General features: G+C 38.8%; 1 long non-coding RNA gene across 1 annotated transcript; it reads right to left on the reverse strand.

Moving 5' to 3' along the window:
• Positions 1-27,764: 27,764 nt before the first annotated feature.
• LOC139703567 (uncharacterized) lies at positions 27,765-149,411 on the reverse strand. The gene is made up of 3 exons (XR_011705784.1): positions 149,291-149,411; positions 75,684-75,812; positions 27,765-27,838 (listed from the first exon to the last, which is right to left on the reverse strand). It is a non-coding gene; the product is annotated as an uncharacterized lncRNA (long non-coding RNA).
• Between the last annotated feature and the right edge of the window lie 105,407 nt (positions 149,412-254,818).

Raw genomic sequence — 254,818 nt, forward strand, 5'->3', positions numbered from 1 at the left:
CTATATTCTCTATCCCACCCACCTGCAAATTTTCTAAAGGGCTCCAGTCCTAAGAGGTAAGAGCACAAGTCTCTAGGAAAACCAGGTTATGGAAATAACCACACATGTTCCATGATTTTCTCTGAGCCAAAATTTTCTGGATTTCTCCCTTCAGAATCTAATTGACTGGGGAATATCCTCACCTCTCCTTGGTGTTCTGCAGACACATGTTTTTTTTAATTCTTTGGAAGCAGAGCACCTGATAAATAAACCATAACACAATAAATTAAATTTGTATCACTGCACATATCTCTTAGTATGAAGTGAGCTCCTGGTCTTATTCTTTCAAGGTTTATATTTCAAGGCAAAATTTCAGCATAATTTAGAAAGTTTCCTTTTCTATGGAATCAATTTGCCATCTTTGAAATATGGTACAAATAACTCCCATACACTATTTTAAGTGGGTGAATAATTTATCTTTTGATGAAAAGTGTAAGTTCTCTTTAGAAGGAATCATTTATTTCTTAATATCCCCAAGGCAAAACCTCCTAAGATAAAGCTAGGACTCTTCCTCTCTCTGGCTTATTTGACACTATATTTATAAAATAATTCTCTAAATCAAATGATCTTCAACATGTGATTTTGGAAGTTTGTGCCTTTTAACTCCTAAAGGAGAGAACTATTTCAAAATGCTTCTTCATTCCTTCAGTCATTCATTCACTAGACATTAAGTGCACAGGACTTTCAGAGCACTGTGCTAGATATTAGCACAAAAAAGATGGAGATGGAATTATCTCTGTACATCAGTAGATCAGAAGCTTATAATTCTCAAACCAAGCACTGAATGTAAAGAGTAACAAAAAGGAGTCAGTATGGTTGCTAGATCTGGTTGTACACAGGGGTCACTCAAGAAACTGATTCAAGTTTCTTGAGCCCCACCCATTAGGCCCACATCTACTGAGTTAGAAAAGACTAGAACCTGGGAATTTGTATCTTTACAAATAGCAAATACAAATTTGTATTTTACCAATAGGTAATACTGAGATTCATCTAGGGATGAGAATCATTGAGGCTTAAATAATATTCTAGTGGCTAGAAATCCCACATAGCCCCAACCATCAAAAACATGTTTTTTATTCATGATCATGGTCTAGATCTGGACCACTGAGGTCCTTTTTTCACAAAATCAGAAAGCTAGCCTTCAAAGAAATGCTCTGACTTGCCCAAAGAGAATCTCCAGGAAAAGATCCTATGAAGTAAAGGTTTCTAGCTGCTCTGATGCCATTAGGAAGTCAAAAACCAATTTCAGCAGTAAACAAGACAATTCACATAGACTCACAGCTCACCAGAGCTAGGTAGTATCTTAGAGATCACAGTTTAAAAACTCCAATGGTTACAGGTCTTGGATGGTAACATAAATGACTCAAGTAGGCTGAAAGGGCCATGGATAACGGGAAACATATGCTTCAGTAAAGAGGGTAACTGCTACTCCACTTTAGCTGGTCTTTCTCTTGAAACAATGTGGGCCCAATATGCCAGGTCTTCTAAATTTTCAAGAAAAGCCAGAAATTTGGATTTGAAAAATGATTCATGCAAATGAAACACACTATTGAAACATATTTGACCTATGGGTCACCGATGTGTAATTCCTGATCCAGTCCAAAACCTTCTTTGACAAGAGAGAAAATAACCTTGTCCTCGTCTGATTCTTTGTTTTCTTTTCAGCTTGGCCTGCTACAACGAAGAAGGAGATTTATTAAGTTTTGCTTTTATTCTGGGTTTGAATTTGTTAATGTTATTTATGGGTCCATGGGTTCAAATGCAAATTTGTTAAAGCTACATGCAGTAGACACTGTGCTGCACTGCCCAGGCCCACATCACCCCAGTTCGTAAGCTCAGCTCTAAGCACTCTCCTGGAATTGACTCCAGCTGCCTTGCTCAGTGGTGGGTGCCTCACTCCTGGGTGGGTCCCCCATCCTGTCTTGGGTCATCCATTTCCCAGTGACTGGAGGATGCTGCAGTATAAAAGCCCAGCCCCAGGGCTTCAATTCAAGACAACTTCACAGGACCTTCCCAGCTTTAGAGCTCCTCCTGGAGTTCCCTAAAGTCTTACATCACAGCCCAGCTTCTCACTATGCCCCATCCTACTTCCCCTGCAGGTATGGATCTCAAGGGTATGCCCCACTACACTTCCTGCAGGTGTGTTCTTCCTGGGGAACCTGATCTGCAACATGGTGCCCATCAGGCTCTTACTGAAAATAACCTCATCCATTGAAGTCTAGATGCCCAAAGTCAGATCAGAGAATATTTTTTGCTTCACAAAAATTTCTTGTTTTCTATTTTAAAAATTATTTCACTGGCTTTTAAAAAATGACACCATAGTAAATGTTTCCTATTTCATGTCCCTTGGCACCTGCCATTTCAGCCACATGGTGGTGGGCAGTTTGAGGAAATTCAATTCATCTGGCACTGACAAAGCCCCACTTCAAGTGAGAACCAAGTTTGTTTCGACCTTTAAACTTAGGGCCTTTTTGGATGCTACAAGGGCCTACTGGAAAGGTAGGGGTGTTCATGCTAATGAGGACTTCGAACTAAAGGAGTAATGTTCCAGTCCCCTGTCCTGTGGGCCTACTGCCATGTCAAGGAGCTCCCTCATCTGCTCCTGAACACTTACAAGTGCTCTGACATTGGCTTTTCTCCTCCCTGTCTACATCTATCTCTTCTCCCCCCTACCTTCTTTTCCTGGGATCACATCCTAAGTCAACTACACCAAGTCCTTGTCTAAGAGGCTCTGCTTCAAGTGGGACCCACCCTAAAAAAGACACGTCTACAATTTTTAAAACTTCAAATAACATAGAAAAGTACCAACAATAAGAGTCGTTTTTGAAACTACCCTCCAGATTTCTATGTATTAATGCCACTTATAGGTGACAGAATAAATCAGATCAACATATAGTCTTTAGAGGAAACCTGCCGGTCTCTTTGAACTCTGGTTTGAGTACATTCAAAATTCAAATGAACTTCTACAATTGTTTCATTCATTCATCCATTCATTTAACAAATGTTTGTTTGGGGGCTCCTGTGTACAAGGCACAGAGCCAAATACTGCAAGTGTTATAAAGACATGCCCCAATGCCCTTAGGATGTTTATATTCATTTTTAGATTCCATTTTTCAGGCGCATATTAATTGAACAAATTAAGGCACACCTGTTTTTGAAACTACACTTGGACTTCTTGAAATCTAGTGCCATAGGTTTTAATTAGAGTTTGCACCCAGGTGGCACGTACAGATAAATGGATTCCTGGGTTCAAATCATGACTCTGCCACTGAGCAGAAGTGGGACCTTGAGCCTCATTTTTCCTGTCTCTAAGCTGAGAGTAATAATAATTATTGTAAGTAGTTGCTGTGAGGATAAAATGACAATCAAAGTAAAGAATTTGGCATTGTGCCTGACACAGAGTAAGCACTCAATATATTTTTGCTATAACAGTGATGATCATTTTCATCTAACATTAACCTCAGGCACACTCTGTATGTAGCATGAATCCAGGTACCATGAGATTTGGGCAGAACAAATTGGAACTAAAAATACAGACACCATCAAATGTGGTTCCAGTTGGCACAGTTTCAACAACTTAGAGTCCCGTCACAGTTAACTGAGGACCTAAAGCACTTGGAAAGCATCATGTTCACCTGGTCACTCCCTACAACCAGAGAGAAATTGGGCTTACCCTTCCATATGAAGCCATAGCTAGTTTAAGCACAGGTGGTGATTTGGCCACAAGTGAAGTGAGCTCAGACTGCCAAAGTCTCCTAAGCAACGTGTCCTAGTCCTATAGGGAAAACAATCCAGAAGGATGTAGAAGGGGTGTAAATACCAGATTTGCTAGGCTGTCTTAGCAAATATTCTGCTGACATAGGGAGTCACCTTGTGTCTCAACTCTTCAAGAAGCATTAGGCCAGGCAATTGCACCCCCATATACACTATCCTTTCAATATGAGTAACATGTGCAGGAGCTGCTGTGCCTAGCGTGACCTCATTCTTCCCAGGTACTCAATAAGCATTCATTGATTGCTGAGTGCTTGCAGAACTCCCTCAATATTATCCTAGCAGGAAAAGAGTATAAAAAGTATAGAGAATGTTCTAGGCAGTGCATTGCTTTTGAAAACTAAATTTCCAAAGGCTTTCTCTGCTTATGCTTTCCAAAGTGCTTTTAAGAGAAAGCAAAACAAGCTCAACATCAAGCCAGCCTCCTGATGTGATGGTCATGTGTCTGGATGGGAGGAAAGGAAGGATGGATACAATAGCAGAATGTCTGCCACCCCATGCACAAACAATTGAAAAACCAAAATACATGAATAAATAAACTCAACTGGAAAAAATTCTAAGGTGGTGACATGAACAGGTGGGAAATGAGATTGGTCTAGAACTGAGGATAGAGAGCCACTGCCTGAAGATATATTTTGTTTGAACTGTTCATTTGTAAAACAATAACAAAAAATAGTGTATTAGAATTAAAGTAGAATCATCAGTTCCAAATTCTACAGGGTAACAAGTGGCTTCAGCTTATTCATATTCAACAGCTTATTTACTTTCTAATTCACCATAGGCTCAAAAGCTTTTGATTTTTCAACCTCACACTAAAGTTGTATATCAGCTGTCATTTATCACCATGTTTCTACTATTGTTTTTCTTACAGATAAAATTAGGAAAATTAAATATTTTTTGACTTACGTCTCTATCAAAACTGGAAAAATGAAAAATAGATCGAAACATGTTTCAAAACAATGTTTCTACCAACAGCCCATCTTACTCATTTACAGTACATCCTGAACTTTGTAGGCATTTTAATTTGCTTCCTATATTAGTTTCCTACAAATTACTAAAAAAAAAATTAATGGCTTAAAAGCAATATAAATAGGCTGAGGCAGGAGGATCATGAGTTTAAAGCCAGCCTCAGCCACTTAGCAAGGCCCTAAGCAATTCAGCAAGACCCTGTCTCTAAATAAAATATAAAAAATAATTGGGAATGTGGCTCAGTGGTAAAAGGCCCCTGGGTTTAATCCTTGGTTTAGAAAAAAAATACAAATTTATTTTCTTACAGTTCTGGAGGTCAGAAGTCCAAAATGTGTCTTGCTGGGTTAAAAGTCAGAATTCAGCAGGGCTGTGTTGTTTCTAGAGGCTCTGGGGGGAGCTCCTGTTCCCTTGCCTGGTCAAACTCAAGAGGCTACCATGTTCCTTGGCTCATTTCAAGCAGCAATCATACCACTCTGACTAAAGTTCTTTAAGATTACATTGAGCTCACCTAGATAATCCATATTATCTACCATCTCAAGATACTTCATTTAACTACATCTACAAAATCCCTTTACCATGTAAAGTAGCATATTCCCAGCTTCAAGGATTGGGATGGGGACATCTTGGAATGGGATCATATTCTACCTACTACACACCCCTGTCATGGAGGCCTGGAATTAATAAAAACACTGTTTTTGAAGGAATTTCTAACGAGGAAAAGGGCCAAAGAAGAACCAAATATTTCAAGGTTTTTAAAAACAATCCAGTTCAAATTCAACTTGCTCAAGCTTTTTAAACCTAAAATGAGAAAAATAAGGAAAAGGAATACTGGAATGGTCATAAATGAGCCCGGAGAAATTCCATTTTATGAGTTTTGGTGACAATGAGAATAGCTTCCCATTGTAGAGGATACGTAGGCTAGATACTGGCTTTCCCATATTTCCTTGCAACTAGGACCTTCACCTGTGATGTGGCTGTAACAATCAGAAAGAGCCACATGGACTTGGAACTGCTGGTAGGGAAAGCAAGAGACAGGGAGTCTGCTATGTGTGGAGCAAAGGAATTAGATGTTTCTCATCAAAACCACTAGTGGAATTAGAATGCTTTTCCCACCTCTTAGCTCCCTTTCTTCTTAACTCCATTACAGAAGGTTCCTGTTGTTTAAAGTAAAATCCTTGGCTAATGCAGAGAGTATTTGATTACCAAGGTGGTATAGAAGTTAAAGTGTCTAGGACCAACTAACCCTGGGTTCCAGTCCTGTTTCTACCACTTTATAGCAGTGTACCTTTGGCCAAGTTACTTAATCTTACAAAATTTCAGTGTAATAGTAATAATATTGACCCTAACGAATAGGAATGTGAGCATTAAACAAGATGGCACAAGCAAAGGACTTACCCCAGTGCTTAGGACCTGGTGATAGTTCCGTAAGTAGTAGTTACTATACATTTTTAAATCTTAGAGTTAAGACATTGGCAGAGAATGCTAATTGTTCCTTAAGACTCATTGATTGTTTCTTTGGTAATAGAATCCCCTATTTTCAGCTAGGCACATGGATACATGAAATAAAGCCTCTTCCAGCCTCCTGCTAAGCTAGTTGTCCCTGTGTCCCTAGGTTCTGGGCAATGGAGGAGAAATAGAAGTAAATCCCAGGAAGTGTCCTCAAAGGGAGGAGGCATGTTCTAAATTGTCCCTTTCTTCTAACTGGAATAATGCAAATGTGATGGATGAAGCTTGGGCAGTTTTATTAAACCATGTGATGGGAGTCACATGATGTGACTACAATGTGGATAAGATGGGAGAAGTCTCTGAGAACCATGGAACATTCTCATAGACCCTGAACTGATTACCTTCAGGACTCTTTTACTTCGGAGTGAAATAAACTTTCATATTGCTTATGCCTGCATTATTTCAAGTTTCTATCCCTCACAGCTAAATCTAATCCTATCTCACAGATGAGAGCTTCTGGTTTACCATTTGATACAGCAATTCCTTCTACAACATCAATGACATCCCTAATACAAAGTCATTCAAATTTAGTTTAAATACTTGTGGTTATGAAGTCTTCACTACCTCACTGGAAGCCTAGTCTTATTTTTTAAAGTTATTTTTTATTTAGTTAATATGTGAATCCATTATTCTAGGAAATATGGGAAAAGTACAGAATAAGGCATTTTCAAGTATGGAATTCCTCACCATCTCCATTCATTCCCATGAATTTCCCCAGAACTAACCACAGTCAACAGTCCACTGTGTGTCTTTCTAGGTCCCTCTCAATGCAATTACATACATACAAATGGTATAGGGGTAATAGAAATAGAGAAGGAGGGGTGAGGATATAACTCAGTTGGTAGATGCTCACCTCGCATCCACAGAGCCCTGGGTTTAATCCCCAGCACAGGAAAGGAAGGAAGGAAGGGAGGAAGGGAGGGAAGGAGGGAGAGAGAGAGAAAAAACAGATGAAAGAGAATCCAAAGCACTCAGTAACTGATTAGGTAATTGAAGACAGAGAAATCAAAAAGGAAATCCAGGAATCAAGCCTGGCAAAGTTGGATACAGTGCCATGGGCAGACACAGGAGGCACAGCAGGAAGAAATGAGAAAGAATAAGTGTAGTTCCAGACAGGTTTATCTCTTAAAGTTGGCTGAAGCTCTAGGCAGACATCAGAAAGACTGAAACTGTTGACCTGGAGCTTGAAGGTGAGGAATGCAGCCTCATGCAAATGAAGCCAATAGCTAAATCATGAGTGAGAATATAAAAGCAGTGAAGAGGGAAGAAGAGAAAAGGGTCTAGAGGTAGAGCTTTGAGGGGACATCTGCCTTTGGATGGAAAAAGGGAAAAAGCAACCAGAACAGAAAGAAGATAAGTAAGTAGGAAAGTAAGGGGAGATTTCCTTAAAAGTGACGTTTTGAATTTAGAATAATAAATTAGAAGTTTAAATAAGAAGCAATAGTTTCAAGTGCAGGAAGCAACTCAGTAGTGTGTAGGTGAATAAGGATGAGATCATTGATAAAATTTGCAAACAGCTGTTTCCCCAAGCAGCGAGGATGGACATACGATTGTACAGACTTGAGGAGCAGGTAGGTAGGTGGGGGTGGGGGCAGTGAAGCAGCAAGCACGTCCACCCTATTAGTCAGGAGTAGTGCAGCAATTCGGGGGGGGGGGGGGGGGCGGGAACTCACGTTTCAGTGGCTTAGCACAATAAAGTCTTATTCTTGTTCATGTAAAGTCTGTCACAGGTCAAGAAGCCCTCCTCCATGTGTCTTCTGGGGCAGATGGCAGAGGAAGTAGATAACAAGGGATACACTGGTTTTTTATTGCCTTATTTTAGAAGCCATACAAGTCACTTCTGCTCATAGTTCATCTGCTAAAATGATTTTGCCATTCCCTCTAAAATCTGGAACAAGACAGGGATGCCCTCTATCACCACTTCTATTCAATATAGTTCTCGAAACACTGGCCAGAGCAATTAGACAGACAAAAGAAATTAAAGGCATAAAAATAGGAAAAGAAGAACTTAAATTATCACTATTTGCAGATGATATGATCCTATACCTAGAAGACCCGAAAGGGTCTACAAAGAAACTACTAGAGATAATAAATGAATTCAGCAAAGTGGCAGGATATAAAATCAACACGCATAAATCAAAGGCATTTCTGTATGTCAGCGACAAAACTTCTGAAACAGAAATGAGGAAAAACACCCCATTCACAATATCCTCAAAAAAAATAAAATACTTGGGAATCAACCTAACAAACGAGGTGAAAGATTTATACAATGAAAACTACAGAACCCTAAAGAGAGAAATAGAAGAAGACCTTAGAAGATGGAAAAATATACCCTGTTCATGGATAGGCAGAACTAACATCATCAAAATGGCGATATTACCAAAAGTTCTCTATAGGTTTAATGCAATGCCAATCAAAATCCCAATGGCATTTCTTGTAGAAATAGATAAAGCAATCATGAAATTCATATGGAAAAATAAAAGACCCAGAATAGCAAAAGCAACTCTAAGCAGGAAGTGTGAATCAGGCGGTATAGCGATACCAGATTTCAAACTATATTACAGAGCAATAGTAACAAAAACAGCATGGTACTGGTACCAAAACAGGTGGGTGGACCAATGGTACAGAACAGAGGACACAGAGACTAATCCACAAAGTTACAACTATCTTATATTTGATAAAGGGGCTAAAAGCATGCAATGGAGGAAGGATAGCATCTTCAACAAATGGTGCTGGGAAAACTGGAAATCCATATGCAACAAAATGAAACTGAATCCCCTCCTCTCACCACGCACAAAAGTTAACTCAAAATGGATCAAGGAGCTTGATATCAAATCAGAGACTCTGCGTCTGATAGAAGAAAAAGTTGGCTCCGATCTACATATTGTGGGGTTGGGCTCCAAATTCCTTAATAGGACACCCATAGCACAAGAGTTAATAACAAGAATCAACAAATGGGACTTACTTAAACTAAAAAGTTTTTTCTCAGCAAGAGAAACAATAAGAGAGATAAATAGGGAGTCTACATCATGGGAACAAATTTTTACTCCTCACACTTCAGATAGAGCCCTAATATCCAGAGTATACAAAGAACTCAAAAAATTAAACAATAAGATAACAAATAACCCAATCAACAAATGGGCCAAGGACCTGAACAGACACTTCTCAGAGGAGGATATACAATCAATCAACAAGTACATGAAAAAATGCTCACCATCTCTAGCAGTCAGAGAAATGCAAATCAAAACCACCCTAAGATACCATCTCACTCCAGTAAGATTGGCAGCCATTATGAAGTCAAACAACAACAAGTGCTGGTGAGGATGTGGGGAAAAGGGTACTCTTGTACATTGCTGGTGGGACTGCAAACTGGTGCGGCCAATTTGGAAAGCAGTATGGAGATTCCTGGGAAAGCTGGGAATGGAACCACCATTTGACCCAGCTATTGCCCTTCTCGGACTATTCCCTGAAGACCTTAAAAGAGCGTACTACAGGGATACTGCCACATCGATGTTCATAGCAGCACAATTCACAATAGCTAGACTGTGGAACCAACCCAGATGCCCTTCAATAGATGAATGGATAAAAAAAAAAATGTGGCATTTATATACAATGGAGTATTACGCAGCACTAAAAAATGACAAAATCATGGAATTTGCAGGGAAATGGATGGCACTAGAGCAGATTATGCTAAGTGAAGCTAGCCAATCCCTAAAAAACAAATGACAAATGTCTTCTTTGATATAATGAGAGCAACTAAGAACAGAGCAGGGAGGAAGAGCAGGAGGAAAAGATTAACATTAAACAGAGACATGAGGTGGGAGGGAAAGGGAGAGAAAAGGGAAATTGCATGGAAATGGAAGGAGACCCTCATTGTTATACAAAATTACATATAAGAGGTTGTGAGGGGAATGGGAAAAAAAAACAAGGAGAGAAATGAATTACAGTAGATGGGGTAGAGAGAGAAGATGGGAGGGGAGGGGAGGGGGGATAGTAGAGGATAGGAAAGGTAGCAGAATACAACAGTCACTAATATGGCATCATGTAAAAATGTGGATGTGTAACCGATGTGATTCTGCAATCTGTATTGGGGTAAAAATGGGAGTTCATAACCCACTTGAATCTAATGTATGAAATATGATATGTCAAGAGCTTTGTAATGTTTTGAACAACCAATAAAAAAATATATCATTTATTCAAAAAAAATGATTTTGCCATAGTTTGGATTGTAAGTATCCTCCAAAGGCCTATGTGCTAAAGGCTTGGTCCCCACCTTGGTGCTGCTAGGAGGTAGTAGAACTTTAGGAGGTGGGGCCTTCTGTGAGATTCTAGATCACTGGGAGTGTGCCCTTGGAGAAGGGGATAAGAAGGACCCCTATCCCTTCTTCCTCTTTTTTCCTGCCCCAGCCATGAGGTAAGCAGTTTTCCTCTACCACGTGCTCCCTGCCATGATGTGCTGCTCGCCACAGGCCCAAAAACAATAAGGCAACCAGCCATGGACTGAAACTGCCAAAACTGTGAGCCAAAATAAATCTTTTCTATTTAAATTAGCTATCTCAGCTATTTGTTATGGTAATGAAAAGTTGACTAGCAGAGTTCCAGAGTCTCAATCTAGCCACACAACACACAGAACATCAGTGAGCCTGGTCTGCCAGCTAGAGACACTTTGTTCAAGTAGTCAGGAGTGGTAGTAGAGTGGGAAAGGTAGCAGAGAGGAAGGGAGCTTTGGTTTAAATAGGATGCAGAGACATGAGCATGCTTGGGCAAAAAATAAGACAAAAGCCAAGAGAATTCTAACTATTAAGACCCAAAGAAATCCTGAGTCTATATCTGGGTATAATCATCAACCCTCTCAGCTTTACATCATCTGCCCTTGGGAAGCCTCCTTCCCCTGACTACCCCTACACCTTTGATAGAAATGTTACCTACAGTCCTTTTTCACACCCTTTCAGGTACACAATTCAGCACCAGAAACCTGCTAGTCCAACAAAGATTATTTGAATAGATTCAAGACCTTCCTGCAAAGCAAGACAACTAAGCCTGATACAGTTTACAGGAAGCATTAAAATGCGTGATGTCAGTTAATTTTTAGTATACTGTTACAAGATTGGCAATAACACGTGAAACTATTATCTCTGTTGTCATCATCATCATCATCCTTACTTTATAGGTAAGGAAACTAAATTTCAGAGAAAGCAAATGACTTACCCAAGGTCATCTGCTGAGACCTGAATTTGGGTTCCCTGGTGCCTATTCAGGATCTCTCTTCAATGCCATGAGATGCCATCTGCTTTTTTTCCCCCTATACTTTTGAGAGAAGATTTTAAAATGGTTGATAATCTCTGCAGACAGAGTGGGCAACAAGTTTGTCAGGCATTTGAAGATTTCAGTAAATTTATTTTTTTATAATACTTTGTATAAATATTTTAAAAAATTGTTTCAGCAATTTTTATCCAGATTTGAACTCAGCAAAGTTTATATTTTCAGTCCCAAGCCTGTTTGGGACTAGACTTAAACTGGGATAAGAAATGAATGTCATCACAGCCCAACCCCCTTCCACATATGTTCTGCTACAGAGATCAGAGGTTTTGCCAGTGACCCAAGGTCAAACTGATTGGGCATGATGAGCTGATGGTATGTGCTGTGCCTGGGTCAGTTCTTTCTCTGTAATTGTGACATTTGCTTTTCATTATGAGTCTCAGATATGCTACAATATCAAGGAAAGGGTAAGATCACCATTTGCTGACTTCTAATAAACTCCTGGTACTTTGGATACACTGTCCCACTGAAACCTCACAGAAGCCCTACAAGTTGTAATTATTTGAAATTCACAGAGGCTAGAGAATTTGGGCAGATTACTTAAGCTACACATAGCATGTCTGGGATTCAAAGCTAAGCCCTTCTGTCTCCAAGACCTAAGAACTTTGAACTACTCCACCAAACCTCCTAGCTGAAAGACATGTTGGGGAAATTGGAAACAAATCAACAATAATCTTAGAGCATTAAACAGTCACCTTTCTAATAGTCTTTTTTTTTTTTTTTCAGGAAAGCAAATAAGGATGAGTAGTTGGATGGATAGATATTGAGATAATGTTTGGATCACCCTATACATGGATTAGATCTCTGAAGTTATGTTTTCCTGTGCTTTAAGAGCTACTGATCCATGCCAGGCTAAGCCTAGACAGGGTCCTGGGAAACAGCAGCCAGGAAGTGACAGCAAATGCTAGAGGGCAATGCCAGAGGCACCAAGAGCAGAGAAGACCTGTCACTTTTCCTGCCAACATCATCAGTCTATTAAGACATTGCTTTCAAGTTTTTATTTTCCTGCAGTTATTTAAGCTTTCTAAATATTCGCATTGGGAGCTAATGGGAAAACTTTGAATATCTAGTTTTACAACAACAACAAAAAAAAAAACAATAAATTTGCTTTTTCGTTTTCTTTCTAGAGCTTGCTCCAGGCTGCAAATGTAAAGACAGTTGGCCACTGAGGATCAAGTGACTTCTTCCCCCTGTTTCTTGTAGGAAAGAGGTGACAGCCTCATGTGGTAGAGGCCCTCAGCTCTGCCACCTTCTTGGCCACCAGAACTCACTTCCAACTTTACCTCATAGTCCCGATGCCTGGAACAACCTCTGAGTCCACATTTGCATGTCAGGCTGTGTGTACGTGAGTGCCTGCTCATGCTTTGATGAAAACTCAAAGCACCTACTATTTTCAGCCCGAGCAGCTGCCAGATCCTTCCAGCCAAGTTGGTGGAGGCGGCTCTCCACACCCAAGCTGCCTGGTGTGAAACATGAAGAAAGCATCTAAGAAGGTTAAAACCTTCAAGCTTTCTGGAAATACAAGTTTCAGGCACTTCACTGCAGTGATATGCCTACATAAACAGATATTTTTCCTTACTACCACTAGAAGGAGACGAAATGGTAGGTTGTGTTTTCCACAGGCTTCTTTGCAATTCCAATGGAATAGGAGGGACAGGAGTTAGAATCTCCCAATCCCGTGCTCCCCAAACACATCCAGGATGCAAAGTGGAGTAATCAGCAAGCAGTCTCAAGGGTCCAGCCTTAGCAACACCTGCCTCCTGGAGCCCAAACAGGGGAGCCATTCTATTACCTCCCAACCCTGATTTTAAGATATGGCTCAAGGCACTAAAGCACTTCATATCCCTTTGCTCTAAAATAACCCTAAAAGAAAGTGAAGATCATCAGGTTTAAAGAGATCTCCCCCACCCAGAAACAAGCATGGATTCAACTGTAAGACACAGGCCAACAGAGTCCCCTGGATGATTCCTGAATAGGTTGACTAACCCCAAATTCTGGACCTGCATTTTGCTTAATTCACCTACATCTGGAAGGTTATGTACTTCCCATTGAAAGCTGTGAAACATAATAAGGAGATAGCTCAAGTCAAGCCATGAGGGACCTGGAGAAACAAAGCCAAGTTCACCTGAAAACCAAAGATGAGTTTGTGCTGCTCCCAGGGGTGCTCTCCCTCCCAGTGGAAACCTGGGATCAGTTTGACAAAACAGAAACCCAGTCTGGATGGGAGGGGTGTAAGTTGCTGCCAAGAAAAGGGAAGGGCAGTTGTGGGTGGGAATGGGAGGCAGAAGAACATTTGTTTCTATCTCCCATAAAGAGAAAGCTGGCCTCTTTGTGCCTTGCCCATGCCCAGCACATTGTGCTGACCCAGCCCAGCCACTACAATTGCTCAGAGGCCTTTTGGGGGCTTTAGATCTTTGCTTTGCTCCACTGAAGAAAGTCGTCAGACCTTCAGTAACAGCAGCAGGACAGGGCTGACTCAGAGTGTGGGTCTCCTGACTTCCAGCCCAGCGGTCATTCCCACAGGAAAGTAGATGACCCACCCTGTCTCTTTAGCCCTAAAGAGCTGTGTATACAGAAATATCCCCAAGACCTCTGCAATTGCACTCGGTATTCTATCACTTCTTTGAGTTAACCGAGATTCTGCCTCCAAGGACACACGGTGAGGTGAAGGCCTGCACTCTGACCTGCGCTCCTTTTCCCCTTGAGGAGTGAAGTCCAGAGGAGAGAGCAGGGTGCCTTCTCTCTTGGCAGCGAAGGCTGAAGCAAAAGGCCTGACGTGACTGAGTCAAAGGTCACACAGCAGTAGGCACTAGAGGTGAAACAAGACAGACAACCACCGAATCACCAAGCTCAGAGCAAGCCTCATCCCTCACCCCATCACCTTGGGGACAGCAAACATGTACCTGCACTCCTTGCCTTCCTTCCCTGATGCCCTGAGCATCCCAGCCAAATCTCCTTTCTCTCTCCTTTTCATGCACTGTATCAAAATGGACCATCCCAACCCTGCAAGGGGCCAGCTGGCTGGGCTGCCACAGTGGGTAGATTCTAAGGGCTAAGGGGTCAGATGTTTTAGCTTCTCAACTCAGGTAACATTATGAGACCTCAAAGTTTTAGCCCAAATAAATGTCACCAGTGTGCTGAGAAGCTTGGGGCAGGTAGGACAGAAGGTTGGCATGTCTTGGGAAGGCATGCACTGTCCCCACAGGAGCAGGAACTGATGCTCACAGCTTCACAGGGGGGCTCTGTCCACAGGCCCAGACCCCCTCTGGGTGTTTCTGACCGGCAGCAAACTCCCTGGCCCCTAAGTGTGGCAGGTCACTGGAAGCCTCTCGAAATGCTGAGCAGAATCTGCTGTGCGACACGTTCGCCCTGGCTGTCTGGCTGCTTTGCATGCCTATGGGGCAAGCAGGCTATTTTTGAGTGGATTTCATAACCCCCTTTGTAGCTGCTGTGGCTGCTGATTGCACATGTGTTTCCAGCTCTGCTTCTGTGCTGCGGATGTTTACAGAGATGGCGCGCTGTCAGAGAATGTAGAGAAAGCGGGATTGAGAGATTAGGAGCACAATTTCCATGTCTAGACACGGTTTGCACAGCCGGCATCTGCTCCAATCAGGGTCCCTAGGATTCAGCAACTTGTGCCCATCTCTCTCTGAACCATTCACTCCACTCCTGAGAACCTGACTATGGAATCTCCAAATCAGTGGCAAGGGGTGAGGGAACCCCTTGACATCCTTCCTGAGACTCAACTCAGGGTGGATTTTTGAGTGTTGTAGTAGGAAAACAATCAAAGTGTCAGAGAAGTCTGTGACCATCTGTGTACATTTTTTCTTTTTGTAATCCTAAACCTCAGGCCCAATTCCAGCCCTATCCAGGCTGCCTCTTACTGTCCTGGTTGGCCAGATCATCTTTATCACTGTGTTGGTTGCTTATTTATTGGTCTCTGTCTGCTTTCTTCTCTTTTGCTTACTTATATCCTCAGTCCTGTCAGCCTGGTGACAAGCCTGCTTGCCTATTTTTTTGTTTTGTTTTGTTTTAATTCATGCCTTTGCTCTTCATTCCCACCTTTGCCCCTGTGCTCAGGCTCTGTCAGAAAGCACTGTTACTTGGTTACATTCAGCTTTACCTTTTGAGTCCCACTGTGTGTGAACAATACCCACCATCAATGTTCCTTTTGAACCTCTGCTTCCTGTTTGTTATGTGCCCCTTTTGTCAGCTCTTCTCCCCAGCCTCCATCATCTTCTGTCTTATGATCACCTATCAGAGGCTGCCACGGAGTGAGATCTGTACCTGACTTACCCTTGTTTCCATCACAACCCTCTTAGATGGTTTTTTCAAGAAAAATAATACCTGCCAATGGTTGAGCGGGCACTGGACTAAGACTGTACGTGCATTTTTCATTTTTCACTTTATCCCCATCACAGTCTGCTGAGGGAGATGTTGCTATTTTCTTAACTTTATGTATAAAGGACCTGGGGCTCAAAGAGGTAAAGAAACATAGCCAGCTGACCAATGGCAGAAACAAGCTTCAAATTTAGGTCTGTTAGACCCTGAAGCCTGCATGCTTATCTATGACTCCTGCCCTCCTATGAACTGAAAGAACTAGGGATGCCCAAGTGATTATTCAAGGTCCTGAGGTTTCTGATCATTTTACTTCTGTATTTGCCTTTGACTCTTTTCTAACTCAAGGTAAGCAGAACCCTGAAGAGAGTTCTAGGATCTAAACTGAGACCAACCTCATTCTCCTTAACCCCCATCCCCGTCTCTTGTCAGTTCATGGTCCTGTGGCCTCTCACCAAGATGACAGCGATCTTGTGCTTTGACAGGGAAATGTGATCCCAGTCCTTTGGAAGCCACCACTGGGGTGAAGGGAGGGGTGATGTGAAAAGGCATGAAGGGCAACTCAGGGACAACCACTGCTGTCTCTCTCCAGTCCAAGCATTGGCCCATGTGTGAATGGGCAGTGACCCAGAATCAGTCTTCCCCTCTGGTTTCTCAAGGTCAATTCCATTCAGCAAAAATTCCCTCAGGTCCTTCCAGATGGCCATGCCAATGCTGGAAATTTCAGGGGATACTCAAGACACTGGAAAGAGCTATAAAAGATGGTGGGATAAGTGCCCAGAATGTCTCTCTCCCCCTGCTTAGAAAAAATCCTAAATTCTTATTTACCCTTCCCTTCTCCTCCTAAAGAGGAAGGATTTTTACTTTCTAGAAAAGAGGCTAACTGACTCACACAATAAAAGGAAGTAAAGAGGGAGAAGGGAAGAGAAAGGAGAGTGTGGATTGGTATGTAAGATGACCCAGAGTGGCTTACAGAGGCCAGACTGGAGATATGGTACAAGCAAAATACATATGTGACTTGTGAATTGGATCTTGTTAATTATTCCTTTTTTTTTTTTTTGGTATCAGTGATTGAACCCAAGGGTGCCTAACCACTGAGCCACATCCCCAGCCCCTTTTTAAAAAAAGTTTTATGTTGAGACAGGATCTTGCTAGGTTGCTGAGGGGTTCACTCATTTGCTGAGGGTGGCTTTGAACTTGTGATTCTCCTGTCTTAGCCTCCCAACCTGTTAATATTCTAAGAATATTCTTTCTTAAAAAATATATTCAGCTGCATCTCTATAGAACGGTGCTGCTTTAGATATGATTCTTTGTAAAACTGCCATATGTCCCTACTCCTCAAAAAAAAAAAAAAAAAAAAGGAAATAAATGTTTTAAACTCCTTGCTTTCTTTAATAAAGGAAGATAGTCATTTTGATGTCATGGTGCCCCAAGGCCACTCTCTTGGTTTTTTAACTCCTGCTTCTTTCCTTTCCTGCTCCCTACATAGACTAGAAATGGAGAAGATAGTTCCTTGTGGGCAGGGAAGGTTTCTGATCCACTGCAGTGGGGATTAATTACTGTATAATAAATGGTCATTGAATTAAGAATTGAAATGCAAAAAATTTCATGTCATGAGTAGATGATCAGAAGATTGTGTCATGTAATAAAAGAAAGGTACCAAACTATATCATATAATTTCAATTTTTAAGAAAGGAAATTTGTAGGGGCTAGGGCATGCAGCTTAGTGATAGAGCATGTGCTTAGCGTGCACAAGGCCCTGGGTTGAATCCCCCGCACCCAAAATAATAATAAAAAATGCAAGTTAAAAAAAAGTTATATTTTTAAAAACCAAATGTAACCGTGGAATTCTGAGTGTTAAAAAAAAATCTAGTCAATGTATTATTCAAAATTTTTAATAAACATGTGATTTGCCCTAGAAACCATTTTTTAAAAAGGCAATAAAATTAGGTTCTGATAAGATAGGTCTTTTCAGGAGAGAGGAATAGTCTAAACATAGCCCTGAAATCCTGAGGATTCACCAAGAAGAAAGACATTGAAGAAGACATTGAAGAACCATTCCCCATATTCGCCATGGCAGTCTTTGAGGCAACTACAGAATATTCTGTGCTGGTGGGCGAGTTGGTTCACAAAAGAGATCAGATACGCTGTTGCTTCAGTAAAGGAAAAACTATGTGTTGTAAGTGATATAGACCTACAAAGTTTTCCAAACCTGAAGAAATATTCCTCTTCAGAACAACCCCAGCAATCTTTTGTACTTTTCTTGACATTTATCACTCTCCATTTTACATTGCATCAACTCAGGGAAAGACAAGATAACTGGAATTGAAATCAAAAGATATAAATTCAGAATCTGGACCCACCACTTACTAGCTCAAAGCCATCAAGTAACTCATTTATTATTTTTGAATCTCACTTTACCTGCCATTCAAAGAATTTTGCACTCTAAGGATAATGAAAGGGAAAGGAAGAATAAGAAAAAAAGGACTAAGAAAAGGCACAAAGAGCCAATCAGCCCCTTATAAAGGTTTGATATTGCTTCTTTTTTAATTTTTTAAATTTATTTTTTAAAATTTTATTTTTTATTTACTTATTTGGGGTACTGGGGATTAAACCCAGGGGCATTTAACCACTAGGCCACATCCCCAGTCCTTTTGATATTTTATTTAGAGACAGGGTCTTGCTAAGTTGCTTAGGGCCTCACTATGTTGCTGAGGCTGGATTTGAACTTGGGATGCTCCTGCCTTAGCCTCCCAAGTTACTGGGATTATACATATGTATACCATCCCTGGTTCTGCTTCTGTTTTTAAGCATTATTTTACTCTGCATTTCTAGATACCCATCTTTGTGGGTATTCAGCATCCAACCACCTCTTCTAACAGCCCACTGATCTTCTTTTTAGAAACTATTCCATTATACTTTAAGAGTGACTGGCCCTTCCACTGTGGACTACCTCTTCAAACTGAAGGTATGGCCAATCAGAAGCTTTCTCCCAGGCCTTGAATCTAGCATGAGTGACCCAACATCATGGAGGTAGTTGAACATCTTATTCATCCTGGCCCAACAGCATGAGAAGCAGTTTCTGGGGCCACCCTCTCCTGAGCTCCCTTGGTTCCCATCTGATTCCGTAACTTGAGCATTCCCACTTTGTAAGTTCTACTCTGATTGTTTGTCATTTCTTGCATGGTAGATAAAGTAAAATTTGAAAAGGATAACCAATTTGTCCTAAGTCCCTGAATGAGTCAGTGGTACAGCCAGGCCCTGAATATATATCCTTTGATTTAAATATCCTTTCAATACATTCTTCCTTTCTGCTTAAGACAATCAGAATTGATTTCTGTGGTTTGCAACCTAGAACTCTGGTTAATTCACAGAATAGAAACAGAAGCATGAGAATCCACACAGTTCTATTAAAAAGAACAGGTACATGACTTCCTCACAAGAAGCAAGGCTTTCTTGGAACTACATTCAAAAAGTAATTTCTTGAGGGGGAATTCCTACCTAGGTTGGCATTAAGAAGCATGCTAGATTGTGTTCCTTTGATGGCCAGATACTCTTTGAGAACCAGAAACTTGCTGGGGGCTTTTTTGTTGTTTTTGTTTTTGTTTGGGGGGCTTTGTGTTTTGGTTGGTGGTGTTTTGTTTTGCAGTGCTTGGAATCAAACTCAGGGCCTCATGCTTGCTAGGCAAGCACTCTTCCACTGAGCTACACTCCCAGCAAATGTGGTATTTTATACTTGTTTAACTACCTTCTTCACAACAATACCCAATATATTTTTGCTGAATGAAAGAAGAAATGAATGAAGTCATTTTATAGAAACTTTTCTGAGCTGACATTTTGCATTAGTGTTTTGCCACCTTTGTCTAGAAGAGACAAAGGACCTTCATAGCAATACCTAAGACCCTTTTCTTAACAACATCCACATCCACCTGCAAGCTTTAGCAGGCCCTACATGATAACCCACACAAGGAACATTTTCTGTTTCCTGATTCTTCATTCTTCCCCTTTACCAACAAGCCCACAACCTTACAGAAATTATCCTCTGTGCTTCTGTCTCTTTCATAAAGCCAAGTGTGGCAGTTGACCTGAGTGAGCAGAAGTCCAGGATCTGATCCCTGATGACTACACAGACAGCATCCAAGAGGTTCAGAGCAAGAAGAACCATGGGCGGGATCAGGCACAGCAGGTCTGGACCTCAGCTACCTCTGCCCAGGAGCTATTTCCCTGAATGTTTGACTGACTTAATTGCTAGATGGAACATGATTTTGAATGTTACACAAATAACTTCACATGATTAGAACAGTCAATCAGCCTTAATATACAAAAAGTCTGAAAACCACTGTTCAGCGGTAGGGAGGGAGATGGATGAACAAGTAATCCTTCTGCTAAGACCTTGCCTTTCTCCAATGCCACTGCTTAAGGAAACTTTCTCCTTCTATAGTGTCACGTAAAAGATTCCCACTTTCTTAAACTTTTCTTCAAACTCTTGAGATTGTGAATCTAAAAAACTTGGATCAATAATTCAATAGTATCTTCCGCAGGAGTATTTTTTCCTAGAGAGCTGGGCAGTGACAATGAACTAGTAGCTTCTTTTTATACTAGATAGGTCATTCCCTAGAGTCCCTGGCAAGCATTAGATTCCTGACCTAAATTACATCTCCTCAGAGATCAGGAAAGGGCAGAATGTCAAAATAGCACTCTGGAAATGAAAGGTCTTGCCACCTCACTCCTACCCCTCGTTTCCTAGACAATTCAGGTGCAAATGAGGAGAGTAACTTGTAACTAGTAACTAGTACAAACTAGCAATAAGGAACAGGCCTGGTGTCCTAACAGGGCTGGAACCTAACACAACATGGTTTAGCTTTGCATGGGACAGTGCAAAGAAAAAGCAACTTCTACTTACGGCAGAAGCTGATCTCTATAATTTCATCAAAATGTCTCCATCACCCTGATGTAAAGCATCTTGGTCACTGCTGCGCACATCAAGAAGCAACCAACGCAGCTTAGCAGATACTGCACTTCACTGTCTCCCTATTATGCAGAAATGTAAAAATATGTTCCAACAGCATCAGGAAAGCAAAGTACTCTTCTCAGCTCATTAGCATTTCTATGGATGGCTAGGCAGCTTCCTTTTCCTGCTTCAACACAGCAAGAGATTCATTGTGCTGAGTCTTGCTCACCACATTGAAGCAGATCTCCAGGAAAACAGACCAACTAATGTGAGAGGGACATAGCAGGCAGTGCCAGGGGCCACCAGCAGCCTCAGTGAAGCTTCAGATACTCACCTTTTTGCTTTTCCCATGAAGCATTTATTTTAACCGAAATTTACATATTTGGCTTTGGTCCAAGGACAAGCTTTTTTCTTTTCTTTTCTTTTCTTTTTTTTTTTTTTTTTTTTTGAAAGACCCTAAGCCCAGCCTATTTTAAGCATATCATAATGAAAACTAGAGATACTTTTTGTCTAGCGTATCTCAATTTCCTAGGGAGAAAAGGATGCAAAGTTACCATTTAGACTCCAAGAGCTATTACTTTTACACATCTAGGCATCTCCCTCAGTGACATTTTCTAAAAAGCAAAGCTTTGAAAGAGCGCAGGACAGGGGGACTTACTGAACAAATGACAATTATATAAATGTTGAGTTATGTGAGCTCTCAGATGTCTGGGAAGTTGGGTAAATGTGTACCAAGGCTCAACATCTTGTCACTTTTCCTGTTCCAGCCAGAAGATGACAGATATCTCTGGACAGTATTTATGTGGTTGCTCCCATTTCTTCTCACAAAGGAATCACAATGAAAAGGCAAAATGGTATTTTAAGCACAGTGTCTGACACGGGTAGGAGAGATGGGAGGGGAGCAGAGAGAGGGTGGGAAGGAGGAAGAAACAGAATAGTACATCTAAGTGCAGAGCCAGGAAGTACTTGTCATCGTGTCCTCTTTCCCACACACATCCCCATATTAACCACTCAGCAGGCTGGCACAAAAGAAAACCAGAGTGTTGTATCCAGAGAGAATTCTGACCATACGTACTTCACATCTGAATTTCTTTCTTTAAGAGATTTATCAGGCTGCTGTCATCTTCAAAGAACGTCAGTATTATTGTCACAATCCTAAAATCAATTGGCAACAGGCATTTGAAGCTCTCCAAGGGATGAGAAGTGCATGATTTGCTTATCCCTCCCTGTTGACCAAGTTTTGATTTTCTAAAATACTGTCCTACCTTGAAGGTGGATTTCAGAAAGTATCCCAGTCCTTTTCGATTCTGATCCTCTCCCTGATATATCTACATATAGAAATATTTTTTAAAAATACATATGCACACACAATAAAACATATTCAAATAGCAACCTAAGCAAAAGAGGCTGAGATTATGCGGCAGGGACAGCCTGTTTGTCATCCCCTCCCCTTTGTTCATGACATAATGAAAGTTACATGAGACTCACTAAAGCCATTTCCCAAATAATGCTGGTGACATTTCAATTCAAAGATTCCAAAATCATTTTGAGGTATACCTCACAGAACCAATGCTCTGTACTTTGGCATCTCATACTGAATACTTCCAAAAATAGCCATTAAAACAATATAGGTAGCCCTTACAGTTTTATTTCCTCACTTCTCAATCTCTCTGGAAGTGGGTATGATTATGCCCAATTAAAAAGTCATGAAACTCAAACTGGGAGAGATTAACTGATTTAGCTAAATCCTACAAGCAATATAAGGCAGAGCAGAACTTGAGTCCAGGCCTTCTGCCCCTTTCTACCCCATCATAGCTACCTCTCAAATATCTAAAAGAAGGACTGGGGATATAGTTCAGTAGGTCGAATACTTGCCTTGCATGCACAAGACCCTGGGTTCTAATCCCCACCACAAAATAAATAAATAAATAAAAAGAATACTCAAATGTAGTAAATGTTCAAGTGCAACAAAGACTATATTTCCCCACAGGATCACCATCTGCATCACAGGGACCAAGCCCTGAGGAGCCTGAGAGAACTGCACAGCAACTATCCCATCTAAAGAGGTAGTTGCTACACAGTTCCAGCTTAAAGTGCTTATAAAATGAGTGTTCATTATTGCCAGGGATCCCAATTTCAAGAGCAGCTAGCAATCTTGAGTGTGGGTACACGGGTGTATGAGAGAAGAATCACCTCATTTTTTAAATGGGCGACTTATGCACACATTTTGAGTCACTCTGAGGACCAAGAATACGTTTTTTTAGGATAAGTCTGGCCCCTAAGCTACCAAGCTGAGAGGACAGCAGATATCATGCAGGTGAATTACTCTCCCTGGCTTGGCCCAGTTTTTCCCTAACAGAGAACCCCACCTCCACTTTGGGTATACTACAGATTGACTTCCCTGTCTAAAGTGGTCCAGTTCCTATACTCTCCTCCCAACTCATTATCCTTCCACCTTCTAGGGAGAAGCAGCTAGAGAGGAAAGAACTCTAATCCTGTGGCCGAGGGAACAAGACCTGCCACTTCATGTAACTGATAGAACTTCAGTTTCCTTGACTAGAAATCTTATGATTTAAACATTAAATAGGGCAAGGTGTTTTGTAAGCTTTATGGTGCCATACAAAGGGGAGGCGCTATTCTTTCTGGCCACAGAAATTCTATCTGTATCAAGATTCAGGTAGACCCCTCAGAAAATTCTCTCCTGTTCTCCTGAACTGTTTCATTGCAACCTCTATGCCATTCTCTAGACTTTTACCCACAACCTGCCTGCATCATCTAATATGCTATTAACTCTCCTGGTTTTCAACTCTTCACCCAAAGGTCTTTTATTTCTCCAGTTGAATTGTGAGCTCTGGAAAACAGAGATTGTATACTACATTTCCCAGTGTCCACCTTGGCACCTGTTCATTGTGATCCTCACCATAAATGTGCTGTCTAAATTAAATATTCCGGTTAACTCTTCAAATGGTTTGCATTTACCTTTTACTCCTTTCCAGTCTCCAAGAAAGAATTAACTTCACTGAAATGTAGAGCATGAGGCGTGACTTATAGGGAAACTGAGGCAAGCGTGCTGTGTGCAAACAAAAGGCCTCTGACTGATGGGGGAAGTGACTTCAAAACACTTAGCAAAAATACAATGAAGACAGGGATGAGATGGGAATTCCAAATCCAAACAAGAACAGAAAGGGAGGGCCTGTGTTGCTTCCCAGTCCTCCCACTGTTTCTTCCCACCATTTCTTCACATAAAGCAAGGGACAAAAGATACAACCACACCAAACACAACCCCAGAAAACAAAGTCAGGAATTCAGCTAGAGGCAGATTCTGGATGGCGGGAGGAGTGAGGGTGGGTTCCAAAGCACCTGGGATCCTGCTCCTTTGGTATCCCCTGCTTGCTGCCCTGACCTGCCCTGGTATTCTGGGCGGCTGACAATTCTCTTAACCCCATTTCCAGGATTCCCAGGACCAGGGTCTTTTGGTGTACAGATGAGAAAGCCCTGGTGCACTGATACGGGGATGTGGGAAAGGAAAGGTCTGCCCTGCACACACCCATGGTTACCATGACACCCAGGACCAGAGCCAGGCAGAAGCATCTTCACATGAGTGCTATGACTAAGACTTCAGGTTACTTACCAGACAGAATTGGCTCTACTCCCTGTTTTAACTTTATGATCTGGATAATTACTAGGTCTCATGAAGTTCTTCCTTGTTGGCTGGAGTCTTGGACTTTCCCAGCTGAATTTTAGTTTCACCGACTGTTAAAACTGAAACTGATGAAAATGAGTCCTGCAGTAGCTCAGTGGTTCTTTCCCAACCTCAGTTTTTAGAGGTCAGGCAAACATTTGCCACACTGTGTGCACCTCTTCTCCTACTTCCCTCTTTGGAAAGATTTTGGTTTCTTCTCATTCATATCTCTCACCATGCATCTACAATGGAAGATTTTATTCTAGGAATCTACAACAGAAGATTTGATATTTTACTTGTCTGTGATCTAATAGTGATAAGAAAACTTTGTAAGGCTCCCCTATTAGCATACAAATAAATTTTTAAAAAACACAAGAAAGACTAAATGGCTCATTCAAGTTTACATTAACTTGAATTCCAGAACTAAATAATATCTTCCAAATCCCAAGCCATTGCTCTTCCCCTACATCACACTGGACTCTTGAAAAGAACTATCATATCCAGGGAGGGAGTGAAGGGGAGTGGGCATGGGGATAGGAAAGATGGTGGAATGAGACAGACATCATTACCCTAGGTACATGTATGATTGCACGAATGGTATGACCCTACTCTGAGTACAGCCAGAGAAGTGAAAAATTGTGCTCCATTTGTACACAATGAATTGAAGAGCATTCTGCTGTTATATATAACTGATTAGAACAAATAAATAAAAAACAATTTTTTTAAACGTAAAAAGTACTATCTTTTACCACTTTTATCCCAGATCAACTCAGGGCAAACAATCCCAAATGAAGTACTAGAAAGAAAGTGAACAGGGAATAGACCAAAGACCCTGATCTGATCATCACATGCTATGTACATGCATTGAGATGTCACGCTGCACTGTATAAATATGTCCAATTACTATGTATCAATTAAAAACAAAGATATTTATAATTTTAATTTTTACTTTTCTAGTTCATATTTCCTATTTTCATTGGATTTTATGTTAGTCATCAATTAGTCATCAAGAAGATATCCCACACTAAAAATAGATTTTGAAGGCCTTTTCTCCTCTAGTTTCCTACTATCACCATGACTTCCCTCAGATTATCCTTCTTTTATGGATGGCTTTAAAACCTAGCTCTTGTGAAGGGAATTACACATGTGGAAAGGGGAAGCCTAGAATAAGCCCTACAAATCTGGAATATAATCAGGGGTATAATGTGAATTTGTGAGATATACATATATACATATATATCACAAATAAATATATATCTCCACACATGTATACACATATTTACATTTGCACTCATAAAAATGTACATGTATGTGTGTGTGTGTATATATGTGTGTGTGTGTGTGTGTGTGTATATATATATATCATATAATAAACACATATGCCCTCAGATGCATATATTTCTTGCCTAGTTCTGTCTGCTGACAAAGCAATAAAACTCAGGGAACAACAAGTACCTCTGCTGTCCACAGCTGGGATTCTAAATACCATTCTCCATTAAGAGGAACAATTACTCCTTGGAGAAACGGCTACTTCCAGAGCTGAGGCAAGAAAAGTACACAATGAGTTTGAAATGTCTTATTGTTTCCAAAAGAAAGCTGAAATAATGATGTAGACATGTCAAAAAAAAAAAAAAAAAACCACCAGACTCAGTTAGGAGGGGCTTGCACTGGCCAAATCTGGGATATTTTGACTATCAAATTAAATAATGATAGTAATAAATTATAACTCACTGACTAAAAGAAGAACCCATGAAACCATACAGAAATATATGAATGAAAAACAAATAATGATAGAATAAATGGAAAATCTTCCTTAGAGTAGAATGCCTACTAATAAATGATGAAGTATTGGTAGAGTTAGAAAATCACCATTTTGTATCCATCATGATAACAATAATACTTGATTCAGGCTGGAATCAATAACAAATACTACAACTAGTAGGTAAAAGTTTGATGAGAGAATGATATATACTTAACCTCAAAATATCTCTCTACCAATTTCTTAATCAATTTCAAAGGGAAATAATAACTTTAAGTGAAGAAATCTGGAGGACATCAACTTAAACCACATGCCTTCTGACATATGCACTAAGAATATAATACCACTGAATATTTCTGCTAAATATAAATAATCTGACTCTAATCATTCAGTAACATTAACCTACCTCAAATTGAAGGACTTTCGCAAAATAATCGGATAAATCCTTCCACATAGGCCAACAACATTGAAGATTTTTTAAAAGGCTAAATAACTTCCAGATTGAGAGAGATTTAAAAGGCATACCAGCTAAAAGCAATGTAAGGTCCCAGTTTAAAATCTGTGTGGGGGTAGGGAGATGATTATGAAAAACTTTATTGAGAAAATTGACAAAATTTTAACATGGACTGATGTTTAGAAAACAATAATATATGAATCTTAAATGTATTAATTTTGATAATTCTGTGATTATTTAAAAGAATAACTTTATTGTTAGAAGATTACACTGAAGTTTTGGTGATAAAGATCTACAATATCTTACTCAACAAATCTGGAACATTTTGAGCCTCAATATAAATAATGGCAGTAATGCACGCAAACCCATGATAAGAATCTGTAAATCCATAGAAATGTAAATATATCATACATGCATAAAGGGAGAGTGAATGTTCTTTCATACAATATGGTTCTGAGAATGTGTTTGATTGAAAGCACATATGCAAATGGCAAAGAAGTGATGGGGAATGATAACAAGTGGGTAATTTCAGTAAAGGAGAGTTTGAATGAAGTCCACCAACAGCAGGCACTCAGATAAAAAGGTAGGTAGTCTGAAGGTAAGGAGAAGCTAGGTGGGCTTCATCTTCATATCACTTAAGTAAAGTACTTTCTCACGGAGGAAGATAATGGAGAGTTCTTTTCTGTGTTCCACAGTCCAGTCATCCTGTAATATATTTCTTTCCAGGTTGTTCCATGTCCCTCTTCAGTAAGTCGAAGGAGAGTCAACCTGTTATAGAGCTTGCTGTCTTCATTCTGAGAGTTATCATAGCCAGAATGGCGTCTATTTCAACTGTTTAAAAAACGTGATCAACTGTGTCTCCTCTGGTCAGTTGCATTAGGCAATGCAGGTCTACACAGGAAATCAGAAAAACTTGTTTCAATCCAGATCACAGGCCAATATCATCCCTGGAATGCCTCTCAGTGTACAGGATGATGGCAAAGGCAGGTCATCTCAGATCTATTGTCTGGCTTCTTCAAGGGGAAGGCTGTGTTGCAGAATGGATGGGGTCTGGAAGGACAAATTGGTCAACCTTCAGAACTTGGCTATACTGACAATGAGCCTTTCTGTTCCATATTGCCTCTTAGGTCCTCTTGCAGGATTTCATTAAGGATCATTGTATCATCTCTCACACTCACTTTCAGAAATTGATTTCCCTGTTGATTCTTGACTAGAGGATGAGACCCTCAGGCCACCCAAACCCTCAGTAGCCATATACCACACTTCTTAAGGTGGTTTTTGACTGTATGTATAAATGACTCACCACTGAGCCCCACCTTGGTACCAAGGACCTGACCCAGAAAATGTAAAGTGTCTCATAATTCCAGGAATTGGTGCTCCACCTTGGACTAGATGAGCTTGACTTTCTAGATGAAGGAAAAGCCAGGTCACCTGGGGAAACAGCTTTACTCTGTGATATGCGCTAAGTCTTCGGTTGCTTTTCTTTGAACATGATAAGATCTAAGACTAAGAATCTTTTCCTAGATGCAAAGTAGCATGGAAAAGGCAAGAAATTGAATGCTTTGGCTTTGAAGAATGGCTTCTAATGCCTGCTTACAGGAAACCTTAATTTTAAATCACTTGGCTCTCCATATAAGTGGTTTAAAGTTGGAGAACTGTCATATGAGAAAAGAGGAACAAGATATATACACACATACATACATATGAAAAACATCATTCCACATAATACATGCTAATTACTCAAAATAATCACTCCACATAATATTAATTATAAAGGAGAAAATTACTTCATATTGGACACATCTAAAAAAAATCAACTTGAATCATGTCCCTCCTGTCCTGATACACTGAGAATAATACAGTAATACTTTTGTAATACTCGAAGGTAAGGTTGAGTGAGATCCTCCTTCCCCTTAACTCTGCATTGCCGTTGAGTTCCATTACTCACATGGCCAGAACCCCTTCTTTCCAGTCATCATTAACCCCCGAGGAAGCAGTACATGATTTGTCTTGACATTTTTCCACGTTGACCCTGCCTTCCTTCAAAATCTCCATTTTTTTTTTTTTTTTTTTTTTGCTTCCTTTATGGTTTTTGGTGATGTTGCTTAAATCTCAAATTATTCTGTATATTCTATGGCAGAGTTCCTTATTTCTAAGACCTTGGGTACCCAGGATTTTTAGTGAGCATAATGAGACTCAGCCAGATACAATTTAGGAATGAATGGTTTAAATTCCTGTTGGGATATAAACTTTCTTTAGAGAGTCTACTAAAGTTCTTAATGAAAAGAATCTGGTGATACTGGATGGTGGCTCATGGGGAAAATTAAAGAAAATTTTTACTATATGTCTTCTCCAAAGTTAGAATTAAATACTATATTAAAGTTATTTCTGGCCTACTTATTATTATGCTTGGAGTTAAAATTTTGGTCCAGTTAGAAAGAGTCAACTTTCCCTAAGTTTTAAGTCTAAACTTATCCACCCTGAAGTCAGTCCGCACTTCTGTATGTAGGGAAAGAATTGAGTTAAAGAGCTTTCAAGTTCTACTGATGGTCTGCTACCATCCTGTGACCTTCTAAAACTTTGCTTCAATGCCTGGAGGAAGAAACTTCTTAGCTTCCCTCTTTTCAATTAGTTACTAATAACTTAAAACGAGTCTCATCCACATCGGCTTCCAACATACATAGGGCTTTCCCTTCTTTTTTTAATATTTATTTTTTAGTTGTAGTTGAACACAATACCTTTATTTTATTTATTTATTTATTTTTTACGAGGTGCTGAGGATCGAACCCAGGGCCTTGCACGTGTTAGGCAAGTGCTGTACCACTGAGCCACAACCCCAACCCGGGGCTTTCTCTTCTTATTCCTATTACATATAATTGTGAGACAGGTAGACCAAAGCAAAATGAAATAAATGAATCTATAAAACTTACATCAAGAAATTCAGAATTATCTTGGAGTTTTCAAACTGAAGCCTTTTTATCAACTTATGATTGGGCTGGAGATATAATTCAGTGATAGAGCACTTGTCTAACATGTAGAAGGCCCAGGGTTTGATTCCCCAGAACCTCAAAAGAAAAAGAAAACCCCCCAAAACTTATTACATTAAAAATACTTTATAATTAATTCATATGATAATAGCTGAGTTTGACCATTAAATGTAGAAATGAGTATAAATTCTAGGACATCGCTATCAGAGATAGGACTTATTAGTCTTAGAAGTGCAGGTGCTGGTTAACTGCCAGGAAGCTTGCCTTCCCAGTTTTATATAGATTCCAGGTTTTTTTCTTAAAGTCTAGGTAGTGCTCTGCTGAGTCTAGGAATGTTCTTTTGTATTGAACAGGGGATTTGTAAAAAGTAACTCTAACCTTGTAAATTACCTATGGAGACTTCCTGATCTCAGAACTATTAAAGGACTACTTGGAAGGGTGTGTTCAGGTTCCTGTTGGTATATATCTTTATTAATTCTACAACTATTTAACCACTCAGCTAAAATCACACTATGAATTCCATTATAGTTCTTGAAAGGGCATCTTTACTATTTCCAAATCAGCATTATCAAGAGTAGATCCCAAAGCAGTCACCTTACTGTAGGGTGTCCTCCAAGTTCTGCAGTACACATGTCACAAGATCAAGGAGGAGAACGTTTTCTTGGACATCTTTGGTAAGATCCTGGAAAGTCATATAGGGAGTAACCACTGGAAGTGCTCGCTCCTTTTTGTGTCAGGACTACCCCAATTATGACTCCCAAGAAACCGAGAGAATCAAAAAGTATTCCCCCAGGTTCTAATCTCACCTGGTACAGCTACTGAAGCTTCATATTAGACGGCTGAAGCTAAATGTTATGCTTCTGTGATAGCATAACATGATAGGATTCTGCCTGAAGAATCCAACTATAGAGAACCACAGGTTTTTACTAAAGAAAAAGACCCTAGAGATGGCAGCATGCCTGTTTCCATCCTGATAAATTGAAGGCTTTGGCCTAGCAAGCCAATATGTTATGCAGGAATAAGGGTCCTTTGGGAAGTTATTCCTCTACTGATCATGGACAGATTCTATTAACTTGTAAAGAAATCCCTTTAGAGTTACAAAAGATTGTGTATGTTTTCTTCTTTTAGATTTTTTCTTTATCTATATTTCAGTAGACAGGAATTGATCATAGAGATCATAAAATCAATCCACTATTGACCTCATTATTGATGATTATTTAGAATCTGCTCCTTAATCCACTGTGGAAATTAAGATCTATAACTGATCAGATGGAAATTGCATGAAAGTTGTCAGTGTTGTTTTTGCTTTGTATATTGGTGCCACTGTTGGCTGGGCTGGCTATGTGCCTTGTCATGAAATGCAGAAGGAAAAAACACTTTCACATTCAAATAATATCATTTCATCCTTTGGAATACCATGGCCAACTATAAAATTCCTGCCACAAAGAACGGCTATGCACAGGCCAACTATTCGAAAGCAAAGTCATCCTTCTGGGCAGGCGTCTCACTAACATTTGGATCTAGGAGCCAGTCTATCTGGGATTGAATCTTAGTTGTCATTTACTAGTTGAATGGCTCACTTGTAAGATGGGGATGAAAACAGGATCTGCCTCATGTGATTGTTCTTAGGGTTAAATAAGTCATATGTGAAGTCCTTGAGTGCAATGCAACACACAGTAAACTCAGATGTGTTATTTGTTATTTGACTGGAATACAGGGTAATCAATTAATTTATAAGTTAATTGATTTAGGTATGTAGACACTGTATAATAATGAAATCATAACCAAGGTGATAGTTAATCAGCATTTGATTTTAATTTTACCCAAGATAAAATTAATGCAGTCATTGGGCATTGACTACTCTTGAGAGCACTGCTACACACCCAAAACTTCCCAAGGAGAAACTCTTCTTGGCCCATGTGGAGTCAAGGTGGTCTTTTATTTATGCTTCTTTAGTAAAATGCTCCAAAAATATGGAAGAGTACATGGCTATGTCACAGGTCCTACTCATGGAGTATTACCTCAGACTCACTGTCCTTAAAATTTACCAAAAGCTCAACTGTAAAAAGCATTACTGATGAAAGTTATTCATGCTTAAAATGATGATGATGATTGATGATAATCATCATAAAAGAATTTTGTTGGGTTGTTGTCCTTTTCATTAAACAATATTCTCTAAAAAGGAAATCTAAGGGGAAATTTTCTTTCTGGTCTCAGTATCAGAACTGAAGATTAAGGTTAATATTTATTGAATGATACCAAGAATCCATCACTTTTCAAACTATTTCCTTTGTGTTGATTTATTTAATTTGTGAAATATTTGATGAAGAGATACATAATTATCTTTAATTTACAGGTGAGAAAACTGAAACATGCAGAGATTAAGCAACTGTACAACTTATGTAACTAGTAAATTATAGACAAGGGATTGAAAATCAGGTAACCCAGCTCCAAGAATAGTCTCTAAACCACCACCATTATACTACCTCATTTAAAAAAAAAAAAAAAAACCTTGTTCTATTTACTAACAGTTAGCTTGATTTTGTCTCTGTGATGTCTGTGAATCATGAAATTGATTTAAATTCATTACTAGAAAGCTCAGAGCCAAATTCCTAGCCAGGTAAGAGATTTTATGGCATACATTTTGTATTTCAACTTCAGTCCTAAGGTTTATCTTTTCTTTCATATTTACATTTTTTCTTTGTTCCATTATAAAAGTAACCCTGGGTTGGGAGCAGGGTGAATAGGCCAAACACAGGATTTTTAGGACTGTGGAATACTGTCCTACCAAGGACCATACATACCAAAATGGTAGATACATATCTTTACAAATATATCTAAACCCATAGAATGTACAACAGCAGGAATGAACCTGAATGTAAACCATAGATTTTAATTGATTATGATGTGTTGGTGTAGTTTTACTGACTATAACAAATATAATCTGGCGGGTAATGTTGATGATGTGGAGACTATGTACATATGGGGTAGAGGTATAAATCTCTGTAATTTTCTTTCAATTTTGTTGTGAACCTAAAACTGCTCTAAAAAAACTTATAATGTTGCCTGCCTGATATCAAAGTCTGTCAAGAACAGTAAGCAAAACAACATTACAAGCCAATATTACTTGTGAACAAAACCACAAATTTTTGTTTTAAATTAGCAAATTGATTTAAGCAGTATATAAAAAATCATGAGTCTGGATTTCTCAAGAATGCAAAGATGTTTTAACATTAGAAAATACACGAATAATGTAATTCATCATATTAAAATAAGAAATATCATATAATCATCTGAATCCTAGGCAGGGAAACTATAATAAAGCACTCATTTATGATTTAAAAAAATTAACAAACTCAGAAAAGATGGAAATGTTCTTAACCTAATAAAATATTTTTAAAAATAAACTTGCCCCAAACAACATGTTAATGGAGAATCGATGAAACATTTCATTTAAGATCAGGAACAAGACAAGTTTTTACATAGTTGTCCTTTCTATTCAACACTGTATTGTACCTGGCCAAAAGAAAAAGGAAAAACAAAGAAGAAATAAAACTATCCTTACTGTACTTGCCAATGATATGACTGTACATGCAGAAAACAAAAAACTCTATGGGTATATTATTAAAATTAAAAAGAAATAACATGCAAAAATCAATTTCATCCTGATGTCAACAAAAGCAAATAAGAATAAAAATTTTAAAGATATCTCAATAACATTATTCAAAAGATCTTTATGAACAAAATTATAAATCTTATAAAAGACATTTTTAAAAATGTAAATAAAAGTAGAAATATATTTATGGATTGGAAAATTCAATCATGTAAAGATGTTGTCAGTTTTTCCCAAATTGAGGCCATCTCAATAAAATCCCAACTGTTTATTCGCAGAACCTGAAAGCAAATTCTAAAATTTATATGGAAATATGAAAGACCAAAAGGAAACAAAATCCTATTGATGAAAATCAAAGTCAGATAACTTTGTTCTACCAGATACTAAGACTCTCTATAAAGTTATAGATATTGGGACAGTATAGTATCTATAGGAAGCGACAAGGAGTTTTGTTTAAAAACACACACACACACACACACACACACAAATACACGTTAGGCTAAGGCAGCTCCAGTGTCCTGGATTCCTACATAAATAAACTACACCCCAACTCAAGTGTAAAGGGTAAAACAAAACTTAAGCTTAAACAATCAGAAACTACCAACTATCTTCTTACTAAGAACTTTCTGCTGCAATGATCCAAATAAGCCTACAGCTCCACATTAACCAAATATTTTCTTTGCCTTTCTTCCATGTTCACCTTATAAAAGGCCTTCCTCTCCACTCCCTTTTGTCAGAGCCAAGGAACAAACTATATGTAGTCGAGAGCTGCCAATTCATGAATCCCTGTCTGCTCAAATGAAAGCTTTAAAATTTTAATGTGCCTAAGTCTATTTTTTAACAGATCAAAGGAATGAAATAATAATTCTAAAAATTGTCCCACAGACATATGGATATTTGATGTCTGACATAGTTGGCCCCATAAATCAGTCAAGAAAGAAAATGGACTTTTCCTAAATAGTGCTGGGACAATTATCCATACAGAAAAAATGTAAAATTGGACTCCTACCACACACCAACATCAACTCCAAGATGAAAGACCCAAAAGCAAATGGCAGATATATAAAAGTTTTAAGAGAAAATTAAGGCAAATAACTTAATTATCCATGAACAGGGAAGTAGTTTGTAAATAAAACCAAACGCACAAACCATAAAGTAAAAAATGTATAAAATTGATTGCATTAAAATGAAGAAATTCTGTTTATAAGAAGATCCCATAATAAAGACAAAAGACAAATATCAAAATTGGATAAAAATACTGGAAACTCATATAAGTGACAAAGGGATCAAAATCAGGACATATCAATAACTTGCATGACTCAATTAAAAAACAAAAAAAGAAAATAACTTAGAAAAGAGCCTTTAATAGGCACTTTCTCCAAAGAGAAAACCTGAACTACCCAAAGGTTGTTTAGCTTCATTAGGAATCAAGGAAATCCAAACCAAACCATAATCAGTTATAATTTTATAGCCCCAAGATTGACAAAAAAAAATGTAAAATCTTTAAGAATAAATTTTAAGTAATGTGCTGATGTAGAACAAAGGACTCCTCACCTACTCCAGGTGAGAGCTAAACTGGAACAGTCACTTTGGAAAATTACCTAGGTTGGAAAAGTGGTAAAGTCAAACACCACAAATCAATCTTAAGTATATACCATAGATAATCTTTTGAACATATTATATTATTATATAGGTACAATAATACTAACTAGCCACACTGCTCATAATAGCGAAAACTGAAAATGACCTAAATATCTATCAATACTAGACTAGATAAATACATTGTGGAATATTCAAATATTAGAATGCAACAGAACAGAGAAAATAAATGAAATTGAGTTATATATACCAGTATTTTTAAAATCTCAATAGCATAACATTGAGACAAAGAAGTCAATCACAGAATTTTTAAATAGGCAGGGAAATTATATATTATTTAGGAATATACTTAGAAGTGGTAAAATTATTTTAAAAAGCAATGGAATGATTATTACACAACAATAATATTAATATTATTGCATATTTAAGAGAGAGTGTATAGGAAGGGTGCAATTGTAGAGGGGCTTAAAGGCATTTCTAAGACATCAGTTTTCTTTATCTTAACACAAACGTTTACTTCATTATTGTTCTTATTAATAGTACATATACACTTTTATACTCTTCTGTTAATTAAGTTCACAATTTTTTAAAAGCAGAAAAAATGTTAAAAGAATAAGAACAACAAAAGGTAAACCTTTCAGGATACTTTAATTCTTATTTTGGGGGTAAATGTCTAGGGATATCATTGCTAAGTCAAAACACATGAATCTTTTAAAGGGTCAGCATTCATACACTCCTAAGCAGTATTATCTTAGGTTTTATTTTATTATGTCTGCATTTATGTAAACTGCCTTTACTCTTTTTTTCTGAATTAACATGAAGCCTAAATAAACCCCTAACAAGGCAAGGAAGTGTGGTACAAGCCGTGGGGAACAGAGCTTTGTAACCTGTGGTATTTCTCTCTAGTGAGAATTTGGGTGGGATTCCCATGCAGGAGACCTACCAGTGTGGTAGAACTGTTAACCCAGAATCACAGAGCTGGAGCTTTCTCCACGAACCAAAGGAAGGGATCAGGAACTCTTCTCACTTTTAGCCTGTGAATACCCTTCCGGGCTTTCCTGCCAGTCCATTGCAGAAGGCCTCCTCAGGCCAGCTAATCTCAGCTTCCTATCCACTGGAACTCGCTACAGCTTTTTCCTGTGTATGCGTGAGATTCACTACTGGCTCATCTGGATGGAAATACAGTGACTTCAAAAATCACAGATAGCTATCAGCAAAGAGCCGACAGTTCCTAACATAAACATCCGAAGAGATACTTCCTTTATTCAGATGTTTTGCAGCATATGGAAATAAATATTGTTGACTGGACATGGGGAGAAAATAAATCTTTCCCTACTACAAAGACTACAGGAAAAGCAAGAAACTGGGCAGTGCCTTTGTCCTCAGCCTCCTGTCGTCCCAGGAACAGCCCTGCCCTAGGGCTCACCTCAGTCACAGCCCTACAGATACTCACCCTGGCACTCCTCCACGCCCCCAGCTCTAGCAGAGTCCTTCCCACTGCACAGGCAAACACTTGTCACCATGCACTTATATTTCTTTCCCCATTTGGCTGTGTCTTGTGCATCTTTTATCTTGGCGCAAAATATGGTGACTGGTGCTAATCCTGGTCTTCACTGCTAAAGAAACCTCTCTCAAAAGATTAGTGGCATCCTACTCTTTTTACTAGAAGGAAAACAAGGGGCCAGATTAACAAGAGATATGTACAAAGCCACAGAGAGGGTAGTAGTCTTTGTGAGTCTTCTGAATCCCATTCCTATTACTGCCAGGTAAAGAAGTTTCAGGAACAGCTATATTGTATCCCAGTGCTTGGACTCAAGTCTGCACCTCTGTCTTGACAGAAACAAAATGAGCTAATTAAATACTTGCCACTAGCTTATTTTGGAAACTTCATGGAGTGTGTGAGAGCCCGAGTGAATTTCAGGCCACTATTGATTACTTCAAATGCGGAGGAAGTCATCCAAGCATGGGAAGAAGGTGAGGAAGCTAAACCCATGGCCAAGGGTTATTAATATTGTAATGCTTTTGCTTATTGGCGCAGAAAAGCAACTCTCGGCTATATAGGGACTAAAGCTTTAAGGCTATAATGGAGGAGAGTAAATAGAATCCTTCAAGGTTGAAGAAGAGTCCAACCAAATACTCTACCTAATTGCTTTGGAATAACGAAGATCACCCTGCTTACTGTGGGAGAAAGAAAATCAATAGATTGTATTTAGAGGAAATTCAAGGCACAATCGGGTCATTCTCTCTGTGGCTAGTAGAGAGTGATACCTCTGTACAGATCCCCCAAGGGGCAGCAATTAAGTGAAAAACAGTCCATGGTGCCTACAATAACCCAACAGCTTTAAATATAAAATAGTTTCAAATTTATAGGCTTCCAGTGGATCTGAAAGAGAACTATCCATTCGTAAGGCGAGTGAAGCTTTGCTCACAGTAAGAAGAAGTGATTTAATCCACTGGTAAAATTGATGAGGTCTTAGATAATAGCATTAGTCTTGATCCCAGAGATCTCTGGGATCTAAATTAAATCTCTCGCATAAAGACTTTTTAGGCTTCAATCCAGAGTTTTGCATGTCCACTTTCTGAACTTTCCTATCCAAAATTAACTGACATTGCCCACCATGTGGTAAGATCACTTCAGAGAACATAGAATGTTTTGAAGAAACAGATGTCATCCATCCATAGTTGACACAGGACTGGCCCAGACCAAAGAGGCTCAGACATGCCTAGCCTCAAGGTGTAGCCATTCCAACACATCACCTCTCTGTATTCCCCTTATGGCCATATTTAGGAAATAACTGATGCTTGCGAGAGCCCCAAGCTGGAATTCAGGTGGGCATTTAAATAATATTATGCGTTCAAAGTAAGTTATGTATACAGTTTTTTTTCCAATATAGTATCAAACTAAATAATACTAAAAATATTTTAAAACTAAGGAGACCTTTTTTTTTTCAATATGAATTTTCAGGGTTAGAGTACTTCATTCTCTGTAAGCAAAACAGATTTTACCCCTTTTTCACAATTTTCATACTCTGGGAAAACAGTGTAATTTGATTTGTGGATTATTCTAAAATATGTCATTACAGCTCATCTTTCCTCTTTGACCCCTGGACCTCGTCAGTTGGTCATCAACCCTTGAAGATCCTGCTCTATAATCTGTTGGCTCCTTTCCCTCCTCATGTCCCCCATCTGCCAGCCACTACTGGGCTCTGTCTCTGGTGTACTTTCTCTCCTCAGGCCTCACACCACCACACTGCCGCCACACTCCTGTGTGTCACATCTTTTACATTTCTTCATTGCCCAGGGAGTCCAAACAACATCTTCATGGCCCTTTATAAGACTCCCAGCCTACCCTCCAGCCTCACCTGTCTATGCCCTCTAACATCCTACAGTCTGGTCCCCATCAGTCCCCATTTCTTAAATAGGCTAAGTACATCATACCCTCACCTTTTAAAATATAATACTCTACCTAAAATAACCCTTCTTTGCTCCTTTACCAGGAAAATTCTACTCATTCAACAATACCCAGTTCCTCACTACTTTCTGAAGAATCTGCCTCACTCCTCAGGCAGAATTGTCTACCCTTTTCTGCACTTCTATTGCTTTCTGGAATAGTACACTACCAGTTTCTGGGTACACTACCAGTCCCTTGCAGGCCGGAACCTTGCTGGGCTTATCTGTGCAGCCTCTGTGCTTCTCTCATGCCCACTACAGAAGTTATAATACATCTTTGTAGAAAAAAATCAATTCTATTGGATTTCTAGAAAAATGATACTGTCCCTAAGAGTAGCCATTGAGAATCTCAGCTATATCAAATACTTTACCAGGGGTAAAGGCTCAGTAAGGCACAGTGTGACATCCACACTCCGCTTATTTTACCAAAGCATTTATTTTATCACCTGGTTTGATGTGCCATGCTGATATTGCTGTGATGACAACATTTCCTCTTTTTGTTGTCACATGTTGTTTTAATTAGGGATGCTTCTTTGACTCTCTATCAGAGAAAGGTATTCTTAAAAACACCTGCTCTAGGGACTGGGGTTGTAGCTCAGCGGTAGAGTGCTCACCTGGCATGTGCAAGGTCCTGGATTCGACCCTCAGCACCACATAAAAATAAATAAACAAAATAAATGTATTTAAAAAATAAAAATATATAAAAACACTTTCTCTAAACTTTGAGGCTACTTTCATGTAAGGAACTAGAATGCTACCTCCATTTTCTTTGGTTTTAGCTTTCATCATAATAAGTAGAACTGTGGCCGGGCACAGTGGCACACACCCATAATCCAAGTGACTTGGGAGCCTGAGGCAGGAAAATCCCAAGTTCAAAGTCAGCCTCAGCAACTTAGAAAGGCCCTAAGCCAATTAGTGAGAACCTGTCTCAAAAAACTTTAAAAAGGAGGCTGGGAATGTTGGCACCCAGCAGCAACATTATTGATTCTTACATACATTCACATGGGGTGGAAGTTAAAAGAAATTATATATGCATACTAAATATAATAGATCACATAGGACAAAATTCTAGAGAAAAAAAGCTAAAAGGGGAACTTCTTCCTCCTCTCCTTCTTGACGGGTGCTATAAGACAATTACCATGGTTTAGACAGGGAATCCAGATCCTTTGAAATAGCACTGCCCAGAGATGGACCAAAGCCATACTTTTGGCCTTTGTCGTATCATATGTAGCTGTGTCAATTGGCCCAAAAGATTTTATAAAAACAGAAAAGTATATTTGTGATCTTCACTGTATCAATAGGGCTATCTATTCTGAGTAGAGTGTTTAGTTAATGATAAACATATGATTTCCTTAAGATCTGTTAAGCAAGTCTCTTTTTAACATAGTTATAATAGATCCAACAAATTCATTCTTGGTGAGATATAATTATTCAGCTTTATCATCTTTGTACCAATTAAACTTTATTTATACTATAAATAAGTATTATGACTATAGATACAAGTTCATCTCCATCACAACTCTATGTTTTATGATTGGAGTAAGAATCAATACACCTCCGGAAGATGCATTTAGGAATTGATCTCTCTCTCCTCTTCCCTTGCCCCCTATATTGCATAACACAGTAGCTATCAATCACATGTGATATGAATTGTTGAAATATGACCAGCACCATGTGAGCTGTGCTATAAAATATTCATTAGACTTTAAAGATAATATAAAATATGTACATAAAAATCCCTGTATGTTATGCTGATTACATATTGAAATGATATTTTGAATATATAGGATTAGATTAAAAGTATTAAAAATAATTTCACCTGTTAATTTTTATTTTTTAATGTTGCTACTAGAAAATTAACAATTATATGTATAACTCACATTGTATTTCTAAGGACAGCCTTGGTCTATGGAATATGTTTATTTCCTACTTAATAAAAAGCTACTGGAGTGTTAAAAGTGCCTTTTGTTTTAACTCCTAAAATCCAGGTTTTGCCTTTTTTTTCTGTAGTTGTAGATGGACAGCATGCCTTTATTTTATTTGTTTATTTTTATGTGGTGCTGAGGATCGAACCCAGTGCCTCACACTTGCTACGCAAGCGCTCTACCCCTGAGCTACAGCTCCAGCCCTTGCCTTTTAAAGAATTTTAAATTCAGAATTCAAATATGATTTATCAAAAAGGGAACAAAAAAAGGAACCAAAAAAATGTGCTATTGCAAGTACAACTGGTCTTGTGGATTACGAATTTCAGGAAAGACATCACATTCACTAGCAAGTTATACTTAGAAATGCTTGAAGGGACTCCTAACTCACCGGGAACAGGTTAATGAAGCATGGATAGAAGGATCAGTAACTGAAAAGTCAATTCCTGACTTCACCAGGTCTAAAACCCTAGAACAATGATGCTCTTCTTAAGATATCCTTCGATGCTCTCTCCATCCAGATTCCTTTGTTACTTTTACTGATTGCAACTTGAAAACTCAAAAGCAGAGTGTTCATCAGACTCAAGTAAAAACCTCTAGGCTCTCAAAATTAAAAGTCATATCTTTAGACTTCCTTTTATAAATAACATGAATTACAGTAATGCCCCCCTACACACTTATCTGCAGGGGATATGTTCCAAGGTGGCACCTGAAACCACAGATAATACTGATGCCTGCATATACTACATTCTTTCCCCTACATGCATAACTATAATAAATTTTAATTTATAAATTAGGCACAGAAAAAACTTAACAACAATAACCAATAATAAAACAGAACAATTGTGATATATTTAAAACTTAGGACTTGCTTATCCTGGAATTTTCTATTTAATATTTTTGGACTGCAATTGAGCACAGGTAACTGAAACTACATTTCTGTGAATAAAAGGGAGCCACTGTTTCCATCCTCTATTTTCATTATCAAAACAAATCTTTTTCATGTGTCTATCATGTAAAGAATATTGTTGGAAATCAAGAATACAAATAAATGAGACACAGTCCCTGTCCTGAATAGACAGAGCAAACTTCTCCCTCTCTTCCTAATCCCTCTTCCTTCCCTTTACTCTTTTAATCTTTATTCCTTCCACATCAGGAAAAGAATATTTTTGCTGTGAACTCTCTGGCTTCCTAGAATGGCTCAGGAGATTCATTAACCAACTTAAATAGATAAATCCCTACAGGTGCTGACGCTGGAACTGCTCTGTGGGAGCTTCCCCTGTGAGAGGCAGCTCCATCCCAAATTGCCTACCATCTGGAGTGTCAGCCATTGCCACACTGGGTGTGGGGATCACATGTGATCTCCATCAATATTCTCTGTCCACGCCATCTGATTACATATGGCAGGCTTCTCCTGACCAGAAGTGACACAGGATTCTCTCTGAACAGTTCAACTGTCCTTGCCAGGGAAACTTCTCCCTGATGAAATACATTTTATTTATACAATGTGATCTATATTTTGAGTCAGATCATTCCACCCACATGCTGTAAATTTCAGGGAAATACAACTAGCCAGTTATAAATGGTATAAAATCAATAGAGGAAAAACTTAATTGCACTTGTACAGATTTTGAGGGATTATTTTTCCACCCCACAGGGGTAGGTGATCAAGGAGAAACAGGAGAAAGATTATTCTTTAGTCTTTTTCCCTTTTGAAAGCCACATTCTAATATTTGGCATACTTTCCTATTTCTTCTCCTTGGCTAGACCCAGCTTGTTAGTTCTTTGGCTCACATTCCTCCTTGACTTCCATTTACTCCACGTTCTTTTCTCTATGTTAATGGTTAACAGAGCATGTACTGTAAATTAGCATTTATAAAAATCAATTACACTGCTCCATAAGACAGAGCAGAAACTTAGATTGTCTTCACCAGATCATTTGTATTTATCTGTTAATTATAAACCTTAATTGTCTCTTTTTATCATATTAATTTGCACAAATTGTACAACTTCAGAGTTTAGCAGTTTTGAAGCCCTTGAAATACAATTATTCTCTTAACATTCTTTTCAGAAACATGGTATTCATTAATGATTAGGTTGGTAAAAATTAGCAGCTCTGGTAATTGGCCTTGGCTTCTCCTTGGTTTTTTTTTTTTTTTTTCCTTCTTTCTCCACTAAAGTTCTGGTTCTCACAATTTTACATGTCTGATAGCCTCTTCCTGTGCCTGAGCCCTGTTTTAACTGAACTTCATAGCTCATAAGACTTTACAGATTTGGGGCTCAAAGTAGAATACACTTCTATGCCAGTGAACTGATTCCAAATAGGTGTGACCCTTTTCCCTTCTCTGCAGCAGAACTTTGACTTCTATTCATGAGGCAAGGCTATTTGCCTTAACTCTGGACATAAGACAACTCACATATGAAAGGAGATAAAAAGCTTTCTAAGTCCAGACCCATCTGTAAAACAGTTGCAGACTCTTACATGAAGAGGGGGCTTTCTGAGCTCTTGTCAGCCACCTTTCAATTGTGATTCCACTTCCACACAGTGTGACAGCCACTTGGAGTCATATGTCTCATGCATGTCTCCAAAATACAAGATTTGTTCTTTCAAGAGGATTCACAAATCTGGGTTGCTGAGTATATAATCCACATGAAAGGACAATGTATCCAAACAATCCCAGAACCAGGCAGCTTCCAGTTTCCAGGAAAGTTCTGGCATTCTGGCACTTTTCAGAGGCCTTTCATCCAACCCTGCTGTCACTGACAGACAATCTGCATGCTCCATCCCCAAAGGCTAAAGAACTCAGGAGCAATGAGAAAGAAGACAACCCCATCTCCTGCTGCCCCACATGAGATAGGGTTCTATCCTGTCCCAATGGAAAACCCACCTGTGTTCTCCCAAATAGTGGGATTCATTAAATGTGAGATGGTCATCAAATATTATAGGAGCAAATGTCTGGCATGGCTAGAATTCTTTCAATCATCTGATTGGGTACTTGGAAATGCTTAGCTTGCTATAATTCTACCCCTTCAGAAGCAACAGTTCTGACGTTAGACCAGATTTTCTCATATATTATCTGAGAGGAGACCCTAACCAGGCACCAGTTTGCAAGTCAAGACCAAAAGTTTGTGATCTGTGGCTTTTCAGGGATTCTATTCTATTGGTTGTTTGCAGGGCGTTGCAGGGGAGTGATGTGGGAAAGCTGATCAGCCAGAGGGGGCAGAGAAGACCAATTTGTTGTTTTGAAACAGGGTCTCGCTATGTTGAACAGGCTGGCCCCAAACCTTTGGACTCAAAGGAACCTCCTATCTCAACCTCACAATTACCAAGGACTACAGGCACACGCCCAGCTTAAGAACAGCTCTTTTATATAAAAGAATAGGATTATTGCTTTATCAAAAGGGAAAGCCGTCCTTGTGTTTTCCATCTATAGTTACTCTCTGATACTGTTCAGATCAGGTTACTTTTAAGAAAAGGTGCATGTGTTACAAAGCACTTGCCAGCCAGACCTGTGAATGCTCACCCTCCAGCCTGGTTTCCTCCAGGGACTCATACCAGCTCATGTCACAGAAATGTGGTCAGATTACCTCCTGACAGCCTCTCCCCATCCCAGTTTCCATCCACTGGGGCATTTCCATCTCTCGTGCCAGGGCCTGGTCACATAGACTGAATCTCATGACAAAGAGGGAAGCTATTCCTGGGGATTGACAAATGTCGGTTGAAAATAAGCATTTGTTTATCCATGTGGCTCTGCACTGTCACTTCTGTGAATTATAAGACAGGGTTGCTGCCATTGCCTGGCCAGAAGAGTAAGAACTCACCTCCCTGGTTGGCACTTTGGGGTAAAAGTGGGAGTTGGAAGAGAAGCTCTCTGTAGCAAAGAAATCTTCTGTGAAGAAATCTCTGCAGGAAAGGCAATGGGTACTCTTGGCCCTCTTGTACCAACTGTGATAACGTCTTTGATTTTTATTTCTCTACCTCAAGTCCAGTGTGAATCAACAGTAGTGTCCCAGCCCAGATTCACCCTTGTGAGGTGCTGATGTTCACGTCCTTCTCATTCATTCTCCTTCATAGGTACCACCACACCCCACTCTGTAGCTCAAGTACCACCTCCTTAAGCCTTGGCAAAGCACACTACCTAATATGACTCAGCTGTTTGGTCATTTGACAAAGGGAGTCTAAGGACAGGCAGCTATTGCTGTGCATGGGGGTTAATGGAAATCCAGCTATTGGTTATCACTGAGTTCCAGAACAGGTGAAAAGAGAAGGGCTATGCCAGCTTGTTTCATAAAGTCAAGACCAGGCTACGAGCCACCATTTTAGATTGGTAGAAGGAACAAAAGAAGAAATCTGAATTCAGCTTCAGGCCGGTCTTCTACTAACACAGAGAGCAACTTTATAAGAATTAGAAAAGGGCAATCCTTCCCCAAGTTTACTTGCATCTGTCAAAATTTTGTTATAACACAAATACTGCATGTTCTCACTCATATGTAGAGTCTAGAAAAGTCGATCTCATAAGAGTAAAGAGTAGAACAGAGGTCACCATAGTCTGGGAAGCGTAGGGGATGGTGGAATAGAAAAAGGATACATAATAGGTACTGAAGTACAGATAGGAGGAATAAGTTGTTGTGTTCCACAGCACAGTAGGGTGACTATAGTGAATAACATTTTAATGTATATTTCAAAATAGCCAGAGGAAAGAATTTTAAAAGCTCCCAACACCAAGAAATGATAAATATTTAAGGTGGTGGAAATGTTAACTATGCTGATTTGATCACTACACATTGTATGTATGTATCAAAATATCACAGTGTGCTCAGTAAATATGTAATAATAAATAAAATAATAAAATAAAACCAAATAATAAAAAACCAAATAAAAAACATAATAAAATAAAACCAAATTCTACCCCCTTAGACATGGACCCTGATACAGGGCACAACTTGTACAATGTCATACAGTAGCCCCAATGAACAGAACCAGAAGCGATGACAATAGAAGTTAATAAGCTCTTTGGTGGGTACTGAGCTGAAAGTTTCATGTCTATTACCTCATCTAATCCTCACATCAACCTGAGTACTATTATTATCCTATTTACATTGTGCAAATTAAGACACTGGAATTAAGCAGTCTGTCCAGACCAGAAGCTATGAGGTAACAGAACCAAGATTTGAATGCAGGTGAATCCCAGCTCTTGATCACTATGATTTATGGAAGTGGGAAGATAGCACCCTGCGTAGCTTTGGATGATTATTGAAATAAATGTCACTGTCTTCAGGTAGAGTGTTTTGAAACAGGGGCTTGAGAAAGGGATTTGAGTGCTTGTGATCTTTTGAGGGAAAGCTCTTCAAGAGAAACCTATAAGCCAGAAAGGGAAGCAGGCTAGCAAGCTGAGCGAGGACAAGGTCTCCGGTAACATACAGCATGGCCTGATCCACAAGGCTCAAGAGTGTGAATCACGCAACAGAATTGTCCTACCTTGAGGCAAAAGGACCAGCCTTTTTGCTATGGTTTGAATATAAAATGTCTCCCAAAGTCTCATGTGTTGAAGGCTTGGTCTCCAAAGCAGCAACTCCAGAGATGGGGCTTTGGAGAAGTGATTGGATCATGAGGGCACTAGCCTCATCATCACCCACTGATGGGTTCATAGCTGAATGTGGCTCAGTTGGAGGAAGTAGGTCACTGAGGGTGTGCCTTTGATGGATACATCTTGTCCCTGTCCCTTTCTCTCTCCCTCTCTCTCTCTGTTTCCTCTCTACCATGATGCTCTGCCTCACCACAAGCCCTTATCAATGGAGCCAGCTGATCATGGTCTGAAACCTTCAGAATTTTGAGCCAAAAGAAATCTTTCCTCCTTTAAGTTGTTTTTCTCAGGTATTTTGTCATAGCAATGAAAATCTGACTAACATGCTCTTACACCCCCATAAATCATTCAGTCATAGGGGTTGAGTGGTAGAATCTTTCATGTATCTCCCAGAGAGGTGACTCCCAAGAAGGTGATGGATGTAAGCTGCAGCACTTATGGTAGCTGGAGAATGGGTGCACCTGCAGGTAAAGGGGATCCATGTGGGGCACCAATAGCATCTACTGTAGAAATCCAGTAATTCTTGGCAGATGGTCAGCAAATGAGGCCTCTGTGATTATTTTAGATGCAATTCCATTTGATTTAGAAGTGGAATTTCATATCTATCATATAACACTGAAGTTAATAGACCAACCACTGCCAAACTTATGGTACAAACAAATTTATATCACTCCCCCAAGACAGAAATGCAATACACTGGTCAGATACCATCATTCTGCTATTCAAAAACCTACTAGGCTCCCTTTTCTCCTCCAAACAATCAAGAAGGCAATTTGTTGCTGCTATTGATGTTTCTTTTTACTTGTTCTAATTAGTTATACATGACAGAAGAATGCAGTTCAACTCATTGTATAAACAGAGTGCAACTTCTCATTTCTTCGACTGTACATGTCGTTGAGTCACACCATTCGTGCAATTAAACATGTACATAGGGTAATAATGTCCATCTCATTCCACCATCTTCCCTATCCCCATACCCTCTCCCTTCCCTCAATCCCCTCTGCCCAATTCAAACTTCCTCCATTCTTCCCTTGCCCCACCACACCCCATTATGGATCAGTATCCACACATCAGAGAAAACATTTGGCCTTTGGTGTTGGGAGATTGGCTTACTTTGCTTAGCACCATATTCTCCATCCATTTACCTGCAAATGCCATAATTTCATTCTTCTTTAAAGCTGAGTAATATTCCATTGTGTATATACATATTACAGTTTCTTTATCCATCCAGAAGACAATTTCTAAGGTCAACATGAACAATCTTTAAATCACTATTCCAGCCTCATTTTCCACAACAGCCCTTCAGACACCCTGTACTGCAATACTCATTTGGAGAACTCTTCCCAATCACCCATGAACTCTCTCATTCCCATGTTTTCAGTCAGGTTGCTATCTGAACTTGGAATGCCCTCTTTCATCCTCCTCTGACTATTGAAATCTTAGTGAAGGCTCTTCCGTTGCTAACTCACTGAAGTTAGCTTAAGTGATGTGGGATTTACATAAGGAATCGGGATCTCTCAGGAAGAACAGAAAAGCCTTCATAAAAAAAAAAAATGCAAACAGAAACCTAAGAGTCAGCCCTCTTCCCAAACTGGGTTCGGGAAGCATAAATGTTTGAAGGAGGTTTCTCAGTTAAGACTGACCCATTATTGTACCCTTCACACAGGAATGAGTCCCTAATAGCCATGCACAGGTTCCATCATCCTGTTCCCACTCCAAGGCTAGGGATACTAGACCAAGAAGAGATAGATCCCTAATGGATCTGAGAAAATTAGAATGTAAAAGACAGAAAGTTAGGTCCTGGTTCAATCTGATCTATTGTCTTGACCAAGGGAGATATGAGCCTGGAAATTATGGGATGGCCATCTAGCATAGAAGATTAGTCTATAAACAGAAAAAGGTAAAGCCAGGATGTGGTGGAAAAACACTCAAATGTCCAGACAGTGTTTCAGTTTCTAATTCCAGTCCCTTTTCATAAAGGTAGCTGAATTCCTAGCCCTAGGTTCTATGGTAGTCATATAGTCTGAATCATCATGATAACGGCTTCCCTTCATTTAACAAGCTCAGATTAAGTTCAGGAACTTGCAACCAGTGATTCCTCAACAATACATCCATCTCTGTGTGTGTCTGTCTGTATTTCTCTACCTTTATTTCCATCCTTTCTTCCCCCTCTTCTTCATCTCTCTCTCCCACACACACTCCCCCATCCCAGCTTTGCTTTATTTATCTGCTCTCAAAATCCAAACATGGCTACGCAAGACTCTTTAATGTCATCCCAGAAACAAAGCCACTATTTATCTGCCTAACTTCCTTGAGTCTCAATTTTAGATTCCCAGGAAAATTTAATGAATAGTATTTGTGTCGTCTCCTCTAAGACCTCTGGTTCTATAAAATCTGACTAAAAGAATCCAGAACCATAAGCTAACATGGGTACAGAGCCCACAACCACTGTGGGGAGGCATGAACTAAATCCTAAACATCCTAAATATCATTATGCACAGTAAGGACTGTCACAATCTCCCACTCAGATTTTACTGCTATTCCCCTTATATTCTCACCACACATTACTGGTTTCTTTAATGGCCCTATCTTTTTCCATTGTATTAAAGCTTATTTAGTTATATGTCTCTACATCAAAGCCTTCTTGATAGGCATGAAAAATATTAACTTTATTGAATCTTAGTGTACATAAATGGGGGGTAATATTTTCAGTTTAGTTTTTGATGGATGGTTCAAGAGAACATATCTCAAAATTATTTTTCTTCTGTATTTCCAATCATCCTGTCCTTTCTGATCCACAGTACTTCATATATGGATTAACACAGTGAGTTATCTTTATTTGTCTAAATAGCTATAGCCCCACCTGGATAAGCTGAGGTCAGAAGCCATAGCTTTTTTATATTTCTATTCTAACCTAGTACATGCCTCCTGTACAGAAAGTGTGTAAAGATGTTGTTTGTTAAATTGAATTGAATTCAAACCCCATGTGAAATTTAGGCTAAGATCATCTCACCTGATGACCCTTATTTACCTGGTCTTCTGAGTTCTCTTTGAGTTTGAATGTGGCAAAGATTTCCTTGGAAGCCAAAATCTTGGCAAGACCATAACCTTCCTTCTCTGAAAGAACTGGCTTTGTTTAATTACAGTAGAAGAGCATGATAAATAATTTTTCCCATAAGAAACATGTTTCCTCTTTTTGACAATTTTGACAGCCTATTGTTTAAATCTGAAAAAAAAGGAGTCCAGAAATAATTTACAGAGGAAACTTGGCTCAGGTGTCTTCCCCAGATGCTATTGGTATCTTGAGACCATCCAGAGAGGTAATTTACACACACATACACATACACAACAGAATTTAAGTGGGCTTTGTGTTTCTACAGGGTGTCCAAATACTAGCATTTGCCATCTGGTCTGCTCAGATGGCTGTTTCTGGTGTCTGCCCCAGTGTTTGAGTTGCTTTATTTATTCTTCAGGCATTTACAGAACTTGAGCACTACGCTAGGCACAAAGGATGCAAAGATGGTAAAGTGCACTCTCTATTCTCAAAAAGTAAGCCGTAGACCATGAAAAAATTAATTGCACAGTGATGCAGTAAAATAAAACTATCATGTGCAAAAGTGAATCTGACAATAAGATGTAAAACAGGGGCAAGAGAAGGAAGAGTTCACATTGGAGACACCTCTTAGAATTACACATGAGAGTAAAATGATCGGAGAGCAAAGGAGGTAACCTAAAAAAGCACCAACAGTAAAACATAAATCAAGAGGAATCTATGGGGGAGAATGGGGACAAACAGTCAGAAAGGGAACAAGAGAATTAAAAGACTAAAGCCATGAAATGCAAAGGACAAAGAAAGAACACATAAATTCAACAGTATTGAACAGTCACCTGAAATGAGTTCATACAATAACTTCAGTGTTTGGCATTTTAGGAGTCCTATTGATCTTTATTATTGATATTTTAAAAACTTTTTATTTGAAAATACTTTGAAACTCATAAAAAGTTACAATTATAGGAACAGTACCTAGAATACCAATATAGCCTTAGCCCCAATTATCTATTGTTAATGTTTCACCCCATTTGCTTTATCATTTATCATCACTCTCTTTCTTTCTCTCTGTCTGAAACCATCATCAATTTTACTAAAATTTACTAACATTGATGCAATTGTTTTGTAATCCACTGATCATATTCAAATTTTGCTAACTGTCCCCAATAATGTTCTTTACTGAATTATTTCTTTCATTAAAGAATTTGGTTTAGGATTAGATATTTATGTGTTATGGGTTTTTTCCCCACAACAACAAAAATATTAATTGGCATAGCATTGTCTATATTTACCTACTGAGATTTAAATACATGGTCTTTCTTGAGCATCGGCATAGAATTTTACCGAAAGTATCTAAAATATTGTTTCAAAGTGTTATCCAACAGCATCTGCATCACTTAGAAATTTGGAATCCCAGACCAACCCAGAAGATTCATGTGCACATTGAAGTTTAGGAAGCAGCCACATCCTTCCTAAAAAAGTGGCAGTTTGGGATGAATGATCAGATTGGTGGCTTACAAAGAACTGGTTTAACAAGGTTTTGAATTTAAAAATTATTTGACAGCTCTACATAATGAAGAACAACATAATACAGAACATTCTTATCTATAACCTTGATTTAAACATTGTGAATCATATGTAAGATATTATCACTTCCATTTTACTAACAACAAAACAGGACTTTAAAGAGGTTAAATGCCTTGTCAATAACCACAGGGGTAATAGGTGGCTGCACCCGGTCTTGAACCCTTAGATTTACTTGGAGGTAGGAGGGTGCTGTTCACTGGAAAGGACAAGAATGGTTCTTTCAGGGTCTGAATAAAATATCAGTTAGGATAAGTCAGTTTCTTTGTTTTACTTCTAGGATTCTCAAGTAGCCCTTTGAGGACTGATCTATCTGGCTTCCTTCTAAGTTCTAATTCTGAGATAGAGTATAGAGTACTCTGAAAAAAGGAGAAATGACAAGGAAAAAAAGATGAAATTTCATAAATTAATAAACTGACATTCTTGTTCATAAATTTTTTCTGAGATGGTAGAATGAACAGATTTTTCTCCAAGAATGACTTTCTGAGTTTCTGAATCATCAAAGCTCAGAGTCTGCCATGACCCATTGGGCTTTCCAGTGAGACTGGAAGGGTTGGGGAGAGAGTACAGTGAGAGTGGGAAGGGCTGGGAGTCAACAAGACTATAGTGCTGGCTTTCTCAAGATGACTGATTCTTTGTACCACAATATCTAAAGAAGTTGGGTCTGATCTGCTAGTAACATTACCCAAGAGATTTAATCTGGAGGATGAAATGTATCAGCAGATGCTCCTGGATTCATACAATCATTTCTTCTATCAGTCATGTGGACCTATCACAGTTCTGTGGAAATCTGGTTTTAAAAATTACTTGGCCAATGGTGGTATCTTGTCCTTGGGAAAGGAGTTGATATAGGTTAGGTAGGGTTCTAAACAAATGGGTTTAGGGGAGGGGACAGCTCCTAATGGGAAGTAGAGTAAATTAAGAAATCAAGAAAAATAGCCAGCAATATGTCATATAATTTAAAGGCATGGACTTGAGGGCCAGGTAGACTTGGTTTCAAATCCCAGCACTTCTATTTACTGTGTGGTCTTGGCAAGTCACTTAACTTCTCTAAGCTTCATACATAAGACAAGGTCAATGGTAATATTTACCTCACAAGGTTGTTGCAAATATTAAGTGCCAAAAATGATATAAAACCCTTAATATAGTATTTTAACTCAGAGGACCATGCTAAACTAGAAGGTATCATCATCTTCATCATCAACTATTCTGGGTGTTCCCAATGCAATTGAGTGTAAAGGCTTTGGGTGAAGTCTGAGTGCCAGCATTATTTACCAGGCAGACCAGAACTGAGCAGGAAAGCAAAACACTTCAACTGCTAGTGGAAATGGCACTTTGGAAATATCACCAGGCCTGCTCTGGGCTGAACCAGCTGGTGGAAGGCCTTACTGCACCTGCCAGGGCCTGAAGGGCTAGACACCAACAGGCTTCTAGACAGAAATTTATTCCTGAGGCTCAGTTCTGGCTGCTAGCCAGTCAGCTCTTTTCTCTTCTTAACAATGATAAAAGCTTTGATTTTAAAAATGCCTTTAAACTGTTGACTAAAATTATTTATATCATTCCAGTCAGTATTATATCATTCCAGCCTTGTCTTTCCCAATCCTTATTGTACCTTACTTCTCCCCCAATCTGAAAAAAGACTGAAGAATTTGTTGAAAATGTCTTGTAATTTATTCTATGATGGAATGATTTCCCTGGAATATAAACAAAAAGAAAAACCTTTAGGTGCTATTCAGTCAAGCTGGTGGGAGAGAAGATAGAAATATTCCCCCTGGCTTTTGGGCAAACTCCAAAAACAGATGATCACTCAAGATTTCTGCTGATGAGATTAATACCCAAAATATTCTGGTGGGCTTTGTCATACCTTTGGAGATGAGAAAAATTACTTTCAGGGCTTCCCAAAAGAGGCCCATGGTGACCTAGGACTGCTAGTTTAGACAAACCAGGGCCACCTGCTAGGGCTAAGCAAATGAAACCTTCATATTATATTATTTCATCTAGCCAGTCAGGGCTGAATTTCTACAGACTCTCCTTTGTCCTCCAAGACCCAGGACTACTGACCACAGAACTACAAATAATTCATAGTAGGGAAACTATGAACTCTCCTTTTTAAAAAAAATCTTCACTCTGTAGTGTACAGACCAACTGTCTCTGCAGAATTATTCTGCCCTTCTTCTTAATCTGGGGTCAAAGTTTAGCCTTAGGCACCAGCTTTCCAGTCCCTTCCTTCTTACCTTAGGGACTTTTTGGTGAAATACAAGAACTCAGAGGTCAAAACTATTAACATTGTCAAGGATGCTTTTTCCAGAGGGAGAGCTGGGACTGCAGCTGCTGAACCGGTTCAGCAAAGGCTGGCAAAAGAGTCTGGTGTTACTTGACCTCTGTTCCCCCAGCTCAGAACGTGAACAGGTTTTATTTAATTAAGCATAAATGTTACAAAAACGTTTGCCAAAGTTGAAAATTTAAAAAAATAAAATAAAACAAACGATGACTGGCAGAGAGGTGAGTGAAAAATGGCAGCCAAGCAGGTCAGAAAGCCTTCCCGTTCAGGATAGGGAAAGACCGCAGCCCACCCCCACCCCCACCCCCAAGGAGCCTTTTTCTTAAAAGAACTGCTAGAAATGTTAGCCTTTTCCAATCATGCCAATTGAGACTGCTTCCTACTTCGCCTTTCCTATGATTGTCATAAAAACACCCAAACACATCAATTTAGGCCACTTCAGAGTGATTTCTTCCATCAGTCTCAAGTCTGTTTTAGAGTAGAGTTGTCTTCCTCTAGGGAGATGACTTCTTGCTGAATAGAGTAAGCACAGTAACAGGCCAGTTTCAGGCCTGGCACCTCCCAGATCGTGGGAAATCCTGGAGATATGGGCACTCAGGCTTTTTGAAATTTGATTCCCCTAAAATCAAAAAGAAGGCAAAGGACCTCTCTTGAGTCCCAGCTCCCCAGGGCCAATGATTTGTAACTGTTAGTAGGGTTAAGCTCTTCCTGATGGAGTCTTTTGTCCTCTCAAATGGCAAATGGATTATGAGGGCAGGAAACCCAAGGTCAGCCTCCAGTTGGCGTAAGCCTAGGAACTGACGCACTCAGCTGGGCGGCCAGGGTATATATTTCATTTATACTTGACCTGTTCTTCCTCACTCCTGTGGATTTTCCTTATTTTCTTTCACCTCTACAACTCCAAAGGGACAGAGCTGAAGGTTCCAATAGCCCGGCACACACACACAAAAAAAAACAGAAAACTCAGATGACCACAGACCTTTGGCATCCCTCCAGTTGCTGCAGCTTGAGGTAATCACAGCCAGAATCAGGGCGTGAGGGTTACTTGCAAAATATCAATCTGTCAACAGGCACAAAGAACTGCCTGTTAGCAGCAAAGGGACACATGCAGAGACCATGTTAACAAGAAATTCTAAGTTCTCAAAGTAAATCCTTACATATGCCAGATAATGATCTTTAAAATTAAAATTAAAATAAATAATCCAGCAGCATATACCACCAAGATCTTGAAAATAATGATAGCACCTAGTTTTCTAGATTTAATTTTTATCAAAAAAAATTTGTGCTAAGTGCCTACTATGTGCAAAGATTATAATGGGCAGTAACCATTCCATCAGCCCCCAAACCTGTGCATAATCAGTTCCAAAGGTTGAAGTAGAGTATTTAATCCAATAGATAAGCATATCAAAGGTGGTTATTAGTATTGTAGAATTTCAGAGTTTATAGAAAACTTCAGAAAAGACCAGAGTCAAAAGAGAGCAAATGAATCATTCAAGGTCATGTGTATTATTCCAAAGTCAGACCTAGAAGACAAAGTAGAACTCTTTCCCTTGTACTTCTTCTCTTTAGGTTAGCAGAGTCTTTCCAAGCTAAGAATCTCAAGGAGAGAAATAGATATTATAGCAGCCAGGTGGTAGAGATGGCAGTGGGAATGTCCTAACTGAAGCTTGCTAGAAGAGCAAATTGCCTGTAACTACTGCTCAAGTTACCAGAGAACAATCTGGAGGAAAAACCAACATTAAAAGGGACTTTCTGACTCTAAAATAAGGAACAAGGTAAAGAACAGAGTAACTATTCACTATGATAGCTAGTCTCCCCCAAAGAAGTAATCCACTCCCTTATGTAGTTCCCCTCCCACAAATCAAGTGTAATAGAAATAATGTTACATGACTTCCAAGATCATGAGAAGCTTTGCATCTTTCACCATCCAATGCTCACTCTTGTAAGGCACCTTCTCAAATCCTGGCTACCATGGTTTGAAAAGCCCATGTTCTCACATGGAGAGGCCATATGCAGGCACTTTGGTGGGACAACCCCAGCTGAGGCCTCAAAAAACCATCAACTGCGAGCCATGTGAGTGAGTCTCCTAGGTGGCCAGCCATTTCAAGCCTTAAGACCACCACAGCCCTCCCTAGCGTCTCCCACCACAACTGCAGGAGAAATCCCAAGTGAGGGCTCTCCAGTTATGCCCAGCCTACTCAAAGAACCATGAGAGACAATAATTGTGTTTTAAACAGCTGACAGGCAGGTAGTTTGTTACACTACAATGGTTAACTGGAGTAATTCCTCCAATAGACTGGGACAGACAGGGACATCCTGAGGGTCACCAGTAAGGCACCATTTGAAACTAAGGACTTCCATGAAATTAAATGTAAACAAATAAATAGCACAGCCTGAAAGGGAGAGGTTTGGAATTTCCATGGAGTAAATGCTGGCAAACTGTGAGGTTTACATGAGCAAATGACCAAACATATCAGACATCAAGGACACTGAGGGGAAATAGAAACTGTTCAGAGTTAAACTTAATGAATGCCCAAGGGCATTCATTATGCATATCACCCCAGCAATAAATACTCCAGAAGTAAATCAAATGGAGGACGGTGCAGAGGAGCAAAGAAATGCAAAGAGTAATCAAGGGGAAGAAAGAGGCATATGCTCTGCTTGGTACAAAACCATCTGGAACACACCAGAGGAGGGAGAGTCAGCATGGGATACACGGAATATCAAGCTTCGGAGACTGCATGAGATTGCCCAAGTCATTCTGAGGAATAACTGGCAAAATTAAGCAGGATAATGAGAAATACATCAAATGTACATGGAAATAGAGGTCAGGGCAGGAGACAAGAGGTCTGCGAGGGACAAGGAAGGGCTATTATGAACAATAGCAGCAACATGAGCTAATGGAGCAATTATCACACAATAATCAGGCTCCAGTGCTAAATGTTAACAGACACCGGCCAGGTTGGGTCTTGGAGTAATTCAGCCAGTTACAAGATCTTTGCAGAAATCATCAAGATCTCTCTGGGTCCCAAAGTTCACAAAGGGCACAGCTGAAGACCCGTTTAGAAAGAAGCTTTGGATGTTCTTTCCTTCAAAGATTGCAGAGATTAGGGAAGCAAGTGTTTGAGTCAGACTCACTTGTTCTGGGAGTAGAAATTGATAGAAATCAAACCTGGCTGAGAATGGGGGTTCTAATGACCTCGGGGAGTAAGAATCTCACTGTAGAGCAGCGACACTGCCTTGGAGGCAATTTCAGGTCAACGTGTCCCAGCACTATAACAATGGCATCAGGCCCACTGCATTCTGATTATATCTCTTTATTTAAGTCTGCAAGGCCCCAAACATAATAGTGTAAAACAGGTGGCACCTATTAATCATATATTAAAATAAAATATCCTTAAGAGAGAGCTCCTACTATATACCAGAAATTGAGCAGGATGTTTTACATGTATTAATACAAAAAAACCAAGAGACAATTATTATTACCATCCTGGGTTTTTTGTTGTTATTATTTGTTTTTTCTTTGTTTTATTTTGTTTGCCATTCTTGGGACCAAACCCAGAGCTTCATTCTTGGGACCAAACCCAGACCAACCACTGAGCTCTCCACCTTGGTTTTATAGGTAAAGTAACTCAGGCTTAGAGAAGTTACCTTACTGGCTTATGATGAAAGAGCCAGTAATAATAACAAAAATAATAGTAAATAGTGTATTGAGCTAGACACTATTCCAAATGCTTTCACATATGTTAATTTCATTCCCATGCCACCACTGAAACAGGCATTATTGCTAACCCATTTGGGAACACTAAGCAAATAGTGGGACTAGGTGGTTTTTACCTTAAACCACCTCATTACATTGTCACATGCTCTGTAAATCATGGAGGATGTCCAGGTCTGGCTGACTTGAAAGGCCCCTAGTTTTTTCTTTGCAACTTACTTCTCTCCAACCTCTTTGATAGGTTCCCAATATATAGATAACCCAAAATTAAACCTCCATAACATGATTAATTCCAAAAAAAAATCATCCTCAACACCATCCAGGGCTTTGCAATTCAATGTATAGATTAATGGCGCAGGGAAATGAAGCTTGTCACCCACTTAAGCCTCTACACTGCACCCAGTGTCCTTGTTACTGATCCTTGCTAAAAGGGAACACAAGGTTGACAAGGGCAACTGTTAGAACTTGGAGTTGCTGCTGAGAATTTTACCTCTGAAACTCAAAAGTAGAAGAGCTCATTGAATTTAAGTGTGATGGGAGCTCACTGACAAAGTCTATATCCTAATACAAGATATTCGTTCAAGATTAGAAGGGCAGGTAATATTTTTTATTGCAAAACAAGAAAGTAAAGGGCTGAGGAGAGAGGGACAAGCTGAAAATATAGACACAAATGATCAGCTGCTAAAGAGAACAGAGAGACTTCCTTCCAAACACAAACTTAAACTTAACTGCTCGGTTCTCACTCAGGACAAGTCAGAAAGGACAAGGACAGAGCTGTCATAAGTGATGTACTTCTCCTGCCCTTGGGCTCTTTCCTTATCTCTCAATGTGCACACTGTGCAGAAGCTAATAGCCTTCACATCTTTATTAAGAATTCCTTTTTCCTTGAGTTAATTTTCAGGCAACAAGGGCCACACAATTTGGGGTTGTTGCTGGGGTTTTTGTTTTTACAACAGAAACAACTTTGCTCCTGAGTTACTGGAAGCAAACACCAAAATACCTAAGTAAATGTCAAAGCCCATGAAGACCAGGGACCCTGTGTTTTATGTAACCTTCTCCATTATGTTGTCACCATGTCAACAACCAGGTCCAGGGGAGACTGGAGAATTCTCAGCTGAGAACCTAAACAGGCATCATTTAGTTCCTCTCTGTGTGCATTTCCTCCACAGACCTGGAACACATTTCCCATGCAGTTCTCACTTGCTACCTACCACAGAGTTTGCTTTCAATACATACACAGAAGGCTCAGCACAGAAACAAACACAATTTTGGTGCTCTTCAAACATCATTTAAGAGTCAGAACAAGTTTTTGTAGAATCCAGAGAGAAAAGTATCTCTGAAAACCAACCAGAAGGGACTAAGACCTGAAGAGTTAACACAACTATTGTAGGCTTCATAGTCACAGAGGGCACAGCAAAGAGGTTCTTTTGTTCCTTATGGAGGAACACAGGGAATAACACTGATTTACATACCATATATACACACCCCACACATGCACATACATTCACATCACTCTCAAACTGTTCCCTTCCTCCCACCTGTATGATATGAGAGCCTCTAAGCTGAAGGCTGAGTTACCCAAAGCTAACCACAAGTGAGTACTTTAGCAGGAGTCCTATGCCCACTCACCAGTGATATTAGAATAACTGGCTATTGAGCACCCATGTGGCATATGGCATAAGGCCTAGTTTGTCTAAACCTTTGTATAAGTCATCCATTGCAGTACAACATTACCCCCAAACTTATCCACATGAAAAACTAGCAATTATTATTTCACAAAATTTGGAGAGACAGAAATTCAGGGACATCTGAGCATTTCTGGCTCAGGGTCTCTCATGGGGCTGCAGTCATTGAAGGTTTGAGTAGAGTTGAAAATTTCAGTCTTTTTTTTTCCTATCCAGAATTGCCATCTTCTTGGGATAATTGACAGTGAGAATAACCACTCCCTTCAAGGGAAATCCCACTTGCACTCATCCACATATCATGGAGTGAAATATTGTCTTGTGTCTCCAATGAGACCATCATATCAGAAACTAATGGTTCCAGGGTTATTTAGTCTGGAACAGCACTATGTGTAGGCCATCATCAGGACAGCCAGGACGACTGACAGCAAGCCAGGTTCAAGTCTTTTTGAAAGTCTCTTCATAAGTTAAGTCTGATAAGAAGTTCAGACATGTGTATCTTCCCGGTCATTTTGTAATCTCTGGTTGTAATATCTGTGTGCAACTGTTTAAGATTGTGCACACAAGAAGCAATAATCAAAGGCAGGGGTCAACAAACTTTTCTCTGTGAAGGCCAGATGATAACTATTTTAGGCTTTGAGGGCAATATAGTCTCTAACAACCACTTACTGTTGTAGTGGGAAGGCAACTATGGACAAATAAATGAGCATGACTGTGTTCCAATAAAACTTTACTTATAAAACAGGCAGTAGACCAGATTTGTACATAGAACAGTTTGCCAACCCCTGATATAAGGCATCAGCAGTTCAAATCTACATAAAATTATCTCATGAAGAAATAAAAGTATCCGGAAATCTTCATTTTGCTAAAAATATACATATAACTTACATTAATAATACTTAATTATCTACTTTCAGGAAAATCCTGAGTTTACAGTTTTTGTCTCCCAAACAATGGGAAGGTGCTCAAGATTTTTTTCTAGAACAAACATCCCAAAGTTAAGTTCAAGTTTTGACTTATCTTAGGAGACAGAAACTACTTTAAATTTTAAGTGACAGCTTCTGAAACACAGAAGAATAAAGTTCAGAAGAAAGCTAGATTTTCAGTTTCTACCATGATACCCTATTCCATCCACAGCTCACCACTATACAGAAATGTACACCTCAGAGTAAAGTTCAACACCAACCTTCACCAACATCAGATTCTATTACATAGGTTATAAAATGGAGAAGAGGTTTCAGTGCCCAAGAAGGTTAGAGAGAGACACACTTGTCATTTCCAATTTCCAGACATTTAGCCATCCAGAACCACCTTCTTCCACTTCGTATACTACAAACACATCTATTATTTGATTTCCAAACCAAGCAGATTCCACCTATCCCCTAGTGTTGGGGACCATACCCAGAGCCTCATGCACACTAGGCAAGTGCTCTACCACTGAGCCATTCCCCCAGCCCCTGAACAGATTTCTAAATGGCTTATTTTACTACATACTTTGACTCAAAAGGCACAGATGCTCCTCACTACCTCCCTGGAGAAAACAGTAACTCATCCTCTGCCACCAATGCTGCTCCAGCAGGAGGATTAAGTCCAGGAAATTTTAATCTCCTCTAAAATAATGCCCATTGATTGTACATAGTAAACACTTACTGTCCTGATCCACTCTCATGTGTACTTACTGAAATTTATTTACTCTCTCCCATCATCAATCACAGATGCCCTGCTTGGAAGGCACCCGGGCAGCCTCAGCAAGCTTGCGGTTCAAAAGCTTGGATAAGCCCTGGCTTTACACTCAGGGCCAGGACTTCAGCAGCTGTGTTCTCCCAGGTGTGGTGCAGGTGCTAAATACCTGGAAACATGTAGACAAGATACCAACTAGCAAACAATGGGAACTGGCTCTGGCTAACCACTGAGGAGATGAGTGAGTGAGCAGTTGTTAATTTTGTATTTAAATCACTGAACTATGTAAAAGAAAAATATTATTAAATTTATTAATTTTCTGTATTGTTATAAGAATAAGGAAAATAACAGCTTGCTGCCTCAATCCATTCCCTCATATATACCCTTTGATAAGTGCTGTGACTGCCACTATTTTACCATAAGGCAGATGTAAGTGAGATGAGAGAAGTCATAAACATCAACAACAAAAGGACCTGAGGCATTTAACACTAAAATATCTGTGTGTGAATCTATGTTTCTTTAGATTTCAAGAACATTGATTTCAAACTCTTTCCTGTCTGTCCTGACCTGCAGCCTTTCTTTTTGATGACTCTATTTTCATTTTCATTAAAGGCATCCAAAAACAGTGTCTTCATGATTCCCTGTACAGGGTCAGGTTGAATAAGATTTCTCACACTGTATCTTCCCATTTTGTGATCCCGGTAAGATAGAAGGGAGGAATTCACAAGTTGAATAGTGTGGCAACTCAAGACAGGAACACATCTCCTGCTCCTCTTTTTTCTGAACACATTTTATTTAAGTACAGTCAACAATAAGCAAAGACTTGACCCTAGCAGACTCTATGACCCTAGAGTTCCCAACTTTTAGTGTACATCAAAATCACCTGGAGGGCTTATTAAAACTCAGATTGATAGTTCCTACTCCCAAAGTCTCCAATTCAGTTGATCTCAAGCAGGGTCTGATGTGCTGCATTTCTAACCAGTTCCATAGTGATGTTGACTCTGCTGGTCTAAGGACCACACTGAGAACTACCTGCCCTAGCTGTAGGGCATTTTGTGGACTGATAAGATCACCTGGGAACTCCATAGAAGCAAATAATCCTGTGAAAACAACCAGGCACATCTGCCTCCACCTTAGGCAAAAGCAGGACTCACCTGCAACTAGATTCAGGATTCGAAACCTGGGAGAAGTTGAGTCAGTAGATGATGAAGTTTCAACAAAGACCTTGAGAGGCAACGAGGCTTGTAATCACAGCCTGAGGCTGAAAGTAGATGACCTGTGTTTCAATTCCTGCCCCATCCCTGTACTGTGATCATGGACAAGTCCTTTCATAGCTTCAAAGTACAGTTTCTTATCTGGTGTTGGTTATCTTAACTATTACCCTAGAGAGTTATTATAAGCTGTGAATGAGGTAATCTCTATAAACCTGTAAAGCACAATGTTTGGAGGATTTCAAATAGGTTGATTATAAATGTTCAATAAATTCCTAACCTGGGAATAAGGTCAGGACCTGGGCTTTATTGAAAGTCAGAGAGACAGGATCAAAGCTTGGCCTGAAGCTAGGTGATCAGTCTACAGGGGGAAAATGAAGATGAGATACAAATCACACATTGGGCAGGGGTGAAATAAAGGTTTGTGGCAAACTTTCTGCCCAACCCAGAACAGGTATCATGAAGTGCTATGGACATGTATTGTGTGGTGAACATTTAGGAGGCTGGGCATTAGAAGAGCAAGAGGGTCTGAAGTTCAGGTGAGGTTCTCAGTGATTGGGGGTATAAGACAAGGATTTATTTATGCTGCTAACATCAGAGGGTGTATTAGTCAGCTTCCCATCACTGTGATAAAATATCTGAGGTAAACAACTTAAAAGGAGAAAAGGTTTATTTTGGCTCATGGTTTCCGAGGTTTTAGTCCATGTGATTGGCCCAGTTGCTTTTGGGCCTATGATAACATAGAACACCATGGCAATGGGTATATGGTAAAGGAGGCTGCTCACCTCATAGCAGCCAGGAAGCAAAGCAAGAGCTTACTTTTATAACAAAGTCACTCCCTCTAAACATATTTAACTATGAATACATAAATGGATTAATCCATTCATGAGGTCAGGGCCCTCATGATCTAATGAACTCAAAGGTCCACCTCTGAGCACTGCTGCATTGGAAACAAGCTTTCAACACCTGAGCTCTTGGAGGACATTTAATCAAAATCATAGGGGAGGGTGATGATGCCAACTGTTCAGCTGTTATGGTTTAGATATTAGGTATCCCCCAAAAGCTCCTGTGTGAGACAGTGCAAAAAGGTTTAGAGGAGAAATGATTGGGTTATGAGAGCCTTAACCTAATCAGTGAATTAATCCCCTGATGGGATTAACTGAGAGGTAACTGAAGGCAAGTAGGGTGTGGCTGGAGGGGGGTCATTGCTGATGTGCCTTTGGGGTATATATTTTGTTATTGGGTAAACGGAGCCTTCTCTTTGTTTTCTGATCATTCTGTGAGCCACTTCCCTTCATCACACCCTTCTGCCATGACGTTTTAGCTCACCTTGAGAGATGGAGCCTGTAGTCTATGGACTGAGATTTCTGTAACCATAAACCCCCAAATAAACTTTTCCTCCTCTACAATTGTTCTGGTCAGGTCTTTTAGTCAGAGCAGTGATAAAGCTGTCTAAAACACCAGCTTTGGGAGCTGCTGATATAGGATCAGGCCCCAATGTTAGAAAAAAAACTAAGCATACAGGTAAAATTTAAGAAATCCAGTTGTAAAGGTCAAAGAAATGAAGCATAGAGGGTCAAGAGATCAGGATGCCTACAGGTCCCCACCTTCTTCTACCTGTAAACAACACTCTACCTAGTGAGAAATGTGTAATAGACCAGGAAACCTGAATTCACCTACCCTAAAGATCAGAGTTGAAGTCTGCTTTCTGGTACCCCTTGTATTAGTATGTTTTCTATTACTGTAACAAACTACCTGAAGTTGTATAATCTGTAAAGAAAGGGGTGTTTATTTATCTCACAGTTTTAGAGCCTGAAAGTCCAAATAACATTGTGACTGCTCTGGTGCAGGTCCCCTGACCGCATCACATCATATCAGATGACATCATAGTGGAAGCAAGTACAAGAGGGACAGAGATCACATGGTGAGAGGAAGTTGGAAAATGAGACCAGGGACAAACTAGGGTCCCACAAGAACTACTGGTTAATCCCCTCCAAGGGCATGCCTCATGACCCAAGGACCTCCTACTTGACTCCACCTTTTAAAGATCCCTTAACCTACCTCTTAACCTCACCACACTGAGAATGAAGCTTCCCATCCATGAACCCTTGGGCAACACACTTATGCCATATCCAAACCATAGTGCCCCTCTTCCTGCTCAGACTACTCAGCCCGTAGCTTCCACTGCCCAGATCTCTAGGGCTCACCTTAGCTGATTGCCCTGCAATTGACTCTACACAAGTCTAGGCTGAAAATCTGTTCCTTTTTAGCTGGAATCACAGTCCCCTGACTCTTGTTCTGTCCTGTCCCTTGCTTCCCACAATAAGATAAAACAATACTGCATCTTACGCCCTAAACTTCTTGATGTGACAGGCACCCATTGATAATTAATCCAATTTTACAAACCTTTTCTCTAATAAGCAATGCCGTAATGACACTCATAAAAAATGATTTTTCTACTTTTATAGTTTTCATGTTGCCCAAATAAGAATAGTTTCACTTGTTTGCCAATTCTGATTGCTTAGCAATGACTGCCTGGGGTGCATGCATATTTTTAATTATTTAATTAATTTTCTTTTTATGGTTTCCTTTATTATTTTTTAATCAGATAGACATGCATGTTTAAAGTTAATAGTCAAATCATTCTACAAGGTTTATTACAAAAAGATAGTAGTTCCTTATCTCCCTCAGCCCCATTTCCCCCTTTCATGAGGTAATTACTTTCATGCCTTTTCACTAATACATGAAATTGGTCTCTAGGTCTCAAAATGACATTTTTGTGTTGTTCTATTAGTTGGTAGTATTTTGGTTTTGGTTTGGTTCCCCTCCTCTTTCTTCTCTCTTCCAATTTTAGGCACTATTTATTGACTTATTCCTATAAAACTTAATATTTTATTTCTTTTCATTTATGTACCCCACTGTACCAATGTGCCTTTCCTTATCTTTTCATCTTTTCAACATAATTATAATTTTATAATTTTAGATAGACCAATATTTGAAATTTATAATACTATTACTATGTAAATGCTATTCACAGATGAGCCAAATAATAATCATAACAATTTTTCCTTTTCTTTACAACTATTTTTCTGTGATAATTGCCTTGCATTCACTTTTTAGATTTTCTATGTATTTATCACTTACTTAATACCAATCTTTAGAAAGTTGTCTAAATCTCTCAAGATACTTAATACATAGGGATATCCCAGTAATTTCATCTTCCTAAGAATATATCTTGGAGCTTTATGATCTGCTCCCATGTCTCACTATCTGGTACATTCACTGTCTTCTTGGTGTATCCCATCACTAGTTCTTCTGAGAATTCCTTTTACTCTCTATTTCCTGTGTCTTGTAGCTTTATCTTTCTTGGTTTAAACCCTTATGTTTATGGAGCACAGAGAAAAGGAAGTCTAGGGTGGAAAGCCCCAATCTAGAACCGGTTGCTTCCTAAGAAGAGGTATGGGGAAGGAAATGGTTTTGAGCATGTGTGTGTCTAATGATGCTTTTATTCTCCCCTCACATCCAAAGGATACTTTGGGTATCAAATTCAAGGTTGATAATCACTTTCCCCTTAGAACTTGAGAGAACCTATTGTTCAATTGGTTCTAGGTCCTAGTTTTGCTTGTGAGAAGGCCAGAGCCATTCTGATCCTGTTGCTTTCTGTGGTCTACTTTTCTCTTTCTAAAAGCTTATCTGAGGTTCTTTGTCCTCAATATTCCAGATTCTCATAATGAGATGCCCTTGTTGTGGGTCTATTTTTGTTCATTCTGAGGGTACTCAGTAAACTCTTTCAGGATGGAAATTTATGTCTTTCCTTGGAATATTTTCTTGACTCATTAGGCTGATGATTTTCTTCTTTCTGTTTTCTCTATTCTCTTTTTCAGGAAATTTTATCAGTCAGATAAAATTAACATCTAATCCACTATTTTCCATCACCTTTTTTTCTTTTCTTTTCTTTTCTTTTTTATACAGGGATTGAACTCAGGGGCATTCAACCACTGAGACACAGACCCAACCTGATTTTGTATTTTATTTACAGAGTCTCACTGAGTTGCTTAGCACCTTGCTTTTGCTGAGGCTGGCTTTGAACTGGTGATCCTCCTGCCTCAGCCTCCAGAGCCACTGAGATTACAGGCATGCACCACCATACCCAGCCACATTTCACTTTTGCTTTATTTCAGGGAGATTTATTCAATCTGATCTTCAATATTTCTATTGAGTTTCACTTAATCTATTACATTTTTAAACTCTAAGAATCTATTTTTGTCCTTTTTAAATAGTATTCAGTTCTTGTTTCATGGTTGCAATATCTTCCCTTATTTCCTTGAGAATATTTAATAATAGGCTTTAATTTTTAAGATGTTTAGTTTCTGCTTCCTCTAAGTTGCTTTGTTTCTGATTCTCCTTTTCTCTCTCTCTCTCTCTCTCTCTCCCTCCCTCCCTCCCTCCCTCTCTCTCTCCCATTAAAGGCTTTCCTCAAATGTCTTGTAATCTTCAGTTATCTACTCATATTTGAGTGAGGACTAAAAAGCTGGTTTTAATATAGAATCACTCTCAAACATGATAGCATGTGCATCCCAAAAAATGATAAGAATTTGTTTCTATGTCTCATTGTTTTCAGTCATACTTACCAAAAAGGGAACTGAGGGAATAAATATCTAGAACTTACACTTCTCTTGCCCTTCTGTGTGTGGGAGATGTCTCTTATTGTCAAAGCTAGTGAAATACAGAGGACAAGGAAGCCAGTGATAGAGAAGGGTGGAGGGTCTACCTGAAATGGAATACACCTAGCATGAAAACTACCTTCTGTCTATATTTGCAGGGAAAAGCTAGCTATCTTTTCCTGGTCTTCAAGTAATTGCTTTTAGTCCATTTACTAAACAAAAGAGAGAGGGAGCACAATTAAAATTTAAGCTTCCAGGGCCTGGGGGTGTAGCTCAGTAGAAGAGTACTTGCCTAGCAAATGCAAGGTCCTGGGAAGGGAGGAAGAAAGGAAGGAAGGAAGGAAGGGAGGGAGGGAGGGAGGAAGGAAGGAAATTAGTTCAAATTTGTCTCAGTAAATTTAGTGTGCTTTACATATATGTAGATTTAATTTTTTAAAAAAACATCAATTTTTTGGTCATAATTTCTTCAAAATTTAGTTTGAAGTTCTGGGTTGTTCACTTATAAGAACGCATGAATATAAATATATGAAAAACCCATTTTGTTTTCCAGAATTTTCCAAGCATGGATCTTATCTGTTTCTTGTTTTCCAGCTCTGCCAGTCAACCTCATACAGAGGTTCTGTATGGAGAGAAACATGAATAATCAGCAAAGGAAAACCCTCACACATCATTGTCGTCGTCATCATCGTCATCATCATCAATCTTGGAATGAAGACGCCACATAAATTCAAGGTTTTCTCTTGGAAGACAAATTCAGCAAGGTAAATTTCAAAGTCAAGAATCTATTTTCTATTAATTCCCCAATGTTCCTAATGAAAACATGTCTAATCTCCAGTTATGACAGAAACTTGGCACAAGGTCAGAAGCGCCAGAACCACTCCAGTGGTTCTAAAATGTCTCCATCTTCACAGTGGGCCTGGCAGAGCCCTCTAGGGGCCATCACTGAGGTGCCAGTGAGCCTTGATTGCAAATCACCACTGCCTTCTGTTTTGGATGAGCACATAAGATTAGTGATGGGGCCTTTCCCCTTGAGGTCTCGGTTAGAAGCCCTGCATCACTGCATCAGAGTTAAAGTGGCTCCTTATGGAGATGGTGAGAAATGAGTAGGCGCGCTCGCCACCATTTCCTAATTGAAAGCTGCCTGATAAAAACCACCTCAATACATCTGGCATGAACAAATCAGGGCAGACTCCTGTGGTGGGGAGACAGGAGGCTGAAGAGAAACCAAAATGCATAGACGCTGGGAGAGAGTTTGGTCCAATTATGACAAAACAGAAAACAGCCTGAAAATGCTACTTTTAAATTGCCAGCTCTAATCAGAGGATCTCAAAGTATAAGAAAGTCTCCTTCACATTATATTGGTGATCTGGGACCACATGAATATTAATATCTTCCCTTCATGGATGAGAACCTTTTGCATGGAAGTGTGATTCTTACACAAGTTTTTAATACTGAAGTTTTTCACCTGCCCATTATGACCCAGAATTCCCAATACCCAAAGACTTTCAATTAGCACTATTTTCTACTAACAGGTACTCACAGGAATGGGTTGATGGCAACAACAGATGATAATTCCAGGCAGAATCACTCTGCATGCCTTTACATTGCTTGATTCTAAGTCATCACTTATATCACCACTATCAGAGTCCCAAAGACACTGGGAATGTGAACAAAACTGAGACGCAAATGAAGAACAGAGTGTGGCCAATATCAGTCTGTCTGTCTAATAATGGCAAGACACTGGGACACCAAGAAGATCAAACTAAATAAAACATGGCATCACATATAGTTACAGGCCAACAAAACCCAATGAGCTTAAGTATATATAAAAAAAAAAAATCTATGCCTTTCCTGAAAGTTCATCCCCTGGAAAATAGAGGAAGGATATGATTAAGGGGATCTTATGGGCTCCATAGGGAACTATAGTAGTATATGACATTTATTTACCCTGGCTTTTGTTAGGGGAAATGAAAATGTTTGCAAATCCAAGAAACGCATTGTATATGTCCAGTGGCATATTCTGTCTTAATTGAGGAGAACAGAGGAAAGGGCCAATTGAAGAGAAGAGTGCCAATCAGGTCATAGTGAAGTTTTACCTGGTATTGTCCCTTATTTCCTGCATTTGGGATTTAAATATTCCCAGAACTGTTAGAAAGTATCTATTAACAGTTTCGTTAAACTATATGCAAAAAAGCAGATTGAGAAACTGTCTATATTATGATTGCATTTTATGCAACATTATAAATGCTAATACAGACATTGATACCCAGAGAGATAACTGGAAGAATATTATAAAAGTAGGCACAATAGTTCTCTCTGGTTGTAGGTGTTGAAAGAATTTCATAATTTTCAGCATTGTTTCATTACTAAAGATGTATTATCTTCATAAACAGAAAATTTGAAATTATTTTTAGACTAATCAAAAACTAATAATATTCAGAAATTGTTACAAAAAGAGAAAATAAACATTTTTTTAAATGCGTCCCTTATACTTGGGACCAACCTTGTGAATTATATATTTTTTTTCTTTTTCTTATTTCACAAAGAAGAAACAAAAGCTCAGAGAGTTAAATTAACTTCAACAAGACTTTCATCACTATTGTCAACCTTTCGGGAAAACAAAAATCCTGTAGTCAGACTACTCTTTCCCTCAGCTTGAGAAAGAATCCCAAGGAAAAGGAAGTCTAAGGTGAAAAGTCCCAGCCTAGGAAATGTCTCCCAAAATCCCCTCAACCCACCCTCAGACTAATGGCAGAGCCAGACACTGTGGGTCAATCATGGAGAATGTTGCCCACCTACCAGAGGTATGACCAGAACTAATGAGAACAAGATGCTTTGTGATCTTTGAACAGCAGGATTAGCTGTGAGGAGTCATGAGTCATGTGTCCCTCATGACACATGTTCTGAGGAACAGACACAGTGAATACATATAGCAATAAATTGAGTTTGAGCTGAGGGTCATCCCACACCAAAGCACAGTGCTGGAAATCAGGATAACCACTAGAAATAACTGTGCTTCTCTGGGCCTCTATTTCCTCAACTATAAAGCAAAAGAGTTTGCCTAGAAAAATCTCGGAAGTCCTTTCCAGTTTTAGGAATCCATAATCCATGATCTAATTCCAACCATTGCTTCTCTTGGATTCATTAACTGATTGCCCCAGCAAGTTTGACTGGTCCACCAGACATTGCTTCAGGGCCTAAAATTACGTGTGCTAATGCAGAGATATAAAATCACTTTTGTAATCTGCGTAGGATTTTGCTACCTACTTAGCTTTGTTTCATAACCCACAATTATCTTTGAAAAACAGACAAGTCTATTTACTCTCTCATCTAGGTTCCAGATGGGGCTGACCCCTCCCTCCCCCTTTCATAATAGAAAATCCCAAAATCTCAGGTGGGAGTCAGGATAACTCAGGAGATTTGGCAGTATGAGCTTGGAATCTTTCCCACTGGGTCCCAAATGCTTTATTTCCTAAGAGCTGCTTTTGTAAGGCAGGCAAGAAAGGCTGAGTTAATAGTTAGAATTTATAAAGGGTTTTTGCAAATTAAACAGAATTCTGTATCTGAAAGGCTACCAATGGAGTGGTTCTGTTCTCCTATATTATTTGCTTACCAGTGAAAATTCAAAATGCCAATAAAAGCTCCTTGGTGCAGCAGGTAGGCACTTTCTTATCAAAATGGGCCAGAAGAGTGAATGGAACCACACAGGAAATCATATATCCACCCCTTAATAATATTAACTGTGAAAATTTCAGAGACAATAATAGTGTGAACAATTATAAACATGGACTGCAGATGGCTAAATCACAATAGTTAAACTCAATTGCTATTTGGAAAGAATAAGCCAGAAATGAATTTAAATATGAGGTTCAGAGGTCAGCTTCTAAAATTTTATTCTATGCAATCCATGTCCTGCTTTCCAGGGTAGGTGGCAAAAAAACAGCAAATCTTTTGGATAGGAGGTGCCCACTCTGATTTGGAAATTCTGCATAAAAAACATCAAGCCACCATCCAGCCTCTTTGAGCATCTCCTTTTGTTCACCACAGAAGCACCAAGAACTAGAGATGCACTAATTCCTCTGCAGGGCACCTCAGGGCCCAGAGAAATCCCCCGTCTGTGATCTCTGAAGAGTCATTTGCAGTGTTCATTCCAGGAAATCAATTTCATAGACTTTAAGATTTCCTATTTAAAACACAGCTTTTGAAACTCTATTCAGATATATTTGTGTACTTCTATTGAATCATTTGTCTAACAACCATGCATTGTTTGAAAATTCATATTTTAATTTGATCAAAAATGCATGTGTGTTGTATTTTTTTTTTTTAGTTTGTTTTTCATTTCCATCAATCTTGAAGAGTCTAATTACCTTCCCCATCTTAGTATGTTCCATCTCTTCAAGAGGTTAAATGAGTGACTCATATTTTTGGCTGACTTTTTCCTGCATATCAGGTCTTCTCAGAGTGAGTAATTTATCATTCCACACAGATGCTACATGCTGCTCATCTATCCCAGCTTAAACACTGTTCATCCTGCTCCCCCATAGGAAAAAATCACTTAAATTCTGTCTTCCCATTCATTTCCTAGGCCAAGAGAATGAGCAGGTTTGAATAATTTGGGGGCACCAGCTCTAAGATTAGCTCTTATTGTCTCTACTTGCAAACAAAACTCTACTTCACCACTAAGCACCAGAAGTTCCTCATTCCACTTAAAATTTACTTTTTGGAACCACAGATGCTTTTGAACTTGATTCTAAATCCCAACATATTGCAAGGAACTGAACATTCCCATGTTGAAGTGGAGAAAGTAGAAGCTGAACAACTATTTACAACTACATATTTACCACAAACAGTTTCTCTCTTCCTTAGTGTGGCCTATACCACTTATCTTCCCCTTCAACCAACTAATTCTCGATTCTCTAATCCTCAGATTATTATTTGTTCCAGGAAACCTCCCCTGGCCCAGCACTCCCCACCTTGGTTGTCTGTCATTTCTCTGCAAAGTCTATCATTCTGCCATCCTTACATTTAATTTCACTGCTTTATGTTCTGTTTACAGGTCTGTTTCCTAAATGAAGACAGAAACCATGTCTTTGTCATTTTCTGTTGTCTATGATTGGTCCAGTCTGGCTGATAGAAGGTGCTCAGAGTAAAATGAATGGGCACTAATGTTCAGCTGCTCTCTGAGCGACTTAAGAAAATAAGAAAAATTTTAGACTTGAAAGTGAAAAAAATGTATGGAATTAATGATATCTAAACACTCAAGGTAAACAAAAATTAAAAAGTATTTCACGTGGTTGCATGCTCTCCTGTGCACTGGGGTACTTATTTCACTCTGCCTTGTATAAAGATTGGATATTTGTATAACCTAGATGGCTTTACCACTTTGACTACCACCACAAGTTTCTCCATCACCAATTTTACCCCCTCCACAACCTCTTTCACCCTTCTTTCAATTTCTCCAACACTTCCAGTATACTGTCCACCTCCACCAATGTCGCTGCCTCCTCCCTTATCTCTACTTCCTTTACCACTTCTATACCTCATCTACTGCAATTACAAGAATTTCTCCTCTTCAAGAATAATCTTCCTCAAATATAATTGGGGGATATATTTGATTCCATAGTCCTTTCTACTTCTCTATTATTTCTTGCTTTCACTCCTGTTCTTACCACATTTGTTCTGTTTACACCCTACATCCCACAGGGATGCTTATATGGATCCTCTCCCTACCCCACTATAAACCTAGCATAGAGCCTCCTACTCTCCTCATGTTTAAAAATAAATTTTTCTTGCATATTTCCTTAGCAGTTGTGGAAGTTTGGGACTGGGGTCAGAGAAGCTTCAAATAATAATAAAGTGTGTCCTCCCTGTCATCCAGCAGCAAGCACCTCTCTGTTCCACCATCATCAAACCTGTTGTTACAATGGTTCTCAAACCATCCCTGGAAAGGGTCCCATCTGGTGGCCATGGAATAGAAATGTAAGCACGTTCTCCTCTTCTAGGCCTCCATATGATGTGCCAGGAAATATAGGACAAGCTCTTTCACCCACTGAAAATGACGTTAGCCGAGCTAAAATAATCTAGAAACAAGGCACAGCATAAATTGGGCATGCTGCCTGCTCCTAAGATAAAACTGGAATGTGAACTGCAGGTCTAAAAGGTCCATTCATTCCCAGATGATTGCCTTCCTTCTGTCATAGACACATGAGTATCACAGCAGGAAAAAAAAAAAAAAAATCAGCCTTCGGTTGAATGTGTTTGGGATGATGGAGAACAACATAGTAAAAATTCAAGGTGTAATGAGACATAAACATACAATACAAAAGGAATTTACCATAAAAATCCAACTCAGCAGGCCCTCTGTCTCCGTTATGGAGACTTTGATGGAAAGGCATGGGGATTTTCAGGTGTTAAAGTGGCCACCAGAGGGAGGTAAGTTTGAAGGATGTACCAGACCTCAGATCTATGTAACCTCCCCGGAACAGACTTACACGGATCAAACAAGAAAATTCATAAATGTCACTGGAACTGCTAGTTCCAATGCCCCCAAATTGGTTCCTTCTTGTTACTGCAGTTCTGAATCTTAGCTTTTAAAAAAGATGAAGGGGGAAAAAAAGGGCATGGGTGTTTCAAACAAATATGAAAGCTCTAGGCACTAAATTTCCATATCCAAACTTAAGAACATTTATAATAATAAGCCATTTTTGGCCTTGTTCCTACATTTTGCCCTTTCATAGGACGAGATAAAGAATGAATGTAGAAAAGAGGAATTTTCTAATGTCGGAATGGTTATCAACATATTCTAAATGGAAAGCTGAACGTTACAACTCTGCTATAGATGTGATCAAGGTCAATATAGGGGAAATTATGGTTCCTAAATTTTTGATACCAAGGAAATTCCAGGTATTCTTGATAAAAATCTCACCTGGTGACAACAACAACAACAAAAAAAAAACAATTTGTTTGTGTTAAGGTCTTAGTTCAAATGAAACCCTTTCTGAAAGGATGCCCCAGAACAACCACTCAAAATCACACACAGTCACCACCAACTATCATTCTCTAACTTCTTGCCCAGCTTTAGTTTGGGGATTATTTTTCTTATTTATTTTATTTTCCTTATCCATTTGTCTTACCTGCTTTCTTTTTCCATCTTTTTACCAGCCAACATAATACGTATTTGTTTATCGATGCATTGTCTCCTCCCACTGGAATATAAATACTGTGAGAACTTTGACCTCTTTGACATCTGTTTTTGTTCACTCATAGCTAGATCCCTGGTGCCTAGGACAGTGCTTGGCACAAAAACACTTGCTTAATAATCAATTAGTTAACACATATTTTAGAGAGAGAAAAATCTCTAGGCTAATTAAAGGAATAATTATGTCTGTAAATAAGCAACTATTAAGAGAAGTATAAAATTATCAGTGGAAATGGAAATATGTTTCTGCACATTTCCTGGGCTTCAGAGTTCAACCCAAATGAAGTCATGATCAGTGACTCCCATGTTTGTTTCATTCTGTTCTGTTTCCAAATTGATAAAAATAAATCCTATTCTTTAGAGTCTCCTAGCCTGCTCTCCATCTTAGCTCCTTTCTTTTCTTAAAGGAAAATAAAAAAGACGGACCAAAAAAAAAAAAAAAAACAGGTTGAGAAACATCAACACTAAAGTATCAGGGGAAATTTTGGCCTAATACAAGGGTCCTTACCTCTACATCCTCCCCCTTTTTTAAATTAGAAATTCATCTCCCAGATAATCAAGATGAAGCAAGGAGAGAATGGGGGGGGAAATATATACTTAACAAAGGATCCCACCTTGAATTTATTAGCTTTGAAATGACCTCAATATGTAGGTCAGGAATAGAAATAATCCTTATGAGGATGGATAATTATATGTAAAGATAATTAGATGGGAAATTATTTGTGTTAATACTTATATACATATGTGTGTGTATGTTTTTGTATGAGTGTGTGTGTGTGTGTGTGTGTGTGTGTAGTAAGAATATATGGTTACCTCTGTACACTTGCTCAAATATTATGTGCAGAGAAGGTACTGGCTAAGAATGTTCTGACCCTGAAGCCTGAGTGGGAGGTTTGGGTGTAGAAGTGCTTTATGTGTGATACTGAATGTATCAAAGTACAAGAAATCTAGGGAATATGGCCCCCAAAAGTAAATAATAGCCAATATTTATCAAATACTTTTTCTACATGACTTTAAAGAGTTAATTCTTTCAATTCACAACAACAAAATCTATGAGGTACTATTATCAACCCATTTTATAGATGAGAAAACTAAGGCTTAGAGAGGTTAAGTCCCTTATCCAAGATGACAAAACAAGCGGGAAGTGAAGTTGGTATTTGAACATGCATGGTCTTACTCCAGAACACATGTGCTTAGTCCCCCCCACATCTCCACGCTCTGAGGAGAAGCTTTACCCATGATGGGTAGATGCACTAACTGCTGGGATCTGTCTCCACAGGCTGGGGCACATTCTAGCTATACCCAAGGGGTAGAGAAAAATCTTCATCAAAAAGGCAACCCCAGAAAGACCAGGCATTGACAATGTCCTCCATCCATCCAGATCGATAGAATGTGCTTCCTGTCCTGTGTTTCTTACCCCACTCCACACTGTCAGTTTCATGGTTGGCCTCCCCTCTGCTCTCTCCACCCTTTAGTTCAGCTGGATTTAAGGTAGAAAGAAAAGTAGGGAGATGGGGTAAGAAATAGAATTAGCAATAAGCCTTTCAAAGAGCCATAAACTACATTTCTTTTTATCTTTGAATCATCCTTGATTAGCCTGAGGTTAAAAAATAAGTCGAAGAGTTGTCATTGGGATTTTAAAATTCTTTCAACACACACACACACACACACACACACACACACACACACATCCTTTCAAAAATATATATCTATAAAATAATATGGTTTGACAAAGAACACAGTACCTGAAACTTTTATGATTTTCTTCATGTTTTCCCTTTCCATATGATAAAAAAAAAAAAACAGGAAGCATATTCCCACACTTAGTGATATATTCAGACAAGAGGGTCTTAGAAAAAATTCTAGAACTTCCTATGTTACAGCTTTATAAAGCATAGTTTTTTAAATTCATGTTCATAGAGCCATTGTCCTCAAACTATGCCCAGAGTAAGAGCAAGTGCTAGGCTTTCACCTGATTCCTTCCGACCCTTCACTTTTCTAAACAAAAACAGCAACAAAAAATAGTTAGGAATCAAAATGATATGAAATTGTATCACTGAGGGCGTGGATGGCATCCATGTCTTCCCTGAGGAATGAAGGATTTATTACCTCTTATTCTCACTATGGGCATTGCATTAGCCAAAGTCACCTTGCCCAAGCTGATGCACCCTTTCCAGAACAGGCCCCGTGCAATGACTACTAGTTGTTGAGTAGAAAATCCCAGCTCTCTCACCCCAATCCGAGACAAGTCTACAGGGTTATCCCAGCTTGGAAACTTCTGTAACACATCTGTTCTATTGAGGTTCCCCACAGTCAGTTTCTTCCTCTGACTGATCCTCCTTTCTTCCCTTCTTTCTCTTTCTTTCTACAAGGGTTGACCCTAAGAGCATTTTTTGATTCTAGTCTCACATATTTCAGACTCTGTCTCAGAGTTGGTTTCCCAGAAACTTAGCCCACTACACTATTATGCCAAAAATTGTAACTACCCTACATTTCCCAGTGGAAAATGTTTGAAATCAGTAAGTGACCCACACTTACCATGGTCATATCAGCTGGGAGACAAATAGAGATGACATCAGTGGCTCTCTACAAATGTTAAAATACCTGCAATCCAGTACTGTCCTTTAACCTGGGATCTTTGGAATAAGCTACACATATGTAGCAATTATTACCTTCCTCTTGACTCCTTAAGGTTCTATGTGGTTTCTCTTGTGAACATCATGGTGAACAGGAGGTAGTTCTGAAGATCACACTCCCAAGTAAGGATGTAGTAGTTCCAGTTGCTGTACATTTCCAACCATCTGGCAAAATTAGGAGAAACAACTTTCAGTTAAGGAATTGCCTTGCATCCTCAATTTTTTCACATTTCCCCCAAATTTCCCATTAACTATAGAGGTTATGTCTATATAGGAGAGGAGGCTGATTCTACTTTTTTTCCTCTTCCTCTTCCTCCTCCTCCTCTTCCTCTTCTCCTTTTGTTTCAATTGTTATTACAGCTTCTCATCCTCTAACCCAGAAAATAAATTTACCAGAGACTAGACAAAAAGATATATTAAATAATACAGTCTTAATACAGCAAGTGGGGAGAGTTCTTGACTTTGTTTTTATATATAAAAACTTGTGGAAATCTTTAGATAAAATTTTTAGTTTTCCAACATTCAGGTCATTTAGTTAGTTAGCTATCTAGCTTTCCCTTTACTATTAATTTCTAGTTATAGCACACTATAGTCAAAAAATAGAGTCTTACAAAGTTGATCCTTTGAAATTTGTTAAGCTTCCTATTTGACTTATACTTGCTTGAAAATCACATATTTTAGATGTTTGTTCTGTAGCTTTTCTATTTGTTTTATCAGCTTCCAAGAGGTTTTTTTGTTTCTGTTTTTGTTTTATGTTTTAACCATCATTGTTTTACCTACATTCATTCTTAGGTCAATCAGTTGTTGCCTTTCATATTTTCAGGTCTTACTGTTAAAAGCATATATGTTCGTGATTTACTATGTTATATCTTCAACATATAATGTCCCTTGTTGTCCCTTATTATGTTATTCACCTTAAATTCTATTTGATTGGTACTGAGAGTACTTACCTATGATCTCTTTACTTCTTATATGCCTGGTATATTTTTTCCATTCTTTTATTGTCATTCCTTCTGTAGCCTTGTTTTAGATCCTTATATTATTTAGATCTCAGTTCTAAAAACAGGTCTTTTGATTGGTGACACTAAGCCATGTATCTGGATTATAAATATTATTCCATTAACATGTGCTATCTTACATGGTGCCATGTCCCATGCTTTCCTTTTATTTATTTATTTCCTTTCCTTGGTTTCCTCTAAATAGTTTACATTCTGTTGGTTTCAATGTCATAATCCTATAGGTATTGTTGTGGTGGCTGCTCCAACTTCTTAACCAGTACTTATACCCATTTTTCCTAACACTAGTAAGTGTCTCTGTCTTCCCCTGAATAAGAACCTGTGCCTTCTCCTCTTCTTCTGATCTCTCCATACACCAATTCCAAAATGTCTAATGAATTTCATGTTTACACATGACTTATAAAATTGTTCTTGTTCCTTTCTACTATATACATCTCAAGGTTGTCATTTCTACAAAGTCTGGCCTTAAGTGAAGCAACTCTAACATATCTAGTTATTACCTCGTCATTTCTCTCCTTCCTGGAATTATGCCTATGATAAATGCACATTTTCCATGGTCAAATCCAACTTTAGCCCAGCTACCCTGTACCCCTGAGCCCTCCAAGGGAAGTGTATACAAAAGAATGCAAAGTAATAATTTCTGAATACTTTGAGTTCCTTCTTCTTAAGCAACTCAGACCTAATTAGGCAAAGCCAAAGTAGATTGTTTGTTCTTTCTATTACCTCTGCCTAACTTGGTCCTTCATCTTACCACAGAGGGGGAAGAAAGGTCCAAAAAGGGACATGCCGGCCATCCCAGGACATAGATTGCAGAGATAATCAGACACCAATAAGAGTATAAAGCAGGCATGGCCTGGAAGGCAGCAGCCCTTGGCCCTGAGAGATGACCCCAAAGAGGGTCAACTTGCAATTCCACATACCTGGAAAAGTAGAAAGACAAAGTGGGACCAAGCCCACCCTGGTATACTCCAGGCACATGACCTGACCAGGCATAGCTTCCTATCTCAAAGGTTGAAGTATTTAAAGGTATAGCTCAAAAACTGTGTATCAGCCACCAACTATTAATGGAAAGACACTGTTCCTGTCCCCAGAGGGATCACAGACAATTGGAGAAGATAGATGTATAGAAGATCATGAGATGTATAGCATAATGAAAAATTTTGCAAAACTCACCAATTCCCAAGAACAGTCCCTGGGACTTACCATCCCAGGAGGGCAAGAGCTATTGGGCAGGCAAGAAAGGAAAAGTACTTTCTTTTCTGGACTGATTCCCTAGCATGCAAAGCATTCCAAAGGCCTCCCTTCCTGCCCCCAAATTGTCTCTTTCACTTTTTACTAATGCTCAAAATTTCTTTCAGTGCAGACAAAGCCTGTCTTTCTGCAATTAGAGAAAACAAGCTTAAAATAGAAGTGCTGTGGGATGGTTAGCAGAGGGGAAATTAGGGCGAACCCATGTGTGAATGACTAACATCACATCATCGCCAGTTTTGATAGGGGACAGAGTTTAGTCATTCATAAGGCTTAAGATCCTGGAGGCCCCAAGAATCCCCACTAAAAGAAAACTGGAACACCAAAGAATGTGCAGACATGTGTCACGATGCTGTTTGGTGCGTGCTTCTGTTGATTTCTATGTTTGGAAAAAAACAATAGAACCGGAAAAGATATTGCCCATCACCTCTCCTCAAGTCACCCCAGAAGGGACCCTACCTTGGAATCTCAATCCATAGCATCTGGGATTGTAAATTCATATTCTGAATCCCACGAATCATAAATACCTCTCACCTAGCTCTTCATTCCCAACCTCTGCCAGAATGTTTCACGTTCCAATTCCTTCCTTAGTCGACTAATTTGTTCATGTTAACTGATTCGTAGAATGGCCCTTAAAATTCCTGCAAGGTGTCTCCAAGGACAATGACCATCTCTTGTGTCTTCCCATGCCTGCAATTATCTGATAATTCCTCCATCACATTAACTTTGTCTACAACCACTATTTTGGCTCCCCTCATTTGTCCCTTTCTACAAACAATTAGATCTCCACGTGGATAGACAGTTGGGCTAGAGGGTCCTTTGGGCAGGAGGGCTGAATATGATGCCTTTTATGCGCCTTCAGAGCTCCAGCCTGGTTTAATAATCCCCAAGCACCACTTTGTGTGCGGCAAGGTATAAATATATGCTAATAGGAGGTCTGGCTCCTTGTCACAACACATTGCAGGCTGCATTCGTGCAAGATAAAATAAAAAGATTAGATGCAATCTTGAAGTCAATCAGAAAGCAAGAGGAAACCAAAAAAACGGAGCTCAGATTGTCAACAAGGAGAAGCAGAAAAATGACTTGAATCGAATTGCAGTTTATCTCGTTAAGCGTTAAAGGAAACCAATTTCTCTCAGAAATTGGAAGGCAATTTAAACATTTCTACAGTTTTACTAAAGTTTGAAAATTTCCAGTGAAAGAATAAGGTTTTCTTTATTTCTGCATATCTGACATTTTCCCTGTACTTTCAGGAACTAGAAGGGCCTAGATAAGAGGGTATTTAAAGAAAGGAGAGCACAGTTATCAGGAAGTAAGAGAAGAATCTATTAAAGAAATACTTGATTTCTTCAGCCCTTTCAGATTTCATGCCAAAAGACTTAAGGAAGCTAAAACTGTGCAGGAAAAGGCCAACTACAAAATCTGGTCTGGCGTTGGTTAAATCACTAGGCCGGATTCATTGACAAACAGAAAAGTCACATTCAACTTATGAAGGTCAAATACATTATACCAGTCTCAAAGCCCAGCTACATTCTATTAAAGTGGATGATGTCACAAGCCAAAGGCACTGTTCACAATGAATTTAAAGTCTTATTTGATAAGCTCACTTCCCCATTCCTAGCAACATGAACATTTTGACAGTGACCTCTGTTTCACATTTTGGTTCTTACAGCTCCCTTCCATGCTGAAAAGTATAATTCTCCCTAACCATTGTATTCAATAGAAATCACTTAACCAGGTATGGTGGCACACTCCTGTAATCCAAGAGACTAGCGAGACCATGTCTCAAAATAAAAATAAAAAGGACTGGGGGTATAAGCCAGAGGTAAATTGCCCCTGGGCTCAATCCCCAGTAACAAAACAAAACAAAACAAAACAAAAAAAACTCACTAATTAAACCTCTATCTTCAGAGTTAAGACCAAACCTTTCCAACCCTATGGTCCATCTGGCAGTGATTTGCCAAACACAAGAAGACTTCTCCTCCCATGACATCCTGGGCAATGAGGTCTCAATGTTGCCAGAAATATCAGGGTTTAAATGACACATATTCATTCATGCAGTCTGTTAGTGGAAGAGGATCGACCAGAGTGACTAAAAGGGGCTCTCATACTTTATTCAGTTTACATTTATATTGTTCATCATCTTTTACACTGGAAAAAGTCAAGCATTCTTCTGTGATTTTAGAAAAAGTACTTTAAGGTATTTTGAGATACACAACCTAAAACTTTAGATTCATGCCTCTGAAAAACCACCAACTCCAATCCCTTAGGTGAACTTCATGGGCACTGATATGTATATGGTATGAACTGGACAAAGCTCAGAATGTAATATGCTAGACTAGTAGCTTTTGTCTTTCCTCATTGTTGTCACCACTCACTCATTCAGCTTGTGAACAGTTACTGAGCACTTACCACCTCACAGACTAACAAAGAAGTAAGATGTAAAGCTAAAATTTTCCTTGCAGAAGAGAAACAACAGTAAACAGCAGCTAAGATGGCCATTTGTTTTCCATTATTATGAGACAAAATCTCAGACAAGATTCATCAGAGAGAATATTCAGAAATAAAAAAGTATCTTTCCTGGTCTCTCTCACTTCTACTGACAACTTTTCCTTTTCAATAACTTGTTATGTGCCAGGAGCAAACAATATGAAATCCATTCCTAATGAGCAATAATTATAGCTTTAAGAAGCTGTACAATCAGTGTTCAGTGATTTCATTATTAGATAGCACCATAAATTATGCTAATGCTGATAACAGTTCTGGATGAGAGAGGTCCAGATCCGGGAGATTGCACTGAAATTATTTACATCCTCTATTTCTGAAACAATAGACCTGGCAATTTGAAAATCAGATGATCCGATTTATTCTGGCAGGACACACATGTTGCGTCAACCATAAAATTAAATAGGCTCCTATTTTTTCTTTTTAAAGTTTTTCTTCTATTACCTTGCATCTTACAAATCTCCTCTGAGATATTTCTAATTATTGTAATCTTGTTTCTAAAATTACCCAGTGATAGTAGCTGATGATGTCATATAATGAGGTTGGCTTCCTCCCACCCATGTCTTTATAAAGGCTAAACTTAAAAACGCGATGCCTAAAAAGTCACAATTGCCTATCAGGATGCAGAAAGCGGGCAGCAAGCTATGATGCTAGGGAATTATTGCCTCTTTGTTTTAAATCCCAAGCTTTTAAGTGTTAGCTATGAACACAGTATCCCCAGATGGATGTTGAGAGCTGGCCTAAGTCTCCCAACTCTATCCTCCTACATCCTCCTATATTTGACCTTTCCCTTGGAATTTTTACACTTCAGTTAATAGCAACAAAATCTGCCTTTTTTTTTTTTTTTTTTTGAGTTCTAATTACACGCCTGACCCTGTGCAAAGGGGTGTGTATAGATGATGTCATTCAAATCTCATAAAAACCCTATGCAATGACTCTATGATTGTTATTCTGTAGATGACGAATAAAAGACCCAGCAGGAAAGGAAAAAAGATTAAAAAAAAGGCTGGGGCAGAAGGGAGGCAAAAGCTAATTTGCCGGAGAATACACAGTTGGTAAGTAGAAAGCCAGGATTCAAACCCAGGGAAACCTGAGACTGTTGCCCTTGGCAGAAATTGTATGGAATCCAACACAAATCTGACTCTAAATACAGTTTTTCCTGAAGCCTCCTAAATGGCAGCAAAGGGGGAAGTTGTAGTATATAACATCTAGAAACACATCTTCAGAGTTCTCATTAAGGTTTTCCAAAGATGTGGAACAAATGAAGCACTTCACACTGCAAAGGATACCAATTGGTGCAACCACTTTGGAAAACTATTTGGCAGTTCCAACTAAAGCTAAATATACACATATATCTTATGACCCAGCAAGCGCATTTCTAGATATATACCAAACAAAAATGATGCATGCAGTCATGCTCACAGCAACATTGTTCAAAATTGTCCCCAAGATAGAAACAACCCAAATGGCCATTAATGTGGACAATGGGCATGTCTGTGGACAAATTAATTGGGATATATTTACCCAATGGAATACTCTACAAGAATAAAAATAATAGATTAATGACACATCCAAAAACATGTATAGATCTGACAGACATAATGCCAAGTGAAAGAACTTAGCAACACATACTACATGACTCCACAGCTATATAGTTTAAAAACATATCAAACTACTCTATCTATGAGGCTAGAATCATAATAATGATTACCCTTGGGGTATGAGGGAATACTCAGGGATAATGAAAATCTTCTATATCTTGATGTGGGTAGTAGTTACACCAGTGCATTCAAACGTAAAAATGCATTGAGCTGTGTTATGATTTGAATGTGAGGTGTCCCCCAAGGGCTCATGTGTGAGACAATGCAAGGTTTAGAGGTGAAATGATTAGGTTATGAGAGCCTTAACCTAATCAGTGAATTAATCCCCTGTATTAACTGGGTGATAACTATAGGTAGGTGAGGTGGGTCCCTGGGGGCATGCTTTGGGGTATATATTTGTCCTTTGTTTTTTAAAATCTTTCTCTTTTTAAAAAAATTGTTCTTTTTAGATATACATGACAGTATAGTATATTTTGACATATTATACATACATGGAGTATATTTTGTCATATTTTGTGTGTTTGTCTCTCTCTCTCTCTCTCCCCCTCTCCCTCTCCCTCTCCCTCTCTCTCTCCCCCTCCCTCTCCCTCTCTCCCTCTCTCCCTCTCTCTCTCCCCTTCCTGCTGCTTTCTTCCACCATGATGTTCTGCCTCACCTCAAGCCCCAGGGAATGGAGACTGAGACCTCTGAAACTGTGAGCCCCAAAATAAACTCTTTCTCCTTAAAATTGTTCTTGTCAGGCCTTTAGTCACAACATCAAAATAGTTGGCTAAAACAGCTTACCTCTAACATTTGTGTACTTTATATGAGTTATATCTCAATTTTTAAAATATTTTTTTAGTTGTAGTTGGATACAATATCTTTACTTTGTTTATTTATTTTTATGTGGTGCTGAGGATCGAACCCAGGGCCTTGCACATGCTAGGTAAGCACACTACCACTAAGCTACAACCCCAGCCCCTATATCTCAATTTTTAAAAATAAATAAACATCTTATTGGATCTCTTTGTCCTCCCAAATCCCAGTCACCATTACATTGGTCCCCCAAACTCTTTTCTATTTCATCAAACTTCAGCTCCCCCTCTCCTTTCTCCCTCCACATACTCTCTACATTTAGTCTTTTCTATCCCACTGGTGGCTTTATGTCCTTTCCTAAATAAGTCAGTTTAGCTCCCTCAGGCACCTTCTTTTTCTCCTCTCTACCTCATTAGTATAATCAGCAAAATGAACATCCCAGCAGTCAAATAGACCAAACAACTCTCTTTAGAAGAACATTAGTGCACTTACACAGAGGGATCATAGCTATTTGTTTTGTTTTTTAATTATTTTTTAGTTAAAAGGACACAATACCTTTAGTTTAAAGGACACAATACCTTTACTTTATTCATTTCTACGTGGTGCTGAGGATGGAACCCAGGGCCTCACACATGCTAGGCAAGCGCTCTACGGCTGAGCCACAACTCCAGCCCCCATAGGTATTTGTTTCTATACCCTCTAAGAGAGGATGAGCTTCCTGAGGGTGGGGGCTACATATCCCAGATGACTGGTAAATGCTGAGTTGTATTCAATGAGCACTTATTCTACACTTAAAGTTATGAAGCCTCCGTGTTCTCTAAGTTCTCATCACCCATTCCAGAGATGCCTGTAATGGACTATTGATTAAGGTAATAAACAAGGTTACTTGGAGATGAGATTAAAAAAAAAATCCTAGCTTTTAGAAGCATTTGCCTGGAAATTACAAGAAAAATGCAAGATGGCTTTAGTTATCTCAGGTCATGTTTATTACTTTTTTTCTTGAACTTATTGTCTTCTACCAAACAGGCATAACCAGGCAATTCCATGGTCAAGAGGGAATAGAACAATAATTCCTTTGGAATATATATGGGGGAAAAGATAAGATGCTTAAACAAACTATTAAATTGTCTAACCCCTGAAAATGTAAAAACAAGCCAGGAAAACCATACTGGCATCCATTTTCTTGGTTTTGAACTCAGCAGAGCCTAGAAAGGTAATCAGTTCTAAGCTTGGGTAGGGGCTTAGATGTGAGCACCTCATAGGAAAAGCCTTATCTTTTGAATATGGAATACACCAGCTATCAATCACCAAAGAACCTCAAAGTTAAAAATCAGGAGGGCAAGGGAACAAAACAAAGATGAAAGGACGAGTTCAGCCTATTACTTATCAAGGAAGGGTGGCTTGGAAGTCCATTTTAAAAGTCTGTGCCAGACCAGACTGGAGAAAAAATCTTTTGTTCAAAGACCTCACCCATATAGAAATGAATGAAATAAAAAGTTTGAGGTTCATGTAAGGGTCCTCAGCTATTACACCACAGGTGTCAAAAGCCTATTTGAAGTATAATCCATTTTCCATGTATTGATATATTATGGTGTTTATACAACATTCTCTCTCTCTCTCTCTCTCTCTCTCTCTCTCTCTCTCTCTCTCTCACACACACACACACACACACACACACACACACATTTCCATGTTTAGAAAGAGAATGTACCATTCCTTCCTTCCCAGTCCTCCCGGATAGCCACCTCAGTTGGATGACTTTTGTATAAATACAGAAGTTAGCTGCTAAGAAAGGCACCTTCACTTCTTAGAAAAGTATTCCTGTGTTTATCTTCTGGTAGGCCTGTGCTTGCTAGACATAAACCATTCCTCATCAGCAACAAGTAGAGGTTTATTTTTGTCATTCATAAAATAAACCAGGTCCCGGCCAAAGGAAATGACTCTTGGAGGCAGCCCCGTCATAGAAGTGCTGTAGAAGTTACAAATGGCTCTGTGGCCCAGGCCATAAACAGTCTTTAAAAAGGCTGGTGCTGAGCTGTTGATATTAAAAATCACCTCATTAATTATGTTTGTAAACAATGCAGCTGTCTGTGCTTGCAAGCTGGCTTCCTCAGCATAATAATATTTGTAACAATAATAACCATCATTTCAAGCATAGCAATAAATAGTCGATCCAAGAACCTCAAGTGAAATCACATCTGGGAGCTGCCACCTGGTCATTCAAAATACTTCCTCAGAAGGTAGGAAGGTTGTTGCTTGTTTTCTACTCACAAGGCACTTTATCAGCATCGAGTACTCTACTAGAATATTCTCCATCTCATTATTTGAAAAGGACAGGTCAATAGCTAGGATGAGAAGAGTAACAAATCCAAGAGGAAAGCTAAGAGACAAAAGAAGTGGAGGAGTTGACCAGAAAATGGTGTCATGTGTCAGAGGGCATCATGGGAAAAAGACCAATCCTCTTGTGAAGGATGAGTGAGGTTAGGATGGCACCTCAGGATATAGGTTAACCAGCCATACCTTCTTGGTACTTGTTCAGTTATACTTTCATCCTACAAAAATACATCAAATACCTACTATGTGCCAGGTGTGCACAGAGGTGCTGGAGAAAATTCACAGGCAGATATCCATTTTAGATGCCTGTTGGTGATGTCATTGAGACATACCTGAAGGGTTACATAATTTATAATCTAAGTGGCTTGGTATTTATTTTCTTTTAAGTCCTATCTTCATAGAATATACTTCTCAAGTCAGCCCAGCTGTTAATAGCTCTTAATATTGATAAAAGCAAGAAGAAAATATGTTTTTGTGTAACACAGGTAAGCTAGAATTACTAGACCTCTTTCCACATGAGAGGACAACACCTTCATACCTCATTTCTGCCTCCTCCACTTGTAAATTTTAATTCTAAACTTCACCGGAGAGAGATAAATGTGGTATCCAATTCCAAAGCATTACCCATTTTCTCTGTCTCTGTCCCTCTCTTTCCTCTCTCACTCTGTGTATATATTAATTTTATAGATCTTTTTATTGTCTGAACTACACTGGTTGCGTGAGAAGCAGAACAATAGGCCAAGAAGTTCCATTTCACACATGCCATCCTTATAATTCAAATAGGACAATAAAAAGAGAGAGAGAAAGAGAGAGATCTATAAACTGGTGATAAATCAGTGTCCTAAACCAAATTAACCATCGAAATAGATTATCATAAAAATAACGCCATGAAAAATATTCTTCACCTTCCTGGTTCAGCTGCCTATAATGGAGAGAGGGAGGGAGGCTGTGTGTGTGTGTGTGTGTGTGTGTGTGTGTGTGTGTACGTGCCACACACATATCTGCAGGCCTGCTTACACAGGCCAGGCATGTGCACGCATGTGCACACACACATTCTCATAAAGAGACTTAGGCTACTTGCTCCTCCAATAGCAGGAGAGGGCAAAGAAACCACAGGACAGATCATTAGCATTTCCCAGTTCCTAATGCTCAGCTTTCACTCAGTATGATAAATAATAATAACCATGTGCCAAGCATTATGTTGGAAACTGAATATACAAAATGAGCTAAAGTGGACATAATCTTTGTCCTTATAAAACTTCGAGTCAGAGCAGAACAGGTAGACATGAATCAAATAACTGCACAGAAAGATTTTGTAACTATAAATCCTGATAGATACCACTAAGAAAAGGCATTTATCTGCTATAAGAGCAATGAACAAGGAACCCAACCTAATCTGAGGTCAGGAACACACTGGTCTTTGAGTCAAAGAACCAGTAGAGGGTAGAGAGATAAAAGTGACCCACAAGTGAGCAACATCCCACATCAATAGGAAGAAAAAAAATAACATAATTCTTTTGCTGGAGAAGGTTGAGAAAGGATAGATGAGGAAATGTGATTGGGACCACAGACAACGAGAAGAAGGGGAACGTTCCAGACAGAAAGAACCAAAGATGAGTTGGGCAGGAGAGATGGTACATCCGAGATCGGGAAGAAAGTCACAAAAGGAAAAGAGCAAGGGGAGAGTCATGCCAGATGAGACAGAATCCAGGTCAAGCAGAATATGAATATGGGACACGATGATGGTAGGAGACATTAGCTTTTCCTCTTTCAAAAATTCACTTTGTTTCCATGCAGAGAACTAGTTGACTTGAGGGAAGGAAGATGTTAGGAAGACATTATCAGTTCTCTTACCAGACCTCCACAGAAATCTAGGCAAGAGATTGGCCCAGGAATCTAACTCTAATTAGCTGTGTGACCTTGGATAATTTGCTTCACCCCTTTAAGCCTCAAATTCCCCACCTGTAAAATGGCAATAATAATGGTTTTAGTGGGGATTAAATGAGATCATGCCTGTAGAGCACCCGGCCCACTGTAAGCCTTCAATAAATGTTAGCTATTGGTGGTGCTAGAGATGGAGAGAAATAGACAGATTAGAGAGATATAAATAGTCCACCAGCAAGAAATAGCCCTACCTAATTCATCACTGGGACAAGTAAGACACATTTTCTTTGACAGGAGACAGGTCAGAGAGGAATAAATGGGGAAAAGCAATTGGTGCCAATCTGAGAAGTTTCCCAAATTTGAAGCAATTCTTGTTCCTTATTATAAGCACTACCAGTAATATTTAAGCTGTGAAAGGTATCTGAGACTATTTAGAAAAGTAATTACTAAAAATGTTCAAGTAATATCTCCAATAAGCTTCACCCAGCAGTAACAAAAATGTTACAGAAAAGTAAATAATTTTCCCAAGGTCATGGGGTTATTAATGGCTGAAGCCAGGCATGGAACCTGGGTTGAACTCCAAGTTGATACCTGCTCCAGAAGGGGGCCCAGTCTCCTGAGTCCAAACACAATCCCTTCCTTCTAGAAGCTTCCAGACCAGTCAGAAAAACAAACGGCAACTCCCAAGAAATAAGGTACAATTGAAGTCCAATTCTGTAGTTTACATTGAATATTACAGTGACACTATAAATTGTCTCCATGTTTGGTAAACAGCATCAAACTAATTTTATAGCACTATAAAATAGTTCTTGCCCTTGAACCTAATAGCATCCCTTTGAGGGCATTATCAAAAACCATACAGGGAGTTAAATAAACAAAAGCAGTATTATTTGTCAATTGCCAAAGGCAATTGTTATTTACTTTTAAAGCAAGTTGGATGATAGGCTATTTGCATATCTGAAACTTCTAAGGCAGTAAGAAAAAAATTATCCTCTGTATTAACCACAGACTCAAGGTCTGAGAGCCTTCCTTAATTAAATCAAACTGCTTTGCCACAGCTTTAGGTAAAACCTACTTGTGGGAAGCTTAAAGTAATTGATCCTGAAATTAAGCACTCTTTCCAAATCTGGGCATAGGACTTTTGGTGTTCCTCCAACAAAAAAACTCACAGAAACCAGAACTGGTTTCCCCCAGCTGATCCTTAAGGGCATCCCCTTTAAACTTGCCAGCCTCCTCCAATAGGAGATAAAATCATGCAGGGGTATGGATTAGCTATCATGTCATTATAGCAGCCACAGCCGTCTGTTACAGGTAAATTGCTAGGCAATGTAATAACAATGCAGTTTATTTACTGTGCAGGGTGCTTATCTACAGAAATGTTCCCGACAAACAAAGAAAGGCACAGCTAAACACCTTCTCTTTAGAATTACAGACTGAAGCTATGCCATCATCTTCAGAGAATAAAAATGCTAAATAATCCCTGTATAAACAGAGTCCCTAAAAACACAAAGCATTTCCTAACAGAGGAAGCAGAAAAAGGCAACCAGTGTCTGAATGTCTACAAGGTCTTTCTCAGGTTCCCATCCCTATCAACTAAATCACATCCCAAGAAGAGGAGGACCCAAAGAATGATCAGGCTAAATCCAGACTCAGAGTTTGCATTATTATTAAATGAGGAGGAAGAAGAGGGAATCTGCTGATCATCTACCCCTCACCTTTCAACATCATTTCTTTTAATTCTTGAAATGACCCTATAAGGTAAGTCCTACTGTTACCCTCATTCAACAAAAAGGTTCACAGGAAAGAACTTGTGCTCTAAACTCTTTTGACTGGAAGTTCAAAATCAGGTCTTCCTCAGTCCAAAACCAGAGCTATCAACCTGTACACTAGACTGTTCTCAAGAACTTGACCACCTTGACTGGGTTTGGACTGAGCATACAGGACTCCTGTCCTCCTTTCCCTGTCATTGGTGCCCTGACGCCCATGTGCATCCCGGGGGCTCACGCTTTGTGCTCTGCACTGAAGGCCAGGAATATAAAGGGCACTGTTTTACTGAAAACCTAGTAGATGCCTCTAACACGCAGCTTCCCATGAATAGAATAAATGAATTACTGAATGAAGGAATGAAGAAATCCAATTAAGGAGTCCAGGATGCCGCCTGAAGAGACACGACCGGAATGTGATTGTTCTAAAAGAAAGCTATAACTTAATCAATAAGATTAACATATCTGAAGAAAGAATGTGTCCAAAGAAGGAAGGCAGTCTGCCCAGAGTTCAGAAAAATGGAGCACTATTGAATTTGGCAGTGTTTATCCAATTGTGCCCAAGGGAGAGAGGGAGTGTATTTGGTGATCAACAGCAAGATGTTCCAAGATTGTTTAGTTCATGTCAGTAGTCTTGGTAAGCCTACTGTGTGCTGTGCTGTGTAACAGGCACTGTGCTAAACACACACACACACACACACACACACACACATACACACACACACCACAGAGTTCCTACAGTGAGGAAACCGCAATGATAGTGGCAATAAAACAGCATATAGACTGTTCTTAAATGCTCAGCTTCAAAAGAGGTATGTGAAGGGTATTCATAGAGTTTAGACAAAAGAGACTTAGTCCAAGTTGAGGAAGCCTTCATTAAATGACCTTTGAAGCTGTGTTTCAACAAATGAACAGGTGTTGTATAAGCCATTAAACACACACACACACACACACACACACACACACACACACACACAAATGGTAGGCAGGAGAACCAGAAGTTGTTTACATCACAACAGGATGGAGATAAAAGTTTTAGTCAAGGAACAGAAGATGACGTATGCTAAGTACCTGACATTTGTCCTCAGGGATGCAAGGACCCACTGAAAAATGTTAGTTGAAGAGTATTAAGATCAACTTGCATTTTTAGAAAGACCTTTCTGGCAAGAATATAAACAATGGTTGTTGGGCTGGGGATGTGGCTCAAGCGGTAGCGTACTTGCCTGGCATGCGTGCGGCTCGGGTTCGATCCTCAGCACCACATACAAACAAAGATATTGTGTCCGCGGAAAACTAAAAAAAAATAAATATTTAAATTCTCTCTCTCTCTCTCTCTCTCTCTCTCTCTCTCTCTCTCTCTCTTTAAAAAAAAAAAAAACAATGGATGTAAATGGGGAAAGGCCAAGGAGGCCTAGATAGCAGTTACGCAGTTACTGTCAAAGTCCCTGATGAAGGTATGTCCTAGGTCAATGGTCACCAGGATAATGAAGAAGAGCGAAAACTCAATGTTCAGAAATGATGCTACTGACTAGCTGGATGGGAAGAAGGAAGGTAGAAATCAAGGATCATTCTGAGATTCCGACTTGGATGTGACGTTAATGGTTGAGTAGATGGAAAGGATGGAGGAAAGATGAAGAATCTAACATGATTCTAAGCTGCTGGCTTGAGTGACCAAGTTGACAGTGAAACTATGACCTGAGATAGGAAATATCTGTTGAGGAGCAGCACATTGGATTTGGAAAATGAAGAAAATGAGTCTGGTTTTGAACATGTTGGGGTGCCCCTTGGACACACAAGGGAAGCAGTCTAGAGGGCAATTGGATATATAACTCTGAAACTCACAAGGGTCATGAGGGATAAAGATAAATATTTAATCAATGGATGTGCAACTGATGTGATTCTGCAATCTGTATATGGGGTAAAAATGGGAGCTCATAACCCACTTGAATCAAATTGTGAAATATGATATATCAAGAACTATGTAATGTTTTGAACAGCCAACAATAAAAAATTTAAAAAAAAAAAAAACATAAAGTGGTTAGTCATTTTTAAAAATCATCTTCCTGATGAAACAGATGAGGAAATCAGTGCTCTCACACCTTCACCCATAGCCCCCGGTAGATATTATAACATTCATTTTCTACCTTGCTAAGAGCCAAGTATATGATGCATGGCATTTTTAGTCTAAAGGTGACGCCAGCTAGCCATTGAGATGATATGATTATGTTAAGATTTGCATTCATATGGATATTGGACTCCTGCTGTTCACCTAGGCCGGCTACGACTCCTGGAGAGTTCCCATTGGTTGGGGAAGTACAGTAGGAGGGAGTTCCGGGGGAGGAGCTCTCTCTGCGGGTCCGGGAGGAGGCCGCGTGGGTGGAAAAAATCTTCCTGGGCGCGTACCGGACATTGGCGGCAGTTTCAAAAAATAAACTTTGTTCCTGCTTGAGTGGCTCGTGATTTTGTGCCCAGCCAGACTGCGGCACTACCTAGTTACCATAACTTCTACTTTGGCTTAGACTCAGTTCTTATATTTAAATGGATTAAAAGCTTATAGTCCTGTACTATGACTATTCCATTCCTGAGTCCTCTGTTTTGATTACCTCTTTCATGGATGACTCTTGTCAATGAGTAACTTTATTTTCCCAAGAAATCTTTGTATATTCTATAATTCCTCAGTTTGTTACATAAGAACGTTTACCAGTTGTCTTCACATTTAACCAACATTTGGCTGGTTATGATATTCCTGAGTCACTCTGTTCCTCAGAAATGTGTAGACATTACTTCATTGAGTGAAAGCCAAAGCATAGCCAGATTTTTTCCTCTCAATAAGTGACTTGCAAAACCCATGTCTTCAACAAAATGGTGGAAGAAAGAAGACTCTATCTGTCAACAGGCTTGGTTCCTTTGTGTTTTGAGGTAGACAGATTTCTCTGGCAATAATGAAAGGCAATGTTTAAAAGCTACAAGACTCATTAAATCTTCTCATCCTTCAAGGCTCTGCCCAATGTCCCTCACCATCCTATAAACCTTTCTGCTCCTTCCTTTCTAGGTAGAATTACTTTGTGTAATAAGTACATATAAGTTGTAGGTATGCTTGTTTTCTCACTAAATTATAAAGAGATTGAGAGGGGAACCATGTTTTCTTCGTTGTAACTCTACTTCTTATCACACTGCTAAAACTTAGTACAGGCTTAATTTAAATACTTACTAAATAATCTATCTATTCTCACTTTTCCCCTTGCATATTTAAGGGGCTCTTTAGAGCAGGTGTTCTCAAACTTCTGCATGAATAAGAATCATCTGGAAAACTAGCTAAACCATAGATGGTTAAGCCCTATCCACAGAGTTTATGATTTAGGAGATCTGGGGTGAGCTCAGGAATTTGTGTTTCTAACAAGTTCCAGGATGATGCTGATGTTCTTTATCCAGGCATTATGCTTTGAGAACCATTGGCTTAGAGCACCATTAGAAATAGATGGAACAAATCCCAGAGGCTCAGGAGACTGAAGCAGGAGGATCACCAGTTCAAAGCCAGCCTCAGCAAAAGTGAGGTACTAAGCAACTCAGTGAAACCCTATCTATAAATAAGACACAAAATAGGGTTGGAGATGTGACTCAGTGGTCAAGTATCTGTGAGTTCAATCTCTGGTACCACCACCACCCACAAAAAAAGAAGTAGATGGAACAAATCTTTGAAACTAAGCATAAATGAAGTTTGGATAATGACTATGTGTACATCCAAAATCATCAAAATCTAGTGGACCATGTTATCCTTATATCATAAAACTAACCTAAGACCAAAAACGCACACAAGAAAAGATGTTTTATGATGTTTCTCATTAGTTTTTCTTTCTTGATTCATTTTATCACTCATGAATAAGTACCTTTAATCACTGTTACTATGATTCTGTAAGTATTATACTTTCTTAACAATTCTCATTAATTCAATGGTCAGGTGGGAGTATAAGCCCATAGGAAATTCATGTACTTTAAATCAAATTCTCTTTCAAAATAAAATAATAATGATCACTTAAAAATTCATCTCTCTCTCTTATTCTGTTTTCTCCGGCTTTTTATTCCCCTCCTGCCTTCTTATCTCCCATTGCACATAACACAATGGCGATTCTCACTGTATCAAGACTTTGCAAGCCACCACACATCCTTGCCATTTAGTCACTGGAGAGGATGGTCTGTGGCTCCCAGACTTCTAGCAACCTCTAAGTGGTGATTTTTGTACTCCTTTCCTTAAAGGGTTTAACTTCTCTGAGCACTAAATCTTCCCTGGGGTTTCTGCACTCTAACAGGTTTTGCAGTACACTAAAGTTGCATTGCAGTGCCACCTAGGGTCTGCTTCTGGTAAAGAAAGACCCAGAGCCAATCAATTCAGAACACTCACCACAGCTGGCTAAAGGGAGGTACAGCCTTTCTAGATTCAAATGGACTGTGTCTCTGTAAGAATATGTTCAGTATAAGGCCAAGGAGGCCTCCCATCCGGTATTCCATCTGGACCTATGTCATCTTAAACCATCATTTAAAGTGACGTCATTGACTTGATTTTTTTGCTTCAACTTAGAATTTTAACTTTGAAGGGTTGTATCTAAAACAACTCCATAGCAAGAGACCTTCAGTGGTGAAGACGTAGAAGGAGAACATGAAAGCTCCCAGTTCTGCTTCTCATGGTTGAGACTGAATTTTGTTGAGATCTGTGGGTTAAGACAAAGCTTAGCCTGGTTAAGAAGCCAAATTGTAATAGAAAACTTGTGCACTCTGCATCCGGCAAGCAGCAGGCCACTTTAGAAGCCAAGGGTCCATTAGCTCTCATTTAATGTTTCTTCTCAGGCAGATAAGTATAGGCATCAAACACTCCGACCCTTTTATGACACATAAATCATAGGTCAGTGCCTTCCATGGAGATTCTTGTTTGCTAAGTAAGATAGTTACACCAGGAGAAAGAAACAACATTTCAACACACTTAGAGACCCAAGGGGATGAGCTCATTGCACAGGGCAGAGCCAGGAATTTGTCCCTGCAATTTAATGATTAAAACCTTTATCCTGCTTGAGAACTGGAGTATTGTGAACCTCCCACAGGCAGCAGATTGCACATAGAGCTGCCCTTGATCCCAGCCTGCCATTACCTTCTTTTTCTGAGATTGTCTTCCACAGACCATGCTAAAGGGGGGGCAGGATATGAAACCCCATCTCTTGGCCAACCACTGATTAGACTGAGTTGGACCTTTTTCCACACTGAATCTGCAGAATCTCTCTATTGAGAGAGATCCATTTATACCAACAGGCCGAGAGACAGAGGCCTGGGAGCTGAACCATGTTAATCATGGGGTCCTAAGTAAAGGTCCATGAACATGGGCTGCATTCCTAGGCCTACTGGTGCTGCTTTCTGTGGATTCCATGATCCCTATGCCCAAAATCACCTGGAATGGATTAGGCTCTTTAGTACTCAAATTGCTATCTAAGAAACCATAAATATTAGACAGAACACACATCTAACCCAAGTTGGAATTTCCACCACTACTTCACTCTGTTGGGGCAATATCTCCACATTCTGCACTCAGTCCACCAATACTCCTATCCTCTAGCCAAAGGCAGGTGTTGGCTACCCCTTCAGGGAAGGGATGAGGTCATGGGAAAGCAGTGGAGACCAGAGTGTAGTCCACAAAATGCTACCCACCCACAATCTGTTATTGGCCTGCAACAAGAAAAGCACAGAAACTGATGAGTAAGTGTTTGGGAACTATTACAATAATTTTTCAGGACAATTTAATATCTATCAAATCTAATTTTAAAACTCAGAGCTTGTATTCCCTATGTCTTTTCTTTCTCCATTTCTAGTATTTTACTTTTATTGTATTTTACAAAAATACAACAAAAAATTATCAGTGCATAAAAGGTTGGAAATTTAAGAATATATTCCCCTCCCCACTTTGGTCCAGGCCCCTTGGCCATTCAACAAACACAAAATCACTTGAAGAAGACAGGGATGTAGCTATCCTTTCTCTCCAAGGAAAAGAGATGACTCAAGCAGAAGCAAAGCCTATGGTTTCCATCTGACTCTGAAAAGGACCCATCCTTATTATACCAGAAGTAGGGTCTAGGACTTAGGTTCAATTGCTCCAAATGTCCAGTGTAGAAAAGTCTATAAGACCCACAACACCCTGATTGAGTTTAGATCAAGTATTCCAAGCAAATGGCCCAAGTAGGCTTCTAATACCTCTAGTCAGGGCTTCTTTGTACCATTTCCCAAAAAATCCTCCCCCCCCACACACACACACACTTCATTCCTCCCTGGATCTTGTCAACTTCTCTGGGCAGCATCACCTTCTCCTGCAGCCAGCAGCAAGAGCACAGGTGTGGAGGTTGCATGGCTGACACATTTCTTCATACAGACTTTGACTAGGATCTGCTTCATCCTCTCCAAAAGAGAAGGCCACTTGAGATGGGGGGTTAGCCTTCAGGCTATACCCAAGCCTTTTGGCTCTAAATTTTCTCTGTGTACATCCAGAAAATGAAACATTGACACAGAAATATTTTTTTAAAGAAAAATCTGTGTCTCTTTAACACATAAAAATAAAAAAGTATAAGAAGAAGAGGAGAAAGGAATAAATGGAAAGTGATAGAAAAAGAGGTTGGAAGGGAAAAGAAAGATTAAAAAAAAATGGCTGTAAATTCCATGAGGGCAGAGACCAGGTCTGTGTCCCAGTGCCTAGGGCAGTGCTGGGCACATAATAACTCTCAACTAATGTGTTGAATGAATAACAAAAAGAAGAAAAGTTGACATGGGAGCAAAGAGGGAGAAGCCAGAAAGCAGGTGACTACCCTGCAGATTCCTCCTGGCCTCCTGACAAGGACTGGCTGCTGACCTCCAGCCCTGGAAGTGAGAGTTCAGCCACAGGGGGCAGGTGCAGCTGGGCAGGGTGATGGCTGTAGCACACGCACGGCTTCTTTGAAGCAAGAATCCCTGCAGGTCCCCTGCTCTTTCTTTTTCTCACCTTAAATACATTGTTTTAATGCAGGGATGAGTCAATGATTTCATTTGAAACAATTCCCAAACAGGATGTGGCGTCTCAAACAGCTCCTGGGTCCTTGGCAATCATCATGTGCAGGTGTTTCGTGCAAGTGCATGGTGGCACGTACCGTGCTGAGACTCGGTGAGCCTGGAGCAGAGGCCTGGAGAGCAGCCCAGGGAACAGGGGGCTTGTGGCACCAAGCCCTGTAGCATCCCCTGTGTTCCAGGAATTGGACTTCTTCCCAAAAGCCTCTCCCTGGCCTCTTGCTAACCTCACTTCCAGCCCCAGTGTTTAGTATAATAGAAATTCAGTTGTCACTCTTGTTATTTCTATAATTCATCAGATTTATTAACTTTTTAAAAATGTATAGCTCCCAAAAAAGAAAATTAACCTGTGGCAAACTATATGGAAGAAAGGAAGAATGAGAGCTATCTATAACAACATAAAAACCCAGGATGAACTTTTACTCACATGGGCCAAAACAAACATAAACACTGATAGAACTGAATAAAAGTTTTGTCAATAAAAATCAGTGCATGTGCATGCGCACGCGTGCATACACACACACACACACTTTAAATCTAAGTTATTAAGGGTAAAATGAAAACAAGAGGCATGAGCATAAAGTAATACCTCCAATGTATAAACTTTATACGTAGCCCTGGACAGAGTTAAACAGAGTTATATGATCTAAGAGATATGAAAACGTATCTCTAAAGGGAAATTTATAGCAACATTATTCAAAATAGCTAAAAAGTAGAAAAAATTCAGGTCCATCAATTGATCAATGGATAAAGTATCCATATATTGTAATATTATTCAGCCTCTCCCAGCCTCTTCCTCATTCCTCATAAGGAGGAATGAAGTACTGATACATGCTACAATATGGATGAAATAGAAAACACGTTAAATGAAAGAAGCCAGACAACACAATGGATCCCAGTATTCCTTTTCTTCCTCTTCCCCCGCCCCCTTCCTTTTACTTTTTAATGTTCCAAACAGGCAAATCCATAAAGATGGAAATCAGATTAGTGATTACACAGGATGAGGAAAGGAATAGCAGGACTGGGGAGGAGGGAGAGCCAAGGGGTTTGGGATTTCTTTAGGGTAATAAAAAGATTCTAAAATTGACTATAGTAATGAATTATCAACTTTATAAATATATTAAGAGCTAGTAATCATATATTTTAAATGGGGTGAATTATATGGCATATGTCCATGTAAAGACAGCAATTAAAAAAAAAAAAGCAGGGGTACCCAAGCAGAAATAAGAAGGGTAGGGTGTGGCCAATGGATTTTTGACCCCTTCAGGCAAGCAAAGGGTTAGGAGTGCATGCTAATGAAGTTCTGCAATGCCCAGAGTGATTTCTTCATATTCCTTTCTTATGGGGACAGGAGGATACTAGGGGGCCAAACAGTACAGAGCCTTGCACATAATAGCCAAGCCTTCTACCATTGAGTCACACCCTTTTGAGGCTCCTGCTCCACAGCTTCACAGAAAGCCATAGGAAGGAGTCCCTGCCCCTTCCCCCTGTGCTTCCATAATATAAATGACTGATAAGTAAAGTATTACCTTCTAGAGAGAGATATTTATATTTTCACATTATAACCACAGAAACTTAGAATATTTGAGCTTTAGGAACAAACTCTCCTACTGCATTTTTGTGGGCTCTGTGGAGACTTTCAGAGCTATAAAGCCAGATCCAAGAAGGCAAGAGGCTCAGGGCATGTTATAGATTTTAGAAATTTTTTTCTTCATTTGATTTGAACCATTTAAATAAAATGCTAAATAAATACAATTATGGCTAAACCCTTGGCCATCCAGGAAGAAGGAATTATCCCAACCACTCAGCCCTGAAGTTTTGGGAGAACTGAATTTGTGTTTTTCCAAACTATAATGTACGGTGAGCCCCACATTCCCCTTTGGTGAGTTTCACAAAACCATTCTAAAACTTCCAACACACAGGTCAGCTGCCTCTCTCCACCTCTGGTCGTTACCCCGGACTCTTCTCAAGGCTCTTCCTGATGTGAAGTGCCCTACCATAATCTATAATCCTGTTCAAGGTATAGCCAGCTGATGCAGAGCAATGAATGGCCAGGGTCAAACATGGCTCCCAACACATGAGTCTCTAGGAAAGCCTTCTGAACCTGGCCCTGAATGAGACTGGTCTCTTCTCTGATTGGTAACAAATTGTTTTCATAAATAGGCCAGGAAAGAGGCCAGAGGAAAAACACACATAAGTTTGTCCACCAGTCACATGTTCTCACACACACAGGAAATTAAGAACACAGCGGAATCCCTGGACCTCCAGCCAAACAGCTGAACTATTATGAGGCTAAATACACACACACAAGCATGCACACACAACATACACAACACACACACACACACATACACATACACACACACACAAAAGAAACTAAAAACATACTACCTGGTAAACTATCAGGTTTTCTTGCCCTTTGCTAAGGCCCAGAGTGATCACCTTGACCAAGGTAGCATAAAAAGCCCCAGAGGATCAGTATCTGGGAAGTCTATAATTTCTATTTGCATTTTTTATTTGAATTCTATCTCAGAGCCCAGTTGCTGTGGAGACCTTTCTCACAGCCTGCCTTACCAAAAGCTAGAATTGGTGCCTAGCAAAGGTTGTTACAAATGACCTCCATTTGGTAACTGCTTCAAGAAATTGATCAGTTAGTTGGGCATGATGGCACATGACTATAATCCCAGTAGCTTGGGAGGCTGAGGCAGGTGGATTGTGAGTTCAAAGTCAGCCTCAACATCTTAGCGAGGCCCTAAGTAACTCAGCAAGACCCTGTCTCTAAATAATATATAAAAAATGGGCTAGGGATGTGGTTCAGTGATTAAGTGCCTCTAGGCTCAATCCCAGGAACCAAAAAAAAAGGCAATTATCAAGAATATAAGCAATAATAAATGTTGTTGAGGATATGGGGGAAAAGGCACACTCATAAATTGCTGGTGGAACTGCAAATTGGTTTAACAGTTATGGAAAGCAGTATGGAGATTCCTCAGAAAACTTGGACTGGAAATACCATTTGACCCAGCTATCCCACTCCTCAGTTAATACAGAAAGGACTTAAAACCAGCATACTATCATGACACAGCCACATGAATGTTTATAGCAGCTCAACTCACAATAGCTAAACTATGGAACCAACCTAGGTGTCCTTCAACAGATGAATGGATAAAGAAAATGTGGTATATATACAATGGAGTATTACTCAGCTTAAAGAAGAATAAAATTATGGCATTTACTGATAAATGGATGGAGCTGGAAAATATTATGCTAAGCGAAATAAGCCAATCCCAAAGAACCAAAAGCCAAATGTTTTCTCTGATATGTGAATGCTAATTCACAATAAGGGGGTGGGGGCTAGGGAAGAATACAGTTCTTTTGGACTAGGCAGAATAGAGTGAAGGAAGTGAAGGGGGTAGGGAGGTGAGACATTATTACTCTATGTACATATATGACTACACAACCGATGTGATTCTACATCACATACAACCATAAGAATGAGAAGTTATACTCCATTTATGTATGATGTGTCAGAATGCATTCTACTGTGATCTATAACTAAAAAGAACAAATAAAAAATAAATTGATGAGTTAGCTAATTAAGTGAATAAATTAATGGTTTCAGAAGTAAAATAACTTTGAAATCAAGAATATTATAATTCAGTCTTCTCCATTTTTATAATTTATCCATCATTTATTGAGGACCTTTTTAATATAGTTTTAACATTATAGAGCTTGAAAGGGACCATAGGTACTATTCACTTTTATTAACTTTAAACTCTTACCTATAGCAATATCCCAGAAGCCCATAAGGCCATGCAAGGCAACAGGTTGAGGCCAAGGGTAAAGATATCTAAGATCCCCATTACCATTCTGGTTAGTATATTAGAACAAGGCTAGCTGCTAAAACAAATAAACCTCCAGATTTCATACTTGAATGGCTTAGCAACTCAAAATTTTATTTTTACTTATATAACTGTTTCAGTGAGGATGTTCTGGCCTGCAAGTGGCACTTTGCCACCAGAAGTTAGGCTCTTTCTATCTTGTGGCTCCTTATCCCCAAGACCCCAGCCAGGAAACAGGCACATGAGAATAGAGAGCATACCTGCTTCTTACCCACTTTGGCCTGCATGTTGGTCAAGATCTTAGCATGAAAATGAAGCCCAGGACAGATAATCTGATAGAGGCAATTTAATACGGGCAATTACAAGAACAGAAAAGCCTAAGAGAGGATATGAGGCAATCTAGAGATTAGCATCAGCAGGAAGCTACTCCCACTCCTGTTTTATGCTTCATTTACTCCTTTGAACCACAGAGAGGGCTAATGGACAACTCAGACCATGGGAAAAGGGGACTGTTCATTAAGAGCTGAGACCACAGAGATGTCACCTGAAGCCACAAGATCTGGCCTAAAATGACCTTTTCTCCCTTTCTCCCTTCCTCTCTTCCTCTAATATCCTGCCAGTGCCTCCACTGGCCCAATCTAGCCAGAGAAAGACAAGGAAGTCTAGGAAACTGCAGTTGGCAGGAACCAATTCCCTACAGAGGGGGCAGAGCAGGAAGTAGATCTGGGGTCAAAGCAGCGAATGACAGAAAAAAATCCAAAAATAACACACATCGTTTTTGCTCAAAAGCAAAGGAGTGCTAAGAAGCAAGGAGTGCTGAGAAATGTTCTTGGCAGGGCAACTACTTGTCAATAACATAATGGAAGGAGGAACACAAACAAAAAATGGAAGGCTAGCCATCTCTGCCAGTTAGTGTGACTAGACTTTGACTCTTAGACCTAGAGAACCAGGAATAGAGGAAAAAGAGAAGTTGACAGCAGCTGCTTGGTGCTCCTGAGAAGAAAGGGCTTCTTGCAGGTATTAGAACATCCAGAGAGTCCTGGTTTCTTCTGTTGGTATCAGAGGAACTTTGAGATGAACTGGGCAGGGATGGGGATAGGAGCACAAAAGAATTAGTAAACAAGCCATATTTGGCTGCCACCCTCATGGACTCATGACTCTATTAGGAGTTGCACATGAGCCCTGTGTAGAAAAGGAGCAGAGCCCTAGGATGAAGAGTAACAGATCAGTTTGCTCTCAACACTCTCTCAGCTGCCCTGCTTCTACTTCAACTCCAAACATTTATTTTTAGGTCCAGTTTCCTCTGCCATCATTTTAGAGGTATGCTTACATTCTTAGTTCCTATATTTACATTCCAATGAATACAGATGACTTCCCACTCTTTAATCTCCCAACACAACAATGCATTCACATAAACTGTATTTCTCCTGCACTCCTGAACCTCCAAGTAAGTAGGCTTGAGGCCCCCCTCCACATCATCCAGAGCAGTTCCACTTGTACTTGTTTTAAACATGTAGCTAATTTGAATTAAAAGTTTCACAAGCCACGTATTCATTCCTCCTTTTACATGTGAGAAAAGAGAAGTCCAGTGAATCAAGGAGACTTGCCTGAGATCATATAACTAGTATGATCTTACAACTAGCATGATCAAGGAGATCAAGGCCTGTCCAGGAGACAGGCCTAGAATGTAGGGTCCCAACTCCACTTGCTACAATTCTTCTCAGGAACTCTTAACAAGAAAAACTTCTCAAACATACATTCCTTATGGAAAGTGCCAAGAAATTCTCTGCCCCTGGAGATTACAAAGGTGTCCGTTTCCTTGTTAATTAGGACTCCTTTTATTGCAAGTGACTGTAATCCATTGAGATAGCTTAGACCAAAAAGAGAGGCTCAGGGAGCCCGGGGCAGGAATACAGCCAAGTCCCAGGTATGTGTTTGAGCTAAGAATTCAAACAACTTTAGAAATCTCTCTCCACATCCTCTTTTGGCGTTTCTGCACATCGACTCATCTTCTACTTTCTTCAGACAATATTTTTCTACTTTGCTGCTTTACTATTCACATAGCAGAAGACAGGATACTACCAGTCCCCAGGTTTATCTCCTAGGCACCTGGATCCACTCACACTCTTTTTTTTTTTTTCAGGGGTGTGTCAATTTTAATGGGGTATCATTTATATATGATAATGTAGTATTTAAGTATCTAATTCATGAGTTTTCATAAATGTATACGTCACACAGTGATAATATTTAAAATATAGAAAATTTCCATCATCCCCAAAGTTCCTCTGAGCTGTTATCAATTAATCCCATCTACCAGCATTTAGCCCTGGAATCACTGATGTTTTTCTATTCCTAGCTATTTAGCTTTTCTAGAATCTCATACAAGTGAAGCCATACCATCTGTAGTATGACTTTTTCACCCAAGATAATGTTTTGGAGAGCCCATTGCTGTTCTGGATATTGGTAGTTAGTTCTTTTGTGTCACACATTAATATGACATTGTGAAAACATACCACAATTTGTTTATCCATTGTTGATGGACATTTGGATTGTTTCCAATTTGGGGCTATTATGAATCAAGCTACCATGAACATTCATGTACAGGTCTTTATGTGAACATATATCAATGTTTTCATTTCTCCTGAGTAAATACTTAGAAATGGGATTAGTGGGTCACATTTTAAGTGTATGTTTAATTTTATAAGAAACTCAAACTGCTTTCCAAAGTAGCCATACCATCCCATGTTTCTCCAGTAGTGCATCAACATTCCAACAGCTTCACATCCTGTCAAACACTTGGTCTTTTTAATTTTAGCCATTCTCATAGATAACACCATGGGATCCCACTGTGGCTTTAATTTGTATTTTCTTAATAAATAGTGGTGTTTAGCATTGACTCATGTTTTTATTTGCCATTCATAGTTCTTCTTTGGTGAAGGGTTTAACTCTTTTGTCAACTTTTGGAGGGTTGTTTGTCTTCTTATTTAAAAAAATTTTATTAAGAATTTTCTACGTATTCTAGATTTGAGTCCTTTATCAAATATGTGTTTTGCAAACAGTGTCTCTGAGACAGTGGCTTGTCTTTTGCTTTTCTTGTTAGCATATCTCAAAAAGCAGCTTTTCATGTTTATGAAATCCAATTTATCAAATTTTTTTCTACTATGGCCCCTACTTAGTACATCCTGTCAAATAAATCTTTGCCAAAGCCAAGGACACAAAGATTCTCTAATGCTTTCTTCTAGAAGTTTTATAGCTTTCCATGATCCACTTTGAGTTCATTTTTATCTATGGTGTTTATCTCACTGTCATTCACACTCTTTCTCTCTCTCCCCCAAACCTAATTCTCTGAGGTAGGATGCTGACCAGTGAGCTTGTAAGTTAATCTATATGGCCAGAGCCAGAGAAAAGTCTTGACCCCAATTTGATCACATGCCAGCTCTGGTCCAATCAACATATCCAGAGCTTCACAGCCCTGTGCAAAATATGGCTGCCAACAGGCCCATGTAGTCAGGGAGACGGCAAAATCAGTAACCAGAGAATGGAGATTTACTGTAGGTCAGAAAGAGAACCTAACATGTGTCCATTTACTCTACAATCTGTCTCTGCCCATTTTAAGCAATTAACTTGGAATATTATAAGACTTCCTATCATTAAATAACCAGATTTTTATCAATTTTCAAACATTATTTTCCATACTGCCCAACAAAGTCCTAGTCCTCCTTCCATGCCTAATCTACTGAACACCACTGCCATTGTGAAGCTTTTTGGGACCCCTCAGACAGCACTACTGCAGGACTTAATACTTATTTGTTTCTCCAATAAACTGTTAGCTCCTATGGGCAACAACCTTAATTTTTTTCCCCTGGGCAAGGGTGAAAAGTCAGAGTGAGATTGATATTGGAGATAAACTTATCTCAAAGGCAAGTTTACCTCGTGGGACACAATATTTTGGGGTAGTTTTTGAATATCAGACTTTTCCTATACTATTCATCAAATATTGTTTAGATAACGAGAGAGGGACAACTTTGAAGACTCTCAAGTGAAGAAATTACCTTGCAGTTTTGGGGGGTTTTGTTTGTTTGTTTGTTTGTCTCTTTGTACCAGGGATTAAAACCAATAGCGCTTAACCACTAAGCCACATCCCCACCCCTTTTCACTTTTTATTTTGAACACAGTCTCACTAAGTTGCAGGACCTCACTAAGTTGCTGAGGCTGGCTTTGAACTTGTGATCCTCCTGTCTCAGCTTCCTGAGTCACTGGGATTACAAGCATGTGCCACCACACCCAGCCCTTACAAATTTTTTTACAAGAAAAATTCTTAACTGGAGATTGATGGCTGATTCACACTCAATGAGGGAAAAAAATAAAGGTAGAGAATCCAATATCAATCTTACTCTGACTTTTCACCCTTGCCCAGGGGAAACATAATTCAAATGCCTCTCTGCAGTCATGATTTACAGTGTTGAACTGAGTCCCTCTCGCTAAGGAGGAGTTAGCATCATCACTAAGAAGTCCTGATATCAGTGGAATCCACTAATTTCACACCATGCTTATTAACCACACAATTGTTACTTTGTTAGACCAGATGTTAAGAGAATAGCAAACATTAAAAGGAGGGTCTGTGGTAATAAACTATGATAAATTAAACATTTTGAAAATTTTATAAAGAAAAGTATGTCCTTCAAGTAGAGGTTTCTAGATAGGATTTAAGGTAGAAATTGCCAAGGAGCAAAATAGGAGCTAATTGGATCAGAATAATAAGTTTAAATAAAAAATGCTATTAAGAAAATTTATCTGTGGCTGGGTTTGTAGCTCAGTGGTAGAGCACTTGCCTAGCATATGTGAGGCACTTGGTCCAATTCTCAGCACCACATATAAATAAATAAAATAAAGGTCCATCAATAACTAAAAAAAGAAAAGAAAACTTATCTGAATTCTGATGGTACTAAATATGGACAAAAATTTACAATTGCCACACATTCTTTGATTTAAAAATCTAACATTTTAGATGTTTAGTACAGATCCTCTAAATAAAAGAATATATAGGCAAAGGGAAGCAATTTCCAAAATAAAGCCTTTAAATAAATCTTAAGTAATGGTGAAAAGTGTAGATATCCTACTTCCACTTCAAGTGCCAAAGGAGGATCTATGAAGGATTCAGAAAGACTCCAGGGCATGTAGAAAGAGCAGTGGCACAGCCTTTTCAGGGTTCCCATCATTCCGTAGTCCCTATGCCCCCAACCTTGCTTCCCACTGAGGCCGCCCCAGTGTGCTGCATATTTGGAAGATCCTGCTGAAGGCTTCCATGCACATGCAACATAAAAATGGGGAAACAAAATGGCTTCTGGATCTTTCCATTAAAGGAAAATGACTCCAAATTTAGAGACTAGATTAACAACTCATCGGAGAAAAGGCAGAGGAAAAAGAAGGAAGGAAGGAAGGAAGGAAGGAAGGAAGGAAGGAAAAGAAGAGAAGAGAGAGAAAGAAAAAATAGGAGCGAGAGGGAGAGAGAGAGCAAGAAAGCACTGGGGATTGAATTCAGAGGCAATTTACCACTGAGCTACATCCCCAGCCCCAGTTGTTGAGGCTGGCCTCAAACTTGTGATTCTCCTGCCTCAGCTTCCCAAATCATTTACTAGTGTGTACTTCAATATGCAATAAGGGCTTCACTTTTTTACCCACTTATGCCTGGGTTATGTACAGAACTTGTATTTGATTTATATTTCCTATGATTTTTCTATCAGTTTAGGGAGTAGTAAAGAGAAATAAGTTCTAAGTTAATAGGGCTCATATAACAAAATCCAGCAAACAGAAAATTTTATATACTTATTACTGCTATATGCTTTTTCCTGCACAAACTTAGTCCCCATTTTTATAAACTGAATTTCAGAGAGAAAAAAATATAGAATCCTATTTAAGTAATTGCTATTTTAGAAGTCCCTAAAGTTTATTAAAATTTCATATTTATATATTTTGTCCACTCTTACTAACTGGTAGGAATATTTACTGTTCAAATTTTATAATGTAGATAATTTCTTTACAATAGTGATTCTCACACTGACTCTGGGAGCTCTGGGAGATTCCTAGAACTCAGACCCACTGAACAGTCAGAAAATGTGATACTGCTACCTCTGAGATCTCTGGACAGGTAATTGGCACTTCTGTTTCCAAATAGAAATAGCCACCTGAATAGCTACTGAAAGTTCTTCTTTTTCCAATTATCAAAAACCTCCTGTCTTACACCAAAAAGTGCTATGGATAAGTGAAGTTGCTTAAATATGATGGGCCAACAAGCTCTTTTGTTTATTTGTTCAAATTTTATATCTGTCCTATAAAACCCAACCGCAAGCAACCTAACCAAAAGTTAATTTGGTTAAGAGATACAGTAATTGTACTTGACTTTGTCAAAATGAAAGAATTGAGTTGATATAAAAATTTGATTGAAAAATATTGATACTGGTTACCAATATGTATTTTTTCAAATATTACTAATTTTGAAGCTGTCCTTCTTGGGTAATTTTGAAGCTATCCATCTTGAGAATTATTGAAGTGTTTTTTTCCTATTTTAAAAAATTCAAGCTTTTTTTGTTTGTTTGTTTTTGTTTTGCAATGCTGAGAATTGAACCCAGGGCCTCAGGCATGCTAGGCAAGGGTTCTACTGCTGAGCTACATCCTCACCCTCCAGTTCATTTTCAGATAATCATTTCTTCTCTGTTCCGTTTATGACAGTGGAAATTTAGAACCACTTAAGTGTCTCATGATAGAGAATGAGTCCCACACTTGAGCTGCTAAGAAAATCCATGACCACCAACCTTAGGTAGCAACTTACTTTGTTTTCACCCCAATCCTACCTCTTCTACTCTCCCTTTCAACAGATAACTTTATTTCCTTTTCTTTCAGAGCAATTAGAAAACATCAGGCCTGAAGCTTCATAGACCTCCTAGATCATCTAAACCTTGCCCACATCCTTCTGTCTCAGCAATGAAAAGATGTTGCTTTTACCTAGGACTGTTCCTCCTGTGCTCTGCAGCTTGTGTTTTGTGCTCAAAAGTACCTGCCTCCCCAACCCTGTCTGTCTCTCTCTCTGTCCCTGTCTCTGTCTCTCTGTCTCTCTCTCTGTCTCTCTCCCTCTCCCTCTCTCTCTCTCTCTCTCTCTCTCTCCTCTCTCCTCTCTCTATCCCTATACCATCTAGCCCTTCTCTACTCAATCAGCACATAAAGTTAGTCACAAGTCTCTTCATCCTAAAAGACATTAGGGACTTTCAACTTGACCTTCCCCTCCAACTCTACTCCTTCCTGCTCTTTATAGCCAAATTTCTATTTGGAGTCATCAGCAATTCCTTCTTCTATGTCCTCTATTCCTATTTTCTCCTTAACTGGTTCCAATCTGGTTTTAGCTAAGATTGTCAAGGCCAATCGCTGTGACACTTGTCAAGTTCAATGGAGATCTTTTCATACTTACCTTACTTGGCCTCTTTGTAGTATTGGTTGCCAACTTCTTATCAAAACTCCATTTCCTTAGCTGCCATGACAACTCTCCTTTCTGACTTTTCTCTTCCTTCTACAGTTACTCCTGAGTCTCCTCTGATGGCTCTTCACTACCTACTCACCCTTTTGAAGATCACTGTTTCCCAACCCCTCTTCTTCAGACTTCTGCTCTTCTTCCTCTATACAGTCCCTGACCCACCATAGCCCATCTTTATCCTAATGAACTTTAAAAGAATATAATAGTTGAAGATGTGGACACTGACTTTGAATTCCTTGTTTCATCACTCATTACCTGTTTTTCCTCCAACAAGCAACTATCAAGAGTCTCAGCTTCCTTGTCTGCAAAATGGAAGTAACAATACCCGTGTCGTGAAGTTAATGTGAGAACCAAGTGTAATAATGAATATGAACAATTAGCATAGTGCTTTGGAATGCACTAATAACTAGCTCACTAAATGTTATCTATTATTATCATGCACTGAGCACCAAAATATCCGGAAGGCTCAAAAAGTATAGCTCATTGTCAGTAATAATATAACTTCAACCAGAAGATGGTGCAAAGCATCTCTTTCCCTTTTATGTCCCCTTCAGTTCATACACAGTCATCCTTGGATGGGAACATAGGATGCTCTTTGCTAGCTCTCCAATCATCTTCCCTTTTCTACCCTTCTGTCCTCTGTCAGGGTTCCAGTTCCACCATACCAGCATGTCCCCATGTGGTCTGGATCATATCTATCTCTCTTCTTGGTGAGCACCCACAGCCCTTCACAAGAGCAGGTCTGGGTTTCCAGAGTCTTCCATGTGGGACCCACAAACCCATCTCTAGCTAAGAATGACTGCATCTCACAGCATAACTTTAAGTGTTTTCCATATTATAAGATTCTGTACATCTGGAGTAAGAATTTGCAGGGACAAAGAATGTGAAGGGGCAGAGAGGCTTATTCTGACATCACATTATTATTTATTACTGGTCCATCAGAGTTAATAAATATTATATATGCAGTAAACTGCATTTAGACCAAACATCTCCCTGTTCTTTAAACTAGAATACACATAGCCAAATTTGTAACTGTTTAAATGTCTTATTATACCTTAAACTCAATATACCTAAAATTAAATTATCTTTTCTCCCCAAACAATTCTTCTATTATATTTACCACTTACCTAGATGTACCAGCCAGGAACCTACGTACCTTTCCAGCCTCCTCCTTATTTCTTATCCCCTCATCCACTTCAATCTGTTCTTCATGAACAGATTGTTGTCCCCACAATCATCATAACCCAGAGTCTTGCCCTACACCAGTTTATTTCTGAATTAGATGACCCACCTCTGGTTACTAGAGCAATCTATATTTATTTCTGTGCTGGTTCTATCAGGCTGTGGAAGAACTGTGGGCCTCAAACACAAGAACTTCATGTTCTCTGTGTCTAGGAGAAGGCCTAAAATCTAGGAAGTGTGCACTAAATAGCTGGTAAAAAAGTAGAGAGGGAGGGAAGGAGAGAGGGGTGAATACAAGAGAGGAAGGGAAGAGAAAGAGAAATAGAGGCCAATTATTAATCTTACAATCTTTTTCTTTTTAAAAGGCAGAAGAGATGATTTATTGTAACATATTACACTGGGTACAGTAGAGAAATGAAGTAGTCCAGAATGCCAAAGATCCTAGGCAAAAGTACCAACAGGAGTTGTTATGAGCAAAGTGGGTCTTCTCTCAAAGTTGGTCTTGACAATGAAATGGTGATATAAGTTCTAAATCCACCAAGATAAAATCTGGACAGTAGCAGGCAGTGCAACAACTTGTACTAATGTCCCCAGCCTCTGGCATTCCTTATTTCTACTCCTTTGGCCTCCATCGCACACAAATTAGTTTACGTGGGCCTCTGCCTCATCTTTCTTCTTTTGCGCTTCGGCCTGCACACTTGCTTCTTCCTCCACTTGACTATCAAGGTGCAAAAGTTTCCAAGAAGATGGCACTAAGACAGAGACAACAATCTTTTTCTTTCAAGAACTATTTATGAGCTTATACTGGGGGGCCAAATACTCAAACCACACATGCTCTCCCTCTTCTGTCAGGTTCAAGTTACTCTGAGGGTTAGGGCTTCAGAGCATTGTGAAATCACATAAATAGTTGTTTTACAAATGACAGAGAGAAAGGAGAAATTGCCTCTTAATGTTTCTCCCTTTACCTTAAATATTCCCTACTCCATTTTCTCCTGCAAAGACGCATGTTCAATTCCTTCAGGTTTTATTGGACCTTCTTCTAAGCTTCTGATCCTGGATGTTTGCTTCCTCTATGGCTTGTTATTCTCCACAGGGAAAAGCCAATATGGAGAACCAATGGCAGGAAAGGTAACCAAAGACACTAGAACAGACACAACACACAATGTTTAACACGGAGTAGTGTCCCAGCAATAATAATTCTGTCTTTCCAATTCTTCATTGCCCACCTCATCTTCCTGCCTTTGATATTAAGATTATTCTGCATTGAGATGCTTGAAATTTCTTCTTAACTAGCCCAGTAAATTTTCACCCTTTTCTGCTAGTAGGACTGCAAATTGGTGGAGCCAATATGGAAAGCAGTATGGAGATTTCTTAGAAAACTGGGAATGGAACCACCATTTGGCCCAGCTATCCCTCTCCTCAGCCTATACCCAAAGGACTTAAAATCAGCATACTACAGGGACACAGCCACATCAATGTTTATAGAAGCACAAGTCACAATGGCTAAACTGTGGAGCCAACCTAGATGCCCTTCAGTAGATGAATGGATAAAGAAAAAATGTGGCATATATACACAATGGAATATTACTCAGCAATAAAAGAGAATAAAATCATGGCATTTGCAGGTAAATGGATGGCATTGGATAAGACGATGCTAAGTGAAGTTAGCCAATCCCAAAAAACAAATGCCAAATGTTTTCTCTGATATAAGATGACTGACTCATAGTGGGGTAGGGAATGGGAGTATGTGAGGAATAGACAAACTCTAGACAAGGCAGAGGAGTAGGAAGGGAAGGGAGGGGGCAGGGAGTTAGCAATGATGGTGCAATGTGATGGACATCATTATCCAAAGTACATGTATGAAGACATGAATTGGTGTGAACATACTTTATATACAATCAGAAATATAAAAATTTTGCTCTATATGTGCAATAAGAATTGTAATGCATTCTGCTGTCATTTATTTTTTAAAAATCAATTTAAAAAAAAAGAAAAAAAAATCACCTTTTTCAAACTTTTTTTTTTCAAAAAAGGGGGCCTTGGTCTTTTTATTTTGAACATTTTAATAACATTTGAAAAAAATCAGAATTTTTCTTTTTATTAAAAAAAATGCATACCATGTTCATCCAGTGAGGTAGGTAAAATGCCAGTGCTCACTTGTCAGGAGGGAGATGGGAGATGGGTTAGAGACAAAGTTGGTGAATATTGTGATGCTTTCAGCAAGAAACTTATACCATGGTGATGTGCTTTTTAAAGTTAAATTTATGATAGTAGAGAGACTTGTCTTGTATAACAGCCACGTGCCTAAGGAAAAAAACGTTTGTTTCTTTATATGCCAGTATATGCAATATTACCATGTCAAGGCACACATTTTTCTGAAATATTTCCTCTGAGTTCCCATGGATTCTCTTTCACTCCTTGTGACTACAAAATGGTAATCAGGTTTGAAGCCATTCTAATCCTTCCTTCCTCTCTCTCTCTCTCTCTCTCTCTCTCTCTCTCTCTCTCTCTCACACACACACACACACACACACACACACACACATAGAAATTGAGATGTTTTCCCTATCAAAGGATCATTACCTTGCCTAACCAAAAGCAGGACAAGCGTACCAAACCCCAGCACTCCTGTGAAGTCACTTCCTCAGGGATTCTAGTCACTTCGTGGCTGCTAATCAGCCTCTTCTCAATCTTCACCTGAGTCAACAAAGCATTAGTTGTTGTTGACAACCAACTCCTTCTTGAAATTCCCTTGATCCACTGAGAGAATCAGTCCTACTCCTACCCAGAACAGAAACCAAGAGAATGAGCCAGCCACTGGGTGTGGAGGTTCCTCCAAATTGCCCTTGTGGGAATAGAGAGGTATATCTTTTAGTCCAGATTGCATTCTTAAGGCCTGTGCCAGAAAGTGGGTCATTATACAGTCCCTCTGGAAAGGAGACTCAGGCTGAGAGAGGAGAATTCAGATCTTCTACCTCAGGAGTGAAAAAGAAGGCAGGGATTCAAGGGGAATTCCAGTTACTACCTGAGCAAAGGAGTCAGGAACACAAAGTGGAAATAAAAACTATATGAATTTTTTAAGATTCTCTAAATCTTACGGGTTTATTAACTTTGTTATTGCCATTATATTAAGCAACAGTGATTAGGAGTAAAATGTATTTTAAAAATAAACAAACAATAAATACAAAGACAGGGTTGCTTATCTTCAGGGACTGAGAGGAATTGAAAGCAGCTAGGGACACCACCTCTCTCTGGAGCACATAACTTCCAGGGGCTGGGAATTGGCAGTGCCAGCACCCGGGAGGAGAGGAAGCACGACTGTGCCTACAGATCTGGTGCAAGGAACTTACAAATGGCAAGCCTGTCTGGTCTGGCAGGGAGGTGTGGGGATGCTCCGTCTTCTCTGCTGTTTCTTTTTTCTTCACCACCCCCTTTAAATGCTTAAAACTCTTGAATCTACAACCCTTCAGCCCTGCCCTCTCCCTTGAATCAAGACCCCCATTCCCAACAATCTACTCTACACTTCCAGTTCAGCACACACAAGATGAATTCATCACCTTTCACCCCCACCCCATATCTGCCCCTTCTCCAGTATTCTTATTTTTTAATAACAATGTGCAGATTTTTTTTTTGCTCTTTGTAGATACACATGACAGTACAGTGTATTTTGACATACTGTATATACTTAGAGTATAACTTATTCTAATTAGAATCCCATTCTTGTGGTTGTACATGATGTGGAATTTCAGTGGTCATGTATTCATATATGAACATGGGAAAGTTATGTCAGATTCATTCTACTGTCTTTCCTATTCCCATGTCCCCTTCCCTTCTCTTCATTCCCCTTTGTCTAATCCAATGAACTTCTTCCCTCCCCCACTTATAGTGTGTTATCAGACTGAACATTTGGCCTTTGGTTTTGGAGGGTTGGCTTATTAGCATGATGGTCTCCAGATCCACCCATTTACCAGCAAAATTCATTCTTTTTCATAACTGAGTAATATTTCATTATGTATATATACCATATTTTCTTTATCCAATCATGTGTTAAAGGGCACCTTGGTTGGTCCATAGCTTGACTATTGTGAACTGAGCTGCTATAAACATTGATGTCCATCTCCAGTATTCTTGATCTCAGTTGAAGGTATTGCTGATCTCCCAAGCAGCAACTAGATATACAACTACATCTCAAACTATCCTCACTACTCCATCAGGGACCATCAGTTAGAGTCTATGTGTCCCATTCTTTCACTTATGACAGCCCCTGTCTTATCTGGAACCCTGTCTTCTATTGCAATCACCCCCGGCCTACTCTCCTCATCTCCAACAGGTACAGTTTCTACAATTAATCCTCATGACTCAGTTGAATTTATTTCCAAACTGAACTTCATGTAGCTCTTGAGATCATATTTCCATACATGGTTAAAAAAAATAAAACTTAAGCTTGTCAACTTTAATGCCATCATCTATGGTTTAAAGTTCTTCCTAATCTCCAACTCCTATTCCCGGAGATTGCTTCCCAAAATAAACCTCATACATTCAAGCCTTTTTCTTAGGCTCTGTGGGGGAACTCAAGCTAGGATGCTCAGACTATACATCCTACAGTCTGAAAAGCTTCAAAGCTACACTTCCCTACCCCTAACATGCTACAAGCAGCATAAGTTCTACCAATCATAACATAAGACTTTAAGGGCCTAAGCGAGCCATGGAGATTTGGGAGGTGAGGCAAGGAGACATTATGGCTGCCAAGACTTTGTTCTGTGGCAGATGTGGCTGAGGTTCTAGTCTCATTCTCTATCTTACAGGTGCCAAGCACAGGACAGGAGCTATAAGGAGTTTTCATAAGACCCATTAACTGATAGAGTGGTTGGACCTGCTCAGGCTACAGTGCTCCTGGCTGGATACCTTCCAGCCTTGCTTCTCTGGTCTTCCTGGAAATTCCAGAAGCTACTTATACTCTGTCACAAATTCCTTTCTATTAAAATTAGCCTTTGTGGTTCTGTTTTCTGAGATTAAGAATCCTCACTCAACAGTTATTTAAAGTCTTATTCAATAATAGAGATTTATTTTTAGGGTTTTTTTTTAAATAAAAGGTAGAAACCATCACTTTATACTTATTGTTGAGCAAAAATATCTTAGGTTTTGAAAGAAATTTTTATACTAGGTTTTGTTTTTAGCCCCTATATTCCTATTTGTGGTGGTTTGTTTAGCTAGCATTTAATAAATGCATTGCTCAATCACAACCGCAAGAGTTTGATCAACTTCGGATATGAAAGGGCCTATTAATAATGTAATGATAGCTACATTTTCACTGTCTACCATTGTGTGTTACAAACATGTTCTCAGTATCTGATATCTAAGTAATCACAACAAGTGAAGTTCAAATTACACAAATTGTTGACAGATTCAGTATTTTCACTCAAGTCTCTCTGACCTGGCACCCATGCTCTCTTTCCCATACCACATTCCTCCCTGACCAAAGACCATAATCTAAGAATACTTCCAGATGACACTTCATAATCAGCCCAAATCCCAGGGGAAGTGCCTGATTCAGGGTGTGTGTGTGTGTGTATGTGTGAGTGCATGTGTATAGACTTAGCATATATATGATATATATATGGACTTAGTATGTGTGTGTATGTGTGTGTATGTATGTGTCTGTGTGTGTGTACATGTGTATGTGTGTGTCTGTCTATCCTCTGAGATAGACCTGTGAGCTGCTTACTTGAAAGAAATTGTCAAGATATTTTCCTTGACTCAGAGTCACTATATCAGTATTCAGTTCTGCTGTGAATAACAAAATAATCTAAAATAAGTATAATCAAATTAGTTTATTTCTCTTATACTTTCAAAAACATGTAACGATTGGTTAATCCAGAACTGAAATGGGGCACTATCCTCTCAGGAACCCAGGCACCACTTATCTTGCTATTCACTGTGGGCAGTTTCCATTTCCAAAATCACCTTATAGCCCAGAATGGCTGCTGGCATTTAGCTTTCATACCTAAACTACTGCCAATCATAAGGGGAAAAGGAAGAACAGAAGCACATACTTCCTTTCCTGTAAGGACATCTTCACATTGTACTCAATACTTGTCTTAACATCCACGGGTCAGAACTTAGTTGTCCACCATAGCTGGAAGGAAAGTTGGGAAATAGTCTCTATTCTATTCTGGAAATAGTCTCTATTCTCTAATCTAAATGTCAAAACAAAGCCAGGGTTCCTATTATGGTGGAATAAGGGGAGGACTGGCATCAAGGGGTAACTGCCAACTCTGGAACCAGAGTCTTTGATATAAATAATCCATTTTAGGGCTGGGGACGTGGCTCAAGCGGTAGCGCACTCGCCTGGCATGCGTGCCGCCTGGGTCCGATCCTCAGCACCACATACAAACAAAGATGTTGTGTCCGCCGAAAACTAAATAATAAATATTTTAAAATTCTCTCTCTCTCTCTCTGTCTCTTAAAAAAAAATATTAAATAATCCATTTTAGGCTGGGGATGTTGTTCAGTGGTAGAAGACTTCCCTGGGTTTGATCCCCAGCATCATCAAAAAAAAAAAAATGTACAAATGGGTCCATTTTTGTTCCTTAAGTAATTTTTGCACTTGTTTCATGGAGGGAACAAGAAATGCCAATTTGTCTTCTGGGAGGGGGAAGATCAAATCTTAAAGAAATGGGAATGATTAGATTTCTATCTTATTTTGTCAGAATATAAAAATATAGTAGCTTCCTTGTCACCAACTAAGATTTCCCAAAAACCTACCCATTATAATTTCAGCTTTTCAGGAAATCCTTTTTTAAATGACTCCACAGTTACCTCTCTACAGGAATTAGACTCTGCAAGGAATCTTCAGTGCAGGAGACAAACAGATTGGTCAAAATTGAGGACAGAAGCTGAACACAGAGCAGAGGTAATGAACATCCCTACAGGTCTCAGAGCTATCAGTCCTTCTCCATGTAACAATTTACCTTGGCCTCTTCCTTCCCTCTCTCTCCATTCTTTGTACAGCCCAGCCCAGTCACTCATTCATTCACCCAACAAACATTACATGTTCAGGGACATCCTTAGGGAAGCTCACCATCTACTGGAGGGTACAAACCCTTGAACTAATAATTGTGAAATCATGTAGTAAGCATTATATAGAAGGGGGAAATGTTCTATGAGAAGATAAAAGATTTCTAGATGCTCTAGAGGAGGTGGCATTTCAGGTGATTTTTTTAATTCTCTTTGAATCCCCAATTCCTATTACAGTGCCAGAAACAGAGTACACATTTTTTGAATAAAAAACTTAATTACCCTTTGACACTTGGTTCTCAGAATCCTCATGATGAGCTTAAAACTGTTGTGATGTTCCACAGACAGGTAACAAGAAACAACAGCTTTTTTCAGTTATGTCCATGCAGGCAAACAGCCAATAATCTCTCCACAGTCCAGGAAAAAAATGTTTCTTTTTCCATTCTATTTAAATATTCTGTAAAATCATCTATTACTGTGATCAACCTTAGAGTAAGAATATCCTTATAAAAAATACTTCTCTCCAGCCAGGCGCAATGGCACACATCTGTAATCCCAGCAGCTCAAGAGGCTGAGGCAGGAGGACCGCAGCAAGTTCAAAGCCAGCTTCAGCAAAAGCAAGGCACTAAACAATTCAGTGAGACCCTGTCTCTAAATAAAATATAAAATAGGGCTGGGGATGTGGCTCAGTGGCCAAGTGGCCTTGAGTCAATCCCAGTACCCCACTCCCCATAAAGTACTTCTCTCCTACTGGAAATCAAATTCAGTTCTGATTTTAAAACCTACTAAAATACAAAAATAAGAAACATGTGAGTTTCTTTTCCTTGTTTAAAATAACAATTTGATTAAAAATATCACTTGGAAATGAATAAATTTTCCAGAAAGCATTTTTTCCATTTTCCAGAATTAGAGAGATGGAGGTCTACTTTTAATATTAATTCATTTTAGCCCATTGTGTTTGTCCTAAGCTGGTTAATAGTAAGTTAGAAAAGGTAGAAGTTCAACAGAGGGAATTGATTAAAGAAATTATTAGTTCAATGTAGTATATGTAACATACATGAAAGTGATAAAAATATAAACTGATTATTGTAAATTGAATTTTCTACTCTTGAACAAAAATGTTTTATTTCATGTAAATAAGACAGACTTAGTTGGCTGAAGATAAATCAGAAGGTTTTTTCAAATCTCAGAACATTTTCTCTTCTTTTACTATTTAAGAATTTTTTAATTGAATATAAAACAATGTATAATCATTTCTATAATTTATGAGGGGATAACCCATAGTTGCACATACCAGAAATAAACAGTTAACAACAACTTAATATATATCATTTCTCCATGTATATACTTGGGTTTTATCAAAATGGAGTAATATTAAATATTCTGTTTTATCACACTCCAAAAATTAAAATTATGAAACACCCCACTATGCTACCATGGTAACATAATTAATACTAGATTTGTCCTCAGAAACACTTTTTGGAAGGGCTGGAGTTCAGTACAGATTCTAGATACAGAAGAAGATGCTGATGAGCTCCTGCACTCAGAAGAATTAAGGATTCCTTTGAACATTTGAATCCTGAGACTAGTTCTGCATCAGACATGCTAAAAGCAATGACTAAACCCTTCTGAGTCTCCATTTTCTTGCCTGTGACATGAGGATAATTATGCTTATGTCTCACAAATAGTCTAACAAATGAGATCAATTTTTAATAACCTTTGAGTTTTGAAAAACTCATAATATCTTACTCTCTTCACCTGGTCATCATTGATATTCTTATTATATTACCTGATTTGGAATTTTAAACTCTTTTTAGGATCCCTTCATTTATTAGCCCTATGACACTTTAATCACTCCTTGATTCTATTGTTGTTGCTATTTTAAGAGTTTGTCATTTTTAATTTACTTGAATGCAAAGTCTTAACTGTTTTTCATGGATTTGTTTTTGTTTATTTTTTAATTTATTGGTAAATTAATTTCCATGTGGACAGGATGACACTGGGTGAGGGGCAAGGACTGGGTTTTACATTGTTCTGGTATTTCCAGCACCATTTCTCTGCTGCCCCCTCAGGCCCACACCATAGTGATTTTTGCAATGCCTATTCCTATGGTGGACTCTCAGTATGTAGAGGATACTGTTGTCTCACAAAAGCCTCCTTTTGTGGAAAAATAAGAGGGCAGGCCGCTGAGGCTCTTGCGGGAAGTTGTCCAGATGGGACTTGCCAGCACTGGAAAATGAATGAGGCTTCCAGGAATCCCTTGCTTCAGGTTACCTGAGACCATTTCCATCAGTAACCTTGGCAGAACTATAACACTAGGATTGAGCAAAGGTCAAAAACTTAACACTAACCCACCCTATCCTCAGCCTCCACCTCTGCCTCAAGAATGTCCAATTCTCAGATCCCATGCTCAGAGGAGCCTCATATTTAAAGCATGGCCATTCCTTTGTGCACCTAAGCTTCATTCTTCATCAAATACCAGGAAATCTATTTGTGGGCTCAACCAGGATAATCCTCTGAGATACAGGTGCTAGTCTCCAAGGACACCCAGAACTTTTATATAAAACTAAATAAGACTTTTTTCTCCTCTAATTCTTTTTCTTCTAATTTTGCACATATCTGAAATAAAATAATAATTTTAATTCTTCAAAATCTTCCCTTTTTCCTTTACCATGAATTTCTTCTTCACAAAATGAACTCATCACCTTCACTAAGCAAAAAGCACATGAATAATGTTCAGCCTCACTAGGAAATTCAGTCAAGGATGGAGGTGGCAGGGGTCTTTCATAGACACCTCAGCATTTCTGTCCCTTAGGACAGTCTGTCTTGGCCCTCTGCCCCTTCCTCTTCACTCACAACCATTCAGGACCAGCAGAGATGGAGCTCTGAAAAATAACAGGCGAGAAAACAGGTGTCTTCCGGAGGGCCTGGTGCTTCCCAGATGGGAGAAGCGATTAAAGGGACAGGAAGTGTGACCGCTCCTCAGCAAAGCCAGGGACAGATTGAGAAATGTGCTGTTCTTATGAAGGTGCCAAGGTCATTATTAAATGGATGGAAACTATTGTTCATAAAAGGCACTTGTACAAACCTGAAACTCTCTTTATGGCCCTGTTTAAATTATCCCAAACAAAGGATGAACAATGAAGATTTGGACTGCTTCCCCACCACAGCTTCAACCACGCACACAAACACCCTGGTAAATCTCCCAGGTCTCCTTCTGGGTGTTCTTCCCTCCCCCACTCTTCCCTCAGTGTACCCCCAAATCCAGGACCCCATTTCAAAATGTCCAAAATCTAAAATGCATCCCTACCTTAGAAATTAGCCCCTAATTCTTCACCCTGAAGCTTTAGAAACCATGACAAAAACAAAGTTGATGAATATATTTTCCTCTAGGCTTCTGTGAGAATCAACCCATTTTAAAATATTTTCTAATCATCTCCCTGCCCTCTCCTTTTCCAAAGTAGATTCTTTAGTGCTTTGATCTTTTCACCCCAGGTTGGCAGGAAAGCTGCCTGATTCCCTGGCAGGCTGGATTAGGCCCAGGGCCGGAAGCTACACAAGGTCTTGCCTGTGTAATTCCTGGCCTGGTCTGGATTACTCATGTTCCCTCTTAAATAGGTTGCATGTCACAGAACGTGGTCCCAGGACTTGAGAATGCCAGTGACTCCCAGCTCCTATACCTGGTTCAGATGGAAGGTTTCCTGGTACAGAAAACAGAAAGGGAAGTTGAAGCAGGAAGACCACAAGTTCAAAACCAGCCTCAGCAATTTACTAAAGGCGTAAGCAACTTAGCAAGACCCTGTCTCAAACTAAAAAAATAAAATAAAATAAAATGGAAAGCAAACATTTCTCTGGAAGCACACACTCATGTTAGGAAGATGCTGCCCCTTTGAAGGACGGTGGAGGGACTACTGAAGAATTTTCATTTTTCTATAGGATTGTTTTTTGTTTTTTAAATTGCCTGTAATGTACAGAAAAGTTTGCAAATGTCATACACATGTATATATTTATGCCTACATATGCATACACTAAGCATCAGTATAAAGCTTGTTTTAAAAAGGGGAAAAATGGTCTGGGGGTATGGGTCAGTGGTTAAGAATCCCTGGGTTCAATTCCTGGTACCAAAAAAAAAATTCACAATTTGATGTATCATCTGGTATTTATAGTCTCCACATACTGGAAAGATTTAAGTGTGCTCCTACTTATAGGATGGAGTTGTACTAGTTCAGAGGTTCCCAAACCTAACTACCTATCAGAACTCCCTGGGTTGGTTTGTTTAAAAAAAAAAAAAAAAAAAAATCAATTCCTAGATCCTCAGAATGACTAAATCAGAATTTCCAAGAATGAGGTAAGTCCAGAATTTTTCAAAGCCTGGGGTGGTTTGGAAGTCAGGCTTGGAAATGGCTGCAACAGATGATTTCCTACATACCTTTTGCACCCTTCTCCAACCCTAGAGACCTGTATGAATTATTGAGTTTCCATGGACTGTTTGGCCCACCCACATGCCCCCAGACCCACCCGCTAAAGTGCAATTCCTTGGGAATAAATAAGAGAAAGAAAAGTACAAATACAAATTCATTCCCAATATAAGTAAAGACATTGCAGTCCAGCCTCCTCTTCTGCCTAAGACAACTCTTCCTCTAGCTCACAGTGCACAGTATGGAACAGAGAGGGAGAAAGGCAGTTAGTTTCACAACTGATGCTTAAAGAGGGCTCTATCCCATTGACCTATGCCACAGATGTGCTGCCCCTTCCCCATGAAACACTGCCTAATAGGTGCCCATATAGCTCTTGAGCTTAACTCCTGATAGGTCTATAAGAAACAGCATTGTCCTCTTACCCCACCTCCTTTTCCATGAAGAGGAAGATCTGCATGCTCAATCCACAGACACACATACTGTGAACAACACAAGGGCTGACCTCCTTCCTCAAGAGAACAAACTTCCCAAGTGAAACTGCCTGTCACCTTAAGCCAAGTGCACATGGTTCTACTGCCACAGCAGCCTCACCTCAAACAAATTCAGCACCATTTGGGATGCAAGAGGGAGGCTCGCTTTATGCTTTAGCAAGATTCATACAGTTTATGACCAAAGGAAGAACAGCAATTACATCATTTTCGAATTGAACTGGACCTTTTCTTCTATTCTCCGGCTCAAGTTTATTTCTCAGGCCTTCCTCCAAAAAAGATCACCCAAAAAAAAAATGCCCTAAATAGGAAAAGGTACTAGAATAGAAGATATCGATTTCCTTTTTCTTCATGAGCCTTCCCTGACTCAACATATACCTACTTAGACACTTAAGGTAAATGTTCAAAAAATGTGAGTTGAAAAAATTATTTTTATGCCTCATCCCTTAAAGAAGAAACAGGATATCACAATGAAAAAGAAAATTACATTGTCCAATTTGAGCAATATAAATCAATATCCATTTTACAAAGCTGAATTTAACATTTAACCAAAGAAAAATTATAATAACAGTAATTTCCTGACCTTGGATGGTTCTATTGTTTTGTTCTGTGATGGCAACTTGAAAACAAATTATTTTATAGGCACCTGGCTCATTATGCATTACAAATTAAATCTTCATTTATCTATATGCTCCAAACAGTACCTATCCATCGCCATCACTTAAAAACACATTGCCCTTCTTTCTAGCCTTGTTAATTTCCAGATGCTAATTAAATTTAAACTCATAAAAATATCTGTTTAGCATGCATGACAATATCATCCCTCAATATCCATTACCCACTGTACATTCCAGCATGTTTACCCACTGTTTTCGGTTTGCATTCTCATCTGTACGCCTCGGTTTCAAGGGACAGAGCGGGGATTTAACCTGAAATTCAATCTCTCTCACATTTTGATTCTACCCAAGTTGTCTCCTCTGCTTGATGCCTTTGTAAGCAACTTTCTTTCAAATTATCGCTGAGAAGAATGACTTCCAGGTAATAGCACTTAAATATGGAACAGCCAAATGATAAAGGAATACAGGGGAAGAGCTATATTTCAGCCTCTTTTGACCAGACCATTACACAAAAAGAGAAAACTTTCGATCTCTAGAGATCCACAGTCACTTATTTATTGCCATAAGAAGGCCGACAGACAGTTTGAAAGCCAAGCTGATAATGAATGGCATTGCTCACAACCAGCACCTAACATAAAACATGCCACCATCCCCAAGGGGCATCCCAAAGGCCTGGGAGAGGATTCAAAGGATCACCCAGCAGGATAATGATTTTCACATTCTATGTGCTCACTAACACAAGTCCTCACCAGTGAGAAAATAGCAGAAAAAAAGAGAGAAGAATCCTGAGTAGAGATGGCCTGTATTGGGCGTGGCCCTCTGCCTCTGCAAAGATGGCTCAAATCTGGCCTGCCTTTCTCAGCTGGAAACATGTTCCTGCCTCAAGAATTTACACCATGGCTTCAGATCCATGTGTCCCAGGTAAGGAAGTTCATGTTCCCATGCCTGCCTTAACAGAGAAAGGCAGTGCATTAGCACAGGTACACCATGAGACTCTGAATCAGTGTATAAGCAAATAAAAACAGGCTGTGGTGCCCTTCACTTCCTTTAAACCCTTCACTTCCTTTAAACAATGAAAATCTGCAAAGGGAAGAACTACAATAAAGGAAAACCCAAGACAAGCACTCTGAATCACAGTTCTACCATGACAAGAGGCACCCCTCCAGCCTTTATTACAAGATGCAACAAATTTTTCTGAGCCAAATAGCAAATATTTTAAGGTTGTGGGCCACATAAAATCTTTGCCACATGTTCTTTTTCTTCTTCTGTTTTTTTGTTTTTGCTTTTGCAACATTTTAAAAACTATAAAACCATTCCTAGCTGACAGGCCATCACAAAACAGGCCATGAACCAGAATTAGCCTATGAGCCATAGTTTAACAATCCCATTTTATTATAAAATATGAAGTACAAATGATTCAAATGCCTCAAGCTCATGTAATACAGAGATGCCTTTTAAAGAAAAAAGAATCCTCATTGTTGTCTAAGAATACATTCCCAAATCCGGTGCCACAAATCCCAAACTAAGAACTTTATTAAAATTGACTCTATGACTCTAAGGAATCCCCCCTATCACTGATGCAGATGAATGTACAACATAAACTAGACATTCTTAGTCATAAGGCAGCAGTTAGAGAATCTAAAACTGCTTATACTAATGTTTTGAGATTGCCTTTGAAATGAAAATGAACCTTCAGAAATATAGCTATGCTCTCCCAGAAGGTTGATGTCAGAGCCATATATTGAACACGTAAGTTTTGGAGGGGAGAGGGAAGCCACGTTGCAAATAATGGCAAAACTTAGGTTAACGTGACTGTGAACTTGGGGGAAAAAAATGCAGCAAAGCACTAAATGAAAATACCAACCACCTATGTGTTTTCTGCATCTTTCCTGATCTTGCCTCCACCTACCCACTTTACACTTCTAACCTGTTTGAGTTGGCAGTTGTTCCCTGGAGGCATGGCTGGTAGTAGTTGGCCTATGGAGGTCAAAGGATCAGTATACTAAATCCTTAGTCTCTAAGTTAAAAAAAAAAAAAAAAACTTGATCCAGGTAAAAGACTATCAGTGATTGGATGCCAATTAATTCTAGTTAAGGCAAGTCTTTCTACTTTCTGCACCACACCTTCATTTCAGGCTGGAAAACAAAAAAATCTCTTCAAATTAAGAGAAGGAAGTTTATAAAGGGAGAAGAGGGGACTTAGAAAGTTACACAGGAGCATCAGAGAGGATCAGGGAAAATTAAGAACTCTAACTTAAAGTTTTGGGATCCTAAGATTGTTGATTTAGGATCCTAAGATGTTGATTGTTGATTTGTGCTCTGATTTCTGTCTAGAATCTTAAAAGGCAGCTATGTCATAGATGTGTCCTGCCCTAAGTGCATGGGGTAGAGGTTAAGTGGAAGCAATAGAAATAAAACTAAGGATGATACCCATGTTGAAATTTGCCAAGACTTTAAAACAACCACTATGAATATGTTCAAGTATTTAAAGATAAGATGGAAATAATGACTGAGTCACTGGGTGATCTCAACAGATAAATTGAAACTGTGGAATAAAAAAAAATGACATTCTAGAACTCAAAAATACAATATTTGAAATGAAAAATTCACTGGGCAAGTTTTTCAACATATTGGTAACTGCAAAAGAAAGGATCAATGAACTTCAAGATGGGCCAATACAATCTAGAAATTAAAGCACACAAGAAAAAATAGCTTCAATGACCCATGAGAGTTCTTGTTAGAGTCAGAGAGAGACAGAGAGAATGGAGAATGGAATAATATAATTAATAATTTCTATAGAAAGTGAAAATATAATGATGTAAAAATTTTCAACTTTGATTTTTTAAAATTATCAATTCACAGATATCTAGAAAGAGAGAATTGAAACTGGGAGCAATGACTGCTGGGAGCCTCAAATGGCTGCCAGGAACTTCTGGGGACCACTCACTGATCATGTCTTTTCAGTTCTGATCTCTTGCTCTGAAGGGTAGCAATTTCCTAGGAACCACATTACTATGAGGCATTTATGGTATGCGAGGGGAAGCTTGTGGCCCTCAATGCCTTGGAAAAGTATGGAAGACAATCCTCTGGCAATAAACTTCACTTACTCCCTCTGCTTCTTTGTCTGTTTCCCCCTTTCCTCCCCATCCTCTCTGCACTCCTCCTCCTCCTTACCTGCTCATGTACTCTCTCTCTCCCCCTCCCTTTTGGGTATAGTCTTAACTAGTTTCAGCTTAAATCCCTTCTCAGATGAAGACTTGAAGAACTTTAAAAGCTAAGCTACTTAGATGGGTAAATACCTATAAATTCCCCCACTGAGTTCCCCAAGAACACTGATTCTTTGACTGAAACAAGGATCTCCCTTCCTCATGCTCTGAACTAGCTATTCCCAAACTATAAATGTTCAATTACTTCCCAGACAGCAAATGTACATTTTGCTTTCCCCCTGCTATATATTTTCTGTGGTTTGCATTATCATTTGCTAAATACACTCAGACACCCTATATTACCTCTGGCCACAACTCTAAGACCTTTATGTGACTTCTCGCCCTCTAGGAGAAGCACAGATAAATCACTGCTCAGCCATTTAACATACAAAGAGAAGATTCCAATTTTCCAAATAGGGCCATTTGTTTAATTTATTTGGCTGCTAGGGAGTTGTAGAAATTATGCTAATGTAGACTGGGAAAGAATACCACCAAGCCCTTCAGGTTTTATCTTACCTCTGATAGGACAGTTCAAATATTCTTACTAGTTTCTCCTCCGAAAATGCATGAGTCTTTTGTTCCTTTGACTAGTGAGTTTAGGAGTGTTTACATGATATTAATTATTCTGTATATTTTATACATAAATGATAAGTATGCATCTATTCATTTTTTTATTAAAAAGCAAGGTAAATTCCATGCACTCCCTTCCCCCTAGTCCCTGAGATATAAAACGCCGTAGCCTTTATGTCAACTGGAAAAGTTACCACTTTGCAGAAGCAAGTCAGAGTAGGAGATTCTTCACAGGTGGTTAAATTTATCGTATATCCAAGAGACAGATCATTGCACTAGGAAATTGGAAACCTGAGTTCTAATCCCAGGTTTACCCAGAGATAAGGCCATCATTAGTCAATAAATTTCTCAAAGACAGGGAGTGTATCCTATCTATTGTTTTCCTTTAATTAATTTTTAATAAATAAATTATATATGATCTACTTACCAAAGTATATAATGCTATAAATAGAAATGAAATCCCCTTGAGAATTCCTCAGTCCTTCCCCTTCTTAATACCAAGAGATAACCACTACTATAATCCAACATACCGCTTAACCAGGCTGCTTATCTACACCTTAGAAAGTATATTTTATTGATTTTTATGGGTTCTTTTTCCACATAAATGGTCATAGATTACACATAAATCTACAACTTGCTTTTTTTACTTTATATATTTGAGATTGATCCATGTCAATGTGAATAGCACTTTTTTCACAGATTTTCTGTATATTTCACCTATAAATATATCCCTTTGTTTCTATCCATTCCCTGATAAGATTTAGGCTATTTTCAATTATCCTTGATACAAACAAGGCTGCAGTCACCCACTCTGTGTTCTTCTGTGCAGATTTGCACGTTTCTCTGGAGCAGATGCCTAAATGGAAATGCTGGATCAGAGGATGTGGTCATTTTCCATCTTAAAAGGTGATATCAAATGGCTCCATGCCAAAGCCAGGAATCATTTTCCCATTTTCATCAGAAGCACAGAAAAGTAATCCTCTTCCCACAACTCAATAGAACTAAATACTAATAAACTTTTCAAATTTGCCACCCTAGCACATAAAAATAAAGTAGTATCTTATGGTGCCATCAGTTTGTACTATCTCACTAGCTACTATAGGTAAACATCTTATCAAATGTTCTTTAGCCTTTTATGTTTTCCTCTTCATTAAATTTCATATTTATTTATATAATTCACCCGTTTGTCTGTTGGCTTATATGTTCATATGTTATTGACATGTAGAGTTCTTTTTATATTCTAGTTACTAATCCTCTATTTTACATGTTGCTTTTGTTCACTTTTTCGAACACCAACACCTCACAGTAACATGGTTCCTTTATAAACTGGGAAATGTAGTAATTACTTGTTGACTAATAAATGATGTGGCCTCAAAGCCATATATTGAACAATCACTCTGTTATTCACAACATGATAGTGACATTTCCATCACTTAGCTATAAAAACCAGGCAAGTGGGTATATTAAATATGAGCCACTAAGTGATGCTCCGTACTCATTTCTGAATCTTCAATTCTTAGGGCAGAGCCAGAGTGGTTTACCTCACAAGAAAAGCAAATTAAAGTCAAATGAATTCTCCAAGCCACTTGATTCAATGTAAGGAATCCAAATCAGATCATTTCCACTGAAGATCAGGGAAAGGACTGAAGGGCAAGGACCGCTCTTCTGCCTTGTCCATCTCTTCCTCCCTTCCCTTCTCCAACTCCCATCTCCCTGTTTCGGTGCAACTTTGTTTTGTTGTTGTTGTTATTGTTGTTTGTTTTCTTTCTTTACTGTTTTTCTATTTTAATAAGGTGTCAATTCCTGTGTTTTTCTGGATTGTCAAGATTTCTCTTGAAAGACTTACAGCAGAAATGCCACCCACATTAACATACATATAAATATGCTTCTTTTCATCTGTTTTCTTGTTCCATCAGAGGCTCTGTAGAGCTATTTAGTTCAATTATTTCTGGCACTTTGCCCATCAAAATGTGAAATTCTTCAAAAGGATAAAAATGACAGTGAATCTACTTCCTCCTGAGCAATTGAGGTTTTTGTTTAAATCTGGTTGTCTTGGAAACAAGCGAGTTTCATTGAATGTATACTCACTATAATGGTTAAAACATCAATGAAAGGTACAACTCCCCTGCAATCCATTCCCTGTCTTACCCAAGTATAGGTTGGTCAGCTGCTGGAGTGGAAAGAATTTGTGACTCAAGACATCTGGATTCCAACTTCCCTCTGATCCTATCCACGTGATTCTAGACATGTATCCCTTCTTGAACCTCTATTTCCTTAGAACAAATGGAAATAATAACACCACCTCTTCCATGCATCTTGGATTTTCCAGGAAGATCAAAATAATGGATGTGAAAGAGCATGTTGGAAACTAAAAAGCTAAACAGAAGTAATCACATACTTGAATAACTATTTTCTTCTTGATAAACATGAGTCATGAAGTTTTAGCTCAGATATGTGTAAATAAATTCTCTGAGTATTATGTTTTCCCAGTGGTAAAACAGACCAGTCTTAAAGACCTAAGCACCTGCCAGCTGAAAATTATCCCCTCACCAATGTTGGTCCATGATAGTAAATGAAAAGTAACTTCATGCACACACGAGGCAGAGGTATGTTCCTGTTATTATCAACTGTGTATTATATTAATAGCTTAATATTACTTCTGTTTCAATTACCTCTGACTACCAAACAAACCACCCCAAAACTTAATGGCTTCAAACAATACTCTTCTTTTAATCATGATTTTCTAAATCAGAAATTCAGGAATATCTTGCCTGGGGAACTTCATCTTTCCTACACGTGATGTTGGCTGGGGAAGCTCGGTCTGAAAGATTCACTTCCAAGAAGGCTTCTTCACGTCTTTCTGCTCAATACAGTTCAGCCACCCCAGAATTAAAAGTAGAAAGTCAGATCTCATTATCAGATGTTGGTGCTTCCCAAGAGCCAAAGGAGCACTACAGATCACATACAGTCTCCTAGGAAACTACAGTCTAGATCACTCATATCTGGAACCAAAGTAGTACATATTCCTCTCTATACCTAAGCACATTTCTAAGAGTACCTTGAACCAGGAACTGATCTGTACTGTAAAAAACAAATGTGGTATATATAACAGAGGTTATATAACCAATCCAAGATCATATATGTTAAATGTGTGTGAATTTAACATATATGATCTTGGATTGGTTATATAACCTCTGTAGATCTCAGTTTACTCATCTAGACAGTAGGGAATTTAGACCTCTATTAATTTACCCGTCCACAATTGTTGAGGTTATCAAATTGAATAATGTATACAACATGTTTCTTAAGTTGCAAATCCATAATATTAATGCCAATTATTATATCAGAGAAGCAACAGAAACAGATTCTGGTTTTGCCTCTTCATGCATTATGACTCTTAAACATTCTGTACCTCCACTTCATCTTCCAAAAAAGTTTATTTCAATATGCCAGATTGTAAGCACATAACAAAGTCAGCATTTAAATGCAAAAATGCCAAACTACCTAACAAGAGAAAATGAATGCACATAGTAGCCACCATGGGAAAGAGGTGTGGTGATCTCCTTTTTCTATTGTCGTTTTTTCATTTAAAATGTTAAACCAATATGGGATAGCTGATGGAGTAAGGTACATTTTCCATAGAAGAGTACATGTAATATAGGGAGACTAAGAAAGGACTCTGGAACTGGACTTAGAGATTTACATCTTGATTCCAACTTTGACTAGCTGTGTTATCTAGTACAGAATACCTAACTTCTGGCCTTTGTTTCCTCATTTTAAAAAATGAAGATAATTATGATCTCAAAATGTTGTTGTAAGGATTAAATGACTCAGTGCACTAATAACATATAAAAACATGATATTCATTCATAAATGTTTACCATTATTCCTCATCTCAGTCTTTTTACATCATATATATATATATATATATATATATATATATGTGTGTGTGTGTGTGTGTGTGTGTGTGTGTGTGTGTATGTATATGTTATGGTCACCATACAAAAGCAGGAGGGATCCCCACCCAAGGTTTGGTTTGAATGTCTAAACTGATGATAGCATGCGCATACACACACACACACACACACACACACACACATCATGAGGGTATGAAGAGGCTTAATGTTATATAATTGAAGTCTGTAAGGAACGCAGGGCAGGACTCTCAAGTGGATCCAAAATTACTTAAGAGAACAAGGACAGTGACTGATCGGGGTTTTCACCATGACTAGAGGTAGGGCTGGTGTTCTTGCATGGGGCAGGAGCTTATGTGGTTTGAATCTTCCACTAAGGAGTGGGGCACTTTCTTATCTAAAGCCCTGTGGCACAGGGGAAGAAGAATAAGGCTTAAATGTTGTCAAGAAGTTAAATATTGAAAATACAGTCAGGCTCCTCAATATAACATCATACAAGTCCTACACATTACTTGTTAAGTTTATAGCTAAGCCTAAGGGAAAGATTTGTAAGTAGACACTTTTGAATAGACATTTATGCTATCTGCAAATAATGAGAATTTTATATTTTCCCTTTTTAATAACTATACCTCCAATTTCTTTTTCTTGTCTTAATGCATTGACTAGAACATACAATACTAGTAAAATAACAATGGTGACTATGGACATTTCTACCTTGTTCATGGATTTATGGGGAATTTACACTAAGAATGATCTTAGCTATGGGCTTAAGATTGATTTTGGGCTATCATATTAAGAAAACTCCATCTATTCCCTTAGTATCAAAAACAACTATTAGTTTACATAAAATGCCTTTATGATATCTATCATGATAAACTCATGTTTTTCCACCTGAACTATTAGTTAGGTGGAAATATAGTATTTTCCATAAATTAATATGATATTTCTTAATCAATTGAATATTCTTAGACATAGAATATAGCTCTGTTTTATTTATCAGGAATAAAATTAAGGAGAATTTTTTTTGCATTGTATTTCAGATGGTGGAGTGCTAATGCGACAAGGACCAAGTATTTTAGACCTTTGTATAATCTATTATAATCTTTGTATAACCTATTAAAGTTTTTGATTTTTCACTTCTAGTTTTTCCAGGAGTCACTTGAAAAATATTTATGCAGATTTTTATAGCCTGAATAAAAGGCTTCTAAAATCATTACTCCTTCTCATTCCACAAATATTTTAAAAGCTACAAGTAATCAGCATTATCTTTTTGTTTAATATAGAAGAGCCACTCCAGCCAAGTGGCCTATAGAGCTGATAACCATTTCCTAAAGATCTGCTGAAGTCCACAGTACAGGGTAGGTTTTTAATCAGAAAGAATTTGTTGAAAATTGTCCTAAAATGGGGGCTGTTCTCCAGACACACTCTTTATATTCCCACAGCCTCTCCCCTTTCCTCCCCATAGCCTTGGATTCCTCTAGGGTTTCCTGAACTCCTCTATAATGTGAAGAGACTGAGAAGGCAGCCTTTCTCTAGGAATAAAAGTTTTGGACAGGAGGCCTGCCCCCCACTCTGCGCCTATGCAGGGAGGCAAGCACCCCATGCTTGCTCGAGGTGCACACTCTGGGCTTCCTTATTCATCAAGGTGTGGCTTCACAGCCCAACATCAGAGTACATATAGGCTTGAGGCTACTGCCACCACGAAACTGGGATTGCACCGCTTCTATCAAGGGATGACAATGACAATAAGGAATCTCTTCAATGAAATAAGACACCACCAAGGTCCTGTGGGCCTGGCCACACCAGAGGTATCTCTACTAGGGGTGCTAACAGTTATCCTGTTGTTGAGGTAACAGGGAGTCTTGCATGGGGTTGCCTCCCTTGTTTCTCCTACTAACAGCCAACTTCTTATGATTACCCTCTCACTAGTCATATAATCTAATACCTCCATATTCTCATATATTACCTCATAAACATCTCAGCCAACCCCCCAGTCCTCCCTTCTACCATTAGAAACTGTAAACCATTACAGAAACCTATTGACTATATGGTAGAAGATAACAGAACTCATTATTTCTGATTACAGCAACAAAACTGTAAATGTAAAAATAGAAGCTAACTGATCTATGGCTGCATGTTGGGTACATTGAGTGCTATAATATTGAGCTCCCCCTTAAAGGTAAGGTATTGGTAACCTGTAGGGACACTATAAGACAATAGGGCAGAAGCTGTCATATCTTGGACCTACACTGCAAAAGAGGAAGACACACAGACATCATGAAAAAACAAGAGAGGAAAGTGTCCCAAACAAACCAAAATACTACAACAATAGAATCCATAGACAGCACAGTAGATGAAATGCCAGAGAAGGAGTTCAGAATATATATAACTAAAATGATCTGGGAATTAAAGAATGACTAAACAAGCAGATACAGGCAAAAATTGATTACTCCAACCAAGAAATAAGAGAACAAATGCAGGTTGCAAGAGATTACTTCAAGAAAGAGAGAGAGATTCTGAAAACAAACAATTCAAAGTCCTTGAAATGAAAGAAACAATAAGCCAAATTAAAAAACTCAATAGCATCACCAACAGACTAGATCACTTGGAAGACAGGACCTCAGACAATGAGGACAAAATATACAATCTTGAAAATAAAGTTGACCTCATGGTGAAGATGGTAAGAAACCATGAACAGAATATCCAAGAATTATGGGATGCCATCAAAAGACCAAATTTAAGATTTATTGGGACAGAGGAAGGCTCAGAGAGTCAAACCAAAGGAATGTGCAATCTCTTCAATGAAATAATATCAGAAAATTTCCCAAGCATGAAGAATGAATTGGAAAGTCCAATACAAGAGGCCTATTAGACAAGAAATGTACAAAATTAGAACAGATCTACACCAAGACACATTATAATGAAAATGCCTAGCACACAGAATAAGGATAGCATTTTAAAGGCCATAAGAGAGAAAAATCCGATTACATATAAGGGAAGACAAATTCATATCTCAGCAGATTTTTCAACCAAGACCCTCAAAGCCAGGAGACCCTGGAACAACATATACCAACCTCTAAAATATAATTGATGCCAACCAAGAATCTTATATCCAAACTATGTAATGTTTTGAACAACCAACAATAAAAAAATTTTAAAAAGAATCTTATATCCAGCAAAATTAAGCTTCAGATTTGATGATGAAATAAAAACCTTTCATGATAAACAAAAACTAAAAGAATTTACAGGAAGAAAGCCTGCACTACAGAACATTCTTGGTAAAATATTCCACAAGGAGGAAATGAAAAATAACAATGAAAATCTGCAAAGGGAAGAACTACAATAAAGGAAAAGCCAATCAAAGGAGGATTCAAGTCAAGTTAAATACCAAAAATAAACAAAAATGACCAGAAATACAAATCATGTCTCAATAATAACCCTGAATGTTAATGGTCTAAACTCACCAATCAAAAGACATAGACTGGTAGATTGGATTTTTAAAAAAGACCCTACAATATGCTGCCTTCAAGAGACTCATCTCATAGGAAAAGATGTCCACAGACTAAAGGTTGGGTTGAATACACCATTCACATGGTCTGCATAAACAAGCAGGGGTTTCTACCCTCATATCAAATAAAGTAAACTTCAAGCCAAAGTTAATCAAAAGGGATAAAGATGGACATTTAATACTACATAAGGGAACCATACATCAACAAGACTTAACAGTTATAAATATATATATGCCCCAAACAGTGGAGCATCTACATTCATTAATCAAACTCTTCTCAAGTTCAAGAATCAAATAGACCACAACAAAATAATTCTGGGTGACTTTAACACACCTCTTTCACCACTGGATAGATCTTCCAAATAAAAGCTAAACAAAGAAGCTATAGAACTCAATAATACAATCAATAACTTAGACTTAACTGACATACATAGAATATTTCACCCTTCAATGAGCAAATACACTTTCTTCTCAGCAGTACATGGATCCTTCTCTAAAATAGACCATATGTTATGCTGCAAAGCAACTTAGTAAATACAAAAAAGCAGAGATTCTACCCTGTATTCTATCAGACCACAATGGAATAAAATTAGAAATCAATGATAAAATAAAAAATAAAAGCTACTCCAACAGCTGGAGACTAAATAATATGCTATTGAATGAACAATGGGTTGCAAAAGATACCAAGGAGGAGATTAAAAAATTCTTAGAGGTAAATGAAAACACTGATACAACATATTGAAATCTATGGGACACCATGAAGGCAGTTCTAAGAGAAAAGTTCATTGCATGGAGTTCAATCCTTCAAAAAAGAAAAAGTCAACAAATAACTAACTAACATTACATCTCAAAGCCCTAGAAAAAGAAGAACAAATCAACCCCAAAAGCAGTAGAAGACATGAAATAATTAAAATAAGAGCTGAAATCAATGAAATTGAAACAAAAGAAACAATTGAAAAAATTGATAAAACAAAAAGTTGGTTCTTTGAAAAAATATATAAAACTGATAAACTATTAGCCATGCTAACAAAGAGAAGGAGAGAGAAAACTCAAATTACTAACCTCCATGATAAAAAAGGAAATATCACAATGGACACGATAGAAATACAGAAGATAATTAGAAATTATTTTGAAAATTTGTACTCCAAAAAAATAGAAAATATCGAAGACATCGACAAACTTCTAGAGGCATATGATATGCCCAAACTAAATCAGGATGATATACACAATTTAAACAGATCAATTTCAAGCAAAGAAATAGAGAACTCCATCAGAAGCCTACCAATCAAGAAAAGCCCAGGACTGCATGGATACACAGCTGAGTTCTATAAGATATTTAAAGAAGAACCAACACCAATACTCCTCAAACTATTTCATGAAATAGAAAAAAAGGTAACACAAACATTCTATGAGACCAATATCACCCTGATTCCAAAACCAGATAAAGATACATCAAAGAAAGAAAATGTTGGATCAAAATGTCTAATGAATATAGATGCAAAATTCTCAATAATATTCTGGCAAGTCAAATACAAAAACATATCAAAAAGATAGTGCACCGGGCTGAGGATGTGGCTCAAGTGGTAGCGCGCTCGCCTGGCATGCATACGGCCCGGGTTCAATCCTCAGCACCACATACAAATAAAGATGTTGTATCCGCCGAAAACTAAAAAATAAATATTAAAAAATAAATTCTCTCTCTCTCTCTCTAAAAAAAAAGATAGTGCACCATGATCAAGTAGGAGTCTTTCCCAGGATGCAAGGTTGGTTCAACATACAGAAATCAATAAATGTAATTCATCACATCAATAGACTCAAAGATAAAAATCATATGATCATCTCAATAGATACAGAGAAAGCATTTGACAAATATAGGACCCCTTCATATTCAAAACACCACAAAAATGAGTGATAGTAGGAACATATTTCAACATCGTAAAAGCTATATGTCTAAACCCAAGACCAACATAATTCTAAATGGAGAAAAATTAAAAGCATTCCCTCTGAAAACTGGAACAACACAACGATGCCCTCTTTCACCACTTCTACTTAACATAGTTCTTGAAACTCTAGCCAGAGCAATTAGACAGATGAAAGAAATTAATGGGATATGGATAGGGAAAAAAAACTCAAATTATTACTATTTGCCAACAATATGATTCTATACCTAGAAGACCCAAAAAATTTCACCAGAAATCTTCTAGAACTAATAAATGAATTCAGAAAAGTAGCAGGATATAAAATCAACACCCATAAATCAAAGGCATTTCCGTACATCAGTGACAAATCCTCAGAAAGAGAAACTAGGAAAACCACCCCATTTATAATACCCTAAAAAAATAAACTATTTAGGAATCAACAAAAGAGGTAAAAGACCTCTACGATGAAAACTACAGAATGCTAAAGAAAGAAATTAAAGAAGACCTTAGAAGATGAAAAGATCTACCTTGTCTTTGGATAGGCAGAATTAATATTGTCAAAATGACCATACTACCACAAAAGCACTGTACAGATTCAATGCAATCCCAATCAAAATCCCAATGACATTCCTCATAGAAATAGAAAAGGCAATCATGAAATTCATCTTGGAAAATAAGAGACCCAGAATAGCCAGAGCAATCCTAAGCAAGAAGAGTGAAGCTGGTGGCATTACTATTCCAGACCGTAAATTACACTACAGGGCAATCATAAAAAAACAGCATGGTATTGGGACCAAAATAGACCTGTAGAACAATGGTACAGAATAGAGGACCCAGAGACAAACCCACAAAATTACAGTTATCTCATATTAGACAAAAGTGCCAAAATCATATGTTGGAGAAAAAAGATAGCCTCTTCAACAAATGGTGCTGGGAAAACTGGAAATCCTCATGGAACAAAATGAAATTAAACCTCTCTCTCTCACCATGCACAAAACTCAAAGTGAATCAAGGACCTAGGAATTAAACAAGAGACCTTACACCTAAAGGAAGAAAAAGATTTGGGTCTCCAAATCTCCATCATGTTGGATTAGACCCCAACTTCCTTAATAAGACTCCTGTAGCACAAGAATTAAAACCAAGAATCAATAAATGGGATGGATTCAAACTAAAAAATTTCTTCTCAGCATATGAAACAATCAGTGAGGTGAATAGAGAGCCTGGAGAATGGGAGCAAATCTTAACCACAAGCACATCAGATATAGCACTAATCTCTAGGTTATACAAAGCACTCAAAAACCTTAACACCAAAAAAAAATAATAATAATAACCCAATCAATGAATGGGCCAAGGAACTGGACACTTCTCAGAAGAGGATATACAATTAATCAACAAATATATGAAAAAATTTTCAATGTCTCTAGCAATTTGAGAAACACAAATCAAAACTACTCTAAGATTTCATCTCACTCCAATCAGAATGGCAGCTATCAAGAATACAAACAACAATAATTATTGGCAAGGATGTGGGGGAAAAGGCACATTCATACATTGCTGGTGGGACTGCAAATTGGTGCAGCCAATCTGGAAAGCATTGTGGAGATTCCTTGGAAAACTTGGAATGGAACCACCATTTGACCCAGCTAACCCACTCCTCAGTTTATACCCAAATGACTTAATAACAGCATACTTCGGGGACACAGCCACATCACAATAGCTAAATTGTGGAACCAACCCAGATGCCCTTCAGTAGATGAATGGATAAAGAAACTTTGGTGTATATATACACAATGGAATATTACTCAGCATTAAATGAGAATAAAATATCATGGCATTTGCAGGTAAGTGGATGAAGTTGGAGAATATAATACTAAGTGAAGTAAGCCAATCCCAAAAAACCAAAGGCTGAATGCTTTCTTTGATATGAAGATGCTAACTTATAATGGTGATGGGGGTGGGGGGAGCATGGGAGGAATGGAGGAACTTTAGATAGGGCAAAGAAAAAGAGCCAATATGGGGTGGTTTGGGTACAGAAAAATCAGACTTCTACTTTTTAATCCACATGGACAGAATAGGGTCAAAACTTGCCTCCAGCAATGAGTTATAGCTAACCACCAGAAATTCTTAGGAGCAAATGTTTTCTTTCAGTGGGAGTTAAAACTGGAATGAAATCACATTCAAACAGAATTATCAACTCCTGTGAGCACAACATGGAAAGAACAGTGATGTCCTTGACCCCAGGATGGCCTCAATCTCAGGCTGTATATGGTACCCCCCACAGTCCAGGTTCGTGTTTTATCAGCCTCAAGTCCAGCAGAAACTTAAGCAAGTTTTGCTTTCAATAGTCCAAGGAAAACCTGGACTCACTGAGAAGCAGAATAACTATAGTATTCCAAGCAATGTTTCTGGAGCAAGACATCAGGACACAAATGTCAGCTCCAGCACTTCTATCTATATAACCTTCAGAAAGTTACTGAATAAGATTGGCATTTTACCACTCATTGAAATCTTGTTGTATTAACTATTCTTTATTTGTCCTTCCAAGTCCATTCTCCACCCTTCACCACCCTGGTCTATGCCAGTAGAGGCTGATTTATACAGCTTACATCAATGGACACTCTTCCCCTTTGGCTTCTAGTTAGGTTCAGTCAGTAGAAGGCACTGGCAAGAAACTAGAGCATAAGAAGAATGTGAAGTCAGTACATTTACTTTCCCTGCAGGGCCATGAATCAGCAGTATTGAATTCCTCTACTTGAGCCCACAACCCCTCTTGGGGAGCTCTCATTAACAGCCATGGGTGTCATGGAATTCTCTCTTAATCAATGAAGGTCTCATCAGTTCCTGGCAGCCATTCCCAGTTCAAGGTTAGGTATAGTAACAGCTGTCTACTGTTGCTACCTCTGGCAGTGCTTTACCATCCCTTATTGATTTCCTTAAACCAGCCAACACCTTTTTCGATAAGTTCTTTATTAAACTTCCCTCAATTTCCCCATCCCTGCCATCTGATTCTGTCCAATACACTGGCTCTCCATTTCTTATTACCTAGGAGTATTGGACATTCCCATCCCCTTGAAGCTAAAGGCCAACAGAATATGAACAAAAATGATGGCTCACATGTTTAGATGGAAGCATTCAAGAGCTATTCTTAACATGCTTCTGCATGTTCTCTCTTTCATTACTTGGCAATCATGTTTATATGCAAATGCCATAATACTGAAGCAGCCTAAAATGGTAATCATGTGCCACATGGAAGACTGATACCCCAGAGAGTCACTTTGCATGGTGAAACAAACTATTATTGTTAAGTCATGGTGAGCTAGATCTGGTAGTGGTTGTTGCTCCAATATAACCTACCATATCCGGAAAAACACACGTAATCTCTGTGCTTTATTTGCCTCATCTATAAAATAGGTATCTATATAATAGGATTCTGTGAAGTGTTGGAGAAGACAAACTTTTCCCCTATCTTTGTGGATTTAATGGTTGGGAATTAAAACGATAAGAGACAGATTAGTAAAAGGAAAGACAGATATTTATTGGCATAATATATACGATTTCACATAAAATTGTGGCTCAAAGAAGCAGTTAGAAATGGGGGGTTATATGCCAGCTAACAAGAGGAGGGGGTTGGAATTTCAAGGGATAGTAAGTGGTGGGAAGTACTGAGAAATATATGAGGGAATTAATGGAAAGTAAGGTTTATTTTAGCAAGATCTGTTTATACAATTTCCCATGCCCTGCTAAATTTTATCTCCAATGACCAAAGTTACTCTTTCCACCTAGAACAAGAAGCCACCCAGAAGTAGGGAATCATAAAAGTTGACTTATTTTGGAAGGTTCTGATTTTACACAACCAAAAGGAGTGCAGAGAAAGTCTCTTCCTGCATCTGTTGATTCTCGGATGCCTTCAACTCAAAATAAGCCTTCTGCCACCATAGCATTTTCTAGACCCCTTCCAAAGTTTAGTTGAATTAGTAATGCTTAGAACACAGCATAGCCCATAATAGGAACGCAATTGATGTAAGCGTGTTTTGGGTTTTTTTTTTTCTTTTACTTCTTATCATGGAAAATTTCAGACATATATTCAGAAATAGGAAGGATGGTATAATTAACTTCCAAGTACTTATCATCCTACTTCCACAATTATCAACTTGTGGTGAATAGTTTTTTATTCTACATACTCCCCTGTAATTATTTTGAAGCAAATCTATGACATATCTTTTTATCTGTGAATTTTAAAAGATTCTTTTTAAAAACAACTACAATGTTGCCATCAAACCTAAAAAATTAACTATAATCTCTTAATATCATTTAACATCCAATGTTCAACCTTTCACAACTGTCTCATAAAAATTTCCCCAAGTTTGTTTGAACCAAGATCCTACTAAGTCACTGAACTCACTTTTTTTTTAAGTTGGTTTCATGTAGAAATTTAATTGATGGATTCATTTAATCGATTAACATTAGAATTTTGTGTTAATAAAATTTACCATATCAACAGATTTCAAAAGAAAAGTTTCATTTTCTCAATCAACAAAGAAACTCTTCAATGACCATGTATACTATAAATATATTTTGCTTAGCACATTTTTCGAAGTAAATGTTCTCACCTTGAATGTCAAAGATTAGTTTTAATTGTCGACTTAAGCAGTCCAATGGTTGTCTAGGAAATGATAGAGCATACCTAGGGTTGTATCCATGAGTGTTTCCCAGTATATAGGCCTATAGATCAGTGGAGTGGGGAAAACCCTTCTGAATATGGGCAGCAGCATCTAAAAGGTTGGAGGCCTGAATGGAACAACAAGGCAGAAGAAAAGGGGGAAACAACTCAATCTATCTCCAACCCCTAGGATTTTCCTTCTGGAGGGGGACATGTTTCAGCTGCTACTGGCCTTGGACACCAGACACGGAGTTGTTTGGCCTTGGACTCTGGCACTTGTACCAGTGGCCCTCCATAGGCTCTTGGGGCTTCTGACTTACAGTAGAGGCTGCATTATTAGCCTACTGAAGTCACTTTTATTCTGTCAGCTCACCTTCAGCTTTTTTTGCCTGTGATGTGTTTCTTGAGGAAGCCAGTTTGTCCTGTGGCATTTCTCAGTCAGGATTTTGCTGATTGTATCCTCATGATATCATTTAACATGCACTTTTCTCTTCTTATTTCCTGAAACTTCACAGCTAGATCTAGGTTCAATCAGATTCATGTTTGATTTTTTTAAATCAAGAACACTTTGCAGGTACTATTATGTGTGGTTGACTCGTTTTAGCAGCCCCTGATGATCACTGCCAACATTCATTAATCTATTAGAGATTTTAAAAGGTAATATTCCAATTCTACTATTGTTTATTTATATGTTAGTTGGAGTAACTGTATAAAGAGAAACTTCCGGGCTGGGGATATAGTTCAGTTGGTAGAGTGCTTGCATCACATGCACAAAGCCCTGGGTTCAATCCCAAGCATAGAGAGAGAGTGGGGGGGGAGGGAGGGAGGAACTTCCCTGAGGGTACAGCACATAAAGGAAGAGTAAATGTCTGATTCTTTCCCTTTATCTGCCTGATTTCAAATAATGAGTTTGTTCCTCCGTGTTCTTTAAAAACTGTTATTCAGGAGGTTTTTTTAAAATAATACTTCATGTTCATGGATTTAAAGATACTTTTGGTGTTTAAATGCATTGCAATTACTATCCTTATTGATACTCAGTTTGTCCTATCTTTGGCCAATGAGAGGGTCTTCAAATCAGTTCATAAGGTTCTTTTATTGACATAAGTCTAATAATTTTTGGCTGCATCCTTCATGTTTATAGTATGATAAGATATTCCAGGCTCATTTTTTATATCTTATCCCCAAACTTGGAATCTGCCATTCCCCAAGAAGTTTTCTAGGTCCTTTTAGAGAGAAATAGAATTTAGAGACCACAAAATGGCCTGAAGAGATGAGCAGTACCATTTCTAGACTGATCATTATTTCTTTTGTCTTTTCTATGGACGGAATTGGTAAGTATAAAAAAAATGACAAAATGCGGGGCTAGGGGTGTAGCTCAATGGTACACCATTGGCCTAGCATGCACAAGGTACTGACATGGCTCCTAGTTGCCTAGCAGAGCAGTGGAGAGGCAGAGTGGCAGCCCAGGTGGGTTGGAGCACAGGGAATAAGCATGGTCTGCAGTCCATGGAACCCATCATGCAGGTGTGGTGGTCCTGAACTACTGTGAGCCAAGGCCTGCTGGCCTGTTACCCTTTGGTGGCCAGGCCTGGGCATGGGACAGTCACCTGCTGCAGAAGTCCACTCCACTTCAGTTCTGCAGCCTGGAACCTGTGAGTGTAAACCATCCAATGACCTTGACCTCCCACTTCCCGACTTGCCAAAAGAAAATGGAAGCAGGTCAGTCTGAATGGAAGTCTGGACTTGAGAGTGAGCAGTGGTACATTTCCAAACTCTAATTAGTATAAATTTGGACAGATAGCATTGATACTTCCTCTAAACCCTAATTAGCATAAGTTTGGACCAATAGCAGTGTCCCACTAGGCTAACACACTCCAACAGATATCCGGTCCTCTCTTGCACTGCAACAGTTCTATTTCTATTTAATAAAGCCTACTCTTACACTTACTCATCCTGGTCTGTAGAGTTCATTCTTTAAATTCTCAAGACAAGAACCCAGAAAGAAGAAGAAATTGACACTGAGCTGCTGAGGTCTGCTGCTACACTGGAGGGCACAGTCCACTATGAAGAGCTACATCTAACACTTCTTGATGCAGAGGCCTGCAACCTCAGCAGACCCCACCCGCCAGCAGAAACAGAATGGATCCAGTGTCATCTCAAAACTTCAATTTCAGTACTGGGTTCAATTCCCAGTACCAAATGGGGAAAAATGACCCGTGAGGTTTTTGACCTGGGAAACCCTTTCATCTATTCTCTAATCACAATTGCCTCTGGAATGATATCCTCAAAGATACTGCAGAAAAAAAGTGCATCATGCATTTCAAATGGGATCACTGCTTCTAATAAGGGACCATGGGATTTTTATTTTAATATACTAGAATATATTCTTTTGTCTCCTTTTTCTAATTCTAAATACTCAATTTCTCCTTGAAACCAACATAATTATCCATTTGCCCCACAACTGTATTAGGATTAAAAAAAAATCACTGGAAATTAAAAGGTGGAGAACCTTCCCAAGAGAAAGGAAAAGATCTGGGCAGATGAAACAGTACTTGGCCACTACAGGGCTATGACCCTGTCTGCTGCGGAACCACCAATGCAGGAGTCCTCAAATTGCAGAGGTGAGGCCTAGACCTTAGTCCCTAGCTAGAAATGAAGGGAAAATACTCCATGCTAGATTTGCATAGATTTATGTAAACAAAACCCCAGAGGCACCAACAAGAAGGTGCCTGGCTCTGACTTCTGTGTTGTCTCTCTGGCATAGCTTCAGAAGATGGCAGTGAAGCGAACAAGCCCAATTGTGACTAGTGCCTGTCAAAGTCACAGTGGCATATAAGCACAACAGACAAGGAATCCACATTCAAGACCAGCCTGCTTTGGTTTGTTTTTGTTGTTGTTTTTCTGCAGGAACTTGGAGCCCTACCTAAGGGCCTTTCCTAGGATGACTGGTCAAAAAATAATGGCCTTTGCTTGGTTAAAAAGCAAATTCTTAGAACACTGAAAGAAAAAAACAATGGTCTTTGTTTAAACTGTTAACCAATAAGATAGATTATAGGGAGTCAGGAAAGAGAGATAAGCAATGAAACACTGCCTGCAGGTGTACAGTGGCCAGGTACATGGCCAGGTACACTAGAAATGTGCCTCAATTGCAGCCAAGTTGCTCAGGGTACTTGACTGCAGTTATATTTCTCCTGCATCCTTACAATTCCAAGCTCACCACAGCAACTCCAGCACCAGGGAACACATTTGCATGCATAGTGCCTGTTAAACAATATGTTTGCCTTTGTTCTTCCTTCAAACCAGACCCTGATCCAAAATGTCTGCTCCTCCAGACACAGCTGATGAGTTGATTCCAATAAACTCCAAAAGCCAGAATGATAGAAAAACAACATTTAAAATTAAATGTTCCAAAATCTTTAGGCTGGGTGTTATGAGGGTCAGAGATGGAGTGAGGTGAGAGACTCAGGTTTCCAGCAGTGTGAGACATGGGTTTATACCACACAAAGAATCCAGTTTTTCACACTTTACCTCTGCTTTCCTCCCAGTTCCAGGGGAACTCTACCAAACGTTTATTGCTAGAGAGCTCAACTTTTTCATAAAGCACAATACCTAGTGTTTTCATTAGAATGATTTCAGCTGGAAATAGCAAAAAACCCAGGTATCAAGACATAAAGGCAAAGTCTGAGGCAAAGTGACTCCAGCAGTAGTTCATTAGTGGCTCAGGGTTTGTCTGAGCTCCACCTCTTAGTTCTTCTCATGGCTTTTTCCTTGTGGTCAGAAGAAATAGTACCAGGCCAGAGGCAATGGCTCACTCCTGTAATCTCAGCAGCTCAGGAGGCTGAGACAGGAGGATTGAGAGTTCAAAGCCAGCCTCAGCAATTTAGCAAAACCCTAAGCAACTCAGTAAGACCCTGTCTCTAAATAAAAAACACAAAAAAGGGCTGGGGATATGGCTCAGTGATTAAGCACCCTTGGGTTCAATCTCCAGTACCAAAAAAAAAAACAGTACCAAGCACCAAATCTTCACACAGTAACATCCAAAGCAGGAAAAAAAAATCTGCTAATTATTACCTTTCCTAAAATTAAAAAAAGAGAACACTCTTGAAGTCCCCAGTATTTCTTTACATCTCATTGGCCAGTTGATATGCACTCCTAAACCACTCACTAGCAAATGGAATGATTACTAAGACTGGCAATAACTAATCATCATTTACTCTCTGAAATTAGGGAGATCCCCACCATCACTGAGATGACCCACCTCATCCTTTAGTAAAATGGGGTTCTGTGACAGGGAAGTGGTAAAGTGGCTGATGGTGAGCAATTATCAGGGTTTCCACATCCACATCACCACCCTCATCCACAGAGGTCCCACTTGCTTGTCTTGGTTTCACTGGATTTTGTGTACTGTTGATGTCTGAGATATGAGTTCTCAGAAAGAATAGAAAAGCTGTCTGATCCATTTCTCATAACTGTCTTAGTCCATTTAGGCTGTTATAACACAATATGATAAGCTAGATGGTCTACAAACAACAGAAATTTTTTTCTCACAATTCTGGGGATTGTGAAGTCCAAGATCAAGGTGCTCACAATGACTTTCTCATTGTGCCTGTCCATGGCAGAAGTGCCAATGAGCTCCTGGGAGTCTCTTTTATAAAATTATTAATCCCAATGAGGGCTCCACCCTCAAGGCCTAATCACTTCCCCCAAACCCCACCTCTAAATACTGTTACACTGGGGATTAGGCCTCAACATGAATCATTAGCCCCCCAAAGTTCATGCCCTTCTCACATATAAAACATATCTATTTCATCCCGGAAACCCCAGAAGTCTATACTCATTTCTAGCATCAACGTAAAAGTCTAAAGTCTCATCTAAATATTATCTAAATCAGATATGGATGAGACTCAAGGTATAATTTATCCCAAGACAAATTCCTCTCCAACTGTGAATCTGTGAGACCAAACACAATCGTGAGACAGGCATGATACAGACATTCTCATTCCAGAAGAGAGAAATAGGCAAGAAGAAAGGGGTGAAAGGTTCCAAGTAACTCCAAACCTACTCAGGCAAACCGCATTAAACCTTAAGGCACAGAAAGTTTTCTCTTTGACTCAGTGTTCTGCCTTCCAGGCCATGGGGTGGGAGTTAACCCCAGGGTTCAATGGGAAAGCCCTGCAGTGACTTTCTGCCTGGACTCCACAGCTCTTTCAGGCTGGGGACCTGTGTCCGTGGTGCTCTCAGATGGGCTTATCCTTTGAATTCTACATGGAGGCAGCCATGTTCACATGGCTGTGCAGGCCACAGCCCATGCCACAGTGCTCTGAGGGGAGCCCACCTGTGAGCACTGGGTAGGGGCACCCTGGCCCACTGAACCAGAGACAGAGACCCACCATTTGAAACCACTCTGTTGCCCAGGCCCTGGCATTCTGGGCCCATGACAGGAATGGCAGCCCCAGTGATTTCCAAAGTTCCTTCAGGGTCATTTTTCCACTGTTTTGAACACCATCTCCTCACTTTTGTCAAGATGACTGACTAATCTCCTTTTCAAAAATCATTTGCTCATATACAGAAGCTAGAACCAAATAAGAAAAAGGGGAGGGCAATCCAATAAAAATAGAAAAGAGATCAGTGAAGCAGTGGAAGGAGATTGAGGGAAAGGGAGGAGAGTGGGAAAAGGGAGGAACTGCAGAATGAAATTGACCAAATTATGCCACATACCTAGATGAATATACCACAGTGAATTCCACCTTTATATGGAATTGTGCTTTATATCTATAAAATATAAACTTTAAAAAAGCAATAAATAAATAGAAGGAGAGCAGAAGGGGAATAGGAAGAGGGAAGACAGGAAGTAAAGAGGAAGAGTACCAGGGACTACTATGGAGCAAACTGTGTTCCATGCATGTATGATTATGTCAAAATTAACCTCACTATTATGTATAACTATGATGCACTAATAAATATATTTTTTTAAAAAAAGAAAGTCATTTGGTCACACCCTAGATGCCTTCTCATTCTTTTCAGTATGTATAGACTGCTCCATAACTTTAAATGCTGGTTTCTTTTTGCTGAAAAATTCTATCTTTAGGTCATTTCTCTCTTCTTGAGGTTGACTCTAAGTAGTCAGGAGGAGCTGGTCTGATCCTTCAACATTTTTCTTAGAAAATTCCTCAGGCAAATATCCAATTTCATCACCTGCAAGTTGTACCTTACACAAAACACTAGAATGCACACAACTCAGCCAAGTTCTTTGCCACTTTTTAACAAGAATGACCTTTCCTCCAGTGCCCAATAACATGTTCCTTATTTCTGTCTGAGACCTCCACAGAATGGCCTTTGCCATCTATATTGCTACCAACATTCTGTTCGTCATTACTCAGGCATTCCCTAAGATTGAGGTTTACACTCCAGCTCTATTTTCTTCTGAACCTTCACCAGAATTGCCCTTAACATCCATATTTCTAGCATGTTCCTCAAAACCCCTCTTCCTCTATTCAATACCCAGTTCCCAAACTGTTTTCACATTTTCAGATATTTCTTACTGCAGCATTCCCCTTCTTAGTACCAATTTCTGTTTTTGCCCATCAGGTTGCTATTACAGAATACTATAGACTAACTGGCTTATAAACAACAGAAATTTATTTCTTATAGTAGTAGAGCCTGGAAAGTCCCAGATCAAGGTGCTCAGAGATCCATTATCTGGTGAGGGCACTCTTCCTGGTTTGGAGACAGCCCTTTTCTCCTTGTATCTTCACATGGTACCAGTGCCTGGGGAGCCCTCTGAAATCTCTTTAAGAGAACACTAATCCAATTCATGAGAACTCTACCTTCATCATCTAATCACCTCTCAAAAACCCCATCTCCAACTACTGTCACACTGGGTATTAGATTTCAGCATATGAATTTTAGGGGCCTTTTTTAGGGGGACACAAACATTCAGTCTACAGGAACAATTGGTGGTGATGAATCAACTATAATGATGCAAAAGGAGACTAAACAAAAGGATCCAGAAAATAAATGTATACAAAGATAAATTCATCTAAGAAGTTCAGTAAAGCCAAAAAAAAAAAAACACACACACACACACACAAGTTGCCAAGAGATTCTAATTCCAAAAAAGGACTGAAATTCTCACATAAATCTATACAAATTCTATGCCTACAGGACAGACTTGGCAGAAAAACTTCTCAAGGTCTCGATACTTAAGTTAGGTATGGTCTGTACCTTTTAACCAAGATAGAAAAAGAAAACATAAGGGAAATCAAGAGTAATATGAAACTATTTCATCTGTATTATAATTATATTCAATTAATTTCAATAAGCAATAAGCATCCACTAACCCTTCAATACCCCAAGCAATATGTTCTGAGTAGCGGAGGAGCATCAAGAGTGAATAAGACAAGGTTTCTGCCATCAAGGAACTTATGATGAATAAATCACAGACTTGTAGAAAAATTTGCTTTAGGCAAATTGATTTCCTCAATTGACTTTTGGTGAATTTAATTTGGCTAAACGACTTTGGGGAATTGAACTTCAGCAAATTGATCTGCTGCCCATGTGAGCTACTAACTTTAGGAGATCATAATGGTATAAAGGAATACAAATAAGCTCCTTTTGGAGCTGAGAAGTAGGAGAAAATCATGTCTATGGGGGCATTCAAATGGGCCTTGAGGAATGAGTAGGAGTTTATCATGAGAGGAAGGTAATCACATGGCACAAAAATGAAATGCCAGGCCTGTTTTGTAATATCAAAGTCCACAGCTCAAGCAGGTGGAGGTCCTATTCATGCCCTCAAATTAACCAAAAAAGAAAAAATTCTAGTTCCTATTCTCATTTCAAAAAAGATGGTTCTAGATGATCAGAAAAAGCACAAGAATAAAGGCTGCCAAATTAAAGCCATCATCTTTTTTTCAGTGTGTCTATCAGACCTTCTGTTTGCTGCCATCCTGATCCTATCTGCCCCCACCCCCATCAAAGTCTGGAGAACACAGCTGGCATCTCCCAGGCACAAGAGAGTGTTTCTCAGAACATCAGTCCCTGTCCAGGCCATTACAAAGGCAATGAAAGGAGGCCTTATTCCCTCATTTCCCCAATTTGCAGAAAGCCCTTCAGTATCCAAGTCTGGAATTCCTCTTCCCAATTTCTTGTTTTAGTCATAAAACAACTCTCTTAAAGATAATATGCCTTTTTAAAAAAGAAACAATCCACCCTTAAACTTATTCAAATCAAGTTAGCTATGAGTTTGCCCTCTCTGGCCTTTTATCAGAGGAGAGTATAAGGCCACTGAATTCCCTATTCAGATGGCTAAGTTTTCTGAACATCCGGGCAGTTTATCATGTCACTCAAGTGGATCATTTTTTTCTAAATAATTTTTTTTTCTCTTTCTGTTTCTCTCTGCATTGGAGCCTCCACCCATGAAATTGAAAGATTTCTAGTAGAAATTCCTTTGTTGCATCAGCTTTGGAAATATGGATTACAGTATTCTGTGAAAAACATTTATTACCCTGAACTGTGACTCAGGCGTTGTTGCATTTCTGGGGTTATAGATTTTCTTTCAACTAAACTAAGGCTCTAAGTCACAGTGACAGTTGTAATGTGTGTAATACCACAGTACCAGATTCTATTACACACATATTTTTGCTAGAGGTTTTACGATGTTAAAAATATTTCTTCTTTTTTCCAATACCTTTCTGTACCTGTTGTGTAAATATATTAGAACCTATAACACCAAAGTCAATTTCCAGATGAAATGTGCACAACAACAGTAGTTTGTCCTTTAAAGAAAAAAAAAAAGGAAGGGGATGCTGCATACAAGCTAATGATATTCAAGCACAATATTGAATTGTAATAAAAGATGAATGAGAGAAAGTGTGTGTCATTGTGAGGGATGGAGAAGGTTGCAGAAAGCTGAGGCCAGGAAAGGATTTATCATGGACGTTGCTGCAGGCATTGTGTTGAAAAATCTGCAGACTTATTTGCAAGTGTATTTTATGGGGAAACAGAGCAGTCTACAGAGGAAAGAATTTCTAAAGATTATCTTTTATACAAGATTAAGATAAAACTTAAGAAACATGTGAGAGAAATCTCAACAGATTCTCAAGGGGGTGGAACTTCAAATTCATCAGTGGGTCCTGTCGGTTCCATAAGTACAGGGAGAGATCTTTGTTAAAGTGCTAGTGGTACAATAATTTTTCAAGGTAGGTAAGAAAAGGCACACAAGAGAAAAACGAAGTGGACTTAATTAGCACACTCACTTGCAAAGCCTTAATCCATTAGAGTCATGCCAACAAATCCTTCCACTTTTCTTTAGAATCCGAATTTTATTTAACACTCAAAACAGTTCTCCTGGGTCTTTAAACATATTGCTATCTTTCCCCTAAAAGAATCCAGTGTGACTAATACTTTTATGGGGAAAAAAAAATCTGATTGCAGTTGACTAAATCTTCTGAGACAGAGAATGAAAAGATAACGAGAAGGGAGATATTTTAAATTCCTCCCTTTGACTGTTTTAGCTTCTTACAATTTTCAATCTTTTCCTCATTCAGTAATAAAAGCAAAATTAACTGAGTTTCACCTTATCTTCCCTTCCATAGCTTCTACATTCATAAGGAAGTGGTCAACGATAAAACAATCTAAAGCAGACAGAATGAGAAGAACAAGGAGGCAGATCAAGTCAGACATCCAGCTCCAAATTCCTCAGAGTTTGGTGATGCTCACCTCAGAGTTTGTTCTCAGAGATAGAAAGTATAATTGTGACTTGTGTCCGGTTTCAGTTTATTCAGTAATTACTAAAGAAAACCCTAACAACATATGGAACTGGAGTGGTTTTTTAGTGGTGTTTTGCTTTTATTTTGTTTGTAAGGGAATCTTATTTCACTGTCATGTTTCAAAAGTAAACCTAGCCGTCTCTATGGCGCATGACTGTAATCTCAGTGGCTTGGGAGGCTGAGGCAGGAGGATGGCAAGTTCAGAGCCAGCCTCAGCAAAAGCGAGGCACTAAGCAACTCAGTGAGACCCTGTCTCTAAAAAAAAATACAAAATAAGGCTGGGGATGTGGCTCAGTGATTGAGTGCCCCTGAGTTCAATCCCTGGTAACCCCCCCGCCAAAAAAAAGTAAAACTAGAACACAGTAAACAGAAAAACATTAAAATTCCTATCTGTAATGAATATCTAGTATTTGTTAATAGAGTATTATTTACCATAACTAATAATTCTAATAATTATTTACCATAACTTAAGTATATAAATGGTACCATAAAAATATTTATATCCTTGGGCTGCAGTTGTAACTCAGTGGTAGAGCGCCCACATAGCAAATGTAGGCCCTGGGTTCGATCCTCAGCACCACATAAAAATAAGTAAATAAAATAAAGGATGTATCCATCTATGATTAAAAAAATATATTTTAAAAAAGTTTACATCCTTCAATTTAGTAATTCTACTTGTATGAATTTCTTCAAAGAAAATGATCCAAAAGGAAAAAAAAAAAAACTTGCACGCTTGAATATTTTATTTGAAAGACTCTTTCCTATACAAAGGGAGAAAATGTTTTTTAGTTACTTACCAAATAGCTGGATTGTCTTCTGATCCCCTTGATAATTTGTTTAGGTGGCAGTGGCCCGATCTCAGAGGTAAATCATGGCAATTATCAGTCCAAGAATGTCCATAAGACCTAGTTTTGGACAGGGAGGTATAAGGGAAAGCCTACTTCAAAAGGATTCCCAGATGTATAAATACTAAATCAAAGAGTATAAGTATTTTTACAGCTCTTAATAATTGGCAAAGTTTTCCTTCCCTCCCCCATCCCAAACCCCCACCTTCACACCCTCCAAAAAAAAAAAAAAGTATATTTTAAGCTAGGGGCAATGTCAGGCACCTGAAGTCCCAGCTACTCAGGAGGCTGAAACAGGAGGATGGGAGGTTGGCTTGAGCCCAGGCATTCAAGGACAGCCTGGGTAACACAGAAAGACCCTGTCTCTGGGGGTGGGGGTGGGGGGGACTTTTAAGCATATTTTTATAACATACCTTTTCTATCTATCTGTCTTCCCACTTAGGATTAAGCTATATGGAGGCCATTTGGCCATTTGGAGTTTCAGCAGCCATCTCAGAACTACTCTGGAACATCCTAATGAGTCACCATGAAATCAACTCTGATCAACCCTTGGAACCACATACTTTACTTCCAGTTAGAATGTCTTTGTGCTTCTAACTGAAGTACTTCTAACTGAAGTACATGAATGTAATAAGATATTATGTTTCAAAATGAGGTTTATAAAATTAATTTACGATGGAAAAGCTTATGATAAAACATTAAGTAGGGGCTGGAGCTGTGACTCAGTGGTAGAGCGCTTGCCTCATAAGCATGGGGCACTGGGTTTAATCCTAAGCACCACATAAAAATAAATAATATAAAGATATTGTGTCCATCTATAACTAAAAAAAAATTTAAAAACATTAAGTATGGACTCGAGTTGTGGCTCAGTGGTAGAGTGCTAACTTGGCATGTGCAAGAACCTGGGTTCTATCCTCAGCACCACATAAAAATAAATAAATAAAATAAAGGTATTGTGTCCAACTACAACTAAAAAATAAATATTTTTTAAAAATTAAGTAAAAGAATAGCAGGTTAAGCTCTGAACTTAAACACAATATCAGCCTCACATGAACAAATCCACAGGAAAAAAAACAATATAGAAATGAAATAAACAAGATAAAACGTTAAGAATATTTACCTCTAGATGATTGGACCATAAGCCCATGCTTCTTTGTGTTTTCCTGTATTTTCCCAGTTTTATATAATGAATTGCTTTTATTATTAGAAGAAAAATAACAAAAAAGACTTGTGAGTTCAGAGAACAAAATTGAGAAACTCTATACTAACTCAAAAATAATACCTAGTGTGAATAAGAGCAAATATTCTTTTTAGCCTAGGGCAGTAGATTTTGATCACCTCCAAAGCCCTCACTTATTTTTGTAGCCAGAGGGGGGATACTGTTGAATTAAGAGCAACCTCTGATAACTGGATTATCTATTCTTACCAATAAGAGAACAACCACAACTTTTTCTTTTAAAAAATAAAACTGATTTTTACAAAAGTAACCCCTGCTCATTGTTTTAAAAAAAAATCAAGCAAAGAAGAATATTTTGTCAAAGCAAAAGTTCCCTACCACACCAATCCTGGGAAGTAACCATTGCAAGTGTGCATCTTCCCAAATATTCTGCTAGAGTATATACAAACTTTTTTAAACAAACATGAGCCCTTCCTATGTAAACTAGCACAAAAGTTGACCTTTTTTCCTTCCTTGACATTATATTGTAGACATTTTTCTATGTCTACATGTAAGATTACTTCATTCTTTATAATGGCAGTATGATGCTCTATATAAAATGGGTGAACTACAATTTATTTAATGGACATTACATTGTTTAAAATTTTTCTCTATTGCAGGGTTTGAAGGGGCTATCAATAACACCTTCCATTTTCCTATTGGATTTCATATTGAAAGATAATGACACAGGACAGGGACATAGAGAAATTAGAATGAACAGAATGAATTCAGACTTTCCTCTGGAAACATAAACCAAGCAACCTATTCCTTGAGCTTCTCTAACACTATGTTCTAGTGAAATTATTTATCTAGCTGGACAGAATTACAATAATAAAACAGCAATATATAACTGGGAGCCAAGAAGTCAAATTTGACACCTAGCTATTCCAATTGATAATCTGGGTTAACTAAAACAATCCACCCATTCTCTCTAAACTCCAGTGGCTTCTTCTATCAAATGGCAGTACAAGGAGATGAACCAGCTCAGTTAAGTTTTCAGGATTTTTTTTTATTAGAAGAACCTCATATAAGCACAAAATGTAAAAAGTAAAAAGAATAATTGTCTGAAACCAGAATGGAAGATTCCAAGATCCCATATGACCTAGAGCTGGTCCTCTGCAGTGTCCCCTCTCTCCACCCCAAGTATTCAAATGGAACTCTTAAGATCTTACTTGGCCCAGCTTAAAAACCACTGAGCTTAGGGCTAGGGTTGTGACTCTGTGGTAGAGCACTTGCCTAGCATGTGGAAGGCACTAGGTTCAATTCTCAGCACTGCATGTAAACAAATGAATACAATAAAGGTCCATCAACCACTAAAAATATATTTTAAAAAAACCACTGAGCTTAGAAGAAGCTTAGAAGCCCCAGCCCTTACTTAATGTTAATCATAAAAAAGTACTTTTTTTAATCATAAAAAAAGTACTTCCCTGTATGGATCTAAACCATCAGAATTTAAATAAATGGCAATTCTGACTTACTCTAATACATAAACAAGTGCTTCTATATTTCCCAAGTCTGTTTAACTCAAGTGTGCTTCTAAAAATTGAAGATAAGTTATTAAAAACTCATATAAATAGCATTTCTAACATCTATAACTAGAGGATCCTAAGTTAGAATGGATCTAGGACTTCTAGAAGCCTTAAATCATACATATTGGGGAAAATGTCTAATATCAATTTTTATAAGATTACCTTGTTGGAACCATAAGATCAAGCCTTGCCCTGGATGTAAAGGTGGGATTGCCTCATGATGGATTTGGTCACTTACATCATTGGCTTGAGGAGACATCAACCCGAAAGTAGAAAATAAGGACTTTGGGAAGTAGCTTTAAATGAGGTTAGGAAAAAATATCTCCAGGATTGACTCATAATTTGTCAATCTCAGGGCAAAACGAAAATGTAGGGTCTTTGTTCAACAATTAAGAATTTCAATTTGCGGGGCTGGGGATATAGCTCAGTTGGTAGAATGCTTGCCTAGCATTCATAAGGCACTGGGTTCAATCCCCAGCACCACCAGGGAAAAAAGAAAAAAAAAAGAATGAATTTCAATTTGGCTAAAAGAGATCATCAAGTAAGTGTGGGGATTCTAAGAATGAGACTTTGTGCACCCGCCCAGGTGGCTCAGCTGCCTGTGACGCTGAGTATTCAACATTTAACATTGTGCCCCTAATGGTGAATTTGTCCTAGACTGAAAAAATGGTGATGCCTGAGGAATACTTAGTGTGAGCATGAAAAAGGAGAATTTAAGTTGACTCTGGCCTCAGAAGTGCTTGGGAGCAAAACAATGAACTGTAAGAAACCTGAGTTCTGGTCTATGGAGTAGACAGGTAAATCAGTCACCACCCTCTCAGTATCCAGGAGCCTTCAGTGAATCTTCAGTATGACAGATTGAACCCAGAGGTGCTTTGCCACTGAGCCATATCCCCAGAACTTTTTATTTTTTATTTTGAGACAGTATCTCACCAAGTTGCTGAGGCTGGTCTTGAACTTGCAATCCTCCTGCCTCAGCTTCTCAATAACTGGTTTTACAGTTATGCACCACCACACCCAGCCAGTGAATCTTCCTAAAATGGACTCTGCCCAGGCTGTAGACTTTTGGAAAAGATCCTCACAAAATAACAAAAAGTAAGAGCCCAACCTCCTCTCCAGGGACCTAAGGGTGAATTACCAGCAGGGGACAGCTGTACCTAACATGAAAGGGTAACCATGAGCAAAGAACCATGAAACAATGTGTTAAGGGTAGGAGAGATCTGTATCAAGTGCTATGCAAACACTCATGCCAGCCCGGTGCTCCTCTCTACCTGGAGATTGGTCAGGGTAACAGCAGTAAGAAAGTAACAACTGGACAATCCTGGAAAGAAAGGGCTGATGTTGGTCATGGGAAGCATCATGAGAGGAGAAACAAGTAAATTGTCAAACATGTTCTTCTGTGACCTTGGCTTGTAGCTTCTTTGAAACTGTCCTCCAAAAAGTTCTCCATCCTTACTCTGATATGGGATTTTCTTCATTATGATTTGGGGGAAACTACCCATTGACTGATAGTGAATTAGTGAAACAGAGATTTGGGAGTTCTTTGTTAAAGATTTTTCAGCTTCTGTGTTAGGTAACCATTAGAATCAATGAATGACATACACAGGGCTGTTAGGGTAAATGATTTCACCTTGGTCCTAGAACAATTTCAATGGCACTGTTTTGCTGAATTCCAGATTCCACCAAAGACTGTAGGCAACTGAAATGCATCAAGCCTTCACAGCATAGCAATGTCTATATTACTAATGTCAGCTATAACCTTGACTTTTGTACCCAAGTCTGTCTCAGTAGTCTCTGGATTTATCCACACAAACCTAAACAAAAACATATTTGTTTGGGTCACTCCTAAAGAATACTCACTTGTAAGAAAGAAAGAAAAAAAAAAAGATGGACAATACAAGCTTGAAAAACACCTTGTGGGGGAACATGGAAAAGGAGAGTTACATCATTCATCTCACAAACAATACAAAACTTTCTTTTCTCAAGGTCTTTTTTTCTGCTTTGGCCAGCTCTAGGAATTTCCCTTTCTCCCTTCCCATACTGAGCCCCGTTTCCAGGTACCTCTCATCACTTGCTACACCCTGAGCTCTCAATACTTTCCTCTTCTGTTATGCCAGGAAATTCTATTCTGCTCCATCTCTTATTCCAAATTAATATGTCCATACTCTTAACAAGATTCATGTTTCTAAGACCTTAGATTGATGACTTTTGGGGGCTGGGAAGTCCTCCCTCTTTACCACAAAGGATGTTTATTCCCCAAGAGGAATTCTAGTGAATCCAAGTATTTGCTTACAAAAGAAGAGGTTGTTGTTCTTTATGGAGTACTGATCTTCACATACTCCCTTGGGTTTATACAAAGTGTTCCTAACCTTTTTTTTTTTTGTCCCAGGAATTGAACCCAGGGGCACTTAACCACTGAGCCATATCCCCAGTCCTTTTTATATTTTATTTTGAGACAGGGTCTCACTAAGTTGCTGAGGGCCTTACTAACATGCTAAGTCTGGCTTTGAACTCACAATCTTCCTGCCTCAGCCTCCCAAGCCACCGGGATTACAGGTATGCTGTTCGTCCATTTTTTGTCATTGTTGTTGTTTTTTTGTTTTGGGGTTTTTTTGGGGGGAGGAGGGGGGTATTTGGCTCAGAATGCCCTTTAAGAGCATAAATGGTCCCTAAAATATTTCTTTCAACTAATTGCTCTTGCATAAACATCACCAGTGTCATCCAGTGCCTACTGGATAAAGGCCAGAACTTAAGCCCTCTACCATTTGATCCAGCCTGAGATCACTCTCCCAGAGGACCCTCTGCTTCTGCTCAGGTGAGTGAACATCACTCCTCCACCTCCCTATCCTGACCCTCTGCCTGAAATGCTTCCTCACCACCTCTGCCTAAAAGTCTCACCCATTTGCTAGAGTTCCATGTGTTTTTCCTTGTTTTGTTTTGTCTCTTTTCCACACTTATTTGTCTGCAATAAATGTGTATTATTTATGTTGCTTTTAACGTTATTTTTAATTTTTAAAGAAACATTTAGCCCATCTTTCAAAACACTATTTAAATTTTCCTTCCACCAGAATTCTCCCAGATGGAAAATGTTAATAATAGCAGCTAACATTTATTACACACTTACCAAGAGCCCACCACTGTGCTAAATGTTTATATATAAAAATATTATCTCATTTACTCTTCAAAGCCACCCTATGAGATGTTCTAAACCCACAAATTAGAAAACTAAAAGTCTGAGAGAGTGTTATGTCACTTACACAGTTCTCACTGTTGGCAATCGTCAGAGGTAAGGTGTGACCACAGCTCATTGACCCCTAGAGCTGCTCTTATCAACCACTTTCCTTAAGATGGTCCTTAAGGCATTAGCCATGGGCTGCCTTTTATTGTAGATAATTATTTGTCTATTTCTTCTCCTACACTCTAACTTCCTTGAATGTGTTTTGAGGTCTTTCAGAATGTCTAGCATAGATGTCTATACATAATGATAAGTGTACTGAATTTTCCAGATGAAAAAACTAAGGCCCAATTTGACGGGAAAAGGATGGAACTGGAGAATATTATGCTAAGTGAAATAAGCCAATCCCAAAAAAACAAAAGCCAGATGTTTTCTCTGATATTCGGATGCTAATTCACAATAAGGGAGAAGCAGCTACGGAAGAATAGAGGTACTCTGGATTAGACAAAGGGGAGTGAAGGGAAGAGAGGGGGCATGGAGTTAGGAATGATAATAGAATGAATCGGACATTATTACCCTATGTGCATATATGATTACATGACTGGCTTAAGGTGTAACTCTACATCATGTACAACCAGAAGAATGAGAAGTTATACTCCATTTGCATATGATGTGTCAAATGCATTCTACTGTCATGTATAACTAATTAGAACAAATTTTTAAAATAATGTAAAAAAAGAAAAAGAAAAGGCCCAGAGAGAAGCAACTTGCCTGAGTTCCCATAGCCATTCTGGGACAAAAACCACCAAGTCCTGAGTTAGCCCTGGTATCTTTTCGTCACACACATTGTCAGTGCTTGATGTATATTTATTGAATGAATTTATTTCGTGGGCCTTCTTTATCTGATCCCCTCAAGCCACACAGTTTAGTCATAATTGGAAGTCACAATGAATATTAATAATAATTGGGAATCTAAATTACAATTTGATAACTCACTTTCCCAAGTAGATTGAGTTGGTGAGATAAAAGTTAATGCATAATATGATAGAGTTCTCTGCCAATTTTTATTTGATGAATGTGAAATAATTTTAAAGAACTGAAAAAATAGTGGAAATATTAGTAGTGGTAAGAGATGTTACATGAAAGGTTGGCTTAATTAAATTGAGAACCATATTTTTTATTAGAACACACATGTGTAAATTTAATCATCAAAGAACACTGAAATTCAAAGTACTTTTTATGTATGTATATATTTAATGATTAAGATTATTGGAAAGTTACTTTCTTAAGTGATGCACATCCAGAAAAAAAATATCTAATGCAATAATTCTGTTTACCACAGAAACTATGGTTTAATCTCCTACATCAGAGCAGCTGAAAACACTGAATCTATGCTGTGAGCCCTCTTCCAAACCTCAGGCATAGGTTTGACAATCAAACCTATATAGAGATCAAATTTCTATATGATTCTACCTGAATCATAGAAAGACCCCTTAGGTGCAATTTTTGTGTTGAATAAAGAGAATTATTTCACCTTTAAAAATATCATGCAACAGGCTAGGTTTGTGGCTCAGAGATAGAATGCTCACCTAGCATGCATGAGGCACTGGGTTTGATCCTCAGCACCATTTGAAAATAAAATAACCATATTAAAAAATATCATACAAATAGTATATGTTTGTTATTTTGAAAAATTAGGAAAACAAAATCATCTCAATCCCATTTTCAAGTGATAATCAATATAAACATGTTTATCTTCTTAAAGAATGGGATTACACTTTACACATTGTTTTAGAAGCTGCTTTTTTTTTTACTAGAGAGAGAGAGAGAAAGAGAGAGAGAGAATTGTTTTAATATTTATTTTTTAGTTTTTGGCAGACACAACATCTTTATTTGTATGTGTTGCTGAGGATCGAACCCAGCGCCACATGCATGCCAGGTGAGCGTGTTACTGCTTGAGCCACATCCCCAGTCCCAAGAAGCTGCTTTTTTAACTTAACATATTGTTAATATTTTTATAACAGTTAAATTTACACATACATTACTGTTTAATGTCCACATAGCATACCATTATAATATCTGCATAAAAATTTGAAGTAGGGTGTAGACACATGACCATAAGACAGGAGTGTAAGATGGCTTGTGTGGAAGCTTTGGGCTGAGGTCTTGGGGTAAGACATTGTAGCATATGTTCTCATTGCTTAATTTCTCTGGGCTCATTCTTCTTTTCTCCTGCAGCTACTGTGGACAATTCTTCTATATAGTACCTCAGTAGGACTCCATTAGGATTGACCCCCAATTGCCTATAGCTTTGGGTGATACCCCTGAACACTTGGTAGAATTTTTAAGTACAATGTGATTCCAATAACTAATCTCTCTCCCACATGGAGAACAGTTGGTACCACAAATATCACTCTCTCCACCAAGTCACCTATAAATTCATCCAGCATCCATCTTGAGTAGCACAGGGTTCCCATTTCTCTCTGTTCTCTCTCTCTTCTCCTACTTGGTCCCCTCAAACTTTCCCCAGGGTCCCAGCTCCAACTTGATGAAGACTGAGGTTGTGAGCAGAGTTCTAGACCCTATCTAGATAGGGCAAGGAACATCAGGTCTTAAGGAAGCTTGAAATCTTTAGAGTTGTTCAGAGTAAATATCCACAAGCAAACAAACTTCCTCTTGCTTAAATTGACCACACTCACGAGCACCACATCTCATATATTTCAGATCCAATCCTTGCCTTATCCATTTACTCAGTCTTCTGCTATTTATATTTCTCTTTAAGTTAACTCATTTTCTTAAAACTTAAAGAAATGAGACTGCATCATAATCAACAATATCCATAAAAATCATATTTTTATGCTGGTTATATTTTTCTCATGATTATTCAAACAAACACCTCATTATTAAAATAAGAAAGGTTTATCCATGTACCAACTGAAATCATCCCAGTGGTACACACATACCACAATTTGGAAAATACCATATTTTATAAATAAAGAACACAGACAAAATTTCAAGTAAGGTTCTGTTGTTTACTAAAATCTGCAGGGAAGAGGAAGAAAGCACACACACTCAGCATGTCTCAACTCCCTGCCCTTCTTAGAAGCTTAAAATAAACAAATATTCTTTACACATTTTTATGTGGAACAAATATGAAGAACTAGCTTAGTGACTTGAGCAAGCTATATAAGAGGTCTTTTCCAAGAACTGTTTTTCTTTCAGTCAAGGGTGTCTTGGATTCGGTGAGCCTGTGGAGAGAAGTCTCTCATGACCAACAGGAAGTGGGTACTTCTAGCAGGGCTGGCAAGTAGAATCTTCCACAACTCATAACTTGATTTGGTCACAGCATTGTTATTCAAGAAAATCTCTATAGTCTCCCTTCTTCTGTCTTACCAAAGACCTTATTCCTTTTGGAAAAAGGGGAGGAGGAGGGACAAGAAAAAAAAGGAAGGGATGAGAAAACCCCATCTTGCCACATCTGAACTGAATGTCTCAGCCAGTCTCCATGCCTTGTGCTTCTTGGTTTAGGGAATAGAAAATGCTACCAGCATGCAGCCTCCTGGCCATGATGTGGTGCGAGACAGAATTCAGACAAAACCCAGTGGAAGTCCTTGGAGGAGGACCCACTTCCTCAATGATGACTGGCATGACACAGAAAGCAAGTGTAGGTAGGAATGACCTCCTGGGATGTACCACCAAACTAGTAAAGCAACATGCTGCCTGCCACCTGATGCCTCCACCTACAATGTCCAGATCTGCCACCTCTCTCTCAGGTCTCACAATCATGTGTCTTAAACTTCAAAAGAACTGGCTAGACAAAAAAACAAAGTGAATTTTTTACATATTAAGCATGTAAAATCATCTCAAATTTTTGTGGGTTTTAAGGTTATTATAAATGTAGTTGGTGCTAAATATAGAAATTTTTTATTTTAGATTTTCCGAATCTGAAAACATAAAGAATAAAAAAAAACCCAAAGTAATTGTCATTGTTACCATTTTAATAGGCTTGTCTCCAGTTTCTGTACATTTTCAGACCCTTAAAAGCATATCATGTTTTTAATTTTTATAAAAATTTTTGTATAAATATTTCATGTTTCTTATTATGAAAGTATGATATATTCATTTAAGTGAACATAGAAAAAAGAACATTCATGATCCCACCACCCTGGGGCAACAATCATTAATATTTAATATAGGTTTTTATCCTGACTCATTTACTTAAGTTTCTACACAAGCATTAAAATTTTGACAAACAGCCAGGCACAGTGGCACACACCTGTAATCCCAGGGTCACAGGAGGCTAAGGAGGTGGATCGCAAGTTCAAAGCCAGCCTCAGCGAAAGTGAGGTACTAAGCAACTCAGTGATACTCTGTCTCTAAATAAAATACAAAATTGGGCTGGGGATGTGGCTCAGTGACCCTGAGTTCAATCCCTGGTACCCGACTGCCAAAATTTTTTGTTTGTAAAAATAAACATCATTTGGTTGGGAGAGAGGAATTATAATTAACTTATTTTTTGTTAAACTTATTGAGGCATAATTTATATTTATAGTATAATAGTATAACAGTATAATTTTAAATTTATATATAAATTGTATATGCTATAAAATTTATATTACAATTTATAGTAAAATTTTATTTGTAGTAAAATTCACCACTTTTGGTGTGCAGTATGATGAGCTTTGACAAATACATAAAGTTGAATAACCATGACCCAAATGAAACATGTTTCACCAGTATTTTCATCATCCCAAACATTTCCCTCATGCTCCTTTTGTCTATTGATAAACATTACTTTTAAGAACTACAAAATATTCTGTTTCGATGACTAGATAAAGGAAATGTGGTACAAATACGCAATGGAGTTGTATTCATCCATAAAGAAGAAACGATGTCATTTGCAGGAAAATGGGTATATCTGGAGGTATTGTGCTAAGTGAAATGAGCCAGACTCAGACAAGTATCAAATGATTTTCTCTTATATGTGAAAGCTATAAGAGAAAATAAATGAGAGGAAAAGAAAAAAAGAAAAGAAAAGTCAAGTCATGAAAACAGGAAGAGCAATATTAAGGTAGAGGAAAAGGATCAGGAGGGAGGGAGGGAGGGGAAGGGGAAGGGAAGGTATTAGAGAGTACAACTGACCACTTTATGTTATTGTATGTGAATACACCACAATGAAACCCACATAATTCACATATGCCAATTAAACAGTTTTTAAGTCAGATAGGGCTTAGTGGTTAAAACAAGAGCAAGGGTTATTTGTTATGATTCTCTCCTGTGATCTGGTAATTAACATTGCATATTGCAAAAAATAAATGATTCTACCCTTCAGGGATCAGAAAAAGAACCACACTTTCTTCATCATGATGTAGATAAGCACTATCTTGTAAACTGTAATAAAACCAAATATTTTAAAATACAGTTTTATACCCTCTGGTTTAGTTCTATTAGAAATTCCATAATGTATGACTGATGATTTGTGAAAATATAACCTAAAAGAGAAAAATATTGAGAATATAATAAATAATGGCACTAAAAATACTGTTTTGTGTCTATAACATAATTCACTGTTGTTCCTAGTATTTAATTATGTACAAGGATATAATTATCATTCCTGTGAATAAATCTTTATTAACATTTTCTTTTTAAAGATTTATTTTTAATATTTTTAGTTGTCAATGGACCTTTATTTTATGTATTCATATGTAATGCTGAGAATTGAACCCAATGTCTCACACATGCTAGACAAGCACTCTACCACTGAGCCACAACCTCAGCCCCCCAACATTTTCAATGACTGCTCTAAGACACATCCCAGAAGTTGGATTACTGGGTCAAAGGGGGTTTTTGGTTGGTTGTGCTTTGAATTAATGTAAAGCTCTTAATACACTTTCCTATCTGTTTTCCAGAAAGTTTTTACCATTTTATACTTGTGCCACCAGCATATGAAAAAACTGCTTTATGACATGCCTTGCCAGTTAAGAATGTCCTCATTCTGTAATCTTTTCAAATATGATATGTGAAGAATAGCATTGTATGCATTAAATTTGGTAGCTTTTATCAGTGAAGTTGAGTGTGTTTAAAAATTTGTTAGCCATTTACATATATTTTATGAATACCTATGTCCTTGACTGTGATCTTAAAAAATTAAGATTTTTTTTAATAATAACTAAAGTTAATTATTGACTCCTAAGAGCCTTATCTACATTGAGGTTATTAACCCTGTGTCTTCATACTTATTTCCAACATTTTCTTCAGAAGATAAATTATATGTCTTCAAATTTTAATTATATTTTAAACATGAAAGATCAAGTCCATTGGTCCCTTCATTTGAGATCAAGAAATTAAATCTATTTCCTACATCCACAATATAATACTGTAATGACCAAGAAGTTATAGGATGGACCTTTTCGATTGCATTTAATTTTATTTTCAAAATGATTTGTCAAATGTTTCTCTATGGGTGGCTTAATTTTTATATCTCCAGAATCATTTGAGGTGAATTAATAAATCAGATCAAAATTTTTATCAGAGTTTGTCTCAGTTAAAGTTTTTTAAAGAGAATTTTCTTTAAGAAAATGAAAAGACAAGACATAAATTAGAAAAAACTCCTTTCAAAAACACATATTGATAAAGGACTTGTAACCAAAATATACAAAGAACTCCCAACATTCAACAATAAGAAATTCATCAAGTCAATTAAAAAGTATGTAAAGATCTGGAGACACCTCACCAAAGAAAACATACAAATGGCAAATAAACATATGAAAAAAATGATCAAAATTTTATATAATTAGAGTATTACAATTTAAAACAACAAGTAGGAAGTACTACAAGCCTACTAGAGTGGCTAACACCCAATGTCAACAAGAATGTGGAGCAACAGTCGCTCTCATTTATTGATGGTGGGGAAACAAATTGAGATGGCCACTTCCTAACTGTTTGGAAGTTTTATACAAAGCAAATATTGTCTTACCAAATTGAGTTGAAAACTTATACTACAAAAACCTATACACAGATGTTTATATCAGCTTTATTCACAATTGTCAAAAATTGGAAGCTACCAAAATGTCCTTAGTAGACGAATGCATAAACAAACTGTGGTATATCCATTCAGTGGAATATTATTTGGCAGTAAAAAAGAAATGAGCTATCAAGCCATGAAAAGATATTGAGGAACCTTAAATATATATTGTTAAGTGAAAGAAACTAACCTGATATAATTCCAACCATATGACAATCTGGAAAATACAAAACTAAAGAGATCAAGACAAAACTAAAAGATAAGTGGTTGCCAGAGGTTGGAGAAAGGAGCAAAGAGGTCAACATGTACATTACAGGGAATTCTTAAGGGAGTGAAAGTATTCTGGGTAATACTATCATGCTGGACACCTGATATTATGTTTTTGACAAATCCCATAGAATGCACTACACAAAGAGAAAAGCCTGAGGTAAAGTATGGACGTTGGTTAATAATGATGTATCAATATTGGTTCACCAATTGCAATTAATATGCCACACTAAGATGTTAATAAGTGGGAAAACCACTGTGGGAGCAGGTAAAATTATTTGAAAACTGTCAGTACTTTCTGTTCAATTGTTCTGTAAGTCTAAAACTGCTGTAAGAAATAAAATATACTGGTTTCAGAGAGAATTTATGTATGTGTAAATCATACATAGATTTTGTGGGAGAGGTTAACCTCTCCCACAAAAAGAATCTCTTTGAAAGAACTTCTTTCCACCTGAAATAGTCTTCTATAAGGGGTAAAAACTCACTAACAGCAGGATAAATGAAAAACAGAAGACACAGCTAGTTTTGACACCACAGGTTACTTACTGGTGATGAGTCCTGCTCCCTCACATGTTGAAATATAGCATTAGAGAAGCACATTGAGGCAAGCATACAAAGCAGGGTTTATTTTAAAAGGGGTAGCATAGACTTCTCCCAGGAGGGAGAAGGGGAGCCATAGCTGGTATCCTGGTTTCCCAAGAAGCGAGGGTGTTTTTCCTTTGTATATGTCCAGGGCTACCTTTGTTCTCCTGCTCTCTTTCCCTCTTCTCTCTCCTTCCTATGTACCTGACTAGGCCCAGGAGATGCTCAGTGGGATGGCCAAAAGGTGAGAAACGGATGGGGGAAGGGCCGGATGAAGCAGCCCAGGACACATTAATTAACAATTTAATAACTCCCTGTAGGGAGGGCCAATTCCTGGGACAGATTACCTTAGCTAAAGGTTGGAGCAGGGGCAGGTTCTTGATAAGGGTGGAGGAAGGGCTCTTAAAGATTTAGCATTACAGTCCCTCAGCGGGCAGTCTTCAACTTTCCGGACTCACTCAAATTGGCCTCCTTGATCCAACCCCACTCGATTTACCTATCTATACTGACTGCCTGTCTAAATCTAGCTTCAGTTTGAGTACTGGCATAAGAAAGGGGCTCTAAAGCCAGCCTGATCTAAATTTGAATTGTTTCTTCACTTGTGTTAACTTGGCGAATTATTAAAGCTTCCTTAGTTTCAATTTCCTCATGTATAAAGGAGGAAAATAAAAATTATCTGAGAGAAATATCTTGAATATAATAAAATAGTAGATAATGTAATTATATATAACATATAATATATTTATATATAACATATCAATATTATCTGTGATATAATAACATATAAATGACTTAGAATATACTCTTGCACAAAGTAAGCAATTGATCAATGGTAGTTTTACAATAATAATTGTTAATATAAATATTTTTATTTATATATGACAGCAGAATGCATTACAATTCTTATTACATATATAGAGCACAATTTTTCATATCTCTGGTTGTATACATAGTATATTCACACCAATTCATGTCTTCATACCCATACTTTAGATAGTAATGATCATCACATTCCACCATCATTAATTACCCCATTCCCCCTCCCTTCCCCTCTAATCCTTCTGCCCTATCTAGAGTTCATCTATTCCTCCCATGTTCCCGCTCCCTATCACACTATGAATCAGCCTCCTTTATCAAAGAAAACATTCGGCCTTTGGTTTTTTAGGATTGGCTAACTTCACTTAGCATTATATTCTCTAACTCCATCCATTTACTTGCAAATGCCATGATTTTATACTTTTATTGCTGAGTAATATTCCATTGTGTATATATGCCACATTTTTTTTATCCATTCATCTATTGAAGGGCATCTAGGTTGATTCCACAGTTTAGCTATTGTGAATTGTGCTGCTATAAAATTGATGTGGCTGTGTACCTGCAGTATGCTGTTTTTAAGTCCTTTGGGGATAGACTGAGGAGAGGGATAGCTGGGTCAAATGGTGGTTCCATTCTTCCCAATTTTCCAAGAAATCTCCATACTGCTTTCCATATTGGCTGTACCAAGTTAATAACTGTCCCACCAGCAGTGTATGAGTGTACCTTTTTCCCCACATCCTCACCAACACTTATTGTTGTTTGTATACATAATAGCTGCCATTCTAACTGGAGTGAGATGAAATCTTAGAGTGGTTTTGATTTGCATTTCTCTAACTGCTGGTGAGGATGAACATTTTTTCATGAATTTGTTGATTGATTGTACATCATCTTCTGAAAAGTCTCTCTTCAGGTCCTTGGCCCATTTATTGATTGGGTTATTTGGGGTTTTGTTGTTGTTGTTTTTTGTTTTTTGTTTTGTTTTGTTTTGGTGTTTAGCTTTCTGAGTTTTTTATATACCATAGTGATTAGTGCTCTATCTGATGTGTGAGGGGTAAAGATTTGTTCCCAAGATGTAGGCTCTCTATTCACTTCACAGATTGTTTCTTTTGCTGAGAAGAAGCTTTTTTAGTTTGAGTCCATCCCATTTATTGATTCTTGATTTTAATTCTTGTGCCACAGGAGTCTTATTAAGGAAGTTGGGGCCTAATCCCCAACTGAGGATTAGGGCCTACTTTTTCTTCTATTAGACACAGGGTCTCTAGTTGTATTCCTAAATCCTTGATCCATTTTGAGTTGAGTTTTATGCATGGTGAGAGATAGGGGTTTAATTTCATTGTGTTGCACATGGATTTCCAGTTTTCCTAGCACCATTTGTTGAAGACACTATCTTTTCTACAATGCATGTTCTTGGCACCTTGTCTAATATAAGATAACTGTAATTTTATGGGTTAGTCTCTGTGTCCTCTATTCTGTACCCTTGGTCTACCAGTCTGTTTTGGTGCCAATACCATGCTGTTTTTGCTACTATTGCTCTGTAGTATAGTTTAAGGTCTGGTATAGTGATGCCCCTGCTTCACTTGTCCTGCTAAGGATTGCTTTAGCTGTTCTGGGTCTTTTATTTTTCCAGATGAATTTCATGATTGCTTTTTCTATTTCTATGAGGAATGTCATTGGAATTTTGATCAGAATTGCATTAAATCTCTATAGTGCTTTTGGAAGTATGGTCATTTTGATAATATTAATTCTGCCTATCCAAGAGAAAGATAGATCTTTCCATCTTCTAAGGTCTTCTTTGATTTCTTTCTTTAGGGTTCTGTAATTTTCATTAGATAGATCTTTCACCTCTTTCGTTAAGTTGATCCCCAAGTATTGGGAATGTGTTGGTTTTCCTCATTTCCCTTTCTGAGGATTTGTCACTGATATACAGATATGCCTTTGATTTACGGGTGTTGATTTATATCCTGCTACTTTGCTGAATTCATTTACTAGTTCTAGGGAGTTTTCTGGTGGAACCTTTAGGGTCTTCCAGGTATAGAATCATATCATCAGCAAATAGTGCCAATTTGAGTTCTTCTTTTCCTATGTGTATCCCTTTAATTTCTTTCATCTAATTGCTCTGGCCAGTGTTTCAAGAACTATGTTAAACAGAAGTGGTGAAAGAGGGCATCCCTGTCTTGTTCCAGTTTTTAGAAGGAATGACTTCAATTTTTCTCCATTTAGAATGATGTTGGCCCAGTGCTTAGCATCAATAGCCTTTATGATGTTGAGATATATTCCTGTTATCCCAAGTTTTTCTAGTGTTTTGAACATAAAGAGGTGCTGTATTTTGTAAATGCTTTTTTAAAAGCAAAATATTCAATATCCTTAAAGCGCAGTGGAATGTGATGGACATCATTATCCAAAGTACATGTATGAAGACTCAAATTGGGTGTCAACATACTTTATATATAAACAGAGATATGAAAAATTGTGGTATATGTGTGTAATAAGAATTGTAATAAAAAAAAGTACATATATAAAGGCATGAATTGGCATGAACATACTCTATATACTAAGATATGAAAAACTGTACTCTAGATGTAATAAGAATTGTAATGCATTCCTCTGTCATGTATTTAAAAAATAAAATCAAATAAATAAAACTAAAATAAGAAAGAAAGAAAAGAAATAATCAGACCAACCCAGATTTGACTTCTGGCTCTTCCTCCAAGATTTTTTGCTCCTTCATACCACTTGAGAAACAAGTTGAGACATAGATAAGAAACATTCATTTATTCATTCATTCAATAGTTATTGGATGCCTACTATGTGCCAGGCTGTAGACACTGAAGAAATGAATGAACAAAAGAAAGTTCAAGTGTGAATAGTGATTATATAATAGTGGAGGGAAAAGCTAATGAACAATTGGATATATGATTAACTCTCAGATAAGGGTAAGTGAAAAGAAAGAAAAAAAAAAAACAAGGAGAAGAGAGACTGTGTTATTTTTATTTAAGCAGAGTCCTAAAGAAAATGAGGGAAGCTGCCATGCACATATGTGAGAAGAGCATTCTAAACCAAGGAAACCGCAAAGGCAAAGGCCCGGGTAGAATGAGCCCATTGTGGCAAAGGAGGAGTGGCTGAAGTAGAGTGAAGGGAAGGGAAGTTAAAGGAGGTGAATGATCAGGAAACATCTGAGACCAAATCATGTAGGAGGGTAAGGACTTCACTTTTCAAGAGTGACAGGAAGCCATAGGTGATTGTTGAAAAGAAGCACATTGTGATAGACTTGTATTTTAACAGGATCATTCCAGAAGCTGTTTAGCAAATAGTCTATATGAAGATATGGTAGGATACTTCTAAAATGGTTTCAAACAAATCCTGCCTCCTTTTACACACTTGCATAATCTCCTCCCCTTGAATGCGGCTGAATCTGTAGGTGTGACTTGCTTCTGCCAAATGGAAGAGTACAAAAAGTAACGATATGTCACTTCCAAGATTAGGTTACAAAAGACCGTGACTTTCTTATTGCTCACCCTCTCTCACTGGCTACCTTTCTGAATCCCTTCATGCTGAAGGCAGCCAACTGCCCATGGAGAGGCCCACATGACAGGGACTGCCATCACCAGCCACCTAGCCAGTGAGGACCTGAGGTCTTCCAGTAGCCATATGAGCAAACATGGAAGCAGAGCCTCCCCAGTCAAATTTTAAGATGTTTATAGACAGCTAACCCCGTGATTACAGCCTTGTGAGAGACCCTGAGTCAGAGGACCCTTCTAAGTCACACCTCAATCCCTGGCCCTCAAAACTGGGAACAGAATAAAATATTTGTTGTTGAAAGCCTTTAAGTTGTGGGATAATTTGTCATGTGGGAATAATAGGCAATCAATATGGTGGACAAATTGAAAGCAGGAAAGGCAGGTTTGTACGACATAGAAGTGGTCCACCCAAGCCTAATGATAAGGGCAGTCTGGACTAGAATATAGCAGTGACAGTGGTGAGAAGTGGTTGAATCAAATTCCACTTTTGCAAAATGCCTGACACTTAGTAGAAACTGAACACATGTCCATACCATTTCTGTTGCTTGGTAAGAATCTAAGCAAAAACTAGAATTTTCAGAGGAGCCTGAATTGAATGACCCTACCTGAGAAAAGCCATGAGACAGTAAAACAGGCTACATGGCAGACTCCAGGTGACTCGAAAATATCTATGAACTATTATGGATTACATTGTGTCCCCAAAAAATGATATAATGAAAGTCTAACCTCCAGTACTCTATAATGTGACCTATTGGAAAATAGTGTCCTTTCAAATGTAATTAGTTAAGATGTGGTCATTCTGGAATAGAAAGGACTTCTAATTGAATAAAGCTGGTGTCCTTATAAAAGACAAACACCTGAAGACAGATGACACAGTGAGAATGCCCATGGGAAGATGGAAGAAGAAATTGGAATTAGGCTGACACAAGCCAAGAGGTACCAAAGACCTATGGCCACCAGCAGATGCTATGAGGAAGCAAGGAAATATTCTCTCCTACAGGCCTGCGAGGGAGAATGGCCCTGACAACACCTTGATTTTGGACTTCTGGCCTCCTAAACTGAGAGAATAAATTTCTATTGCTTGAAGTTACTCGATTTGTGGTACTTTGTTAAAGCAGCCCTCTGAAACGAATACAATACCTATCAATGTTCTCCCTTATCTGCCCACTGCCTCCCAGGAAAGGAGTCTGAAAGATACTGGAGTCAACCATCAAATTCCATCTTAGGCAGCAACACAGCCCCATATTTATAAAGATGGTTAGGAAACACACAGTGGCACTGACAACGGCGATTTACTTTTCCTTTGTTGTTTGTGATACACAAAAGGAAAGTGTGTCCTGAAGATACCAGAAATCTTTCCAATTGATGCTAATGGGCGACCAGCCTCTGCTTCACTCTGTGGGAAATGAGGCCACTAAAAGGGAGTTATCAGTAAGGGATTTATGTTTTAGTAGCGTGTTTAATTATGATACAACCACTACTGTCTCTTGCACAGGAATTTAGCATGCCAGATTTACAGCTCTTAGCACAATTTTTGCCTTTGTTGTCTCCAAGAGCCTTGTTTCTGATGTTTTATTAGACTATGAACCTCTGTTCAATTGTGTCACACTGCCCCCTACTGCTTTGGTCCATAATCTCATCCTGGCTGCTACTATTTGGAGTTGGTTTTTCAGAACGTGTTTTTTGCCAGAATCTTTAAGCTGGCCCACTCTCACGCCCCACCGAACACAGAACATTGGAACAGTGGGGTTGTGCAGGGGGGATTATCTTTTTCTTTTAATAAAAACCACTGAAGAACCACAAATATATATATATATATATATATATATATATATATATATATATATATATATATATATATATATATATATATATTCGCTTGTTTCAAAACACATCATCTCACTGGTTGCAGCTTGCAAGGGAAATTAAGTTTCCAGGAGCGGATGAGATTCTTTTCTTTCCTATTTCTTGAGGGCGGAAAACATCTTCAAGAGATATCCTCTCTTTTCATGATATGACAACAGGGGGAAAAAAATTTTTTTAAGAAGCTGATGAAATTTTAACTAATCCAACCAGCCAGAGGAAAGCAGTATTACAAAAGGGGCCTCAAAAAAGACTGGGATTTCTTTTCCGCTTCAAAGGTGTCGCAGTGCAGGGCGTGCAAAAGCCGCCTGCGGAGGGGGTCTTTGCACCCTAGCTGGCCCAGGCTGGGTGCTGGGATGGGCAGCCCAGGTGCTCTAGGCTGTCCGTAGCTCCTTTCCCCTCCCAGCTGCACTCCAAACGTGGATGGGGACAGCCCCCAGCCATGAGTTAAAGCAGCAGACAGTCAGGAAAAACATGTAGGGATGTATTAGCAAGAAGGAAACAAAAAAAAACAGAGGAAACTTGGAAATTAGCTATTTGGCCTTAAAAACACAAAGTGATTCTCAAGGTATTCCGGGGGGATGCTTCTCAAGCAAAAAATAACGGCCCAGAACAAATTTCCCAAGTCTGTGATGCTGGTTTTAAAACATTTTTTTAACAAATAAACAACAGCAATCAAAAAGAAAACAAAACATGCCACTTCTGTTGCCACCAACCTGTATTGCTCCCCTGTGGGTCTTCCCATGAATGACTACTACTAACCATCTGAATTGTGTTCCTGTGTGACCCCATGTGTATTTGTGTAACCATAGATTTGCTGCATTTTGGCATACACAACAGGACTGTAACTAGCTCTCAGGAGGATATGGTTTCCTGTAACCCCTGTCTGGCTGGGGGCTTTATTCATATCCCTGGGTTCCATGAACTCACACCTTTATTCTTTGTCTAAGTGCTTTGTGCCCTACCCTGTCTGAGCTGGCAACCTGAGGGGTGAGGTGGGGGGATTCTTATCTCTACCCTGCACTAATCATTCCTGGCCTGAGCTTGGGACAGTGCTCCTTCCCAGGGATGGACAGGAGGGCAGAGATGGGGGTGGGGGGACAGGCACCATCAATAGAGAACATTTACCCTTATTGCATTGTGCCAGACAGACTCAAAATTTATTCCATAAAAGATTTTTATGTTGCATGGTCCAAGAGAATAGCCCAGCTGCTATCTTTGGCTCTCCTCCATTTCTCACTCCCATTCATAAAATCTTTAGAGAAGGCCATGTGCTGCTTTCTCACAGAGTGGATTGAGCTGTGCTCCAACCCAGGATGAATTTGGATTTAATTGCAGGTGGCTAGAAAGGACTTGACCATTCTTTATAACTATTCTATCTACTCTTAACTCTCCCTACCTAACCAGCTTCCACCATGAATCAATGAATTATATGCTGAGCCTCTCTAAAGATGCAAAACCATGCCAGAAGCTAGGGAATCAAAAAGCTTACTAAACCTCTGGCATTCATGGACTTAACACATATACCAGTCCTGGAGACTCATGACCTATAGCAATTTGGTTTTTGCTAAGATCCAAATTTTAATATCAAATACTATGACAGTAATGTTTAGGAGACAGTTATTTAGTAAATGAGCCTGGTCAGCCATTCCAAAAATCATAATGTTATTATTTTCTTAATTTTCCATAAGCCAGGTTGTCTGCTAATTACTTTTTCTATATTATCTCATTTTACCATGATTATAACAACTTTATCCCCATTTTATAGAGGAGAAAACTGAAATTCAGAGATTAAGAAATTTGCTCAAGGGGCTGGGGTTGTGGCTCAGTGGTAGAGTGCTTGCCTAGCATGCTTAAGGCATTGGGTTTGATCCTCAGCACCACAAAAAAATAAAATAAAATAAAGGTATTGTGTCCATCTATAACTAAAAAAATTTCAAAAAAGAAAAAAATTGCTCAAGATCATATAACTAGTCCATGTGATTGAGCAAGATCACAAAGCTAGTGTGATTAAGAAAATCACAAAGCTAGTTAATGTGACTTAAACAAGACCACAGAGCCAATTACTGTGATTAAGCAATCAGAGCTAACTGGGGCTAACTGAGCAGGAACTGGACCCCAGGTCAATCTTTCTCTCAAACTCAAGCAGTTAACAATCTGAATTCTACCTCCTATGTTGCCTTCTCCTTACTTTGAGTACACAACAATGTCCTGAAGCTATCAGAATTTTGTTAACATGTGGGAAATAGCCATAAGCACCCAAGATAACATTTGCCGGACATTGAAAAGGCTATTTTGTTTGTGGTGTGAGAATACACAAAGATTACATTCGACTCTGGGTAGAAATGTAAGTCTGAAAAAGACAAAGAGCCTTTAAAAAAAAAACTTTTATGAATTTGAGAATTTGGAAAAATCTGGGGAGTCAACAGTTTTATATACACAGAGAGAACCAAAAGTGTGTGGGTGTAGGTGTAGGGGGGGTGTATATATATCAATATATATATATATATATATCACTATATATGTATATGAATATCAATGTCAATATAGATACGACATACTTCCTTATCTCAAGAATCTCATGTCATTAACTCACTGTGAAGAAGAGGAATTAGAAGATAAAATATGCTGTGGGTCTTGTCCACTGAAGGTATCCAGAAATAAAAGTGCACTGAAGTAGTCAGAGAGCGTGACTGAAGAAGTTAAGCTCAGGCTAGAGCCTTAGACGATGAACACAGATAGGTAGAAGAAAGGAGTGTTTTCAGACAGGGGAAACAGACAAGATTCAGAGATATAAATGAGCATAACAGACATAGGAAATTTTATCCTAGACGAGCACATGGTAGACACTCACAAACTACATGTTGGTGAAAAAAAAAAAAAAAGGAAGGAAAATGGAAGTGAGGGAGGAGTAGAGGAAGAGAAAGAGAGAGAGAGAGAGAGAGAGAGAGAGAGAGAGAGAGAAGAAAGACTACATTGGGAGTTGAGATGTTTACAGAAAAGGAGGTGTGTGTTGGGAGTGAAAGGGAATAAGGTTGGTAAGACTGAGAGGAACAAAGGAAGGGCCTTGACCAAAGTCAGTACAAGGAGTCTTGGAGTAATAGGCAAGATGGAGGCAGCTGGGCATTTATGGGCTCTTGAACATTGGAGAAGCATGTAGAAAACCATGAAATATGAATCAGCACTTCAACAGTGTAAAAGCTAGACAGGAGAAGACACCACAGGCTGGAGGTCAGGAAAGTTCTTAGGAAGCCATATGGCAGTCTGGATGTGAGAAAAGGATGAGAGTTGGACTTGAGGAAAACCTGCTGAATCAAAGAACCTACTGAAATGGCAAAATCCACACAGCATTGGTAATAGTTGGGACAGGAGAGAAAGTAAGAGGGTCAAATTTTCTTTCAGGGGAACCTGAAAGAGCAGTGGTTGCATGCTTAGACATGAGATTAATGTGATTAAAGATGAAGTGGAGGAGATATTAAGCTCAGTATGTGACATACAATTTTAGAAAGCTCATATATAGATCTGAATCTATAGGTAACCTTCTTCATGGTACGGAATCCAAGGATTTGTTCATAGTTTCATACACTTGTGTCTGTTTGTGGTGTCAACATATATGGTTTAGCCACTAAACAATTTTAATTGAATTACAGAATTTCAGAATTGAAAGAAATGTAAAACTCCCAACACTTATATGATACACAGTATAAACGTTCAGGACAATTATACAATGCCCGGCAGTTATTCGTCAACCTGTATCTAGTTAAATAACTTACAGTGAAAATAGTTCACTCCTCTTTCTGTGGTTGGACAGTTCTGTTTATTAGAAAGATTTTCCTAATACTGACATCTTTTGACAGAATGAAACACTTAAACCTTAATGGAAAAGAACCTAAATTCACTCATCCTACAAAGGAGATGAGGAAGATACTACAACTCTTCCAACAATCCATTCTTCCCTTCTTCAGGAAAGACAAACAACAAAAATTTTAATGGGACACATGAGCCACCCAGAATAATGATTCCCTTTCCCCAATTCCTTCCCAGTTAGTCAATCATGTGACTTAGTTCTCGCCCAAAAGAATGGAAGCAGAAACACTGTGAAGAATTTCATGGTCCATAGAGTCCATGCCTTTAAAGGAAAGGAGCTTTCCTTTTTTTTTTTTTTTTTGGACTACGGATTGAACCCAGAGGGGCTTAACCACTGAGCCACATTCCCAGCCCTTTTTTTAATATTTTATTTAGAGACAGGTCCTCACTTGCTGAGGCTGGCTTTGAACTCATGATCCTCCTGCTTCAGGCTCCAGAGCTACTGGAATTACAGGCATGCACCACTGCACATGGCTTTTTTTTCCCCTTCTGGAATGTGGAGGGAATGCTGATAGCTGGAATGGTTATCTTGAATAAAATAGAAACTGCATGTTGAGAATAGCAGAGCAACAACACGAAAGAATCTGAGCCTCTGACAATTGTATAAATAATGTGCAGGCATGCTCAGCCCTAGACTCTCACGAGAGAGAAAAATTAGTCCCCATTTTGTTTAAATTGTTTTATTTGGGTTTCTATTTTTGCAGCCAAATTATATGCTACCAACTATTGGGGCATCTAATCTTTGGTTTTGTCATTTACTAACCAGTCACTTTACTTCTTTGAGCCTCAGTTTCTTCATCTGTAAAATTTAGCCTATTCCATAGAATTACAGGTAAAATTAAATGCACTTAGCACAGTGAATACTCCAATAAATATGTAGTTATGATTACTATTACTGCTCTTTAGTAATACAAAATTTAGCTATAACAAAAATAAATCCAATCAACTAGAAATGTTTTTTTTTAAAAAAAAGAAGAAAGAAAGATGGGCTGGGGTTGTAGCTCAGTGGCAGAGCGCTTGCCTCATACATGTGAAGTACTGGGTTTGATCCTCAGCACCACATAAAAATAAGCAAGCAAAATAATAAAGATAAAAGAAGAAAGAAAACTTCTTAAAACACTTTAACATAGTATTTGAGGATTAATTTGTTAATCTGAACAAGTCTGACATAGAATAAGTATCTTCATTTTATAGTCAAGAGGTCCAGAAAGGTATAGAAACCATCTCAGAGTAATATAAGTAAATGGCAACACTTGAATTAATTTTAGATTCTTTACCTCTTTGAGAGTCAATCATTTGAGGAGCAAGCAATAGTACTGAAGTATGTGTGATGTGTGTGTGGGGTGTGTGTGTGTGTGTGTGTGTGTGTGTGTGTGTGTGTGTGAGAGAGAGAGAGAGAGAGAGAGAGGAGAGAGAGAGAAGTGAGACTGTTCAGCAGTCTCCTCATCTTTCCAACCTCAAACCTCCTATTTCTAAAGTACCCAAATGTCAAAGAGCTGGCCCTATATAAAGAATCTATTCTATCACTACTCCTCAAGGTGTCTTTCTGGCATTTTGCAAGGTCCTCAATAATTGAGAAGACACTAGTGCTTCCCTAGTAAGAAAATACCTAGGCACACAGAACTGAGGCCACCCTAAATCACTGTCCTAACATCCTTTCCCAAATTTCCCCACCTTCTCAAAGTTTTCCCTTTTCCCTTTCTTCACACAGCTAACAGCTTATCAGAGAGAACTATCTTGAGAATGCTTCTGAGGTCTCTTTTTACAAAAAGTTACTTTTATTTAGGCTATAAAAAGCATTAAGAGACCAGGCATGGTATTGCACACCTGTAATCCCAGAGGCAGGAAGATCATGAGTTCAAAGCCAGCCTCAGCAAAAGTGAGGTGCTAAGCAACTCAGTGAGACCCTGTCTCTAAATAAAATACAAAAAAGGGGGTGCTGGAAATGTAGTCAGTGCTTGAGTGCCCCCTGAATTCAATCCCCTGTACCCAAATAATAAGTAAAAAGCACTAAGAGGCACAAAACACTAAACATTTGTGGGCTGATGAATGGTTAAAGTGACAAAAAGAAGAAAGGGAACTTATTTGATTCAATAAAAAAAAAAAACTCCTTAAGATCAAGCATATCGGAGCTAGGGTTGTGGCTCAGCGGTAGAGTACTCACCTAGCATGTGTGAGGCCCTGGGTTCGATCCTCAGCACCACATACAAATAAATAAATAAAGGTAAAAAAAAAAAAAAAAAAAAAAAGATCAAGCATATCATCTGGCAAAATCAAGAAGATGTTCTGTTATATCAAGAGAAATATTAAAAAGAACAGTTGACCTGTTAAAAGATGGATCTAGGTTTCAAAGGAAAATGTTGGCTTTGTTTTAATAAAACTAAAGCATTCTCAATGCAAAACATTCATATTTTAAAAATATAAACCTCCCTCCCTTTTGACTGCACAGCTTGACTTCCTAGAAGTAACCTTCATATTTTCTTGCCTAGCCTGCTATAAACCGTCCTGCATGTGTAAGAATACATTATATGTTTATACATATATCTATACATATACCCATAAAATTATATCTCTTTTTTCTTGCATTATTTCTAAAACTATCGATGAAGTATTTATTTTTAAAATCCTAATTTTTAAAGCAAAACTCTCTACTAACAAGAAGTAAAAGCCACACACAACAATCTCAGGTCTTCACAAGTCAGCAGAAGTCCAGGTACTCTGTGAAACAGAAATAATCAAATGCCTACAAATATTTAATTTTCTATTCCAGGAATGTGAAACAGGTGTAATTAAAATAACACTTTTTTAATTAAGTGACCTCTCTTGACCAACCATCTGTGAATAATTCAGATTTGCCCCTTATTATTACTGTAAAATTAAAACGAGGCCACATAAACAGGAAGATCCTCTTTAACTATCTTTAAGCACCAGCAATATATATTTTCCACCAGTTAAAATCCTTAATGATACAAAAAAATCTGTCAAGCATAACTCCCCCAATTCATTTGCCTGAAACCATCAATATTTTATCATGCACTTGCAGTTGGCTTTAATTTAACAGTCCAGGTTACTAATCAAACAAAACACCCAAGTCATTAAAAGTTAGCGTGCCATTTAGAAAGTGCATTTCACGTTTATTAAAATATCTTTCATGCAGCCATTAGAAACCTAAAGTTTTAATTACAATCAGATATTTAGTTCTACTCCAGTTATGCATTTGGCACTCACTTGCAACTGCCCTGATTAATCTTCCAGACCAAGTTCATCCATTACCTCCTGAAATTATTTTCCTCTCAACTTCTGCAGAATTCATCTATCTACCCCACCCGCCACAAATAAGTAAAATGCATTTTAAAGGTGTGCAAAATGACTGCCCAAAAGATAACCCATTTAAAAGATTGCATTTCAAATGTAATTTACCCTTCATAAAATACCTAAGAGGCATCATTCAGAAAGACAAATTGAAATTGAAAATTAGCTCTTCATATCTTTATTGTCAATTTTCAATATTTATTTTTCTTTCTAATGATGGGGAAAGTTCAATGAGAATTTCCTTATAATTTTCTAACTGGGTAATTCAACTAAATGTCCCTTTTGTTTAGCTTCCCAGTCTTTCCTACTTCTGTTCCTGCCCCGACTTCCCTAAACATTCTGTGAATGGTATACCAACAGATACAATGAAATTGCTTGTCAAATCTGACTCCTGAATTACAGCCTTTAAACCCTCTGTTTTAGTCACCCATTTTTTTCATCACTGTGACCAAAGACTTAACAGGAACAATTAGAGGAGGAAAAGATTATTTTGCCTCACAGTTTCAGAGGTCTCAGTCCACAGACAGTCAACTCCATAGCTCTGGGCCCAAGGCAAGGCAGAACAACATGGCAGAAGAGCTAGGCAGAGAAAAGCAGCTTAGGACATGGCAACAGGAAGCAGCGAGTTCCACAAAGGCATGTCCCCAGTGACCTACCTCCTTCAATCACGCCCTGTTTACAGTTACCACCCAGTTAATCCATATCAGTGGATTAAGCCATTGACTAGGTTATAGCTCTCATAATCTAATCATTTCACCCATGTTGTTGTATTGACTCATGCATGAGCTTTTGGGAACACCACATAGCCCAACCATAACATCCTCCACCAGACATACCTACTGTGCACTAAAATACATTTTAGATGGGGTTTAGTTCTAACAGTGGGTATGGGATCACTTTTATTTTAAAACCCCTTAATGATATGTGCTATGGCACATACCCATAATCCCAGCAACTTGGGAGTTTAAGACAGGAGGATCACAAGTTTAAGGCCAGCCTCAGCAACTTAGGGAAAACCTCTGTCAAAATAAAAAATAAAGAGGGACTGGGGTTGTGGCTCAGTGGTAGAGTGCTTACTTAGCACATGTGAGGCACTGGGTTCAGTCCTCAGCACCAAATAGAAATAAATAAATCAAATAAATTTATTTTAAAAAATAAAAAATAAAGAAAGGTCTGGGGATATAGCTCAATGGTAAAGCTACCCTGAGTTCAATACCCAGCACCAAAAAAAAAGAAAAAAATTTTTTTTGATCAAGATTCAGTCAGGTAGTGGCATCAACTGCCATCAGCAAGGATGCTGTCTAGTATTCAGCTCTAGGATGGGCTGGTTGGAGAATCCAAGATGTTCTCCCTCATGTGTCTATCAACTTGATGGGGATGGCTAGGAGTCTTGGCTCACCTGGGACTGTCTCATATTGAGAATCTAACATAGTGGTCTAGGGTATTTGGAGTTTTTAATTCAGTGAATCAATACCCTTAGAGAAAACTTTCCAAGGAAATAAAAATTGCCACTCTCTATGGCCTAGGCTCAGAAAGCAACATATTGTCACCTCTACCATACTCCATTAGTCAAGCAATCATACAACTCAGATTTAAGGAGCAGGGAAATAGATTTTAGCTGTCCATGGGAGAAGTATCACAATTTTTTTAACCATCTTTAATCTACCACAAATTCTGTGAACTGTATTTGCTTATTCTTATCTTACAAATGAGTAAATCAAAGATTAATGAGGCCGTGCACAGTGATGCACACCTGTAAACCCAGCGGCTCAGGAGGCTGAGGCAAGAGGATCTCAAGTTCAAACCCAGCCTCAGCAACTTACCGAGACCCTGCCTCAGAATAAAAAATAAAACAGACTGGAGGTTAAGCACTCCTAGGTTCAATCCACAGTACCAAAAATTAAAATGCTTTTTAAAAATTAGTGATAAGTAATTTTTCCAGTCATAGAGTTAGTTAGGGTAGAGACAGATTTCTAAGTTAATAATTCATTTACGTGGGAAAGTAAGTAAATTAGCTGACTACTCCCAGAAAGTGGTATTTAAAAATGGCATCATTTTCTGGAGAAATAAGGTAGATGCCCATGTAGCCCTGTTTTCTATTAGCTTAAGATACAAATTTTCTCCTTTCCTTTCATCCCTGCTCTCAGGTAAATTTCTGCAAGTTGTACTTCATGAATGTTTACAAAAGAACAAATGATTACATACTACAAAGGTCTTATAAGGCAATGTCCTGTTCCATTTATGAAAGTGCATCTGACAAATTTAGCCTGACAGCACGATCTCTCAAAGCTGGAGAAAATAATGAAGGAAACTGAACCAACATGGGTGAACATTTGGTGAAGATGAAGTGACAGGAACCTTGGGGAACAAAGAGACTTTGTCATCCTGGAGTGATGGCCATCAGGGAAAGAAAAGCTGGCTTAGGAGGAGCCAAGCACTGTCTCTGCAGGGCAGAAAGAGAACACAGCAAAGGGTCTTCAATCTGTGATTCTGTAGGGGAGGACTGTGCAGGAAGGGTAGGGCTTTCACTGGGAAGCAAAAAAGCAAGCAAGGATCAATGTGGCTACCCAGAAAGTATCATTAGAGCAGGAACAAGAAATAATGTAGGTCTGTCTCTGCAGAGATTATAGCTCAATCTGTCAACAGATCATAGAGGAAGCAGTATTACTATTTTGGTTCTTTCTTTCTTTAAAAAGAATGGGCATTTGAAGAGAAAGAATAGTATGAATATTTAAAAAACTGAAGTCAAGGTATGGAGAGGGGAGATGATGATGAGCAAAGCTCCTCGCTATCACATGCAGATTCATCCCTTCCTAAGAGTCCAATATAATTTAAAAGGTTCTCACCATGTGTGCAAATACAGGTGTGTGTGCACATACACGCACATGTGCCAGTCAGCTCCCAGAGTAGAAGGCTCAAGAGTCCATACATACGTGGTGTCAGGAAGTTGGAAGTCCAAATGAAGCAGGAGGAGGAGGAATGGGAAGTGACTGTTAACTGGTACAGAATTTCTTTAGGCGTAATAGAAATATTCTGAAATGTGTGATGACAGTTTCACAATTTTGTGAAGGAACCAAAAACCCTTGAACTGTATACTTTAAAAGGAAAGATCTTTATGGTATCTGAACTGTATTTTGACTTTTTAAAAGAATAATGTGATCCCATGTTATCTGTCTTCTAGGTATCAATTTTGTTTTCCATATCTACCTATATTGGGGGGAAAAAAGAAAAAAAATAGTGACCACGGCACATATCTCCCAGTTAAAGAACAAAACCCAATTCCATTAGGAAAATTCTTATTCCTTGTGACTGATGACAAAACATATAAACAACAAAGTTTTGTTCTTTAGTTTTAGGGGAAATAAAGGGATATAACCTAATATATCTAACATATTTAATCAGAAAAGCAAATGTTGGTTTGTGTCACTTTGAAAAAGAAATTATAAAAATGGATGGAATCACATTCACCGATGTTACATTAAATCACCCATCACAAGAAAGCTGGAGGGATAGTAAATTAGCTAACTAGTGAGTCCAATCCCTCCCTCAGTGACTCTCTAGGAACCAGATGCATGTGCAACTGATGAAAGAGATGTGACAACAAGCAAGAATGAAAAAGATTCAGTGACTTTAGTGGCCACAGGCTTTATAAAAAAGCAGCAGAGCAAAGGTGCTCCTCGGCCATTAGTTTACTCTGGGACCTAGTGTCCAGTGTGGGCGTGGGAGTTGGGAGGTAATGGTCCCACTCTAGTTTTTGTGGATCAGAATGATAGCTAAGGGACCACATGCCATTTTGGGTGCACCGTCTAAGATCACGGGCATACTGGACTGTGACAAAAATCTTTAAGGTCTGACATCATGACACAACCAGAACTATCATTATAAGGATAAATACTATTTAGTTTGGAAAAATGAAAATGAGAGAGAAATATGATAATTCTCCTTTAAAAAAAATGATCAGAAGGATTCCACTTCTTTTTAGACTCCAAAGAGAAGACAGTGTTCTTCATGAGTCTTATTGGTAAGACTTTGTAAAAGAAAAACTTAAGGTTCCCAAACATTTAAGGAATGGATTGGATAACCACAGATAAAACAGGTGATGAACCAGAAGTCATAATCGGTTGGTGTTTGAAAAATAGGTGTGAGGGAGTGAGAAAGAGGGCATTAATTTTAAAGTGGAAAAGAACTTGTAAGTCAGGCACGAGGAAAAAGGGATAAGACAATTAAAAGAGATGCATGCTGGGTAAATTTTCAAAGCATTGACCCAGAAATATATTATTAAAATGTCCCCAAGTGATTCTTAGCCTGGCAACTGTTTACCACCCAGCATTGTGGAAACTACTCTTCTGGAGAGCTCCTTTGATCAAGGCACTTCTGTCCTTAAAAGCCCTCAGGCATTCCCTACTATTGGCAAAAATAAAATTCAAAATTTTTAACTTGGCCCCAGATCTACATTTTTTTTGGAGGTGGTAGGGGGGTAAGGAGTACTGGGGATTGAACCCAAGGTGCTTTACCACTGAGATAAGTCCCCACTCCTTTTTCATTTTTTATTTTGAGACAGGGTCTTACCGTGCCACTGAGGGTCTCACTAAGTTACTGAGGCTGTCCTCAAACTTGTAATCCTCATGCCTCAGCCTCCCCAGTCACTGGGATCATAGGCATGTGCCACCACACCTGGCTCCAGAATTACTTTTAAAAATCGATCTCCTGTTCCTTCCCATCACTGGTCCTGTTTCCTGGCCAAACTCACATATCTATCACTCACCACGACTACACCTTCCTGTGTGTGTCTCTTTATCCCATTTCCTCCACCTGGAACACTTCTTTGTATCCACCAAATCTGTTATCCATTTCTTCCCTCTTTGAGGCAAACGATCAAAAGTCAATTCAAAAGTTATTCCATCATCCACATCCTCTTCTGTACTCTTGATGACTTAGTTACTTCAATTTAGGTCTCAGTTTCTTCATCTCAAAATTAGCCTAATAAACCAGGAGTGATGGTGCACACCTGTAATCCCAGTGGCTCGGGAGGCTGAGGCAGGTGGATTGAGACTTCAAAGCCAGCCCCATCAACTTATCGAGGCCCTAAGCAAGACCCTGTCTCTAAATAAAATTTAAAAAGGGTTGGGGATGAGGCTAGGTAGTTAAGAGTCCCTGGGTTTAATCCCTGGTACCAAAAATATAAATAAAAGCCTAGCATAATAATAGTACCAGTGTCATAGAATTAGGCAAGAATTAAGAAATTTGCAAATGTGAATCACCTAAAACAGTGCCAAGACTCTATAAGTTGTAAGTGTTCTTGTAATTATTTTGATATTATTAGTATGATCTCTTTACAAGAAGAAGTTAGAAGGACAAGCCACAGTTCACACTACTACAGATGGTCCCTAAGCAGTAATTGATACCACCCATTCTAGTTTCCTTCCTACTTATTCTAGATTTTTCTGCCTTTGGTTAGCTGGTCCAGGTAGGTGACCTAGACCTTTATCTCTGGGAGGTCTGAACTCCTGGCTGCTGTGCTTCTGGCAGGCGGCAGCAGCTATAATTCCTTATTCACATGATGGTACCAAGGGATATCTCAGTGGATCTCTTGAGCTCTAAACATATTATTCCCTATGCACATTTTGGAGAAGCAACTCTCCTCATAATTATCAGAGGCAATTACTCCCTCCAGTGTACCTCCTCTCTTAGTCTGCTAATCTAAAGGAGTAAAGTACAAGGTATAAACACAGTTTTCGATTTAATGGAACTCTAATAATCCTGATGTACCCCCTTTTGGGATCTAGAACCTCCAGAATCTAAAACTACAGTACAAAAAGCATAAATTCCCCAAACTGGGATTGACAGTAAACAGTTCTATTACTCCTTCTTCCACCCTCTATACCTTGAAAGACAGTGTTTCAAACTTGCAAACTATCATCTTCAAGATGACACTTCAGCCACAGCTTCCAGAAGTTATTCCAAGGCTTTTCAGCCAATCAGCATACTATTCAATACATGGTAAAACTGGTGACTCCATGACCACTTGTTATACCTTCTTAATATAAGTAGGTATATGTGGGTCTGGGTAATATGTGGGATCCTATGTTGGTGAATCACTCTGTAAGACCTGGCTCAAGAACTGAAGACAGGGAAGGCAAATCCATACCCAGAATACACTTTGGTTGTTTTTTGTTTTTTTTTTAATTTTTGTAATTGTAGATGGACACAATATCTTTGTTTTACTTATTTATCATTATGTGGCGCTGAGGATTGAACCCAGGGCCTCAAACATACAAGGCAAGTGCTCTACAGCTGAGCCACAACTCCAGTCCCAGAATATACTTTGATTCAATCTAGTTAAGACAAATTATTGCCCAGTAGAAGAGAACTTTGATACAATCAACTTGTGACTGCTTGCTTGGTCTCCTCTAGGTATTTGCCATATTGAGAGCTCAAATTCATCTCAGCTCTTGACAGATCAAATATTCAATAATGATGATAACTTGATCAATCTTGGTGAAAGCAAACCCAACATATGTATCACCTCTATCTCTACTATTATGGCTACCCTATTTATAGGTCCCTTGTGCAAACACCAGGTGACTGAGGGCAAAAGTTGACCAACATCTCCTGGATGACTGCTCCTGACAACCTGGTTGATCACATTTCCTCCACCATGGATATTCTTTAGTGGGCACTGATGTGCAATCAAGGAGGCTGACACTTTCTGCCTACTCCCATGAGCATATCTTCGCCTTTTCTCAAAGCCAGGAGGGAATTTTGGGTGAGTACACCTGGCCATCTATTCTCAACAAAGAGAAAAGTTGTCCCAGGTAAAGATACATCTGCATTAGTAGACTTTGGAGAATGGTTTGGTTACCAGTCAGGGGCCTGAAAAGTGAGGGTGTCCGATTGGCCATTCTAGGTAAAAAGCAAATTGCTTCTGTTAGTCTATACAAATCTGTATGGAGAGAAATGCATTAGCTATATTAAAAGCTGCATGCCAAATGCCAGGGGCTATATTGATTTGTTCCAGTAAAGATTTTGTATCCAAGACAAAAGATGCAGTCCTAGTTACCAATCTGATTAAGATTACAATATTCTTAGTCATTCTCTAAGATCTATCCAAACCCTGCACAGGTAAAACTGGTGGGTTAGATGGATATGTGATAGGGATTGTCAACTCTGCATCTTTTAAGTCTTTGATAGAAGCAATAGCATCTATAATTCACCCATAGATGCAGTGTTGCTTCTGGTTTACTATCTTGGTAGAGAAGGGAAATTCTAAAAGTTCTACCTAGCCCTTTCTATCATAATAGTTTTTATGCCAGGATTCTAGAGCCAATGCAGAGATTCTAACAGTACCAAATATGATTATTTCAACACTGAATTTAGGAACTTGGAAAATAACAATGGGCAGGGACAATCAGACCATTGTGAGTAGGAATTGATTTATTTTCATTTATCACTTGATGAACATAAGCTCCCATTGACTACTAGAATTTTTTTCACCCAGGAATTAGTGTCAGTTCAGAACCACTCTAGTAAAATCTAAAAGCATAGGTATGGCCCTTTCCTCAGTGCACAGTCACTCTAGTAAATGACACAGATGCCATTGGGGAAGACTCGGGGGAGGATTTCCATATAGTACAGTAGGCCCTCCCCTATCCAAGAATACATCTGCAGAATCCCCAACTGTGGATCAAAACTATTTGACGCAAAAACTATCTGTGCTGAACATATACAGACTTTTCCCTCTATTTTTATTTCCTAAACAATACAGTAGAACAACTCTTTATATAGCATTTACACTGTATTAGATATTACATGTAATCCAAAGATTTGAGGATGTGCATAAAGTTATATACCAATACCACAAAATTTTATATAAGGGACTTGAGCATCTATGGATTTTAGTAGCCATGTGGATCCTGAAATCAATTCCCCATGGGTAATGAAGGAGAACTAAACATACTTGTACCAACACTGAAAGGGCTTTCCCAAGGGGCTCCAGCTGCCCTTCAATATAGGAACTGTGAGTTTTTGAAATGGCTTAGGTCTGAAAAATGAGTGAATGACCATGACTCTTTATTGTACCAACTTAAATAAAGTTCTTGGCCACCTGATCTTGATGGGGGTGGGGAAGTCTTGATGATTTTGGTGTTTGTTTTTCTGCTAGACAGATGCTGCTATCCTTTTCATAGATGTTCATATCCTGTCATTCCTAATGACTTTATAGTCAATTGGCTACTGGCAAAGAAAGCTGCAAGCCACACTATTCTGACTACCAGTGCATTCTCTTGCCTTCTATAGTGAAATTTGCTGAGATACTGGCAAACTAGAGCTGGTCCACAGGAAGTAGCTGCTGGAGAATCACAGAAGCTTTCAGAGAGTGAACACCAGTAGTCCTTTCTCAGCCCACCATTAGCAGCCCCACCGTCAGAGGAAAAAGAAAAATCACATGAAAACCAGGAAGAGAAGTTCATTTATTCCCCTCAGTGCAGTAACCCTCCAGTACCAGCTACTGATAAAGCCTAATCTTGCATGATATGGCAAAGGAGAAATGATTTCATAATCTAGCTCCAAAATCACAAAACAGAGTGGGGGAAAGAAGAGTAAGAGAGATTTGGAGCTGAGAAACAATAAGTTGACCACAGGCACATATGCTCACTTCTGTAAGACTTCTGATCCCTTGCTTGACACTATGCCAAAGAAGCTCTGGCTTTTTTATGTCCTTCAATGTGAGTCACTGTTTTCTCCAATGTTTTTGGAGCCATCCACCAGTATATTCAGACTGACTCCAGGACCCCTTGCCAGAAGATCAAATCCTTAGTCACGGGAGAGTATATTCATATTAACACGCTCCTTACCTAACTCTATAGTCTACAGTCCCAGCACACCCCTCTCAAGATCCATTCCCAAGCTAATACGCCAGTTTGTATTATCCAGGTCCTGAAGCTCAGCTTCTATCTCCGTCACTAGGGCCAGCACTTCCACGGTCAGGAGGTGATAATATTTGACCCAAATTATTAATATAATGACCAGGAAGGGAGAGGAGAGCAGATCTTGTAGACAGCAAATAAAGGATCTACTTCAATTATAGCCTCTGCATAGTCTTCAGCCAAAAGATAGGAAGAGTCTTGCTAACCTCTAGCAAGAGGAAATGGCCCATTTTCATAGGTCCAGGGGGGAATCTGGGAATTGAGGGGTTTTGTTTTTTGGATATTGGGTTTTTGTTTGTTTGTTTGTTTTTGAGACAGTCTCACTATGTTGCCCAGCCTGGCCTTAAACTTGTGATTCTCCTGCCTCAGCCTCCCGAATAGCTGGGTTTACGGGAACGTACCACCATTCCCAGCAGGTTTAATGATTTCTACCCAACTGGCCTCATCCCAACTCTCATACCTTCCCTATCATGACCCTTGACTTTGCCCTAAAAGAAGCTTCTAATTTAGTGTTCTCTGAAGTTCTGCCACTTTCAGGCTTAGTCCCTGAGCTTCATCTTCCGCATGCTCTCTGCCTTCTGTCTGCTGCAGTAGAGGCCTTCAGACTCTCACATGTGCTTTACTGTGGTACTGAGATTATCATTTTCTCCTTTTCAATACATCAGCAAGCAACAAAAATCGACCAATTAATTCCTTTGAATTACTAGCTCCCACAAATATCTCAAATACTAAAGATAGCATATGAACCTGACATCCCCAGCCATCTATATCCCCATCCCAATTCATCATAGCTCAAAGTCTCAATATTGGCAAGATCACCCTATGCTTGTTAACACTCCACTGGCCACAGCGGTGGTCCTGTTGCCATTTGGCTAGTGAGTTATCTAACTTCAGAATCCCATCCTTAGAATCTGCTGTATGGGACCAGCTATCTTAGGGAAGGATCATGTGTACATGATTTATTAAGGAAAGACCCCCAGGAAAAAATGGTAAGATTATGGGGAGGGGCTGGGGATGTGGCTCAAGTGGTAGCACGCTCACCTAGCATGCGTGAGGCCCTGGGTTTGATTCTCAGCATCACATAAAAATTAAAAAAATAAAAAGATATTGTGCCCACCTAAAACTAAATAAATAAATATTTTTAAAAAAATAGTATGGGGAAAGCAAGACATGGATGAACCCACTGTGTTAGCCTACATAACAATTTAACAAAACTTAGTATCTAAAAGCTACACACATTCATTATCTCAAGTCTCTGTGGTCCAGAGCCCAAGTACAACCTAACTGGGTCCTTTGGTTCATGGTCTATCAGGAGGTTGCAATCAAGGTGTTGGTTCAGGATCTACAGTTTCATCTGAGAGCTCAACCTGGGAAGGACCTACTTCCACATTCACTCAATGGTTGATGAAAGCTTTTAGTTCCGAACAGGTTGTTGGCCAAAGGAAGTTTGCTTTATCAAAGGAGCGAGCTGATAACAGAGGTAGCTAAGACAGAGATCACAATCTTGTGTAACCTAATCAAGGAAGTGCTGTCTCTCAGCCTTGCCATATTCTATTGGTAAAAAGCAAATCACTCTGTCTATTCCCTTCTCTTCAAGGAGAAGGGATCTCACAAGGTTGTGAATACCAGGAGGAAGGGATCACTTGGATCCATCATAGAAGCTGCCCACCACAAGTTCAATCCCAAAGTCCCATGGAAAAATAACTTCAGTGTGACCCTATAGAGGAACTCTCAAGGAACTCTGGAGTAAGTTAGGGCTACAGCTTTATACTCCATACCCATGTGTCATTGGTTAAGGGTCCAACCAATGGGGCTCAAATTTCCAACCTCTTCCAGCTCTTTATGAATACATGTAAGGTAGGTTTCCATAGGTTGACGACAGTCCTCCCCAAAGAGAGCTATGGGTCCTGGCTGTTGGAAAGCACATTGAATCTAGTTAAAAAGGATCCAAGAGGCTCTGGGAAAAGCATCAGCATTGTACATTACAGTGAGTGAAAGAATGAGAATGGCAGTTTCCATGGAGATGTCAACAGAAAATAATTATTAAGCATCTTTTATTTTGTGTGACAATTCTAGTCAGAGGCCTTCGACTTCAAGTAAGAGAATCCACTTGTTGATACTTTTGAAGAACTGTTGAAAAACTGCTAACAGGACCTAAAACAGGCATTATGCTCAGGAGGCCTAATCCCTCAACGAGGAACAGCAGAAGCAAAGGAAACCTAGAAAGTCGCTCTTTCCATCTCTGTTGCTCTCTGGAGTCAAGAGCCTTTCATTTTCTCCATTTTCTAAATCCCTGCTTTGCTTTTCTCTCTGAGAACAGATTTTTCTCTACCCTCTGATCATATATGCATGACATCAATCCTGCTCTTAAATTCACCTTTTAGCCCCTTGATGATCTTTCAGATCAGATTGTCACACACAGTTGGCTCAGTTTCTCCAAATTTCTACAGCTACATAGAAGAAAATATTTTGCAACATTAACCACAGTTAATGTTAATGTTCTATAAGTTATAGAATTGTAAATACTTTTGTTTTGCTTTGTTTAAACTATTCTGAGAGGGGTTTTCCCCATTTTTTTCTATAATGAGCATGCATTACATTTATAATCAGCAAGGGAGAGAAAAAAACAGCTGGACTGGATTTTCTCCACCTCATCCCAGTCCTCTATCACCAAAACCCTCATTCTTTATTTCTCTACTCACCCCTTCCTGGTAAATGATCTCTTGAAAGACATGGAATTGTAAGCATTATGCTGCTAAGTTAGGTGATAAAGGGACAGTCATTATGAGTAATGGGAAGTTTTACTTGTACTATATTGTTGGCTCTGAAGAATATGAAAAATATGTCATATTCTATTTCTCTAGGAGATATATATAATGTATAGCTCTCATGTGGTCATATAAATAAGTCATGGGACCCAGTATTAATGGTTCTATAGGACAAGAGGGAGAGAAAAGATCAATCCAAGATGGACTTACAAGATGTATTGTTAGGTGATTCTGGGGAGAAAGTGAAGTTTGGCGCCCTCCTGTGGACTTGGTATGTAATCGTGAATACCCAGTAATCGGAGCTAGTCTTCCTCACCATTATCAGGTACCAGATAGTACAGGTAAAAATAAGAAATAGCAAACAAAACCAAATAATACTCTGAGAAATAACATGACAAGTAACAAATAAAAAATAAGAGTTAAAAAATAAGAGTCAAGGAACCGGGCACAGTAGCACATGCCTCTAATCCCAATGACTAGAGAAGCTGAGGAAGGAGGATCACAAATTTGAGGCCAGTCTCAGCAACTTAGAAAAAAACTTCAGCAACTTAGCAAGACCCTTTCTCAAAATAAGAAAAAGAACTACAGATGTAGCTCAGTGTTAAAGCACTCCTGGGTTTAATAATAATAATAATAATAAAGGAATAATTTCAAGGGAGAAATCTCTGAGTTTTTCTTCATCTGTGGTCATTTTCCTTCCTCTAGTCTTGCCCTGACATAAGTATTTTGGAAACCAGGAAAAAAAAATGCTAGTGACTTATAAAGATCTCTAATATTATTTTAAAAAAATACAACAGGGCACTTTTGAAAATACCATTAATCCTATTAAGTCATATCTAGTCCTAGCCTGTGCCACTGGGCTGCAAGATCATCCTGGCCTACATCGGGCCAAGTTTCAAAGAAACAGAAGAGAATGCTCCCCTGTCTTCTGGTAGGATAGCAAAGAATTCAATGGGGACATGCTGCAATCCTGCCTAATTTGTTTCTAACATTAATTTTAAATTTTTGACAATTTCCTTCATTATATTGTATGCCCTTGGTTCCAGAAATTTTTCCTTGTGACTAATGTACATCTCTCATGTGATCATATAAATAAGTCAGTTTCTTCTTGTTCTTTTCTTCCCTGTGGTAGAGAACAATAGCTACTTACCATCTTCCGTAGAAACCATTCATTATTAAAGTCCACCACAACATTGCCTGTCTATTTTTTAAATACCTAGTAATCCACATACATTCACAAGCAAACATGTGACTTCTTTTTGAATTCACTGCTTATTTTTCTTGTTCTCCTAATCCCTAGAACTAAATAAAATATGCAAACTTTTTGCATGACTTCTAAGTATTACATTCACCTTGTTATGAATGAAAGAAACACAAAATGTAAAGGGATTTCATACATGGGCTCAAATATATGGCTATGATAATGTATGCAATTGGGGCTGGGGATATAGCTCATTGGTAGAGTGCTTGCCTCACATGAACAAAGCCCTGGGTTCAATCTCCAGCACCACAAAATATATATATAATTTTTTAATGCAAGACAGGCGTTTGTTTACATTTATTTTTTTAAAAGTCATTGATATTTAATAAAATGGCTCCATCTAGTGTCCTGGACTAGTAACAACATCTGCAAGAGAAGGGTAGAAAGAAAACTGTAAATCAATACCAGTACAAAATGACAACTCTAGAAACTAGCAGAGCCAGGCAATTTAATAACAATAGGTCGATTGACTCTGGGAATCATAACTCTTACTCTATTGACTGGGTCATTGGAGCAGCTTAACAAATAATGTAGCCTCTTTCCAGAGAGCACTGGCCCTATTCTGAAAGTACCAGGTCCTGCTAAATGTTAAGAAAAATGAGAGAGAAGCAAGGTAGGCATCTACTTCATGCACTGTCTAAGCATTTTGCATTCATTGTTTCGCTTACAAATCACATCAACATTATGAGGCAAGTATTATCCCCATCTTACAGGTGAGAAACTGAGACCCAGAAAGGGTAGGATTGTAGCCTAAGCTTACACAATAGAGCCAGGCCCAACTCTGAAATCCATTCTTTCCCTTGTACTGTTACAGGGATGAGGCCTTCTGGGAAACTGAAACAATGCAACGACTCCACCCTCTACCCTGCAACCCCAATTCTTGCAATCAAGTCAGAAAGATTTCAGGATGTTACTTAGAGTAACAGGCATGAGTTTCTTAAAAGGGACAGGAAAGGAGACACTCTTAAGGGAGAGTGTGAGTCATCTCAAAGAGGAGAGGGAGAGTGTGCCTCTTCTGCATGCCAGTTTTATTGGGGATCCCAGAAAATTCTGCCCAGATCCATCTCTTGACTTTTAGCTAACAACAGAATAACATCAGATTTTCAAATCCCCACTGCCATGACAATTCTAGGTCACTTTGGCCCATGCTGACAGGTTCAAACTGAATTCTTAACCATAAATTCTTACAGATTTTTATGGTTAGGAGGAATCATCCTTATCTCCCTGAGTTCCAGGCTCTGGTCTATTAAAAGCATTACCAAAGTCTTCCACTTCAGGGTTACTTGGGTTCCTCTTACCGTCATTATTTTAGAACTGCATTTCTCCTGCAGATAACAGATAGTTTGCTGAAGAATGTGACATAGCCTGTCCACTTAAACAGGCAGGGCTGCAGGTAAACTGCTTCTTGGAAAAGAAAGCTTGTGGGGGTCAGCACAGTGGGCTCACTTTATAGAATTATTCCCTTCACCTCATGTTCCCACCATTCACTTCTTTCTGTCTCCTATCAGTACTACCTCCAAGAAGATGCACAGAAATCTTATCAGTCTCTTCTCTTATCCATCATTCTCTGTAGGCAGGACCAGAGAGATACTCCTAACACCACAGCCTAAGGCCCTACCACCACAGAGAGTTCATGCTGTGATGTAAAACTGTTCAAAGATGCCAAAATGGAATTTGGAAATCCTAGGCCATAAAGGGACTAACTAGGTAACAAAATAATTTCCTGCAGCTCAGTGTGAACACTATTTTTTGTCTACCTTTAGGTCAGAGGCTCCTTCCTTGGTACCTATGGCTATACTGATGTTACAGTAGTACTAAATATATAGCCTCCGACTGAATTAAAAAGCACTGTGAAAATTCCTTATTCACACCTGCATTTCTTCTGTCATGATAAAGTTCCTGGCATTGACACAGGTGAATCCAAAGAGGGAAGCCTGCGTTCCAGGAATAGAACTCAATATTTTAAAAAGAAAGAAAGAAAAGAAAACTAGAGAAAAAGCTGCGAGTGATCAAGTCATTTTCAGATTCAAGCTAACTACTGTCACTTGGCTAATGGAGTTTCTCCCCAGGTTAACTAACAAGTATTTGTCTTAAGAAAGGCATTGAGTAGAGGGGCTGGGGATGTGGCTCAAGCGGTAGCGTGCTCGCCTGGCATGCGTGCGGCCCGGGTTCGATCCTCAGCACCACATACAAACAAAGATGTTGTGTCCGCCGAGAATTAAAAAATAGATATTAAAAAAATTCTCTCTCTCTCACTCTTTCTTAAAAAAAAAAATAAGACATTATATTTTCATACATAAAATTACTTTTAACCCAGTCATTAGGACTAAATGAATCCATGAATCAAACAGAAATAATTAAAACATCAATGATATCACAAAAAAAAATAATAATGATGATGGGCTTCTACTATAAAAAGGATGAAAAATGGGCTGGGGTCGTGGCTCAGCGGTAGAGCACTCGCCTAGCAAATATGAGGCACCAGGTTCAATCCTCAGCACCACATATAAATAAAATATATTTTTTAAAAAAGGATGAAAAAACATGGGAAATAGAATTTAAAAGAATGGAAAAAATACAGTGAGTTTAAATCCTATGGGTAATTTTTGTTGTTGATTTCTTGATTTCTTGTATATTCTAAAGTAAACATCATTTGAAGTATGATTGCATCCAGGAAAAATTTGAGACTTCCATTCTAACTGAGAAAATAAACCAAAAGACATTAAAGAGAATTTTATATTTCTTCTAACACCCACAAATATACACACACTCAATTTTGATGATTTATAGGCAACTGTAGGATATTTTCAAAGAAAGGAAAAATCTTAGCCTGTTCCATGTTCCAGTGTACATTAAAGAAATAAACCGGTCTTCTCCAAGGAAGTTAATTAAATTGAGTATGTTATGGCTTCCCAATAAGTCAATAACATCTCTAAATAGAATCCAAGCCACTTTAGCTTCGAGGTTTGTCCTAGAATGTAAATACATACAGCAAAAAGTCATGATGATTCTGTGGGCTTTACTCTGGTGTTGTAGGGGGTGAGGAGAGACAGGTTCTAGAATTAACACTCATGCCTTTCTTCTGGGAAGATGAACTCAGTGGTTCTCACAGCAAACCAGAAGGTTTGAGAGGATCCAGAGCAGTCACCATTATGCTTATCCATTCATTGCCTCTTGAGGGGTCTCTATAGAAACCACAGATTTTCAAGGTTCTTACCAGTGCTGAGAGTCACACTCCACATCTTGGAATACAAGCTTGCCAACTAGGCCTAACTGGAGTGGGAACCACCAATGGGGAGGGACAAAGGGATGTCATATGCAAAAACATAGGGGTATGAGAACATTTTGGGAGGGGGATAAAAGTAAATCATTCAAGAGTTACACAAAGGGTATGTTCGTGGGGAGAGATGAAGTTGAAAGGGTAGATGAGTTACAGATTATGAGAAGGTTTCTGTGAATGCTAAGGAGCTTTGTGCCTCGGATTACACCTCAGTTTAATGTTTCTCAAATGTAAATAATGTATGAGCCTCTCCAAGAGAAAAAAAAAAATCTCACAAACGCTACACTGGCTCATATTCTCATTAAATATAGTTGGTAATAGATAAAAGTTTTCTAATATTCATTTTCCCTATCTTCCTTTTAGTTAATGGAATTCCTCAAGATTTACCTAGTGCCTACATTTTGCAGCCTCCCTTGCAACTGGGTGTGGTCACATGCCCAAATTCTGGCCAGTAAGAAGTAAACAAAGAGAATATACAAATGCTCCCCTACTTACAATGGGATCACATTCCAAGAAATCCATACCAAGTTGAAAATATCTTAAGTTGTAAATGCATTTACAACATCTAACTTACCAAACATCAAAATTTAGCCTAGTGTACATTAAATGTGCTCAGAACACTTACATTTGCCTACAGTTGGGCAAAATCATCTAACGCAAAGTCTGTTTTATAATAAAATATTGAAATTGTCATGTAATTCATTGAATATTGTACACAAAATGGTATACCAGTACTCACCATCACATATACTGCAGGAGACAGATGGGCACTCTGTAGACTGATGTGAGACCAAGAAACAAAATAAAACAGCCAAAAAATGATAACTCAGCACACTGACAATATCTGCTGTATCCCCTGAAATCATGTGACTAACTGGAAGCTGCAGCTCACTCAAGAGAATCTCCTATGGCACACTGTCAGCCAGAAAATATCAAAACTCCGAAACTTTGAAGTTTAAAAAAAAATTTTTTTGAAGTATGGTTTCTACCAAATGCGTAGGGCTTTTGTACCATTGTAAAGTTAAAAATTGGAATCAAACCATTGTAAGTTGGGGACTACATACAGCTTATGGTCTTGTTCTCAGAAAGAGGCTGCTTGTCCTTTGCAACCTCTTTGCTCCTTCTCACAGCTGACAGTCCAATGAAGTGAAGACAAACGGACTCCCACCACTGACTGCAGGCAGTACTGCAGGAGCCCACCTTACAAGTCTTCTGTGAACCAGAAGAAGCAGCATCACCTGGGAATTTGTGCAAATGTAGGCTCTGAGGCCCCAGCCTGGACTTCCTGAAGCCAACTCTGTATTTTAACAGGATCTCCAGGTGATTCACATTCACATCAGGAAGGTAGAGCAACAAACTAAGAGGCCCTTGGATCTCTGGAAAGCCCTACACTCCTGGATCACTGACCAGCTCAGACTTTTTGCGAGAGATTTTTTTCTCCATTTGTGTAAGCTACCTTCATTTTTACCTCCATGTGATCCAATATACTAACTATACTAATAGGTACAAACGTAAAACATGGTATCAATCCCCATCATGATAGTTTTTCTTAATATAGTGTGTTTGTGTTTAACTTTATTCAGTGCTACTGTCACAGCAAAATCGTGCATACCATAGTGGATTTATTGAATAGGTAAACTGATCATGTGCTGGTTCATAGCCATAAACTTAAAACAAGTTTATAAATGAAATAAAAAGCAAAACTATAAAACCAATTGTCCAAATGAACAATTATTTTAATATAATGAGGAAGAGGGTGTTTTTCTTTGGGGGAAAAAATCACTATTCACAATATAACCACAGAACTGATTCTTTGACAAATGATTTATTTTTTAGAGACAGGGTCTTGCTGAGTTAGTTAGGGTCTTGCTAAGTTGCTGAAGCTCCTACCTCAGCCTCCCAAACTGCTGGGATTATAGGCATGCATCACCGTGCCTGACTCCTACACAAATAATTTTGAGTTTGGCAGATTTATGCTACCATGTGGTAGGAATTGGGGATGGGGTGTGGGGGATGTTTTTGTAGTAATTGAACCCAGGGGTTCTCTACACTGAGCGACAGTTTTATTTTTTGAGACAGTGTCTCTCTAAATTGCCAAGGCTGTTCTTGACTTGCAATACTCCTGCTTCAACCTCCTGAGTCTCTGGGAGTGTGCCACTGTGCCCAGCCTACCATGTGTTATGTGATAGCTCCCTTCTCTCACCAATTATCTCTATCTGAAGAGCTATCAAATCACTATTAGCCCCAACTGTCATATCATTTGACTTCATTTGACCTAAATGCATCACTTATATATTAAGTTACCTCTGTTCTTTTCTCATTCATTCAGGACAATCTAAGAAGCACTACTTAACATCAACAACTTTGTAAATACAACTGCAAATACAATTTATAAAAGGGTTGCCCAGAAACCTAGAAAAATAAAACTTCTATTCACACAAAGAAACTATACACAAATATATTGCTTTATTTGCAATAGCCAAACACTGGAAACAACCCAAATATCCTTCAACAGGTAAATGGAGAAATAAACTGCAGTGAATCTTACAATGTAATACTACTTGGCAACAAAAAGAAACAATGATACTTACAACTTTTGGGTGAATCCCAAGTGCATTATGCTAAGTAGAAAAAAAATCTCAAAAGTTTACATACTGCTGGGCACAGTGGCCCACGCCTGTAATCCCAGTGGCTCAGGAGGCTGAGCCAGGAGGATCACAAGTTCAAAGCCAGCCTCAGCAATGACAAGGCACTAAGCAACTCAATGAGACCCTGTCTCTAAATAAAATATAAAATAGGCCTGGGGATGTGGCTAAGTGGTCGAGTGCCCTAGAGTTAAATTTCCGTTACTCAAAAAAAAAATTTTTTTACATACTATATGATTCCATTTCTATAACATTCTTGAAATAACAAAATAATTGTGATGAAGAACAGATCAGCAGTTACCAGGGGTTAGGTCAGAGAGAAGGTATGATTATAAAGTAATAAAATCATGGAGTTTTGGGTGATAGAATAGATTGTATCCTGGCTGGTAGTGTTAACAAAAATCTCACATGTTAAAATTTCACAAAACTATCTATATATACAAAAAAAAAAAAAAAAAACATATAAAATGCTGACATCTGAAAAAAATCTGCAGTTAATTCCAAAGTCAATTTCTTGGTTTGATAATGTCTGAAGATTATGTAATATGTTCCATTAGGAAAAGCTGAATAAACAGTATACAGGACTAACTATACTATTTTCACCACTTCTCATGAGTATAAAAGCATTTCAAGATTAATTTTTAAAAAATCTTATCTTTAGAGAAATGCAAATTAAAACTACACTGAAATTTCATCTCACTCCAGTCAGAATGACAATTATCAAGAATACAACTAACAATAAATGTTGGCAAGAGTGTGAGGAAAAAGGATACACTCATACAATGTTGGTGGGACTGAAAATTGGTACAACCACTCTAGAAAGCAGTATGGAGATTCCTCAAAAAACCAGGAAAGGAACCACCATTTGACCTAGCTATCCCACTCCTCAGTATATATCCAAAGGATTTAAAATCAGCATGCTACAGTGATGCAGCCACATCAATGTTGATAGCAACTCAATTCACAATAGCTCAGCTATGGAATCAATTTAATGCCCTTCAACAGATGACCAGATAAAGAAATTGTGGTATATATACACATTGGAGTATTATTCAGCCATAAAGAAGAATGGCTTAATGACTTTTGCAAGTAAATGGATGGATCTAGAAACTATCATGCTAAATGAAATAAGCCATCCCAAAAAGCCAAAGGTCTAACGTTTTCACTAATATGCGGAAGCTAACCCACAATTAGGGGAAGAGGAGAAGAACAGATATTCAGTAGATTATACAAAGGGGAATGAAGGGAAGGGAGAGAATATAGGAAAAGGAAAGACAGTGGAATGAATCCAAAATAATTTTCCTATGTACACATACGAATACACGATAATGAATCCCACCATTATGTACATGCATAAAAATGGGGTCGTAATTAGAATAATATATATTCCATGCTTATACAATTATATCAAAATTAATTCTACTGAAATGCATATCTAAAAGAACCAATTAAAAAAATCTTATCCTAGCTGAGTACAGTGGCACACTCATATAATTCTAGAGCCTTGGGAGGCTGAGACAGGAAGATCACAAGTTCAAGTCTAGCCTCAGAAACTTAGCAAGATCCTGTCTCAAAATAAAAAATAAAAAGGACTAGAGATCTAGCACAGTGGTAGAGAGCCCCATTCAATCCCCAGTACTGCCACACATACACACACACACACAAAAATTATCTTATCCTAAAAACAAAGATGACCAAACATCTTTTAAGATTTTATACTTTAGAATGACCCAAATATACAACTGGTATCAAAGGAATACTCAAAGAAAGAAGCTTTTGGATTGAACCCAGGGGCACTTAACCACTGAGCCGCATCCCCAGTCCTATTTTTTTATTTACAGGCAAGGTCTCACTAAATTGCTGAGGCTGGCTTTGAACTAACTTGTGATCCTCCTGCCTTAGCCTGGGATTACAGGCATGGGCCACCATGCCTAGCAGGAAAGAAGAATTTTCAAAAGGAAAGAAATGTTTGCCTTCAAAAAGAGCAAAGGAATCAGACTTTGGAAGGACTGGCTGGCCAGATAAACATACAGTATTACCCCAAGGGAGAGATGTCCCAAGATCCCTAGTGGATACCTAAAACCTTGGATACTACCAAATCTTTATATGCAATATTTTTACCTATACATTTGTACTTATGATGAAGTTGAATTTATAAATTAGGCACAAGAAGAGATTAACAACAATAATAAAGTAGAACAATTATAACTATACTGTAATAAAAATGACATGAATGTGATCTGTCTCTCAAAATATCTCATTGTACTGTACTCATTCTTCTTACAATGATGATGTGAGAGGGCACAATGGCCACCTGATGAGATGAAGTGAGGTGAATGTCGTGGTACTGTGTCACAGCATTGGTCTGCTACATAAGGGCTCCTTGAACACAAGCACTGCATCACTGAAACCTTAGATCTGACAGTCGAGACACTAAGACAGCACGGAGATGCTGGATAAAGGGATGATTCATATCCCAAACAGGACAGAGCAGGAGAGGTATGAGATTAAACCACACTATCCAGAATGGCATGCAATTTAAAACTTGTGAACTGTTGATTTCTGTAATTTTCCATTTAATACTCTCAAACCACATGGACCATGAGTAACTGAAACCACAGAAGGCCAGACCTCAGATAAGAGGGACTACTGTAACAACCACACAGAGGGAAAATATGAAATGATACCAATGTTACAAAGTTGACACCAATCTGTCTGTGGTGAGAAAGTAGCAACCTACTCATGTGACTGTTACATCCAAAAAATTCCTGATCAACATAGCAAAAATTATGGTAAAACCTCCTTGGGGAAAAAATACAAGTTTATAGGCAATATTCATGTTTTAGTAGTTGGAAAACAAGGATGACACTGATCCTTTGGGTTTATTCTCAAAGTTTTTATTTTTGTTCTTTCCTATGACAGGTAAAGTGAATAGACACACTAGAATCAGAAGATTTTGCTTTTAAGCAGGACACCCATGATCAATCCAAAGCACCTTCATTTTATCCTCTGGCCTGACGGGGTCTAAGATTTCTTTTCCCCTAACACCCACTGTGACCCCACTGAGTTGAGGCTGTGTCTGCTACATCCCATGGAATATGAAATCATGGAGAAAATAGCAAACTGCAGGGCTTGGTGACCATCCCAGATAAGAGTACAGAATGAATTAATTAATGAATAAATAGTGAAAACTTAGAAAATAAAGCAGCTAGCATTCATGGGGTCATGCCATTGGCAATATACAAGTGCTCCTCCTATGTCATCACTTCCATCCTACCGTCATAAGGTAGGTGTGACCTTTATTCTCAGGGTGGAGCTGAGATTAGAGCCCAGGCAGTGTAGACTCTAGAATCCACATTCTTAATGAGTACACTGTGCCCCCTTTTACAGAATCCTTTAGGGAAACACTAAGGATTCACTAAGGACTAGCCATGCCTAATCTTATTACCTCTTTAAATGGAATAGCTAAACTTAAACAGATCTGAGAAATGGGAAAGACCTGATTTCAGCAAGACATTGGCAAGACTTCTATTATTAAGCAGAATGACTAATCCAATGAGATCTTGAAGGTCACAAGGAATGGGGACAATCACAGATAGGGATGCCATAGTGAGAATTAAAGCATCAAAGAAAGAGGCTGGAGAGCGTGGGTTTTTCCATAGGGTTTCTATGAAATTGTTTTTTTATTGGTTTGGGATTTGTGTTTGTTTGTTTGTTTTGGGTACTAGAGATTGAACATAGGGGCACTTTACCACTGAGCTACATCCCCAGCCCTTTTAATTTTTCATTTTGAGACTGGGTCTAAGTTACTCAGGGACTTGCTAAATTGCTGAAGCTGCCCTGGAACTTGTGATCCTCCTGCCTCAGGCTCCCAAGTCACTGGGAATACAGGCCTGCCCCACTGCACCCAGCATTCCTATGTATCTCATGTGGTTTTTCCCATACATGAGTCTAAACAATGAAATTCTCCTTCATAGCCAATTCCCAGGTTGATAGACCAGAACTAATTCTGTCCTATTCCTGTTGGCCTGGAGCAACGGTGTGAGAATATTCTCCAAAGAGGCAGCAGAGAGCAACAGAATACTCCAGAAATAGATGCCTTCCTCTGGGACCAACTCAGACATCAGTTCTCAAGAGCAACCAGGTGGGACCCAAAATCTCAAAGTGTGCAAACATTGACTTCATAAACTGCTCTCTCTTAGCCGCACTTGCCCCAACTGGCACCACAGCTAAAAAATCATACTGCCTAGGCAAATGGCAGGAGGGAGAGGCAGGCAGAGAGAAGACATTTCATATCACAGGAGAGTGAGAAAGCTCACCTGCTTTGAAACAAGTCATTTTTCAGGTCCTGAAAAGCTACACCCTTTGTAGTTTTGTTTCATGTCCATGGTCAAGTGAATATTAAACATGTATTCACCCAGAAAGTGTATCATGACAGTGTTAAATTAAATAAGCAGAAGGACATTGACCTGAGACTGCCTCAGTTCTTTAAGTTTCTTTGCTCAAATGAACTCTATTAAATGTAAATTATCTAAAGTTTTTCTTTTAATAAGAGCTTTGCTAAAAAGGACTCCTCTTGTGTCTCAGACATGAACACCCAGAGAGGAACAAGGAGGCTGTGTGACCTAAAGTTAAGGTTCCTTTCCTTCCCATCCTCTCAAACTTTTGCTTTAAGCACCCCTGGGGGAGTTACAAATACAGATTTCTAGGCCCCACCTATAACCCAGAAGCATCACACTTTGAGAGTCCTGAGACTCATCAACTTTTATACTCATTAACATTTTTAGTAGGAGTTGAAGGCACTCAAAACTTCCAGGAAATTATTACACTGACCCAGAATGAAGATGCTGACCTACTAGGGACCCAGATTTGCATCCAATAAATAATCTCAGTTTCACAAGAAAACTTCCTATGATCAGGGGATAAAGGTGCCCCTTCAAAGAATATCATTGGGGTCCAGACTTCATCTTCTTGCTACCATGAACAGTTTGTCCTTGAAGTAGGTACTTTGGGAACCTTATTTGTCCAGGGATTTGAAAATGGCTTAGAAATACCCCTCATGTAACCTAGAAGTTGAGACCTATCTGCTTTTTTTACACAAAAACATCATATAAAACAATGTAGGACCCTGCAGTCTCCAGGGGTCCTCAGCAGAGTACTAACCAGTGGTACTCTGTGAAAATGCAGCAACCACATCTTTGTATCCCCCCCCAAAAAAAAAAAAATAAATCCCCTTCTCATAAAAGGCAGTCCTCTGGGAAAACTGATGGGCCCACATCTAAAACTAGTGCTTCTAACAACTCAAAGGCTCTAGAAACTAAAACTAATCGCTTGAGAGCAATTAACCCAGTTTAAGAGGTCCAAGGGAATTTGACTGTTTTGAATTTATCTAAGGTAATTTAGTTCCTGTGTAGAAAAAAAAATCGATGAACTAAAATCCACAAGTACCAACATTCCCAGTTTTCTGATGTTAATCAAGACTCTCCATCAATACAAATCCTAACTAGAAGGATAGTAAGTGTGAAGGTAAGAAACCTTCCTGCCTCTGTCTTTCCACTAATTAAATTTTAAACAATGTCCCAAACTTCTTGAATTTTCTTGCTCAATTTCTTGGAGAAGACTAGATTATTAAGAAACCCCTCCCATGCCAAGCTAACCAAGAATCCACAAGGATTCTTCTGCAGCTTCTCCCAAAACCTTACCTCATCTTGAATACCAAATTAATCCAAATAATAGATTATTTCCAGATTATTTTCACAGTCTTTTGGGCTCCCAACAATGGCCACAGATCAAAGATGCCCAACCTTGAAACTGTGAGGGTCTCCAGGGTATCATATGGGATTCTTGACTCCTCCCAGTTCAAAGATCTACAAAGAGTACTTGAGAGTCATTTTGGAAGCAGTCAGTCCATAAGCCTCAGCACACATAAGAGCTGTTGTGGGTAGACATAAGACATTTCCAAGCAAATCACTAAAATCCTTCAAACAAATAATTTAAGACCCTTCTGGTATTTTTCTGGGCATGGCCGTACCCCTTCAGGAGAGCCTCCATTGTACAGTCTTCCAGTAACAGACATAAGAGAGACAAAAATTGAAATTGTCCTCAGCATCCAGCTGGCTCCTTAATGAAAATTCCCTTCCTTTTCTCAATGGCCCAGAGAAGAAAACTCATAAATCTTTCCAGATAAGAATATGATCTGCTACACCTCACCTCAGCTCAGATTAATTAGGTCTGCCTAATTGATGGTATTAATAAATCAGAATGCATAGAATCACAAAATCTTTAATCTCAAAAAGAATGGGCTGCTTTTTTTTCCTAACCTCTGAGAGAGAGTTTTGCAGTCTCTCTCCCATGTTTTATAAATCCCAGAATGTGGGCAACCTCTATCAGATCTCCTATCACCCTGGGGAAGCTGCATCTCTTTTCTTCTCACTTGAATAAATCCCACTCTTTTATGCTAAGAAAAAAAAAAGACTGTGGGTGTAGCTCAGTGGCAAAGTATCCCTGGGTTCAATCCCCAGTACCAAAGGGGAAAAAAATATATGTATATATATATACGGCAGAATGAGGAAGTAAATATAACTGTCCAGATTGCCAAGCTGGGTTCCCACATCACCTGTTCACTATAGATACAGCTCTTGAGAAAATGATGTTTCCAGATCCCAGATTTCTTACCTTTTCTAACAGTGTGATTATGATAAAGAAAACATGCTATATCATGTTGCCAATCATATAACAAAAGAAGGATTACTTCTAAGGTACTTGCAGGTATTTTGTTCATTCATTGGTTCAAAAAATATCTATATGCTAGGCTGTCTTCCAGACTTTGATGAGAAAGGGAGACTGAGCAGACCCCACCCTCAACTTCACATCTAGTACAAAGAATAAGGACAAATTAATGGACAATAATAAACACCAAGAAAACCTTGTGATGGGGGAAGCCTAAAAGGCTTATGGAAACCCTAGCAAGGGGTCATTTCTTAAGGACTAATAGCGTCAGGGATCTGAAGGATAAAGGAGGAAAGAAATATTCCAGAAGTGGAGAACCGAATGTGAAAGAGAAACAGAGAAGAAAGTGTGGTTGGATGGGGGTGGGTGTGGTTCGAGGGTGCTAGAATAAGCCCTAAATGAGAGGCCAGAGAAATGACTGGGGTCAGATGCTGCTGTGATAAGGATAGGACTTAATCTTAAGGGAGCTCGGGATATCAAAAGGCTTTAAGCTTGCACACATACATTCATTATAGGATCCTAACAAATAAGCAACAAATAATTGCAGAGAGTACCATCAAGAAAGCAAAATAAACAGAAGTGATCGTGTGTGTGTGTGTGTGTGTGTGTGTGTGTGTGGCTATTAGAGGGCACTATAAAAACAAACCCAAGTTCCATGGGAAAAACCAACTGAAGGAAAGATCAGTCACGAGTCTGTTGTTTAATTCAGACAGAAAACTCCAGGTTGAAAAGATTATTTCCTAATGGATCACTTCTCCGGCTATAAACGGCATGGACAAAACCAGAAAAAAAAAAAAAAAAAAAAAAAACATGATCCAGATTTACTTTTCATCAAAATCTAATAATCTCAAATAATAGCATTTATGGAAAGCACACTGGGAGTGAACTTCATGAATATCTTTAACAAAGGTTTTTTTATTATTTAAAAAATCAACTTTGTGGGGCTGGGTTTCTGGCTCAGCAATAGAATGGTCGCCTAGCACAAGCAACGTCCTGGGTTCGATCCTCAGCACCACCTAAAAATAAATAAAATAAAAGTATTGTGTCCAACTGCAACTAAAAAATAAAATATTTTTTTAAAAAATCAACTTTGCTTATCTACATTATTGAAATCGATATTTTAGACTTAATTGAGAGTGAGCCCTTTCTCCCATAAACTTACTTGTAAGTCTGACAATAAGATTAGGGTCTTATAACAACAAAAAAATAATAATAATAATAATAAAAGATCAGGGTCTTACCATTTCAACAAGCAGCCTTTTGAGAATAAAAAGAATTTAAATTCCTTTTGGGAGGAGTTTTCCCTCTTAGTTACCTATCAACAGATTGTAAATGCACTGAAACTGACCTTGACTTTTCTATATCCAGCCAACCTCATATTAATGACCATCCTGCCTCCTGCTTTAATAACTGCTGCCAAGAAAAAGAAAATCCTGTAACAGTAGTGAGATCCCAACTGCAAGGAAAGAGCAACACAAGTCACCTCATCGATCTCTGAGATTTGAAGGCAATTAAAATTGCTCTCTTGTTGACAGCTAAGAAAACCAGAATTGGTCAAATCATTTCACTGCACAGGCCAACTCAGATGGCTACATGGTGGCTGCCTGAAGCAACATGCTGGGAAAGTGTTAAAGGTTTGTTGAGATAGCTCAAGTGCTCTGGCAATGACCCTATAAACTTAGCGGGCACTGCTGGCACAGAAGCTAAGAATTTGCCCTCAGGGAAATAAACCCTACTCTTGGTCCAACCAGCTGCAAGTGCACAGGTAGAATTAATTAAAATCATTTGACAAGAAGAGTATAACCAGCAGTCAGGACAGAATAGGAACAAGCCTGGTGGCAAGGAATTTTTCCTGAAGTTCTTGTCCAAATCTGAATGACTGATTTTAAGTTTTTAAGTAGATAAGAGTTATAAATTCAAGCTAGGGAGAATCTGCTTGATTTGCATGGGAATATCTCACAGAGCATGTGATTCGAATGTTCAGAGCTGAACTAGGCCCAATGGTGTTCATTTTGCAATCCCTGTGACTCAGGAGGCTGAGGCAGGAGGATTATAAGTCAGAGGCCAGACTGGACAAATAAGTGAGACCCTGTCTCAAAATAAAATTTTAGAAAAGGGCTGGGGATATGGCTCAGTGAGTTCAATCCCCAGTATCTAAAAGAAAAGCTTTAGATATGCTTAAGATTGTGTACTTAAATGCTTAAGATTTCTGTACTTTATAACATAATTAATTAAAAAATTGAATTATGTAATTAAAATAATCTAAATTTATGCCAATGATCAGCCTACTTTGAAGTCAACACTATTACTATTATTGTTTATTTTTGTTCATCTCCCATGTCTTACCTAATTCCTGGTGTTTAGTAAGCAATCACAGAAACTAATTCTTCCAAAGGGCCAACATTAATCCATTCTAAGGGCAATGACCTAACTACCTCCCACTAGGCCCCACCTCTTAAAGATTCCACCACTGCCAACACCACCACACAAAGGACCAAGTTTACAGCACATGAACTTCTGGGGACACACACAAACCATAGCAGGAGTCAACACAGAGAAGCAGAGCTAAGAGAGGCATCCCACCAGCATTGTTTGAGCCCTGAATCAAGTCTCATCTGAGGCTGGTTTACCTGTGATCTTCTCACTAACGTAAGTCAGTGAATTTCTTTTGCTTTCTTTTTTCTATTTGGCTAGTTTCTTTGAGGATTTTGGTCTCTCACAATAATAAGTTCCCTTGTTAGTGTTGTAGGGACAAATGAGGCAAGGCACCAAAGATAGCAGGAAACAGTTTTATTTGGCTGCAGCCAGGCTCAGAGGGCACAGCTTTTGCTGTAATCAATCAATCCCCTGAACCCCGAGTTCAGGGAGTTTCAGAGTTTTATACCAAGCATGTAAGGGGAGGGGCTCAGAAGTTCACAGTCTGCAGAAGTTTACATAAAAGCAGCTTTTTCTTTCACTGTTCTTGGCATGTTAACTCTTCAAGGACAACACCTGAGAAGGGGAGAGCTTCTTCTCCCCTTTCTTTCCTCTCCCTCTTTCATTTGCAACTTATCTTTAAAATGTACACATCTCTGTGAAGCCCCAGCTCAAGGCCAGAGGCCTTGTTTGCACATTTCTTCAAAGTACTATACTGGATATGTTTGTGAAAACTAGTAAGGGGGTGTCCAGCACCTGGAGTGCTGGTATCTTCTCGGCCAGTGGCCAAGTAAACACAAAAATAGGAAGTTTATTTACTTTGAACTCTTTTGCAGAGACTCTTTTGCTGACAGTCCTAAAATCAGCCATGGTGAAGATTTCTGGAGAGGCCCAGTTAAGATTTTTCAGTTGAGAAAGGGGGTGCCACTTCATTAGTACATCTACCACCAAGAAAATGTGAATGAGAACCCAATTTGATTTTACATTTTCAACAAAATATTAATAGACATTTAAAGCACACTATGCTGCTTCAATGCAAAAATGGAGCAAATTATACCGCAGATACTTTGACAAGGTTTCCATTTTAACATTATCAAGAAATTCTCTTAGACATCTAATATGTGAAAATCCACAATTCTCAACAGATGTCTGAAAAAGCAACCTATAATCTCTGTTGTATGTGAGCTACATTAAAAGTGTCACAAACTCTGGATAAAAATGGTAGAAAAAACTGATCTAAAGGACGTATTAACTATCTTTTTTAAAAAATACTTTATTTAGTTATACATGGGCACAATATCTTTATTTTGTTTATTCATTTTTATGTGGTGCTGAGGATCGAACCCAGGGTCTCATACGTGCGAGGTGAGCACTCTACCGCTGAGCCACAATCCCAGCCCCCTATTAACTATCTTATCCAGGCTCATCTTACTCCATGTTAACATTATATCAGACTCTGAGAAAGCAACAAATTTGATACATATTACTCTTGCTCTATAGATTAATTGTTTTATTAAATCTTCATATTGGAAATGTTGGTAAGGATGTTAGGGAAAGGTACACTCTTTTACATACAAGAGGAAGTGAGGGGAAAGGGAAAAATAATACAAGGGGGAGAAATGAATTACAGTAGAGGGGGTAGAGAGAGAGAGGGGAGGGGAGGGGAGGGGAGGGGAGGGGAGGGGGGATAGTAGAGGATAGGAAAGGCAGCAGAATACAACAGACACTAGTATGACAATATGTAAATCAATGGATGTGTAACTGATGTGATTCTGCAATCTGTATACGGGGTAAAAATGGGAGTTCATAACCCACTTGAATCAAAGTGTGAAATATGATATATCAAGAACTATGTAATGTTTTGAACAACCAACAATAAAAATTAAAAAAAAAAAAAAGGTACACTCTTACATTGCTGGTGCAACTGCCGATTGGTGCAACCAGTATAGAAAGCAGTATGAAGATTCCTCAGAAAACTTGGAATGGAACTATCATTTTACTCTGTTATCCCACTCCTCAGTACATACCCAAAGGACTTAAAATCAGCATACTACAGTGACACAGCCATATCAATGTTTATAACAACTCAATTCACAATAGTTAAGCTATGGAACCAACCTAGGTGTCCTTCAACAGATGAATGGATAAAGAAAATATGGTATACATAAACAATGGAATATTACTCAGCCACAAAGAAGAATGAAATTATGGTATTTGCTAGTAAATGGATGGAATTAGAGACTCTCATGCTAAGTGAAATAAACCAATCCCAAAAAACCTAAGGCTTATCTTGCCGCAGTCTAGCTGGGCACAATTCAGGAGCCACTTGTCAAAAGAAACGAACTTTATTTTTAGAACACACACACCAAACCACACAGCTCCTCAGGAAAAACCTTCAGAGCCCAACTGCCACCACCGGCTTCCCACAAGCCTCTCAACCTCCCCCACTCCTCCTGCTCTTGAGGCTGATTGGCTGGGTCCCGTGGGCAAAGCCAAAAAAAGTCCCCCAGTGAGCAGCTCCGCGGTCTGAAAGGGCAGGGAAACAGCCCAATGAGCATCACTGCAGAAGAGCCAATCAGCTGGCAGCTGGAAGTTTGCTGGGGCCGCTGTGAGCCAATCATCAGCTGGCAGCTGGAAGTTTGCTGGCAGCTGGAAGTTTGCTGGGGCCCCTTCGGCTGTGGCTCTCAACATTATTTCTCTGGTATATGGATATTAACACACAATAAGGGGGGAGGAAAGAAGGATCAGACAAAGGGGAATGAAGGGAAGGGAAGGGGAATGAGAATAGGAAAGACAGTAGAATAAATCAGACATAACTTTCCTGTGTTCATATATGAATACATAACCACAATAACTCTACATCATATACAACCACAAGAATGGGAAGTTTTACTCCAAGTAGGAATATCTCAAAATACACTCTACTGTCGTGTATATCTAAAAATAATGAATAAACAAGTCCTCATATTGGATTCTTTAAGATTCCATATGATAGCCTTGGATTTTGTAGGGAAAAGAAGACAAAGAGAATCATCAGTGGAAATTATTACCAGTGACAGAGGTTAAAGATAGTCCAAGAGAAAGAGAAAATTCTAAGAGAGAGAGGAAAAAGTTAGACTCAGTGTTCAAGTATAAGAAGCCAAGTTAAATTTATTCCTAGGTGGTTATGTGTGTGTATGTGTGTTTGTTTTTTAGCTATTGTGAATGGGATTACCTTTCATGATTTCTTTCTTAGCAATCTCATTATTGCTGTATAAAAATGCTACTGATGTTTATATATTGATTTTGTGTCCTGCAACTTTACTAAATTAATTTATCACTTCTAATGGTCTGAGGAGTCTTTAGGTTTTTCTGTATATAATACCATCTCATCTGAAACAGGAATAATTTCACTCTCTTTCTCTTTGTAATGCCTTTTATTTCTTTTTCTTGCCTAATTGCTCTGGCTAAAGGCCTCATTATGTTATGGTTTGAATATTAGGTGTCCTCAAAAGCTCATGTTCGAAACAATGCAAGAAGGTTTAGGATGAAATGATTAGGTTACAAGAGCTTTAACACAATCAGTGAATTAATCTCCTGATAAGGATTAACTGAGTGGTAACTGAAGGTAGGAAGGGTGTGGCTGGAGGAGGTGAGTCCCTGGGGTATATACTTTGTCCTTGATGAGCAGAGCCCTTCTCTCTGTTTCTGGGTGTGATGTCTTTAGTCACTTCCCTCCACCACACTCTTCTGCCATGAGGTTCTGCCTCACCTCCAATCCTGAGAAAGGGAGTTGTCTGTAGACTGAAACCTCTAAACTTTTCCTCCTAAAATTGTTTCTTTTAGTCACAGCAGCAAAAAAGCTGACTGAAACAATTACTGTGGTGAATATCTTTAGCCATCAGGGAGATGCAAATCAAAACTACAGTGAGATAACATCTCATGCCAGTTAGGCTGTTATTAAGAAAACAAAGAACAACAAACACTGATGAGATGACAATAGAGGGGAGATCAGGTGGAGCAGAGAAAGAAAATGAGGGGGAGGAAAGAGGGACAGGAAAAGGGAGGAACTGCAGGATGAAATTGACATAATTATGCTACGTACATATATGAATTTACCACAGTGGGTTTCACCTTTATCTGTATCTACAAAGCACCAATTTAATAAATAAGTAAATAAATAGAAGGAAGACCAGTAAAGTAGAGGAAGGGGAACGGGGCAGGGAGAAAGAGAGGGAAAGAGGAAGCACAAGAGATTGAAGTGGAGTAAATTATGCTCCATGCATGTAACATTATGTCAAAATGAACCCCACTGTTATATATAAATATAATGCACTAATGGAAACTTTTTTTAAGATGTTGGAGAAGATGTGAAGAGAAAGAAACTCTCATAGGCTGTTAGTGGAATGTAAATTAGTACAACCATTATTTAGAACAGCAGTTCAAAAAAAAAAAAAATAGACCTACCAAATGATCCAGCTATCCAACTTCTGGGTATAGGGTATACATCCAAAGGAAATTAAATCAGCATACTGAAGAAATACCTACATACCCATATTTATTGTGGCACTATTCACAATAGTTAAAATATGTAATCATCCTAGGTAGGCATCATTCACTGGATGAATAAAGAAAGAAAATGTGATATATATGTAACATGTAATAATAATATTCCTATGTATAATGGAATATTATTCACCCATAAAAAAAGAATGAAATCTTGTCATTTGCAGCAAAATGGATGGAACAGAAGAATATTATATTAAATTAGCCAGACACAGAAAGAAAAATGCTGTATGCTCTCTCTAATATGTGAAAGTTTAAAAAAAAAAAACATGTTAGTCTGAATGTGGAATAGTTGACTATTAGAAATTGGGAAAGAGGAGAGGGTAGATAAAGGGAGGCTGAATTCCATCAGTGCATGTAGTATGCATGTATGGAAATATCACAGTGAATCCCACAGATATGTATAATTAATACATTAGTAAAAAGTTTTAATTAAAAATGAGAAGCCAAATACCACCTATATATAATAAAGCTAAAATAAGATTTGTACAATGCCTCAGAACCAACATCTTTTTCCTGCTGTCCTTATTTGCATTGAGTTGAGGAGGGGAAGATCAGTTTTATGAAGTTGAGAGCTATGGGTCTTTAGGCCACTCACCTGACCTCCCAGGTTGCGTGACTGTCACATCCACCTGTTGCTATAAGTGGGGAAACAACTGAACAATGTGTCTACTCACCCTGGCACCTTTGTCAGAGGGACAACATCTGATCTGGTGATTCTTGCCTCTTGCAAGGATATGAAGCACAAGTCAATGACAAAATGCAGGCTGTGGTTGTGGCTCAGCAGTAGAGCGCTTGCCTAGCATGTTCGAGGCCCTGGGTTCCATCCTCAGCACCACATAAAAATAAACAAAATAAGAGTATTGTGTACAACTATTTAAGAAAAAAAAAGACAAAAGGCATATTTGTTTCTGGGCCACAGCCTGGTTATAGAACGAGATCAAATAAAGTTGGAAGAGAGACAGAAGTATTCAGCAGTACTTGAGGAACTCAAGATGTCATAGGGACAAGATAGAGGGCAAGGTCATGGAAGAAGTTATAAAAGCTGTTTTTCATTTTATTTCTCTTTACTAAAGAAAATCAGTGAAGACAACACTGGATAATGAGAATTACTAACCATGTTTCACTGTCTTAAATTTATAATGAAGCATATATTTGGCAATTATATTTCTATAATTACCATCTAATGTTCTCTAAAAAAAAAAAATTCAGATGTTCACTTCCTTTGTGTTTGAACAAGATTTAAACATCCATATCTGGTAACATGGCAACTAAAAATATCTGGAAAGAATGGTTAAAGTATTAAAATTTTGTTGTTGTTGTTGGACACTCAACTGAGCTCACAGGAACAAAAGTGTGACTTGGGTGGTGGCGAGGGAAGGGAAAGACAGACAAGGAAAAGGACTCACATGAGACCAGGAAACAAAGTCTTGGACCCTCACTGGGGAGTAGCTGAAGGTGGGCCATGTGTAGATTTGAAATCTAAATGCCCAATTGTATATACATGTGTGACACAGGAATCCCCAAGCCAAGAAATAAACATAAATATTGTCCCTGGGATAGTGATTCTCTCAGAATTCCTGAAAATAACAAGCATAAATCTACCTTTGAGGGGTATTTCTCTTCATCCATACTTCTTGGCATTCACAGACACCAAGAATCCCCACTGAAGATGAGCTCCTAATAAATAATAGTAATAATAGTAATAAAAACATACATAGAACTAATTCACCATGAACAAGACTCAGGCAACAAACACAAACAATAGAATCTGAAAGAACATAAGGCATATTCTTAAATATTTTATATGCTCTTTTTTATTTTTATTTGACACAAATTGCATGTATTTATTGTACACAAAATGCTTTGAAATATGTGTACATTACGGAATGTCTACTTTGGGCTCATTAACGTCTGCATTCTCTCACGCATTTATCTTTTATGTGCAGTGAAGACACTTAGAAATCTACTCTCTGAATTTTCAAGGACATAATACATTATAATCTATAGCTCCCATGTTGTACAATATTCTTAAATATTGAAGAAATAAAAAAGAATAAACATCAACGATAAAGAATAGAATACCCTGGGGAAGAAAAGAATAAAAACACCTGGGAAACGACCAAATAGAATGACTGAAATCATGAGGAAAATAGTTAATAAAATTAAAAACTCTTCTGTCACATGCCTCAACATGAAAGAACCTTAGTGACATCATGCTAATATAACAAGCCAGTCACACTAAGGTAAATACTACATGATTCCACTTACACAAGATGCCCAGAGTAATCAAATCCATAGGAGGATGGTGGTTGCAGGACCAGGGGATGGGGAAGTGGGCAGTTGTGGTTTAATGCACACATAGTTTCAGTTTTGAAAGTTGAAAAGAGTTTTGGAGGTTGGCTATATAACAGTTTGAATATACCCGGAACTACTAACCGGACACTTATAACCAATAATAGTTAGGATGATAAATTTCATGTGGTGTATAGTTTACCATGAATTTTAAACATCTTAAACTCATGGGAATGGGTCAAAAAGTGAATTAGGTCTGGCAGAAGCCAGGGATCAACAGCCTTTCAATCCCAGCTCAGCTATTTCCATAGGTCTGACCTTGGGCAAGTTACTTAACCTCACAACTTTCTGATGTAAAAGAGGAGGGTAATTAATAAAAACACATTTGTCACTGAGTAATTGTAAAGAATAATAAGATAATGCAAATTAAAGTAAAATGGGCCTGGCTCCTAATGTTCAATTGCTGGTAATTAGTACATTCTATTCTGCTATGTGCTTCCTCCCTCTCCTATTCTCAGCTCTCTGTTCCCTTTTCCTAATTTGTCCCAACTGGAATGATTTATATTCCTATCCCAGATATGAAGGTCTGGGAGGAAGAGATATCAGGAGGAAATGTCTTTGTATGCTGGAAATTTGCCTAAATAGATTATGGTAATTTTGCAGAAAAGTTAAATATTCTTGTTTTCTGTCCTTTTCTCTGCCCATCAATGACAAAATTCTTGTTGGACTAGGGAAACAACTTATCAGCCCCAATATGCAGAGGAATGGGTACCACATTCTGAGAGATGATGTACCTTATTTCATCTCACCTAAGAGTCAGATCCTTTTTTATTTTCATTTATTAGAAATTGAGGTAGCTTATAATTACTAGTGTATCATAATTTCACTTGGAATTAATTATCAGTATTTTCATTGCCCAGTGAAATATAAAATGATGACGAACATTACAATAAATGGTTTTCTCAATTTGATGAAACATGATTATTTTGCAAATCAAAGGAATATATGCATGAATAGAAGATGATAAAGAAAGAAGGGGTAATTAAGGAATGAGGTGCTTCACACCCATAAGCACTTTCACAAAACCTGCACTGGCATGAGTGTTTCTCTCTGAGTTAGCCACAGTGGTGCTATTTTATAGATGTTCTAACATCTAGGAGGGCTGGTAGAAACTGGTTCAAAAACAGTTATCTCTGATGCACATCTATTCTGATTGTCTGAGTTCATGCCACCCCAGTTATTCATATTTATACTGTTACCCTGGGCTATAAGTTATCTAAAATTTATTTAGGAGGTAAGCAGGGTACAAATGAGAAATATCTAGTCTTTCTGAACATGTACACTTTCAATAAAATGATATCTTACATAACTGAAAATGAAAGTTAACATTGGAGGTTTCATATTTATAGCATTGTTAATGATTTGGTGGATACAAAGAAATACCCTTGAGAAATTTGGAAACAAGACTGTCTTCTGAGCATGAAAACATAAATTGACATATAGTGAACCAGAAAAAAAAAAAAGACAAATACAGTCCCAAGAAAGAATCAAAACGGCCCAAGACTATAATATCATTGAATACACTAATTTGCATGAGGATTAAACAGACTATTGGAAGCAGGTTGTAGATCCTGCATAGAATGAGATGAAGGTCAGAGTCACAGTGGGCCATGCCCATTGCAGGAGAAGCCTCAAGGAAAAGTGCCACAGCCCCATGTCCAGACCTGTCTGGGCAAATGGCAGTTTTGTTACTATGGTGAATATATACATATATAATATGCCATTAAAGATTGGACTCATAGAACTAGTTACACTTGTTCTGGCTTCTTGATCACTGATCTTCCTTTCTGTGAAACATACCTACAGGGAAAGAAGGTGCTAACTGGAGGATTATAGCATCTGGTCTCTTTGGCATTTCGTTCTTGTTTTCTCATATGAAATTAACAAATTTACATTCTCATTTCCTACATCACTGCCATGACCCTGGCTAGTATAACTTCACTGCCACCACCCCCAATCTGCTGTGAGAGACAGAGCCATGAAGAGGAGGGCAGAGATGACACCAAATTCACCCTTGAACTCAGAGAGGCAATGACAGGGTCTTTGTATGATGGGAACAGCACATTAGGAGCATTTCTCTGATGTACCACGTCTACAAGGAGGGGCCAGGCTGCCCAGCCCTGAAGAAGCTCACTGCCTGGTTTTTTGGGTAGTCAAATACAGTGAGTGGATTAATGAATGAATAAGCTGAGAATGATTGTGAAATTTAGCATTTTGTTTCAGTCAAGAAGGCAAATTCTTTTTTTTAAATATTTATTTTTAGTTGTAGTTGGACACAATACCTTTTATTTATTTATTTATTTATATGTGGTGCTGAGGAATGAACCCAGGACCTTGCAGGCGCTAGGCAAACACTCTGCCGCTGAGCCACAACCCCAGCCCATGAAGGCAAATTCTTTACAAGATACACATTGCTGCTCCTTCCCCATCTTCCTGATTCCTCTTTAACTCAGCCAGCCATAGCCCCTGCTCACTACTTGTCTGAACCACTTTTTCTGCCTTTTCGCCACAGTGAAAGAGGGGACTCAACCCAAGTTCCCAAACATCATTTTATGAGGGAAGGAGGAGTTCCTGTCTTCCTGCCATCGCCCTGGAACACAACTGTCCTGCATGATTCCAGTCTTTTAACTCAACATAAATCCATATGTTCTTTTCCTTGCAAATCTCTGAAGTTTTCATTATGCTTTTAGATTCATGACCCTTTCCCTTAACTCCCTCACCACCCATCACTATTTCTCATTTCCTTATTTCACAACATCTTATCTGACTAATCTCTATAATTACTACACATTTCTTTATTACTAGCTTCCAAGAATATGAACCATATCACCCTATCATTTTGTAAGAAGAAAATTACACATGTGATTATCACACATTTGTCCCTCCTCTGCACTGTGCCTGAACAGCACCTGCACTGTGAGTTTGTGACAGCAGGGATTAGAAGAGTGTACCTTATGACCTGAAGTGCTAAAAAAAAAAAAAAAAAAAAATGCCAAGCCTGGGCCTCACCTCAGAGATGCCAATTTCATGTCTTTGATTTAGTTTCTAATGTGGAATGGTCTAGGATGAAGCATAGGGACTGTACAAGTGATTCTCGTGTGCAGCCTAGGTGGAGAACCACCACTCCAGTGCCAACATGGCAACCACATATTGGGAGATAGCTCTGTGCCTCTGTTTCCTCATTTGACCCTCACAGGCACCCGTAAAATGTGGAGATTATTAACTCCATTTTATAGATGAAGAAATTGAGGCTCAAGAAAAGTTATGTCACTGATCCAATTTTGTACAGCTCTGAATTGCTGAGCCGGGATCTGGAACCTGACCTTCAACTTCATGAGTAGATGCTACAGTCCCACTCTCTCTGCCACTCAGCCAAACCCAAACTAAACAGAGCACAGGAACCAGATTTCAACCCCCAACAAGACTGCAGTAGTTTTCCTCTAGCTGTTGATATGTGTCACCTGTAGGTATGTTTGTAGGAGGGGGTGTGGGTTCAATCAATTATTGAGAGGAATCTTGATAATAAGTGGTTACAGATGAGCACAGTGTCTAGAAAATAATATGAATATTTCCCCACTCAGTCACCAGGGTACCAGATCTCTCTTCTCGTCCTGTACTATCCATTGGACTGTCCACACCCCTCTGTTCATCTCCCAAGGTCTTAACTCCTACCTGGAGTAGGAGAATCTTAATGAGCATCACTGAAGGAGTCTTTTGATCCCAGATAGAGAATCCTTGGAAATAAACTTTTCTATTGCTTCTGCTGTCTCATAGCATAAGCTCAGTGCATTGTTAGGTTCATCAATATTCTGTTTTCCTCTATTTCACCAGTCTCCTGCAAAGGAGGAGGAAGGTAAAAGGAATTAATGAGAAAGAGCTGGAGAAAATAGTGCACCATCTCCTAACAACTGTCAACTGTCTCATAACTCATAATGAGGAAAGTTGCTTGGCCTTTATTCATTAAGCAATAAAAACAATTAGCTTTTGGCTTACCTTCTGCTGCTAAAGGGAAGCTTTTCCCAAACACAAGCCACACCAGGTATAGTGTGCCCAGCCCCAGAGACTTTGACAGGACTAGTAAGTCCAGGACCCCAGGAGCCTTTTCCTCTTACCAAAGCAGGGTATATTAGGCAGCTCCTGGCCCAAAAGGACACTCTGGTTTCAACTCAAACAAGGGTCACCTGCCATGTGGTGGCGACCACCATATTAACCAAGTACTAAGTGAGAGGAGAAACAGGTTCTTACACATCACTTCCAGCACCTGTTCTCCCTCAGCAGGGCCCTTTCTCATCTACTGTTCCTCTCCTTCCTCCTTCCTGGGAGACCACAGTCTGCTTCTCATGCTGATGCCACTACTAGGCCACATAGCAGAGATCCAACCATTTTGACTTGAGTTTGAGATACCACTGTATAATCGGGGTTTTCCATAGAAACAGAACAAATAGTGTGTATGTATAGAGACAAAGATTTGTTTTAAAGAATTGACTCACAGTTCTCAGGACTGTCAAATCCAAAATCCATGGGGCAAGCTTGCAATTTCCAGCAAGAAATTACTGTCTTGAATGTGGGAGCAGAATTCCTTTCCTTTCCAGGGATCTCAGTCTTTTCTCTTAAGGCCTTCAACTGATTAGGGGCCATGCACCTTATGGAAAGTAATCTGCTTTACTCAAAGCTTACTGATTTAAATGTCAATCACATGTTTTCAAAATGTACCTTCACAGTACCACCTAAACTGGTATTTGACTAAACAACCGGGCACTATAGCCTAGCCAAGTTTACACATAAAATTAACCCTCACAACCAGGTTGAAGGGAAGGTGTCAAATGTAGACTCTCTAAGTGAGAGAAAGAAGTGTTATCCCCACCTGTGCAGCCCTTCTCAATAGAAACCCTGAAATGTCTGCAACAGGATTTAGAGGAAAGAGAAAGAAGCAGCAACAGTGTGTTGGGAAGGCCTAAATATGGCTGTAGTTAGACTCCCTCACCTAGACTTCTGGTGGGCTATGTTATGTTTTTAGTGTGTAGCCAGGCTAGGAACTGGCTGTTATGGATAGTCAAAGCCATAAACACTCTGATTCAGCCTACAGACTCAAGGTCATAAACATTAACTTATGAGCATACACCACCAGCCATGTAACCAGTTGGTAGTGTGCCTTCTTTGTTTGACCTGCATATAAAAAGGGCTTATGGAATTGGGCTAGGGAGGAACTAAAATGGAAGCGGGTGTGCAGGGAGGGGGCTGAAGCTGAAGCTGGGTGCTGGCTAATGGCTGTGGCCGCCACTGAATAAAGCATGTCTGCTATCCTAACTGCATCTTGCATCTTCTTCCACCTGCCAAACCTGAATCTATTTCCTAGGTCAGCGCCCCTCCCACTCCCCCAACACCCACCCCCATGACACAGTTCTTGTTCTGGACATAGCACCCTCCTTCTTAAACCACCACATAAATACCTCATCTTCTCACTAGAGGAGGAAGCCATTCAACTCTGTCAAAGTTGTTCACAAGGGACAAAAGGAACTACAAAGAAATCTAAAGCTTCACTCATGTAATGTTAGCAGTAATAGTAGTTTTGCATTTTAAAAACTTTATGTAAATTTAGAATAAAGCAAATGAGAGCTGAGGTTGTGGCTCAACAATAGAGCACTCGCCTAGCACGTGCAAGGCACTGAGTTTGATCCTAGCACCACATAAAAATAAATAAAATAAAGGTATTGTGTCCAACTACAACTAAAAAAATAAATAAAGCAAATGAACAAAACGTATTGATGTTACTATGTTACTAGGAACGAATGTTTTCAACGTAAAACAAGCACCTATAAAATAGGGTTAAGGAAAAAATTGTATTGTTAAATTGGACTGACCAGTTTTAACATCTGATGTGTTCATTAGTGTATTTCCTAGCTTTTTCCATTAAAATGAACCAAATTCAACAAAATCCCCGTAGAGACGAATACAACTAGTTCCCCAGAATTGACTTTTTTTTTTTTTGGTACCGGGTACTAAACCAGGGGCACTTAACCACTGAGCCACATCCCCAGTCCTTTTTTGTGTTTTATTTAGAATCAGAGTCTCATTGAGTTGCTTTCAACCTTTCAAAGTTGCTGAGGCAGGCTTTGAACTCGCCATCCTCCTGCCTCAGCTTCCTGAGCCACTGGGACAGAATTGACTTTTAAATACAGTTCCTTATTGAAAAGAACAAGGACCTCTCAGAGAAATAACTGGTTTCAGAGAACAGAATGGCCTGTCTCAGAGAACACAGAAGATAAGCCCAGGATGAGTTCTAATAGAAAATAAAAATAAAAGTATGTAATGACCAGTGGAATTACATCAAAAGGAAGTATCATTCCAGAAACCTCTTATGTTTACAGAGGAGAGCCCTTGTCTCTGCAATGGAGAAGTCTGGTGGCCACTGTCTTTATCCATTGACTAAATCTAGCATCACAAATAATAGAACAATATGGCATTGTGTGGCATTTATTAAACAAGCAATAAAACCTAAGGCAATGGGTCTTCTTGACTGTGTTAGAATCAACTGAGGAAATTTTCAAAATCCCAAAACCAACTATATCAGAATCTATGAGGTGGCACCCATGCATCAGTATTTGCGGTGGGGTGGGGATGCCTGGGGCAGTGAGTAGTTACAGGGATTGAACTCAGGATGCAACCACTGAGCTACATCCCCAGCCCTTTTTGTTTTTCATTTTGAGACAATGTCTCTCACTAAGTGACTGAAACTAGCATTGAACTTGCAATCTCCTGCCTCATCCTCCCCACTCACTGGGATTATAGTCACGCACCACCATGCCATTTGCATCAGTATTTTTTAACCTTCCCAGGTGACTGCAATGTACAGTTAAGATATTGTGGACAAAAATACGTATCTGAATCTCACTCCCTCTCTTCAAGGCTACATAGAAGATAGAGTAGAGACTTCATATGAACCACCTCCAGAATTTTTAAACTGGGGTCACCTGAGCTTCATCCTAATGATTGTGATATAATTGCATGAAAGTAGATCTCAGGGATTATTCTTTTCTAGGTCTTAAGTTTTACGTTAAAAACTTCTAGGGAGAATGGAGTGGACCAGTTACTACCCATCTATTGTAAATCCAATTCAACAGGACGGGCAATTTGGATGCACAACCAGAATTAAGAATTCCTGAGATAGAGAAGCAGATTAACAGCATAAGGTAACAGACAAATCTAGAAAGTGGGATATCCTATAAGACCACTAGCCTAGATTCTTCAAAAAGTTAATGTCATGGAGTAAAGAGTAAGGGAGGAACTCTTCTATTTTTAACAACAAGGGAATATACTGGTGCGTTTGTTTACAAAAACAACTATAAGGTGATTTGCAAGCTGGACACAGTGGCACACACCTATAATCCCAGTGGCTCAGGAGGATGAGCCAGGAGGATCACGAGTTCAAAACCAGCCTCAGCAAAAGCAAGGCACTAAGCAATTCAGTGAGACTCTGTCTCTAAATAAAATACAAAATAGGGCTTCAGATGTGACTCAGTTGTTGTGTGCCCCTGAGTTCAATCTCTGGTACCAAAATAAATAAAAATAAAAAATGATACTTTGCGGGACAATTGAGGAAATTTAAATATTAAGTTGATTTTAGATGGCTAATTTTCTTTGTAGGGAAAATGACATTGTGGCTCTATAGACAAATATCTGTATTCTTACTGAGAAGTGGTGAGTCATAATGTGTACATAACTTACTTTCAAAAGGCTCAACAACAACAAAGGAAAACAAGTATACAGAGAGAATAAAGCAAAGTATTAGCAATTGTCAAGGGTAGATGGATGGCATATGGGAGTCCTTTGTACTAATCTTTCAACTTTTTTGGCATGTTTGAAATATTTCATAATAAAAAGTCGAGGAAATGAGAAGATTTTAAATAGAGATTAAAAACTCACTCTGGAGGCCACATAATTTCCATCTGTTTTACTTCTCTCTTGAGAATTTTCAGAAAAACCTATTCACAACTCAAACCTAACCAACCTTAAAATACATCCAAATAATATGGGCTGAATTTTTCAGGATTTGCTCACTGGATTTTAATAGGAGTTACCTTTCAAACAAATGTAGAAAAGGCTGAGTTATGAGGATTTTCTTATCACTAGACTTTTCAGAAAACTTAATATATTTAAAGTGTATCGCTCACTGTGGTGGGAGAAAAGCCACCAGCATAGTAAAGCAATATTTCTTAATCTTATTTTGTTTCCAAAACATTTTTATTATTATTTTTAATTGTAGATGGGCACAATATCTTTATTTATTTATGTGGTGCTGAGGATCGAACCTAGTGTCCCACACATGCGAGGCAAGCTAAACTAAGCTACAACCCCAGTCCCTGTTTCCAAACCTTTTGACCACAGATGCCTTTTATCTCAGAGTCTTGTGGGTTAAAAATGTTGGCATAAAACGTCATCTCTCTGGGCTTTATGACTCTTCTTTCTTTAATTAATCAGAGTTCTTAGATTTTCATCTGGCCCTAAAGACAGCTAAATGATCTGACTCAGACCCAATGCAATTTCCTATTCACCAAAATACAAGAGTGCAGATTTTTTATTTTTTATGTCCAGCTAGCCCTGTGGCACATTTAACCTCAAAAAAAAATTTTTTTTTAAAGAAAAAGCTTGTAATAATTCTAAACACAGATGAGCTCCATGAGCCACCACCCAGAACAACCTGGCAGGAGCTCCTAGGGCCTGAGAGTCTCCAAACAGGAAGGGCCACCTAGAATCCTTCATGAACACAGCAGAAAATACTAGTGATTCCCTGCTCACTCCCCCTCCATGCAAAACACTATAGATTAGGGCATATGAAAATTTACTGCACTATGGTCCAATGAAAGCCAAAAACTGAGCTTAAAAGAATGTTCTTTCCAAGGATCATTTCTAGAATTCGTTACTAAAATTTGAATTTAAACTAAAGAGATAAAAACTAATTGTCAGTGGCTGAGGTTGTGACTCAGTGGTAGAGCACTTGCCTCACCGCATGAGGTACTGGGTTCGATCCTCAGCACCACATAAAAATAAATAAATAAAGATTTTGCGTCCAACTACAACGAAAAAAAAATTAAAAATAAATAAAAAACTAATTCTCAGCAGATATCAAATCCAATCTGGAACTGTCAGTCATCCAGGGGAGAAGTCTCATTTTTCTTCAATTGAGTAAGGAGAAGAGAGAACTTATATCATTCTCTATAATTTTTAAGCCCATACGAGAGCCCCAAACTAAAATTCAGTCAGCAGTTGGAGCCCCAGGGTTGCCACCTACCCAATGTTCACAGTTAGTCCAGGAATTTAAATTCCTGCCCAGAATCTGAATCAGCCTGTGATTCAGATCTACAAAACTGTGAAGTAATGAATGCAATTGTGGAACTGAAGGCAGCTCAACTTTGGGTCATGTGAAACTCGTTCTTCAGCCCATATCATTTCTTTGCTCATCTCCTATCAATATGATAGATGTTGCAATTGTCAGTTGGAACATTTTTTATCTTGACTTGTTCAGTAAGCACTTCTTAATCACCTGTGAGATTGTACTGCATCCTGATGTTTTAGGGATATTTTTTGTTCAAATATCTTGGCAGCCTTCCTTCTCTCATAAGCCCCAGAGTTGATAAGCAGGCTCTTCCTATAAATTAAGTTGCAAGAGGTTTCTAAAGTTTGAGACATCAATCTAAAGAGCTTTGCAGCCCTTTTCCTACTCGATATTAATGAATAATTAGATATTACATTAGTTTATTAAACATCAATTTAAAAGTTTTCTTTCCTTAATGATTCAACATTTTAAAAGACCATATGGACAATCCCCCAATTTAGGTGGGACGAACATAACAAGGTTCACCTACAATCAAGCTGATGAACAACTAACTCTCTTGGGGTAACTCCTCCCTGTCAGATCCAAGTTGGCTAAAAGTGACAGTATACAACAACATTTCCTATCTTATTTGGGCTTGAAAATCAGACTTCCTCTCATGTCTGCCAAAGGCACTTCAAAATAACAAGACTGCAAATATTCTCATGTCACAATACAAGCTGTACATGAATTCTAAAACTAATTTACATTCATGCCCTGTCTGTCCCTGGTATAGGATAGAAATGCCTAAACCAGGCTCTCTGGTTAACTTTTTAGCAAAGAAAAGGAAGTTTGGGATTTGACAAATGGCAAGAGGCTCTAGCAGTCTCCCCACCCCCCAATTCCTGGGAGAACCAGCAGGGGCTCTGCCCAACTACGAAGAGTACAAAGCAGATTAGACATGCCAGCCCAAAGGAGCTCTCAATCTCCTGGGGTAAACAGATCCCCCTTGCTCCTAATTAGGCAGATTGTAATAACCCCTGTAATAGGAATGTTTCCAAAGTGCTCTGGGTCTATGGAAGAAGAAAGTATTGCTTCTATCTGTGGGTGTTGGGGAAAGCAGTTCCTGGACTTTAGAGAGATGGAAATGTTGAGGAAGGGAAGGAAAAGAAATCCTGGGCAAACAGAATCATGTCAGCAAATTCACCAGCAGGTGAAAGTGCCCAGTGTATTTTGGAAACATGCTCTGGGAAGGTGAAGTGCAAGATAGAACTATGATGGTCCCACTTCTTTGCAGCACAAATTTTACTTCAGAGATTTGCCTATTTCCTTCCTCCTCCTCCTCCTCCTCCTCCTCCTCCTCCTCCTCCTCCTCCTCCTCCTCTTCCTTTTCCTCCTCCTTCTTCTCTTTCTCCTCTCTTTTTATAAGCATTCAAAACAGATTCTACACAGGATCTCAGGAGAGAGGGTACATTCTACAGCAGATTCTAAACAGGGCTTCCCTGGGCTCAGAAATGATCAGTAGCAGGGTAATGGCTATTTGACTACAGGTATCAGGGCAGGAGAGTCCAGGTCACCACAGGGCTTGTGCTGAAGAGAGCTCTCCTTGAAACTAGGTCTGGGAATTCTAAAACCAGGACACTGCAGCCACTATGTCTTAAGAATAGATGAGTTTATTCAGTTAACTTTACATTAAATAAATTTTACATTAAATTTAATAAAAAATGGTTAAAGTTAGTTGTGCCAAACAGTTTTGGACTTCATCTTTTTAAACACTACCAAAAACTCCATAAAAGAGGCATTGTTATTACTATCATTGCCATTTTACCAATCTGAAAACTGAGGCTCAGAGTTCACTAACTTCCTCAAAGCCCACAACCAGTAAGTACAGGAGCTGGGGTGTAAATTTCATCAGTCCAACTTCAAAGCCTATGCTTAGTCACTTACATTAAATACACAAGACACATTTAAATAATGCTTCTATTATGTTCTATTGCAAAAAACAGAATTGCTTTTATTAGGTTTCTCTGTACTTTAGAATTGCCAAAATCTTGCTAATCTTCACTAATTCCCCACAGCACACAACATTGTCCTGGTCACCATTGGTCATCACTCGTGTTAATTCATAAGAAACATTATACTAGAAGTGTACTAACTAAAGAACAAGACACTTGAATCAATGGTGTATCTGGTGTATCTGTCAATAAGTGTACCTGGCTATGAAAGAAAAGTGGCGCAGGACTGATCAAACACACACCTAGGATAAGAAGTGGGTTTATTGTCAGGATCCTGACAAGGCTGCTCTGCACAGAGAGTGACAGCAGCTTCAAGGAGAGAGAGCAGCAGCAACTCCCCCCTTAATGTTACCTTTTATAGGCTAGAATCACCGCTGCGCACTAGGGGCGGGTTTAGTCTTGACTGACATAGTAAGCATCCCCTGATCTTGGGGAAAGCAAGTTTGTTTCTTGGGAACAGAGACAGACAGTTTTCCTATCTCTCAGAGGGGGAACAAGAAAACCAGCATGTCCCTTTATCTTCTCAAGGAGAGAACAGGGATTCCAGTACGTCCCCATCTCAGAGGCCAGTAAGTTGTCTCCTATCTCTCAATGTGAGAACAGGGAGAGACCAGCACATCTCCAGGCCGGTAGGTTTTATCTGGGGCTAGTTTCTATTTCTTGGGAATAAGAACAGTATTCATAAAGTGGAGATGGGGAAAAGGAAGATGGCTGCAATTATGCTCACAGTCTATGTCTTCCTCTCATGTCTCTTTCTCCACTCTCTCTCACTCTTTCACTCTCCCCACCCCTCCCTCTGTCTCTTGTCTGTATGTCTCAACATGTCTGTCTCCATCTTATTTCTCTTTGTCTCTTAAGTCTTACTGCCTCTGTTTTACCTTATTACCTCTAAGTCTGTGGCTATCTCTGTCTCTCTCACATGCACACACATGCACTCAATTAAATTTCAGAGCTGCATAATACTTCCAAGATCTGAACAGATTAATAACCTTGAATTAATTTGATATCATAAAGTATTCCTACAGAAAGCCTGAAGTCCCCAGAGACTCAAGTTACCAGCTAAAGGACAATAGTTGATAATGTGGGTTGGACAGAACTGAGTCCTTGCAAGCTTCATGACCTAATTATAAGTCTATCCAAACCACAGTTCCTTTGTAAAGTGGATAGTGCTGAGACTATCATATAGAGCTGTTGTGAGGATCAAGTGCAATAATAAATCTAAAGCTCTTAACACAGGGTCTAGTTAATGCTAAACAGCTAGCAACAATGCTAGTTACTATTGTTACTGTTCTTTTACAGCATCTTGTTTGCCATTAGATTCTCCACATCTAGTGTAGTACATGGCTCACACCTGGACCTCAGAATTTGCTCAGAGAAACAAAATACAAAGAGACAGATGTGCCCAGACATACAGAAAGACATAAGACAGGCAAAAAGAGACACTGAAAGAAAGACATGACAGAGTATGGGAGAAACATACAGGTGTACAGAGTGTCAAACACGCCAAGCAGCCCACTAAGCAATCTTTTGCTCTTTTGCTCTAAACTTTCTTTCACTAATATGGGTCCAGGACAATGTTTCTTTACATTTTTATTGTGAATCAAAATGAATGATGAACAACAAGATCACATTCTCCTTTTTATAACCAGGCTTCCCAGGCTATAGTGGGGAGCTTAGAAGTGGGGAGGGTATGCTCACATCCAACATGATATCACAGAGGTAGTGAATGGCTGGCTAAGGAGAGAGGCACCCCAGGAGCAGGCTGTCCTGACACTCTCTGAGTGAATAGACCCCATGACCCCATGACCTTGAACTCTCACAGAGGCCTCCTCCTTAATTGATGAGAAGGATTCTATTGCTTTCCTTAGCAGAGCCACTGGACAATGCCACAGGGACTTTCAACCACAACTATATAGGGCTAACTTTTATCCCCATGTCAAAGGGGAAAACAACCCAGTTCTCTCTGCTTGTGTTGGCCTTCAATACAGTATTTTCTGGTGCAGCTATCAATTGTGAGCTTTGTAACACCTGTCACAACACACTTTGGTAAAATTGTATAAGTATGGAAGAGGTCACATTTGGAACAAGCAGGTCTTTAGGAAACATGTGTTAAGCAAACTGAGGAAAAGATATTTCACATGATGTTAGGGGACAACAAAATCATAGGGAAAAGAGTTGAAGAACACCAGTGTTCTAAGGTTTAAAGTTTCTAAACTACTACTCACCCCACCCCACCCCCTCACTGTAGTTCTTAAATGGCATGGGAGGAAAAGGGACATTTCCAACAGGATGTTAAACTGATTTCGGTGAGGGGAGAATGGGCTCTCTCTCCTGCAGTCAGCAGGCTGGAATAGTGCCCTTCTCCCCTGAGGACAGATTCTGCGCAACTCCATTCACTCACAGCCACCTTCCTGCTCCTTCCTGTACCTCCATGTGGCTGAAGCTGGCTGATTTGGGCCATAAGATGTTGCCTGGTCACTGTTACAAAGCTCTTCTGATCTCTATGGATCCAGAAGTTATAAAAACCTGGGAACTCTCTTCTACCCTTCACATCAAACCTACTTCACCATGTCAGTCAACAATAGTGTCAGTACCTTAAAGCTGAGCTGTAATAGGAACCATAAACTATTGTGAATCCTGATAAGATTGTCTTCCTAATTTTTAATTTCACTTCAAAATTTCACTTATTCTTCAGAAAAAAAGAAGCTTCCAAGGAACAAGCAGTTACTGGGCCTACCCACTTTATCAGAGATTCCCAAGAAAGTCATTGAAGGCAACAGATCTTTACTTTCACATTTAAAGAAGTACAGCTAATCCTGGAGTTGGATGGTAGTTGCACAACAATGTAAATGTACTTAATGCCACTGAGCTCTACACTTTAAAATGGGTAAGGCAGTAAGCTTTTTGTTACATATATTGTGCCAGAATATTTTTTAATTAAAAAAGAAGGGCTAAGGCTATGGCTCAGTGGTAGAGCACTCGTCTCACATGTGTGAGGCACTGGGTTCAATCCTCAGCACCACATAAAAATAAATAAAATAAAGGTATTGTGTCCATCTGCAACTAAAAAAAATTTTTTTTAAAGAATTTTTTTTTTTAAATTGAATGCAATATTTGTAAAGAAGTTCAGATAAGTCACAGGGAACTTAACAATCACCAGTGATGATGATTTAAGGGAATCTTTGTACTATAGAAAGGTTACCAACTTCAAGAGTTTATGAAAATTAAAAGCAGAAAAATATATGCCCTTATCCTACAAATGCCTTTAAATCAAAAATCAATATACTCTCTGTCAGGATGAACCCAACTACAGTGTATAACTATAAAGCACTAATAAAAAAAATCAATATACTCTCATGGGTATGAGTATTGTTTATAAATAAGATTTTCTAAAGAATATCACTAAGCTTTTCTTCAGAAACCGGTTCTTCCACAATTGTAGCTTGAAGAACATTCAGATCTCAGGGGTAGTTTATAAGGTGCCAGGTGTTCCTTTAACAATAATACAGTAAACAGTGTGTTCTCATGTTACTTCTCAAAAAGGTCAACAGACACTGTCCCTCATAAGTGGAAAATATTTGTTCTTGCAAATGGTAAATTCAAGGCATGAAAAACATAAGACTGGGCTTAGAACATTCCATGAAAGAGAAGTTCAGATTCCATATCTAGAGTCCCTGGCCAAAAGACCACTATTTTCCTGCCTTATGGCTCAAGAGCATTTAATAGACAAAGATTCACTCGCTGTTTATTAATTAACTCTAACAAATGTCCACCCACATACATACCTACTTTCATGTCTGTCTACTGACTCACTTTATACCCAGGTGACTCCAACACATTAACCCCCAAACCAGGGAACAGCTCTGACTTCAGCTTACCTTTAGAGAATAGGAAGGGGGCAATTAACTGTTCATGCTATCAGTTTCACCTACAAGATATAAAGAGTAGCTGTTAGAAGGTCTTAGAGATGAGGACAAGAGGACAGCACAGTACAGCTCTGCTTCCAACTCATGGTGGACGTCAAGCAAAAATGAATGACAAGGCACATCAGTCAGGAACAATCATGGAGGCAGAAGACCCAATGGCAAATCCAAGAAAGAACAGATTAGGACCATATCCTGTCCTGCCATCTGTAGAAAGAGTGCCTGATGCCAAGGTTAAGATGGATCAAGGACAAAAAATATAGTAAGAGGGGCTGGGATTGTGGCTCAGCGGTAGAGCACTCGCTTAGCATGGGCGGGACCCAGGTTCCATCCTCAGCACCACATAAAAATATAGGCATTGTGTTGTGTCCATCTACACCTAAAAAAAAAATAAATATTAATATATATTTACATATATATATATTTAAAGAGAAACTATCAGGAATGAATCTCACAGTCTCTACCACCCTATGCATAAACAGACTGCAGCTGTCCTGAATTTCACATCATTTCCCCTAGTCTCAGAAGAAAAAATAAATAAGCCATTCTCTTTCCAACAAGGTAATCCTACTCCTTAAGATCTGGCTCCTACACCGGCCCCCTCTCCACAGGCATGCTCCAGCTATCCATCTTCTCTTATTTCTTTCACTTCTCCCTTTCTGTTGGCATCTTTCCCTTAGCACAATGATTCTTAATATTTGTGGACCACAAATCTCTTTGAGAAACAGGTAAATTTTGCATACCATTTCCAAGGGGTCTATAGAATTCGACAATGCATGGAGCCCAGGTAAGGAATCCTTGCTTTAGCAAAAGCCTCTTCCACCTCAAACCTTAATAGATCTCTTTCCTTTCAAAGCAACCTTCTAGAATACAGACTTGTGTGCTCATTGTTTCCTTTCCCCTTATCAATCCACTGTCCTCACTCCACTAAAACTAAACCTGCTAAAGTTTCCACTCACATCCTAAATGCCAAACCCAGTGAGTATCCCCTACCCATTTGACTTCCTGATGTACCTCACAATGAACCGTCCCTATATCCTGACACCATTGTGATAAAACCTTCTGGGAATCTGGTCAACAATTTCTCCTTCTCCAGGAAACGTCCCTAGCATCTGGTTGGGCTTCCAGCCACCATGTTTGTATACTCACATGGCTCCACCTCCCCACCATGTTTACTTCCCCAGAGAGGGGCCTCACCCTGCAAAACCAACCAGACACCTTAGAATTCTGTAATTGAGAAGAAAACAAATTTCCTGCCTTTCTCAAAATGTTCTACTGACAAATACCAGTTGTGTGCTTATGTCTACATAGCTGCCTATCCCTATCTTTATAATACACACCCTGTTTTCCTTCAGTTTGCATTTAGCTTCTGTCATTTGCCACTAGGAGTTCCAACTGATATAAATCATCCTTTATGATTCACCTCTCTTTGGCTACTGCTTCTAAGGCTTCTCAGTGGGAAACTCTTCCTTTGTTCACCCCTTACACACTGTTTTATCTAACAGAATTATAGGGGATAATGATTGAAAAGAAATGGTTGGTAGTCATGTCAGTGAGTCAGATTGATTGAAGACTTTGAGTTTAACTGAACCAGAACAGGCCTCACTCAGAACAAATTATTTTCAATACAGGTTTCTATGGGAACATGAAACCAAGAAAAAATAATCTGAATAACTAGCTGCAATGTCAACTTACATTAAACTATACTTTAATGACTCAGAGCATGCATAATTTTTTAGAAAGAAGTAGGGCCATAAAATAAATAAATGAAAATATATATATGATATATATTATATATATATATATATTATATATATCATATACATATGATTTGTCATCTCTAATAATATACTAGTCAAAAATCTAACTATAAAAGAGTTTGTCCTCCTATGTGACATAGTGAAAGGTACAAACATCACATAGTAATGAACTACTGGAAGTAGCTGGCCTAAATCTAACTATGATCCAGAATATAGGCTGCCCTATAGTACAGTATCTAAGGACTCCAGGTCATGGAGAACTGAGGGGGAAGTGAATTAGAGAGGGATACTACAGAAAGTTGATGGTCTAATGTAATGTGTGAACTTTGGAGCTTGGTTTTTTAAAAACCATCTATAGGAGCAGATTTGGGAATTTGATTATGGAGAAGATTCAAATAATGATTTTGAAGTAATTCAGATTTTCTTTGGTGCAAAAATGTTGTCATGATCATCAAGGAGAATGTCCTTATTCTTAGGAGATGCAAGATTAAGTATTTCTGGTTGAACTGTCGTCATGTCTGCAGCATGGCACTCTTCCATTACTCCTCTTTTCATCCTTACCCCCTCTACTCACACATACTTAATACTGTCACCCATGAGTATAATTCCCAAACCAATATCTCTAGCTCAGAATTCTCCTCCAAGTTCCAAGTTTCTACAAAATGATGCATGTTCCGAGTCATTAAAGTATAGTTTAATGTAAGTTGACATTGCAACTATTTATTCAGATTATTGTGAAGTCATCTTTCTCCTCAACAGTCCCACCTCAACAGCAGCACCTCAAACTTACTCCATTCAAAGCCAAACTCATCTTTCCTCTTCCCCAACCCTCCCCTTTAAAAATAATAAAACCTGTCCTTCTGTCTTCTCTATCTTGTCAAGTTGACCAAGCCAGAAACCTCTTTCTTCCTTGCCCCTTATCTAATCAGTCACCAGCTCCTGGGTGCCTCATAAACTTCTCTTCTCTAAATTCTCTTCCCCAATGCCCTCTGGTTGTCTCTCTCCCAAACTAAATACGATAAAAGCATCCTCATTGGTCTTTCCTGCCTTCGGTCTTGCTGTCCTCCTATCTGTCTCCCACCCTTCCTTGTCACATCACTACTCTGCTTGAAATTCTTCAGTGGCTCCCATGGTTTATAAGGCCTTTCATGACCTTTGTGCCACAGCCAGTTCTTCAAACATACTAGAGTACTGTGATAATTTAGAATGTACCCTGTCAACCAGAGCTGTGGGGACTCTGCACATGCCATTCTCTCTGCTTACAAGCACCAGCCACCTCTGTCCCAGCATTTCCCCATGCTGCATACCATCATACTCCTACCAGAGAAGCTATGTTGTCTGGAAACACTTCCCTGCATTCCCTGGCTCTATTTATAAGCTACAATCTCCTACTGTTCCAGCAATCCTGATATGCAACCTCATTAAAGCAACTTATTTTAATGAATTAAGTGATTTGTTTGTGCAACTGGGTTTCCAACAGACTGTGAGATTCTTAATGTCAGGGGACCTTGTTTTTCATTTTTGTTAAGTGCCCAGTCCATTCTTGTTTATAATAGGCACTTCAACAATTGTTCATTTAAAAATTGACCGTCATATCAGTAAAATAGTCTCTTTGTCTTTAAGGACTTTAATTTCCAAGTTATAAAAAGCTATGACCAACTAAAACTAGGAACAAGAAAAGAGACTGGGAAGTAACTGCAGGGAATGAATTATTTGAAAATAGTCTTCGACCCATTTTTCTCCACTGAGTTAAGCCCTAGACTTGAAAGAAAGTTGGGGAAATGGAAGTGGGTCAATTAGGAAGTTGAAATGCAAAGGATAAAAACAAGCTCATTCTGATGTCAATGGATTTTATTGGATTTAGTAAAATTTTATCCATTATTCTAACTTTATATTTCTAAAAATATGATATTCTGTGTGTACAAAGGGTAGTAACCAAGAGAAAGGAGGCTGATGCCTTCTCATTCTCTGAAAAACATTCCAGAGTTTGCAAACAAAAGGATCCTTGTACATGGAACACTATTTACACTGAGGAATTTAGCCTCAAAGAGGGATTCTCCACATTCAGCACACCACCAATTGCTCTCAGAGAAACCTGATCTCAACCACCACATAGCAAAAGCCCATTTCCTTAGAACACATTGACATTTTTAACTTCCTAAAGTTGTTTTTACAACATGGAATGAACTTTGAGGGCAAGAAAAAAGCAAAATTAAAAACATGGCAGTGGGATTATTCAGAGTCAATTCCATTGTGGCTGGTGCTTAGTTAGGAAGCCTCAAAGGAAGAGCCTGATCTGGAGAACACTGGGAGCTTGATTCCAGGGGCCACTGAGAAATTCTGTGAAAGACACTTCCCATGCACACCAGAAGAATGCTCACCTTTCATTCTTGGTGTTCTCACCTGGCTGGCAAAGTTGGGGTGTTCCTTGAGTGACTGCAGCTGCCTCTCCTCACTGCCACTTAGGCACAGCAGTGGAAGACAGGAGTCCTCAGGAGCTGACAGGCTCAGAGTAACAGACTTCCCAGTGTCTGGCCAAGGTTTTCAAGGTCTTGCTTAAGTTTTCCCTGGGACTAGGGTTGTGGCTCAGTGATACAGCACTTGACTATCCTATGTGAGGTATCGGGTTCAATCCACAGCACTTCATAAAAATAAATAAAATAAAGATATTGTGTCCATATACAACTGAAAAAATATACTTTAAAAAAAAAAGGTTTTCCTTTCTCAGAACTCTATCCTTACTTTATCAAGAATAAGTAACTGCTGGTGGTGTAGCTCCATGGTAGAATGCTTATCTAGGTTCTGGGTTTGATCCCAGAACCATGCAAAAAAGAGAACAAGTTCCTGAAGAGAACCTCCTTAGTGATCTTTAAAGGACATAATTGGAGAGGCAGAACCCCAGGACCTAGAGTAGAGTGAGAAGGGCAGCAAGAACAAAAGGGTACACAGGGTTGGGGAACTACCCTAAGGATGATTCAGAATATCCAGTCAACTTTGAGAAGGCCTTTGAGAAGAGTATGTTGAAAATCTACATTAGATAAATTACCATGAAAGTAATGTTTAAAAGCAGAATTTTTGAGGGGAAAAAATTAGAAATTCAGCTTCCTGTATTCATTTGTAAGGGACAAAGGATTAGTCAAGCAGTGAAGATGACAGATAAGGCTGAAATAAAGTGAAAAATTTGCAAGTCCCTTGCATAGGGATAGCAAGATAATTATTTAAAGCATGAAGGCAGTAATTTAGGTCTAAAATGTCACCACCATTAATTCTAAGTTTTATTGTAGTCTGTTAGAGAAGAGTTCTCTGGGGATTTTGAATAACTGCTTCTTGAACTGGAAACTGCAAAAACAATTGACATTTCCACAATCCTTAAGGAATGGGGCTTTGAGAAAAATGACTTTTCAGGGGCTATCTGAACATCAGTGTCTGAAGAGCTAATATTCATCCTTGCTTTATTGTTACCCTCATTAATCAGCTCCCATTAAAGATAATGCCACACATGTAATTATATGGCAGAGCTTTATGTTAAATATTTAAGGCTATGCTACTGCACCATATCTTGGCTATGGTGATATATTGCCTCAATTTGAGTACACGTGTCAATTTTTCATAGATTTCCATCTGTATTCTTGGTTCAAGGGCCTTAGCAAATTAATAACCAAAAGAATATAGACTTCTGTGATTTTAAGTCCACAGTCTGTTGCTTAGCATACATCTCCCCACTTGTTTTAGCTCTAAAAATCTATTCTGCTTTCTAAAAACATGCCCAACCTGTTTTCCAATTGCCCTTATTTCCTATCTTAGATTTTTAAAATCTAATCGCATGTGATTTTAAAATCACATCACACTTGTACACTGGATCATCTAAATAAGCAGTGAAGAAAACAAGATGAAACAATACTCTGTATGGAAATGACAGATTAAACCAAGTCTGAAATCATGCAGTAAAATTTAGCTTATTCTACTTTTTTATTTTTTTCTTTTGTGCAGGGGCACTCAACCACTGAGCCACAATCTCAGACCTTTTTTATATTCTTTATTTAGAGACAAGGTCTCACTAAGTTGCTTAGGGCCTGGCTAAATTGCTGAGGCTGGCTTTGAACTCACAACGCTTCTGCCTCAACCTCCCGAGCCGCTGGGATTACAGGCATATGCCAACGCACCTGGCTTATTGCCGCAGTCCGGCTGGGCACAAAATCACGAGCCACTCAAGCAGGAACAAAGTTTATTTTTTGAAACTGCCGCCAATGTCCGGTACACGCCCGGGAAGATTTTTCCACCCACGCGGCCTCCTCTCGGACCTCCGAGAGAGCTCCTCCCCCGGAACTCCCTCCTACTGTACTTCCCCAACCAATGGGAACTCTCCAGGAGTCCCATAGCCGGCCTAGGTGAACAGCAGGAGTCCAATATCCATATGAATGCAAATCTTAACATAATCATATCATCTCAATGGCTAGCTGATGTCACCTTTCCACCAAAAATGCCATGCATCATATACTTGGCTCTTAGCATCTCCCCCCTTCTGTTTAAGTAACAAGCAATCTGGCTAGGGACCATGCCTGTTAGGTTTGTCCAATTCAACATATGGTTCTTACCCGTCATCGGAAAACTGACTTTTAGGCGTCAGCCTCCTGTCTTAGGTTGATACCACTGCAATTGGATCATACCCGTCACTGACTACCGGTCCAGCATATAGCCATACTTGTGGATAGGCCTATGTACCAGTGGGGGGGTGAGGTTCTTTGCCTCACCTCTGTTGGCCCCCAAAATTAGACCATCACTAGTAGAAGGGAGGAGGATACAGAAATGTCATGACACCAAGTCAATTAACGGCTCCTAGGAAAAATTGCATCACTGGTGACACATCAGCAAAGATACGCTAGCACTACCATAATTCGCTGCATCAACAAATAGATCACAAAGCATACAAGTGATACATAGTCCAGGCAAGTTCTGTAAGCAGTTCAAAGCAGAGGAATCTATCAATATGTCCATATCCTCCCAAAATAAAGCATACAGGTGATACATAGTCCAGGCAAGTTTTGTAAGCAGTTCAAAGCAGAGGAATCTATCAATATGTCCATATCCTTCCAAAATAAATCGACTCATTGATTGAGCATTACTTGTTGAGTTATAAATCATTGATGTATCAGTTTACACGGTTTGTTGTGATAACTCTCGAAGAAGTTGTAGTTTGGTTTTATCTTTGTCTTCACCGGCACTGGGATGAAAATAGGAATTTTGACAATGATGCTAAAAAAAAATATGTAACATTAACAGGTACTAAGAAAACAATATTTAGAACAATTTACATTATCCTGAACAGAATTATTAAATATAATGAAAAGGAAAGGTGAAAGTAAACAAACAGATCTGTTAACCTTCTATTTGTTCATATATTAAAACAATCCTCAACAGCTGTTTACCCAAATTAAATTAAACTATTAAAATCACGTGAATAATAAAAAAAATTTTTTGGATCCATGTGCATGAGCGCTCCTCATATGTGATATATGGACATACGCACATACAGACATACAACACAAAACAGAAGTGTGCACACGTAACATATAACACATAAGACAATAGTAAAGGCCTTGTAGCTTTACCTAGGTGAAATCTCCATTGCAATGTTCAAAAACTCCACAGTCAAAAAATAAAACTGATCAGAAAAAACATTAACCTAGGTCTGTATGAGCTCAAAAATAAAATAGAACTTTATGATGTGGGAAAAAGCAATAATAAAATAGATATTGAAAAAAGCATCCTGGTTAATCACTGTCGCAGATGTAAGAATAGCCAAGCTGGAGATCTGGATATCAGCTGTTATGGATTTGAGTCGAATCATTTTCCTTTTGGTCTGTAGAAATTGTTTTAGTTAATCTCTCTGGAATCCAAATTGGCTGCTGTTCTCCCTGTGAAAAAACACAAACAGAGCCCCGACTCCAGACTATCACTGGGTCAGGACCTTTCCATTGTCCTGTTAGAATATCTTTCCAAAGTACCTTGGGCTTATGTACATTTTTTGGATACAAATGTCTTTCCGCAGCACTAAGCCCTGATGAATCCAAATTTAAAAAGTTTAGAGTAAAAAGGGTTATTTTAAGTTTATCTTTGGGGGATATATACCCCTTTCCAATTCCCTCCTTTTGTTTTAATAAGTACATTTTAATAGTTTGATGAGCTCTTTCAACTATGCCTTGTCCTTGTGGATTGTATGGAATTCCTGTTATGTGAGTAATGCCAAATGATGAGCAAAATTGTTTAAAAGAGGTGGACGCATAACCAGGACCATTATCGGTTTTTAACTGTTTTGGAACGCCCACAGTGGCAAAATTTTGTAAGCAATGAGCTATAACATCTTTAGTTTTTTCTCTGGCATGAAGGGAGCCCATCAGAAATCCGGAAGAAGTATCAACTGTAACATGTAAATATTTTAATTTTCCAAATTCTGGCAAGTGTGTGACGTCCATCTGCCAAATATGGTTAGGTATCAGTCCTCTAGGATTGACTCCAAGATTAACTTGTGGTAAAAATGTCACACAATTTTGACATTGTTTTATTATATGTCGGGCTTGTTCTTTAGTTATTTTAAAACGCTTTTGTAAAGTATTAGCATTGACATGGAACCTTTTATGAAAATTTATAGCTTCTTCTATTGTGGAGAAAATATGTATGTCATGTGTAGATTTATCTGCTAACTCATTGCCCAAACTAAGGGCTCCAGGCAATCCTGTATGTGCCCTGATATGTCCTATAAAGAATGGATCTTTTCTGTCCCAGATTAGACTTTGTATAGTGGAAAACAAAGAGAAAACAGTAGAAGAAGGGGAAATCCTACCAGCATCTTCAAGGGATACTATAGCATTAACTACATACTGACTATCAGAAAATAAATTAAATACAGAATCTTTAAACATCATAAAAGCTTGCAATACTGCATTAAGCTCTACCTTTTGAGCTGATTGTTTGGGTACTAAAAATGTAAAAGTTTGATCAGGAGTAACTACTGCTGCTGTACCATTATTTGACCCATCAGTGAATATATTTGGAGCATTCATGATAAGGGTTTTTTTCTGTCATCTTTGGAAAAACTACAGGATGTTTAGACCAAAAAGACAACAAAGGATTAGACGGTAAGTGATTATCAAATGAAACATTAGATTTACACATGATTATTGCCCAAGTATTTAACTCATTAGCTAACTCATCAATTTGATCTATAGTATATGGAGTAATAATTTTATTGGGAGAAATCCCAAACACTCCCTTGGCTGCTTTTATTCCTTTGAGTATTAATTGTCCTACAGCCTCAGGATACCTAGTAAGAATAGTGTTAGGAGAATAAGATAAATGTATCCACAATAATGGACCTTCTTGCCAGAATACTCCTGTAGGAATATTTTTTGTTGGCAGTACAATAAATAATAAAGGCAAACTTATATCAATTCTATCCAAATGCATATTTTCCATATATGTTTCAATGATTTTTAATGCCTTTCTTGCTTCAGGCGTCAACATGCGGGGTGAATTTGGATCTGATGGACCTTTTAGAATATCAAATAAAGGTCCCAACTCTCCTGTTGGTATGCCTAGATAAGGCCTTATCCAATTTATGTCTCCTAATAACTTTTGAAAGTCGTTAAGTGATTTGAGTTGATCTACTCGTATTTGAATTTTGGGTGGATGGACCATGGTTGAGGATAATAAAACCCCTAAATAATTAATTGGAAAATTTAATTGTACTTTATCTATTGCTATCTCTAGATTATAATTTTTTAATAAATTTGTAAGTGTGGCATAACATTCTAGCAATGTGTTTTTATCTTTGTGTGCTAACAATACATCATCCATATAGTGAAATATTTGTAGTTTAGGATTTTGATTTCTAAGTGGCTGGATTGCTTTGTTAACATAAATTTGACACATAGTTGGACTATTAGCCATCCCTTGAGGGAGTACTTTCCATTCATATCTCTGATCAGGACCTTCATGATTTAGTGCAGGGATAGTAAATGCAAAATGTGGACTATCCTCGGGATGAATTGGAATTGAAAAAAAAACAATCTTTAATATCTATAGCTAAAACATACCAGGTTTTTGGTAAAGCAGACAATTGGGGAATCCCTGATTGAGCAGGTCCCATAATAACCATCTCATTATTAATGGCTCTTAAATCTTGTAATAATCTCCATTTACCAGATTTCTTTTTAATGACAAAAATGGGAGTATTATGGGGAGATACGGAAGGTTGTATATGTCCCTCCACTAATTGTTGTTTGACCAGGTCATGGGCTATTTGTATCTTTTCTTTAGTCAGGGGCCACTGAGGAACCCACACTGGTCTTTCTGATTTCCAAGTAATTTTGATTGTCTCAGTGGCCCTTTCTGAAAACCCAATCCATGTCTATTTGTTTCTTGATCTATTTGAATTGGTGCTGTCATACCTTGTTCTTGTTCTCTTAATCTTTCTTCTTTCCTAAAGCCTTGTCTAGCCCTAGTAGTGGGCGCATTAGGATTGATGTTATTTGTTAATGTCAAACCTAATTGATCTAGGACATCTCGTCCCCATAAATTTATAGGAAGATGATCCAATACATAGGGCTGTATAGTTCCTTCACATCCTTCAGGATCCTTTCAATCTAATACCATTGCACTTCTATGGGGATTAGTTGCCACTCCTAGGCCTCGAAGCGTTTGAGTGGCTTGTTGTAATGGCCAATGTTTTGGCCATTTTTGATGAAATATGATGCTAAGGTCTGCACCTGTATCAAGTAGCCCATTAAAGTCATGTCCTTGAATATTTAGTTTTAGCATTGGGCGAGAATCTAGATTTAAAGACAGCATAGCCCAATCTACACCTGTGGAGCCTAATCCCCCGGAACCTCTTTCTACAGTACGACTGGAAAATTTATCATGTAGGCTGGGTATTATTAATAACTGTGCTATTCTATCTCCTGGTGAAATTACTGATATACCTCTTGGAGAACTAGCTATAATTTTTATTTCACCTTCATAATCGGGATCAATTACCCCAGGACTTATCATAAGTCCTTTTAGTGTTGAAGAACTGCGTCCCAATAATAAGCCTACTGTTCCTTGGGGAAGAGGTCCTTTTACTCCTGTGGGAATGATTTGAACTCCCATCTCTGGAGTTAGTACTGCTCTGGCAGAGGCACAGATGTCCAACCCTGCGCTCCCTCTAGTTTGTCTGATGAGGGATTTAATGGATAATGCGTCCTGGGCACTACCTTGATGGTGTTGCTGGGTTCCTCCACTGCCCCGTATATTTGTGGTTTGGGGCCCCGGAGCATTGGGCCCTCCAGTCCGTTTTTTGGCAATGGAGCCTGATGTCTTTCTCCACAATATCGTGGGTAAACACTTGGTCCTTGTCTGTTTTTTGATAACGGAATACCCTCTATGGTGGTTTGAGAACGGCATTCATTAGCCCAATGTTTCCCTCTATGGCATCGTGGGCAAATACCCGGTATTCTATTCCTTTGATACCTAGCCTTGGTAAACCCTCCTCCTATGGGGCAACTCCTTTTAAAATGTCCTGTTTGATCACAATTATAGCATGTTTTTGGCCTGGCATCTAAAGCCTGTTGTACTGCTGCTAAGACTTGCCCTTGTTCATTAATGTCTCTACATAATTTAATATATGTGTTTAAATCTTCATGTTTCCATGGTCTGATGACCTCCCTGCAGCAACGATTTGCTTGGTCATAAGCCAGTTGTTTTATAAATGGCATTGCCTGTTCTGTATCTCCAAATACTCTAGATGCTGTCTGAATAAGCCTATCCTCAAATTCAGCGTAAGGTTCATTAGCTCCTTGTATTACCTTAGATAATTGTCCTTGTAAATCTCCATGCCCCTGTAAAGTTTTCCATGCCTTAATTGCATCTACAGCAATTTGTGCATATACGCCAGGATCATATTCAATTTGTTGCCGTTGACCCTCATAAGGTCCTTTTCCTAATAACATATCTAGATTTCTTTGAGGGTAACCGGCTGCTGCATTTCGCCTAGCTGTCTCCATGCAAAATTCCTCATTGGCAACCTTCCATAACAAATATTGTCCTCCATTTAGCACAGATCGACACATGTTAGCCCAATCTGCTGGCGTCATGTCTAAGTTGGTAATGGATTCGACCATGCTCACAGTGAAGGGTGTTTGCGGCCCGTAGGTTGTTACAGCCTCCTTTAATTGCTTCACTGTTTTGAAATCTAAAGCACGGTGAATTCGTTGCCCTCCTGCCTGCTCAAGTACAGGGCATGCTAATCTTTGGGGTCCTGCCTCAGGATTCCGTCCATCAACTACGGGAGTTGAGGGCCGCTCAGCTGTAGATGGAGCTGTTGGTTGAATTACGCCCTCTGGTGATAGAACGGGGTTAGTAGCAGCCTCCTGTTGTAATTCCCCGCCTGATGGTTGTTTTTCCTCTAAGCTTTCTTTCTTCAAATCTTCCTCTGTCTGACTAGCTTGAGAGACCTTCTCTTTCGCTTGACCTAACATGTTTTCTACCATAGTCTGGACCTCTAACAATTTACTTAACAGTCTTTCGGTTTGTTTTTTACTAGTTTCTAATCTACTATAAAGGTAACGCAACCCAATAAGATAGCATAAAACAAAACCGAAACAGAATGAAACAAAAACCGAACAAAGAATAGTTGTATCAATTTTCTCTTTCTCAGGGCCAAACAACTTCAAACCTTGAGCCAACCATTTTTCCCAGTTTGCCTGAGAAAATTCTAGGGATAGGCAGCTTGAAACAAAAACAAGATAAATCAAAACGAGAACACATTGTTTTTTGAAATGGTCACCCATTTTGTTGCCTTCCCTCAGGGGCGAGCAATTTTACTCACCTCCAAGCTTCAGGCGTTCCCCGTGCGGGCCGCCAGTTGCCGCAGTCTGGCTGGGCACAAAATCACGAGCCACTCAAGCAGGAACAAAGTTTATTTTTTGAAACTGCCGCCAATGTCCGGTACGCGCCCGGGAAGATTTTTCCACCCACGCGGCCTCCTCTCTGACCGCTGAGAGAGCTCCTCCCCCGGAACTCCCTCCTACTGTACTTCCCCAACCAATGGGAACTCTCCAGGAGTCCCGTAGCTGGCCTAGGTGAACAGCAGGAGTCCAATATCCATATGAATGCAAATCTTAACATAATCATATCATCTCAATGGCTAGCTGGCGTCACCTTTCCACCAAAAATGCCATGCATCATATACTTGGCTCTTAGCAGCTTATTCTACATTTTTAACATACAACTAAACTCTTCTTTATAAAGTTTCCAGGTGATTAACAGAAGCTTTCAGTCACTATTCCTTATAACAATCTTATGAAAAAAGGTCCACACTGTCCTAATTATAAAATTAGGGAAGCAAACGGGGGCTGAACTTATAGTTCAGTGGCAAAGCACTTGCCTACCAAATGTGAGGCACTGGATTTGATCCTTAGCACCACATACAAATAAAATAAAGGCATTCTGTCTATCTATAACTACAAAAAAAATTAAAAAAAAAAAACAGAAGGCAAGATCCTGTCCAAACATCTCTGACAAATAGAAGAGGAGGGATTAAAATTTTCTGTTCATACGTGTAGAGTCCATTTTCTCCTGCATGTGTTTTTGTGAAGATTCTGTTATCAGGTACCTGGTCTCCCCTAGGCTGCTCATATCAATCATTAACCATCATCAAATCAATAAACCTCTGCTGCTTCCACCCTGAGCCTAGTTTGCGCATGGGAGAAGTAACAGTGTCTTTAGAAATCAGCACTAGGCACAGCTCTCAATATGGCTGTATGTCTTTGAAGGACACTCCTCAGACATTCCTAAAATAAATTTCCTTTGTCCCTTATTTTACGTCAGACAAACACAAACAAGCTCTTCTAATTTGGTGAGAATCTGTCTAGTTGTTTTCATTTGATGTAATAAAGAGCAGGCAGAAATTTTGCTTTCTCCACATGATTGACTAATACTGTCCTGGATTCTGAGGCAAATTCTGTGTTGATCAATAACACATGACCTAATACAGTAGGAGCTGCTTTGGTGTGTGGTGCTGTTTAGAGAGCTACATTATTATTTCCATCCTGTAGAACAAGATGCTTATGAAAATACAAATTCTTGGGTCCTACCTTAGACCTACTGAATCAGACTTTAAGGTGAAAATGCATTTAAACCAGTGTCAAAACTAACATGTCTTATTCTTTGGCAATCTGAAGTAAAAAACCCACCTAGGGCTGTGGGGTGCACCTAATTGGTAGAGCTCTTGCCTAGCATGCATGTGGCCCTATGTTCAATCCCCAGCACCCTCAGGCAAGACTTGGACTTTTACAACTAGACTGTGTGTTTTTAAAGACAGGAAGCAGCTCTTAGTCATCCTGTAGCTCCAGAACCCAGCCAAGGTGCTTCATAAATGTTCATTAATGAAATACATATTAATTGGTGTTAATTATATTACATGTCCATGATGTTCTATGTTAGAGTTAGTTCATGTGGATTAATTACTTAGGACACAGTACAAACTCTTCAAACTGATTTTTAGCTTTGCCCTATTCCCATAGTATGGAGTACAGAATTAAATAAGGCAAAGCATGACCAGTCCTGCAGAATTTGCATGTGGACCTCCTACTTCCCAGCCTCAGTCTTATTGATTCTCCAGCCACTTGCCTAATTTTTTAAGCAAAACATCTAGTCTGGCCCTACAGCTCAACCTCCAACTCTTATCAATTAAAATATCTCCATGCCCCTAGTTGGGACCCACCTGAGCTGGGAAATCTGCTATGTAAATGGGGATAAGTACAGCATCATCAATCCTTTCCCATGCTCTCTGCTGCCCCTGGTTTCCCCCCAGGTTGAGAGAGTGGTGGAGAGGGAAAGGCAGGGACATTGAAGTCTTCCTGTGCCAGAGGAGTTGTTAGTTGAAAGCAGGCTTCTGTGCGCAAATACTAAATTACTGGTTCTTCCGCCCTCATTAGGGTACCCTCCTCCTCACGAGGACCCTACTATAATCACCAGTATGGGTGGGACCTCCCCTAATTGGCCCCCAGTACCTTCCCCTCAGCTGTAGTTTCCTACTGTTTTCCTTTAGCTACCTGATGCTGGGTCTTTCTTGCCCTCCAGAAGATCCTCTTTGTTAACATAACCCAAGTCTCACTTCTTGCCCTGGGTCCTCACCTGTTCACACTTTAACCCTCCACCAGTAGGAGCACAATTTCTCCACCCTACCTCCTCATCTCACTCTGCCAACTCTACTCAGAACAAATCAGGTACAAGTCACAACAGCCCTGAAACCCCAAAGGCTTCCTCACTTGGCTTACAACCCTAGGGGAGCAATCTCCCTACCCTCAGGAAGATACACTGACAACCCTCTCTCCAAAGAATTCTCACTGTCCATACCCAGGATGAATTCTCTACCCTCTTCACCTCACCTGGAGCACATCAGGAGCTAATGCTGGCAATACCAGTTCCATAATCTCTTAACAAATGCCACACTTGTTTCAGCATCTCCTGAGGAAGTAGGGACATTTGTCACCTGTCGTAGTATTCTGAGGAGACAGCTAGAAAGTCACATTTAAAATCCTGTTACAAACTACTCAGACTCTAAGTTGCAAGGGAAAAGACTCACTCAATTCATCTTAATTAGTGGAGGTTGGAGATAAGGATACCCCCAGAGATAAGAAACACTAAAATACAATGGCAGCCCAAGGGCAACCACCCTAGACCTCGCAATGACTATTTGGCAGCTCAGAGTATAAAACAGACCCAATGACCAGACATGTTTATCACCCCCTTAGCAAAGGACTTCTGGGACTCCCCTGACATAGGGACAGAGCTACCTCTCTGTTTCTGCTACCACCCCTCCTTTTGCTCCCATCCATATAGGCCTGCTCCTGCTCTGTTCCATGGAACACAAGTGTCATAAAAATATGTTAACAGGTGAGAGTTCAGTCATCCAATAGGCCTAGAAAACACTGAGTTAATATTAAGAGTGTAAAACAGACCCAATGTCTGTCTAGTGTCTTTCTGTAAGATTAGTAATTCTTTATTGTGCCAAAGCATTGTGGAACTCTCCAGAAGGGGAACACCGATGTGGTATTTCCCAAATGTGCTTGCCTAGGAAACCCCATTTAAGGAACAAGTGTTAACCACTGGCCAGACACAGCTGAGGCTACACTGCTAGGAGCACTAAATGCCTTTTTCCTTCCTCTTGACATGAGCTTACTTGTAGCTTTGAGGGCTCATGACATCTGCAAACTGCCCTCTATCTGTATGACTTTTCATCACCTGCTCCCACAATCAACTCACTATGTATCTTGGTTGTCTTAAGACAAACAAGTGGCTTATTCCAGTATGCGCATTATCATAATAATTTGGGCAAATTCTTGGCATTAAAACATCGTATAAGCCATTGACCAACTTACAGCCTAATTTTGGAATGGATGTGCACCCCTGACCAAGAGAGTGGAATCAATTGTGACTCTCCCACCCCTAGCAGATGATTCTAAGGGAAGAGCACCATAATTGACCAGCCTATAAGCACGGCAGTCTCTCTGGCCCCTTTGTGGCAGCCAGCCCACAGAACAATAATAAACACCAAAATGAAACAGGAATCAGTCCCTATACCCCCCTGAAATTCTGAAAGCTTCCTGACTGGGCTTATAATCCTGGAGGAATCTAACCATTTGTAGCTCAGATACTTAAGAAAAATACGTGTTTTTCAAGTGTCTTAAGAGTCACCCCCAGCCTACTGAAGTATTCTGTGACCAAAATGAGACTAGCATCCATATTAATTCCTTTTCTCAGTTTTTCTTCACTGAATAGGTGAGTCAATTTTAATTATATATAGCAGACACATTGACCTCTTTCCTTAGCACAGTATGTACACTATGTAGCTCATATGTCAAGGCTAAATTATATTTCAGAATTTTTGACTGTTACTTACCCATATGCTTAAAATTTTTAACAGTGACAAGCCAAAGTTAATGATTTTTAACTTAAACAATAAAAATTAAAAGAATAAATGCAAATATATTTATAGGCTTTTGCTTTTTTAAAACGAATACTTGCAACACTGATTAAAAACACAAATAGGTGTGCTTTGGTCTTCTTAGTGTATACTTGTCAGCCCTGTTTCTATAAAACGGTTCAGCCTCCTTCATTTTCACCTCAGCAATCATATTAAGCTCCATGTGTGGAAAGTACTGGTTCATTAACCTCATTCTACATATAAGCTCATAAAAGTACACCTTCAATGTTGGGAAAACATAAGTCAGCCAATGTGACTGAAGGTCAATTTGAAAAGTCACGCGGGGTCATTTGTGAATAACACCAAGACAGAAGATTCCCCAGTGAGGAAAAGGTTGGTGAAGCATAAAGTATAGCATAATGTAAAGTGCATGGGCCTGGAGTCAGACTGACTAGCTGGTGACTTTGAGTAATTTAAATTTTCTAAGCCTTTGTTTCCTCTTCTATAAAACAGTGAGTGTTTGTCAACTTTCCATTATTGTTACAAAATATCTAGACTAATTATCTTAAAAATAGAAAAGTTTTATTTTGGCTTACAGCTTTAGGGGTTTCAGTCCACACTCAGTTGGCCCCATGCTCTTGGGCCTGTGGTGAGGCAGCACGTGAGGTGGGAGAGCATGGTGGGAGAAGCTTGTTCACCTAAAGTCTGGGTAGTGGAAAGAGGAGGAGATTAGGCCTCATTATTCCCTTCAAGGGTACACCCTAAATGACCTTAGACCACCTAGCTACTAGGCCCCACTTCTTAAACTTTCCACCACTTCTCCATGGTGCCCCACTGGGGAAAAAGCCTTTAATACAAGAGCCTTGTGGGAACATCCCAGATCCAAACTATAGCAGCCAGTGTCATATGTAGTTTTCTGAAAGAGGCTATGTACATAAAGGAACTGCCCTGTGCCTAAGAAGTTCCTTGGTTGTCTTTCTTGCTTTCTTCCTTTTGCAGGGCCTGGGGGTGGGGGTGCATTCATTTCCTTTAAATTCTAATAGTACCCACATTCTAATATTCTAATAGTACCAGTAACCATTTGTAGCTCGGAGACTTAAGATAAATACATGTTTTTCTAATAGTACCAGCATTCATTTCCTTTAAATTCTAATAGTACCCACCTTTTATTTGGGTGACTACCCACTCCCAGTGCCCCATACCTTGACCACAGAAATAGGTTTCTGACCCAGGCTGTGTAATTATTGCTTCCCTTCCTCCTGGTTCTAGGGATTAGGGGAGGGGAGTGCTGGGGGCGCACTGTGAGGAAAGAAGAACCAGTCTTCCCTCAGGATTTTATAAAAAGATGTTAAGAAACACTCTCTATTCCTCTGGGCTGCCTGGGCTGGGATGACATGGGTTTAGTACTCTTGCAGACATGCCACACTTCACCCCTGCCCACAGGAAGCACATCTTGAAATAGGAAAGAGTATATCTGACACACAGAGAAAGCAGCAAAACAGAAAGGGAAGTGGGGGGGGCAGGTATTTGTATCCCTGGATCCAGCTCCACTCAGATTTCCCAGTTAAATAAGTCAATAAATTCCTCTTGTGAGCTTAAGTCAGTTTGGAATGGATCTTTACCCTTTGCATGAAAAGATTCTTATCAAATAAATACATGGAAGAAGGAGGAGGAGGAACTGGGGATGTAGTTCAGTGGTAGAGTTCTTGCCTAGCATGCATGAAGTCCTAGGTTCAATTCTAATCACCACTAAAAATAAAAAATAAATAAGAAGGAAGAAAAAAAGGAGCAGGACCTAGAAAAAGAACACAGAAACAATATCTAAAGGAGTCATCACATGTTTAATCTGGCACACACACACAAAAAAAAAAAATGAAGCCACCAGGTGTCTGCATTACAGCTGCACTCAAGTGAACCAAAGTGGTGCAACCACTAAATTAGAGGCAGATCACCTGCCCAAAGGCAGAAGACAGTATGGCATCATTGCAACTTCCTGTCCATAGCTTAGTCAGTAGAGGGAGGAACTTGAACTCTGATCTCGTTTTCCTGGCCAGGATTATCCTCTTGCCCCATGTTAAGATAGACAGTGGTCAGTGAAGCTGGAGAAATTGGTAGGAACCACATTACAGTGGTCTTACTATGAATTAAGAAGCTTAGGTTTTATCCATTAGGCCATGAGAGCGATCAGAAAGTCTTAAGAAGGCGAATGAAGTGGTCAGATTTGCAGTTTCGAAACATTTCTCTGGCCTCAGAATGATGCCCAGATTGGAAGAGGACAGGGCCTTGGAAGCAGAGAGACCAGAGGGGAATTTTCACAGCAATCAAGTAAGATTTGAATTAAGACAAACCAACAATGATAGAGAGTAGAAAGATGAATAGTCAGCAGGTCAAATTTACAAGATTTGGTGACTGATTATATGGGGTGAGGCAGTGATATGGCAGCAGAACAGAAGGAATCCAGGGATTCCAGAGATTACCAATTGATTTCAGAGTTCCAGAAAGGTCTGGAGCTAGGAGCAAAGGAAGGGAAAGAGGTCTTATTAGAACAGGCTTAGTTGGAGAATCCATAAGAATCCCCAGGTAGAGATGTCCAGTTGGAAATTAGGGAATTAGGATGACTCCGTGATCACAGGTGTGCTACTTTACCTTATTAAAGCCTTTGTCTCCTTATTTGTCAAATGAGAATAATATTCTTTTCTCAGAGGTTTAACTAACTTGTCTAAGTTTTTCCAACATACAACATTATCCTTAAACAGAAAGGAGTGATAAGGTCCTAATCATTATAATGGGTAAGAACACTATCCTGGGAAGCCTCTGCTCTCTCTAGGCCCCTGTGCTCTAAGTCCTGCTTTGTCCTTGGAAAGCTCACAGACTAGAGTATCTTAGGCTTTACCCTGAGAAACTCAGCCCTTTTAAGCTTGGGTTCACTTTCTGGCCTTTGCATCTATTATTCTTTCTGTTCTTCCCTGTTCACCTAACAAACTCCTTCTCATCCTTCAAGGTACTTCTTGTCACCAATCCTATGATCTCTGTCTGCCTCAAACTCCTGGAACAATCCAAATGCCATTTTATTAAAAAGATGCTCTTCCTCTAGTCACCATATTATCCCTTAAGTAGTTGAGGTATGTAGGCCTTGCCTAAAATGCTGACTGACCCAAGTGAAACAGTCTGAATTTAAATACCACTGAAGTGTATACAGATTACAAACCTATAATCTCTTAGCTTCAGCCCATCTTTCAATGGTCTACCCTGCAGTGCTGGAGCTGGGTGGGACTCTACAAACCAAATGTCTGTTTGGTCAACAGTTTCCTTGTTAGGCTTTGCCAAGAAATATTCAAATCTAGTTCTCAGGGTTTATTTATTTTGTTTTGTTTTGTTTTTTCAGCATGCATGAAGTCCTGGATTCAATCCCAATTACCACTAAAAATAAAAATAAATAAGGAAGGAAAGAGCGGATGCAGTGGCACATGCCCATAACCCCTGTGGCTCAGGAGGCTGAGGCAGGAGGATCAAGGGTTCAAAGTCAGCTTCAGCAACTTAGCAAGGTTCTAAATCAATTCAGAGAGACCCTTATTTATTTTATATTTAAATAAAAATATAAAAAGGGCTGGGGATGTGGCTCACTCAATCCTTCAAACAAAAGAAAAGAAGGCCGGCAGGAACAAAGGAGCAAGACCTAGAAAAAAAGCACACAGAATCAATATCCAAAGGAGTCATCACATGTTCATTCCAGCACAAAAAAAATGAAGCCACCAGGTGTCTGCATTACACTCAAGTGAACCAAAATGGTGCCACCACTAAATCAGAGGCAGATCACATGTAGTACTGTTTTTATTCATGTGGTGCCTCCTTCCTAGAGGTCTGGTTCCCAAAGCTATAGATCCCATTCTGGAAGTTCAAAATCAACAGCCCCAGGAAAGCACCAACAGCTCCTTCTCACAGGCCCCTCCCCATATTTCTAAGTTTTAATGATCCCAACCTTTGTTCTCAGGTTCTGTGGGTGGTGGCTGCTTCCTGCAGTTGCCATCTCTGTAATATCCTGGTGTTCTTTTTCTGCCTTTTCAGTTGCCTAGTTAACAACTTTAGGCCTAGTTAATAATTCTACAAAATTCTCTTTGTTCAAATAACTGGTTTGGTTTCGATCTTCTGGTTGGGCAATGCCGGCACAAAAAAAAAAAAATTTTAAAGAGAGAGAGAGATAGAATTTTTTTTAATATTTATTTTTTAGTTTTCGGTGGATACAACATCTTTATTTTTATGTGGTGCTGGGGATCGAACCCAGTGCCACGCACATGCCAGGCGAGCGCACTACCACTTGAGCCACATCCCTAGCCCTACAAAAAATTTTTTAATGTAAGTGTGTTATTGGTTTTTATCCTTATATTTCATAGAATTGAGTAATTTTTATCTGGGGAGCCCAGCTCCTAAATGTCTGCTCACATTTAATGTGATTGTGGAGTTCAATTCTTAGATACCTAACTGCTCATGATGTAATGAGGATGCTGAGACCACAGGCATGAGTTCTTTTCAGCATCTGGACCCCACCCAAAGGAATAGCCTAAGGCAACGGGACCTGAATCTGGCTATTGTGCCAGCTTCCAGAACCCTGCTGACAGGGTTCTCTCCTTCCACTGTCAGGATAAGAAATAACTGAGTTCTGTCTAGTACCTGTGGTTTGTTGTGACGTTACCACGTCTTCCTTCTTGCCGTCAGTGTGGGGGAACCTTGCCCTGTATACGCTTGGCCTTCTGCCCAGGGGCCTTCACCTTCCTTCCCTATTGAGTTTTAGGAAACAGGGGCAGCATTAGAGTTTATGTTTTACCATACTGTGTATATTTGCATCTCGTTGAGTTTCTTTAATTTGGAGGAAGAAAACTAATCTGTTTCCAGTTCCACCTCCAGAACTAACAAATTAGCTCTGAATTAGACTAACACAAGTACAAGGTGACTAAGACATAGTACCTACTCTGTCAGAGTGTCAGTCCACTGGGGAAGACAGACAATAGGTTTCTAATTAGGTTACAGGTTCAGCTGCAGAGACAGGGAAGTGAGTTAAATAAGAAGTTTCTCATAAAACAGTCCATCCATAATCTGAGAACCGGCAAGGCTGCCCTATTCCATGAGGTTGCTAAGAGACAAGGCTTTTCCTATCTTGTCACACCACCATCCCTTGATGGTTGTCATTGTCTACAAAGTCTAAGGCGATTGTCATGTTCACGCTCCAATCAATAGAGTAGAAGAAATGAAGAAGAAGGAACTCACCCTCTTCTTTTAAAGTCACAGTCTGGAAATTGCTCTGCCTCAGATCACACTGGTCAGAATATAGTCACATGGTCACAACTGTCTGCAAAGGGAAATAAATCCTTTATTCTAGGGACAGCCATATGCTGAGCTAAAAACTAGAAATCCTATCTTTGCACAAAAAGGAGAAAATGGATATTGAAGGAAACTAGCATCCTAAGCATGGGAAGTGATTCATGTAGAACACAGGATATAGAGGTGAGAGGGCCCGAGGAAGCTTAAAAAAATAAAAAAGAAGGAGAGGTTGGGATTGTGGCTCAATGGTACAGCGCTCACCTAGCATGTGTGAGGCACTGGGTTTGATTCTCAGTACTACATAAAAATAATTAAATAAAATTAAGGTATAAGGAAATAAAAGGACAAAGAACATGTCTCAGAGCTTAAGATTTCTAAGATAGAGCATTTTCACATGACAAGGTCCAGATGTGGCATAGAGAGTGTGACTAGAGTAGTAAACATAAACTTACTAAACCTGGGACTGAATCAAAGATTTTCCAAGCTAGAATGTTAAGTGATTGTTTAAATGGACCTTGAACTTCACTTTAATAGTATTATGTATTAGAAGGGACAGAAAACTTGTGTGGAAGGTGTCAAGTCGATGAAGATGACTTAGGAACAAAGCACCAAGCAGCCGGCACCCGCAAAAGAAACATTCATCAGGCACCAACAGAACCGCCTGTCAATCAGAGGGTCTCCTGGCCAATCCTGGATTTCAGCCAGTTCCCCCAACCAACTCCAGAAGGACAAGGGACTCTAAAACCCCTTTTCCTGTCCCAAGCCCTCCCTTCCTGCCCTAAGCCCCATAAAGTTCCAGTCCGGTTGAGCCCCCACTTGGTTTCTCCTCAGACCCTCTTCCTATCTGCTCTGTGGGTCTGATAGAGTTCTGACCAGGAGTGGAATCTCAATAAAGCCTCCTTCAACAGCCTTTTTAAATCTGCCTCCTTTTGGTTGCCGCTGTTGCCTGACCTTACAGAAGGCTGGGTGGTTGGCCAGACATAAGCAATAAAGGTAAGGGAAGAGTCAAAGACTTCTCAGAATTTTCATTCTTAGGAAAAGGTAGAATGAAAGTTTGACCCACAAAAATAAGATTGTGGAATAAGACTCATCTTATACATATTACATGAGGCAAAAGAGGGTGATCTAAGTAAAACCATATTATGGATAGTTGAAAACACATTTCTAATTTGGTCTAGAAAATTGAGTTATAAACAGTGCCTTCTTTTGAAATAATGACACGAATCATAAACCCGTGTGCACAAGGAAGGCAGTGAGTGGTCAGTGACTCACTTTAAACCTAATTTGGGAATTGGCAGAAACGTAGGTAAGGATAAGTCAATTTATTAAAAATAAAAAGACCAAAGTGCCTTCTGGGGGAAAATTATGCTGTGTTTAATTGCCAAATTCACATAAATGTGTATCTTTCTGAACAATGTGTGGAATAACCAAACTGAAACTTATTTTCTGAAAGACTGAAGATCCACTTGCAAGAAAACTTCCCCTAAAAAAAGGGAGAAGAGACCATGAACATATTTCATACATTTGATTCAAGTGGGTTATGAACTCCCATTTTTACGCCGTATACAGATTGCAGAATCACATCAGTTACACATCCACGTTTTTACATATTGCCATACTAGTGACTGTTGTATTCTGCTATCTTTCCTATCCTCTACTATCCCCCCTCCCCTCCCCTCCCCTCCCATCTTCTATCTCTACCCCTTCTACTGTAATTCATTTCTCTCCCTTGATATTTTTTCCCCTTTCCCCTCACATCCTCTTATATGTAATTTTGTATAACAATGAGGGTCACCTTCCATTTCCATGCAATTTCCCTTCTCTCTCCCTTTCCCTCCCACCTCTCGTCCCTGTTTAATGTTAGTCTTTTTCTCATGCTCTTCCTCCCTGCTGTTTTCAGTTGCTCTCCTTATATCAAAGAAGACATTTGGCATTTGTTTTTTAGGGATTGGCTAGCTTCACTTAGCATAATCTGCTCTAATGCCATCCATTTCCCTGCAAATTCCATGATTTTGTCATTTTTTAGTGCTGAGTAATACTCCATTGTGTATAAATGCCACATTTTTTAATCCATTCATCTATTGAAGGGCATCTAAGTTGGTTCCACAGTCTAGCTATTGTGAATTGTGCTGCTATGAACATCGATGTAGCAGTATCCCTATAGTACGCTCTTTTAAGGGCTTCAGGGAATAGTCCGAGAAGGGCAATAGCTGGGTCAAATGGTGGTTCCATTCCCAGCTTTCCCAGGAATCTCCATACTGCTTTCCAAATTGGCCGCACCAATTTGCAGTCCCACCAGCAATGTACAAGTGTACCCTTTTCCCCACATCCTCGCCAGCATTTGTTGTTGTTTGACTTCATAATGGCTGCCAATCTTACTGGAGTGAGATGGTATCTTAGGGTGGTTTTGATTTGCATTTCTCTGACTGCTAGAGATGGTGAGCATTTTTTCATGTACTTGTTGATTGATTGTATATCCTCCTCTGAGAAGTGTCTGTTCAGGTCCTTGGCCCATTTGTTGATTGGGTTATTTGTTTTCTTATTGTTTAATTTTTTGAGTTCTTTGTATACTCTGGATATTAGGGCTCTATCTGAAGTGTGAGGAGTAAAGATTTGTTCCCAGGATGTCGGCTCCCTATTTACCTCTCTTATTGTTTCTCTTGCTGAGAAAAAACTTTTTAGTTTGAGTAAGTCCATTTGTTGATTCTTGTTTTTAACTCTTGTGCTATGGGTGTCCTATTAAGGAATTTGGAGCCCGACCCCACAATATGTATATCGGAGCCAACTTTTTCTTCTATCTGACGCAGAGTCTCCGATTTGATATCAAGCTCCTTGATCCATTTTGAGTTAACTTTTGTGCATGGTGAGAGAAAGGGATTCAGTTTCATTTTGTTGCATATGGATTTCCAGTTTTCCCAGCACCATTTGTTGAAGATGCTATCCTTCCTCCATTGCATGCTTTTAGCCCCTTTATCGAATATAAGATAGTTGTAATTTTGTGGATTGGTTTCTATGTCCTCTATTCTATACCATTGGTCCACCTGCCTATTTTGGTACCAGTACCATGCTGTTTTTGTTACTATTGCTTTGTAGTACAGTTTGAAATCTGGTATCGCTATACCTCCTGAATCACACTTCCTGCTTAGAATTGCTTTTGCTATTCTAGGAGACCATGATGCACAAAAGAAGCTTTGATTATTGGGGGGGTGAGGGGAGTAATGGAGGGGAAGAACAATGTCAGCCCTTTGAATTCTGGGATTAAAATACCAGGCTTTGAGGACTGGGGTTGTGGCTCAGAGGTAGAATGCTCATCTACCATGCATGAGGCACTGAGTTCGATCCTCAGCACCACATAAAAATAAAATAAAGATATTGTATCCACCTAAAACTAAAATATAAATATTTTTTTAAAAAACACCAGGCTTTGAGAGAGGACTGCATGTGTTAGTATTCTCCTGTCTACTAATAACTAAGGCATCCATAAATCCTGAGTAACATTGAGTAAATTAACTTGCGAAACCTCAGTTTCCTCTATAAAATGAACATAGTAATAGGAACTACTTTGTAAAAAATTTAAAGGATTCTGCTTAAGGGCCTATAGCATAAGTCTTAAAGAAGAATTGTTAAAGGGCTTATCACACTTTTAAGCATATAGTAAAATCTCAATGATTGTTGATAAACTATAATAATGATGGTGCTCCCCAGGCCCCAAGGATCCCTACCTGAGTTCTACGAAGAGCAGGTGCCATAAAAGGAAAAAGCACAGATGGGAAGCTTGGGGAGTTAGTGGGTTGTGATCTTTCTAGCTGAGTGCAACACCAAGCTCTAGGGTGATCAGGCTTCTTCCCCACAAATGCCACACAGTTGTGGCTCTGTGAAAATTTTGGGCACCAGAGGCAATAACAGGATGCAGGACTCAGACACATGACACTAGGACCCAAATAGTACTGTGTGGAGGTGGCAAAGCAATAGCAGTGTCAGGCTGGAGAGTGTTAATTTATGAGCACTCAGCAGATGCCTCCTGAAGACTCCCGAAATACTTTACAGGGTGAAGACCTGCTGGAGTGGGTGGGAAAGAGCTATTCAAGTCATTATGATTGATATGATCCCATTTGTACTAATAGTAAGTTATCTTGGGAGATATTGCCTAAGAACCAATTATCATCATGTTGCCATCAACATCATCTTTGCAATAAGAGGTCCTACATTTAATATGACAACCAAAACATGCTTCTTTGTTGGAATATAAAGAAGTCTTCATTTTCCTGTGTCCAAGAAACATTTAGTACAATTTTATTTAGGCAATAAATCCATACAAACACAAAAGCAAGTATTGATTCAGATTGTACTATTTCAAGTACTCCCAAGCAAAAGTTAGTGAGAAAAATATACAAAAATGGGCAACTATAGTAGAGCCAGGCATCAGAAAATAATATCTTCTTTTCCCACTTTAGCTACTTTCACATTAATATGAAATCCAGCATTATTTATGATCCAGTATTTTATAGCACATGCTCATAGGCTCTTGCTTTAGATAAGCCAGAAACACTAAGAGACTCTGAGAGTTCCACAAATTCCTAAGTGATGATTCATTTAAATGAGGGGAATCCAAACTGTCCTATTCTCCTGTCTACTAATAACTAAGGCATCCATAAATCCTAGAAAAATTAGCTTTGCATAGAAGTCTGATCAACTATGATGGAAGAATGAGATAGTCTGAAGTATTCCAAAGGGTTGCCAATAACAAACATTTAGTTTTCTCTCAAATTCATTAAAAGGGAGACCAAATGTCTTGGTTGAGGGAAGAGCTGAGCCCCTACTAAATTTCAGATGAAAATGCTTTTTGGCCAATCCAGAGCTCCTTGAGTCAAAAGGGAAATACAAAGCCACTGCTTTTGTAGATAACAAATTGGTTCGGTCAAGGGAAGACTGCAGATCTGACAAGAAAAAAATGGCACGCTCAAGAGAAGATGAATTTTGACTGTATTTCATTATAGAAGACCACAATGAAAGAAAAATGACTTCATCAATCCCATTCTAGGAGCCCTGGTGAGGCTAAGAATAAAAGAAGAAAGCCACTGGAACTGGCTTCCTATCATACAAGTTGCACCCGTCAATCCAAGGCAGCTTGAGAGAGGTGCATGCTCACAGCTGACAGTGGGTAAATCACAATTATCAAGACCTTATTAGCTATTGCCCTAGAGTTAAAGAGGGTCATTTGCCTCTAAAGGGTAGCAATCGATTGCTTTGTATGGGCTACAACTCATAAGGCTAAGGTCAAGGTATGGTGATGGAAAATTAGGTTAGATATCATAAATCCTCCGGTACCAATCCTTTTTATTTGAACAAGAGTGCTGTAAACTATCAGCCCTAAAGACAGGCTTGTGGGAAATATATCAGAATCCAAAATCATAGTGAATTTTCTGATGGATAAAATAGAATAACCTAGAAAAGATTGAATTTTCTTCACTTGATAAGAAGAAAAAGGAATTCACCCTGCCTTGATGCACATGGTTAATTCTTCAGAGCAGCAACTACTCATCAAAAAAAGATGAAAAGATACTTCATAGAAGAAAGATTTTCTTATTTCTTTTCCTCTTCTTCTCTTGCTCTGATTCAACTAACTCTATGTCCTAAATGAATAAAGAAAGGGTCAAAAGTAGCAGATACCATGAGGTTGATATTGATTAATTCTGTCACAGGTTTGTTTTTTTTTTTTTTTTTTTTTGTTTTTTTTTTTTGTCTCTACCTAATTGCCAAAAAGAAAACTACCAAAAAAAAAAAAAAAAAAAAAGAAAGAAAGAAAAGAAATAAACATACAAAATAAAATCCTCAGCTTCCCAAATAAAAATGTGTCATAATCATTCAGAACTATCAGAAAATATTAACAATTAATAAATCTAGATTAAGGCTAAGTTGGACCATTTTTCAACTATGCTGAATGTCTGAAAATATTCTAATTTTAAAAGTGGGAAGAAATCTTATTATAATTAGTAATACGGTAAAAGTAGCTGTGGTTTAATTCATAAATAATTCTGTGTACTCCTTGTATTTTTGTTTCTTGTATAGAATAGTTACTTGCATTTTTACTGGCACAATC

Source organism: Marmota flaviventris, chromosome 2 (assembly GCF_047511675.1).
Source record: "Marmota flaviventris isolate mMarFla1 chromosome 2, mMarFla1.hap1, whole genome shotgun sequence".
Classification (NCBI taxonomy): domain Eukaryota; kingdom Metazoa; phylum Chordata; class Mammalia; order Rodentia; family Sciuridae; genus Marmota; species Marmota flaviventris.